At 46.0% G+C, this 288,358-nt stretch overlaps 1 protein-coding gene across 1 annotated transcript; it reads left to right on the forward strand.

Moving 5' to 3' along the window:
• The first annotated feature begins 49,642 nt into the window (after positions 1 to 49,642).
• On the forward strand, positions 49,643 to 232,626 carry LOC146861101 (lanosterol synthase-like). The gene is made up of 22 exons (XM_085645160.1): positions 49,643 to 49,768; positions 108,035 to 108,200; positions 112,371 to 112,509; positions 114,928 to 115,036; positions 124,513 to 124,634; positions 125,333 to 125,429; positions 133,565 to 133,700; positions 147,280 to 147,388; positions 148,542 to 148,660; positions 155,320 to 155,417; positions 159,684 to 159,711; positions 169,598 to 169,654; positions 170,540 to 170,611; positions 172,587 to 172,637; positions 172,986 to 173,135; positions 173,813 to 173,909; positions 176,086 to 176,191; positions 192,879 to 192,944; positions 204,384 to 204,464; positions 205,611 to 205,781; positions 223,467 to 223,545; positions 231,480 to 232,626. The coding sequence occupies exons 1-22, from the start codon at positions 49,755 to 49,757 to the stop codon at positions 231,615 to 231,617; spliced, it is 2,205 nt and encodes a 734-aa protein (XP_085501286.1). The 5' UTR covers positions 49,643 to 49,754; the 3' UTR covers positions 231,618 to 232,626.
• The last annotated feature ends 55,732 nt before the right edge of the window (positions 232,627 to 288,358 follow it).

The raw sequence follows: 288,358 nt of genomic DNA on the forward strand, positions 1-288,358 counted from the left end.
AGAAAACCATAGTTGGACCTCATGAGGTCTCATGATCTTGGTTTTCTTGATAGGGGCGACGCGGTCACTGGCAGATTCAAGCCATATTTTAATACTTTCTGCTTGATTGTTTAGTGACTCCTGTTCTAATGGGGCCGTGGTAGTCGGCAACGTGCAGAAGTAGTCTAAGTTAGCGCGTCCCCAGTTTCTTGCCATACGGTTCCCCATCCGTTGGGGCTTGGTTAAGTGAACACTGGAGAGAGTAAATGTTATAAAATGGTGGTCAGACCAAGTGCACGGTGAGATCAGTAACTTAGAAATTTTCAGATTAGATGTCCAGACTTGGTCAAGAGTGTGGCCTTTTATGTCAGTAATCCGTCACTGCTAGCGCACCACGTGGAATATGGAAGGTAAAAAAGTATAAATGTCTCCAAGTGGGTCACTGAACACACCTGGCGATGAGGGAGACTGACCCCTGAGAGTGTGGAGTGGGGAAGAAATATGAACAATTGGAGTAAAAAGAAGTGATATCTGCAAGAACGGAAGCTGCCATAGCAGTTGCTTCCTCAAATGCATGGAAGGTGCCATATAAGCATGTCTTGGTCCTTGAGTGTCTGGAGAGTATGCCATGGAGAAAAGGGAGCAGTACAAAAGGGGGTGGTGATGGACGGAGCATCAGAACCAATCAAACACTCACACCCAGTCAACAGATCTGGGTTTGATCCATCACCGTTCTTTAGCCCACTCTGCCACCCCAGTTCAGACATGGCCATATGCAAATCAGTCTGACCCTGTGCCTCATGGGAACAGTCCAGCCCGAACTGCCAAGCCATGCCTTCCCTGGACCGGAAACAAGCTTCCTAGGACCGGTTTCTGGCATTTCAGCCGTCTTCAGCCAGGCTTGCTTGAATCCAGTGGCAAAGTGAGCAAGGGACTCACGTCTGAGCATACCCTGCCAACTTATGGCGAACAAAGCAGTACAAAAGGGGGTGGTGATGGACGGAGCATCAGAACCAATCAAACACTCACACCCAGTCAACAGATCTGGGTTTGATCCATCACCGTTCTTTAGCCCACTCTGCCACCCCAGTTCAGACATGGCCATATGCAAATCAGTCTGACCCTGTGCCTCATGGGAACAGTCCAGCCCGAACTGCCAAGCCATGCCTTCCCTGGACCGGAAACAAGCTTCCTAGGACCGGTTTCTGGCATTTCAGCCGTCTTCAGCCAGGCTTGCTTGAATCCAGTGGCAAAGTGAGCAAGGGACTCACGTCTGAGCATACCCTGCCAACTTATGGCGAACAAAGCAGTACAAAAGGGGGTGGTGATGGACGGAGCATCAGAACCAATCAAACACTCACACCCAGTCAACAGATCTGGGTTTGATCCATCACCGTTCTTTAGCCCACTCTGCCACCCCAGTTCAGACATGGCCATATGCAAATCAGTCTGACCCTGTGCCTCATGGGAACAGTCCAGCCCGAACTGCCAAGCCATGCCTTCCCTGGACCGGAAACAAGCTTCCTAGGACCGGTTTCTGGCATTTCAGCCGTCTTCAGCCAGGCTTGCTTGAATCCAGTGGCAAAGTGAGCAAGGGACTCACGTCTGAGCATACCCTGCCAACTTATGGCGAACAAAGCAGTACAAAAGGGGGTGGTGATGGACGGAGCATCAGAACCAATCAAACACTCACACCCAGTCAACAGATCTGGGTTTGATCCATCACCGTTCTTTAGCCCACTCTGCCACCCCAGTTCAGACATGGCCACTCCTTATCAGTGGATACTCCTGCTTCATTGGGATAGCAGTGAGGTACACTAGACGTTTCAGGAAGTCCACTGTGTCCATGACAACTAAATCTGCATTGGTATGAAAGCTCTAGGAGACTTTGCAGAATGAACCTATTCTAGATTCACATATTGTGTATATTCCACCATCTAATGGCTATGGTATTGGAGTATTTGTAGAACAACGTCGGGTGTAAGCCCACCATGCCCCAATACGTAACCTCCATTTTAATATTTTTTTTGTCCAAGAGTTTTGGATGTATATTGCCAAACTACGGAGAACATCAAATCTACGATTTCCTAGTTCTGTTTTTTCATGGCTTCTGAGTCGGAGAAGGACATTTGCGAAAAACTTTCAACAGATTTCTATGAGAATTTCTGTTTGAGATATTGTTTCTTTTGTGTCTTTTCAATGCCATTTTTTTACAACAATGATACACAGTAGTCTATTAATGTGTTGACTGAATTGCCCCTCTGGAAAGTGTATTTAAATGACAAACACCAGGTGAGCATAATATTTTTGACTAAGGATCAACAATCAAAGGAACTGTTAACTCTTGCTCGGTGTTCAAATCTTAAACTCTTAATTATAGAAATTAAACCTAGCACATTGGGCAAAGAGAAAGATGGCATAGTGCTTCCATGCTTCTAGGCTAAATCAGGTAGAACCCACGGGGTCTGAGAGGTTTCTCGGCAGATGAGAATAGTATGGCAGAAGAGGCTTGAAGAACAATAGATTTACTAAGAGGTCGAGAAGATGACCTCTTATGGTGATGAAATTTCATAGTCCTTCCTAGATTGTGTTCTTGAGAGGACGTCAAAAACCTGTGAGCCTGCAGTGCCTAAAATGGAACCACTCTCTAAGCCAAAAAGCAAGGTACAGCTTGTTAAGGGTCTAGCCAATGGTAGCAGTCTACAACATTTTTCCTTGTAGAAGGAGAAGAAGAGGACAGACCTCTAGAGGTGGTACAACCGAAAGCAGATGACTCTCTAGTGCACGCTATGCTGCACAAAGCTTAGTAGAGGTCAGAATAAAAGACTACCTAGATGAATGGTTGTCTATCACCACAGACAAGTGGTTCTTAAGAGGTAAAACACAGATATTACATATAATTCATCAAAGGTCCTTTAATTTTGAAAGCAAAAAGGCAAGCATGCAAAGGCGACCACTTTAACCTGTGACTACAAGAGGTACCGAAATTTAAAGGAATTGATGAAAACATCTCAGAAAAAATAAATAAAGTGGGAGTATGCTAAACCTATTTCCTGATCAAAAGACTTACACCAATGATACATTTTAATGCTGTACCTCCGTACCCCTTATTTGTTTTATTGTGATGCCCCCTCCGAATTAGAAGCATATTTTCTCAATTATTCGAAGAAATTTGCAGTTTTAAACATAAAGTTAAGCTCAGTTATCCCTTTAAAAAGTACCATTTAATACATCATTACTGTGAGGATCCTGGTCTTTCTATGTGTACATTTTTCCACGGATTGATCCTTAAGCAAACATGGGGGCTAGGGCAGTAGACTTTGTGTTATTTGGAGCACTCTTTTTTCACTAGAAATACAGAACTGTATTCGGCATGATGCTCCTTTTGGCCCGTGTCTGCTCAACCCCTGTGACCAGTTCTGCCTCTCCTAACCCCCAGTTTTAAGACCCCTGCTTTACATTGAGACTTATATCAGATTTGAGATTTTTCAAGATTTGTAAAGACTGAAACCTTCCAAATGTTCACTCTTCAGGAAGTGATACTTTTACAAGAGAAGGAGGCAGGACTACCTAGCAACAAATGGAGTAAAGCTGCTGGAATACATCCAGCACACAGGAAATACCTCAGGTTTGTAATTCCATTTGTTCGCAGATCTGCATCACCAGTGTTCACAAAATGTTTGGCGGTACTGGTGGCTCCCTTGAGGCGCCAGCCCATATTTATCCTATCCTATGCGACTAGCTGATAAAGAAGAGTTTAGAGTAATGCATGCAAATATTTAGAATGCAGTGGATGTTTTGTATGAATTGGGTATGGTAAAATCCCTGAATCCTGGAAAGAAAAAAAGCGTTTTAGAAACACTTTTGAATATACACAATTGGCATTGCAGATGCAGATTCTTCTATACAAGAGGTCTCTGATTGTTAGTGCTATGATGACATAGCTAGGCAAGAAGGCTTCTTGTATTCATCCGATGCAAACACAAGACTTCATATAAAAACACTGCAGCAATGGAAGAACTAGTATTGTTAGTGATGTTGGTTAGGGGGGATCCCTTGCTTCCCCGTCATTACACTGATGATAGCTAATGCCTTTAATTACAAAACACCTGTGGTTTTGACATCACCCTAGAGATGGAGCTTGACTTGCCACATAGGCAACCAGTAAAGAAGAGTGCTGCATTTGAGTGGTTGTACGCAGGGCATCCAGGGTGCAAGAACTATAGCTGCCCTCCACTGAGTCTAAAACAAATGCTTTGATGGAAATGCTACAGCCTAGGCCAGTGCCATTTCAATGATGCTCTTACAGATAGTCTGATGGCTACCTGGTCAAAACCATGTTCTTGGCCACCTGTGAACAGCCAGGTGACTAGATGTTATAGACCGGTGCTTGGTAATCTGGATTATTTGATAGAGACTTCTAGCCACAGATTATTTTAGAATTATCCCCAGGCATCAGACTGGATCCAGAAATTGAGTAGTACCCCTGCACACTAGCAGGGAGTGTTGTTCAGGTTGTCTTAGTCAGCCGCAACAGAAAGGTTGTGGTGCCTATATAGTCACCACCCAGCACGCTGACATCTGAAAGAAACACGTTAGTTAGATTCCTCACCTTAGAATATCCCCAGGCGTCAGACTGGATCCGGAAGATTTTTCGTCAGCAATACCCCTTGCGCGTCGCTAGGCGTCGTCTGCGGCTCCGCGTCCGTCGTCGGCGTCGTGCGCCGGGATGACGTCGTCGGAGTACTTAGACGCCGCCCTCGCGCGCTGACGTCAGTTCTTCTTTTTTCCGCGCCAGTAAGCGCAGATCCGGGAGAGCTACCCCTTTTAGTCTTTTTTGACTAAATCTTTTTGATCATTTTTGATCCCTGTCATCGACATCTGGTGCCGGTAGGATGCCTGGGTTCAAGGCTTGTGAGGATTGCCATCGACTGATGTCGGTGACCGATCACCACCGCCGGTGCCTCTTCTGCTTAGGCCCCGACCACGACGCGGAGTCGTGCAACGACTGCCAGGCCCTGACTTCGAAGGCTAGGCGGGAGCGGTCCCGCAAGCTTCTCGAGTTTCGCCACTCGGCTCCGCGTCGTGCGCGATCCCGGTCCAGGAGGAGGTCCAAGGATCGCTCGCGGAGCCCTAGCCGACGTCATCGTTCGTCCGGCTCCAAGTCGTCGGGTAAGTCCAAACACTCAAAGAAGTCCAAGAGGCGACACCGCTCTTCGGACTCCCCTCGCCGGTCGCGCGACTCGGCCGAGGGTCAGGGTGGTTCCACCCCCGCGGCTCCGGCGGAGCCGCAGGCGCCGCGCCCGTCCCCATACCCTCCGGTCCCTGGGACTAACGCGACGCCGGCGGAGGTCAGTGCCTTCCTCTCGGCCATGAGGAGCCTGGCCCCGCCGTCGACGCCCGCTGGCGCGCCTTCGGGCCCCGCGGACTCGACTGGGCGACCTTGCCTGCCGGCGGCTCCGGCCCCGGCGCCTTCGACGACTCCGGTCTCGATGCCGCAGGTCCCCGCGGGGCCCATGCCTGGGCCCCTGTCGACGCCGGTTGACCTAGTCACTACTCCACCGGCGCCGGCGACTGAACCACCGACGCCGTCACCGGCGCCGCCGGCGCGCACGCCTACACCTCCGGCGCCGCCGACGCCGTTGGCGCCGATACTGCCCCAGTTTTGCCCTCATCCGGACCCGGCGCCGCAGCGGCGTCGATCGACGCCGCATCCGACGCCGCTTGAGACCTACCATCTCTACAGTCCGGTTCCGATCATTCCTCCTGTTTATCAGGAATCGGAAGGAGGGGGCGACTGGGGGGGGTTCGAGGACCCTCTGGCTGTCCAGTCACAGCTTTCACAGGACTGGGCAGATGAACTGGGGGAGGCCAGTGGGCTAGACACCTCGCCAGACGCTGGATTCACTTCTCCTCCGACCGTGGCTTCGGAGGAGGGTGCGGCATTTTCTGTGGTGCTGCGCAAGGCGGCTGAGGCCCTTGGGCTCGAGTTGCCTGCCGTGGCTGTGAGGACCAACATCCTCACTGAGGTGCTTCAAACCTCAGCAAGCTCCACTGAGCCTCTGCTGCCGTTCAACGAGGCCCTCACTGACGTTCTGCAGGGCACCTGGTCCAAGCCCTCCACAGTTCCTCCTGTGGATAGGAACGTTGCCAGGCGCCACCGCCCTGCTCCGGGCGACCCCAGTTTCCTGTCCCAACACCCCACCCCCGAGAGTCTGGTTATCCAGGCCTCTACATCCCAATCCTCCTTCCCGACCGCTCCGCCGGACCGGGATTCCAAGAGGCTCGAGCAGTTTGGCAAGAAACTGTTCTCGTCCCTTAGTTTGGGCCTGCAGTCCTTAAATACCGCCTGTCTTTTGGACCGTTATTCCCATTCCCTGTGGGATACGGTGGAGGACGTGCTGCCCCTGTGTCCGGAGGAGGTCCAGACGCGTCTTACCCAGGCTTTGGCCGATGGGAGGGATGCAGCACGGCACGCCATAAGATGTGGGCTTGACACCACGGACTCGCTGGGTCGGGCGATTTCCACCACGGTGGCGCTCCGCCGCCACGCCTGGATGCGGTCCACGTCATTTTCCGGGGATGTCCAGAACACCCTCATGGACATGCCCTTTGATGGCACTCGCCTGTTTGGTGAGAAGGCGGACAGTGCGCTGAACCGCTTTAAGGACTCCCGGGCTACGGCCAAGTCCTTGGGCCTCTCGGCCCCGCGGTCGCAAACTTCCGCCTTTCGCCCCTTTCGTGGCCAAGGAAGGGGCGCCTCCTCCCGTCCGCAAAGCCACCAGCCGCAGAACCAACCTGCGCGCGGTCGCGGACGTGGCTTCCGCCGTGGCGGAAATGGAGGCCGACGTGGTCAGCCCACTTCCACCCCGGCAGCATCCGCCTCAAAGCCCTCCTAGTCCGAGCTTTCAGGCCCATACCACGCCAGTGGGCGGCAGAGTTCGCCATCACCTGCTCCACTGGCGGTCCATAACATCGGACAGGTGGGTGCTGCAAATCGTCCGAAGGGGCTACTCCCTCCCCTTCGAGACGACCCCTCCAGCCATGCCACCGCAGCACCACCGTATCTCGGGGGATCATTTGAATCTTCTCCGCGAGGAAGTTTCGGCTCTCTTGGCCAAGGGGGCCGTCGAGCGCGTTCCGAGTCCAGAAGTAGGTCGTGGTTGTTATTCCCACTACTTTCTGGTTCCCAAGAAGGGCAAGGGGGGCCTCCGCCCTATCTTGGACCTCCGGAACGTCAATGCCTTCCTCCGAAAGGAAAGGTTCAAGATGCTAACGTTGGCTCAGGTTCTAGCTGCCCTAGACCCCGGAGACTGGATGGTAGCGTTGGACTTGCAGGACGCATATTTCCATATCCCCGTCCTGCCGGCCCACCGGCGTTACCTGCGGTTCACGGTGGGCCAAGAGCACTTTCAGTTTACCGTGCTCCCCTTCGGCCTCACCAGTGCCCCTCGGGTGTTCACGAAAGTGATGGCGGTGGTCGCAGCTCATCTGCGCAGATCAGGGGTTCCAGTCTTCCCCTATCTCGACGACTGGTTGTTGAAGGCGGGCTCGCCCCAGGCAGTCGTCTCCCACCTCCAGACTACGGCGGATCTCCTGCATTTGCTGGGGTTTTCCATCAACGTGCCGAAGTCACACCTGAGTCCCTCTCAGAAGCTCCTCTTCATCGGAGCGGTTCTCGATTCGGCGCAGTTCCGGGTCCATCCACCGGAACAGCGGGTCCGGGATATACAGGCCCTGATTCCCATCTTTCGGCCTCTATCCCGGGTTTCGGTCAGGCTAGTGTTGCGGCTTCTGGGGCTGATGGCCTCCTGCATCCTACTAGTGCATCACGCCAGGCGGCGCATGCGGGCTCTGCAGTGGGACCTGAAGTTTCAGTGGGCCCAGCATCACGGCAACCTGTCCGACCATGTCTTGATCTCGGAGGGCACTGCACAGCAGTTGCAGTGGTGGCTCACGGACCGCGAGTGGGTCAAGGGCAAGAGCCTCTCCCTTCCCCAACCGGAGCATGTCGTAGTGACGGATGCGTCCCTCCTGGGATGGGGTGGCCATATGGGAGAGGCGGAGATCAGAGGTCTCTGGTCTCCGGCGGAGTCTCGTCTCCACATCAACCTGTTGGAGTTGAGAGCGATCCGGCTTGCACTGAAAGCCTTCCTTCCCTCTGTCAGGGGAAGTGTCGTGCAGGTGTTCACGGACAACACCACCGCCATGTGGTATTGCAACAAACAGGACGGGGTGGGGTCGTGGACCCTTTGTCAGGAGGCTCTGCGCCTCTGGACATGGCTGGAACACCAGGGCGTCACCCTAGTGGTTCAACATCTGGCGGGCTCTCTGAACGCCAGAGCAGACGAACTCAGCCGCCGGTGCATGATGGATCACGAATGGCGTCTGAACTCCGAAGTGGCGCAAGGTGTCTTTCAGCAGTGGGGAGAGCCTTGGTTAGATCTATTCGCCACCGAAGAGAACGCGCAATGTCAGCAGTTCTGCGCGTTGGAATTTCCAAGGCGGCACTCGCTCGGAGACGCTTTTCGTCACGAGTGGAGTTGCGGTCTGTTGTACGCCTTTCCGCCTATACCACTTCTGCCCAGAGTGCTGAAGAAGATCAGGCACGACCGGGCCCAAGTCGTCTTGGTGGCTCCGGATTGGGCACGAAGATACTGGTATCCCGAGCTACTCAGTATGTTGACCGATCCCCCGATACGTCTGCCCCTTCGGGAGGATCTTCTGTCGCAGCAGCAGGGGACGGTCCTCCACCCGAACCTGTCCAGCCTCCACCTCCATGCGTGGAGATTGAGCGGCGGCAGTTGATGCCATTTGACTTGCCTCCTGAAGTCTGTGATATCATTCTGGCAGCCAGGCGTCCCTCCACAAAGTCGGTATACGCCTGCCGGTGGAACAAATTTGTGGCATGGTGCACAGCAAAGGCTGTGGATCCCCTTTCCGCCCCTCTTTCTGAGGTTCTCCTCTTCCTTCTTTCTCTGGCCCGGCAGGGCTCTGCCCTGGGCACCCTGAAAGGTTATCTTGCTGCCATCTCCGCCTTCTTGCGGCTTCCTGATCAGCCTTCTCTTTTCAAGTCCCCTGTGGTTACACGCTTTCTCAAAGGCATTACACACACGTTCCCTCCTGTCCCTTTTGTAATGCCTCAGTGGGACTTGAATCTGGTGTTGACATTCCTGATGTGCGCTCCCTTCGAGCCTCTTCACAATTGTCCTCTTCGTCTTCTGACTCTTAAGACTGCTTTTCTGGTAGCCATCACCTCGGCTAGACGGGTGAGTGAGCTCCAGGCTTTATCTTCAAAGCCTCCTTTTCTCTCTGTTCATCCGGACAAGGTTGTCCTTCGGCCTCGTCCCTCCTTTCTTCCTAAAGTGGTGACTCCTTTTCACCTTGGGCAGTCTGTCACCTTGCCCACCTTCTTTCCGCCTCCGCATCCTTCCAAAGAGGAAGAGAGGCTCCACCGTCTGGACCCAAAACGTGCGCTCTCCTTTTATCTGGACCGCACAAAACAGTTCCGGGTGGACGACCAGCTTTTTGTTGGGTACGTGGGCGCTAAGAAGGGGAAAGCTGTGCACAAACGGACCATCTCTCGGTGGGTCGTTTTGTGTATCAAAATTTGCTATTCCTTGGCTAAAAAGGACCCTCCTGCTGGGCTGCGCGCCCATTCTACTCGGGCCACGGCGGCTACTACTGCCTTGGGACGGGGAGTCCCATTGCAGGACATCTGTCAGGCGGCGACGTGGGCTTCGCTACACACGTTTGCCAGGCATTATTGCCTTGACAGCCAAGTCCGAAGGGATGGCTTCTTTGGCCGTTCTGTCCTCCAGGACTTTCTGGTGTGATCTTGGTTCGCAGACCCACCACCGGGGATGGTATTGCTTGGGTATCTATTCTAAGGTGAGGAATCTAACTAACGTGTTTCTTTCAGATGAACAAGTTACTTACCTTCGGTAACGATGTATCTGTAAGAAACATTAGTTAGTTAGATTCCTCACCGACCCACCCATCCTCCCCGTTCTGCGAACTGACATCTAGGGTTAAGGTTATCCTTTTCAGGCCCCTAGATTTTGTTTTTGGCACCAGTGTCGGTCTTTGCATGGCTCTGCGTTCCTGGCGCGGAAGGCTATGTACAAGAACTGACGTCAGCGCGCGAGGGCGGCGTCTAAGTACTCCGACGTCATCCCGGAGCCGCAGACGACGCCTAGCGACGCGCAAGGGGTATTGCTGACGAAAAATCTTCCGGATCCAGTCTGACGCCTGGGGATATTCTAAGGTGAGGAATCTAACTAACTAATGTTTCTTACAGATACATCGTTACCGAAGGTAAGTAACTTGTTCATCAGTTCTTATCTTTTTGCACCAGTTAGCACAGATCTGGAAGAGCTACCCCCAGTCACTGTTTGACATTTTGTCAAAAAATGTTTTGAGATATCCTTTCTCCTGCTGTGCGAGGGCTGTCACCCAAAAAATGAATGGGTTTTAAACTCTATGGTGCCTGTCACAGGTAGATTTCTGTGACAGACCCACACTTTGATTTGTTTGTGGTGCTTGGAGTGGGACTAGGACTCGAAGGCCTGTGAGGACTTCCACGCCATGTACATGAAGGCGCTGAGGGAACATTCCCTGAAGTTTCTCGCCGCCCGACGTTGGACCACCCCTCAACATTCTCAATCCCAGTGTCATGAAAGTTCTTGGGATCACTCGAGGAGTTTCTCCAAACAATCACCCTCCCAGTCAAAATTATCGATAACTCCCACAACCTCAAGAAGTCAAAGAAGTTGAAGTGTTCTTTGACATCTCCACATTGGTCTAAGCCCTTGTGAGGCGTGGGAACAATAGCACCGCTCGAAGCCTTCCTCCTCAGTGGAGCTTGTGCCCACTGTATGCCTCCAGAGTTACCTAGAGCCAGAGCGACCCCTGCTCGACTCAAGGAGTTCTATGAGGCTATGCACCTCATATTTGGGTGGCCCGACACCTCTGAAGCACCTTAGGGACCCACTGGATTGGGAGAGAGCCCTACTGGATTCCTGCCACTGGGTTCGCTTTCGGACCCCATGGATCACTTGTTGGTATCTGGAGTGACTCCACCAGTGAGACAGTGACCTTCCATGGAGCTTGCTTCAGTGCCATTGTTCCCGGCACCACTGACTCCCCCACGTCAACCCTATTCTGCCTTTCGCCTCTTCCGAGGCTACGGTATGGGCTACCAACTGCATCCTTTCCCACCCACCCACCACAGCCAGGAGGCTTTTCAGCCTTTTCGTGGCTACGGACATGGTTCCCACAAACCACGTGGTACCACCAGCCAGCGGTTGGGCCAGTGCATTGTCTCCCCGGCAGCCAGCATCTTTAAGCCCCTTTAGTTTGCCTTCATACCAGCACAGACACCCAATGGAGGCAGGATTCGCCATCACCTGCCCCTCTGGCTGTCCATAGCATCGGACAAGGGTGTCCTTCAAATAGTCCATAGGATCTATTCCATCCCCTTTCTGGAAACCCTCCCACCCATGCCACCCTCTCCTGACCAGCTGGCGGAGGACCATCTCTACTTGCTCTGTTAGGCTCTTATGGCCAAAGGAGCCATCTACAAAGTGCCAGCATCATAAGCAGGTCATGGTTGCTATTCCCACTGCTTTCAGGTGCCCAAAAAGGATGGAGGCCTCTGTCCTATTCTAGGCCTGCACCTTCTCAACTTCCTGAAGGAGAAGTTCAAGATGCTCATGTGAGCGCAGGTCCTATCTGTCCTCATTCCAGGAGACTGGATGATCGTGCTTGACTTGCAGGACGCCTATTTCCACATCCTTGTCCAGCATGCCCACAGGCGTTTCCTGCAGTTCACTGTGGGCCACAAGCATTTCAGTTTGCTGTGCTTCCCTTTGGCCTCACCAGCACCCCTGGGGTCTTCACCAAGGTGATAGCCGTGGTTGCCACTCATCTGTGAAGGCCCTATCTTTCCCCTTGGAAGCTCCCTGAGGCCCTACGAGGAGGGCTGGTTTGTGCTGTGCCTCGAGGGAGCAGTGAGGCCCCCAGAAGACGCCCTGAAGGCCATCCGTGGGGCTGAGTGGGAGGTAGCTCTCCCCCGCTGAATTCCTCCGGCCAGAAGATTTCCAGGAGGACCTGCCTCCCTGTAATGGGCCGGGACTACAGCCCAAGCTGAGTCGCGACTGTGGCCGGGATGAACCCCAGGAGCCCCCCAATTGTGAGTTTGTGTTTGTGACGTGGGGGAAGCATTGGACTTGTGAAATTCGACCTGGTGCCCTGCCCGCCCCCCCCCCCCATCATGCACGTGCATTAAAGCCGCCTGAGGAGGGCTCTATCGCCTCCTACCTCTTCTTCCCCTGAGGCCCCAAGCCCTAAGGGCCTAGCCACGTCTGGCTTCTTGGGAGGATAAATCACTGCGCCAGCCATCACATCCTATGGGGGTGGCTGCCCCTGGCGGAAAGACTGCTTGATACCCCGGACCCACCCCATGAGAGTAGGCTACCTCCCAGTACTATTACTATTTATGGCGTCTTCCATGGAATGACTGTCAGCTGGGGTTTCATCCCTCTATATCTGTCTTAACTGTGAACCTCTGAGCACATTGTTGAACAAAAGCCATCTGCTCAGAGGCTGGCATCGCTAACGGAGTGACGTTAATGATACTGATTGAACAGTGGGTCAGTGGTAGGCGGTCACTGCCGCTTCCTGGGATTGGCAGCTACATTCGATAAACTGTGGACACCTTTGGCCTATCTCGCTGCATTGGCTTGGGGCTAAACTCCACATATGACCTCATCCATCCGATATACTGCACTGGGAAACGGCCCACATTAGCCCAATAGGAGACCCCTTGCCCTCCCTCATCTGCTGCATACTTACAACTGATATGGCCTACCTCAACTCAGCCTCAAACAAGGTTAAAGATAAAGAACCCATACAATGCCGACAGAGCAAACTAGACCGCTATGTGAGAGTAGTTACACCACCAGCAGACCAAGAGGAGGGCACTGCCCTAGGCACGAGTAAAGCCGACTACTGCAAGGGCCATTTTGGGGAATTGAATGGCTTGAAGGCAAAATTGAAGAAGTACGTTCTGAAGTATCCCTCCTAAGACAAGACATCCGTAACGTTTCTGATAAGAGTATTGGCGGCGGAAACAAGACTCTCTGTAATGGAGTATTTGGTCCAGGGTATCAAGAAAGGAGCTGAGTTTGCCCACTATTGGCAGTTTCCACAGAGTTTATTTGCCTCACTTGGTGGTGGAGGCGGATGATGCCCACCCAATTCCTCTGAGAGCTATGTTGTATCAAACACGGCCATTAAATTCTAAAGTACACATAAATACTCTGACCTGCACCACCCGTGCGTGGAGGGGTTTACAGAACAGAGCAGGTAGAGCGCATCTATATGCATAGGCATTACCTCTTAATGCGCACCCAGTTATCTCTGCCACCCAGGAGCCGAGGCCGCTAGCTCTGTTGGGCGAGGCTGGAATAACTACATTGGGGGATATGTATCAGGATGGTTCTTTTGTGGCTATAGAGGCCCTTACAGCCAAGACAATCTATACTGCCATGCTTGGGTTTACATATGTCCGGCTGCGAGCGACTGTGAGGGCTGAATACCCTGAATTTCCTGCAGAACCGCTGATGTTGAAGGCCCTTCAGATGCTCCTGACTAATAACAGAAGAAGGGGCTTGATAACTAGGCTATCTAGGGGATCACTAGTGGAGAATCAGTTGTCCACCTCTAGGGCGTATGAAAAGTGGGTCATGCAATTGGACGACCCGTTATCTAGGGAGGACTGGACGGCGTGTTGTACGTTGACGGAGCGACTCACAGCTAATTGCAATCTATGAATGATTCATTTTAAGTTCTTACACCAGCTGTACTATACACCTGTACAACTGCATAGCTATGGGCTGTGGGAGGACTTGCGATGTGCAAGATGTGGATTGGAAGGTGCAGACTTCAGACACTTAGCATGGGAATGCACCCAGGTGTCACGGTTTTGGGGCAGTGTTACTCAGCATCTAACAAAGTTATTGATGGAATCAGTGTCTTGTACCCCACAGGTGTGCCTGTTAGGCAGCTGTACAGCAATGAATGTATGCAGTCCTAGATTGGCGGTTATCTCCTTGTTGCTGGCAAAAAGGGTGGCAGCCAAATGCTGGGCTGGAAGAGCCGCGCCTACGGTTGCCTCCTGGTTCAAAAATATTGCATATTGTAAGGAGCAATTAAACATATATGCTGAGGACCAGCTGGTTGCTTCAAGACCTAAGGATATTTGGAGTCTCGTGGAGATCTATCTTATAGCACACCCGGATGTGTTGAAATAAAGTTGTCAGATTGTTACATGTGTAGAAATATGACCTACAGTGATCAGAGACATGGCAGTCGTGATGATTCAAACGTTCTAATGGACTAGCTAATATGAGTGGCTATGTATGATATGTACTGTGGCACGGTTACTGTGTTATATTATTATTACTGTTATTGAAAATGATGCCTGGAGACTATGTACTTCGGTTTTTGCTCAGCTGTAACTTAGTGCATGATGTCGAAGAATGGAAAAACTCAAACAAATGATTAAAAAAAAAGAAAGGAGCTGAGGAGCAACGGAAGATCAACAACAAAATCCTATGGCACATTGAAAATGCAGAAGACCGGGCCAGTTGCAATAATCTGTTTTGTCGGTTTTCTGAAAGGGTGTGGAGTACACCACCACCAGTGAATTCCTTACCTCTTGGCTGAAAACCACTTTTTCTGATGAACACTGTTAGACCTGGCACATTGGCGTGAGTCTCCCTTCCATTTTTTCGCTGTGCCCCATGTATTTTTGCTGGTGTTAGTTGCTCAGGGCACTGTGCCACTGCTGTCCAGTGCCACAGTGCAAGTGCTCCCTATTGTAAATTGATGTATGATTTGTGATTCCATGATTGGTTGGTTTGGTTTACTTGTCAGACCCTAGTACAGTGCACCAGGAGTGCCCAGGGATTGTAAATCCAAATACTGCTGGTGGGCTTGCAGCACTGGTTGTGCCACCCACAGAAGCAGCCTATAAACATGTGTCTAAGGTCTGCCTTTGCTGAGCCTGCGTGCAGTCTGGTACTGTCATGCTGACTGGGCAAGTGCACCCACTTGCCAGTCCCTAAACCTTCCCTTTTCTTCACATCAGACACCTCTATGGTAGGCCCAAGGGCACGGTGCATTGTAAGGATAAGGTAGGACATGCCCTGGTGTGTGTGGCATGTTCTAATAGTGAATTACAGCCATTTTCGTTTTTCACTATTGCAAGGCTACCTGTTTTCCATAGGCCAGAATGGGCAGTTTGGTCATTACATCTTATAATCCTAACTGACTCAGAGAACATGGTAGAAATTCGGATTTAGTATGCCTGAACTCAGGATGATAAAATACATCTTTTAGTGAAGTTGGTTTTAACATTCTGTGTTTGAAAATGCCACTTTTAGAAAGTAGGCATTTTCTGGTCTAACCATTCAAACCTGCCTCTGCTAGGCTGTTTATTCCTTTGTCTGGAGTTTGAGTGACCGGGCTGGGGAATTCCAGGAGACAGGGTGAGGTGCCCCAGTGATGAATAGAGAGATCTGCATCTAGATGGGTGGGAGGAGTTGCACCTGGGACCTGAATAGGGCTGTGCCTGCCTTCCACAATGCTGGCTCCACCTCCTGAGGAGCGGCTGATGTCTCTGCCCTGCACAGTGAATGAAGAGAAGGAATCCTGTCAACAAAGTGCTCCAGGGCTGTACTTACCTTCCACAATGCTGGCTCCACCTCCTGTGGGGCGTCTAATGTTTCTGCCCTGCACTGTGAATGGAAAGGAGAAGTCTGGTAAACAGAGTGCTCAGGAACTGGTTTGGACTGGGCAAAGGCCCCTCTGCCTTCAGAGGACAAAGGATTTCTGGGTATAAATATTGGGACCCTGATCCCAAGAATTTAGATCACTTTGGGAAAACAAGAAGAACCTCTGCTGAGGAAGGAACCAGAAGAAGCTGAGGAGGAAACTATCCCTGAACCTGGGGGATTGGCCTGCAGTGTTTGCCTTACTGCCAAAGAGAGGAGAAAGGAACTTTGTGTGTACTTTTGCTCAACTTGTGAAGGATCTCCAAGGGCATGGAAAAGAGCTTGCCTCCTGCTTAAGTCTCAGGAACAACAGACTTCCACCCCCCAGCTCCCCAGAGTTCTTTGTAAGTGCCTGCTGCTGCTGATGGGCCTTCTGAGGGACTGCGTGTCGCAAGGAGCAGGAAGCGCGACTCAAGAAGGAGTAGCGTGCCGCCGTCGGAGCGGTTATTGTCGCATCTCGTAAAGTGTGTCACCGCTGCAGCATCGCATCGAGCGGAAGCGTCTCGCATCCACGGAGAAGTGTGCCGCCGTCAGAGCTGCTGTAGTCACATTGCATAAAGGGGTGTCGCCGCTGCAACATCGCATCGAGCGGAAGCGTCTCGCAAATGTCGGAGAAGAGTGTCGCTGCCAAGGCCGCTGTCGTCGCATCGCGTAAAGGGTGACGCAGCTGAAGCGTCGAGTCTTCTCGCAACATCGGAGAAGCGTATCGCATCTGGAAGATCTTCACATCTTTATGTCTTTGCACCAAAAACTTAATCGCATCAACATCGTTGCAACACTTTTGTTGCCCTGCGTGTCGCATCTAAAAGGTACATTGACTTAAAGTGTCGCATTTAAGAACTTAAGAGAACTAAGCAGAATCCTACCATCTAAAGTAACAGTATTGTGTGTTTTTGTCGTTTAATGGTCTTGTGGTAAATCTATATAAAGAATACTTATTTTTTATATAAAACCTGTGTGGTGTCCATCTGTAGTGTGTCACTTGGTTACTGTATGTGTTCCTAAATGCTTTACACACTGCCTCTGAGATAAGCCTGTCTGCTCGTGCCAAGCTACCAAGGGGGTGAGCAGGGGTTATTTTAGGAGTGTACCCCTTTACCCTGACTAGAGGAGGAGGTCCCTATTTGTCACAAGTGCATACCTGTGCCAACTAGAGACCCCCAAGTCTAACAAACACTTTCCACAGGTTCTGTAATAGAACAAGCCCATAGAGCCTTAGAAGGAAAGCCCACTCCAGGGGCTTCTCCACACCCCATCCTTGCAAAGTTGCTTAACTTCCTAGATAGGGACATTTACCTTCAGGAGGCTCGTAAAATAGGAGATTTGCGGTACAAGATAATGATCGTCCTGGACTATAGCCTAGATGTCCAGCTGCACACATTCAAATCTGTGAAAACAAAACCTTGCAGCAACAATACATGCTACTCTTCCCGGCTAAGTTAATTTTGTACGAGCCAAACTATAATGTCCCTGTAACCTTTGGTTTTTTCAGTAAATTTCTATGTTTTTTTAATGCTATTTCCTAACTATGTCACTGTAACCTTTACATCTCTGGTTCCTCCTTTTGCCACCATTTTCTATCATTCTCTTCCTCCTGCTTTCTTCCTTCTCTTCCTTTTGTTCTGGGTTAACGTCCTGAGAATGTGGCGTAGCTAGGGTGCCAGTCGCCCTAACGCAATCAAGGAAATTGGGTCCTCTGAAAACCTATAGGAAATGAAAAAAGGCTATTATTGGAGTGCAGTGGTCCACTCACTTTTTACAGACACTATTGTATCAATTTCCCTGTCAAATTAATTGTGATGCTAGAGAGGTGTTAGGCATGGGTGCTTAGAAATAAGAGTGTTGTATGGGTCAGGTAGTAGAGCCAGGTACTGGCAGCAGCCAATTGGTGCCAGGGGCTGCCTTCTCAATCCCAGCTTTCAATCAACCTGCCAGCTGTGGTGGTACCAAATGGCCACCTTGAGCACCGTTGACTATCAGGCGCACAGTAGTGTGAGGGATGCTCAATGGCTGCATCACAATTTGGAAGTAGGAGCCAAAGCTGCTAAGCATAGCTGGAAAGCCAGGTCTGCAGCTTGAGGTTGGGTTACGATAAGAAGCTAATCTTACAAAAAGATCTACTCTTCACTGCTAAGGTTATCCTAATGAAATACACTCATCCTTGTATACAATTATTTTGATAATTGTTAAATGATAATCACATTGACTCACTTCTGTTCTGTGCCTTTAAAATACGAGCTATGATAGTGCATCCTTATTTTGCTTGGCGTGCAACAGAGCGCAAGTTCTGCAGTAGTCATTGCCAGCCGGAGGCTGCACCAGTTCACCCCATGCCACTACAGCAATGTAAACACTGAAAAGACTGAATAGCAAAGTATACGACATGGGAGGCATTCACCAAAGTGCAAGGGGTAGCAAGGTGACACTACCCGACATCTGTGACATACGATAGGGAAAAGCAGCTGTGGTAACTGAGGTTTTCAAAGAACAGGGGATTTGTGACTACAGAGAGGTAATTTGTTCCTTCTGACTCTTAAAAGGGACGAGTTATAAAGCCGCCATTCAGAAATATGGTGGGTATGTAGTAGTATGCTTCAAAAGGTTTCTCCCGGTGAAACTCCGTTCTTCAAGTCCATCTGCCATCATTAAATAACACATAGCCATGCTCTGAAGCATGTCATGAATTTAATTTCAGCAACACTCTTCAGAATATTAACAGTAAACATGACATATGGGCTGTTAAAATGTCTGAGGCTACCATATATTATGGTCTTAATTACAAAAACATAACTTGCCTCCGACGTCATTTGAACACGCAACCTTAAGATCTGGAGTCCGCCGTGCTGCTGCTGCGCCACGAGTTTGTATGCAGTGCTGCACGTATGGGCATCTCACTAGTCAGTGCTACAGACTGAGCAGCTACTGTTTGAACATTTGTGTCATTTCGTTCAATGCCTTCAGAAATTTAATTCCTGGCTCGTTTCTGTCTTACTCCAACATACTTGGTTCAAGGTTGCAAAAGCGTTTTCTATTTGAACCGATGCACTCTGTGTGGCTGCTGTCCCAAATCCTGATAGCCCTCACACTGGACGGGCACTTCCGTGGCTCCTGTGTCCTTCCTAATTGAATTCTGCAGAGCGAGGTTTATTAGTGTTTAAGATGGAGCTGGGCTGAGTGAATGTGTCTGAACCAAAAGAAGACAAAAACTGCAATTGTCATAAGACACTGTTTAGTCTTGCACTTGACTTATGTTACGCATTGGTGCCGCTGATTTAGGTGTGCCATCTGACAAACTTGGGGGGCTACCACCTGTTCTGAGTGAGCTCTCCCCCTCTCTTCTCAGCATGTATAGAATGTCAGCATTCTCTCCGCATCCTTGGAATATCACTGATACCTCAGTATCTGCAACATCTGAGCGCAGGGCTGCCAATCAGCACACCTGGTATAGTCTCCCCTGTGTACTTTACTGTAAGATCTGTTAGTACCAGATTCAGTGGGAAGAAGTGTAGTACCTACTTCATACCAATAGCCTTTTATTGTCCGTATAACACACTCCAGTGCCGCGTTTCCATTCAATAAGCAGAGCATTGGTAGTTAAGTGGTACAATTGTCTGCCTGCAATGCGGCCTAGGTTCGGTTCCCAGCCAATGCAATGCTCTCTTTATATTCCCGTTTTCTTATCACCTTTAAATGCTCAGTAAAGTAACACATTTAAATTCTATAATTGTATTTCAGCTTCAATTTTGTGAAATGAGCATGATTCCAAGAGGCCACAGTTTTGCACAAAATGTCTATCCAACTGAAGTACTTTCTACTGGATAATTAGGGAGTGCTACCTCATTGGGTAAACACATATATAATTCAATGGGGAGAGGGGCCTCATGACCCCCCTCACTGGCCTGATGTCAGCCTCAGGGCCCCATACCCTGGGGCCCGGCATTAATTAAATGGAGGAGGGGGCTGCACAGCAACCCTACCTGGGCCAATTTCATCCCTGGGGACCCCATCCCCCTGGGCCTGACCACATTCCAATTGTTGGTCTAAAACAGGATCCTCCAGCAGAAGCACTCGTTCCCTGGGAGCGAAGAGAGCGCCCCCTCCTTTCCCAGAGATACAGCCTCCCCAGTGCTAAAGTAAAATACACTAGAGGAAACTAATATCCCCAAAAAATGAAGGGACCAAGAAGGACCACCAGAGAAGTCCCAAAACAGCCAACAGGAAGAAGGTCAATTCCAATGAGACGCAGAATTTCTGTAGTGGAAGTAACAACAATAACAAATATCAGTGCTTACAACAATTATATCTGAACAAGCACTATATACTGAATGCAAGTAATAGAAATTGTGCACTCCTCCACACTTACTTGAGTTAATGGCTCGTAGATCTCTAACCAGATGGTCTCTTGAAAATAAGCAAAGGCTGATGAGTAAAATTCTTGTCATCCAGTGTTGGAAAATAAAGAACAATATCCAGAGAGCATACGTCTGCTCTTTAACTAATTATAGGTCCGGAAGAACTGTCTGACACTCCAGGAATTGGGGGTCACTCCGTATCCAACTCTTGAAAATATGAAGCGTTCCAGCGCTTATGTCGCTTTCAAAGTTATATAAAATAAATCTGAAAGAGACACGTTAGCGATAGATTCCTTACCTTAGAATATTCCCCAGGCGTCAGTCTGGATCCGGAAAGTTTTCTGCTTAGCAGTACCCCTGCGTGCCAGTAGGTGGCGTCGTGCGGCTCCGCGCCCGTCACTGGCGTCGTGCGCGCCGGGATGACGTCACGGAGGCTACTTAGGCGCCACCCATGTGCGCTGACGTCAGTTCTTACTTTTTCCGCACCGAAAGCGCAGATCCGGATTGAGCACGTACCTCGGTCATATATTGAACATTTTTTGAGACTTTTTTTGTCTCCTTCACTTGTCTCCTGGTGCACGTAGGGATGCCCGGCTTTAAGTCCTGCGGGTCGTGCCACCATAATATGTCGGTGGCAGACCCCCATGATGTCTGCCTCTACTGCCCGGAGAACGACCACGACTCCCGGGATTGTCAGGACTGTCGTGCCATGGCCACAAAGGCATTGCGGGAGCGGTGCCGGAAGTTGCTGGAGGCCCGGCACTCCTCTCACTGCCGCTCCGGGTCTAGGGGCCGTTCGCGGGACAGCAGCCGTCACTCCTCAGACTCTAAGCCTTCACCTTCAGATTCCGGTAAGCGACGCCATAAGAAGAAGTCGAAGAAGCGTGTTCGCTCTCCGACATCCCCCCGTCGCTCCCCGGAGGCGGACGTGGGGGACAGGGGCTCCGACCCTGCGGCTCCTCTGGAGCCTGGGAGTCCCGCGGCCTACCAGCTATACCCGGGTCCGTCGGCGACTCCCGAACAGCGGCAAGAGTTTCTTGCTGCCTTGGACCGCCTGTTTAGGCCTCGGGCTCCCGCTGGCGCGACTGCGGGCCCTGCGGTCCCGTGTCCAGATCCTGTTGACCTGGCGGCACCGCCTCCGGCGCCAGCCCTGGAGCCACTAGATCCAGCGGCTCCGGCGCCACAAGGTGCAACGCCGCTGGCTCCGGCCCCGGTGCTGCCCTTGGCTCCGGCCCCAGTGCCGCCCCTGGCTCCGCCACAGGCGCCGTACTGGGTGCCATTTATCCTGCCCCATCCTCGGTTTTCGGACCATTTCGTTCCGACCTGGGATCCTCATTGGGATGCGGCACCGGCCGGCGCCGCTCCCGGCTCCGCTGGCCCCCTCTCCGGCGGCCCCCTCTCCGGCTCCGGTCCTGCCACCGCGACCGGCTCCTTCTACCCCGGAGCCGGATGAGGACTGGGACGGCTCCGAGGACCCCCATGCACAATAAAGTACATTTTTGATTTCTTTTAACCCCAATGATTATGACATTAAGGGTTTGTTGGGTGAAAGACAGTGATCAACCCATTCTTGCCTCAAACAAGCACCCCTCTCTAGGCTCCCAAAAGGGAATGACGCGATTGCAAAAAAAGAAGCTAAAAGCAGGCAATGGCTACTCTGGGAGATACGACAGAACACTGAGATGCCAGGAGGTGCCCCAAGGATAGTGTTGGGTTGTCAAGCAATGGTACCAAACTGTGTGCCTGTTGCGCTTCAGAGTGTTGTGCCCCAGGCTAGTTTTGACAGATTAGGAACTGCGAAACAAATTGTATGTTCAAGTTTGAGACAGCTGAGCTCTCTCTGTCTACCCATATGTTAGGTGTCAGACACAAGAGCTGTTCCTCAGCTGGCCAAGCTTCATCACCATCATTTCAGCTCACTTTCTTCTAAAATTACCACTGGTCCTACATTAGTGTTTGAGGGCACCCACCAAATACATTGAATATCCATACATACAAAATGTGAGTTCAGTTGTTACTTATAAACTGCAATAAGGCTGAACTGACTAACAATATTACAAAAGATAATCAACAAAATAGATTACTTTTAAGAGTCTTCCTAAACACAGAGTGGTTCTCTATTTTGTGCAGGCCAAGACAGAGTGCTTTGCAAATAGAAGAAGCAACAGAAGGGAAAGAATATTGATGGAGCAAGGACTCGTAGAAAAGAGACTTGCTCTTAAGCAATCTGCTTGTTTAACTCACTAACATGTTATTAATTATGTTTTGTGAATGACTAATGCGCACCACACAAATATGCGGGTTAGTGAAGCTTGCCTATGTGTTTACTAACTCTAATAACATGAACGAAGGACTAAAATCACTTTAACGGGGAAATCTTTCCTGCGCATGCGTCAACTGCATCTACGCAATATGACGCGTTATTGCTTGGAGGGAAATTCTTGCACATGAGAAGAAGGCACTAAAATGGAGTCCTGAAGACCTGCGTGCATGGCACCTGCTTAGCTGAAACAAAACAAGCTATTTACTAAATGCTAATGCGGGGAAAGTATTAATAAATAAAGGGGAATAGAGTAGAGATGGGTGGTATACAGTGAAACAATTTATTTCTGAAAGTAACATTTGTCTTTCTGACTTTATCACTAGTGCGCATTTGGGCCGTTCGTGTATAACTGAAGTAAGCTGAGTCATGTGACAGTTGTGTATGTGTACTGAAAGTGACCCCAGAATGATGAGACGGAGTTTGAACCAAAGCCAAGGTAGGAAAATGTCCTAGCCTGAGAACGAACGGTGAAAAGTTCAACGGAATGGACTTACATGTCAGATTTGTAACAAATGTTGCAAATGAAACATGAATGCGGGTGGGAAATAAAATTCTGAATAAAAATTAAGGGGATGGGTTTGTGAACAATGGTTTAATTTAATAAAGTGACATGTAAGCATGGTGTGATGATCTTCTCCCCTTGCCTGACCAATTAGATTTCGAATTTTTACGATATTGAAACTGAGATAGCCTTAGTTAGTTAGACAGAGATTTGCTGAATGCTGCAGAGCTCGGGATGCTGTCTGTGTAGCGGGAGATGCTGATGCTGGGAGAGATGCTGTGAGATGCTGATGAAGAAGCTGAATGCAGAATCTTCTATCCTAATTTAATTGGGTTAGATAAGAAGATCGCGGAAGAATCTCGAGGAGGAAGAGAGTGTCAGAGGAGTGCGACGCAACCGTTGGTATTAGATAGGTCATCTAGCCTGTCCTAAATCCTGTCCTGAAGACTTTGTCGCCTGAATCTTTCCCGGGGGACCCTTACCAGCCCTTTGGCCAGGGGGTTGGTCTTCACACCATTCTTGGTAATTATATTTTCGCGTTATTTGTAGATGTTCTTTACTCTCCCTTTCTGAGCATTGATCATTGCATGAATCCAAAGTATGAGTCTGATGAATAATTAATTGAATTTTCTCTCCTAACAATGATGGTGAATGCACTGTGTATTTGAGATGGTTCACATGAATTTGATTTAGATAAAGGTTTTAAAACTTCCCGAGTTTGTGGTTATTTACTTTAAATGAATAAGATAGAGTTAGTGTTAATCTTTATCATCAACTAGTTCAACTAATGGTCCATCGACCAGAGGAAACAACTTTTTGATCAGTGAAAGGTTAGTTAGGAATAAGATATAACTAATCCTAAAACTGTGGAAAATCATAAACGTTAACTCCAGCGGTTTACTCAATTGTGTGTGTGTTTATGGGCCCAGGTGAGTATATGGTAGTGGAGTATCTGTTGGTGGTATGCTGCAGGATCAGTTTTCTGGTAGCAGAGTTATGGTTATTATTGACTAGTTTGGTGATGAGTATTGATTATTGATTTATGTTTAACAAAAGAGTTAGCTTCTTTGATTTATGTTGTCCAGAATTCTCGGGAAATGAATAGCGGGTGGTGACAGAAGCCATACGGCAGTGAGGTTACTCGTCTGTTGGAATAATACTGAGAAGCTATGTAGGGCTGGCAGTATTAAACTAGGGACTATTTCGTATAAAAGTTGAGAGTAAGTGATAGCAGAAGGTTCGCTGGTGAAATTTTGGTCTTATTTCCTAATAAGGGTAACACTGGAGGAGCAACAGGTTCTCTCGAGCATGAATGAAGGGTAAACAGAGGTTTTTACTCGCAGTGGAAGAGGAGCAATTCTGAGACTCCAGAATAAGTCAAAAACTATCCTTTGTTTAGTGGAATAGGCAGAGTAGCGAATGTTTTTATGTTGTTACTAACGGATTTAATTTTAAAGAAAAGAAAAGTAAAGAAATACGCTTTTCGTATTACCTTGTGAAGGGAGGGTCAGTCGGCGGAGTTGTACTGACGTCACAGAGAGCCGCGCTGGGATTGGTTGAAACAGCGGGCGTGAGACAGAAGCAGATTGTAAAGGAGGGGTCAGTAGTTAGGAGTAATACTGACATCACAAAAGGCCGCGATGGAATTGGACAGACCATGAGCGTGAGCCTAAATCTGATTGGTTGATTGATAGAAGCTGCCCTTGGATTGGTCAACGAAAATTTGTATGTTGAATTCTGATTTGACTACTGGTGTGAGTCGCACTGATGGAGTTCAAGGGTTTGCGGAATATTCTTTCATATATCGTGCATCACGAATGTATGGAGAAAAGAGAAAAATGTAATTAATAAAGAAAATTAAGACTTTCTTTAAGAAAGCTAAGCCTGTATTGACTAGAGAGGGAATTCCTATTCCGCCACCGAAAACGCCTGCTTCATTTATGATGATGGAAAGAGGATATCATACTTGTGTATGGTTGGAAAATTGGATAGAATATACGAAAGGTGATGGAGTTCTAGCTTTTCCAGAACATGGTACGTTTAATGGGAGAATTCTTCAGAATTTGAGGATGAGAATGAATGATTTGGAACCAAGACCTAGGTTAACCCAGTGTGAGGCTTTAGAAGAGACTGAATCATATGAACGAGAAAAATGTAGAGGTGGGAGATATAAAGGATTTTTTCCTCGATATTTGCGTGAGTCACGTGAAGGTCAGATGAAGCAATGCAGAAGAGCTATGGTATCAGAAGGTTTATACCCAGTGTTAATGGCTGAGGAATAGTTGGGAAGCAAGTGTAAGGAAAATACAAAACACATAAATGTGACCGGATATGGTGACTCAGATGATGAATTGTTGGAGGACATCTTAACTAAAAATCCTCCACCGTATCAAGAAGGACCCAGTAAAGTCACCCCAAGTGCACCAGTAATGGGAACACCCTTAATTTCACAAATTTTACATGATGCATCAGTTAATAGGGTGCTTCAAGATAAAGAAAGAGAAGCATTAAATAGAGAGGAATTAATACAGAAAATAAGTCAATTGAATTTAAACCCTGAAGCCTTAACAGTACCAGTGACTATAGGTCCTGTTATCCCACTATATGGAGAAAAAATGAGTTGCCCAAAACCCCAAGCTGGAACGACTCCTTTGAGTGATCCCAGAGAAGAGATAGTAATATCCGATGATGAAGCCTGTGAGTGCGATTCAGCCATTTCATTAATGGACCTTCCAATAAGAGAACCCGTAATTGAAACCTCAAAAATAACCATACCTGCTGGTTAGAAAGAAAAAGGGTCTATGGTACCTACAGGAACCAGAAGCACAACAAAGGTCACACCAGAAGATTTAGAAAGGTGGGCACAGGGAATAGAAAAGCGAAGCTCAACTCCAAAGATTTTAGGTATTTACAAATTGAAAGTGGAATTGGAAGAGATGATAGCTGGAAATGTGGGAATAGAAAGGTTAAACCATTACAATGAAGAAGAGTTGCTGTTTATATGTGGGACTATAACCAGAAATGCAAAATTGTTTCATGAGAAATTGACAGAGCTTTCTTCAGAGATTGGAGTAGATATAGGGAGATCGAAATTGTTACAGAAACCATATCGAGTGGAGTTTACTGGCAAGGATTTCGAGAATATGAATGCGTCTGGTAAGAAGTTACAGATAAAAGAGTTCATGAATATTTTGCAAAAGTGGGGAGACATTGACAAGTGGAGAACTAGATGGACAAGAAAGAAGGAGGAAGCACAAGCAAAGGAAGCATCATCTGCATTCTTACTAAAAGAATCAGAAAAGGCAGAAAAATTGTGTCACATGAGAGAAGGTCCTGGAGGTGGATATGTTCATGTTCCGTGGAGTAGACAGGATATTTTGTCATTTACAAACGATTTCCCTAGGTTGAGAGAAAAGCCCGTCGAGTAGTATAAACAGGTTGAGAGATTTGTGAAGGTTTCAAAGGTTCTGGTGAAGGATCTGGATGGGTTGTTTGATATCGTGGTACCAGCCGATTTATGGACAGAATGTAAGATTACAGTTGATTGGCCAAATGAAGAATATCCGAGAGACTCCAAAACTGGAGTACCCTCAGAGGAGGTGATGAAGAAATATCACCAAATAATTACTTTTCTGAATTCTAAAATACCTCCTAAAGAGACAGATTGGGTAAAGATAGATAAAACAACTCAAGAGCCAAATGAGTCTGTGCATGCATATTAGGTGTTTAAGCAGTACAGTGGTTTTGAGAATATTGGTGATAAGGATATGGGACATTTTGTGTATCGGTTTGTGTATGGTCTGAAACCGGAGATTAGTCAGATGATTCAGCAGCACATGCTGTGCTGGCAGAGTAAGACAAGATTTTGAAATGTGCCAAATATTGCGGAGGCGATATTGTGGCAAGGCATAGAAGCTAAAAGAGAAAATGATGTGGGCACAAGAGACATTGGCAGAACAGGAGGAAAATAAGTTGAACAGTCAGACTGATAGTTAGGTGAAGGAGCAGAATCAGAATGATCATGCGGCGAATGGTGGTAAATTAAGAGGACGAATGAATAGAGAGGAAGCGAAGAAGAAGTTTCCTTGTCATGCGCGCGGAAAGCTTGGACATTGGAAGAACGAGTGTAAGAGTATTCAGAATAATAATGGGCCAAATCAAAATTTAAATCCACAGACGCAGAATGAGGTGATTATGAATCAGCCGCAGCAGATAGTCACTCCACAGTATCAGGTGCCACCAGCTCCTTTATGAACACTCAAAGACACAGTGTGAACACTGGAATTCAATATTTTTTACAGAACAATGTTGATGAGATGGACTATGCACAATGACGGTGCCTGAGGGGGGAGGAAGAGGAGTGCGTACTTGGTGCATCCTTGCCGGTAGATCAGTCAGGTCCATTTATTGATGGGAAAGTGGAAGGTAGTGATATCACTTTTCTATCGGATACTGGTGTTACCCGGTCTACTGTGAGAACAGCAGACCTTCCAAACCTACCCCTCTCGGGAGAATCAATCGAAGATGTAGGAGTGTCAAATCAACAGATTAGAACCCCGATCACAAAACCAATGGAGGTACATATCGGTAATTTTAAAGACATGCATCGGATTGTAGTTTGTGATTCCAGGCCAGTAAATCTGTTAGGTAGAGATCTATTGTGCAAGATGAACTGCACAATCTGCTGCACACCGGATGGTGTTGCTTTCCAAACCCCTGATGAAGATGTTGTATATAAGATGATGCTTGCTAAGCAAGGTACTGAAGTAAATGAAATGTATTCATTGATGACTGAAAATGATTTACCAGAAGAGCTGAGAACAACAGTACTCTCAGAAATGTGGGATTTTATAGGAAAAGATATTGGGCTGATGACAAATGTTGATCCAGTGAAGGTAACGATGAAAGAAGGTGCAGTTTATCCAAACACCCGACAGTACAAAATGAGTCCAGAAGTAAAAGCAGGAGTTGCTCCAGAAATTGACTGAATGATTAAACAAGGCATTTTAAAAGAAATAATGGGTAGTGCTTGTAATTCGACCATAATAGGACTTAAAAATCCTAGCGGAAAATACAGGATAGTGCGGGATCTGAGAAAGATCAACAAAATTGTAGTGCCTTGTTGCCCCATGGTGCCAAATCCAGCAGTGATTCTTTATCAGATACCCTGGAATGCAGGCTGCTTTACAGTAATTGATTTATGCCAAGCCTTTTTTTCTATTCGTTTGCACCCAGACAGCCAATATTTATTCGCATTTAGGTTAGAAGACCGTGTCTTGGCATGGTGCCGAGTTCCTCAAGGGTATACAGAGAGCCCCTCGATCTTTAATCAAATTCTGAAAAAGTGTCTAGAGAAATTGGTCATGCCCAGAAATTCAGTCCTGGTACAGTATATTGATGACCTACTAGTGGCATCAAAATCACAAGAAGATTGTGTCACTGACCCGATTGCATTACTGAATCATTTGGCCGACGGAGGACACAAGGTGTCTCAAGAAAAATTGCAGTTTTGTCAACAAGAAGTTAGATATTTAGGCCACAAAATAGAAAGAGGAGTTAGGAAAGTGACCCCAGAAAGAATAACAATAATCAAAGAAATGCAACTACCTCAGACACAAAGGGAGGTGAGAAGGTTTCTCAGGAAAGTTGGGTACTTTAGGTAGTGGATTATCGGGTTCTCCCTGCTGGCAAAACCCCTGATTGAGTTAACCTGGAAAAGAGCGAAGGACCAGATTGTATGGGATGATGTGTGTGTGGAAGCGTTTGTGAAATTGCGAGATTGTCTGTGTAAGGCCCCTGCCTTAGGCATGCCTGATTATGCAAAAGAATTTGCACTGTTCTGTTGTGGGAGAGAAAGTTGTGCACTTTCAGTGTTGACTCAAAGACTGGGATTAAGCCGACGTCCAGTAGCATATTTTTCTGCTACTTTGGATCCTGTGGCTGCAGCTTTACCTGGCTGCTTAAAAGCAGTAGCTGCTACTTGTATGAGTTTGGAGCAAAGCGAATCGATTGTGATGGGACATCCAGTCAAGGTTTATGTCCCACATTCAGTTGAGATTCTTTTAACAAGAACTCGAACACAGCACCTTACCCCTAGTCGGATGACTAAGTATGAAAGAGTGAATTTGGGAGCAGAAAATGTGACAGTAATACGATGTGCAATGATGAATCCCGCCACATTATTGCCAGACCCATGTTGTGAAGAAGTGAAAGATGAAGTGGATCATGATTGTTTGGATGTGACTGAGATGTGTACCAAGCACCGTCCCGATATAAAAGAAGAGCCCCTGAAAGAGCAAGTTCATGAACTATTTGTAGATGGCTCCTGCATGAGAACAGAGGGAGGAGGACTTAGTGCAGCGTACGCTGTATGTAAGGTATCGGGGGTCATTGAAGCATCCTGTTCACCGAGAGTCAAGTCTGCACAAGTAGTCAAATTGGTGGCCTTAACAAAGGCATGCAAAATTGGAAAAAATTGGAGAATAACCATATTTACGAACAGTCGGTATGGTTTCGGGGGTGTGCACGACTTCTGCCAACTCTGGATGCAGAGGGGATTTCTGAGTTCTTCAGGTTCTCCTATTAGAAAGGTAAAAGTGTAAAAGAATTGTTGGAAGCAATACAATTGCCAAAGGAAATAGCAGTGGTCAAGTGTGCTGCTCACCAGTCAGGAAATGACCATGTGGTGGCAGGTAACATATATGCTGATCAAATTGCTCAATGTTGTGCAAGAAATAACATGGCACTAAACAGAAAAATTTAAACAAATTAAATCAGGTGACAACTTATGTTTTTCTCACCTCTAGAAACATGGGATGAGGTTAGACAGTTGCAGGATGAAGTTGAGGCAAATGAAAAGGAAATCTTGATGAAATCAGGTTGTGAAAGAAGGGCAGAAGTTGATGTATGGGTACACACCGATGGCAGACCAGTTATGCCAGACAGCCTACTCTCTCAAATGGCAAGAATGTATCATGGAGACACACATGTAGGTAGGGACGCAATGATTAGACTATTCAGACAGAATTGCTACAATCCAAAGTTCAGGGTAGTCACAGAGAGTTTTTCCCAGAGATGCCTAATTTGTCAGCAGCAAAATCCAGGCAGGAAGACAGTGGTCAGTTGGGGAAAAATTGGAAAGGCAGAAGGACCATTCACGAGACTGCAGCTTGACTTCAGAGAGTTGCCTACGAGCAATGGAATGAAGTATGTACTTGTCATAGTGTGTTTGTTTTCATGATGGGTGGAGGCATACCCCACAAGGAGAAATGACAGTCTCACAGTTGCTAAGTTACTATTGAGGGAATTGATTCTTCGTTTCGGTTTACTAGTCACTTTGGATTCAGATAGAGGACCTCATTTTAATAATGAGATAATTTGATTAATCTGTGAAGCATTCAATATTGAACAGAAACTGCACTGTGCGTACCGCCCAGAGGCTTCTGGAGTGGTTGAGCAACTAAATGGCACAATCAAGTCAAGGTTAGGAAAAGTGTGTGCATCAACATCACTAAAATGGCCAGATGCATTGCCTCTTGTGTTGATGGGACTCCGAAGTATTCCTGACAGAAAAACAGGATTGAGCCCCATGAAATACTTATGGGAAGGACAATGAGACAAGCATTTATTCCTGGACATAAATTGATGAGAATAACTGATGATCTGGTATTGGACCATTGCAAGGGATTGGCTGACCTAGTACGTTCGGTCTCTCACCAGGTTGGAGAAGACGCAGTTGCCAGGCAGCCAGCACAGGCGCATGATTTGAATCCTTGAGACTGGGTGGTAGTGAAGAAACATGCCAGAAAGTCGTGCCTAGCACCCAGGTGGGATAAACCACGCCAAGTCATACTAGAAACTACCACAGCAGTGAAGTGTGCAGATTTACCCAATTGGATTCAAGCTAGCCATACCAAAAGAGTTCCAGGCCCTACTGAAGAAGAACAACAGCTGAGCGAACCAGTTGAAACAGCTGAAGGTTGAGAAGTCGAAGAATCTAGAGTGATAGATTCTGAAGCAATAGACGAGAAACAACCGAGCACAAGTCGGGAGGGTTGGATACCAGTGATTGACATACCTGAGGTTGTTATTCAAACAAGAAGCAGAACCAGATTAGAGAGACAGGAAAATAGTGAGGACCAGATAGGTATAGAAGAACACGCTCAGGAAGAAGTGAACAAAGCTACTCGAGACCCTGAGCAGGACCAGACAAGGAGAGAAGAATATACTCCGGCAAAGGCAAAAAGACCTACCCAAAGACCTGAGCAGGGTCAGACAGGAAAAGAAGAACATGTTCAGGCAGCAGAAGAGCCAACTGCAGTAAGACCTGAACAGGACCAGTTAGGAGAAGAACAGGTTCAGGAGGACGAGATAACAAATATAAGACCTGAACAGGAACAGCCAGAGAGTGATTCAGAACAAGAACAGATTGTGCCAAGACATACTGAAAATAAAAGAGCCTTAGAAAAAGACGAAGAAGGTGAAAGTGCAGTTCAAGTTAAAAGGGTCAGAAAAGGTGATAACTGGCCGAGTGGAGTCAAAAGATTGAGATACTATCTGAGAAAAACGAAAGACCAGAGCAGGTGAAGGAGGTTACTAGCCAAACTCAGTCTAGACAATCAACTGTGAGAAACACATGAAGAAGCCCAAGACTGAGAATTTTGAACAATAAATACAAGGCTCCTGAGTGGACCTATGTAATCTTAGAAGAGTTTGAGAACTTAGATTTAACTGAGGAATCAGAAGAAGTAGATGCTGTACAGATTGATGAAAGAAAAATGAGACCACCTTAGAAATAAAAGCTTAAAATTCCCAAGTGAAGAAAGAAAGAGGAGAAAATATCTTCTCAGATTAAAATGGCGAAACATTAAGTCACTGAACAACCGAAATAAAGTTTAACACGAAGATGTTGTAGAGCTTGCATATGTAGTATTTTATTAGTGATCTCAGTATGGTTATTTCTAACAGTGGCAGTACCTTTATTAATGCTATCAAATAAGAAAAATGATACACTTACTAATGAGAAGACCGCTACAATAAAAGGAGATAGAGTAAAATTAGAAACAGCAGATGATAGATTTTCATCATACAGTATTAGATAATGACACGTCTTTAAATGTTTTTACAAAACTGTCATTTCAATATGTAGATACAATGGAGATTAGTGATTGTTATGTCTGTATGAAATTACCAGACTCAGTATCAGAAGGAGTTACATATCACCATTTACCATTAACATATGGTCTATCATGTAGTGTTTTAGCCAGTCTGTTTTATGCAACGGGAAAACTTCAGTATTATTATTCAAACTTAGATGTAGTATTTTCAGAGCTTCCTATCCGAAATAATATGAATCCAGTTCTTAGTAGCCAAGATGCACAGTTCCTGGGTAATTTTTTCTTAACACTGAAGTCAATAGATATAGTGAAGGCACACAAGAATAACTTAACATGTATTTTACGTGAAGAACAAAAAGTGTTTTAAAATTTAGTTGAGAAAAGGAGACAGGATTTCCAAAAGAAAGCTGCTGAACAGAAAGTCCATGTACCACCATGGGCTGAGAAAGAGGGAATTTATGCAACTGGCAAAGCTCATGCTGCGATGTTCCTGGATTTTGTGAAGAAAGGGAAAACCTGCCTCCATAGATTAAAGACTGATTATAATAACGTATTTATTGGTTCCAGTGTCTGTGAACATAACTTCCTAGTTTTGGGAGGTTGGGGACTAAAAGGGGGAACTGATAGGGGAACTGATGCAGTATTTCCTGGGGTTTACTATGTGTGTGGAAATAATGCTTATTATAAGTTGCCTGCACGGTGGTACGGAAGCTGCTATTTTGGGATTGTATTTCTGAAAATGTACCATGTAAAGAGAATCACTGGAAACAATGAAAACACTAATGAACTAATATGAAGAAAGAGCTAGTTTTTCAGAAAAAGTAGGTGATATATTTGGTGCATTGATACCTTCAGGGCTAGTCATTCTAAATTCACATGGAATTTGTCAATTGTCAACAGTAGTTGATCGTCTCTCGACTGATACTGCCGGGGGTTTCTTGATGATAAATACAGAAATGGTTGCAATTAGGTCTATGGCTTTACAAAATCAACTTGCGCTTGATATTTTATTTGCAAAAGAGGGCGGAGTCTGTGGAATGCTGAAAGTTCAACATTGTTGCACTTACATTCCTGACAAATGTAAGGAAATTTGAGGGTATATTAAGAATATTACGAAACTTCATGAAAATTTGAAACCACTGGAGGTTGACTAACAAAGAGCATTTCTTCAATATGGACTTGGTTTACTGATTTAGGGGAAAGTATTTTAGGTCAAATAATTCTTCCATTAGTTAGTATAATGATGATAGATTTAACAATAATGATTTGGTGCAAATGTTGTAGAAACAATGAGGAAAATATGGAGTGAATGGGAAAGGAAAGAAAAGAAAGAGGTAATACGAGGAGATCCAAATGGAGGAAATGAAAGGAAGGATATGCAAATAGATGAAAGATTTAGAAGATAAAGATGAAATTAAGAAAGAAAGAGAACAAATTGAAAATGAGAAATACTGGAAGCTGGCATCTGGTTAGGGATGGGAAATTTTGTGATGGCTCAAAAATGCCATCAGAGAGGGGATTGATGGAGCAAGGACTGGTAGAGACTTGCTCGTAAGCAATCCGCTCGTTTAACTCACTAACATGTTATTAATTACGTTTTGTGACTGACCTAATGAGCACCAACAAATACGCGGGTTAGTGAAGCTTGCCTATGTGTTTACTAACGCTAATAACATGAACGAAGGACTAAAATCGCTTTAACAAGGAAATCTTTACTGCGCATGCGTCAACTGCATCTACGTAATATGACGAGTTGGAAGTCTTGAAGACTCGCGTGCATGGCACCTGCTTAGCTGAAACAAAACAAGCTATTTACTAAATGCTAATGTGGGGAAAGTATTAATAAATAAAGGGGAATAGAGATGGGTGGTATACAGTGAAACCACTTATTTCTGAAAGTAACATTTGTCTTTCTGACTTTATCACTAGTGCGCATTTGGGCCTCTCGTGTATAACTGAAGTAAGCTGAGTCATGTGACAGCTGCGCATGTGTACTGAAAGTGAACCCGGAACGATGAGATGGAGTTTGAATCAAAGCCAAGGTCGCAAAATGTTCTAGCCTGAGAATGAATGGTGAAAAGTTCAACCGGAATGGACCTACATGTTAGATTTTTAACAAATGTTGCAAATGAAACATTAATGCGGGTGGGAAATAAAATTCTGAATAAAAATTAAGGGGATGGGTTTGTGAACAATGGTTTAACTGAATAAAGTGAAATGTAAGCATGGTGTGATGATCTTCTCCCCTTGCCTGACCAATTAGATTTTGAATTTTTACGATATTGAAACTTTAGTGGGTGGTACATGAAGAACGAAAGGTATAATTGAGATAGCCTTAGTTAGTTAGTTAGACAGAGATTTGCTGAATGCTGCAGAGCTCGGGATGCTGTCTGTGTAGCGGGAGGTGCTGATGCTGGGAGAGATGCTTTGAGATTCTGATGAAGAAGCCGAATGCGGAACTTTCTATCCTAATTTAATTGGGTTAGATAAGAAGATCGTGGAAGAATCTCAAGAAGGAAGAGAGTGTCAGAGAGGGGTGCGACGCAACCATTGGTATTAGAGAGGTCATCTATCCTGTCCTGAATCCTGTCCTGAAGTCTTTGTCGCCTGAATCTTTTCACGGGGACCCTTACCAGCCCTTTGGCCAGGGGGTTGGTCTTCACATCATTCTTGGTAATTATATTTTTGCGTTATTTGTAGATGTTCTTTTCTCTCTGTCCTCTCCCTTTCTCAGCATTGATCATTGCATGAGTCCAAAGTATGTGTTTGATGAATAATTAATTGAATTTTCTCTCCTAAGAATGATGGTGAATGCCCTGTGTATTTGAGATGGTTCACATGAATTTGATTTAGATAAATGTTTTAAAACTTCCCTAGTCTGTGGTTATTTACTTTAAATGAATAAGATAGAGTTAGTGTTAATCATCACCATCAACTAGTTCAACTAATGGTCCACCGACCAGAGGAAAGAACTTTTTCAGGTTAGTTAAGAATAAGATCCTAAAACTGTGGAAAATCACAAACTTTGACTCCAGCGGTTTACTCAATTGTGTGTGTGTGTTTATGGGCCCAGGTGAGTATATAATAGTGGAGTATCTGTTGTTGGTACGCCGCTGGATCAAGATCACCCTCTACACCCCTACCTACCAAGCCTTCTTAAATCGGGTGACTGATAGCTGGAGGCAAGAGCTCAAATAAAGGGATTGCTTCAACTTGGAAATAAACACATAATCAACACGGTGCCTCATTTATAATAGGCTTTGGCAGCAAAGCAGAGTGCCTTATAATGGGTCCTTATAGAAACTGGCAACCAGCGCAGTTTATGGCGAGCCATGGAGAACTCCATCAAATGTCCTGAAATTTATGACAAGTCACACTGCCATATCCTGAACCCCTTGAAGCTTGTAAATACCTGACTCAGGAAGACCAGCGTAGCAAGCCGTGGCATAGTTCAATCTAGAATTGATGGTAGAATCCTTCATAGCCCTTCACAGCCATTTGCCTGCATCCCGAACCAGGGGACTTCATCCCTCAGCTGCCTAATCGGCAGGAGGCGCGAACATGGTTTTCACGTGCACGGGGGCACTTAAAGACAGCTTGGGGCTCCCGCAGCGTGGGAGCACTTCACAGCCGTTTGCCTGCATCCTGGACCAGGGGACTTCATCCCTCAGCTGCCTAAGTGCCAGAAGGCGCGAACGTGGTTTTCATGTGCCTGGAGACGCTTAAAGACAGCTTGGGACTCCCACAGCACGGGACGCGTGCGGGCTTGCCCGTGCCGCGCCCAGGGAAAGCCTGCGCCCATCAGCGGCTGGAAGAGGCTGGGCTGGGCCAGGTCCCTTGGTTTTTAAATTTGGAACCTGCTGGTTCCTGAGGCGACCAGGATGTGATTCTCAAGGTACTTTGCATATTACATTTTGACGTGCTATTTTATTTCTACTTGCATTGACTCACATTGGCTTTTTGATGTCCATCATTTCCTTTGGTTTTTGCTCTGTTTTTTTGATATCCCCACCATCAAGTCCTTCCAAGTAAATCCTTATCAAGGAGAGCGTTAAACATTTCCCCAAACGGTTTATACTGTTCTACACATAAGCCTGGTAAATTCAGTTCACGTAGCCATGGGAAAAAGGAAAATGACTGCTGGCCAAGGGGAGCCCTAAGGAAGCAACACGGTAGCGACCATTGACTCCTATTTAACATGGGCAGCACATATGATAATGCAGGAGATAGCTCTGACTGAGAGAAGGCTCTCGTTGGAGACTGAGAAGCTTGCCCAGGGTTCTGCTATGGCCATGATGGTGAGGCAACAGGGGATATCGCGGGGGCACAGCAGGGATTCCAGTTGGGACTCTAAGCCCTCCTGCATCTGTGTCCACATCCTTGGCAGCCCCTCCCGGTGAGCTGGTAATGTCCTCAAGCTTCTCGACAGCCAAGCCGCCAGCAGGAGATGATTTAATTTTGGACTGTCCCCCAACCAAGAGGAAGCGAACAGGCTGTAACAAGGTCATGAGGAAGTCACCAAGGCCAAAATTTCTATCACCAGGCAGTCCCAATCTAGAACAGCTGTTGGAGATTCGCTTTGAAAGACTGGAGGTAATGACCAAAGCTCCTTTAGCACCAATAATATTAAAGCTGGAAGGGGTTGAGAGGAGACTTAATTCTACTATTCCCATGTGCAACAACTGCCTCATAAGGTCAAAGCCAGGGGGTGGGGAGGGGGGAAATCATGCTCTGTGTCTAACAAAACGAATCACATTTTTAAGGCGAGATGCACTGAAGATCCAGAAAATGAGGAATTGTCCTGTAGATCCAAAAACAACTGCATACCTGGAGGTCCGCTTCCTGTAGCTCAGGTAGATAAATTGGGCATCCCATTAACTTCTTAGGAAGGTCTATCATCCATATGTACCTTGCCTCCACCTTTAATGTCTAAGGATGAAAACCATTGCATCCTTGATCTGCCCCCGCTTCTGCTCCCCTCGTTGCAGTATTAATGGGGGTTCCCCCACTTTCACAAGGAAAACTCCCTGGAACTTATTAATAAGGTTACTCACTGGTGTAATAAGAATGTGATAAATGGGCAGAATACATCCTCTGATATTATTATGGCCAGAAGAGTGGGATGCATTGGTTGTGGGACAAAAAAAAAATGTAGAGGGGGATTGTATAGTCATCAATTTCAAGCATCCTGTGCTGGCTGAGGCGCTAGTGGGATGTCTTTATAAGAATAGCTCTACCTCTATAATCAGAATTGTCTCCCTACAGTTTTTTTTATCCCTCCATGCAGCCCCTGGCCGATCCCCGATGGCAGCTACCCTCAAAAGCAGTTAGGCCTGGCTATATAAGAAACATGGACACAATCCTACCTATGAGAAACCGCTTCCAACCGCTAGCCAGTCTTCAGGGTTTGGATAAAAATGACTGACTAACGCTGGAGAATGAAAACATCCAGGGGAATAAATTGCCTCATATGGTCTTTCATAACTCCATCTCATCAGCATCTATGCCCGACTCAATGTGTGTTAAATCCACTAGCACCATTTCTGCCTCTCCAAGCGTGAAGGCACTTTCGTGGAACATAGTGGGTCTTAGGTCAAAAAGGGGCAACACATGTTGTGAAAATTTTCTTTCAACACACCATATCTTTGCCCTACAAGAAGCCTGTGAGGCAAATGAAAGTTTTTATCTAGATGGTTTATTTTCATTTTGCAACTATGCTACCCCCTCGAATATGGGAAGAGCAAGAGGGGGTTTGCTTTTAATGTTTTCACTCAAACTCTCCTGCAAGACCAGAATGATAGAATGGCGATCACCCCATGTGCTAGCAGTAGAGTTGTCTTTAAAGAATTTTCCCAGCTTGCTAGTGGTCAATTTTTATAATTCCTTTTCCAGAAGCCATGAGTTAGAATACCTTCTAGCTCTAGAAGAACTTTTGGAACACTATGAGGAAGACAATCCGGCTTACTATGATCTGATCATTTCAGGCGATTTTAATATTCACCAGTGCTATTCTAATTGTATTTTAATAACGGAGATGGGGGATCATTTACCTTCGACAAATCATTTTGAGCACACACCGTCGGGTATCTTCTTAGAAGGTTTTCTCTCAACCCACAATCTACTTTGCTGACGGCAAACAGATATGTCAGCTTCGGTTCCTACTTATGCAGGAAAAGGAAGGTCCAGTATTATTGATTATATTATGTTGTCTACACCTTTAGTTTCGGTGGTGGAGAACCTCAGCGTTTCTTGGAATTGCCACAGCGATCACAATCCGCTCATACTTGTGCTGTCCTATTCTGCCATTCTAACAGGGGAGGTAACCACTAGAATCTCTAATAAAAATATAAGTACCAAAGATCAAATGCGCAGGCTGAAGTGGGAAAGGATTATCCCGGAAAGCTTCTTGGACAGTCTGTATGCCGTTGTGATACAGAGGTCCAATTATGCATGGATCCCACTACACATGATAAAGCCATTTTAGGGGCCTTCAACAAAATAACTAAGCAGATATCGCCCAATGTAACCACAGTGAGCATGATAAAATGCCCTAAGGCCAAGAGGTGGTTTGATGGCACCTGCTCTGTGGCTTATAGGGAGCTACTGCAGGCACTTAAGCATAATTAAAAGGGATGAAACACTGGTCAGGAGTAGAAGAAGGCATATAAGCTTGCAGTGCTAGAGAGGAAGAAGCTGCTAAGAAAGCAGGCTTGGGAGACTCTCGGGCAAGTAAGCGTCCTGGCAGATAGCTCCAAATTCTGGTTTGTGGTCAATAGCCCCTTCGTCTCTGATATGCCAAACTGCAACACCAACTGTGTAATTCCCGCTGAACAATGGGTACAGCATTTTAGCAAAATTTATAGTGGTACCAATCTAGAAGAAGCAGAGGACATATGGTCGGTAGATCAGCTAGTGCACCCCTTCACTTTAGCATAGATGAGGTCCATAATGCAATCATCTCAACATCAGGGGGTAAGGCTTCCGGCCCAGATGGGGTACCTGAAGACCTATATAAGGCCGACTCTAAGGTTTGGGCTAAGATTTTGGCTAATTTTTTTAATGCAGCCTGCTCTTGTGGTTTCCCCCCCTCATGGGCAATGGCAGTCATTATCCCCATTTTTAAAAAGGGTGCACAGGATGATCCTGCATGTTATAGATCGATCTCGCTTTTAGATTCTGCTGCTACAATTATGGGCAAAGTGATATTGGACCGTCGAACAGTATGGCTCGATCATTTTAATGTTGTTTCTGACTTACAGTATGGTTTTAGGCAGGGCAAAGGGACTTTGGATCAATATCTTAACTTGCATTTAGTGATTGGAAAAATACACCATTGCCAAGAAGGGAATTTTACATCTGGCTTTTATGGATCTGACTCAAGCATTTGATTGCATAAGTAGATCTAAATTATGGTTGATTTTAAGTAACATGGGCTTAGATATAGAGTTGGTGGATTTTTTACATACTGCCCATGAAAAACCCATGGCAGCAGTTATTTATAACAGGGATGTCGGTCTAACGGACACCTGGGCAGTGAAGAGAGGGGTTTGTCAGGGATGCATCTCGCCCCCCCCCGCCGTTCACGCTTTACATCAATAAGCTCGGCTATTTTTTAATATTGAGCTACAAAAATATCCCATGGGCTGGTACTAAGATGATACCTGCAATCCTGTATGCAGATGACGCTGTCCTACTTACCAGAACTGCTGTGGGCCTCCAACAACTTTTAAATGGTTTTATAGCTTTTATGGACTCATTAGACCCAACCACAAACTTCACTAAATCACACACTATGTCCATAGGTCCAAGTACCTACCTTTCCCTAGCTAGGAGTACTTTTTGATGATCGAGGGTCCTGGTGTGCACAAATTACGCAAAAAAAGAACACCTTAGCTAGGGCGACGGGGGCCACTTTGAATTTTTCTAAAAGATTAGGGTCAAAACCCTTCCCCGCCCTGTTGAAGATTTATAAAGAAAAGTGCATCTCCATGGCAATCTATGGATGTGATGCCTGGTGTTACAAGGACGTAAAGGATATCCAGGTGGCTGAAAATAAATTCATGCGTAAGCTCCTTGTAGTCTCGCCTGCTACCTCGGCATATATTTTACATGAAGAATCAGGGGTAGGTTACATCTCGGATTTGATAGCAGTAGCCCCCCTGTTGCGTTGGCTGAGAATATGGGCTGTCCCAATACTATCCATAAATAAACTAATAATTACTAACTGCACAGCACTGGAGGGGGCTACACACATTCCATATGTAATGAAACAGACAAAATGGCTTGGCTGCCCCGACCTGTACCTGACCTCCAAGCCGTTGGGTAAAGCAGCCGTTAGAAACATCAAACAGTAGTTCCTGGACAAACAGCAGGGGCTCCGGGAAGGGAAGGAGTTAGCAATGCGTTCCATCATTTTGTGTTGACTAGATTCCGGCTTCTGGCCTTTCCCCAAGGATTTATGAAACCCTGCACTTTAAAACCTTGCCCATGTGACAACTTCTCAGAGTAAGGCATTTTACATTTGATCTTTTTCTGTGATTTTTTTATTATCCATTGCGCAGAAAGTTCATATTCCTGTTGCTCCGAGACTGTCAATTTACCCAAGTTAGGCCTTCATTTTTGTACCTTCAAATGTCATCTTCTCCTATGGTCTGTTTTAGGGTTGCAAGATTTTTTAACAGGGGCCATCAGACACAGGAAAAAGTTGTCTCTGCAGTAGCCATGCTTGCCTTTTCTTGTTTCAGGCTTAGGGCTCTCATCATGTTATACTGCCCATTGCACTTGGTTTTATTCTTAGTACTTAGCACTTCATATAATGTATCCCTTGTAATTTCAAAACCAGAACACTGGCCTTTTTAATTATACAAAAGATGTCTATATTTTACCTTTTTATGTGATCTAGGTTTTATAAATTGCATATATGTTGACAAAATGTATTAGTTTAACATGTTTGCTTTTATGACTTTTAGTTGCCGAATAAAGTACCTTTTGACTTGACAGTAGAATTAACAATACAAGCTTTCAATTGATACGGAATAAAAAGTTTTTTTCTTCAAGATTCTCATCTGAAGATAACAGGACGATACACCTGCGACCAAAAGATAAGGCAGGTGGATATGCCATCATTGTAATCTTGTCTGATGTCATTCAATACGGTCACAAGTGCAGTCTCAATGCCTAAACCAGGCCTTCATTTATCTGGCTAGTGCTCTTCAAGATGTTTAGAAAACAGGTGATCCAGAACTTCTCACCAATTGTAGTCATTGCTGTTTAAAAGAAAGATTGAGTTTATAATTAGCTTCTGCCTAGGGTCTAGATTTTACTTCTGTAAATGAGGTTTAATGACCTCTTTCTTCCAACCACTAAGAATAGGTATTAAGGATGAAGGTAAAAGCAGGAGTACCAACTGCTGATAAAGATTTTAGAGTCCTGACTGAACTCTAGGGAGCCCGACTTTAAGGAGCAGCAATGAGGAAACCTCCACCTAATTCTTAATCAATGGGAGAACTGTGGGGGAAGAGTGATGAAAAAGGCGAAGGCATCCAATCCTGCTGTATAAGACAGGATGAAATCAGAAGTTGGGCAATAAAATCATGATGGCCTTGATCTTCTCAAAGGTAAAATAGGCAAAGTTGTCACATGCAACTTGGGAGGGGGAAGAGTCATTTTGACACAGGGCAGATTGGTGACATTGGCCTGGAAAATAACCCTTGAGGAGTTGGAGGCCTAAGAAAGAGAATTTGAAATAAAAGAGGTCTTTTTAGCAATAAGAGACCATTTTGAATGCATGAATTGTTGACATTTATGTGGTGCTTTAAAGTCTGATGTGTGTGTGTGTGTGTGTGTGTGTGTGTGTGTGTGTACATACAAGTTTGAGTTTTGCCAAATGCAAAATTATCAATTTGTTTTATATACAAAGTTGAAAGGGTTGCAGCCCTGTTTCTCTTCCTCCTGACCTCCTCAATATATGCCTAAACTACTACCTTCAGCTTGTTCTACTCTCTAAATAACGGTGCTTCACTGTTTATCAGACCATTCTTAGTGTTTTCTCCAGCGTAATATACCACATGTTAGCAGGTTCAAGACACATGGAGAAAAGGCCCAGTTGAAACAAAGGAACTAATTTCAAGTTTAGCAGACCACAATCATCCCTATAACTCTACACTGGTCCCGTCCTGCCAAACTCTCCATTCTCCTGATCTATTTAGAGTTGAGAGAAGAACAATGCTTACACTGATGGCTCTGGTGGTGGAAACCTCTGACCTCGTGCAGCATCTGCCAAAATCACAGTTATGGTGTCCTTCACTATTGAGGTCGGGCTACCATCATTTTCCCTGCTCAAGGCAATGTGGACACATACAAGAAATATGTAGGATGGCCCCCACACGTAGACAGGAAGCTGCCTACATGTTAGACCATCTATGTTTTGTTGTGAGAAAACAACCCCTATTTTGAGAGTTTATTTTCTCAATACAAAGAAGTCTGCCTAGTGAGTGATTTATAAATGGTGCCACCCAGCAAGCCTGCAGTGTAATGAAGAGGGTGCCACTATTATCAGATTACAGAAATTCCAGCCAGGCAAGCAGGGGTCTCTACATGGGGTAGACAGTCCTTTGCCTGTGTGGCAGATGCCATTAGCGTATTCCTCATGGCAGATCTGATGACAGCTCACCAGGTTCTAGATGTTTCCCTAAGCATAGTCTCTACATTTTATCATAGTGCAAGAGCAAAGACAAAGCTGGTAACTGCTGAAGGACAGACTATGAGGGTCCCGTCAGTATTCCCACCCACACAGACACACAATCACACCCCTTTCTCTGTTTACAATATGAAATTGTATTCTCAGAGGAAACACAGAGGTAGAGATGTATTCGAGGCTATAAAGTTAGAGCAGGTAAAATAATGGGCAAAATGGATGGGCTATGTGGCTCCAAACTGAGACTAGTATATTGCAAGCTCTGTACTAGTTTGTCTATCATCTTGATAGAATCACAAAGATAGATTTGGAGACTAAGGGCATGATAACAAATTATACAGAATTTGGGTGATAATTAGGACACGTGATAATTATGGCTTTCCTGGAGTGGGGTTTTGAATGGGTAACAATTTCTCCTGATATTCGCACCTCAGAATGAAGCCTAACATGTTGAATCTGTGTTTACCATGCCAATTACTGCATGTTCTGTATATATGTCTTAGAATTTCATCTTGATAGATTTTCTCCAGGCTTTTTACTGGTGACATCTGTCAGGAGAAATTTGCAAAATGTGGTAATTGATGCACAACTCAGAATTCCAATCTGCACATCAATTGGAATTTTAAGCACAACTTTGAATAAGAGTTTAAGGTAAATAAGGGATAGGTTACATTAATAGATATTTGCCTAGCTCTGTTTTGCCATTATTACAGCCTCATAGTGCTGTAGGGTTTGAGTATGTTGCATTATATTATAGTTGCATTTTTATAGTCCTTCGTACTTCTAAGGCACCAAAGTGCATTTGCAGAGGGGTAGTGCGCAACTCCATGTAGTGCCATAGATGGACCAGTATGTGTATATGGGGAATCTTTTGATGTCAGACTTCATTGCCAAAGTCATGCTCTCAAATTGTTTTGTTGCCTTTGAATAAATTTGAAGAGAAAATAAGCGAGTGATAGATTGCTTAAGTGTTCAATTCTAAATTGATTAACAGAAGTGTGTGAGTGCAGTCTGTCCTATTTTTTAAGTGTTTTGGTGTGTGGATGTAGCTTAAACTTTGTCATAATCAAACATGTAGCTGCCTTACACATTGTGTAAGAGAGAGGTGTGAGGATACATGCAGTTGAATAAGCTTATACATGCCATCTATGGAGTGGTCTGTGTTTACACAGTTCGAACCACAAAGAATACAGAACTAAGAAAGTGCATAGAGATGTAGGTATCTATCCCTTGGAGGACAACGGTATCTATCCCTTGGAGGGAGAAACTCAAGCATTCAGGCAGTTACAAAGCCCAAAAGCGAATCTATTCAACCAAAAAACAGCATTTGTGGAATGAAAAAGCCATATGAACTTCACAGCAACCACAAGACACGTTGTTTTAGGCAACAATTACCCGGGATCAGGAATGCGGACATGGTGTTGAAGTTAAAGTGCGGTAATGTACCCCTGCTCTGTATTTGTACCTAGTGGAATATGATAACTGTACCTTTCATCCCTGTTGATCAAGTTCCAGGCACTTGATTTCGAATTGCACAGTATAGACTTTCATAACATAAAAGAATGCATTTTCTCATGATTACTTTAATTTGCATTTATTTTTCATTTTAGGTGTGCCTATATGGGTTTTCCTGAAGGTGACAGACCCACAAAATATTTTCAGAATATGTTGTTCTCTTTAGCCATGTCTCTTGCCCGCCCCATGTTGCGCTCAGGATCCCAGTTCCCATACTTTTTTTTAATGCACTTCGATCTCTGGATGACCTGTGAAATACTTTGCACAAAGCTATCATTAAGCGATCAGTCGAGGCAGATGGAGGTTCAGCGGGGTAGAGGCGGCCACCTGATAGAAGCAGAGGGCACCACACCGGATACCCCTTGCTGGATGGGGTCCTCTCGCGACCCGGACGACACACCATTGAAACCACCTGAGAGGCAGTAAATTCAGAGATTGCCTGACTTCAACATTGCGCCCGCGGCAGACACCATGCCTCGTATGGGCACTGGGGCCTCTCATACAGCTACCGATCTGCACCAGGGGAGGAGTGGCACCTATCTCCACATCACTGGGGCACCTTACATCACATAGCTCCAGCAAGTTGATTGGGCCAATTTAATATATATGTGGCAGGGGCCCCCCTGCACTTTGAGGGTTTCCGGCAAATGCAGCCGTGGCCCGTGGAGGGAGTTTCGTGGGTCGGTGGGGTGGGGCGGGGGAGGGGCAGGGTGGGGGGTTCTAAAAACCGGAATATGGATAATTACAGGTAAGTAAACAATAAAATAAATAAAACTAATTTCGTAGCGTGCGCCGCATCGCATTTTGCGATGCAGCACGCACTACGAAATTCATTTTATTTATTTGTTTACTTACCTGTAATTATCCATATTCCGGTTTTTAGAACCCCCCACCCTGCCCCTCCCCGCCCCGCCTTACCGCCCCACGGAACTCCCTCCACTGGCCGCGGCTGGGCAAATGGTTACTGGATGTCTCTAACTCCAAGGTCAGAATCCCTTGCCTGACCCCAAGATGGCTGCCACAGTTTTCCCTACCACCGGACTCCGACCAGAACTTGATCACATCCCCCATTGGCCTATATGGTAGCCCCAGCTCCCTCTCTGACTTGTTTTCACTCCCTTCCCCACCACCTCCTTCTTTTACCTCGACCCTTGTAGCCTATGTATCTATTCAAATCTGTTTTTCCCGAACATTGAGACCTGAGCAACTTGGCTGATGCCCGGTGGAGTTGCTAGACAACTAATGAGGAGATTGGCCCTGGTTTCCCCCTCAACCGTCACCTACCCAGCCGGACATTGGACACAGTTCTCCCTCATCTCCCTGCTATGGCTCCTTCTTCCCCTACTTTCCTACAAATTCTCTAAACCTCGTTGTTTATTTACTGTACCTTACTACGCTATTGTAACTGATGTAATTTGTAACGCAATGCTCCTCTGTTATAGCGCTCTGATACCTCCGGGTCTAGACAGCGCTATATAACCTTCGCAAATCAAATAAACTAAACTGGTTTTCCTGAACGCTGAGACCTGAGCAACATGACTGATGACCGGTGGAGCTGATAGACAGCTAATGAGGAGATTGGCCCTGGTTTCCCCCTTGACCATTACCTACCCAGCCAGACATTGGGCACAGTTCCTCCTCGTCTCCCAGCTATTACTCCTTCCTCCCCTCCTTCCTACGAATTCTTGCAACATTGTTTGTGTACTGTATCTTACTATGCTCTTGTATCTGATGTAACTTTTAACGCAACGATCCTAAATGTAAAGCGCTCTGATACCCTCTTGGGTCAAGTTCGCGCTAAATAAAACTTTATAAATACAAAACATTAAAAAAAGGTCCTATCTGCAGAGCAGTCAGTCCTGCCAAGCACACTTTAACTAAAGAACTGTGTGTGTAATGGATAGGGTTGCCACCTTTCTAAGAGAAAAACACGGGCCATGTGTTGCTGTTGTAAGAGTCTGCATAGGCTGGGACATGATACTAAATAGGACTTTAAGCAAAATCATATATATTAATTTGTAACATGCCTTTTCTGCCTTTGTTGTTTTTAATTATTAGTCAAGGATCATAAAAGCAGCTGTGGAACACATTTAAAAGTGTATTTTATTTATATTTGCTGTTTGAATTACGTACAGATAAGGGCTGAAAATACTGGCTTATTTTTGTACTGGCCGGGACATTAAACTCCTGGGGGTGCCGGTAAAAAAATGGTCATTTGACCCCCCAAGTGGTGGGAGCTGCAGCAGCCGCCTGGGCTAACATATAGGAATTGAGTAGGGGAGCTGAACCCTTTTTAGGTCGAGCCTAGAACAGCGCATGCGCTGTTGCTCGACTTTTAGTAAAGGGGATCTCGAAAGTGCTACCCAGGCATTTGCTGGCTGGCTACAAGCTTGATTGCACGTGCGCGTGCACGCGCGGCGATCTGCCTTTCCTTTGTTGTCATGGGTAATTAAGCGCCTCTCTCCGGGCACCCTTTCATGTCATCGCTCGTTACCTCTTCTGCCCTCCCCCGCCCTTGGCTGAGCTTACTTCATGTAGCGCAGTCTTCGCCTATCTCTGCCTGCTCTCCCAGCCCTTACTTTCCTCCCACCGCCCGATCAATCTCTATCTGACTTTTGGTATAATCGCGGCACCGGCTCTTTACTTTTAATGTTATAAGTAAAGCGCGGGTGCCGCGATTATAGCAAAAGTAAAGAAAAAGATGTTTTTTCCCTATTTCTTTACTTTTGGTATAATCGCGGCACCCGCGCTTTACTTTTAATGTTATAAGAAAAGCACGGGTGCCGCGATTATACCAAAAGTAAAGAAATTAAATAAAACATCTATTTCTTTACTTTTGATATAATCGCGGCACCCGCACTTTACTTTTAACATTAAAAGTAAAGCGTCAGTGTGGCGATGCTTGTTCCTCATCCTACTGGGGATTTTCCCTGTGCCTCATATGGCCGGTCCACTCTTGGCTGGTGCTACACAACTCCTCATCCCTTGGGGCACCTTTTTTCTCTCCTGGTCAACGTTTCGCGAGTCATAGAAACATTTACAGTGGTCTACTCGAGAGAACTCTGAATAGATCTAGACATGTCGTTTGAAAGTTGCAGCGCGTGCCACCCACTGGCTTCCACTTTTCACAAAAATAGATGTTAATGGTGGTCTAAAGTCACTTCCGAAGCTAATGGCTGCCTATTGTTCCCAGCGGCCGCTCAAAGGCTGGAAAATAGCCAGCCCAGTGGCCAGGGCAATAAATGTCACAACATTTATCGGTAACTATGGGAACAGCTGCGCATGAATACCAGGGTGTTCGCAGAAGCAGGTTTGGCTGCGAGCCAGACGATAACCCCAGGTTCCAGTTTAAAATAAGGATCCGCTTTGCTTTTATTTTCTGCTGGTGGGTGTCTGCCCGTCCCGAGTCCGACCCATGCCGTCTGGGCACCTTTATTATGGTCTGTGCGGCCCAAACTGTCATAAAGCTTTGCAGCATAATCCCACCCTTGTGTCTCAATGCACGGATCCTATCGATTACTGAGACAGGCTGTATCCGGCGCATTTCGAATGTCAACCAATAACCACCAACCATGGTCCATGCACAGTTAAAGATAGAGCTGACGGCTTAGTAGATTCATGCAAATTTTAAATTAAATACAGACACATAAATTCAGTGTGCGTCGTTGCAGTTCATATTTTAGTGAAGAGATTATTGTTCTGCGCGTGTTCGCGTGCGCATCATATTATTTTCCATCTCTAATTGATTCTACAACACTAACATGGCGCTCCACTTCCATCACACTGTGAAAAAGCGACTACACCGAAATATTGAGGCATAGGGTTGATTTTAATGTCCTCTAATGCATTGCCGTGAAGCGCCCTTTTGTTTGTAAAAGCCTCTTCGCGTTTATCGGATCCTTCTATTGCACTCTATACAACACTTTCACAAAGGAGCGCTGAAGACATTTCTGTCAGTGCTGCACAAGCATTGGCATAGCCAATAGGTCTCGCTTTTGGGACCTTATAAGTATTTAGTTATGCAGCACAATATCCTTGGTGCAACAACTGTTGCATGGCAAAACCTATAGGGTCCCAAAGGCGAGACCTATTGGCTATGCCAATGCTTGTTAGCCCATTGGATGTGGCGCACCTGAATTGCTGGGTACACAAAGATATCTGCAGATGGTGCCGTAACTCTACAAGATATTTTAAATGTAGCCTGTTTGCAGCCATATAAAGAACCCCAAAGGTCATTGCAATTGCATTTATATACCGCTTGCTACCCAACCCCTGACGAGATGTTAACATTTCCCTGACAAAATGCTGACATTTGTCAATTTCTTTGGGGAAATATTTGAGAAAAATAAATGTATACAAAAATCCGATTGGCCGCACTCTGCTCGTCCTACCAGCGTGTTACCCCAAAGCATTGTGGTCCATGAAGTAGCGTCGGCGGGTAAGCCTATGCCAAAAGTTTAAAATGAAAATGAGTGTCGCGTTAGCCATCCCTGGACACGTGTTTCGAGGTAGTTGCCTCTCGTCAGCAGGGAGTAGGTGTGTGTGTAGGGTTGCTGCCAGAGGCGCAACTAGAGCCAAATATGGGTGGGGGGGGGGGGGCTGAGCAAAAATTTGGGGGGGGGCTGAGCAAAAATTTCGGGGGGGGGGGCTGAACTTTAAGCAATAGGCAGAGTGGAGCTGCAGGGGCTCTTAGAAGGGGTGAAACAACAGCAAGGCCTCATTAACATGCAAATGGTCTTTTAAAGACCTGTGAAGTGCTCGGGTGCGCCTGCTTTTTTGCCCGGGAAGGTGTCTCATCCCGGGCTGCCATACACGACGGGGGGGGGGGGGGGGGGTTGAAGCCCTGTGAGTCCAATGGGTGTTGCGCGCCTGGTTGCTGCGTAGGCTGCCAAAAATTATTCTCAGGTAAAGTACCACTCAAGCCGCGCAGGTGCGTAGCCATGGGCTCGTCAGCCCCACCGGCTCAAGGGATAAAAATAAATGTATACATGGACTGTCGGCCTTTGCTCCCTCCTCTTCACTTAGCGCTCCTCGCCTCCAATTCCCCGCTGCAACACACCGACCCTAATTTATGGCATACTGAAATATATTTTTTAATTTCGCGCCTGGTCCCATCTCTTACATTCACAAACTTCAACTCAGCAGTATGCGTGCGTAGAGTTTAACCCCGCCCTCCAGCGCTCTGATTGGCTCCCTTATGACTCGGCTCATGTCTTTCCACAGTGAGGCGAGGTTCGGAAGACCGCTTTGAACCATGGGAAATGAAGTCTTCTATGTGGCTTCCCTGTGACTAGGCGCCTTGGTGACGACAGGCACGGACTACAGCTCCTTAGTCCATGCAGGCAGAGGCGGAGAGTTCGCTTGGCTGTGTATAGAGCAAGAGCATCGATTCGAAACCAGCAGGTACATGCAAACAGAGGACAAGGAGAGTCATGAGTTCGGGGACGTGAGTACTGGATGAGGGCAGAATGGGTTTTCGTTAGATTGTTTTCCCTGTTGTACTCGTGCTGTGATCCTTACATAGAATGTCATGCCCTTTAATACACGGGCTCCCCCATCCTATATGAACAAGGATTTTGCTGCTGTCTTCTGTACAACGGTATTTAGAGGTGGGTGGGCGGGTCTCTGAAAGCTCGATCCGGATGCTAGGCTCTGTAGCATCTCGAGGTCCTCTTGGAACCTCGAGCCCAAAACAAGCCGAGCTTTCAGGGAACACCATGTGACTTAGTGGCTACAAAAGATGACCATGTAACATGGGAAAGAAGGTTGGAATCCCAGTCTCGGCTCTGTATCCTATAAATCCCAACAAATCCTTTTTTTTTTTTTAATTATAACATGTTCGATGTCTGTTGAGAAGAGCTAGTATATCATTCTGTAGGCAGGGGTTGCATTACGTGAAAATGACAAAAACATAATGTGAGTTGTGACTGTTACCCAGATGCTCATCTCCCCTTCCAAAAATTAAGGACAATTCATTAACTTTTTCTGTCAGAAAGAGCTAACCATCTAGTGGCTGAATTGCACAGCGTGAAACTGGAAAATCTGTGAATAATCCCTGTTTTCCTTCTTGACCAAATTGTGTTATCCTGGGCAGATACTTTGTTACCCAGCCACCTTTTTCTTTCTTATAACGTGTCAGAGCACCTTCAAATACGTGAGTTCAGGATGTGTGCTATACAAAAACCTGCCTCGTGTTTGTTTGAATTCATTATGATGTTGCTCTTTGTATAGTAATAAAGTAGTCCAAATGTAGGGTTCACATGACAAATGACTTGCCTCTTACCTCATCAATAACATTGTCATCACGACAGGGGCAGGAATGTTCTTTGTTTCTGTTTAAAAACTATCCCTTTTAATAAATACTTTTTGATGCAGAGATACAATCTGATATAACAATGTGAAACACTTTTGTGTGTTAAAGAAATATGCTTTTTTGAATTTTGAAGATACCTTACTGTATTTTAGCTCGATGTTTTTTGCATGATTTGTATGCCATATATTTTGAAGGCGCGGCTTCTGCACAGGCTCTTTGAGCAAGAGCCAACCTTGGCTCAGCTCTCCCTGTTAATTTGTTGGCTCACACCGCACTAATTATATTGTTATGTTAATATATCGGTTACTAGCCATGGGGCGTAGAGGTGAAGCGGTTACTAGCCATGGGACGTAGAGGTGGAGCGGGTCCACAGTAACAAAGTACTGAGCCTAGTGAAATAATGAAGGTACCTTGTGGGGATCTCCCTCCGAACGGATCGCGGACGGAGATGCAGACGAAACTCAAACTCGGTCAAATACTCACCGCAATAGAAGACTCAAGACAGGACTTGCGTACCAGGGTGGACGTAGTGGTGCTTGAGATTACTTGAGGATCAGCGGAAATTGACGGGACAGGTTGCTCATACTGAACACGAGATAACGGAAATCTGCCTGTCCAAAAAGAAATTAGAGAATAAGGTCCGCTTTCTCTCCACCAAGGTCCAGGTGCTGGAGTCCCAGGTGGAAGATTCCGAGGAGTGCTCGCACCGAAATAACCTTAGCATAGTGGGCTTACCCAAACTGGCGGAAAGTGAAGTTCTTTGAGACCTGGCTGTCACAGGTGCATCATACCAAAAATTACTGTGGGTCTAAAAGTTCTGTGTGAAAACCTGATATATTCAATTGAGTGAAAACCATCTGGGGTTTACCCAAAAAGGTTGAGTTCCCATCACCCACCAAGGTGGCTATTCATCATCTGGGAACTCTGAACTTAACCATAAAAACCAACCACTTAGGTGATTATGGTGGTTATATGGTAGTCCCAGTCGTGGGTGCCAAAGATGGGGTGATGATTTTCAGTGCCAAGAATATAAAAGGAAAAAGTGCTATTAAAAATGGCTATCAAAACACAAACAATTTTATTCTGGTGCTGTCTTGATGCCACTTTAAAAACAGTGCGAGGACAGCTTAACAAATAACTGTCAGAATGTTGGTCTGTTGGTCTACATGTTTCGGCTGCTGGACTAGGGAGTCCAAGCTCTCATCAGGACCATATTGCGCTACTGCAAAAACGTGTAAAAAAAGGAAACTTATATACACTAAAGATTGGGATGAATACCCAATACAACCTGATTTATCAAGTATGTTTCCCAAGGGTTTTTGAGGGAAAGAAACCTGGTTACAAAGGAGAAAAGAAAATCTACTCATTTATAAACAATATCAGTATTAATCACAGAACAAGGCTAGATATGATGTACTAGCGGCCGTTGACACAATACTACTTGATGTATTGTTTAAACACAGTGATAATCATATCAATAAACAGCTTGTGCACTTACCCGTCAGTTTTCGGGTACGTACCTCGCCTCGCCTGGCATCCGCTCAGGACGTGAGGCACCGCTCTATGAGGAAGAGAGTATCAAAAAGTAAAATAGCCCCTAGGTAATTTATCCTGTTTAGTTAAAGTGGGGGGGAAGAAAAGACTTCCAAGTGGTGTCGTTTGAAATTGCAATTATGAAAGCATGGCAGAGTCAAACAATCTAGAGAGGTCTTAAAAAGACGATTTAGAAATATATATGTGTGCGCTGATGTATTCAGAATTCACTGAGCCTTTTGCAAAGGATTGAAAGTGGGTCTATCATTCACAAGCATGTAATGCAAAACCGCGTTCAGCCCCAGATCGGTGCGTCTGGGGTGCACGATGATTCGGAAGACCCGTAGTGGAGGGGGCTCAAGCTACGTCTATATAAGAGTGAAAGTGCGTGCAGCATGGCGTCTAGGGCACGCGCCTAACCCGAAACTCATATACACAGCACAAATAAAATTAAACAACAAAAGTAGAGTATGGGACTCACCTCTCCGTCGGTACCCCGCTCTGGCAACTGAGCTGGAAGGGGAGGTGGCGAACCGACCGGGGGAGTTTCCTTATAAGCACCAATGAGCGTCTAGCATTGCTGGTTGCTACGGGGCGCTCAAAGGTACGAAATGCCTCGTGTGTTGTTTCCTCGTCGGGAAACCTGGGAAATGTAGTATATTATGTGGTTTCTGTAATCAACAGAGTACGGAAAGAATTTAGGCGACATGTTGGAATGTCTGCCAGTGAGGTCCGGCCATAGTGACTATTCCTAATGAACTAGTACGCGATAAAGCACCGTCCATGTGAAGGGCCCTAAATATATTATTGCTCGTTCTGAAACGTGTATCTTCGTGTTGTCATAATATCAACCCTGGATGTAATATTTGTGTGATATCACATATTCCTCGAAACTAGAGATATAAAATGCCATGTGTGGTATTAAGAGATTTTGGAAAAAAACGGGAATAGAACACCCCTTTTGAAGATGTTGCCGACATAGTAGGATCTATAGTAATAATAGACACAGGTGCATACCAAGACAAGATGCACACAGATGGAGACAAATCAGGCGCGTATTTGCCTGGTTATTGTGCAGTGCTCACCTGACTTTGCCTATCACTATGGTTGGGACTCCACGAGGAACTCTGGCCAGGGATCAGGTGAGCATCCATGAGGCATTTACCTCTCACTGTCCAGCTCTCTATGACCCTCCGTATGTGGACTGTCACAATGCAATACTCTCTTTCCTTGACTCTGTGACCCTCCCAGAGCTGTCTCCGATGGACAGAGACAAGCTAAATACTCCTCTTACTTTGCCGGAGGTTAAAGCAGCCATTCGTGAAACAGTGACAAATAAAACCCTGGGACTCGATGGGCTCCTGAGAGGATTTTAGCAAGCACCTCTAATTGTCCTACATGGTTGTAGTGTTGCCGTAAGTTCTTAAAAGTTTGACTGGTTGCATAAGTTGATAAGAACCACAACTTAATTCGTTTTTGTACAGTTACACTCTGACCCCGTTCCAGTGATAGATACACACATAGGTCAATGTACATTGTGCATGTGTAACATTGAATGATATTGTTATAAAAATTTTATAAAATGGGTAAAGAATAAGCAAAACGAGAAGTGGCCTTAAGCGAAAGCTCTAACACTAGCTTCAGATTGAATTGAAAACTTCTAAACCAGTAAAAACAAAGTAATAATAATAATGATATAGCGCTTCCTACCCCAATGTGGGGTGCCATCTTTGTTTCCATCCTATATGCGAAGTGTTTCTTTGTCATGCTTGATGAACGCTAAGGTGCGGTAACTTTGTTATGGGATGCAGTACTTAGCAGTGTGATTAGGGAAGAAGTTTGAGAGCTACTTCATGATGCAGAGATACAATCTAATAACACTTGTGTGTTAAATATGATTTTTAAAGATACAGTGTTCTAACAGGATGTTTGTTGCATGATTTTCATGCCAAATATTTTCAGAGCATGGCTTGTGCACAGGCTCTTAAAGCCAGGACTGACCTTGGCTCGGATCTCCCTGTTAAATTGGTGGCTCGCCCACCTCTAATTATTTTGTAACATTTATGAAGCACTTACTACTTCAATGTGGGTAGCTAAAGTGCTTGTCTAAGTGCGTAGCATGTTACACTGTGTAAGGTGTGTGGTTGGAAGAGTGTCATCTTTGTTCTGATCTTATTTGCAAAGTGTTTCCTTTCCATGCATGATGACCACTGAGATGCGGTAATCATGTTATAGGCTACAGTGCTTAGCAGTGTGATTGAGGAAGAAGTCTGAGAGAAAGGCGTGCGATTTATGTTTTTATGTAAGTTGGCAGGTTTGATTAGCTGTACAGATCCCATATGGCTTTTCTTATGGTAACAATACATACCCCAGCATTCAGAATAGGGGCAGAAAGGTCAGCCCACTTCATTCATTGGCTGTCTTACACTGAGTGAAGGCTTTTTCCTGCTCACATATGCACAGTTATCTGAAAAGAAGTGCACTTCACTGCCCAGACTGGCATGCCTGGGCTTATAGGCCACTCCTTTATTTTAATATTTTTTATATATTTGATTTTGACATATATTTGAAAAGAAACACATAAATAAACATTCTTTCCAAGGCCTGGCATATTGGCTTTGCCAATGCTTATTATTTCATGTTTTCTTAATAAATATTTTTGTCTTTTAAAGAACCACAGAAACCAGCTTCATTACAAGACAATTGATCAGCATCTTCCTCAAGTTGTGATACCCACACCCCACCAAGACAGTCCGTCCCTCCTTCAGTTTGTCATGTCTAAATGAATCCTCCCCCCAATGAACCCAGTTTCTCAACATTCTTGTTCGAACAGCCTCTTGCATGATCTATATTTCTGCGCAAAAACACAATAATCCATTGCTTTCATCCATTTTGCTCTCCAGTTTTTCACAATGTCCGTCCTAGCAATAAGATAACCCAACCAAGATCTTTTCATACCAGTAGCCATTCCATTCTTCATCTATATCTAACAGGCTAATTTCGGAGATATCTCATCTTGTCTACCCAAAACCATATATATACTTGCGTAGGGAGGTATGAATTTACAATGTGAATGTATTTTTATATATTTTGAAAATGCCACCAGATAGCTTTAAAAGACGTATGTTCTTCCTTTTTTTTAACTAATATCATTTACTAAATTGTATTTTAAAACTTATCAAATGTACAAATGAACTTTCCACCTTGGCTCAGGGATTACTGTGTTGCTGCTAATATTTATTAACAAAACGATCAATCTTTTGTATATTGTCCCTGGATGGAATGTATATATTTACCTTTTTCATTGTTTTTATGATAACTCGTATCTCTTATTTTTGTCTTGTATGAATGAAGTTGCTTTTTTGATACTTGTTATCGAAATAAAGCTATTTGACTGACTGATATATATACTATCACCACGTTCCACCAGACTCATGCTATCCCAGTGCAGATCCAAATAACCTAAAGACTATCTTCCTAGCCCTCCCGTAATGTAAACACCATGGGGCCCCAATAAATGAACATTTTCTAAAAGCTGCTTGGGGGAGGGGTTAGTAATACCAGAAATTTAAGTTGTATGAGATGTAAGTGCCTCGGCTTTGCAAGCTCATGAAGAGTGATCCTAGCAGCACTCCACTTCCCGCCTTCAAGGGCCTCTGTCTTTCTCTCGACGTGGATGCAAGGTACTAAATCTGTCCGGTGCATTAGTAGTGAGGGAAAGGTATATACAACATATTGGCTCCAATCTAATCTTGACCTCCAGTGGGTTGACCTCCGGAAAAGAAGAGAGTTCAACTTTGTATTGGTTCAAGGCCTGTCTCAGTTGTAGAACGCTTCCTGCTTGCTACTTGATGTAATAACGTACTTTGCCATTACGGGTCGCTAGTAATCTTGTTTTGCCAACCAATCCAAATTAGGGATTTGTACCAGCAATTTAGCAAAGCTATTGTGGGACCCTGCCAAGTGTCCAGCCACTTGACCCCATGGATGTATTTCAGAGCTCCGACCCCTCAAACAGTTAATCTCAAATTGATGGGTCATCCCTCTCACAAAATTACAGATTTTTGATGGGGAGCTGTGAAGCCGAATAATCTGGCTTTATGTCTGCCATACTGAATCCTCCCTCGAACGTGAGCTGACTACACCTTTCCCATGAGATCCTGCGAGACCTACCTCCCCGTATGAACCTTTGGGACATGCTCCTGATTATGCTAAAGAAGTTTGTCTGGGACCTGACAAGAGGAGTTCTGTACTTTTAAATAGCATTCTCATGGCCTATTTTATTGAGGGGAAGGGAATCGTATACATGAAGGTCTCTCAATATTTAGTCAATTAACCGGGCTATGTTGAGCTCCTAGTTCACGTAGGACATACTGTGAAATGGACTCCCAAATATTTTAAACTGTCTTAATCTGTGTAAGGGAGTGGCCGAAATCCCAAACGAGTCTGCCCTTCTCACCGGAAATCTTGACCAGGAGCCTCTCCTTATATGTCTAATATTGTACTTACTCAGTCTCCAGTTTATCGATTGTAGTGGTGGAAGAGCAGTATATCACCTGGATACAATACTATCCTATCCTCAGTCCCATCAGCCCACTCAAAACCCCCATACTAAGCTGTCCTTGCGGATCCACATTGCCAATTGCTCAATTTCTAACACTAGAGCGATGGCAAAAACAGGCCGCCTTATCGTGTGCCTTGTTCAATTAGGGATGGTGAAGATATGGTTCCATTGGTTCTCACTATTTTCCAAGGTTCCTGCTGTAGTATCTGCACAAAGGCCAGAAAGGAAGGGCCAAAGTTAATTTCAGATAGAATTCGACATAGGAAATACCCCGGTCATAAGCTTTTTTAAATCACCGGCCCATGTGCATTGCTGCTCATTGAATTCATGCTCTCCGACTAGGATGGCCTGTACCCTTCATATACAAATTTGGGCACTTGGCAAAAAGCCAGTTTGGTCTCTATGCTCTGCTGTTGTGATAACCCTTGCAAGTCTGGTGGTCAAAACTTTTGCCAGTACTTTCATTTCAATATTAATGCGGGAGATAGGTCAATAAGACTTGCACCAATCTGGGAATTGACACAGTATAAAAATGACTATTATTCTAGCCTCTCTGGGATTTGGAGTGATTTGCTCACTTTTGGAGGCTTGTTAGTGAGGGTTAACGGATTCTGTGCCAACAAAGGGTCCTGCTTCTTGAAGAATTCTTTCGGAAACCCATTGGATTCCAGTGTTTTCGTCATTTCCCAGTTAGTCTTTGAGAGTATTGGGCCAGGCAACTCACATGCCAATGGTGCTCACACTCCCTCACAGTTGGAGAGCTTTCTGTTAGAGTTGGAGATAATAGTTGGTAAAGGTCCCTGCGATGCCAGTGGCATCCTGCCCTGTATTTCCACTGCCCTCTCTAATTTCGTCACATCTCTAGTAGATGCATCAGTAGCGGCTGATATGGGTCAGTAGTGGTGAGGCGGAGGGGCAGGGATTAAGAAAAAAGAACAATTTATGTACTTGCTGGCCGTCGCTTCTCCACTGTCCTTTTCAGTCGACTCAGGAAGCAGACTCCCTAGCCAATCACAACGCTGCTGTGGCCAGCATGACAGCAGTGTCTTGATTGGCCTGAGCCCTGTGGTTCGGTTCTCAGACAAGCAGTCGGAGTCTGTGCATGTTCTCCACCCAGGCGGTGCAATATAGCCTGGTGGATAACATAAGTGCGCATGACTGTTCATGCTCACTTAGAAAGTGCTCACCACTCGTCCCCCTGCTTTGTGGGCAGCCCCACCCCGCACCTTCAGAGCCTTCTGAAAAATAAAATGCTAATAACATTTTTGCTGTGCGGCGATGCTCTTACGCCGCAGTGTAGGAACCGCCCCTGAGAAGCATCCCTACTGCTGAGCAGTACAGGGGCTTCCGTCTCGTAGACCCTATATCTGAAGGCAATCAAAGCCCTCGGTGACCAACTTTCTGAGCTCATTTGTTGCCTGGTCCAACTTACTCAGTGTGGCAGCATTTTAGTCTGGGGAAGGGGTCTCCAACAGGTTGATCACAACTACCAGTAGCTCTTGGGTTACTTCAAAGAAGCTCGCACATGATCATTCCTTTAAAACACAGTACACTGCTTTCTGTGTGGCTTGGATAGCTGAAATTGCAAGACCATGCAGTCCACACTCTTCTGAAAAATTCTTGCTTTGTTCTTTTCTTTCTCTTTTCGTTCTTTTGCTACTTCGTTTCCTTCTCTCGCTGCTTTGTTTCTTTTTCTCCTTTCCCTCCATCCATCTTTCTGTGTTTGTTTTGTTTTTTTGCTTCCATTCACTCTCCATTTTTTGTGTTCTGGTTCCTCCCCACTTTCTCTCCTTTCAGCTTTCATTTTCAACTTCTTTCAGTTTCTCTTACTTGTCTCCTTTATTTTTTCTTCTTGTCTATTGTTTTAACTTTCTTGTTGCCTTTCTTTCACATTTTCTTTCCTTTACTGCTTTATTCTATTTCTCTCCCTTTTCTTTCCTTGTTACATCCTTTTTTCTTTCCCTCTTCGATTCCTTTCTCCTTTTTCTCCTTCTACTCCTTTTATGTTTTTCTCTTTCACTTTCTGTTTTTCTTTCTTGCTCTTCTTTTTTTCCTATCTCTTTCCTTCCTGACTTGTACTGCACTTGTTATGTTATCTTAAAAATATTCATAGAGCGCACGTAGACCATGCGGTTTCTTGGCGCTAGATATAAGGGGTAGCCTGCTGCTGGTTGGATCATTCATATGCCTGGGAGAACTACCAAGTTTTTAAAAGTCTCCTGAAATGAAGGTAACTTACAGAAGATCTGATGTTAGAGGGAAGAGGATTTAAAAAATGAGGGGCCAAGAACGTAAATCGTGATCCACCTAGTCTCTTCCGTTTGAAGGTAGGGATAGCCAGGAGGTGATGATGGGATGACCTCAAGTTCCAGGCGAGGGCTCTCCTTTTCTCTTTCCTTCGCTCTGAGTTGCACTTTCCATGTTCAGTGTTATCTTTTTGTACCTCTTTCTTCTTCTCCTTTCTCTTCATTTTCTCCTTAATGTCTTCTTTCTCATTTACAGTGCTGAAAGAGCCTGCTAAAGACAAGTACAGAGAAGCATAATGATCTGACAACAAAGGGGCTCTCATCACAGAACCTCATCCTGTCAGTCACTTGTATACCTGCCCCACACCCCCTCCCTACCTCACATTTTCCCCAACTATAGAAGGTTACAGCAAAACCCCATAGTCCACCTAGATTACTTTGTTTCTTAAGCATTGTCCGAGCCCCTCTCGCCTAAGTTACGTTACGGACTCTTCTAGGTCCTCAGCAACTGGGTAGTTCTCCTTTGGCTTTCCATCACAAAGTCATTGGAAGAGGCCCAGCATCTGGAACCTAGAGGGAAGAGCGGCATGTGCCACCTCCCTCTCCAGATGTGACACCAATAGTTTCCATTTTGCCTCAAACAGCATGTGAGTCCCGTGCATATTGCTTACCAGCCCTTCCATTGCCAGAATCGCCCACAATCTTTGGTACCACTGCATTAGCACTGGGCATACAGACGATTTCCAGTTGTGCGCTATCCTCAGTTGTGCAGCCCCTAATCATTGGAGGCACTTGTACCAGTCCCTAGTGAGACAAGCCAAGTGAAGAGGGTTAAGTACTCGGGGCATCACCACTGGTGTAGACGGTATCAGGAAGGATTTAATGTTTTGGAGCAATCTGCCCACCTTCTTCCAGAAGGGATGGATTTTCTGGCATTCCCACTTAATATGGAGTGATGTTTCCAGAGCCCCACACCCTTTCCAACATCGTGGGGAGGCATTGGGGTACATGCGGTCTAGTTTGTGGGGGGCGTAATGCCATCCCTAACAGACTGTGTAGTGTATCGCCCCCTCTAATGTTGAGGTGGAGGATGCACGTATGTCCCTCTGGAATTTATCTCATCACTTGGGCTCTACCTGGTTAGCCAGGGCCTGTTCGCACTCTCTATTGTGTCGCCAAGTCTGCAGCATCTCATGCGCTATCCGTAGTCTATATAGTGTCACAATTGTGCCCTTGGTGCCAATCAATTTGGGGAACCAGTTATCAAAAAGGGTTTTGACTCTAGTGACTCCTGTTCACATAGCGGGCTAAGTAACCCAGTGTCTGATCTGTGTGTGCGTAATGCAACCTCTCTGAGTTGGGGACCTCATAAATTGTTTTGGATTGTTGAAAAGAGATAGGGTTCTGAGAATTGTTCATATCAGAAATCTTTTTACCGTCCTGTCTCTCCAGTTCCTAAAGGACTGGCCCTTAAGTACGGGAGTGAATGCTGGGTTAAAGTGCATGGGGGTATAGGGCCCGGGTAAGACGCCAGGCCTGCCTACATATCTATCCCATGCCCTGACAGATGTCGCATCAGGGGTGCTGATGAATGCATTAAGGGGTCTACAGCTTCTCTCCAATCACACTAGGTCCCACAACGTTCTGCGGACTATGGAATGGTCCACAAGTCGCCAGGTTTTTGTCGAGGCCAGAGTGGACTACTCCACCTTCACCTCAACTGTGCTGCTGGATAATCATGGAGAATGCTAGGTATAGAGATACCCCCAGCTTCCCTCGGCTGGGTCATTACTTTCCTAGGGAGTTGTGGGGCATTCCCTATCCATTTGAAATCCATCAGCTTCCGTTTGATTCTGTGATGGTAGGGCCAGTCAAGCCATATGAGAAGAGCTTGGAAAAGGTAGAGCAGGCAAGGCAAAATGTTAATGTTTATGGCATTAACTTTACCTAGCCAAGAGACCATCAAATTTCTCCTTGTTTGGAGGTCCTACAGAATGGTCGTAAATAAGGGGGTAATTGGCCTTAAAAAGGTTTGAGACATTCCTCTATGTTCCTTCCTTTCTCTCATTCACTCCCCTTTTCTCTTTTCCCTTCCTTTACTCCTTTTTTTCTTCATTGACTCTTGCTTCCTTTGTTTCCTCCTTCTTTCCCTCACATTTCCTGTTTCTCCCTCTAATTCCTGTTTTTCTTTCCCTTCTTCCTTTCTTCCTCTTCTTTCTCTCTTTTCCATTCTAGACTGCTTTATTTGCCTTCCATCTTTTCTTTCATGCCTTGTTTAAAGAGTACTTGGCTTCTGAAAGCAATCTCAATTAATTTGTGTGTGTTAGACCTGGCACCATTGGCGTAGGTCTCCCTTCCTTTATTGTCGTTTTTGTCTCTGCCATTCAGTGACACAGCGCGAATGCTCCTTATTATAAAATAAAATAACTGTTGAACCGTTGTAGTCCTGGTAGTACAAAGGAACATGTGAGGGAAGTCGAATTTGGTATGCTTCCGCTCCAAATATTAAAGTGCATCTGGTAGTAGTGATTATCTTTATATTCTGCGTGTGCAACTGCCACTTTTGGAAAGTAGGTATCTTTTTGTCTAAGTCTTTCTGTGTGTTTCCCTGGTATGTGTATTGTTCGTCTGGTTTAGAGGGCCAGGGCAGGCTGGGACTGACCTGGGTCGAATGGAGCAATCTGCTGTTGAAGTATGGGGAGGGGTGACCCCTCTGATCTGAACTGGACTGTGCCTGGCAAGGTGAATGATGGCTCCACCTCCCGCTGGGTGTCTGATGGTGGGCCCCCTCTTCCTGAAAGGGAGGATGCAGTCTCGTAAATAAAGTGATCCAAGTCGACACCAAACTGGTTCTGGCTGGGTCGAGTGATTTGTGACTTTCTCAAGAACAAAGACTTTGGGGGTATAAAGATCTGAGCTGAAACCCCTTCGTGGTGTGTAACTTCGGGATGCGAAGACGAACCTCTGGCCGTGGAAATGAGAGGAAAAGGACTTTGAAACTTTCATCCATCCACTGAAGCAACTACCCAAGGGCCTGAATTGAGCTTGCCTCCTGCAGAAGTCTCCGTGACATTAGACTTCATTCATCAGCAGCCCGGATTCCTATTGAGAGAAATCCTACTCACAGGTGAGGCCTCTGTCGAGAAATCCAAGGCCTCTGGATCTACTGTGGGGAACGCTGCTTTTGCTTGCCTACAGAAACTATTGCTATCGCCATTGTGGGCCGCTGCAGCTGAGGAGCTGCGCCGCTGAGTGCCCGCTTTTGCCTTGCCTACGGAAACTATTGCTATCGCCATTGTGGGCCGCTGCAGCTGAGGAGCTGCGCCGCTGAGTGCCCACATTTGCCTTGTCTATGGAAACTATTGCTATCGTCATTGTGGGCCGCTGCAGCTGAGGAGCTGTGCCACTGAGTGCCCTCATTTGCCTTGCCTACGGAAACTATTGCTATCGCCATTGTGGTCCGCTGCAGCTGAGGAGCTGTGCCGCTGAGTGCCCGCATTTGCTTTGTCTACGGAAACTATTGCTATCGCCATTGTGGGCTGCAGCAGCTGAGGAGCTGTGCCGCTGAGTGCCCGCATTTGCCTTGTCTACGGAAACTATTGCTATCGCCATTGTGGGCCGCTGCAGCCGAGGAGCTCTGCCGCTGAGTGCCTACCTTGGCCTTGCTACGAAAAACCTTGTTGTCGCTATTGTGGGCCACTGAGAAGCTGTGCCGCTGGGCACCCGCATTAGCCCTACTACGCGAATCAGTACCACCGCCACTGTGGGCCGCTGCAGCAGAGGAGCTGTGTCGCTGCAGGCCCGCATTGGCTTTGCTACGAGAGTCCTTACTATCATTGTTTTGGGCCGCCACCATCGAGAAGCTGTGCCGCTGAGTGCCCATCCTTACTTTGCCACAAGAATCATCGCTATCGCTATCGCTATCGTGGGCCGCTGCAGCTGAAGAGCTGTGCCGCTGAGTGCCCACGCTAGCCCCACATTCGGAGCCTTGTCAACTTCCACGTGGGCTGCTTTCACGCCCGTCCCAGGATTATCATGAGTGCACGCTGCGGATCGCCACCGCCCAGGAACTGTGGCCGCTGTGGGTCCGCATGCCATCCCGCACCTTCACTGAGGAGCTGTGCACCGTGCCCCTTTATATCCTAAGATCCTTGTACATTGTGCATCACCGGGTCGCATAGACTCCGGTCCCGAACCAAGTTTGTTCCACCCGCACGCACAAGTGCTTTCATCGCTCTTGAGACAAAACTGTAATTACGTGCATTGTGGTTCTTTAAGCATTCCTCAGTTTCGTGTTTAATCTATATAAAGATAACTGTTTTTTTATAACTGCTTGTGGTGTCTATTTTGTAGCGTCTTTCCTGCGTTATTGTGTATGGTCCTAAATGCTCCACACACTGCCTCTGAGATAGGCCTGTCTGCTCGTGCTACGTTACCACAGGATTGAGCAGGGGTTATCAAAGGGTGTAGCCCCCTTACTCTGACTTAGGAAGAAGGGTCACTATTCAACATCGGCGCCAGCCACTGTCAACTAGAGACCCCCATTTCTAACAGTGTGTCATTATTGTCTGACAGCTGTACAATGTGCCTGTCTCTGTCGAGATATGTTTACTTTTAGATATCTATAAAGTCTGCATTGGCCACTCAAAATGTACTATTGCTAGTGGTCCTTTGTGCCCTAACTTTCAAAGTGTCCTCTTATGTATTTGCATGCAAATGCGAGCAACATGTAAATGAAACACTGACCTCTATTGTATTCATAAACAAGGGTCAAAAGTGGTCCTTGAGGACCTCAGAAGTTAACATTGGTATAGAGCTCATGTTCATTAATGCTATTTGCTCACTGGAGCAGGACTGAGATACTCCAAGGGCAGTGTTTAAGTTACTTGGACATTATGTACCCTTATCTTGCACCTATATATTAGGCAGTAGCTCAGGGTGCTAACTAGAAGGAACTCTCTCTGCAGAAAAGGTTGGAGACCTCTCGACTCGGGAGGTATTTCCTTTTCAATAATTTGGCATTTCCCTCCAGGTCTAGCCTGGTCATTTCCGGTACCATCTCTTGACCCTGTAGATAAGCCTTTCCCCTCCATCCTAATACAGTTTTGTTAACCTCCCCCACCCCCCAACACCTCTTGTGCCGACACCAACCCTACATTGACTTCAAAGTAAGTTTGGTTTTGTTTCTTAGGAATGAGGCATATTCATCCTCCACTAACCATCAGGCGTTCATATACCAAATTTCTCATCTTTTCCTTTGTGGGTGTTCTAGACTCCGTTTTAAAGGGCAGGATCGGAAATGCCTCTTGGCAGGATATTGCATCCCATAAACATGGCAAAGATCCCTTTCTGGCATAAAAAATGAATCGGTGTTAAAATTACCTATGTGTACCTGAATAAACAAGCATTGGCATAGCCAATAGGTCTCGCTTTTGGTATTTTGGTTAGTTATCCGGTAGATATTCTTACATGCAGTAATATAAAGTTTTGCATGTCTAAAGATTAATAAGGTTTTGAAGGTGATATCTATTGTTTTTTTTGTTATCGCAAATACACGTAAAGCAAAACGTTTATATGTGTAGGCGTACATGTTTGTAAAGACATGAGGAAAGTGTAAAAAAACAAAACAAATAACAGCTGCTTATAGATTGAGCCTGCTGGGGCTTGTTTTGCGTGTTATTATGTGCATTTAAAAAAAACTGTTTTTTTTCCGTATAATAACCAAACAATGCATTCTGGGAGTTGTATTCTTAAGTTACATCGCTTGGTCCCCTTTACTGCTCCTCCCCGCTCAGCAGTGTTCACTCTGCCCACGTTATTTACGTGCGCGTGTACCGGGACACCATTTTTCAGCCTTAGGCTTCTCTGTTTGTTTCTGATGATTGCAAACATGCAGAGCACGCGCAGTAAGGCAAACCACAAGTGCCATGACGTATTCATTTGTGAAAGGAACGAAGATAGGCTGTTCATCAGTGCACTTCACTGCCCAGACTGGCATGCCTGGGCTTATAGGCCACTCCTTTATTTTAATATTTTTTATATATTTGATTTTGACATATATTTGAAAAGAAACACATAAATAAACATGCTTTCCAAGGCCTGGCATATTGGCTTTGCCAATGCTTATTATTTCATGTTTTCTTAATAAATATTTTTGTCTTTTAAAGAACCACACAAACCAGCTTCATTACAAGACAATTGATCAGCATCTTCCTCAAGTTGTGATACCCACACCCCACCAAGACAGTCCGTCCCTCCTTCAGTTTGTCATGTCTAAATGAATCCTCCCCCCAATGAACCCAGTTTCTCAACATTCTTGTTCGAACAGCCTCTTGCATGATCTATATTTCTGCGCAAAAACACAATAATCCATTGCTTTCATCCATTTTGCTCTCCAGTTTTTCACAATGTCCGTCCTAGCAATAAGATAACCCAACCAAGATCTTTTCATACCAGTAGCCATTCCATTCTTCATCTATATCTAACAGGCTAATTTCGGAGATATCTCATCTTGTCTACCCAAAACCATATATATACTTGCGTAGGGAGGTATGAATTTACAATGTGAATGTATTTTTATATATTTTGAAAATGCCACCAGATAGCTTTAAAAGACGTATGTTCTTCCTTTTTTTTAACTAATATCATTTACTAAATTGTATTTTAAAACTTATCAAATGTACAAATGAACTTTCCACCTTGGCTCAGGGATTACTGTGTTGCTGCTAATATTTATTAACAAAACGATCAATCTTTTGTATATTGTCCCTGGATGGAATGTATATATTTACCTTTTTCATTGTTTTTATGATAACTCGTATCTCTTATTCTTGTCTTGTATGAATGAAGTTGCTTTTTTGATACTTGTTATCGAAATAAAGCTATTTGACTGACTGATATATATACTATCACCACGTTCCACCAGACTCATGCTATCCCAGTGCAGATCCAAATAACCTAAAGACTATCTTCCTAGCCCTCCCGTAATGTAAACACCATGGGGCCTCAATAAATGAACATTTTCTAAAAGCTGCTTGGGGGAGGGGTTAGTAATACCAGAAATTTAAGTTGTATGAGATGTAAGTGCCTCGGCTTTGCAAGCTCATGAAGAGTGATCCTAGCAGCACTCCACTTCCCGCCTTCAAGGGCCTCTGTCTTTCTCTCGACGTGGATGCAAGGTACTAAATCTGTCCGGTGCATTAGTAGTGAGGGAAAGGTATATACAACATATTGGCTCCAATCTAATCTTGACCTCCAGTGGGTTGACCTCCGGAAAAGAAGAGAGTTCAACTTTGTATTGGTTCAAGGCCTGTCTCAGTTGTAGAACGCTTCCTGCTTGCTACTTGATGTAATAACGTACTTTGCCATTACGGGTCGCTAGTAATCTTGTTTTGCCAACCAATCCAAATTAGGGATTTGTACCAGCAATTTAGCAAAGCTATTGTGGGACCCTGCCAAGTGTCCAGCCACTTGACCCCATGGAAGTATTTCAGAGCTCCGACCCCTCAAACAGTTAATCTCAAATTGATGGGTCATCCCTCTCACAAAATTACAGATTTTTGATGGGGAGCTGTGAAGCCGAATAATCTGGCTTTATGTCTGCCATACTGAATCCTCCCTCGAACGTGAGCTGACTACACCTTTCCCATGAGATCCTGCGAGACCTACCTCCCCGTATGAACCTTTGGGACATGCTCCTGATTATGCTAAAGAAGTTTGTCTGGGACCTGACAAGAGGAGTTCTGTACTTTTAAATAGCATTCTCATGGCCTATTTTATTGAAGGGAAGGGAATCGTATACATGAAGGTCTCTCAATATTTAGTCAATTAACCGGGCTATGTTGAGCTCCTAGTTCACGTAGGACATACTGTGAAATGGACTCCCAAATATTTTAAACTGTCTTAATCTGTGTAAGGGAGTGGCCGAAATCCCAAACGAGTCTGCCCTTCTCACCGGAAATCTTGACCAGGAGCCTCTCCTTATATGTCTAATATTGTACTTACTCAGTCTCCAGTTTATCGATTGTAGTGGTGGAAGAGCAGTATATCACCTGGATACAATACTATCCTATCCTCAGTCCCATCAGCCCACTCAAAACCCCCATACTAAGCTGTCCTTGCGGATCCACATTGCCAATTGCTCAATTTCTAACACTAGAGCGATGGCAAAAACAGGCCGCCTTATCGTGTGCCTTGTTCAATTAGGGATGGTGAAGATATGGTTCCATTGGTTCTCACTATTTTCCAAGGTTCCTGCTGTAGTATCTGCACAAAGGCCAGAAAGGAAGGGCCAAAGTTAATTTCAGATAGAATTCGACATAGGAAATACCCCGGTCATAAGCTTTTTTAAATCACCGGCCCATGTGCATTGCTGCTCATTGAATTCATGCCCTCCGACTAGGATGGCCTGTACCCTTCATATACAAATTTGGGCACTTGGCAAAAAGCCAGTTTGGTCTCTATGCTCTGCTGTTGTGATAACCCTTGCAAGTCTGGTGGTCAAAACTTTTGCCAGTACTTTTATTTCAATATTAATGCGGGAGATAGGTCAATAAGACTTGCACCAATCTGGGAATTGACACAGTATAAAAATGACTATTATTCTAGCCTCTCTGGGATTTGGAGTGATTTGCTCACTTTTGGAGGCTTGTTAGTAAGGGTTAACGGATTCTGTGCCAACAAAGGGTCCTGCTTCTTGAAGAATTCTTTCGGAAACCCATTGGATTCCAGTGTTTTCGTCATTTCCCAGTTAGTCTTTGAGAGTATTGGGCCAGGCAACTCACATGCCAATGGTGCTCACACTCCCTCACAGTTGGAGAGCTTTCTGTTAGAGTTGGAGATAATAGTTGGTAAAGGTCCCTGCGATGCCAGTGGCATCCTGCCCTGTATTTCCACTGCCCTCTTTAATTTCGTCACATCTCTAGTAGATGCATCAGTAGCGGCTGATATGGGTCAGTAGTGGTGAGGCGGAGGGGCAGGGATTAAGAAAAAAGAAAAATGTATGTGCTTGCTGGCCGTCGCTTCTCCACTGTCCTTTTCAGTCGACTCAGGAAGCAGACTCCCTAGCCAATCACAACGCTGCTGTGGCCAGCATGACAGCAGTGTCTTGATTGGCCTGAGCCCTGTGGTTCGGTTCTCAGACAAGCAGTCGGAGTCTGTGCATGTTCTCCACCCAGGCGGTGCAATATAGCCTGGTGGATAACATAAGTGCGCATGACTGTTCATGCTCACTTAGAAAGTGCTCACCACTCGTCCCCCTGCTTTGTGGGCAGCCCCACCCCGCACCTTCAGAGCCTTCTGAAAAATAAAATGCTAATAACATTTTTCCTGTGCGGCGATGCTCTTACGCCGCAGTGTAGGAACCGCCCCTGAGAAGCATCCCTACTGCTGAGCAGTACAGGGGCTTCCGTCTCGTAGACCCTATATCTGAAGGCAATCAAAGCCCTCGGTGACCAACTTTCTGAGCTCATTTGTTGCCTGGTCCAACTTACTCAGTGTGGCAGCATTTTAGTCTGGGCAAGGGGTCTCCAACAGGTTGATCACAACTACCAGTAGCTCTTGGGTTACTTCAAAGAAGCTCGCACATGATCATTCCTTTAAAACACAGTACACTGCTTTCTGTGTGGCTTGGATAGCTGAAATTGCAAGACCATGCAGTCCACACTCTTCTGAAAAATTCTTGCTTTGTTCTTTTCTTTCTCTTTTCGTTCTTTTGCTACTTCGTTTCCTTCTCTCGCTGCTTTGTTTCTTTTTCTCCTTTCCCTCCATCCATCTTTCTGTGTTTGTTTTGTTTTTTTGCTTCCATTCACTCTCCATTTTTTGTGTTCTGGTTCCTCCCCACTTTCTCTCCTTTCAGCTTTCATTTTCAACTTCTTTCAGTTTCTCTTACTTGTCTCCTTTATTTTTTCTTCTTGTCTATTGTTTTAACTTTCTTGTTGCCTTTCTTTCACATTTTCTTTCCTTTACTGCTTTATTCTATTTCTCTCCCTTTTCCTTCCTTGTTACATCCTTTTTTCTTTCCCTCTTCGATTCCTTTCTCCTTTTTCTCCTTCTACTCCTTTCATGTTTTTCTCTTTCACTTTCTGTTTTTCTTTCTTGCTCTTCTTTTTTTCCTATCTCTTTCCTTCCTGACTTGTACTGCACTTGTTATGTTATCTTAAAAATATTCATAGAGCGCACGTAGACCATGCGGTTTCTTGGCGCTAGATATAAGGGGTAGCCTGCTGCTGGTTGGATCATTCATATGCCTGGGAGAACTACCAAGTTTTTAAAAGTCTCCTGAAATGAAGGTAACTTACAGAAGATCTGATGTTAGAGGGAAGAGGATTTAAAAAATGAGGGGCCAAGAACGTAAATCGTGATCCACCTAGTCTCTTCCGTTTGAAGGTAGGGATAGCCAGGAGGTGATGATGGGATGACCTCAAGTTCCAGGCGAGGGCTCTCCTTTTCTCTTTCCTTCGCTCTGAGTTGCACTTTCCATGTTCAGTGTTATCTTTTTGTACCTCTTTCTTCTTCTCCTTTCTCTTCATTTTCTCCTTAATGTCTTCTTTCTCATTTACAGTGCTGAAAGAGCCTGCTAAAGACAAGTACAGAGAAGCATAATGATCTGACAACAAAGGGGCTCTCATCACAGAACCTCATCCTGTCAGTCACTTGTATACCTGCCCCACACCCCCTCCCTACCTCACATTTTCCCCAACTATAGAAGGTTACAGCAAAACCCCATAGTCCACCTAGATTACTTTGTTTCTTAAGCATTGTCCGAGCCCCTCTCGCCTAAGTTACGTTACGGACTCTTCTAGGTCCTCAGCAACTGGGTAGTTCTCCTTTGGCTTTCCATCACAAAGTCATTGGAAGAGGCCCAGCATCTGGAACCTAGAGGGAAGAGCGGCATGTGCCACCTCCCTCTCCAGATGTGACACCAATAGTTTCCATTTTGCCTCAAACAGCATGTGAGTTCCGTGCATATTGCTTACCAGCCCTTCCATTGCCAGAATCGCCCACAATCTTTGGTACCACTGCATTAGCACTGGGCATACAGACGATTTCCAGTTGTGCGCTATCCTCAGTTGTGCAGCCCCTAATCATTGGAGGCACTTGTACCAGTCCCTAGTGAGACAAGCCAAGTGAAGAGGGTTAAGTACTCGGGGCATCACCACTGGTGTAGACGGTATCAGGAAGGATTTAATGTTTTGGAGCAATCTGCCCACCTTCTTCCAGAAGGGATGGATTTTCTGGCATTCCCACTTAATATGGAGTGATGTTTCCAGAGCCCCACACCCTTTCCAACATCGTGGGGAGGCATTGGGGTACATGCGGTCTAGTTTGTGGGGGGCGTAATGCCATCCCTAACAGACTGTGTAGTGTATCGCCCCCTCTAATGTTGAGGTGGAGGATGCACGTATGTCCCTCTGGAATTTATCTCATCACTTGGGCTCTACCTGGTTAGCCAGGGCCTGTTCGCACTCTCTATTGTGTCGCCAAGTCTGCAGCATCTCATGCGCTATCCGTAGTCTATATAGTGTCACAATTGTGCCCTTGGTGCCAATCAATTTGGGGAACCAGTTATCAAAAAGGGTTTTGACTCTAGTGACTCCTGTTCACATAGCGGGCTAAGTAACCCAGTGTCAGATCTGTGTGTGCGTAATGCAACCTCTCTGAGTTGGGGACCTCATAAATTGTTTTGGATTGTTGAAAAGAGATAGGGTTCTGAGAATTGTTCATATCAGAAATCTTTTTACCGTCCTGTCTCTCCAGTTCCTAAAGGACTGGCCCTTAAGTACGGGAGTGAATGCTGGGTTAAAGTGCATGGGGGTATAGGGCCCGGGTAAGACGCCAGGCCTGCCTACATATCTATCCCATGCCCTGACAGATGTCGCATCAGGGGTGCTGATGAATGCATTAAGGGGTCTACAGCTTCTCTCCAATCACACTAGGTCCCACAACGTTCTGCGGACTATGGAATGGTCCACAAGTCGCCAGGTTTTTGTCGAGGCCAGAGTGGACTACTCCACCTTCACCTCAACTGTGCTGCTGGATAATCATGGAGAATGCTAGGTATAGAGATACCCCCAGCTTCCCTCGGCTGGGTCATTACTTTCCTAGGGAGTTGTGGGGCATTCCCTATCCATTTGAAATCCATCAGCTTCCGTTTGATTCTGTGATGGTAGGGCCAGTCAAGCCATATGAGAAGAGCTTGGAAAAGGTAGAGCAGGCAAGGCAAAATGTTAATGTTTATGGCATTAACTTTACCTAGCCAAGAGACCATCAAATTTCTCCTTGTTTGGAGGTCCTACAGAATGGTCGTAAATAAGGGGGTAATTGGCCTTAAAAAGGTTTGAGACATTCCTCTATGTTCCTTCCTTTCTCTCATTCACTCCCCTTTTCTCTTTTCCCTTCCTTTACTCCTTTTTTTCTTCATTGACTCTTGCTTCCTTTGTTTCCTCCTTCTTTCCCTCACATTTCCTGTTTCTCCCTCTAATTCCTGTTTTTCTTTCCCTTCTTCCTTTCTTCCTCTTCTTTCTCTCTTTTCCATTCTAGACTGCTTTATTTGCCTTCCATCTTTTCTTTCATGCCTTGTTTAAAGAGTACTTGGCTTCTGAAAGCAATCTCAATTAATTTGTGTGTGTTAGACCTGGCACCATTGGCGTAGGTCTCCCTTCCTTTATTGTCGTTTTTGTCTCTGCCATTCAGTGACACAGCGCGAATGCTCCTTATTATAAAATAAAATAACTGTTGAACCGTTGTAGTCCTGGTAGTACCAAGGAACATGTGAGGGAAGTCGAATTTGGTATGCTTCCGCTCCAAATATTAAAGTGCATCTGGTAGTAGTGATTATCTTTATATTCTGCGTGTGCAACTGCCACTTTTGGAAAGTAGGTATCTTTTTGTCTAAGTCTTTCTGTGTGTTTCCCTGGTATGTGTATTGTTCGTCTGGTTTAGAGGGCCAGGGCAGGCTGGGACTGACCTGGGTCGAATGGAGCAATCTGCTGTTGAAGTATGGGGAGGGGTGACCCCTCTGATCTGAACTGGACTGTGCCTGGCAAGGTGAATGATGGCTCCACCTCCCGCTGGGTGTCTGATGGTGGGCCCCCTCTTCCTGAAAGGGAGGATGCAGTCTCGTAAATAAAGTGATCCAAGTCGACACCAAACTGGTTCTGGCTGGGTCGAGTGATTTGTGACTTTCTCAAGAACAAAGACTTTGGGGGTATAAAGATCTGAGCTGAAACCCCTTCGTGGTGTGTAACTTCGGGATGCGAAGACTAACCTCTGGCCGTGGAAATGAGAGGAAAAGGACTTTGAAACTTTCATCCATCCACTGAAGCAACTACCCAAGGGCCTGAATTGAGCTTGCCTCCTGCAGAAGTCTCCGTGACATTAGACTTCATTCATCAGCAGCCCGGATTCCTATTGAGAGAAATCCTACTCACAGGTGAGGCCTCTGTCGAGAAATCCAAGGCCTCTGGATCTACTGTGGGGAACGCTGCTTTTGCTTGCCTACAGAAACTATTGCTATCGCCATTGTGGGCCGCTGCAGCTGAGGAGCTGCGCCGCTGAGTGCCCGCTTTTGCCTTGCCTACGGAAACTATTGCTATCGCCATTGTGGGCCGCTGCAGCTGAGGAGCTGCGCCGCTGAGTGCCCACATTTGCCTTGTCTATGGAAACTATTGCTATCGTCATTGTGGGCCGCTGCAGCTGAGGAGCTGTGCCACTGAGTGCCCTCATTTGCCTTGCCTACGGAAACTATTGCTATCGCCATTGTGGTCCGCTGCAGCTGAGGAGCTGTGCCGCTGAGTGCCCGCATTTGCTTTGTCTACGGAAACTATTGCTATCGCCATTGTGGGCTGCAGCAGCTGAGGAGCTGTGCCGCTGAGTGCCCGCATTTGCCTTGTCTACGGAAACTATTGCTATCGCCATTGTGGGCCGCTGCAGCCGAGGAGCTCTGCCGCTGAGTGCCTACCTTGGCCTTGCTACGAAAAACCTTGTTGTCGCTATTGTGGGCCACTGAGAAGCTGTGCCGCTGGGCACCCGCATTAGCCCTACTACGCGAATCAGTACCACCGCCACTGTGGGCCGCTGCAGCAGAGGAGCTGTGTCGCTGCAGGCCCGCATTGGCTTTGCTACGAGAGTCCTTACTATCATTGTTTTGGGCCGCCACCATCGAGAAGCTGTGCCGCTGAGTGCCCATCCTTACTTTGCCACAAGAATCATCGCTATCGCTATCGCTATCGTGGGCCGCTGCAGCTGAAGAGCTGTGCCGCTGAGTGCCCACGCTAGCCCCACATTCGGAGCCTTGTCAACTTCCACGTGGGCTGCTTTCACGCCCGTCCCAGGATTATCATGAGTGCACGCTGCGGATCGCCACCGCCCAGGAACTGTGGCCGCTGTGGGTCCGCATGCCATCCCGCACCTTCACTGAGGAGCTGTGCACCGTGCCCCTTTATATCCTAAGATCCTTGTACATTGTGCATCACCGGGTCGCATAGACTCCGGTCCCGAACCAAGTTTGTTCCACCCGCACGCACAAGTGCTTTCATCGCTCTTGAGACAAAACTGTAATTACGTGCATTGTGGTTCTTTAAGCATTCCTCAGTTTCGTGTTTAATCTATATAAAGATAACTGTTTTTTTATAACTGCTTGTGGTGTCTATTTTGTAGCGTCTTTCCTGCGTTATTGTGTATGGTCCTAAATGCTCCACACACTGCCTCTGAGATAGGCCTGTCTGCTCGTGCTACGTTACCACAGGATTGAGCAGGGGTTATCAAAGGGTGTAGCCCCCTTACTCTGACTTAGGAAGAAGGGTCACTATTCAACATCGGCGCCAGCCACTGTCAACTAGAGACCCCCATTTCTAACAGTGTGTCATTATTGTCTGACAGCTGTACAATGTGCCTGTCTCTGTCGAGATATGTTTACTTTTAGATATCTATAAAGTCTGCATTGGCCACTCAAAATGTACTATTGCTAGTGGTCCTTTGTGCCCTAACTTTCAAAGTGTCCTCTTATGTATTTGCATGCAAATGCGAGCAACATGTAAATGAAACACTGACCTCTATTGTATTCATAAACAAGGGTCAAAAGTGGTCCTTGAGGACCTCAGAAGTTAACATTGGTATAGAGCTCATGTTCATTAATGCTATTTGCTCACTGGAGCAGGACTGAGATACTCCAAGGGCAGTGTTTAAGTTACTTGGACATTATGTACCCTTATCTTGCACCTATATATTAGGCAGTAGCTCAGGGTGCTAACTAGAAGGAACTCTCTCTGCAGAAAAGGTTGGAGACCTCTCGACTCGGGAGGTATTTCCTTTTCAATAATTTGGCATTTCCCTCCAGGTCTAGCCTGGTCATTTCCGGTACCATCTCTTGACCCTGTAGATAAGCCTTTCCCCTCCATCCTAATACAGTTTTGTTAACCTCCCCCACCCCCCAACACCTCTTGTGCCGACACCAACCCTACATTGACTTCAAAGTAAGTTTGGTTTTGTTTCTTAGGAATGAGGCATATTCATCCTCCACTAACCATCAGGCGTTCATATACCAAATTTCTCATCTTTTCCTTTGTGGGTGTTCTAGACTCCGTTTTAAAGGGCATGATCGGAAATGCCTCTTGGCAGGATATTGCATCCCATAAACATGGCAAAGATCCCTTTCTGGCATAAAAAATGAATCGGTGTTAAAATTACCTATGTGTACCTGAATAAACAAGCATTGGCATAGCCAATAGGTCTCGCTTTTGGTATTTTGGTTAGTTATCCGGTAGATATTCTTACATGCAGTAATATAAAGTTTTGCATGTCTAAAGATTAATAAGGTTTTGAAGGTGATATCTATTGTTTTTTTTGTTATCGCAAATACACGTAAAGCAAAACGTTTATATGTGTAGGCGTACATGTTTGTAAAGACATGAGGAAAGTGTAAAAAACAAAACAAATAACAGCTGCTTATAGATTGAGCCTGCTGGGGCTTGTTTTGCGTGTTATTATGTGCATTTAAAAAAAACTGTTTTTTTTCCGTATAATAACCAAACAATGCATTCTGGGAGTTGTATTCTTAAGTTACATCGCTTGGTCCCCTTTACTGCTCCTCCCCGCTCAGCAGTGTTCACTCTGCCCACGTTATTTACGTGCGCGTGTACCGGGACACCATTTTTCAGCCTTAGGCTTCTCTGTTTGTTTCTGATGATTGCAAACATGCAGAGCACGCGCAGTAAGGCAAACCACAAGGGCCATGACGTATTCATTTGTGAAAGGAACGAAGATAGGCTGTTGCGCATGGCGTATAATCAATCATCTGATAAACTCAAATTGTCTTGACCGTACCACATTCCACTTGGTAGTCGAGCTCACAGAAATCTTGAGTTTTGCGATAATGAAAGGCTAATGTGCTCTGCTAATTATTTTGACAAGTGTAGGCCTTTTCCACCTTCCTGCTTAGGGGCAAGTGCGAACAGAAAAGACACGTCGAGCTGCCTCCGCGGCCTGTCCCGGTTTTCTCTTTGCATTGTGGGACTTGTAGTGCTCAGCGGATGCTGAGCTTTACATAACTACTAATTTCCAGCATGCAAAGAAAAGGACAAGAGCTAGATGATGTACTATCCACGTATGGAATTGGGTAATCTCACACATAATTGTTGAAATGTCACTCATAATTACACTGAAATTATGAAAATGTCACACATGGCAATCTGAAACCTTGGCAGCTATGCTGGCTGGCATGTAATACTTAGAACCCGCGCCCCATCATGTCTGCCCCGGACATTAACCCAGAGTATGGTTAACCCGGGCGCGATAAGCGGATGCCGAACCCCCCCCCTTTTAACCCCCGACCTCAGCCACAGCCTAGCACGCTTGGGAACCTGTGCCGCGGCTGCATGTATGCCAGGGAGGAGGCGGGTGACCAGTTCGCAGTGGTAATAGGGACTGCCGAGGGGGCGCGGATCTGGGGCACGGGCCGACTTACCGCCAACTTTGCGCTCCACCAGCTCAGACCCAATGGATCAAAACGCGACCACAATGCAATGAACAAAGCCATAGAAATTGAGTAAGTCTGACATCTGTTCATTATAGCACTTAGAAACAACAGAAGACGGTTAAGGGCACCATAAATAAAAAAACATTTTTTTTTTTGTAAACAGCGTTTCACACAGCATTCAGAACAAAAGCAAAATGCTACAAGGTGGCTGGGGGCGAGGTGCCACGGTGAATTCCTGATGCCCTAATAGTTCTCCGCAGCCCCAGATGAGCATCGCTCACTGCCAGCGGAATGCGCATTGAGCCCTATCCCACGGAGGCTTCTGTGATGCATCCTCGCATGCGCACCGCACCGCAGAACACCAAGGCCCGGCCCGACACCATCGTATCGGGCGTACGCGCAAGTATTGCGCCCATGGTCCGAGAAGGGCCACACGGCCCGCACAGTCTCTCCCTGTGCGGCTGTCCGAAGGCAGTGCACGCCGGCAATGAAACCCACATGTGCTCCTTGACCGCGGAACCGCCATGACTGCCCTGCAAGCGACCCATACCGCAGCAGCTGGCCGAGACCTATGAGGGAGGTCGGGGGTTGGGCAAGAACCCCGAAGCCCCAGGAAACGTGGAGAAGCTACAACTCACGGCAAACAATGCCGCGCTACGTCTCCCCACCCCCCCCCCCCCCCCCCCCCAACCTTGCGTGTCTGTGACCCGGGTGGGGGCCCGTGCACCGACAAGGATGCGGGCCACTCACCTTTGGCTTACTTTCCCCTACTGCCAAAACCACTATTACTATGTCGCCCAGGAGGCCGGAGCGGCCGGATTGGCTCACTCTACCGCCTAACGAGGCACGGCATGGAGCTGACCCCGTGGGCCTCATACCAACCCCTAACACTCTGTAACCCATGCGGCAAACAGGCACTCGTCCCCTAGCCCCTGCAACCCCCGGAGCACGTTTAATAAATTAAATCGGTGAGCTCCTATCCCCCGGTTCGGAGGGCGGCATGATGGCTGTAAGGGGGAGCGGGGCCTACCACTTGGGTCCATGATACAGTAATGAAAAATAGAGGTAGAAATGAGGGAAGAGGAAGGGGAGATGTACACTATTATGGGGAAAAAGTAGACGGGAGCAAATGCTGTATACGGGGAAGTGTGAGGGGGAAGCGGGCAAAAAGACGTGCAAAAAATAGGGAATGAGAGCAGGGAAAGGTCAGGGGATACGGAGTCAAGATTTAGAAGTAACTGCAGAAAGGTAAATCAACAAGCACGCGAGAGCGAGCACCAGGCCATACAGTGAGGGGCGATACGAGATGCAGGAGCTGCTGGTGTGTGTGCGCACGCGGTTGCGAGCAGCATCATATGTTTCCAATTATCGCTCCCCCGTCTTGGCACGATAATTGGAAACATGCTGCTGCTGCGCGTAACCGCAAGCATTAGGCCGTGGGCGTGCACATGGGTGGGACAAAAAGAGGCTTTGGCCAATTGCGTGCTGTCTTTGTTAAAAAGCGGTACAAAAGGGGGTGGTGATGGACGGAGCCTCAGAACCAATCAAACACTCACACCCAGTCAACAGATCTGGGTTTGATCCATCACCGTTCTTTAGCCCACTCTGCCACCCCAGTTCAGACATGGCCATATGCAAATCAGTCTGACCCTGTGCCTCATGGGAACAGTCCAGCCCGAACTGCCAAGCCATGCCTTCCCTGGACCGGAAACAAGCTTCCTAGGACCGGTTTCTGGCATTTCAGCCGTCTTCAGCCAGGCTTGCTTGAATCCAGTGGCAAAGTGAGCAAGGGACTCACGTCTGAGCATACCCTGCCAACTTATGGCGAACAAAGCGGTACAAAAGGGGGTGATGATGGACGGAGCATCAGAACCAATCAAACACTCACACCCAGTCAACAGATCTGGGTTTGATCCATCACCGTTCTTTAGCCCACTCTGCCACCCCAGTTCAGACATGGCCATATGCAAATCAGTCTGACCCTGTGCCTCATGGGAACAGTCCAGCCCGAACTGCCAAGCCATGCCTTCCCTGGACCGGAAACAAGCTTCCTAGGACCGGTTTCTGGCATTTCAGCCGTCTTCAGCCAGGCTTGCTTGAATCCAGTGGCAAAGTGAGCAAGGGACTCACGTCTGAGCATACCCTGCCAACTTATGGCGAACAAAGCGGTACAAAAGGGGGTGGTGATGGACGGAGCATCAGAACCAATCAAACACTCACACCCAGTCAACAGATCTGGGTTTGATCCATCACCGTTCTTTAGCCCACTCTGCCACCCCAGTTCAGACATGGCCATATGCAAATCAGTCTGACCCTGTGCCTCATGGGAACAGTCCAGCCCGAACTGCCAAGCCATGCCTTTCCTGGACCGGAAACAAGCTTCCTAGGACCGGTTTCTGGCATTTCAGCCGTCTTCAGCCAGGCTTGCTTGAATCCAGTGGCAAAGTGAGCAAGGGACTCACGTCTGAGCATACCCTGCCAACTTATGGCGAACAAAGCGGTTCAAAAGGGGGTGGTGATGGACGGAGCATCAGAACCAATCAAACACTCACACCCAGTCAACAGATCTGGGTTTGATCCATCACCGTTCTTTAGCCCACTCTGGCACCCCAGTTCAGACATGGCCATATGCAAATCAGTCTGACCCTGTGCCTCATGGGAACAGTCCAGCCCGAACTGCCAAGCCATGCCTTCCCTGGACCGGAAACAAGCTTCCTAGGACCGGTTTCTGGCATTTCAGCCGTCTTCAGCCAGGCTTGCTTGAATCCAGTGGCAAAGTGAGCAAGGGACTCACGTCTGAGCATACCCTGCCAACTTATGGCGAACAAAGCGGTACAAAAGGGGGTGGTGATGGACGGAGCATCAGAACCAATCAAACACTCACACCCAGTCAACAGATCTGGGTTTGATCCATCACCGTTCTCACTTTGCCACTGGATTCAAGCAAGCATGGCTGAAGACGGCTGAAATGCCAGAAACCGGTTCTAGGAAGCTTGTTTCCGGTCCAGGGAAGGCATGGCTTGGCAGTTCGAGCTGGACTGTTCCCATGAGGCACAGGGTCAGACTGATTTGCATATGGCCATGTCTGAACTGGGGTGGCAGAGTGGGCTAAAGAACGGTGATGGATCAAACCCAGATCTGTTGACTGGGTGTGAGTGTTTGATTGGTTCTGATGCTCCGTCCATCACCAACCCCTTTTGTACCGTCTTTGTTAAAAAGACGCACGCAAAGGCCAATAGCCTGGGGCAAAACTACAAGCAAACGCGCGAGCGTGTGGTGGATTTCTGAAAGCCCTTACTTAAAGTCGAGCCGGGCAGCGCATGCGCGCTGCGCTAGGCTCGACCTAAAAAGTATATGCTCTATCCAAGGGTTGCAATTTTATCTAGATATCGCATAACCTCAAAGGCAAGGTCTACATGGCAAGGCATGGTTTTTTTTCCTATCAATTTTGTAGCCTGCCCCTGCCTACATTTCACCATGAATGATGTATTAAAGTCAATGACTGTTGCTCATGAAGGCAGCTGTATTCGCTTACTAAAGACCACACCTGTCCCTCTAGTCATCCTGAAATAGCTATACATCTGCTTGCTCTATTTGACATGATCAGTTCAACCAGAAAGGAGAGCTCTTTTGTAACAATATAGCTACATCCTCTCCCCACACTCATGGTGAAATGTGTGTGGTACACCCTATTGTAACCATATCTTCCAAGGAAATCACGTTTAGTACCAAGAAGACAGGTCTTTGCAACAGTAGAGCTCCAGGCGTATAACACCTTACAGATTGCCACTTCATGTCCTGTTAAATTTTACTGTTAAGGTTCTTTACATTCCAGGATATATACATTAAAGCGAGGGACCTCCTTACTTGTGGTATTCTGTGCTACTCTCTGTCACATCTTAGAATTTGAGTAAAAGTTTGGAAGGGTCTAGGAAGTCTTGCGTCTTTAGATATATGGTCTGCTGCCAGATATCCTGCCCCTAACATATTTGTGGGAATTGTCACATCAACATGAAATGAGTATATGCCCTAATTCTTAACCTGAAAAAGAAAACATACACAGTCCTCCCCAGACCCCCCTTCTCTACACTTCTAGCCCAGAAGAATCTGTGACCCATAATGATAAATGTCACAAAAAGCTCCTCTAGACAAATTGACTTCTCCAGTTTGAAAGGTGGAGTGGGGCTAGTTGGGTGCCAAATCTCCTGGCGCCCCCTACCGCCATTAATGTACATACTTGAGTAATTGTTCAGACATCTGTCTCTGCATCAGTCTCCCCTGTTATATCTGGTTACAGGGAAATGCACGTTAGCAGATCACTTAATCCTTTCGAAACTCAGGCATATGTTCAATTCCTCGATTGAATTTGTGAGCCTTTGCAGCATTGATCTCAGGGCAACATTTAACCCAGGCTAGTATTTTGGTGGCCCCTTTGCCTCAATCACTGCTCTGAGCCAGGCTCACTGCCAGATTATGCTTGTTCTGCCTCCTATTCTTCTCTTGTTGTTGCCTTCAGATGTGTGGAGATATGGTAGGTGCTGTGGCTCTGTTTTGGCCATTCTGCGACTTGTGGATACCTCTCTTCTTGTCCCAGTCACAGGAATCTTCTGTCATTTGAAAGAAGTGGGCCTTTCCCTGAAAGTGTACACGAGAACAGATTCTATCTGTGTTGCCCTCATATCTGTTTGACCTCATTGAAGGAGCGTCTCTGTGCTTGCACCAAGCCATTACAGTCTGGAAACAGCATGATCTTGTAGGACCTCAGCTTTACTTCCTCAGCCTTTCGTGCTGCTTCAGTCCAGTCTCTATCTAGTTGAGGAGGCACATGATGATTAGACATAGGGAGGGGAGGGGTGGAGCAGAGAGGTGTTGAGTTGGTTTGGGGTGCAATGCCTGATAAGCCCTTTCAGTTACAAAGCAGTTGGTTAAGTCTTTCTGAGGAATTCAAGATCTTAACCATTCAGTGAAGGACTCAATAGAGTTCGAGCCTTCTTCCCCTAGGGCACTGTGAGGATATTCATTTTTGCCCAGCCCTCTGCATCCTCCACCCTCTTTTACAGGTGTTTGGTCATTGTCATGACACCGGCCACAGAGTCTTTGAGTACCTGCATGGAGTATTTTCCCTCTGAGTAGTGCCCTTCCATCTCGGTGACCTGGTTGACTGCGTTACGCAGGTCCTGTCGGCTATAGGACCTATCAAGGTGGACCTCACTTATTCGTACTTCCAGCGAAGTGCACGCCTCCTTGATGGCTTGCAGGATGTTGTCCATTGTGGCCACTGTCTGTTCTAAGTCGCCAGCTTCCATTGCCACAGGAGATCTGAGGATCCACCTGAGAAAGCCTTAGCCACACTAAGGCTCCGTCACAGTCTCAAACGTAGAAGAAAGACTATCTAATGAGGCAAGTCCTGTTGTTTTCCTTCAGTCCACATTAACAGAGGAGGGTCGTATTAAACTCTTAAAAATAGTCTGAGATAGAAATTTGAGTTTGGCCCAATGTAAACAAGAATGATCCATAGCCCAAATAGACTCCCAGTAGTATTCTGAAAGAAAATAAAACTTGACACACACTAACACTTGTTGACCATGCATGAAGTGTGTAAGGTCTAGGAGGCGCTATCCTTCCTCAGGCTATGATAGTCGTGATCATAGAAAAAAAACAGATCAAGTCTTTGTAAGAGTGCACCTCATGACAGCCCATATCATTGATTAATATGGAACTCAAGGCCTTACAAATCTCCATAATCGTCGAAACCTAGCTGTGAGATTGAACGCCTGTTGGCAATAACGACCCTCAATGCAGAAAATATGTTCAAATGCATCATATAATTTATTACTATGCTACTTTTAAAGAAAGGGAGGGTGCCACCATTGTTTAAATAGTTATATCAGTTGTGCTATTGGTTGCAAGCCATAGTAAAAGTCAATGGCCAGGTCTCAAGGCTGTTCAGCCTCAGGCAAGTTAACTATTCTGTCTACCACCTATTCTGTTTGCCTACGACAGAATGGATAAGGACTGCCACATTATTGAAAACATTGTGTTACCAATATAGAGGGAAAAATACAATATGTTCATATGTATACAACCTCCTTGCATAGCTAGGAGAATTACAGTTTTTGGGGCTGATTATGAGCACTCCAGAATTTAGGTGCTGGGATACTGGGTCTGGAAATTCTGATTCCAGACTGTATTTGTGCACCAAAATTCTGCAAATAAGAGCTAACCCGCCCCTCTCTCTGGAATGGGGACTTACATTGTGGACCTGAATTAGTGGGTCTGAATCCGCTATTCTCTGAAGAGGTGGTAAATCTGAGTAGGAACCCACAGCCAGTTGCTCTGTGTTGACCGATAGGGGCCGATAAATGCAGGTGGGCTTGCCTGTCTTCTGGCAGGGGGCCGGGCTAACCTTGTGCTCACACTCTTTTCCTGGAGGTCCCAGGATCTTTCTGAGTGTGGATCTCACCAGGTAATACCTGTTCTGCTGTTACTGAACCAGTGGTATCGCTCCAGAGAATACTGCTTAGCCAGCTAATCAGGGCCTTTGGATCCAGGAATATCGGACCTAATCCAAGAATATATGGATGTGCATGTGTGCGTTTACATTGGCATCTGACATTTTTATTGCAAAGTGCAAAGTAAAGATGCCTTGTGATGGCAGCACCTCCCAATTGCTGGAAATTAACTTTGAGCTGGTTCTTGCAAGATTTATCATTGACACTAAACCAAAGACTAAATTCCCATTAACCATGATATGAATGCTGGCCATATATAAGTTGCATTTAAGGTTTTTGCATGCTGTGCAAATAACACTCAAATGGAAATACCAATGAGATTCTTTTCAAACTGAGGGGAATAGGCCTAAACAAATATTTTACAAATATTTTATTAAGACAAAAAGGGAATAATGATCCCCACTATGTATATATTGGCTTTCAATGAAGCAATTATAACATCAGACATTCTTATAGACTAATGGAGCTCCCAACTCCTTACTGTAAACAAATACCAAGTTGGATGCAGAAATGACCCGATGATATAACAGGACATACATTATGTAATGTAATGTAAATATAATTGATAAAGCGCAACCAACACACTTGTAGAAAGGGAATCTTGGCCAAAGGTCCCATGACAAATTCTTTTATGTCCTGGTCACATCTGTTCTGAACTGAATTGGTTCCCAATATATGTTACGTGCCCACTTATGAGCTGGTGTAGCACGCGTCTGACCAGCATGGTCAATCACAATTGGCAAGTTGCACATCAGTAGCAGAATCCCTGGTGCCCCGTGTGCGGACCTCCCCCACCTTTTCACAGATTTGGTGGGAGACAACAAACCTTAAGGAGGACTCATGCTGAAACCCAGGGTTCCAACTGCAACCCAACAAGAAAGCAGCCTACAAACAGATGCCATAGTTAGGATACGAAAAATAGAAAGCCTACTCTGAAATAGAAAACAAAAGTGAAACCTATCACAGTTCACAAAAGCACACAGCTTTTGTTAGTAAAACCCTCACCCACCAGGGTTTCCCCTTGGTAGCATGTTTCATCATAGGGTTCTTCCTGTTGCTCTGTGCAACGGGGCGTGCTACTAACAGTGAGAGACACTGGAGCACTTAAGTGGTAAATACCCAATGAATTATAGCAAAGGGTTTGGAGGTGCAGAATTAAGCATACCTGCCTGATAGGAAAAAATATGTTTTATTCCGCCCTCCAAGCAGTATGATTAAAAAGGCGAAGAAATACAGTAAACATGATTATAATGCACCTGGTTTCGGTATGATTTACATGTTTCAAGCCACTCTTCCTAGTGGCTATCTTCAGGACCAAGGAACTTAAATCCCTGGCTCCCTAATCAAATAAGCAGGGTGATAGCAATGCATATACTCTGCATGGTTAAATAAGCATAAACACCTACTTGTTAGGGTATGGCTTAGGTATAAAAATAGGTCATAAATAATGCCCAAAGGTCCATCGGGAGCAAGATGAACCTGTTGTCACGCTTACACCAAGGTTACATCCTGGTCTGCTAGCCTAAAAACTCCACTGGGATTTGTATGCGTTTTGCGCGGTTAGCAGGACGGGCCCCTCTAGGAATTCCTCTTGTCTACCCCTTTCTTTCAGTATAGCTATAGTTGGAACCACATATCTTTCAAAATGATGTGGGTCTTTCTGGACCAAGACTTCAGGTCTTCAACAATTTTATAATTAGTTGACATTTTTTCAACTTTTGGTTATGATTGCACCATTTTTTGGTCAATCAACCTTAAGAACTATAATATGCTATTGTATGAATATTTATCTAGCGCTCACTACCACTGAGGAGGTGCTGAGATGTTTTTTTTTTAAACCGGTAGCATGCTACATGTGGAAGCATTGGTAGTAATTTAGTTACGTTTTAGTTTATTATATGGTTGTAGTTTAATGTGTTTCCAGGTGTTGTGGTTTACTATTACACAGCTTTATGAGGAGATTCCATACTAAGAGGCCGATTCCGATGTCGGACGGACAGGAGTCCGTCCGACATCAGTCAGGAACTGGAATCGAACGATCTCTTGTCCTCGGTTCCAGCCCTGAAAGTAGGATGCGACCGAACCCTGTTCGGTTGCAATCCTATACTTAACAATGGGAGCATGCATTTTGAACGGAGTGCATGCTCGCATTGTTAGGTGCCTGCTTCCGGGGACAGGGATCAACTAGGGGGCACCATCGGTGTCCCCTAGGCCACCATTCGGCGCCTCGCACCCCTGGGGGCCTCCCAAAGACAGTTTCCCACTGCCTTTCTGTGTCGGAAAGGCCAGCACAGAAAGGCAGTGGGAAACTGCTATCGTACTCCCTCGGCCGGAAAGAGCCGGCCGGAGGAGTACTGGAGGGCTTCCAGGTGGCGGATGGGCTCTCTGAGCCCGTCGGAAGCCATCCGGAAATACGAGTCAGATTCCTTTCCAACCAAGCCCATCGGAAGGGCTTGGTCGGAAAGGAATCAGAACTGGGGGGTCCGATGCAGTTAGGATGGCTCCAAACGAGGGTCGGAGCCATGCCTAACCCCATCGGAATCGGGCCCTAAGTTGTAATATTTTTGGGTTATTTGGGTGCTTTGCATCTGGTATGCACTGTGTCACATAGGGCCATATGTATCAAAAAAGAGTTTTGCGATTCACAAATTGCGATTTTTAGCGAATCGCAATTAGAGAATCGCAAAATGAAATGTATGTAGGATTTGCTAAAAAGTTTGCGAATCCTACATATTCCTTAATTGCGAATCGCAAATTGAGATTCGCAAATAAGGAATACCTTCTCATTAATTCCTATGGGCTAGGAGGCCCATCGGAATGAATGCGAAGACATTCTCAATTTGCGATTACCAATTAGAGAATTGCAAATTCAGAATGCAAGTTCAAGGTTGCAAGGGTGCCAAAAGGACACCCTGTTGCACCCCTGAAATATGCATGTGTGCACATATTGCGCACATTATGTGCGACATATGGCACTTTTAAAAAATCAAAAAAGTGCTTTTTTAAAGAAAATCGCAAATTACCACCAACTTGAAGTTGGTGGTAATTTGCAATTCCTTAAGGTCAATAGCAAATTTCTGGTGCTTCCAGAATTGCATTTAAGGAATCGCAATTTGCAATTCCTTAATTGCATTAGTAAAATAGAGAATCTCAAATTTTGCAATTCTCTATTTTTGCGATGGCCTTTTCGGGATGATACATCCCAAAAGGCTTTTTCCAATTCGCAAACAGGCTGATTCTGAGAATCTGCCCGTTTGCAAACAGTAAAAAGGCTTGATACATATGGCCCTAAATCCTGTAAAAAATCACAATTACACAGTTGGCTGCTGATTTTTATTGGGTAAACAGTTTGAAGCATTGCCTTGTGAGGTACAATTGTGTTTTCGTCTACTAGTTCCTGATATTTGCCGTTTGTGTGGATGAACTTCTTCCATTGTGATTGGTGTTAGTGTTGTTATACATTATAGTCTTTTTGCCTTTTGCATTGGAGTGTAGTCAGGGCCAGACTGGGAACCAAAACCGGCCCTGGCAAAGTGCTCGGCCGGCCACCCAAGATATTAAGGGTGCGGCCTAGCTGTTTGCCAGGGCCGATTTTGTTACAGGGGCCGATTTTGCAGCTATGTTGCAAAAACGTCGCTGAAATAAAAACGGCCCCGGAGGGCCCGAAACCGGCCCCCTCCCTGGTGGCCCACCGGGGAAATGCCCGGTCTGGCCCTGATTGTAGTGGAACATATTTCATGTGTTTTATCATGTGTCTTAATGGTGTTTTTTTTGTTGTATTTTTTACTTCTGCCAGACCAGGGTAGTACTGGTCTTTCCATCTCATTAGGTTTAGGCATGAAAACACAAACACCTCCCCATTCTCCTGAATTCTGGGTGTTATCTATGGCTCGCATCCTTGTTTGAAGTGAGTTCCATATTTTTGTGGCTGGGACTGAGTAAGAGGGGTTTCTAATTTTCTACTGTTAATGTGGTCTGATTAGCCAGGATACTAATCTGGAATGTAGTGTCCTTTTCTGCAAGTAACTCTTAAGCTTCATCTGTATGAAAACTTGTCCCTTTCCATTTACTACATTTTTCTTGAAGGTAGATATTCTAGCTACAGGGAGCCAATGAAGGGCATTTGGGACAGGGGTGATGGGGCCTCTTTAATTTTCGTATAGAAGTTGTATTGTTGCTACATCCTCATAACTGAGATAAATACTCCATGGTGCAGGCAATTAGTGTAATCTAGCTGTGATATGGCAAAGCAGGTAAACCATAATACAAAATCTGAATTTAGTTACTTCGTTACATCAAAAATTCACAGAGAGTACCAGTTGATGATGACACCTAGGTTCCTTATTTGTTTCCTAAATCATAGGTGATATTCCCAGTCTTTTGGGACAGGTCATCAGTGAGTCTTATCTCTTCCAATGCCAGTATGTTAGAATCTCAGTTTTTGTTGAGTTGATATTTATATGGCTTTGTTATCATCCAATGATTAAGGTCTAGGATGCAGTCAGATAAATTTCAGGTGCAAAGTCATTAGGTTTTTCCAGTTTTCGGCTAATCACTGTATCGTCCAAATAGTTATAACATATGAGATTAAGGGACTTGAAGAATTTCTGGATGATCTAACATATTGCGTTTCAGAGATGTGGGGAGCTGATTGATCCTTGGGGTGCGCCTGTTTTGATGTTTAAGGTGGCAGTGTAAAGGTAATGAAATAATGCTTGATCTGTTGATCGAATAGCAGGAGGTCCAGTTTAGGGTGATTCCTTCAGAGGCTATTTCCTTTAGTTTGAAAATAAAGGTTTCTGGGGAAAATGCTCTTTGTATTAGTCTTCCAAGGAACATGGACCATTAAAAACTAGCCTGAGGTTGATTGCCTATGGTGGGTCTAAGTCGTTCTTCTTGATGAGGGGTCATACATATGATGCCTTAATTTCTGCTAGAAATGTGTCAGTGGCTAGTAAATTGTTAATTATGCTCATTGTAGGTATTGCAGCCAAAGATTGAAAAGGGGCATTGATCTGGTGGTGAGCCGGCTGGTCCACTGGCTTTGTGGAAAGGATTGCTGTGTATTTGGTTGTTGAGTGCTTTTGGTTGTGCAATGATTACTGCGCTTTATGGGAGGTGTGTACTTTGTGTTAGCACAAAGGAGAGGAGAAAGAATTCAGAATAATTATGTGTCCTGTTTAATTTTGTATACCTGGTTTGTGGAAAGTGTGTGTGTTAGTGGTGGGGGAGGTTGTTCCAAAAAGTTCACTTTTTAGTGCTCTAAAAGCTGCTATTGATATTAACTGTGTGTTTTGATTCTTCGTTGTGGGCATCCGAGTGAGCGGTGGTTGGGGGTGTTGTGGTTGATGCAGGCATTGTAGTTTCTTGGTAATTATCAGGTATTCAGATGGTTGTGTTAGTTGATGTGACAGATCAAAGGTGTGGGGGGGTGGGACTCGTGTGAGATTGAGCAAGCGGTGGAGATGATAATTGGTGATGGAAAAGAGGTTAGCCTATTTTTGCGTTTAGCTTTAAAGGTGGGAATTAGAGAGTGATCCTTTCCCATAGGTAGTAGTAGATTGCAGACGTTTGTAGACATGTGAAGGGAGATGTTGTTGGTCAAGGTGGTTATCAAGGGATATGTGGGATAGGAAGAGATGAAGGCCTCATTTTGTGGTGAATATGAAGATGTGGGTGAGTTCTGTGTGTTTGCAGGGTTTTAAGGTGCATAGTGAGCAGTAACCGTAAGAGAGGTCATAACCACCAGAATAAGGTGAGAAGTACTAGACGGAGGGGCAACACAGCAGGAGGAGATGCAATAGCTTTATGAATAATGGTAGTAGGGACAACATGAGGGGTAATGGTAGTAGGGAATTATTCATTATTTTTATGTTTCCAGTTCTAATAGGGATGCTGTTTCATGTAGCGGCCATTGTTATCAACTTACCCGCGAGCAATTATTATCTTATTATCTTATTCCATTTCTTTTTGCACCTCTTTCCTCGTAACAGTGTTTTGTCCCATCCTGTTTCACATGGTTTGAGAGAACTACTGTTATTGGGTTGAGATTGCATGTCTTCTCTACCCCTGAGAGCACCCCTAGTGTGCCAGGAGCTACAGCGGAGCAGTTCACTAGGGAAGCAGCCGCTCTAGAAAACCTTTGTTTGAGAATCCATTAACCTTCGAGAGCTGTAGCTGTGTCAAAGCAAATCGTGATGAGGGAAAATGGCTACGATTTGGATCTAGTCCAAATATTGAGTAAGCAAACGTTCTGGTTTTGAGTTACAGACACAAAGCACGTTGCACATTATCTCAACGGGTTTCTTTTTTGCCTTTCTTCAATTCTGAAACAGTTTTTAGTTTTAAATACTTCTAGGCTCGTTCTTCTGTAGTATGTTTCTCGTCATGAGTTGGATCATGTATTTGCTTCAGCATGTAGTTGGAGTTGTTTTATTAAATTGGCTGTTAGAACTGTAAAAATACTTATTTCACACCTTTTGTGTTTATCAGGTTCTATATGAAAATATTCTAAATACGGTTTAGACGCTATTTGAGCCCAGTACTTGACATGAGTCTATCAATGAGATATTGTTTATGTTTGATCTAGGATTTGCCAATTATCTATGTATCCCATTTTGATTATACGTTTAATGGGAGAGGAGCGAACTCGATCATTGATTTTGTGATAACAGCAAATAAACATTCAAACAGAATCAAAAGCTTGAAAACGCATAGGAATTCTTTAAGTGACCATTTCTCACTGAGTGTTAGTTTTCAACTCTCTAGTAAGATAATAAAAGGTAAGGGAAAATGTTAGCAAATGGTACAGGATATAGATCTTAATAAAACAAACAACTATTTCCTAAGGTGGGCCAAAGTGGACCCCGCTGAATTTACCAAAAAGTATGTGGTAAAATATTATAAAGCCTTTTCAGCTTGTCTAGATGAGACTTCTGATGATGGCAAAATCTTAGAATTCTTCCAATAGATTACTAGAGGAACTAAGGAAGCCCTAACGGCTGAGCATAACAAGCATTGAAAATGCAATAGGTATCGCCTTTCATTAAGTTAAAGCCATTTGCTTTGCTAATGGTATTTTATAGTAAAGCAAATGGCTTTAACTTAATGAAAGGCAAGACCTACTGCATTTTTAATGCTTGTTTCCTTTTATCAGTAAGTGCTTTGAACAGTAAACCTAAGGGAAAGCACTTTAAAATGTTTTCTGAAGCTGCCTTAATGATCCATGACTGAGAGGACTACTCGAATTATGCAGTTGTGCGGCTGTGGTGATTTTCGCATAGTTACAGATTTGCCACATTTGTCACTCAATCCATCATCTGCTCCATAATTCGCAGATTTGAACAAAAAATGTTTTTTGTTTCTAGCTCAAATGGTTCAAAAGTTCTTAAAAATCCTGTGACACATGTTGCCTTAATGTGGAAGGCCCTTTGCAAAGGTTGACTGGTCACTTTTCTGTTTCTTATTGCTATATTTGGGTATTAAATAGGTCCTAATGAGATGCACCCAAAGCTGAGACAGTGTTAACAAGTTTAAAAATTACAAACTAATGGAGTAATTCTAAACAAAATGTGCTGCACTACACCACATAATTTGCCTTTTTTCCTGCATAATTTATTCAAAACTGTCACATAATTTGGGCCTCCTCTGTCTCATAATTTTAGTGACTCTGCAGATAGTTGCACTAAACGAAGGCAGAAAAACTATAGTAAAAATAAGGACATTTCACATAAAAAATTATCTTTAAGTATCATGCTCCGGCCTTTGCAGAATCATAAAACATGAACAGATGGTTATTTTGTATTGTTTTTTTTTTTTACAGTTCTAATCTGAAAGAAACACGTTAGTTAGATTCCTCACCTTAGAATATCCCCAGGCGTCAGACTGGATCCGGAAGATTTTTCGTCAGCAATACCCCTTGCGCGTCGCTAGGCGTCGTCTGCGGCTCCGCGTCCGTCGTCGGCGTCGTGCGCCGGAATGACGTCGTCGGAGTACTTAGACGCCGCCCTCGCGCGCTGACGTCAGTTCTTCTTTTTTCCGCGCCAGTAAGCGCAGATCCGGGAGAGCTACCCCTTTAGTCAATTTTTGACTAACTTTTTGATCCTTTTTGATCTTGTCTATCGACACCGGTGCCGGTAGGATGCCTGGGTTTAAAGCCTGTACGGACTGTAACCGATTGATGTCGGTTACGGACCATCACCGCCGGTGCCTGTACTGTTTGGGCCTCGACCACGACGCGGAGTCGTGCTCGGACTGTAAGGCCCTGACCTCGAAGGCTAGACTGGAGCGGTCCCGTAAGCTCCTCGAGATCCGTCACTCGGCTCCGCGCGCCTCTCGATCCCGGTCCAGGAGGAGGTCCAAGGATCGGTCGCGGAGCCGCAGCCGACGTCACCATCGGTCGTCGGGATCAAAGTCTTCGGGTAAGTCGAAGCACTCCAAGAAGTCCAAGAGGCGACATCGCTCTTCGGACTCCCCTCCCCGGTCGCGCGACTCGGTCGAGGGTCAGGGTGGTTCCACCCCCGCGGCTCCGTCGGAGCCGCAGGCGCCGCGTCCGTCCCCATACCCTCCGGTCCCTGGGACTGACGCGACGCCGGCGGAAGTCAGTGCCTTCCTCTCGGCCATGAGGAACCTGGCTCCGCCGTCGGCGCCCGCTGGTGCGCCTTCGGGCCCCGCGGACCCGACTGGGCTGCCTTGCCAGCCGGCGGCCCCGGCGCCGTTGACGGCACCGGCCTCAACGCCGCAAGCGCCCGAGGGACCCGTTCTCGAGTCCCCGTCGACGCCGGTCGACCTCGTCACGCCTCCTCCACCGGCGTCGACTCTGGTTCCACCCCCGACGCCGACGTCGACCCCGCTCGACGTCGTGCCCCAGTTCAGTCCCGCTCCGGGCCCGGCGCCGGTCCGGCGTCGATGGACGCCGAGGTCGGCGCCGCTAGAGACACATTTTGTCTACCGCCCGGCTCCGTTAACTTCTCCTCTATACCAGGAGTCGGATGATGGGGACAACTGGGAGGGATCCGAGGATCCTATGGCCCATCAGGCTCAACTGTCCCAGGACTGGGCAGATGAACTGGGGGAGGCCAGTGGTCTGGATACCTCGCCAGACACTGGATTCATCTCTCCTCCGACTGTGGCTTCGGAGGAGGGTGCTGCTTTCTCCGTGGTGCTGCGCAAGGCGGCCGCAGCCCTTGGGCTCGAGCTCCCTGCCGTGGCTGTGAGGACGAACGTCCTCACTGAGGTGCTTCAGTCTGCAGCAAGCTCCACTGAGCCTCTGCTGCCATTCAATGAGGCCCTCACTGACGTTCTTCAGGGCACCTGGTCCAAGCCCTCCACAGTTCCTCCTGTGGACAGGAACGTTGCCAGGCGCCACCGCCCTGCTCCGGGCGACCCCAGTTTTCTGTCCCAACACCCTACCCCTGAGAGCCTGGTTATCCAGGCCTCCACCTCCCAATCCTCTTTCCCGACCGCTCCGCCGGACCGGGATTCCAAGAGACTGGAGCAGTTTGGCAAGAAACTGTTCTCTTCCCTTAGTCTGGGCCTGCGGTCTTTGAACACCGCTTGTCTTTTGGACCGTTATTCCCACTCTCTGTGGGATGCGGTGGAGGACGCGCTGCCCCTGTGTCCGGAGGAGGTCCAGACACGTCTTACCCAGGCTCTGGCCGATGGGAGGGATGCAGCGCGACATGCCATACGTTGTGGGCTTGACACCACGGACTCGCTGGGTAGGGCCATTTCCACCTCTGTGGCGCTTCGACGTCACGCCTGGCTGCGGTCCACGTCGTTTTCCGGCGATGTCCAGAGCACTCTCATGGACATGCCGTTTGATGGCACTCGCCTGTTTGGCGAGAAGGCGGACAGTGTGCTGAACCGCTTTAAGGACTCCCGGGCTACGGCCAAGTCCTTGGGCCTCTCGGCCCCGCGGTCGCAATCTTCCGCTTTTCGCCCCTTTCGTGGCCAAGGAAGGGGTTCCTCCTCACGTGCGCCTAGCCACCAGCCGCAGAACCAACCTGCGCGCGGTCGCGGACGTGGTTTCCGCCGAGGCGGATCCGGAGGACGACGAGGTCAGCCCACATCCACCCCGGCAGCATCCGCCTCAAAGCCTTCCTAGTCCGAGCTTTCAGGCCCATTCCACGCCAGTGGGCGGCAGAGTTCGCCATCACCTGCTCCACTGGCGGTCCATCACATCGGACAGGTGGGTGCTGCAAATCGTCCGAAGGGGCTACTCCCTCCCCTTCGAGACGACCCCTCCAGCCATGCCACCGCAGCACCACCGTATCTCGGGGGATCATTTGCATCTTCTCCACGAGGAGGTTTCCGCCCTCTTGGCCAAGGGGGCCGTCGAGCGCGTTCCGAGCCCAGAAGTAGGTCGTGGTTGTTATTCCCACTACTTTCTGGTTCCCAAGAAGGGCAAGGTGGGCCTACGCCCTATCTTGGACCTTCGGAACGTCAATGCCTTCCTCCGGAAGGAACGGTTCAAGATGTTGACTTTGGCTCAGGTTCTAGCTGCCCTAGACCCCGGAGACTGGATGGTAGCGTTGGACTTGCAGGACGCTTATTTCCACATCCCCGTCCTGCCGGCCCACCGGCGTTACCTGCGGTTCACGGTGGGCCAAGAGCACTTTCAGTTTACCGTGCTCCCCTTCGGCCTCACCAGTGCCCCTCGGGTGTTCACGAAAGTGATGGCGGTGGTCGCAGCTCATCTGCGCAGATCAGGGGTTCCAGTCTTCCCCTATCTCGACGACTGGTTGTTGAAGGCGGGCTCGCCCCAGGCAGTCGTCTCCCACCTCCAGACTACGGCGGATCTCCTGCATTTGCTGGGGTTTTCCATCAACGTGCCGAAGTCACACCTGAGTCCCTCTCAGAAGCTCCTCTTCATCGGAGCGGTTCTCGATTCGGCGCAGTTCCGGGTCTATCCACCGGAACAGCGGGTCCGGGATATTCAGGCCCTGATTCCCATCTTTCGGCCTCTATCCTGGGTTTCGGTCAGGCTAGTGTTGCGGCTTCTGGGGCTGATGGCCTCCTGCATCCTACTAGTGCATCACGCCAGGCGGCGCATGCGGGCTCTGCAGTGGGACCTGAAGTTTCAGTGGGCCCAGCATCACGGCAACCTGTCCGACCATGTCTTGATCTCGGAGGGCACTGCACAGCAGTTGCAGTGGTGGCTCACGGACCGCGATTGGGTCATGGGCAAGAGCCTCTCCCTTCCCCAACCGGAGCATGTCGTCGTGACGGATGCGTCCCTCCTGGGATGGGGTGGCCATATGGGAGAGGCGGAGATCAGAGGCCTCTGGTCTCCGGCGGAGTCTCGTCTCCACATCAACCTGTTGGAGTTGAGAGCGATCCGACTTGCACTGAGAGCCTTCCTTCCCTCTGTCAGGGGCAGTGTCGTGCAGGTGTTCACGGACAACACCACCGCCATGTGGTATTGCAACAAACAGGGCGGGGTGGGGTCGTGGACCCTTTGTCAGGAGGCTCTGCGCCTCTGGACGTGGCTGGAACACCAGGGCGTCACCCTAGTGGTTCAACATCTGGCGGGCTCTCTGAACGCCAGAGCGGACGAACTCAGCCGCCGGTGCATGATGGATCACGAATGGCGTCTGAACTCCGAAGTGGCGCAAGGTCTCTTTCAGCAGTGGGGAGAGCCTTGGTTAGATCTATTCGCCACCGAAGAGAACGCGCAATGTCAGCAGTTCTGCGCGTTGGAATTTCCAAGGCGGCACTCGCTCGGCGACGCTTTTCGTCACAAGTGGAGTTGCGGTCTGTTGTACGCCTTTCCGCCTATACCACTTCTGCCCAGAGTGCTGAAGAAGATCAGGCGCGACCGGGCCCAAGTCATCTTGGTGGCTCCGGATTGGGCACGAAGATACTGGTATCCCGAGCTACTCAGTATGTTGACCGATCCCCCGATACGTCTGCCCCTTCGGGAGGATCTTCTGTCGCAGCAGCAGGGGACGGTCCTCCACCCGAACCTGTCCAGCCTCCACCTCCATGCGTGGAGATTGAGCGGCGGCAGTTGATGCCATTTGACTTGCCTCCTGAAGTCTGTGATATCATTCTGGCAGCCAGGCGTCCCTCCACAAAGACGGTATACGCCTGCCGGTGGAACAAATTTGTGGCATGGTGCACAGCAAAGGCTGTGGATCCCCTTTCCGCCCCTCTTTCTGAGGTTCTCCTCTTTCTTCTTTCTCTGGCCCGGCAGGGCTCTGCCCTGGTCACCCTGAAAGGTTATCTTGCTGCCATCTCTGCCTTCTTGCGGCTTCCTGATCAGCCTTCTCTTTTCAAGTCCCCTGTGGTTACACGCTTTCTAAAAGGCATTACTCACACGTTCCCTCCTGTCCCTTTTGTAATGCCTCAGTGGGACTTGAATCTGGTCTTGACCTTCCTGATGTGCGCTCCCTTCGAGCCTCTTCACAATTGTCCTCTTCGTCTTCTGACTCTTAAGACTGCTTTTCTGATAGCCATCACCTCGGCTAGACGGGTGAGTGAGCTCCAGGCTTTATCTTCAAAGCCTCCTTTTCTGTCTGTTCATCCGGACAAGGTTGTCCTTCGGCCTCGTCCCTCCTTTCTTCCGAAAGTGGTGACTCCATTTCATCTTGGGCAGTCTTTCACCTTGCCCACCTTCTTTCCGCCTCCGTATCCTTCCAAAGAGGAAGAGAGGCTCCACCGTCTGGACCCAAAACGTGCGCTCTCCTTTTATTTGGACCGCACAAAGCAGTTCCGGGTGGACGACCAACTTTTCGTTGGATACGTGGGTGCTAAGAAGGGGAAAGCTGTGCACAAAAGCACCATCTCTCGGTGGGTCGTTTTGTGCATCAAAATTTGTTACTCTTTGGCTAAAAAGGACCCTCCTGTTGGGCTGCGCGCCCATTCTACTCGGGCCACAGCGGCTACTACTGCTTTGGGACGGGGAGTCCCTTTGCAGGACATCTGTCAGGCGGCGACGTGGGCTTCGCTACACACGTTTGCCAGGCATTATTGCCTTGACAGCCAAGTCCGGAGGGATGGCTTCTTTGGCCGTTCTGTCCTCCAGGACTTTCTGGTGTGATCTTGGTTCGCAGACCCACCACCGGGGATTGTATTGCTTGGGTATCTATTCTAAGGTGAGGAATCTAACTAACGTGTTTCTTTCAGATGAACAAGTTACTTACCTTCGGTAACGATGTATCTGTAAGAAACATTAGTTAGTTAGATTCCTCACCGACCCACCCATCCTCCCCGTTCTGCGAACTGACATCTAGGGTTAAGGTTATCCTTTTCAGGCCCTAGATTTTATTTTTGGCACCAGTGTCGGTCTTTGCATGGCTCTGCGTTCCTGGCGCGGAAGGCTATGTACAAGAACTGACGTCAGCGCGCGAGGGCGGCGTCTAAGTACTCCGACGACGTCATTCCGGCGCACGACGCCGACGACGGACGCGGAGCCGCAGACGACGCCTAGCGACACGCAAGGGGTATTGCTGACGAAAAATCTTCCGGATCCAGTCTGACGCCTGGGGATATTCTAAGGTGAGGAATCTAACTAACTAATGTTTCTTACAGATACATCGTTACCGAAGGTAAGTAACTTGTTCTTTAATGTCAACTCGATCCAACGGCATTGGAGCACTATTCATGAGCACCAGTTGCATTACACAAGATCAGATTCATTTTTATTTTAGGGCCTGGATGATGAAATGATTTGTCCAGAATCACAGTATGTTGAGCCTATGCCAGGACTAGAATATGATTCCCCATTACCTTGGCAGCTCGGCCCGTCGTGCCACTTTATATGTGGCGTGTGCACACACCCTTTCCATTAAGGCCTAAAAGTGGGAGGCGAGCACAGGGGAACTGTGACAATGGCCCAACAGCCATAACAACTCCTGGCCCCTAGCAAGGCCCCTTCACTTACTCACCCCCCCAGCAGAAAAATCAGATAATCTCCTGTGCAAGTCACAACCTGGCTGACACAACAAAAGTATCCTTTAAATCCTAGAAGTAGAGCTATCCAGTTGTGTGGCTATTATATAGTTTTAACTGCCCTTGTGAGCATGGACAAAATGCCTCTGGGATGGCAAAGTAGGGTCTTCGATTCAAGGACTTTAAATTCAAGATCTCTCACAAACCTGGAAGGAGTGACAACCTTGCAGGGTAGCTTGCCACCTCTGCTGCGCCAAACACGGCATGCACCATTGAAGACGTCTCCATCAGTCTCACAACTAGCAAAACCTAAAGAGAACCACGTGGATCTGAATGACATCACTGTCACTCGTTAAGAGCACACACTCCGAGCCGTACTAGTCACCAGCCTACAGACGACACCTTGCCAATGCCATACTTGGTGCCAAGAACACTGACACACCTGAACAAAAAACCTTCAAACAATGGCTGCCTGAATTATGCCTGAGTGCAAATGGCACCGTTTTAAGTGTGTTGATCTCACACACAATGGTCACATGCTTGTGAAAACTCCCAAGAACATGATAGAGCAGAAGTGTTTTCCTCAACTTGACACGCAGTGACGTTATTTCTTTCAAAGCGTCTGTGAAACTGGAAACTCTGAGCACCTCTGCCAATAAACAGATGGGCGGAACCAGTCCTTCTTTTCCTTGGACTCTTAGCATCAATATAACACTTATTGATAGCGGTTGACCGGCAGCAACAATACCCGAATATACATATGGCATTCTCCACAAGAGCTGCTGACCTGATTCTTTCACTAGGCAAAATATTTGTAGTTTATGTATTACAAAAATGTGAAGTTTGACAGCGGACAGCTCTTCGGTGGAAGATAACTTCGGCAGAAAGTTCAGGCATCGAACGCTCAGATTTTTGGCCACAAGCCAATGGGGCCGGTGAACGCTAAGGGAATTTAGAAAGCTCAGATTCCGAAGAATTTGCTTTAACAAACTCTCAGTCAGACGTCCACGACTGTCAGGATTCTGCTGAAATGTTCCACACATCATTACTAATACAGGCCCTCCCATCCAAATCTATTCCTGCTTTGGTTGTTCGCACTGGACCGTCACGTGCTCTCTGCACATCTCAACAACAGCAGAACTTTGTGAAGGAAACCCCCATCTACAAAAGGAACACACAAGGACTGCACAGATTGAAGACAAGGAGCTGCGCCCTCCCCGCATCCCAGCTGGGGCATGATTTAAAGGAAGCCATTCGTCTCACAGAGCCTTCTTTCGCTATCGCCCAAGCCAAGGTCACCGACAAAAAAGAGAGAAGTCATAAAAGCAGTACCGGTGTTTTGGTCCAAGAAGGGGCATCCTACTTTGGTAGTCGCTCGTTGAAAGACTGCACGAGTAAACGAGAGCAGTACCGCAAAGTCAGCCGCGTGTTTAACGCAGCGTTTTGGAGGACCGTAAATGCCCCCTTTTTGAGTACACGTGATATTCCCACCATAGAGATCACTATTAGTGAGGAGGAATGGGTGAATCATTATTCAAATATGTATAAACTCACAGGAGGAAATACAGGAATAGATGATATATTAATGGATAGGAGCATAATCGCTCCCACTAAAATGCCTACAGACCTACATTTCACTCTAGATGAGGTTAATCGAGAAATTGAAGCTAGCAATGAAGGGAAGGCGCCCAGTCCCAATGGTTTACCAGTAGATTTGTTTAAAGCTAATCTTTTGCTATGGGGCCCACTTTTGACACAAGTAATTTCAGCCTGTTGGACCTCAGGCCCCATTGCCACCTGGTCAGAATCGTTATTGGTGCCGATCTTTAAGAAAGGCCTGCCTGCTACCGGCCAATATCTTTACTTGGCTCGTTGGTCAAGGTGCTGGGCCGTATAGTATTAAACAGACTCCAGGACTGGGCTGAAGCCTACAACATTTTATCTGAACTGCTATTTGGCTTTCGACCAGGTCTAGTAAGGATTAAATCTAAATGTACTAATCGGGAAGTATATCCTGGCCAAGCAGGGTAGATTATTCCTTGTGTTTGTAGACCTAACTGCAGCTTTTGACTGCGTAGAACATAACAAACTATGGGTCGTTATGGCCAGATTAGGTGTGGAAGCCACCCAGCTGCATCTTTTGAGGCAACTGTATTATGGCTTGAGAGGGAGGGTCCTCTATGGGGCCATGGGCTAGTGCACTGCATCGTTCAGCGTTGCGTTTTGGCACCTTTTTTATTTACACTTTACATCAACAGCCTGGGGCAGATACTGTCAGATCAGTGTTGTACCCTGTCACATATTGGAAAACCTGCTGATGATGCAGTGCTGATGGCGTGCACACAGTTGGGGCTACAACGTGTTTTGACAAGTTACAGTACATATATGCAGAACCTGGGTCTGCATGTTAATATATCAAAGACCTTCATTATGAAATGCGGAACAGGGAGTTCAAAATGTAGAGAGATCTTTATTGACAACAAGAAAATAGAAGTTACTAAAACATTTCCTTATTTAGGTAGCCTTTTTGATTAGAAGGGTATATGAACTAAAGCAGTTAAATCAAGAAGGTTATTTATTGTTCATGAAAGCCATGGCAGGCTTTTTTTTTTTTAATGTATGCATGTTACTCTTTGTTTATTTTTCATGTACATCTATCCGTGATACTGTAAGCAGGAAAAAATTTTCGTACGGGGATATACTTATTAGAAACGGTTAAGTTGAGCATCAGGTGATACTGTCCTTTTTTTTTTCTTTTTTTTTTTTTTTTTTAGCAATTGGACATTTATATTAAATAAATGGTAATATAGAGAAAACATTTGCTGCAAAAGAGCATTTGTCTGTAGTAGTGAATGGTTCTGCAGCAGCCATGGCAGCCTTTGCTAACTTTTCAAGAAAGTTGGGCAAAAGAGCTATTAAATATCTTTTTTTTTTTTTTTTTAACTTTGTTACTTTTCTCTACAACTGAGCCGTCGTATACAGAATTCTTCGAGACAATATCCATTGACTTGTTTACGTTACACATATTAGAGCCCAGGACACATAGCACAGGTAAATACACTTTGCATTTTTCATGGCTTGGTAGTAGACACAGCATCATATACAGTTAGGGATACACACGCACCTTTACATACTATCGTCACCATCAATCTCGGCAGTCTGATCACTTTCTGTCCCTGTTGAGTTCAATAATTCTCTGCATAGTTCTCTCCAAGTTGCTATGTCCTCATCCAACCTTTCGTCCCTACAGCAGGCTTTCATGTGTAGTTCCTCCGCCAGGGACCACTTTCCCATGTCTCTCATCCAATTTACAAAAGAAAGAGCCCGCTCACCCATCCAGCAAATGGCAACCCTCCGTTTAGCTAATATCAACGACAGCTGCAGTAGCTTGTTGGCCATTTTCCTCTTCTTGCGCTGTGGCACCAGCCCTAGGAGGCACCGCTCAGGCTTACCCTCCAACGCTATTCCCGTCCTTCCACGGAGCCGTGCTACTACCTCAAGCCAATACTGATGCACTTTTGGGCATTCCCACACCAAATGTATGAACCCAGCATGGGCTCCTTGACATCAGGGACATTAATGTGAACGGGAGGCATCAATACTATGGAGCCTCACTGGGGTCATATAAACCGGTTGCTAAAAGTTATAGTGCAGCAACTTCAGCCGGGCATTGTAGGACACCTTGCGTGTTAGTGTACATACTCTGACCCACTCCCTCTCCAGAAAGAGTGCCTGAAAATCTTCAATCCAAGCATCCCATGCCCGAAGCGCCATAGAACCGGAGTCCACCCTCATAACTTTATTCAACAAAGACACCAAACTACGCCCTCCTCCACATGATAACAAAATGTCCAAGGTCTCAGTGGTCCGGGGCATACCCGGATATGTGGGCCATGGCATCTTGGCCACTTCCATTAGACCAGCATATTGTAGATATTGCCCCTGTCCCAAACTGAACCCTTCACATGCCTGCTCAAATGTAAGGTAGGTATCATTTATATATAGATCAGCCAACACCCTGCAGCCACCCTCGGTCCATGCCTGGAAAGACATGTTTTCCGCCATCCTGTGCACAGGGACCAACTGCCAAACTGATAATTCAGGGTGGAAGGGAGCCCACCCCAGCAGTCGTTCCACAACTTTCTGCCATATATAGGCCGTTTGTCTAACAATATATGGCAACTCCGCACTCACCCCGCACCCTCAATCAAGAGCATGGGGAGAGCCTCTGACTGCACTCGCCCAGCTAACAAACGCTTTTCCCAGTGATCACCCTCATCCAATCACTGCACCGCATACTGGAGGTGCGCCGCATAATAATAAAGATCAAATCTGAGTACTCCAAGACCAACCTCCTCATACCGTTTCTGGAGCACCTGCAGCGCAACCCTACAACGCTTCCCTACCCAAGCAGGGTCACCAGAAGAGAATTCAGTTGTTGAAACACTTTCACAGGAATTGGGCACAGTGCGTTCTGCAAAGCATATAGACATCTCGGCAGCATCACCATCTTTGCCACCGCCATTCTTCCCATTAAGGACAGCAGATGTATATTCCAGAACTCTATGGAGTGCCTCAGCGACTCCAGCTGCCTGTTCATGTTTAGCTGGAGCAGCCTAGCCACCCCATGAGCCACCTGCACCCCATCGATATCTAAAGTGATCCGTCTCCCATCTCAATCCCAGACTAGGCAAGTCCTCCGCTTCCCTATCTCGCAGTCCTGCTAGGGGGAACGCCAAGGATTTACGTCTATTTATGCGCAGTCCTGAGTAAGTCGCAAACCTATCCCATCAGCCTCAGCAGGTGCGGTATGGCTTCAAGCGGGGATGTAACATAAAACAGTGCATCATCCGCATAGAGTGAGATAAGATGCATACTCTGCCCAATTTTTATGACCCAGTGGCCCAATTCCTGTCTTGTCCATATTGCCATAGGCTCAATGGCCAGAACAAACAGCAGCGGCGACAGGGGGCACCCCTGTCGCGTGCCCCGCCCCAACAACCACTCCGCCAATCTGGTTTGACCCATTCGCACACATACAGCTGGGTTTTTATCTAGTATTTTAACCGATCTGCGAAAACGTGGTCCAATCCCCAACTTCCCAAGTATTTCGAGGAAGTACCCTCAATCCACCGTGTCGAATGCCTTTTCAAAGTCTATGGACACCGACGTCATCCCCCAGGGGCTCCCTGCGTCTCATGCAAGACATGCGCCAGCCTCCTTATATTTATTGGCGTACTACGGCCCGGTATGAAACCACACTGGTCCTCGTGAACTAGATGGGACATATGTGGACCCAACCGCTTGACCAGCACTTTACATAAAATGTTTACATCTGAATTGTAGGGGTGATATTCCACTCTCAAAGGACTCATTAAAAGTTTGCAATAGCGGCCGGGTCAGTATTGCTGAATAAGCTTGATAATACTCAATGGGTAACCCATCCCCTCCCGGAGCTTTGGCCCTAGGTATGTCGGCTATCGCCTCCCTGAGTTCCTCCTCAGTAAGCTGCGCATCCAGTTCCGTCCTGACCTCCTCAGATATCTGCCTCAACTGTAGATCCTCTAAAAAGGGGATATAATGATCTGCACCCTCCAGGAGGTCTGCCCTATACACTGTCTGCAGGTGTTGCCGGAATACCTCTAGCATAGCTGATCGAGAATAGACCAGCTCGCCCGACTGTGCTCGAAGACTGGTAACCATGGGGGGAGGGGGGACTGCTCCCTTCGCAATATCCAAGCCAGTACCCATCCAGATTTATCACCCTCCGCATGTAGCCGCTCGCGATATTTCATTAGGGTATACTTATCCAGCCTATCCCAAGTATCTGCAACCTGTTCCCGTAATACACGCTCCCGTTCCTGCGAGTCACCTTGCCCTTGTGACCCTGACTGAAGTTCTGCCAGCATTTTCTCCCTGTCCTGCAGTTCAGATTGCAATTGCCTCAGGATGCCATATGTCAGCCCCATCGCCGCCCCTCTAATCACAGCTTTCATCGCATCCCACTTGTGAGCTCTATTACTAGCAGTGCCCCAATTAAGGGATAGATACCCCGTTAACGCGTTCGAGATTGCCTCCTTACCAATCGGATCCTCCAGAACGTCAATGGGGAGCCGCCATCTACAAGTGCCCTGCTCCCTGCCGCCCACCACACCGTGCAACACACCGGTGCATGATCAGACAAAAAACGCGCCAGGTGTATAACCTCTGCTGCCATAAACGCTGGATGCTCTGTCGCTAGTACCCTATCTGTGCGTATTGTGAGTGGGTGTAAAACAGGTGAATATTTTCGGGGTCGGGTGGTGCTCCCTCCAAACATCCCGGATGCCTAAGTCGCTCATTAGTTTTTGCAACTGCTTAGTCATACTCGGCTTGGTACCCCTTCGAGGGGGGGCTTCTATCCAATTCTGGATCCACCACACAATTAAAGTCGCACAATCATAATAGAGGAGTGTCCAAGTCCACAGTAATCAAATCCTGTAAGGCCACAAAGAAATTTGGTTATTTTTAAGAAACAAGGTCCCATTCAATTTTAAAGATAGGTATAATCTCACAATTTTCCAATCAAAAATTGGATTATATGTTTTATTCAAAAAATGATTCAGATATAATACAGTTGCTACGAACCAAAATACACGTGGTGAAATAAGTGAGCAGCCCGTGAGTTGTAAAAGGAAATCAGCCGATTTCCTAGCCGCAGGCAAGTGACTTAAAATGTGACTTTTTGTGTTTGTGAAAATAAAGGTTATTGAAAGTCACAATTGATCAACATCTCGTACTCAAATAAAATTTACAATGTATTATTAGGAGACCCGGGAACTTCTACTCGAGCCCAGCCTCGCTACGGAGAACCAGCTGACCTTTCAGATTACCCACCATTGGCGTGAACAGTCTTGGCTCTCCGTTTTCCAGCACGAAGGATTGTTTACTCGCGGCGATTTTTCTGCCGCTTTTCCCGTACCAGGACCTATACAGTTCCTGGCTTAATTCCCAGGAATTCTACTGCTCCACTACCTAAGACTGGATTTCCGCTGTCCGGCCACACGGAATGAGTGCTCGTAGACTTAACTCTCCACCATCCTCATTCTTGACGGTTCCTATAATCCTATTACGCTAATTCCAGGCATACTTTCCCAGGCATTTCATCAATCGGTTAGTCCTGAAGAGATCCCACCACTACTTTGGGGATCGAAACGTCGTCGACTCACATCTCTAATCTCCTAATAATACATTGTAAATTTTATTTGAGTACGAGATGTTGATCAATTGTGACTTTCAATAACCTTTATTTTCACAAACACAAAAAGTCACATTTTAAGTCACTTGCCTGCGGCTAGGAAATCGGCTGATTTCCTTTTACAACTCACGGGCTGCTCACTTATTTCACCACGTGTATTTTGGTTCGTAGCAACTGTATTATATCTGAATCATTTTTTGAATAAAACATATAATCCAATTTTTGATTGGAAAATTGTGAGATTATACCTATCTTTAAAATTGAATGGGACCTTGTTTCTTAAAAATAACTTTCTACCCTTGGTCCCTTCTGATCAATAGGGTTTCCTTGTTTCTATTTTTGAACAAAGAAATTTGGGTCATCGATATTAGGGGCATAGTTGTTTAATATACTGATGTCTTTACCATCCAGTTTGCCCCGCAATAGCACATAACGACCCTCTACATCTGCTTCGGCATATTGTAGAGTAAACGGGGCCCTAGGTACCACCCAAATCAACACCCCACTGGCATAAGTAGAATACGATGAGTGTAACACCTGCCCGCTCCATTGTTTGGCTAGACGCCCCGCCCCAGCATCATCCAAATGTGTCCCCAGCAGGCAAGCAATCTTTATGCCATTGTGCTTAAGAAATTAAAGGACCCTGTGTCGTTTAGTGCAGGTGCCTAAACCCCTAACATTCCAACTAAGGAACTTTACTACGTCTGCCATAATCATACATTCGCATTTTCTGTCTGGTGAAGTGCCAGGACACAGCTCTCTTCTGCAATGACTCGCTCTTGGGCGCAACCCTACAAAAATTCACACAAGAACAACTAAACCAATAAAAACACCACCTCCCCCCACGCCTGGACAGTACTCGACAACCATCACAGATGATTTTGCCCACCCACCATTCGTGCCAGGACGTGCACAGCATCCCACTAAGCCCAACAGGGGCAACAAGAGAACATCATACCCCCCCGCCCGCCATAGATCTATGATCCCGCAGCCATTTTGAAATACACCTGCTGCATATATGGTTAGACCCGGCAACCCCCTCTCCCCTAGGTCCCTTCAGGCCCACAGATAGTGCTATTCCCCCCTAAAATCCCAGTGCAGCAAACGCAACCAGCCAGCATTACCAACTCCTGCGTAGTACACCTGTATCAACAAGTAGTGTTGTAGTCCAACAGTCTGTGTTTAATCACTTTCACTGACATCCCCAGGAAGATCCTCCAACAAAGTCTCGGGCACAACATCTATCGTTAGGGGCAGAGTCTGATCCTGCGTATCCTGTTCAGCGGAGGCAGCTCCCAGCAATTCGACCTCCGTAGCATTCTCCACAAGGGAACCAGACTGCAGTGTTCCGTCATCTCCCACCGTTATCCTCAGCTGAGACATCTCCGGGGCATTTTGCGAGTTCATTCGATTCCGCTGCCCTTGCTAGCCTCCTTCCAGCTGTGTCCCCCATCGCCGCTTCTGACCCCTTCCTTTCCAGGTGGCAATCCATCACCACGGATCTCCAACCACTCCCAGACGGCTTCGGGGGTCAAAGAACTGCGCCTTACCCCCCGAAATCACCTTCAGCTTGGTTGGATACAGGAGCATATATTGCAAGTTCATGTCTCGCAGCTTACACTTCACAACCAGGAAGGATTTGCGGAGTTCCTGAACCTGCTTTGTGTAATCCGGGTAGATGGTCACTTTATTGTTTTCAAACTGAAGGTTCTGGTGTTCCCTTGCTGCTCGCAGTATACAGTCTCTATCCAGTTAGTTGAGGATTTTAGCTATAATAGCTTTTGGCTGCGCTCCCGGATGGGGGGGGGGAAGGGACGAGAGCCCTGTGCGCTCTCTCAATCACAAACGCATCCGACAGCACAGCTGGGTACGAATCCAGCGCTCAAGGAACTGCTTGGACGCCCCCAGTATCACCCGTTCCGGGATGCCCAGCACTCGAATATTGCTGCGTCTCGCCCTCCCCTCCGCCTCTTCATCACACCAGTGCTTTCGTGTCCACAGTCATCTGTGCCACCTGCTGCTTGAGGGTGACCACCTCTCCTTTTAATTCTGCGATATCCCCCTCGGCTCTCGTGACCTTATCAGCTGCCTTCCGGATATCCACACGCAGTAGGTTCACGTCCACAGAGACAGTATCTATCCTATCCTCCAGTACCTTCCTAGAGCCCTGTATGGCCGTCATGAGTTCCGCCATTGTGGGCTCCGGGCACTCCCCTCCCGAGTCCCGTTCCGTCCCCCCAGTCTGTCTGGTCAGGCACTGAGGGGGGTGCCTAGGCGTGGTGTACTGCGTGATAGTGTTTGGCCCAGTCGTCTCCCGAGGTTTGTCTTTGCCCATTGCGAACCCTAGCGCGAGTTCCTTGCGCTTCCACCGACGTGATGCACACACAATAGAGCCTCCTCAGTGGGGGACCACTAATCAATCCAGGCCAGCAGTCACAGCAATGCACAATTGCAGCAATCCGGGTAAGTAGCATGCACTGCCCCACCTTCCGGCGCAGAATCCGAAGCCAGTTCCAAGCCTGTCCTGACCACACAAGAAGCAATTCACATCAGCAGAACCAGAGCCAGGGCACAGCAGACCACATGGATATTGAGTGTGGGGGGTGCAAGATACCACACAGTCAATGCAGCTCTCAGGCTGGTCCCTCTTGTATTACTCTCCTTAGATCCTCAATTATGTGGTGCTGTCCTCACATGAACCCCATTCGTGTTGAGGCCCTCTGCCCCCACCGTCCAGCAGTGCCTAGGCCTCCAGAGACAAGTAGGAGGGGAGTGGGGCGGGGGGGGGGGGGGGGGGGTGGACAGCAGCCGCCCCCCCCCCCCACTCACACCCAGCCCCACAAGCCAGCAAGCCTCATCTCCTACCTCTCAGCTCCAGGCGCGGAGGTGGGGGGGGGGAGGGGTCGGCTCTGCGGCAGATCCAGCACATTGGTGATTTTACAGTCCTCAGCCCCTACAGTCCATCAGTGCCCAGGCTTCTAAGCATAAGAAAAGGGCGGTGGTGGGGGGCAATGGACAGCAACTCCCCCACCCTGCACACCACCCTAAGGTCCAGAAGGCCCGAGCACCAGCCTCTCGGTTCCAGGAGGGGGGGGGGGGGCACCTAGCGCAGACGCGACTCCCGAACTCCCCAGCCAGTCCCGCAGCATGCCGTTCCGCCCTTTAGGCCCCGCGAGGCCCAATCACCCCAGGAAGGTGTCCCGATGCCGCTGGTCCTCCCACGTAGGCCCAAGCAGAACTGCGTACTTATGTCCTCGACAGCACGCCGGCCCTCAGCTCACTTGGGACCGATCCATGGAGTCCAGGCCTCCCTAGACCTTCCTCCAGCGAAGGTAAAGTTTCCTGCGGGGTATCCAGGATAAATAAAAGGATGTTCGGGCGGACGGACGGAGAGTTAAGGAGGCTCACGTCCCGTCGGCCATGTTGCTAGGCTACGCCCCCGCTATTAAATGAACAAGTTTTCCGGTAACTAACGATTGTTCAACCTCACTTTGTAAATGTTCATGTATGAATTGTCGGAGCAAATAACATTTCATGTATTGCTTTTTTGTACATTTTATGAAGTACAGAGAAAGATGTGGATACTCCGGATTTTAAAGCTGTTTGGTCTTAGGCAATGTCAGCCATCATTTATATCCCTTCAGCTTTTAGATAACGAATATGTTCTGCGGTCTGTGGCAATTGTTTTAAAGAATTTTATTAGATGCAGAAAAACCATTAGTTTATTAAATTGTATTGATGTAATTTAAATTGTACATCATGATGATTTTTAATCAGCTGCTGCTGAAGTGTTTTTAACTTTTTATGTTAATTGCTTAGTTAATTGTTTTTTGATACATAATTGTTTTAGTCTGTAAAGATCATTTGTTTGCATTTGCTTTTGTGATTTCCTTTGTAGAAATTGAATAAAGCTTATTGAATTGAGTCTATCAATAAACTTTATGACTTTTTGGCATTTGAGACAATATCACATGGATTGTAATGTTCATATAATATGTCAGCAATTTACCTTGTTTATCATGGGTTTTTACAATTTATGACCAATGATTTTCTCCTTAATGTAAGTACCATATGATCTTGATGCTGGTTAAGGTACTGCCAAGAAAGAAACCCACATGGATAACGTGGCTTATTTTTCAAAATTATCTTGTAGAGTTTTGTGTTGCCCTGTGTCTACATGGACTCTGTTGAATGTTGTACAGAGGCCCTCCCTCCTGCCCTTAATAAACAGCGCTTACCTGGTACCCTTTAGACAGGTGGTTCCCCTGCTGTATTATGCATGTGATATTCTTGTAGTGGCCTACGCAAACTAATTCACTGCGCTTTATTGGGTGCAGTACTCAATTACTGAGCACATGAGCAGGACTCCCCTGCTGTGGCCGACCCATTATTCCTGCAGTGCATCTCTAATGACTCTTTTTCTGTCTGATGTCACACAGGTGTTTACGTAGAAGAGGAGGGCCCTACAAAACAGACCCTGCCTCAGACCTGACCCGTTGGCGCCTAAGAAATGAGGAGGGTCGCCAGACGTGGAGTTATGTGTCCGAGTGGGGCGCAGAAAGAGAGCAGACCGGACTGGAGGCACACTCTTTGGGACTGGACACGGTATGTGACTGAAGCAACTACAGAAACATGCAAAGGGGAGGCGTGAGAAATCTAGGAGACAACAGTATAGGGAGAGGAAACAACGGGTGAGGTATAATTTTACTCGGGAGAACAAGGGGAACGCTGGGTGGTGGGACATTTGTTCCGGCACGGTGATCCCACACACAAATGTGTGGAAATTTACATCCTGCATAATACGCCGTATCCAGTCCCTGACACATACTTTAAGGCAGTGAACTTAAAGGTTGCGGCCCTTCTATGGGACGGCAAACCGGCCAGAGTAGCTCCGCACAAATTGATGCAGAGTTGGTACGATGGTGGGATAGCCCTGCTAGATATAAAGGCGTACTATTGGGACTCGCAAATCACGGTAATCAATCAATGGCTGCAGTTACCAGATACAGACCCCACATATCACCTAGACAGAATTACCCTGGCAATTGGAGGGGTTAATAGAGCACTTTACGCCCAATGAAGAACCAGTAACTTCATGGGCCCAGCCATTCATACCGTTCGCATATGGCATACGGTTAACAGACACCTGGGATGAACGGGCAGATTTACACAACACACGCCCCTATGGGACACAGGCCGACTAGGAACATTGGGCAACAGCAAAGGGTTTCGAAACTGAGACTTGATCGGTATCTCCCGGCTGGGGGACCTTTGGCGCAATGGAGAAGTGGTTAGTTTCGCCCACCTACAAGATCAGTACAAAATGTCCCGAGGGAACAGTTCAGGTATATGCAAATAAAACATGCCATAGAGGCGGTCCTCCCTCCTGCCGAGATTCTCCCGGAATCGTCACCCCTAGAGGACCAATTGCTCACGGACCACTTGTATAAGCGAGCAACTTCGCTAACATATAAAAAAAAAATCATCAATAACCGTACAGATCCGCTTAGTCGACTCAGGGAAGCATGGCAGTTAGAGGTGGGAGACATGGATGACCCTGACTGGCGAGACGCCATAGCGTCGCCCAAGGAGGTTGCAATCTCCTCTAGACTACGGCTGGTACAGTTCAAAATATTACATAGGACCTACTACACCATGGTAGTTCTGCACAAGATGGGAAGGTCCCCTGACCCGAGTTGTCTACGGCAGTGTGGGGACGTGGGTACCTTCTACCACACATTGTGGGGCTGCATGAAACTGGGACCGTATTGGGAGACAGTGGTGAGGATCATTGCAGAGGTAACAGGGAAACAAGTCCCGCTTGAGCCTAAATGCTGTCTTTTGAATGTGTGGGGACCTACGGATCTTACACACGCCGAACGACAATGGGCAACGACACGCATGATGATAGCGGAGGGGAACAATGCGCAAAAGTGGGGGGTCGAGAATGTACCATCTGCGATGCAATGGGCTAATGAAATGGATGTTGTTATGGTAGCGGAGAAGGCCACATTTATTAATAGGAAATGTCCCAAAAAATGGAGTAGAATATGGGGAAAATGGAATATATATAGGGGAGATATCTGCACCCCCCCCCCAGAGGAGGAGAGTGACTCGGATGATGACGTGTAATTGTGGAGAGGGCAAATGTGAAGTCGTACGTTCATAGTTGTATTGAATAACTGTACTGAAGTGTTTTGCAGATGATAAATTGTACATGCAAATCTCTGTTGTTTACAATAAAATTTAATAAAAACAAAAAAGGTAGAATAAGTGATTTTTTAGGTTTGCAGGGGATTCTAGGTAGGGAAACATTGGGGGATCCACCCAAGCCGAACCTCCCTGGACTCCCCAGGGTGTCTAGTTTTTCAGAAATGTGTGGGTTTGGTAGGTTTCCCTAGATGGCTGCTGAGCCCAGGGCCAAAAACCCAGCTGCCCTCCCTTGCAAAACCAGTTCGTTTTGTGGTAGGTAATTTTGATGGCTCCACAATACTTTTGGGCCCTTGCCTGTCTCAGGTACTTGGACTACCCACACGAGTGAGGTACCATTTTTATCAGGTGCTGGATGGTAGGAAATTTGTATCAGTCTGGTGATCCCACATCTTTCCCACACAGAAATTTGAGAAAAATGTAATTTTTTTCAGCTAAATTTGAGGAGGCGTGGGGTGACAAAGCCCACTAGGCACCAGAGATTTTTGTTTTCTCAAAGTTCGGGATGGTGGCTGCCTCGAACGGGCATGTCAATGGACACCCCCCCCCGCCCCCAAAAATGCCAGTCTTTTTGCAGCCCCCAGGAGGCAGATGGGGGCAGTAGCCCCTGGTCTACTCCCCGGGGGGTGGGGGGAGGAAGCCTGTAGGCACCAGGGATTATTTTTCTTTTTTTTACGTTGGGGTGGGGGCTGCCCAGAATGGGCATGCCAATGCCCCCACCCCAATTGCCACAGTCTCTTTGCCCCTCCCCAGAGGCAGATGGGGAGTAGCCCCTTTTCTGCCCCCACAGGGGCAGATAGTCCACTAGGCACCAAGGATTTTTTTTTCTCCAAAGTTCGGGGTAGGTGCTGCCCAGAATGGGCATGCCCCTGCCCCCCCTCAAAAAATGCCACAAGCTTTCTGCCACCCCAGGAGGCAGTTGCGGGTTCAAAAGTGAAAAATGCCACGTACACTAACAACATGCAGTTAAAATTTCCCCAAACAAAGTAAATGGCAGTTCCGACTCCATGTTAAAACAAGCAGTGTTGTGAGGGTGCAGTACCACAGGCTGTCACTAGGTGTCCCCTGGGACCTCCCGGCCACATATGGTACTGCACCCTCCAACATTGCTAGGGAAAGGATGTAGCGCAGTGGTGAGAGCTACACACTGGTGAGCTGGGGATCAGTGTTCGAGACTGGTGTCAGCTCAACATCCTGTGATAATGCGCTGATTGTTTAATTTCCCCCAGCCGATGGCTTGGTGCGCTATATAAATAAAAGCGACTAATGTAAAATAACATTAGAATTTAATGCAGCAATTATGGGGTCGGCAAGCAGTGTCATGCATGGGGGTGGGGGTAGACGTCAAAGGGATATTAAACGAGGGCAATGCACTGCAAATTATGCATAAAGCAACAAAGTGAAAAATCGACCAAAACAGCAGTGACCTCGGAGGGGTGGTGTGGGCTGCGAGCAGTGTTGTGGTAAGGATGAGGGGGAGGCACGGGGCGATAAAGTGACAGCAAGCAAATGAAGCAACTGAAGTTTCATTGCACAAGTAAACAGAACAGTTCAAGAGCAAAGTGGCAGGCCAACTAAAAGAAAGAGTTCTCTCTAAGTATAAATAACCTGAACATCAAGAACACATGTAAGTGAGGCAGTCCTCATGGGAGGATACAAAATTCCAAAAGGAGGGACTACTAAGTGTATTAATCAATGAAAAGCCAGCATTTCTAAAGGACAGCAAGAGGAACCAATGAAAAAGATGTGTGTTTTTTCAAGCCTATATCCTAGATACACCATCTCTCGAAGAGATAGCGCAAGCGCTGCCAATTCGAGACCTAAAAAGGTGAGTGAATGCTGGCCTTTTGACCCCTAAAGAAACAAGGCCAAGTACAGTTCCGTGCACCAGGGAGAGAAGCCAGTGCTGCCGAGAAGGAAAGTGAAAAAAATAAAACCTTCAGTTGATGAGTCCACACCCATGACGTTGCCCCCAATACAGGCTTTTTAAACAAAAGAGTAGAATAATAATCACATATAGGTACCAGCATAGAAACACACACAAAACAAAAAAAATCAATACTTTATCTGAATTAACATGCACCTAATGAGTTAAATAAAGACAATTGTGAAAAACTGAGAGGCACTTATATTCCACTAGAGCAGCAAAAAAGAGTAAGTGCTCTCTCAGTTGGTTATTTTTACTGAGGACTGTGATATCATCGAGACCTTTATGATGTAATGCACTGAAGAAGGCACAGAATGTTAACTTGGTTCTTTGTTTGGCAGGGCAATTCAACAAGTTTTTTTCTCTTAATGTTTGTTATACTGTGTTTTAAATTTGCTGCTAGAGAAATCAGTAAAGATGGTTAGGCATACTAGAGCTTCTGGCCTTGTAAACTAATGAAATAACACAGATCACCTTTAGCTTCATCCCAAAAAAGAGGCGTCCTCAAAAGTTATCTCTACTAGCCACTGGTACTCTAAAAGTGATGCCCTATTCCAGGTAGATTGTTTCTGTTCTCTTTGTACATTGGGTACTGCTCTGCTGGAGAATACTCTTTTGTCATATGATTTATTTTCCAGAAGCCATACTTCAAGGACTTGCCGCCGGCACACTCTGCTCTGGAGGCAGCTCAGAATGGCATGCTTTTCTACTCTGCTCTACAGGCGGAGGATGGGCACTGGACTGGAGACTATGGAGGGCCACTCTTCCTATTGCCAGGTATGTAGAATGTATTGGGTACAGGCCGACACCTGATGTGACCTGATGCAAAGATTATGTTTGGAACATCCAGTACTAAGCTGCAATGTTAGAATGGTAACTTTGCTATACGTTGCTTCTAGATATTACCTATTTAATCATTTGGGAGTAAGTGCAAGAAATGTGCACCAATACATTTCACTGGAATAACGGGGAAACATGCTCTGTTTTTTCAGGGTGAAGTTAGCCAGTGTTGTGTAGAGTGGCGTCTGTCTGTTCTCCATAATGTGCAGCTTGTCTCTTACCTTCTTCCCCTAGGATTGCCTTTGCTTGCTTCCCCCAAAGATGTGTTCATGCCTACCCGCTGCTAATATTTTGAGTTGATTTGATGCCCTTGGACTGTATGTTGCCTTTCACCACTGGGATGGAGTTGGTCTGTTATTACCCTGCCAGGATTAAATAGGTTGGCACGGCCAAGTGGTCCGTCTCCCGTTGGATGGATGTGCTATCTCACAATCCTCCAGGGTAGGTCTGCCTTCCTTGGATGGGGTTGACCTAACCCAATTAGGTTGGATTAGTCTCCCCTTTACCTTAGCATGTTCTTGTTCTGTCCTTCCTGTGATGGTTTACTTCCAGTGTTGGGGTTAGGCTGTTCTCCTGGGGTTGCCTTTCCCCACTCCCCTGGGTAGACAGGGTTCTAATTATCCCTCAGGTTTTGTGTTGGTCTGAAATTATTACGTGTTCTCAGAAACTGATTGGTCGAATTCCTCTGGGCTGCTAATGCTCGGGTAGACTATGTCTCATTCAACATATTAGGGACACTTATCTGGCTTTAGATGGATTTGCACTGTTAAACCTGCAACAGGTTTGGTCTCATTCTCCCTATGTATGTTTTGTTTGTCTAATCCACTCTGGAGATGGTTTATTTTGATCCTTCTACCTCTCTGTGATGGGTTATTCTGCTGTGCCCCTCCACCCCTGAATTACCCTGGGTTAGTGAAGTTCTGACTCTCTTCTATGCTAGTATAATATGATTCTCCTCTAAGGTTGAGTTGTTCTGATTCTTCAGATACTGACCACCATAAGGCTGTTCTTTCTTGCATGGAATGGTTCTTTTCCCTCAGCAATGAAAATGCTGGTCTGGGTCTCTAATACAGTTCTTCTGTTTCCCATATATATGCCTGGTTTAGACCCCCTGGCATGTTGGTTGTCTTGTTTCCCCCAGTGCTTTTTGTTCCCCTTGCAACAGGGCCTGATCTGTTGCATCTTGGACTGGGCCTGGTTGGTTGCCTTTGAAACTGGACCTGATCAATGGCCCCTGTGGTAGGTCTGGTGAATTGCCCATGCGTGTGGGTCACCCGTTATTCCGCCTTGCAGTGGGACATGGCTTTTTCCTCTTGGCAGTGGGTCTTTTGATACCCTGGGTTGAGGCTTTCCAGTACACATGTCTCACTTCGGTCAGTGGTTAGTTCCAAATACCACAGCGCATATGTGTGGTGCCAAGAACTGCTCCCACCAGCCTGGGAGCTCAATTAGAACAATATTGTTTTTCTGCACTTTTGTACGGAATGCGTCACATTTCGCTCAACTTTGAATTGGCCAAATGGTGTTTCTTTAACAAAATATAAAAAGAGTGCAAAAGTGTACATTCTATCCAAGTTTTTTTCTTCTATCAGTCACCTTTTGTTTTCAAATCTTTATATTCTTTTTCTATTGCATCTCCTTGAATACATGTGTTTGTGAAGAATAGAACCAGTACATTTCAGGGTACTGCATTTCATCTGGAGTCGATTATCGTCTGATTGTAAATTTCATCCCAGAAGTAATGGCGTGCCCAATCGTCAGCCGGCTCCCTGCGTGGGCCATGGGCTGTTCCTCCCATGAGTGAGCCATGGGCAGTTCCTTTTGCCCTGAGCTTTGGGCTGTTCTCCCGGGGACAATAACCGGTCTTGTGCAGCAAGGAGGAAGCTTGTAGTATCCTTGTGGAGTGTGTTTGCACGTTGCATCTGGGATGGGATTGCAGCCTTTCATGAGGTTAGATTGATCTGCCCTCCTCTCTAGTTTACTTTGGTGATGATCACCTCCTTCCTAAGTGCCCAGTGGCCCTCTGCCCCCAAAGCACCATCATTGCGATTGGACTGGTTGGTTGAGTGCTTCATGAGGCAGAGTGCTTCTTCCACATTTATGATGAAGAAGATCTTTCCCCACATCATTGGGAGCAGGTTTCTCCATTGGGTGTCTATTGCTCCATGTCGTGGCTTGTTATGCAGATTTGTGATCCGAATCTTACAAATCGGGAAGCCCGCTGCCTCATCACCAGCCGGACACGGTCTGTCTCACTCCTCTAATGTTATCATATTAATCTCTGTGAGAAATGCTAAGAAAACCCACAATACCCACCCATGAACTGCTGATTAATTTCTGTCTCACTCTGCACAGGTCTGCTGATCACTTGCCATGTGGCGCGGATCCCGCTCCCTGAGGCCTACAAGTTGGAGATGGTGCGGTACCTTCGCTCCGTGCAGCTTTCCGATGGGGGTTGGGGCCTGTGAGTACTCTTTCTCACTGTCCTGTAAATATAATTTCTTTCGTACATGAAGTGAATGCTGGTGTCTTATCAAATGTGATTTCTCTCCTATAACTCCCATACACAGATATTTGCAAACCTACCATGTGGTGTTGCCCACAAATTATTGCGAGCGCATCCTCTCGGCCCCTAAGCGCCATCCCTCTAAATTCATTTTGAGTGCAAGGGAGAGTTCGAGACAGACAAACCTGTCCGTAAATCTGTCATCAACAGGTGGTATATATGGACTCACCTCCCTCACCCCTGAAATCAGACCGAACACACACTAATTGGGATTTCACTATAGGATTATTTATTGTGCACTATTTGTCTATAAATCAAATGCAGTAGAATGAGTGTGAATATTATTAACCCCTCTGCACTAATTATTCTTATTAAGGGGAAGGTCCGATATTTTCCAATCCTATTTCATAACACATTCCCACACCCCTAGTTTTACCTAAATTGGTTACAACCAGCCTTGTAGATTTAAGTTTTAACAGTAAGTTAACCTGCTCATAGACCCAGTCATGCAGCCCCTCCCCACATGCTTTATGCTGCCTTCAGGTTCAAAGTCTGAATTCCATGTCTCAGCAATTAATGTGTGTCTGACACACCCTTACACCAATACTTTACATACCTTCCCTAGGAATAGTGTTTAATGGATGGAGGAGGGGTCACCTCATGCCTGGCTTCTGTACAATGGTTGAACTGTACTTTGAGTTCAGTAGTATATGTGGAAGCTTACTGCTACTTCCCTTCCTTCTTCCTGCATGATGGAACAATAAAGCCATCTGCTTCATAGCTATCTCTTCAGCTGATGTGCTTGCGAACAATATGTGGGCTGGAGAAAGGACATTTTCCTCTGTCTTGTTAAGATGAGTGAAAAAATCAGGACGATCGAGCACACACTTATTAGCTGCTAAAATAAAAATGTCCAGTTGAGCCGCTCTTCTGCTTCTAGGTCTTTTCCTTGCACTTCAGATGCACAGCATATGATTGCAAATTCTTAAATCAACACTTGTTGTATTAAACCAAACCTATATTGCATGCAACACTGAAAAACTTTATTTAAGTGCTTATTGACCCTCTTTAATGAGCTGGTCATTAATGCCTTATCCCTCATTTCTAGGTGGCTGGAAATTTCAGTTGGTAAAACGTCTCAGGTGAAGTACCGTTACTGAATGTTTACGGTATTACCACTGACGATTCCAAACCAGTTTTCCAGGTCAGAATAGAAGTACCATGCAGTTTCATTCATACTGACTGGTAAAATCACACATTTTCTCTTTTCTGACGTGTTTTGCCAGTGGAAATTTCTTTCGGTTATACCGAAGGAATTTGGATAGGATAACCCCCCTCGGAATGTAAATTCAAGTGTAAGCACTGCATATGCTAAATTTCACATTTACCCTAGATTCGAAATGTGTCCTTTTGATGGTACCTTGCTGCAAGATGGGCCGCTATAGGAACATCCCTGTATCTCACTCTCATTCCTGCCTCACCCTTGTTTCCATAGATGAGGACATATTGTCTCACAATCGTCACTCTCATCCATATTGCTCTGAATCCAAAAGACCTCGCATTCCGAGAAGGGGAAATTCAGAAAGGAAAGAAAACTCTGAGTTGGAATAAAAGGATGCATTCTGAGGCCATACGTTACAGGACTGACGTTTTTGCTTTCTTCGACATATAGGAAAGCGGGAAGGTCTTCCTATGAAGAGATTAAAAATGTAAAAAACAGATCTGCATTGAAATATATTTACTGGTGAAACTGACAATAGCTATATACCTTTTCAATGAATTTCTAGCGCAGTCACTTGTGAAAGAGCCACTGAGGGCTCACAAATCAGTCCGTTCTAGGAACTTTGCTACATACAGCTGTGAAAGATTAAGTGCTGCCACCTGGGCTAAACGTTGAGGAATTCATAGAGGTAGTTCATATGGATTGTTCAGAGAGGCATGTGACAATCTTTTCATAGGCAAATGTTTCTGTCATAAAATTTCTCAATTTTTTTCTGTCATGTTTTATAATACTAGAGTAAGATATCTTGCGCCATGAAAAAGGAGTTTTATTGTTTGGGAGAAAGTTACAGTGAGATGTTTAAGATGCTACTTAAAACTGTAGCAACTGTTAATCTGCAAGGCTCTTGACAATAATGGTTTCTGGGAGTTTGTCGATAAATGATTTTGGAAAAAACCCAGCGGTGTAACTTGCAATAAAACATATGCATTTTTCTTGATGCTTTAAAAACTGATTGGCCTCAGCCCATTTGCTCATGGATTTTCCTCCAGAGGCAGAAACTGTGCACAAGCCGTCTCATGCAGGAACATCAACTCTTTGACCTGATAGTTCCCAGACAATAAACGTTTTTCCTTAAATGTGACTTTACTTAGTGAAGACGTACATCTTTCAGAGATTGTTAAAAATAACAAATGCATACTACATTGTTTGGGGTTTATTGGTTAAAAGTTAAATGTTATATCAAACTCTAAATTAGTTAGGAGTGAGGACAAGAGCATAACTGTTGTGTATCCTTTACTTATGTATCCTACCTGTGTTTCCCTTTAAGGACTCGTGCTGGTGCAAGATATAGAACTTAGCAGTATGTCATCAATGTTCTAGATCTAGGCTTCATTTCTGTACCGGCTGCCTTGATGAGAAGCTGTGCTGCCTGGCACTCGCTTGTTCCCCTGTATTTCTCCTATGCAATAAAGTGTTGAACCTGCTGATGTCTACTCTACTTACTACAGTTGGCGACGATCGGAAACGGAGCCACCATTTTTAGAAAAATAATGGGAGCATTTCGACCACTGCCTTAGACATTGCTGTTGTCCATCACTACGCAAGAGGATATTGACGGCCAGCGCAAAGAAGATTTTGACAACTAGCGCCACCTTTGCATTTGAACATTTCTACATTCCTGGATGACTGATACTCAGTGCGCATAAGGTAACATTACCTTTCAGTGAGCGCGGGGAAACCGTTGGGAACCGCCATCGGCTGCATCCTTCGAGCAGTGGCATGGTTCCAATCCCGAACGCTGCTCTCGACTGATTGTGTAGCTCACACCCTGGGACTTCACGCAGACGTCGTGAAGTCATCACGCTAGGTCACTTTACGTGACCTTGCGTGACGGCCATTTTGGAGGAGAAACCTTTGCGCACACATCAGGAATTCACTCCGGTTAGCAGCACACTTACCTATGAGCTGACTCCTGCAACGAGGACTCTCATGTGGGGTGCGCTCACAAACGGACAGGGGAACAGGTGAGTTTGTTGGGGCACGACAGGATTTCTTTTTTAAATTCCCGAATTGTTTTCCTTGTTGGGATTTTCTACAGTATAGCTTGTTACATTACCACTGCCAATTCCTCTCTGATACCATAGTTGATACTGGTTTATGGAACAAGGAGATCAGAGTGCTGTTGTTCAGGAACCAACCATGGCACAACAGAATTTTGCTACTAGTCCTCAACCTAGTATTAAGTGGTTAGAGTGGAAGGAATACTTTGTGAACTACATATGTGCCATTGACGAAACAGGTAAAATGAAACCGAAAAGAGAATACTTCTTCACTCCTTAGGCCCCGTGGGATTAAAAACGTATTCTCGCATGTCAAAGATTACAGATGCGACATTAGATGTTTTTGAATGCGCACTTAAAGACATGGATAAATATTTTGCGCCTAAGGTGTGTATTGGGGTGATAAGACACAAGTTCTTTCAGCGGAAGCAAAGCAAGGAGGAACTTGTAGATGAATGGCTAGACGATTTAAAGAAGCTGGCGATTGATTGCAAATTTGGGGTTCTCCATGACGATTGGATTTGTGACCAGTTGCTTATGCATAACAACAATTCGCCCATACAGCATTGGTTATGGGTGAATGGAGATGCTCTTTTAGAGGATGTGTTAGCCATTATGAGGAAATCAGAGATGTCAGGGAGGTGTGCAAATGTTTTAAAGGAATCTGAGAAAGGCTCAATGAAAGACTCTGCTGGTGTTTTTAAGTTACAAGTCCATCCTAAAAAACAATCTCAACAAAATTTTGGACGATGGCCAAACCAGTCGCAGAGGAACTCGAGAGGTGACAAGAGGATGGAAGAGAGAAGATGCTACCATTGTGACAGCAGAGAACATCTGGCCTTTAGCAAAAATTGCCCTGCTTTAAAAAAAAAAAAGTGGTATCTGTGGTTTGGTGGGTCATTTTAGCTAAATGTGTCGCAGGCGTGGTAATGTGAAGTACGTATACAATGAAGAAGAAAATATCGAGGGGGATATTGAGAGAGAGAGGAAAATTGCATTAGGAATTTGCAAGGGAACTTTATTCTGAATGTCGGAGAAGACTCTTTGAAGGGTAAACCAATTTGTCAATTATCTTTAGGTGGGGTAGCAGTAAATGTCTATGCCGACTCAGGGTCACCCTATACTATTGTAAATGAGGATGTGTGGAAAACAAAATTTGTGAGGAAGATTGCCAATCCGGTAAAGTTTCATGGGAGAGAAGATAGACATGCTGGGTTACAGGTGGCTTACCTTTCTTTTTAAGGGAAGGTCAGCCAGAGGTAAATTGTATGTTGCCAAGGTTGGACCTTCTGTTTTAGGCTGGCACGATCAGAAGAATCTACATATTATTTTAGATCCTAATAGTGAAGAGAAAGTACTTATAATGGACGAGACTAGCAAATTAGGGGAAGTTCTCCCAAAAAAATTCCCAGATGTATTTGGAAAGGAATTGGGGGCACTTAAAGGATTTGAACACTGTATCATGCTTAAAGAGAATGCGGAACCAAGGGTACATAAAGTGAGACCTATTCCTATGTTGATAAGAGACGAGGTTAACAAGGAATTATAACTCTTATTGTCAAGAGGGGTAATCGAAGAGATAGACACCTCAGAATGGATTTCTCCAGTCGTCGTTGCACGAAAATCGAATGGAAAAATCCGTCTGGGCATTGACTTACGCCACCTCAACAACAACATTGTTGTTGAGAGATTTCTCCATCCTAAAATCAATGAGATGGTTTCTTCCTTGAAGGGGGCGACTTGGTTTTCCACCATAGACCTTTCCACAGCTTACCATCAGGTTGTGCTGGAACCTCAGTCAAGGGAGCTTACCGCCTTTATCACCCCTTTCGAGTGCTACCGGTTTAGACGCATGCCCTTTGGTCTTGCATCAGCCGCGGCTGTCTTTCAGCGACTGATGCACAGACTTTTTGCTACACTAAGGTGTGTTTTACTTTCAGGACAATATCTTAATTGCTGCCAAGGGCAAGGATGAATAGGACTCTATTTTGAAAGAGGTTCTGCGCGCATTGCAAGTTGTTGGCTTAACTGTTGAACTGTCAAAGTGCAAATTCGCAGTGAAGTGTTTCTTATTTGGACCATGTTATTAGTGAGGAGGTGGTGAAACTGAAGCCTTCACTTATTAATGCAATTGTTGCTGCACCTGCTCCTACTTCTAAATAGGATATCATGTCCTTTCTTGGTATGGCAGAATATTGTGCTAAATTTATACCAAATTTTACATCCAAGGTCTACAATATTTGTGCTCTTATGAAAAAAATGTCAAATTTGAGTGGTCTCCTGAGTGTGAAAGGGAATTCTCCTTAATCAAACAGTATTTACAACATGTCAATGCCTTGGGCAGTTTCGACCCCAATTTAGAATGTTTGCTAACCACAGATGCGAGTGATAAAGGACTGGGAGCAGTTCTTTCACAGAGAGGCAGTGATGGCAGGGAGAGAATCATTTTGTTTGCTTCCTGAGCTTTGTCCCCTGTGGAGTGCAAGTACCCCATCATAGAGAGGGAGTCTTTGGCCTGCGCATGTGGGTTAGAACATTTCCATGCTTTTGTTTGGGGGAAACCTGTAATCATTTGCACCGATCATCGTCCCTTGGTACGCATTTTAACTACTGAAGGGAGTGTGGGAGCCTCTGCTAGGTTAGCGAGAATTTCCATGCGCATGAAGGAGTATATTTATAAGATCATTTATGTTCCTGGCAGAGATACTTTGGTTGCTGACTGTTTATCTAGGCTGCTGGCTCCTTTGGAAGAGTGTGTTGATGACCCTTGAGGTAATTACAGCATAGCCCTGATTCATGATTCTGGTGCTCCGGCCATTGCAAAAACGGAATGGGTGGAAGAGTTACACAAAGATGAGTTAAGGATTGCTTCTGATTACATTTGCAAAGGATGGCATAGGAAAGAGTATATTACTGAGGAGTTGAAACCCTTTTGTGATGTACGCATGGAGCTATCTAATGACAGAGATTTATTAATGAGAGGTGACAGAGTTACTCCTCCAAAGACCTTACGTAATAAAGTTTTACATTTATGTCATGAAGGCCATTTTGGAATTGTGAGAACGAAGTTGATTGTTAAAGGTGTCTTTTGGTGGCCTGGTGTCGATAAAGATGTTGAGAACTTTGTGAAGGGCTGTTCTATTTGCTGCTCTGCTGATAATTCTTTAAATACCTTGAGACCTCTGATGAGTGAGGGTCTAATTCCCAGTCTTCCTTGGGAAACTGTTGCTGTGGACATTTTTGGACCAGTTGGGGATTTGAAAGAGTATGGCTTGGTATTAATTGATCTCTTCTCTAAATGGCCTGTAGTTAAAATTGTTGATAGAGTTGACACCCAAGTTGTTTTACAATTTTTGGACAGTGTTTTTGTGATTGAAGGACTTCCTGTTTGTGTACTTAGTGACAATGGGGTACAATTTGTCCCTAAGTTGGCCAAGGATTATTTCTGCAGGTTTGGGGTGAAACACAAGACTACGTCACTCTACAACTCGAGTGGTAACGGCACCGTGGAGCGCTTTAATAGAGTGATTAAGGGTGTGATTCAGGCGGCCATGAGTAAACAATTAGATTGGAAATTAGAGGTACAGAAGGCTGTTTGGGCTTATAGGGTTACCACTCAAACCTCGACTGGAGTATCTCCTTTCATTATGATGAGAGGGAGGACTCCTAGGTGTAAATTTAACCCTAGTTGGCTGGTTGAAGGGAAAGTACTACAGTGGTCTCCTGTTGATGTTAGGAAAGATTTAGAGTCTACTCATATGAAAAGCAAGGCATATTATGATGCTCTTCATGGCACTAGACATGTTGCTATTGAAGTGGGTGACTGGGTTCGCATCAGGAAACCTATTAAAGTCCCCAAAGGAGAGAGTAAATTTGACACACCACAGCGGGTTGTTGAGGTTGAGATTCTTCGCAATTCTGTGAGATTTGCTGAAGGAAGGGTGTGGAATCTTGAAAATGTTGCTCTGGATGTCAATTATCAAGCTGAACAATGTACTCAGCAGTCTGCTTGTTCCTCAAATTTTGATTGGGTGGAGGACTATTTTAATAATAGTACCTTGCAATCTGATTTGGGTTCTGACGGTTACATTCCTGTACGAGTCACTCCGGGAGAACACAACCTGGACCCTAGTTGTTCCACTGGTAATGGCACTGGTAATGGCACCCCTGGTGTTTCTGTTTCTATTTTTATGGGAGGGAAAGGGTCTTCTGCTACCGCCCATAATTCAAATGTTGATAACAATGACTTAGGCAAGAGGAGGAGAGTTCTTCCTGCTTGGTTGAATGACTTGCAGCTTCCTTTGTTCCTTCCTTCCTTTCCTTTCATTTCCCTTACTCCTACCCTACTCTTTCATTTTGTGTTTTTGGAAGAGAGGGGGATTTGTTGTGTAGCCTTTACTTATGTATCCTACCTGTGTTTCCCTTCAAGGACTCTTGCTGGTGCGAGATATAGAATTTAGCAGGATGTCATCAATGTTCTAGATCTAGGCTTCATTTCTGTACCGGCTGCCTTGATGAGAAGCTGTGCTGCCTGGCACTCGCTTGTTCCTCTGTATTTCTCCTATGCAATAAAGTGTTGAACCTGCTGATGTCTACTCAACTTACTACAGTAACGTAATGCAATAGTTCGTACTAAACATTGTGTTTACGATGTGGCGGCTTAGCTTGAATAAGTGGCTACCAGGCCTATGTGCAATGAAAAATGCATCAGACTTCTTTTGAGCTATCCAGGTGTGGTACACATGGACTGTTGTGTTCTAAGCAGCAAGGAAATCCACATTTGTCACATATTAAATTTAATGTATGGAATAAAGCCCTCCCGCCCACATTTGTTAGCCATAAGAGTTCAAATAGAACAGATTTGTTAAAACAAAAAAGATGGAAGGTCTGCCAAATACTACTACAGTAGTCTATTTGAAGGAGGAGTACTGTTGAAAACACAGTGACAGCCTCTTACAAGTTGTTTTTTCAGATACTTTTTAAAAGAAGTCTCCAGAACTTTGTTTTAGTCTACTAAGCTTCTGGAAATGGCAATTCATGTTGATTGAAGCTTTTAATAACTCCTGAATCTTTTCAGTATAATCAGAGGGGATGATTTCCTGCATTTGTTGTCTGCTGCAGCAATATGTGGGTGGAGTATTGAAAGTTCTGCATAGTGGGTACTACGTTCTGAAGGGAAGTCAGTATAAAGTGTTAATTTGCTTATTTTACCTCCAAATCATATCCTTCAACTCCGGAGACATGACTGCTTATGGATGCCAATGGATTAGTGCGCTTTCAAAAAAGGAAAGAAGAAACACCGCTCTCTGATGTCCATAGCTTTATTTGCACATTCTCCGAAAACAGCAAGGCGGATAATCATTTTTAAAGATCTGTGGCCAATGAAGATATCCTAAATTTATAAGATAAATTCCTTAACTCTCGATTGATAAGACCAGTTCACATTGCCTAAAGCCTTTTTCAGCTTCTGTTGGCTAGCTCCTCCTTATTTATTACTGTCACAGATGCAGTGCATGCTCCTTTTGCAATGATCTGAAGAGACTGTGTACCATGGAGTTGACTTGATAAAGATCTATGATGTAACCGATATTGGCTTACAAAATATTTATCTTTAGAGCCACAGTTAGTGAGAAGTTATGATACTAATTTGTTCACTGTAATGAAGTTAGTTTGTCTAGTGAACTACTTGGATCTTCATTGGGAGTGAAATTGGCCGGGCACGTTTTAGGATACTAGACACTGTACTAATATGCGTATGGGATAAAATAATCCCAAAATGTCTAAATGCTTACATTTTACCAATAATTTAGCATTACCCCTAGTGCCTTGTTGCATGGCAAGCTGCACATGGGAGCCTATCATGTGGAATATTTTGGTGGATCTTGCAGAAAATTAAACTTTCTTGGTTTCCTGGTATAGTTTTTGCAACTAGATTTCTGATTGCCTAGCTACAGGTAGTTAGGTGAGTCCATTCATGTAGAGTTAATGCACAATGTAATCATTACCAAAGTCCTTGTGGGGCGCAACCTCTCTTGTTTGTGTCTTATGAAGTGCCCACTCCTTTATTGAGAAGAAGGCGCCTGCCTCTCCTAGTCTTTCCTTTTAGAAATCTTTCAACAATTGAATGCTTTTGTTTTCTTTTTCTTCAATAGCCACATAGAGGACAAGTCAACTGTATTTGGCACAGCCTTGAACTACACCAGCATGAGGATACTAGGGATTGGCCCAGATGATCCTGACTTGGTGCGAGCAAGGAACAACCTTCACAGCAAAGGTGAGCAGTGGAGGCAACGAGGGAATGTCTAGTGGTTGGTTGGTGTGAGCTAGGACTGCCTCTCGACAGTGAATATGCACTTGTCTGTCGGGACAAGCCCCTTGCGCACTTTAAAGCTGCATGTTAAAATACAGCAACGGTGTCAGAATATCTGTTCAAAGGCTCAGGATGGTAAAAACAGATTGCCTCCCACCTACCCTACAACAAAGGAGTGCCAACACAATTTCAGGATGGTCTTTCAGATTGTTTATTGGGTTTCTTGAGGGAGAGGTGCTAATGTAGATTGGCACCACTTGTTTCCAGAGGCGTGTCCCTCCTTGAAGCAGCTTATGGGTTGGATAGTGTGCAGTATAAGTATCCATTCACATTTAGCAACCTACAATTATGCCGCTCTTAACAAGCAGATGACTGTTAGTCTTGAAACAGGATCTCCCTGCTAGTGTCTGTGCAGGGATTGAGACTCTTTACATGAGCTAATGTCTGTCTGTGGTAAGACCAGCAGTGGTCAGTCTGTATGGGGTTCAAAACATCTCAGGGAGAGCTTACATTTTACTGTGACAGTGTATCCCTAAAGGAACAGCCTATTAACTGTGCAAGTGACTTAGCATTTCCTAATGTTTTAGATTTATTATGTTTACCTTGATGCTTTAAGAGCTTTGTCCCCAAAACACTGTGTGTTTCTGTTCTCTCCTGTTCAGGCGGCGCTGTTGGCATCCCATCTTGGGGGAAGTTTTGGCTTGCCATTCTGAACGTTTACAGCTGGGAAGGGATGAACACACTCTTCCCTGAGATGTGGTATGTTGACTTCAGTGATTATGGTCCCTCATGACAAACCTAATTGGTGCAGTGTGATTGCAGGAGATGACATTCAAACAAATGCAGTAGAAAACAATGTTGTTACAAAATCTTTTTAAGTAAAAAAAAACACATGAGGAAATAAATACAGTGAGATTCAAACTAGGGCATTAAATCAACACAAACATTAATGAAGTGAAAATAGCATATCTGACATTAATAGGTTAAATCATAGCACATAGCAATAGATAGAACAGGGCATAATTATGTAGTTTGCTTTTACTTGATTTAGCTAACCAACATGTATTTTTAATAAAGTGCACCCATATTAAAAAATTTAAAAATCTCTAAGTAATGAAAACATTAGCTATTAGACAATCTAAAATCATTCCTGATTCAGAAGAGCTATACCTTTGGCGAATTGTGAAACTATTTCCGTGTTGTCCATTCTGGTATGGTCTGGGAGAATATTCCACAATTTGGGGTGCGTTAGCTAGCATCTCCTCTCTCCTCTTCTAACAGGCTTAGGCGGTTAGCTAAAGAAATTCCTTTGCAATAAGACATTGCATAGTTTTGTGTGACAGGTATTTATGGGCCAGTTTTTAAAGTCTTTTCAAATACTCCACTGTACCAGTAGCCAGTGAGTAGATTTCAAAAAGTTGCCTACCAGTTGCCACTAGCACAATGAAAATAATTAGGTTGTGAACCACATTTTCAATTTTTTGCATTGCTGCTTGGTTGCCAGGGACCCCAGCATAATGAACATTGGCATAATCAAGCCTCGAATTGGCGCCCAATCTACGCTGCAAGATTTTCTTCAGCAAATAATTTTCTTATTTTAGTCAAGAGGTTTAAATGGTAAAAGGGCTCCTTATCAGTTATATAACCAGGTAATTCTTACTATTGATCTTCATCCATTTACCCCAACAATTTTCACTTTCAATTAAAGGGTTAGACTAGGACTTTAAAAATAGTAGATGACACAAGAGATTGCTGCTGTATTTTCAATAATCATTAGTGGCGTGATGCTTGGATTTACTACCATCAGTTCGAGCCATCACCCAGCATCTATTCCTTCAAGTTCCCCATCCCTTTGGACTCCGTGCTAAACTGAACATGCTATGATCAAATGAAGTGTGGAGCACATTGGATAATAAATAGAAGAGTTGTTTGATAGTCACACTGGAAATACTCTCAGAAGAAGATAGTGCATTCTGTTTGACAAATCACTTAATATGGTTGCTGATTAGAAGTTTAGTATAAATTTTTATTTGAAGAATATCCCATAGTTGTGGCAAAATTACTATAAATGTGTTTCTCAGGGATAAATATGGTCCTCTTGATAATTATAAGTTTCTCATATGTAAAAGTGTTTTTAGTATGGCTGTAGAAGATGTACAGTTGTGTGTGTGTGTATATATATATATATATATATATCTACATTTATCATGTGATCAAGACACCGAGAGCGTCGAAACGCGTCATGGCTGCTGAGGTTTTGGGGAGAGCAAAATAAACATTTGAACTTCTACATTTGGGTCTGTGCCCCACTTTCCAGACAAATCGGCGAGGTGAAGGTGGAGTGTGACGTGTATATATATGTATATATATATATATATATATATATATATATATATATATATATCTCCTTTGTCTTGGTTCAGCTTTTCCGGGACATGCAGCGCTCCTTGTGGGTTCGTTTCCCTGCGACAGGACCTTGCCGCTCCGTATGCATACAAATTCTCCCCAGCCGGAGAGCAAAAAAACGGGACGAACTCTCGTATTCTTTTGCTCTTTGCACTTTTTAATTAACTACACAGTGGCGGGCTGTTTAAGCAAAAAAACAGCCTGCCACGGTGTAGTTAATTAAAAAGTGCAAAAAGCAAAAGAATACGAGAGTTCGTCCCGTTTTTTTCTCTCCGGCTGGGGAGTATTTGTATGTATGTATATATATATATATATATATATATATATATATATATATATATATATATATATATATATATTCAGCTCAAAATCTTCACTCAGCGAATGAAGGGGACCGCACACAGCAAGGTTTCTCGGTGATATTTTATTTTATTTCATATCCGAGAATCAGCAGGACGCGTTTTGGCATTCGCGCCTTTTTCGACTTGTATTTACAAAGTGCAGTTGACTCGAGAAATAAATATCCGGATCACTGGTTCTAGTTCCGGTTCAGTTGCCATGATCAAAAGGAAATGGAAAAAAGACTAATCAGTAATATTTTGTCCGAGTAAAGTTACAAAAGGACAATAATTTTATCACTTAATTACATTTAAATTTCATGTTATTAAGTCAAAGCATTATTAACATTTTATGTTTAGTTCATCAATAGAAATGTAGACAAACGAATCAATTCATGACAAAGGCAATCAATCCAAGTACCATAATGACAATCTTTCTAGGAAGTCCATATTATTTTATGGCAGTTAAGGTAGAGGCTTAACACCACAAAATTGAGCCCTGTATGGGCATTAGTAACCGTCTAACAAAATTAATGAAAAATTATTTTTCTGCAGGTTGCTAAGTCCCCAATTATTCTAAGATCTCTAAGCTATCCTAGATGACATGCCAGTTCTTCCTCTGTATTGAGACCATAAGGAGAGGTGGTTTAGAGATCAATAATAAAGCGGGATTCTAATCTCCTCAGTTTCAATTCCCGGTTTCCTATACGCTCACTGGGTGCAACGTGGTCCAGTCAAAAAAATGCAAGTAAATTCCTATCACTATTGTGATATTGGGCGAAATGTCTGGCCACAGGATATGAGGGGTCCTGTTTTTCAATTGCTCGAGCATGTTCAATGATGCGTTTTTTTGTGGGGTGTATTGTGCTACCAATATATTGCTTAGGGCAGGGACACGTAAGGCAATATACGCAGAAAGATGTATTGCAGGTTAGGAATTTGTTGATCAATCTAGGTTTTTTCATTCCAGGGACATTATATGCTGATACCTTTTTACTATGTCTGCATGCCTTACATTTTGAACAAGGAAAAAAGCCAGTGACATTGCTGATACGTTGGATGAATGGTGTAGGTTCGTAGTGACTCTGAACCAGTTTATCTTTTAGCGATCTACTTCTCCTGAATGTTATTTGTGGATAGGCTGGTAAAGAGTCACCGATAACTCCGTCAGATTTCAGGATGTGCCAGTTTCGACACAAAATCTTTCTCAGAGTATTAGTCTCATTGGAGAAGGTTGTAATGAACCTAACCGTATCTTGTTCTGACACATCTTTTTTATGATGGGCATCTAGTAGGGACTGCCTGGGAATTTTGTTAACCTTACTTAAGGTTTTTTGTAGTAGATTAGGGCAATAGCCTTGTGATCTAAATCTTTCGATAGCAGCAGATGCTTCATACTGGAAGTCAACTTCACGAGAACAATTCCTTTTTAGACGCAATAGTTCTCCATAAGGAATGCTATTTTTTAATGATTTCTGATGACTGCTATGTGCTTCCAGTATTGAATTCCCTGCAGTCTCCTTTCTAAAGAGAGTTGTACATATTTTCCCTTCTTGGACAAAAACCTTAAGATCTAAAAAAGGTACTTCTTCCGTACTAAGCTGTCCACTTAGATGGAGATTTAGGGTATTGTTATTAAGTGCTGCTATGTACTCTTCAGCTTCACTTTTGGGACCTTTCCATAGGATAAACAAGTCATCTATGTATCTATACCACAGAATAATATTTTTGGTCCAATGAATATATGTATCAGCCCAGGCCACCTGCCTCTCCCACCAGCCCACGAATAAATTTGCGTAGCTGGGGGCGAAGCAGGTGCCCATCGCTGTGCCCTGGGTTTGTCGATAATGTTGTCTATCGAATAAGAAGATATTGTTGTTAAGGCAGAACATAATGGATTCAATCAACATAGTATTATGTTCGGAAAATTGGAGATATCTCTCTTTCAAGAAGTATTGCACTGCTTGAATGCCATGTTCATGTTTTATGTTGGTATAAAGACTAGTGATGTCAAGTACGATCATGAGCATCTCAGGTTCCCATGGTGTATCAGTGATATTCCTGATAAAATGTGTTGTATCTTTGATGTACGAAGATAGTGTCAGAACAAATTCTCTCAGGAAAAAATCAATATATTGTGACATGTGTTCTGTCAATGATCCTATGGAAGATACAATAGGACGACCTGGTGGTCTAACTGCATTTTTATGTAATTTAGGCAAATGATAAAAGGTAGCTGTGATTGGGTATTGACATGTTAAATACTTGAATTCGTCATAATTGAGCATATGGCGATCTAGCCACTTTTGAATCAACATGTGGTATTCATCAATACTTTCTATGTATTCTGCTTTGGTGATTGGGCGATAACATGCCCTATCTGAGAGTAATCTCACAGCTTCCTCCACATAAAATTTCCTAGTCATTAGCACCACATTTCCTCCCTTGTCAGAGGGTTTGCAGATTAAATCTGGGTCATCCATTAATTGTGACAGAGCAGCTTTTTGTTTCCATGTCAGGTTGCTGTTTAAGTTCTTATTCTCTGTAAGTCTCATTTTCATAAGGTCTTTCTTGACAGATTCTTCAAAAATGTCTATAGTGTCATAGGTCGACATTGGAACAAAAGTTGATCTTTGCTTAAAATTAGTTCTTGGGGCACATTGTTCAATGCCAAAGCTTTGGATGCAAGAGACATCATGAACAGAATCCGGTTCAATTAACTGCTGACTGGATAAAATTCGTAATGTTTCCAGATCTTGCCCTGTGAGTGCTGTTGATAGTTCAGGTGTTGAAATTTGGTTGGATACTTCACTTGTGTTATCTTGTGCACCTTTTAATTTGAAGAATTTTTTCAATTTTAATTTTCTGGAGAAATGGTATAGGTCAATGCGAGTCTGTGTGTATTCACATCTTTTAGCTGGGCAGAATGTTAGTCCTTTTTTGAGTATTTCTTGTTGGTCTTCTGTAAGTATTTTTGGAGTCAAATTGACAATAGTTAGATCATCCATCGTACCTACTTTTTGGACCCCCTCCTGCTGCGAGTCTGCCATGCGATCCCTCGACCTTGGTTTTGACTTTGTGCGCCCACCCCGTCTGGGTTTTCGGCCGCATTTCTTCTCCTTGTCGTTTGAAATCTGCCGCGTCCCCCTCTTTGTCGCGAATTTCGCATCAGGTGGAATTCTTCTAAAAAACGGCTTTGTGTAGTGGAAGGCATGGGAGTCTCGCCAGCATCATCTCCTGACTGTTCTGCATCAGTGCTCACATTAGATTCCGAGGTGTCTCGGATTTCTTGTTCTTGAGAAGCTGTATTTTGTTGTGCTTTTCTCGCTCCATCAAATTTACGGGCAAAAGTGAGTATCCTCCCTTGTGCATAATCCCTTGCATCTCTGTTAAATTCGCTGTGCTTGCGTGTTTTGATTTTTTCTTGATAGCTTATTAAACGTTCCTTCATGGCTTGTCTCAGTTCATCTTTTGTTTTTGTGTCTGTGTTGGTTGCAATAATTGTCTCAAGCTCCTCAATTTCTTTAAGGCATTTTTCGCGATCGCTCCACGCGAATTTAATAAGGATTTTCAGCATGCCAACTGAGGATTCTGTTGTATGCGCTGCCCATTCCTCCAATAGCGCTGGGTCAGGATTCTCGTACGAGGGAATTGTGTAGATCCGTAAACCTTGTGGTATGCGTTGAATATATATATATCCATACAAAAGAGCATTTACACTTAAGATTTCAGAATTATTTCTTTCTCCACTGGAAAATATTTTTAGGTGTAGAGAAAGTCCTTCCCCTTGACCCTGTTCTTCACCATTTCTTGGGTTGCGTCTCCACACTCTGAATATGATAGGGTTGTAGCCATCCTTGTCGCAGTGAGTGCAAATTATATATAGTGCACTGCTGCATTACGTATGTATGTGGTTCAGATGTCTGGTGGGCAGGATGAGGTGGAGTTGGGGGCAAATATTGTGAAAACTGCTTATATGTAGGGCAATTACCATCAGAATGGGCAAACAGTTACACATTGTGCCTCACCTTCATGCACCACCAAATGCCTCCAGAGAAGGCAGTTGGCCTACACACCCCACTGAGTTTGGTGCATGAACAACCAAGTCTGCACCTCAGAGAGACCCAACTTGCCCTCTTCCAATAGACATTAGAGACCATACGATCGCTCTTGGAGGCTGTTAGCTACCTATCAAACACAACAGCTTCTAATTCAACACCCCAGTTGGCCTTCAGAGAACCTCCGATATCTCCAGCTCACTTAAACATCTCCAGTCTACTCTCAGCCAACCATGACGAGCTTGCAGAGATGCTCACACACTGTCAGAGACCGTATGGGCCTCCAGACACCCACACTCAGTCACTAGACACTTAAGCCAGTCCTAGGCCCACCTTCAGACTCCTTCATCTGGTCAGTAGACACCACTAGTTGCTCCTCTGGAATCCTCATTCTGCCTCTCAAGACACCTCCAGCAAGTCCTGGGAGACCATCAGCTGGCCCCTAGAAGCCCTCAGCCTCCAATCAGACTCTACTAACCCCCCTCAGATGCCTTCAGGCCACCTTTCAGAGACCCACCAACAGACCGTCGGAATACGTCCCTGAATTGGGGTAGAGGCTCGCTGAGAGGATTTCCCGTCACCAGTGAGCCTGGCAAATGTCGGATTGTCCTTGTCGAGGTTGGAGTCAGCTTGAGTTTATTACCTTTGACTAGTAGCCATTTTACAAAACTTGGCTTCTCAATCATGTTGTCCTGATTCCATTTTACTACTACCTTTTTTGCCTCGGGGGCAATGCCTTAGAACTCCAAAAATGATTTAGTCACGTCTCGTCTTAAGAAACCTGAATTGGATTCCAGCAACTTGAAAACTATAGGCCGGTTATTTTGCTACCTGCTTTCATGAAAACTATGGATCAACTCCTGGTAAAATGAATGTTATGTTATGTTAAAATGATTTATAGAGCACATAGCTGCCCAACGGCTTCCCATCGATAACCGAGCTGTGAAGAAAAGAGAGTTTATTAATACAGCTGAAAAATCCATGTCTTCAACTTTTTTCTGAACTAGATTCCGCTTCTAAAAATCGTAGTTCACGCAGCAGTGTGTTCCAAAGCTTAGGTGCCAGATGTGAGAAGGATCTGCTTCCCCATCTTGCTCTTTTGATTCTTGTAACTCGTAGGTCACATCCTTTTTTTTTTTTTTTCTTTTTTTCTATTTCTTTTTATTATATCAAAAGAAAAGGCACATTTATATAATTCTTTAGCATGATGACTTTCGGAGGTCACATTCTTGATGTGATCTTAGACATCTGTTGGGGACATATGGCACTATCATGTCTCTAATTTTACAGGGACCTCTATTATTTATTGCTTTCTATTATTTATTGGCTGTCCATTGTTCTTAATACTATAGAGCTCCTAGACTGGTCCCAGGAACCAAGACCACAAGGCAGCCATTTGTTCATCAGTGCAGTTCAGGTGCAGCACTCATCTTTTCCTTTGCCGCTTCCTCCAGCAGTTTTTTCAATGATAAAATAGCCCATTAGCTTAGGTAGGGGTCGATGCCTCCCGATTCTCAAAATCCAGAATGGTTTTGTGTGGAGGATCTCGGTAGATCCTCCATGGTATGAATAGGGAGTGATGGGGATTCTTCCCATCTTGCACAGCCTGCATCTCTCCTCCCAGCAGTGTGTTTTTGATGACTCTGCCTTGGAGGCCTCCTCACCCGCTCAATCCTTGCTCTCTTAGTAATTCTTGCTGTGTGTGGGCTCTGTGTGTCTGTTTCCACTGCTCTGATCTTTCCTTAGACTCTCTGCTTCTGCTTTGGAGTCTCTCTAGAAGGTTTAGTCGCCTGTAGGTCTGAGTTGCCTGCTGCTCTGGCATCTCTTTGGAGTTTTACTTTTGAGCCGGTGAGTGTTGATACTTCACTAGTGTGCCAGGTGGAGTTACCCTATGTTCTCCTTTGAAGGATAGTTCTCCTTAAATATGCACAGGCTTAATGGCTGCCCAGTTTCATTGAAGATCTGCTTCTTCATGAGCCCTCTGTTACTGTCTGGTTCGAATGACTTGTTTGTAGCTGCTGTTTGTTTCCAGGCTTCTTCCAGTTTGTACTTCTTCTTATTTATCTTCTCACTGTAGAATTGATTTTTCCAGGTTGTTTCCCACTTGGATACCAGCTCACCCTTCTACTCTTTGGTGTCATTGTCGGCAAGTGTACCTCCCAATGAGCTACTGTTATGCTGCGCGACTTGCTGCTGAGGAGGATGACTTGATCCGCAGCCTGAGACAGGTGAGTCCTATCTTCTATTGTGTTTCCAGTTCCAAGGGAATCATCTACACATCACAACTCTTAAAGCGTCACCGATTAATGCAACAAGGTGGCCCACCCTGCATATATTTTCAACCTCTCATGTTACACCACACATGGCCGCAGATGATGGGACTTTGCACAGGGACAACATGGAACATGTACAGGATCCCACATCTGCCATAGATTCTTGCACAATGCCACATACCATCCTCTTGGTTTAGCATCTGCCACAGCATCCACCAAAGAGCCTTACTCTGGATAGTGCCCCTTCCCGCTTTGGAATCTTGCAAAAGATCTCATGAAACTATGGGGACTTGTACAGTGTTCCAAACCTCCTCTTTGACTTCTAATTGGGCTCAACATCACCCACAACACCTTCTATAGGGCCGCTGAACTCCCATGGGTTCTTGCCCAGGACTCAACCCTTTCAACGCCTTCCTGTCCAGGATACCACACCACCCCAGATAGCTTCATCTCTTGACTCTGAACCCAGCATCTCTCACAAAACGTTGCACTGGGTTTGCACCTCCCACAGAATCTCCCACAGGGCCCATGTATCGACTAGGTACTACTCTTCCCAGGAGAGAAGGCTGAACTGTCCATGGGTAGTCCCAAACCTCTCACATGAATATGCGCAGGTCTCCACACCTTCCCCAGAGCCAGGCACAGGATTTCATACATTCCACAAGACCTCACGCAGGGCTCCGCAGCTCCCATGGTGCATCGCCCTGATTCACCCATTTATAGAACGTGTGTGCTGGCATTTACAGCAAACAAGCATGGGTTAGTCCGTGAAATGTAGGATATATTCACCCGTTTTTCAGTCATGTGCTCTGGAGTGCTCTAGGGGAAGTTTATAGAGTGGCGAGGGCTCACTGGATTTGTGCTCCTATTACTGATGGTTACACCATAGAAGGACTTGGAATGAGCTCCATTCAGAGAAAACACTCGCACACATTCCGGTTCAAAATATCACTTGATTTATTCAATCATAATAACATTCACGCCTCATCACATCTGCTAAGTCGAACCATAATCTCAAATTCATTTTAATTTACTTCCGTTCTCAAGTAGGCCTCTTTAATCTAAAATGCTCATTCAGTTTTTTTAAACATGGTACAATAGAATTTCAGATCCGACAATGTAGTCCAAGTAATAAGAACAAGCATTGGCATAGCTAATAGGTCTCGCCTTTGGGACCTTATAAGTATTTAGTTATGAAGCAGGTCCCAAAGACGCGACCTATTGGCTGTGCCAATGCTTGTTTGAAGGTGCAGTGGGTATGTGGACCCTTTGTCGGGAGCATTTACTATGCAATATTTTGAGATATGTACCTGATAGGTTCACTAACTACACTGCAACCGTCATCTTCTAACGCATTTTAATAGCACCCTTTAAGAGGGTACAGCATAATCATACATGCCAATAAACCCGATTCAGGCGGGAGACTCCCGGGTTTTCAAGCCAAACGTCGCTTTATTTTAGCTTTCTCCCGCCTGAAATTGCATTTCCTACAATAGAAGTCAATGGGGAATTTTCCTTCTCCCTATTTTTGATTTTCAATGTCCCACTTCCCTATCCTAAAATGTTGGCATGTATGGCATAATGCTAATACAGTCAGCAGTGGGGCCGACCCCTACTTCTGTATTTTTGTAGCCCAAGATGGTTCTTCATTATGGCACTTTGATTCGAGGACAGCAGAGTGCCACCCGCACAGTCGGACAACTTTTACCAAACGCTTCCGCAAATAAACGCCACATCTAATGGCTTTGCCAATGCTTGTTACGTTTTGCACTGACTTCAGTGCATTGAAGGAGAGGGCGGGGTGGAGCTAGGGACACTCTCTCCTTTATTCTCAGAGATATCATGCAGCTCAAAGCAGCTCCCCCCTCTGTTCTGCTAATCCCTTCTAAAAGTGTCAAAAGCAGACCTGCTGGCTGAGACCCTCTTGGTTACTCACGGACTCTGTTTCATTTTTGCAACATTTCTTCCGTCAGCCTGTTAATTCGTAAATGCATGAAGACAGGGGGAAGGTAAGATTCCTCCTGCTTCCCTTGCTAAGCCATGGGCCTAACATTTGGAGGAGGGGGTAGGGTCTTGCCTAGCATTAGCAGCACGCATGCGTTGTGCTCGCAATGCAAGGGCTTCTTGTAATCGATACGATTCCAGAAGTCATGTCGCTGCCCCGCCTATAATTTGGATTGGTACGCGTTGTTTTGTGTCATGGATGATGCAAAACGCAGTGTAATGAATGCACCGGAGGCAATCATTACACTGAGGGTTGCCACCCTGTTCGCTTTTGGCCCCGCCCACCGGGATTCGATCTTTTACTTGCGACGGGAGACAGTGTCTCTTAATTAGCCGCTGTTGGAAATACCCACTCCCACACCGGAAGGGTGGTGGTGGGCTTCCCGAACACACTGTGGTAGCTTGGCTCGAGTGGTCAGGAAACAGGCACCGTGCTAAGCATACAATACACCCATACAATAACCATGCGTGCATCCGTTCCAAAAACGACTCTACACCGTAAAAATTATGAAAATATCTTTCTTTATCTTTTTCTCTTAGTTGCTGATTGGAAAAATAGATAAGACAATCACAATATACAAGGCTTATTAAATAGTGCAGGTCAAATAAATACTGGCTTAATGATTCAATAAATAGGGGAGATCATACATATTAAAGACATAAATATAAGTGCAGTTAATACAGGCAATTAAATATTCCGAGGCAATAAATACTGTAACCAATAAATAAATATTGTGAAGCAATAAATAGGTTAAACACAATAAATACAGTGCCCCCAATAAATAATTAAAAGCATACAGTGACACTCATATAATCAGATCACCTTTGAGATTACTATGGGCTAATTTGGACCAGGCACAGCTTGTGGGGATGTGGAAGGCTGGAGGGTGTCTAATCCCTGGCTTGGACAAGGCTGAGGCCTAAACTGAGGTAGATCAAGGGGGGGATAAACCAGAGACCTGGCTCTCCCACTCTCTACAACCCCTCTAAAGTAGTCTCAGCTCACCCCTGGCACAGTCCAGCTGGTTCCAGCACCTCTCTAACCCCTAGAGTAGTCTCTTAGGATTCCACAGGGCCTTTGGCGCCCACTATTCCACTTACTGCCCTTTTTCTGAGGTTCCGACGCCGCTGGAGTCGTGTCGACGCCGTGAGGCGGATCCGGTCCGATGTCGGCGGCCTTGGCACAAAGTCAGTTCCTGACGACGCCGTTAGGCGGCTCCGGCTCGATGTCGGCGGCCTCGGCTCGATCTCGACCTCCGATTCGATGGCGTCGGGCAGTCTTTACTCGATGTCGACTTCGGGCGGCTCCGGTCCGATGGCGACCTCGGCTTCGATGATGACGGCCGGCCTGGCCTCGATGTCGACTTCCGGCGACTCCGGAGTGCGATCTCCACTCCCGACCTCCGGTGCTCCTCTCCTCAGGTTCCCGGCGACTCCGGAGTGCGACCTCCACTCCCGACCTCCGGCACGATTCTCCTCGGTCTCCGACGACTCCGGAGGGCGGACTTCACTCCCCCGTTGACGCCGCTCTCTCGACCTTGGTTAACTTCCTCCTCGACCTCTGGTACACCTCACGTCCTCCGTCGGCGCCCCCTCACGATCTCTGGCGGCTCTAGGCACGACGTCTGCTTTTCCAGTCAGCGCCGCTTCTCCACCTCAGGCTCCAGGTATCCAGGCTACTCGACGTCCGGCTCCAGGGAAACCAGTATTCAGGTCAGGATCTTGCTGTTCTGGGTTTCTAAGGCCTGTTCCTGCTGTCCAGGTCCTTAAGATGGTTTTTCCTAATTCTTCCCACACAGGGCTCCAGGCTGGGCTCAGTCAGAAGGGACTAGTATCACGGGTGGGTTTATGGACCCCACTCCAGGCACAAGTTTCCACCCCTGCTGCTTCACTCCTTCCTCCTTCAAGTTTCTGCTGCTCACTCTTCACCAGTCAGGTGCCAACTGCCAGCTCCAACTGCCAACTCTCTGTCTTAGCTTCCCAACATTCTAAACCGCCTCCAACGGTCACAGGGTTCTGGAATGTTCTGGAAGGTGCTAGTAGGTTCCAGTGGATGCTGGTGATGTCACAGGTGGCCACCATTTTGTGCTCCAGGCCCTCAGACAGAAGTTTCAGGGGTAGATAAAATGGCTCCCTGAATCTGCATCAACACTACAAAAAGTCTGGTGGTTCCCAAAAAGGAAAAATACCAACAGGGTTTGAGGCAAAAGTGGGACAAAATAAATAATGATGAGGAGGGACCACCCAAAGGGCTGACAGGTCTAACACGCGTCCCCCCCAGCTGAAAGTGGGGAGAGCTACCCAACCCCTTGGGAGTTCTCATCACTAAGGCGGAAATACCTTGAGAGACCGTCTGCATTGGCGTGGTCCACTCCAGGCCGATGTTCCACCTGAAAGTCCATTCCCTGTAGGGAGATAGACCACCTCAACAACTTGGGATTCTCCCCCTTCATCTGCATCAGCCAACGAAGGGGTCGGTGGTCGGTCTGAACTAGGAAGTGCGAGCCAAACAGGTATGGCCGCAACTTCTTCAGAGCCCATACCACTGCAAAGGCTTCACGCTCTATTGCACTCCACTTCTGTTCCCTGGGGAGTAGTCTCCGGGATAGGAAGACCACGGGTTGATCCAGACCCTCTTCGTTGAGTTGCGATAACACTGCCCCAATGCCATGTTCTGATGCATCCGTCTGGACAATGAACTTCTTGGAAAAGTCTGGGGCCCTTAAGACCGGGGCCTCGCACATGGCTTTCTTCAATCTCACAAAGGCCTGCTGACAAGCCTCCGTCCAGACTACCCGTCGAGGTTGTTTCTTGGACGTGAGCTCCGTGAGGGGGGCTACGATGGTACCGTACCCCTTCACGAAGCGGCGGTAATATCCCGTGAGGCCCAGAAAAGCTCGGACCTCAGTCTGTGTCTTGGGGGGTTCCCAGGCCATGATGGCCTCGATCTTCGTCTGGAGGGGTTGCACCGCTCCCCTACCCACCAAGTGTCCAAGGTACACTACCGACCCCTGCCCGATCTGGCACTTGCTGGCCTTGATCGTCAATCCAGCTTGTCTCAGGGCCTGGAGAACAGCTTGCAGGTGACGCAAGTGATCCTCCCAGCTGTTACTGAAGACGGCTATGTCGTCCAGATAAGCAGCAGAGAAACTCTCCATTCCGGTGAGGATCTGGTTTACCAGGCGCTGAAACGTGGCAGGTGCGTTCTTGAGCCCAAAGGGCATCACACAGAACTGGTAGTGGCCATTGGGCGTGGAGAAGGCTGACCTTTCCCTTGCTCCATCAGTCAAAGAGATCTGCCAGTACCCAGAAGTAAGGTCAAAGGTACTTAGATATTGGGCAGCTCCCAGCCGGTCAATCAATTCATCCGCCCTAGGGATCGGATGAGCATCAGTTTTGGTCACTGAGTTCAGTCCCCGGTAGTCCACACAGAACCTCAGTTCTGGTTGGGCACCCGGTGGTGCAGCTTTTGGTACTAACACCACCGGACTGGACCAGGGGCTGCTAGAAGGTTCAATCACTCCTAGCTCCAGCATCTTAGTGACTTCACTATGAATGCTGGCCTTCACCTTGTCTGACATCCGGTAGATCTTGGACTTCACAGGTGGGCTGTCTCCTGTGTCCACGTCATGGACGCACAGGTGAGTCCTACCTGGGACAAGGGAGAACAACGAGGAGTACTGCCCCAGGACCTGGCGACAGTCCTCCTGCTGTTCAGGAGTCAGAGATGGGGAGAGAATCACTCCCTCCACCGACCCATCCTTCTCGTGAGACGCAAACAAATCAGGGAGAGGCTCGCTTTCCACGTCCTCTCCTCCGTCAGTCACCATCATCAAGATGACTTCGGGCCTCTCGTGGTGGGGTTTGAGGCGGTTGGCGTGCAGCACCCGTAGGGGCTGACGAGGGGTCTTCAGGTCCACCAAGTAGGTAGCCTTACCCTTCTTCTCCAACACCTCAAAGGGTCCTGACCAGCGATCCTGGAGGGCGCTAAGCTCTCCGGGTTCGATCACCCACACCTTCTGGCCAGGCTCCAACTCCACCGGGTGAGCGTTGTGGTCATACCACGCCTTCATTACTGCTTGGCTGGCTTCCAAGTTGTCAGAAGCTTGCTTCCACAACTTAGCCATTTGGCTCCGGAAGGCCAGCATGTAGCTCACCACATCCTGGGGAAGCTTTCTGGGAGTTCTTTCCCATCCGTCTCTCACCAGGTTGAGAGGTCCACGTACAGGGTGCCCATACAGGAGCTCGAAGGGGCTGAAGCCCACTCCCTTCTGTGGCACTTCCCTGTAAGAAAAGAGTAGACAGGGTAGGAGGACGTCCCATTTCCTCCGCAGGCTTTCAGGCAGACTTCTGATCATGCCTTTCAGGGTTTTGTTAAACCTCTCCACCAGACCATTGGTCTGGGGGTGGTAAGGAGTTGTGAACCGGTAGGTCACTCCACACTCCTTCCACATCGCCCGCATGTACGCTGACATGAAGTTGGTCCCCCTGTCGGACACAACTTCCTTGGGAAAACCCACTCGGGTAAAGATTCCCATCAGGGCCCTAGCCACAACAGGTGCTGTTATGGTCCTCAGAGGTATTGCCTCTGGGTACCGTGTGGCATGATCCACCAGGACCAGGATAAACCTGTGACCAGCTGACGTTGGCGGATCTAACGGACCCACAATGTCGATGCCCACCCTTTCAAAGGGGGTGCTAACGACAGGAAGTGGTTCCAGGGGAGCTTTCAGCTTCGCCCCTGTTTTCCCACTGGCTTGGCAAGACACACACGTCCGGCAGTAGGTATCGGACGACACTTTCATCTGAGGCCAATAAAAGTGGGGGACAAGACGGGCGAAGGTCTTGTCTTGCCCCAGGTGTCCTGCCAATGGGATCTCGTGAGCCAACTCCAGAAGGAAGGCTCGATAACGTTGAGGGACTACCAAGGCTCGTGACGATCCATGTAGGGGTGCCTTGGGTTCACTGTAGAGGAGGCCATCCTCCCAGTAAACACTGTAGTTCCCTTCAACGTTCCCTGCTGCCTGGGCTTGGGCCTGACGCCTTAGCCCCTCAAGGGTAGGGCACTCCCTCTGGCCCTGGCAGAATTCCTCCCTGGACGGGCCTCCCTCCACGTGCCACTCGGCCGGGATGGGTAGGTCCTCCAGTTTGGTAACGTCCCCCTCCGCAGACTCCTGGTCCACCTCCTCCGGTGGCCTATCCGTCCTACGGGGTGGGGACGCCGAGGCAGGCTCCTCCTGTCCTCGGTTCTTCCCTTGACTGGCAGCTGGCTGGGCCTTTGTTCCAGGCTCCAGCCGAAACGAACTCCCTCTCCGGGTAGTCGCGGACCTTGTGCTAACACAGGCCCAGTCAGGTGTACCCAGCATCTCAGTATGAGTCCGGTATTCCACCTCCCTCCAAGCGTTGTGCTCCATGTCATTCCCCAGCAGACAATCGACTGGCACGGCAGGGCTTACGGCAACTCGAAGTGAACCTGCAACCCCCCCCCATTCAAAGGGAACCTCGGCTACTGGATAGTGGCCTGTTCTGCCGTCAGCCATCGCGGCTGGGTGGAGTACATCGGGAATGACTTGCTCTGGAGACACCAGTTGGCTACGTACCATAGTCATACTGGCTCCTGTGTCTCTCAGAGCCTCCCCTCTTTGGCCGTTGATGGTGACCCACTGCCCATACTTTGCGGTATTTGCGGGCACCTGGATCTTAGGAACCATCTCCCGTTCTCCCAGGGACACTAAAGTGACACCCGCCCACTCCCTTCCCTTAGTTAAGGGCATCTCCTCCCCGAGCACTGCACTAGCTACTCCGGGGGTCTTTCCTCCAATGGGAGGGGGTGGTCGTTTCTGGCACTTCGGATCTCCCTTATAGTGTCCAACGCCACCGCACTCGTAGCAATGGACAACCCTTGGCTGCTGACTCTGGCCAGGATTAGGGTTTCTGGGTGGGTTAGCCCTAGGGGTGAATCCTGTTCCCTTTCCTTGGAAATTATTTTGGGGGCCTTTGGAGAACTCCTTTTTCTTTTCCCCTCCCTCTTTCTTCTGGGGGGCGCCCTGTCCGGCCTTTTGAGTATCCCCTCCAGTCCCCCTTGTGGACACCTGGGTACTAGCCCAAATGTCCGCCTCCTCAGCAAGCTTCCGGGGACTGGTCAGCTTGCTATCCACCAGGTGTTGACGCAGTTCAGGGAAACATTTTTCAAGCAGGTGTTCCTTCAGTACTAAGTCAAACAACCCCTCGTAGTTCCTCACTTCTCTGCCCTGAATCCAACCCTCCAGTGCCTTCTTTGCATAGTCCAGGAAGTCCACCCAATTCTGTGTGCCCAGTTTGTGACTACCCCTGAACTTCTGTCTGTACTTTTCCGGTGTTAGTCCAAACTTTCTTATGAGCGCCAGTTTCATGGTGGGGTAGTGGGTCTGCTCATCCTCCTCGAGGGCCAATAAAGCATCCCTACCAGCTGGAGGCATGTACTTGTACAATCCCCCTCCCCAGTACTTCTCTGGAACCCCATGGGCCCTTAACGAGACCTCATAGGCCGCTAGCCACTTGGCGATATCGTCACCCACCCCATAGCTAGCTACTATGTCCTTTGGCAGGTAGGGTTTGGGTTCCCTGGTGATTTCTTGGTCTTTGCTGCCACCATTAGGAACAGTTTGTGCCCCGATTCTTAGGATCTGAAGATCTATCTCTTTCAGCCTTAATTCATGAGCCATCCTCTGTTCCTCCTTCTCCTTCTCCAGCCTTGCTAAGTCCCATGTGAGCCGTCTTTTCTCTCTCCGGTCTGTTAACTCCACTTCAGACAAGCCACCGCTAGAGGCACGGCTGCCCCCCCTGGAAAGTGTCCTGGGCCCCGCTGACAGGTTCCCCACCTCAGGTTGGTACAAACCAGCTCCCTCACTGTCTGGCTCTCTATCCCTGTCCTCTTCCTCAGCCTTGCTTTCCCTTCGTGCCTCCCCCCAAGCCCTTAAGCTGGTTTGGAGTGCACCCTTCTTTGCTCCTGGGGGACAATACACCCCCTCCCGCTGACAAAACTCCCTGAGTTGGGCCACAGTGTACGTTTCTAGGTCTTCTAGCACAAACTCCATTCTGCCCACTCAGGTCAGACGACAGGTATTTGCAGAAGCTATGCAGGGGGGTACCTTATATAATACCTCCTCCCACCACCAGAGTAAATTTGGAAAAAACAAAAACCCACAATTAGGAAGGCCGCTTTGAGAAAACTCCCGGTGTAGGCCTATGGACTACCCACAGTTATTGTTGAGTATACGTAGGCACAGCTCTATCCCACCGCTGAACACCAATTTATGTTGGAAATACCCACTCCCACACCGGAAGGGTGGTGGTGGGCTTCCCGAACACACTGTGGTAGCTTGGCTCGAGTGGTCAGGAAACAGGCACCGTGCTAAGCATACAATACACCCATACAATAACCATGCGTGCATCCGTTCCAAAAACGACTCTACACCGTAAAAATTATGAAAATATCTTTCTTTATCTTTTTCTCTTAGTTGCTGATTGGAAAAATAGATAAGACAATCACAATATACAAGGCTTATTAAATAGTGCAGGTCAAATAAATACTGGCTTAATGATTCAATAAATAGGGGAGATCATACATATTAAAGACATAAATATAAGTGCAGTTAATACAGGCAATTAAATATTCCGAGGCAATAAATACTGTAACCAATAAATAAATATTGTGAAGCAATAAATAGGTTAAACACAATAAATACAGTGCCCCCAATAAATAATTAAAAGCATACAGTGACACTCATATAATCAGATCACCTTTGAGATTACTATGGGCTAATTTGGCCCAGGCACAGCTTGTGGGGATGTGGAAGGCTGGAGGGTGTCTAATCCCTGGCTTGGACAAGGCTGAGGCCTAAACTGAGGTAGATCAAGGGGGGGAAAAACCAGAGACCTGGCTCTCCCACTCTCTACAACCCCTCTAAAGTAGTCTCAGCTCACCCCTGGCACAGTCCAGCTGGTTCCAGCACCTCTCTAACCCCTAGAGTAGTCTCTTAGGATTCCACAGGGCCTTTGGCGCCCACTATTCCACTTACTGCCCTTTTTCTGAGGTTCCGACGCCGCTGGAGTCGTGTCGACGCCGTGAGGCGGATCCGGTCCGATGTCGGCGGCCTTGGCACAAAGTCAGTTCCTGACGACGCCGTTAGGCGGCTCCGGCTCGATGTCGGCGGCCTCGGCTCGATCTCGACCTCCGATTCGATGGCGTCGGGCAGTCTTTACTCGATGTCGACTTCGGGCGGCTCCGGTCCGATGGCGACCTCGGCTTCGATGATGACGGCCGGCCTGGCCTCGATGTCGACTTCCGGCGACTCCGGAGTGCGATCTCCACTCCCGACCTCCGGTGCTCCTCTCCTCAGGTTCCCGGCGACTCCGGAGTGCGACCTCCACTCCCGACCTCCGGCACGATTCTCCTCGGTCTCCGACGACTCCGGAGGGCGGACTTCACTCCCCCGTTGACGCCGCTCTCTCGACCTTGGTTAACTTCCTCCTCGACCTCTGGTACACCTCACGTCCTCCGTCGGCGCCCCCTCACGATCTCTGGCGGCTCTAGGCACGACGTCTGCTTTTCCAGTCAGCGCCGCTTCTCCACCTCAGGCTCCAGGTATCCAGGCTACTCGACGTCCGGCTCCAGGGAAACCAGTATTCAGGTCAGGATCTTGCTGTTCTGGGTTTCTAAGGCCTGTTCCTGCTGTCCAGGTCCTTAAGATGGTTTTTCCTAATTCTTCCCACACAGGGCTCCAGGCTGGGCTCAGTCAGAAGGGACTAGTATCACGGGTGGGTTTATGGACCCCACTCCAGGCACAAGTTTCCACCCCTGCTGCTTCACTCCTTCCTCCTTCAAGTTTCTGCTGCTCACTCTTCACCAGTCAGGTGCCAACTGCCAGCTCCAACTGCCAACTCTCTGTCTTAGCTTCCCAACATTCTAAACCGCCTCCAACGGTCACAGGGTTCTGGAATGTTCTGGAAGGTGCTAGTAGGTTCCAGTGGATGCTGGTGATGTCACAGGTGGCCACCATTTTGTGCTCCAGGCCCTCAGACAGAAGTTTCAGGGGTAGATAAAATGGCTCCCTGAATCTGCATCAACACTACAAAAAGTCTGGTGGTTCCCAAAAAGGAAAAATACCAACAGGGTTTGAGGCAAAAGTGGGACAAAATAAATAATGATGAGGAGGGACCACCCAAAGGGCTGACAGGTCTAACAGCCGCTAAGCACTTATTTTTCGTATTACCGCGTTTGCCTTTAACCATGGCTGACGTGCTTTTCATTTCTTTACAAACAGATTTTGCTCCACTTGTAAGCATGTCTTTTTTGTCTTCTTCTTAAAATGGCAACATCAGAGATAGTGTATTCGTGTGAATTTTCAGTATTTCACAAGCCAGTGGACTGGCATGTTTTTTGTACTAGTCCAAAGTTTCTGGGATATGACTCCGGTTGATTGTGCTGCAAATCACGTAGCTGAGTGCTAGACTGAGTTCGAGAGCCTCGACGTAAGAGCATCGCTTCTCTAGCCTCCTGCCCATGCATCACCCCAGTGTTAAGCCAGAAGGCACCTCTCCCAGTTCCTAGTTAGTGATTGCCAGTTACATTTGTTAAATCACAGGCTGTTCACTATCATGTGGTGCAAAATCGTGTTAGCTGCACCCTTGATGGATCTATCAGAGGGGAGTAATGTTTGCGCTTTGCAGTGAGTAGTGGGTCGTAAGGTCCCTCAACAGTAACAATCTTACACCTGGCCCCAAATAAGGCTGGTGTAAGTTTCGGCCTGCAGAAGCCAGAGGCGCCTGTCCTTGGCAAACAGTGTTGTCTTTCCAGCAGCTCACTTCCTGGCCGACTAGCCCGCTGAGAGCATGCCAAAATGTACTGCGAGAGAGCATGGATTAATTATCTACATAAGACAGACTCAAACAAATTGCCTTGATGTAGACTGGCCTGAGAAGTTATTCATCGACATGATCATTCTCCCAGCCAACATAAAACCAGCATTAAAAATGCAATAGGTCTCGCCTTTCATTAAGTTAAAGCCATTTGCTTTGCTATACAATACCATTAGCAGAGCAAATGGCTTTAACTTAATCAAAGGCGAGACCTATTGCATTTTCAATGCTTGTTTTCCCCTGACATAGCATTAGAAAAAAGGAGAATCTAACCTCCCCCCTCCCCCCCCCATCTTCATGCATTTACAAATTAACAGGCTGCGAGACGAAATGTTGCAAAAATGAAACCGACTTGCTGAGTAACCAAGTGTCTCAGCCAGCAGGTCTGCTTTGCCACCTCTGGAAGCATTTAAGGCAGCTCTAATCACTGTGCCTACTGCAGAGCCCTGAACTTGTACAGTAATTATCTGCCGACTGGAGGAAGCATTAGTCTCCGACAAAGCAATGTCAGGGAAGCCGTAAAACAAAAGTAACATTCTTAGTGGAGTGGCAGGACAAAAAGTAACAGTACCATCCCACCTCACTTGCAGGCTTTATTCCCTTCACTTGCCCTGCACACTGTCTGAACTTCTTTTTAAGGTTGCTTTCTGCATTGGCCGGTTTACCTCCCTTTGATTAAAAAGTTTCTGCTCCATATAGCACTTAGGCTAAATGTATTTTAATGGCAAATGCGAGAACCTTCGTAAGACTTTAAACTCTGATATCCATATGGCAGGCATTGCATATGCGAGGAGATGTGATGGGTGAGGAATGGTACCAAAGGTCTGTTCTATGGCCTAGCTTAGTGCTAGTGAGGTGGGTGGCCCAGGGATAAAAGGAAGTAGCTGTCTTGTCTCTCAAGACATGCTTACTTGGAAAGAGCTGGGAGTTCTTCAAGTACCTGGCTGCTAGCATCCCTGGGAAAGGGTTCAATCTATAGATTAAATTGCTCATTACTTTCAACATATCAGTTATTTTCTCTGAATAGGAAGATTATATTTAAATGGGAATGTGCCTCAGAATCACAATGTATCTTTGTGTATATTTAAATGTCTATGCACTGTTTTGCTGGAGAAGTGAACGGCAAGGTCAGCTTTTACTTAGTTTGCTGAATAACCTGCTAATGATAAAATACCATGTATACAGTTAGAACGTCTAATACTTACACACACGTATCATTAGCTGCCATTTGTTTGCATCCGTTTCTCTGACTTTCAGTCACACTAATAAACACCATTATAGATGAGAGATCCATACCTCCATCTCACTCCTCTTATCAAGGAGGGTTAAATCTATATAAATACTCTGAGGACACCACTTCTCATGTTGGTCATTGTACAGCATGTAAAAAATGTATGTACTCTATAGAAGGGCCCCACAAGTCTCTCAAACATTTTCACAGGGCCTAGCTTGTGGCCCAGCACTTGTGGGTCTTATGCAGGGTTCTGTATCCTTGGCTTGAGATGCACAGTCACTGGTGTTTAAATCACATAATATGTAGCAAATATGGAGTTAATATGCTTTGGATGATTTTTCTTGAATTGAGAGGTTTTCTGCTGACAAAGTAAACCTTATGTGTGTGTTTTGGTAGGAGCTATACATAGAGGAGTACTCCAGCATACACTGGCCATCTCAGAGGAACAACGTTAGTGCTTGTGATATCTACACACGTCACAGCCGGCTTCTGACAGTGGCCTATGGTAAGGATGCCCTTATATACCCTCCCGGGGCAGGATAAATCAGATGTATGTTGCTGTTTCCCACTTGCCATGAAACATTGGGCCCTATTCACAAAGTTGAACTTACATGAGTAAATTCATGTGTAAACTCTTGTGTGTAAATATACTCATACACACACACACACACACCCGCAAAACCCCCATATTTGGTTATAATTATAAATAAAAAATAATTGTACATATTTATTTTAACTGTACAATTGATCAATTATTAATGCACATTAACTTAAATGTGTATTTAAATTCTTTAAAATATATTTTTTAATTAAAAAATATTCCCCTACATAATAAATTGAAAAATCCCACCTACATGATTATTTTTTTTATTTGTATTAAAATGTAAAAAGTCATGTATAGAATTTGTAAAAATACTAATGCATATTTAGCAATAGTTTTACAGTATTATTTTTATTTTAACGTAACTTCGTTTTAAAAAAAATAATTACTTATTAATTATGTTTTTAGTGTTAAAATATGGATATTAATTTTAAAAGTCTGTTTTGTATGGGAGTGTGCTGCAGTACCCGTGAGTGAGCATGTGCGGTGCTAGACTTGTTCCAAGACTGGGCTGGGGTAGATTTCTGACTGATTTGGACCGTGTTAGCTTCAGTCACAGTAGAAGTTCTGTTTGTGAATAGCAATGGGCTTCCTCTTGTGTAGGTGGAGGTTTTGTTTTTGCATGTCCTCCTTGCCCCTCCCTAAAAACTGCTCATTTAGGTGTCATTATCCCTCATTTTGCAGCCACTCCCCTCCTCCCGCCTACATTTGGTACTCATATGCTGACCTTCATGTGTGCAGATCTCTGCTCCAACGTTGGATATCACCACATATAAAAGATGGGTAGGGAGAAAGCAGAGATCTGTGCTCGTAGGTTTGTGAATTGCCTTTTGTAGTATGTTAGTAGTACTCCTGTAGTACTAATAAACGTACCACAAAATGTAGTTAGTGATTAGGACTCATAGTTTTTTGCCTCTGAACAGTGGCTGTTAGTAAGTTGTCTTTGAGTGTAGGTGTGTTCTCCTCCAATGACCCTGATTTTTTTAGAGCAGTGTCTATGCACACTTAGTGACTGTACATGTAGTGACTGATTGTGGATCTCTGTTCTCTTATGCAGCAGTGCTCAATGTGTACGAAGCACATCACAGCTCCAGTCTCCGGGGGCGTGCAATGGAAGAGCTCTATGATCACATTAAAGCAGACGATCGGTTCACCAAGTGCATCAGCATTGGCCCGGTGAGTTCATCTTTAACCAGTATATGTCTGTGCTGGCTTTTCATCACGGCGTCTATTTCTTGTTCCATCCTTGAGCTTTCATCCTCATCTGTCCTTCACCTGTACTAGTCGTTAACTACGTGAACCTCAAACTCGCCAGCCTTTATTTCCGTAGAGCTGCACATGTGCCATGCTTAAACTTGAGACATGTATAACTCTCAAAGAGAGTAGAGACACGCACTACCAAATTATTCAAAAGTTAAGCCTGTGTGGCGTGCTGCTGGGGATTCACTTTCTTATCCTTGAAGTGTTAATAATATGACAAAAAACAAGTCGCATCTCCTAACGAGGAGATGTCCCCCTGCGCACAGCGTTGTAGCCCATGGAGTGAGTAGTGGTTGTATGAATAATAAAGTTCTCCAAAGGGTGAAGTCAGTTGCAGATACTAGACACCAATGTGCTCGCGACCGCGCAGCGGACGCGCGCAGCAGGCGCGCCTAAGGCAAGCCTGTCTGCGCCCGTCTGCGCCCGACCGGGACCAGGGACCAGAAACCCTGGGGCAATAAGGAGTGACACAAGGATTAGATACTCTAAAGACAAATTACTTGGATTGCGTACGTCTGTCAGTACTGTATGCAAACATAGCACGAATGTTGATAACATGGAATCTACATGTATACACTGTAAAGCAACACTTTTACATAGGACACCTACTATTAAGGAATCTAAAATACAACTAGCTCTTTTAAACTGTAGGTCATTGGCCAAACACAAGCATGAGATATATGATCTCCTTATTGAAAAACGAATTGATGCTTTGTTCTTGACCGAGACATGGCTCAACGAAAACTCGACACCCGATATAATAGACGCAGTCCCGACTGACTATCACATAGTAAGGCAGGATAGAGAGGGCCAAAGAGGCGGGGGGATCGCCATAATCTATAAAGATGACATGCTATGCGAGGTCAAACAAGCAGGTTTAGATAAGTGTGAGGCTTTCTTTTTCACTCTGTCTACTGTAGAGGGCAACACCATGACCGGATTCCTTATCTATCGCCCACCGGGCCAGACAGCTCAGTTTGTGGCTAGTCTGGAGGACAAGATAGTACACCCAGCTCTGAGACACAATAAATTCCTGATACTAGGGGACCTAAATATACACTTCGACAACACTGACAACCAAGAAATAGGTGCAATTTGTAAAGATATGCTCACATTAAACTTAACACAGAGAGTAGAAACCCAAACGCACCAAGGAGGACACATATTAGATCCGATTTTCACAAACTCCGAGGAGGTTGAAATAGGAACCCCCTGGCCAGTCCCATGGTCAGACCATTTTGTAGTCCCTTTCACAGTGCCATCACGCAGAAGGAGGGCTCAACTTTCTAAGGAGGTAATTACCACTAGAAAGTGGAATAATTTTAACCCCACATCCTTCGCACAGGCATTGGGGGAGCAGAAACAATAATACTGACATAGCTAACGATCAGATAGGCATGGATCACTAATGCTCTAGATAAAGTTGCACCTTGGAGCACTAGAATCCCCAAGAGAGATAAAGCAACAGCACCATGGTTCAATGAGGAACTACGAATGGCAAAAAAAAAAAATTAAAAACGAACTTGGAGGAAAACCTATTGTATTAGGTTAAAAGAAGAATACAATAAGGATTTAAAAGTTTATCACTCGTTGATAAAAAAAACTAGATGTGACTTCTATTCGGATAAAATAGAAAACGCCGATAACTCTCACAAGGAATTGTTTACTATCTTAAAATCCCTCAAAAACCAAGATGAGAAAAGAGTTACCACCTCCTCTAAAGAGATCTGCAATGAAGTGGCTGATTTCTTTGCCTACAAAGTAACGAAGATATACGCGTCCTTTCCAACTGAGGCTCAATTGGGCAGCAATCAGACCACTGGGAAGTTTTCCGGAGTAACACTAAATGAATTCATAATACAGGAGAGGGAAGAACTAATAGCCACCATTAATGGAATAAAATCGGGATCACCCCGGGACCCGGCACGACCAGAAAGAGTAATGGTAGGGATAGACATGATCTTGCCGTACATCTCCGAACTGATTCTCCGTTCCTTCAGGACTGGGACAGTTCCTTTAAGATGGAAGCAGGCCATCGTTAAACCACTTAGGAAAAATCCCTCACTTGATTTCACGGTATTAGATAACCTACGTCCCATTTCATTACTGCCTTTCATGGCAAAGATCGCAGAAAAGATCACCAATAAACAACTGGTGGATCACATTAACGCTAACGATCTATTTCACCCCTCTCAATCAGGTTTTAGAAAGGCGCACTCCACTGAATCAGCCCTACTAATGTCAACTGAGACCGTAAGAAAATATGCGGATGAAGGGAAGACAGCTGCGCTGATCCTGCTGGACCTCAGCGCAGCATTTGACACCGTCTCACACCCCCTGCTACTACATAGACTAGAGGCTTGTGGTATCAGGAGCAATGCCCTCAAATGGCTGACTTCTTTCCTATCCCAACAGAGCTTTCAAGTAGCCCAACTTTCACATATATCAGACAGTCACCCATTACTGCAAGGGGTCCCTCAGGGATCTATTTTAAGTCCCACCCTGTTCAACATGTATGTGGGACCACTAGCAGACTGTGTACAAAAACATGAGGTATCGATCGTATCCTATGCTGACGATACTCAACTAATCGTTATGCTATCCCAAAATAGAGAACAGGCAGCGATTCGCTTTACAAAATGCCTAGAGGAAGTGGCAGGCTGGATGACTGACCACTGCCTCAAACTAAACGGGAATAAGACCGAGGTATTGGTGGTAGGAAAAACACCCAACATATGGTCATCTGCATGGTGCCCTGAAACACTAGGACAAGTCCCTCTCCCTAAAACAGAAGTAAAGAATCTTGGGATCTGGGTCGATTCCAAACTATCCTTTGACAGCCAGATACTTAAGGTTGTGGGAAAGTGTTATGGAGCAATGAGAACCCTGAGGAAGGTTATAGATCTGCTCCCATTAAAAGCCAGGAGAACCATAGTCCATGCAGTAATCACCTCTCAACTAGACTATGGAAACGTACTGTATCTGGGTGCCTCCAATAGAGGACTAACTAAATTACAAAGGGTGCAAAATGCTGCTGCTCGCATGGTCCTCAGCCTCCCAAGGAGAACGAATACGAAGAGGGCCTTGGCGACCCTTCACTGGCTGCCAATAGAGAAGAGAATCTTATTCAAGGCTATGTGCTACTGTCATCGCATACTCGCACACAAAAGCCCTCGTTATCTTCAAACACTACTGACAAGATATACCCCTGGACGTAACCTACGATCCAGGGATATGGCCTTACTGACTGTCCCTAGAATATTTAGAGCCAGAATGGGGGCCCGCTCCTTCAGGTACCTGGCAGCCAAACTATGGAACACCCTGCCAATCACCATGAGAACAGAACCTAGCGAAAACACCTTTCGTAGAACTCTGAAGACATGGCTGTTTCACAAAGTAGATCACTGATCGGCTCGCACTGCTATTAGGTACAGCTGTCTACTCTTTTAGGTGTCTCAGCGCGGGGACACACCGTTGGTGTAACCAGGCGCTCTATAAGTGAATAAATATGAATAAATATCTCCTCGTTAGGAGATGCGACTTGTTTTTTGACATGTATAACTGCCAGTCTTTAAGTCTATAAACACGTAGCCTGGTCTGGTATTAACTTGAAGTTGGCGGGCGGCGCACTGCCTATCAGGCTGGTGAAAATCATCAACTCTGCCATTCCTGGCCAGACTATTGTCTTCTGTTGCCTGCCACGTCGTCAACTCCGGAGGCACTGAAAGTCGTGCGTGGCTGCCGTCCTTTAGGTGGCCGTTCACAAAACTTTTCTATTTTTCAAACAACAAACACCCAAAGTGAGAGTTTGTTTATGAAAAACAATCAAATAATCACCCTTACACTCTGGGAGTTTTCTCTCAGGGTGTAGGGTCATTATGTTGTTTCTGTCCATGACCACTATTTTTTTTCTTGGCAGTAATAAACAGGAAAAATACATCTTCTGCTTTCAATGGAGCGGGTAGTCTGATGTCCTTACTCCAATGGCCCTTTACTCCGTCTGCCCATCGTAGTAAGTTTTCCAATGGCAAATGCAGCCCCACTCAGAGCAGACGGAAAGAGGGTTTGGCAAACAGGGTGCTACATATATTGGGGAATACCTTTTTGTGCCCCAAACCATAAATCAAACCCTTAATTCTACTACAGCATCTCATGTACTTTACTGTGTGCAGCTTTACCTATGACAATTTTTTACCTTCTATACCAGGAACAGGCCAGATCCCTTTATTGGCACTTGCAAAGCTGCTGTTGCCACATTTTGTTGTAGTCAGCATATGTGAAGTAGTAAGAAAAAGTATCTCCCATTGAGCTGTGGCAGCCTCAGCATACCTGTAGGGTTCAGTGATGCACTCCATCTGTGACCAGGGTTAAGTTTATTCCAAGGACGCTTGTGTTTCTGAAATACATCATAGCAGTGGTGCTAATTACAGCTAGCATGATTTACTCTTAGTCAATTATTTTATTGCATCTGTGCCAAATACTTTTTCTTTTTTTTTTGTCAACTCTTTTTATTAAACCAATTCGACTGAAATACATCAATTACATCTTAGCAGGCGACTTCATTTTCTATCCGCAACAATTTCTCATTCCAATATATTGTACAAGCAATGTTTCTTTGCGGCTAGGGGGTTCCACAAGCTTCGTCTTCCGCTTGCTGGCTAGGTGGGGAACACACATCCCCTCTATAATGGTTCCAGGCTCTCCACACCCTACTCCACTTCCCGGGGCATCCCCTGGCAATAAACACCGACTTTTCCCTAAACATGCACCAATCTAAATCCTCCTTCCACCTCTCCAAAAGGGGCGGCTGGACTGCACCCCACAACTGCGCGATGTTTCTCTTTGCAATCATGAACGCCAGTGTAGCCCACTGCTTGGTGCATGCGTTGAGGTCAGTCGGTTCCCAGACATTCAGCAAGCACCGTCGCGCCTCTGGCTGCATATCAACCCCTAATACTGCCCGCATGGTACGATGTATGTCCCTCCAATACGCCTCTATCCGCTGACAGCTCCACAGTATGTGCATGAAGGTTCCAGTGTCCCCACACCCCCGTCTACACTCTCTGCCTGCCCCATGCGCACCAGCCCGGGGCCCGTTACATAAGTCTTATGCAATATTTTTAGCTGCACTAATCTAAGCCTGGCTTGGGCTGCCACCACCCTCGGGGAGGAGACTGCTTCTTGCCAGTCTTCAACGTCCAACTCCAGGCCTTCACTGTTCCACTTGCTCTTAAGAAGCTGCAGGGGGTCCTCCATATTGTTGATTAACTTCCTGTAAATAAGGGAGATAGTCTTCTCTGGGATGTGCCCGTCCAGCACCCTGGTCGCCAGCGGGGAAGCCTCTGGCAGTGTATCATCCCTAGGGACCTGCGCCTGTAACGCGTGGCGAATCTGGAGATACCGATAATATTCAGTGTCCATCATGCTATACTGTTTTTTAAGGGATGCAAACGACAAAACCGTGTCCTTCCCCCACACATCTTTGATTTGTGTGATCCCAATAAGATCCCACTTATCAAAGCCCTTGGATTTCCAGAGGCTCCCTAACTTCTCTGAGTTCCATAGCGGCGTGGCCAGAGTAAGCTTACCGTCCCATCCCAGATGCTTATTGACTATGTGCCACACCTGGACTGCGTGTGCTGTGGGGCCAGTCAATGGGAACCTGCCGGGCTTGGCGTAGAGAGCCCTAGTATAGTCGCCCCCCGGAAGTAACCACCGATCCATAGCGTACCCGGGATCATCCGGGCTGCAGTATATCCCGTGGTTGATCGCCGCCAGCTGAGATGCCCAGCCAAATACTTTTTCGATGCTTCTTGAAAGACCATGGCTGGATCTCACCGGATGGGGCAGAGATGTTTACCTCTCTGGATGGGGCAGAGGTGATGAAAATGAAAAAGCAATTATATGTACCTAAATATATAGAAATGCAAATCTTCTATCCTCGCCCTCCAGCTTTTACAAGCTTCTCTCCCTCAGGTTTTCATTACTTCTAGACCCTTATAACTAATATGAAAGCAGGGAACATGAAAAGTGAAAACCGGTATCAGACAGCTTCTCATTAGTTGTTCAGTAAGAAAATAAGTGCAGATGGATAACTTCAGAGAGTGTTATGTATTTTTAAATGTTCTGAAAGTGTGAAAAACATACACAAAGTTTGAGTACCCTAGAACTATAAAGATAACAATGTATATGAACATAAGTTAATATGCTGTGCAATAAATGAAAAATGACATGGGCAGATTTCTCATTCTAAGTCTGTGGTTTTTTGCCATGTCCACATTCTAATTGCAGACATTTTGACAGTTTATTATCCATTTTGTATGTGAAACAAAATACTTCAAGGAATTTTGCACAATTATTTAGACACATTTTAAAATATTTAAGCATCGAGGCAAGTAGGTGAAGTTTTCACCCGCTCCCATTTTATGTGACATATTGATTTGATAAAAAAATTCACACCTCCAACCATAGCCTCGCTCCCCATCCTTTTGCGCAGTGTGCAGCTTCCTTTCAGAACCCGTGTTTATAGATATGAGTCTATGATGTTCATGTTTGAATTGATCTTTTTGATGTAGATTTCCAAGACCATCAACATGCTGGTTCGTTGGTACGTGGAGGGCCCCACCTCTCCGGCTTTCCAGGAGCATGTGTCTAGGATACCCGATTATCTGTGGTAGGTTTGTACCTGTCTGATATACAGGATGTGCATTGTGTGGAAGACTGTACCAGTCATTTTTGGGCATGAGTCACAAAACTTAAACTTCATACAGATTGAGCTGTCAGACCACCTCCTTAGATTGCATGATCATTTATTGTAAAAATTCATTATTAGTACCAAGCTGGTTGTCAGATGAGGGTGGGATTAGTAGAGTAGTGTGCAGCTGACTTTGATAATAAACACAAACGTGATTTAAGAGCATAGTAGATGTTACCCTATTTAAAGCAATAAAAACAAATATTACCACTAAGTATAAATGTACAGAAAGGTGGGTTACCATGGCAAGAATAGAGTGACTAGAGTTTATCATCAAGACCAAATAATGTATGCTTCCATAGCATTGCTTGTATGTTTTAATTCTAGATGGATGCGCAAGTTTTTATGTAGTGCAGCACATCACTGTGATGACATAAGTGTGCTTCACATATAACAAATGTGGGTGATTAGAGACTCCATAACAAGCAAATCCAAGGGATTCATGGGTAGGAGATTGGGAAAAATAGAAATAAATGTAAGAGACTTTCATGATGACTCTATTAGATGAGGTGCTTGTTGAACAGTAATACCTTGAATCTGAGGAAAAGTCACCTTTTCAAATGTGTCTCCATTTCCATCTCCCCATGGGGTGGTTATGCTCTGGAGAAGTATTGGGTTTGTGTCATAAGGGTCTTACATTTGTTGGTTTCTTGTTGAAGTAAAACCTTTCTTCCAAAGTGTTTCTCGTCTTCAGAGCTATTAAAATGAATGAAAGTTAGCCTAGTTATTGTAGATGTAAAGTTCTCATGTGAGGAAAATGTATTTGAATTTTGTTCTGGTTTCTTGTGGCAACCAGTGCACATTTCTCAACTCTGGAGTAACATGGTCAAGTTTCTTTGGTCAGATATCTGTCTAATGACCAAGTGAAAGATTGATTTCAAATGAGCTATTGTCATTTTTGATAGAAAAAAACAAACAAAGCATAGCTGCATTTCCACATTCATTTCAAGAGCTAGTCAGCGCTCAATCTCAGGCCGGGAATTTGTGGGTTGCAGAAACCCTTACATTTTTTATTGGAGTGTAGTGTGATCAGAGCAGACTTGAATGAATGTTCCATTTGAGCATTCATTGGCAGTCATTCCGAAGTCCAGAGATTTGACTTCTTAAGCAAGAGGGGGGTGAAGCTTCTGTCTGAAAGGTAATTTTGTCACAAAGATTCATATTTGCAGTTATTAATAGTTTATTTGAATTCAATTTTTGTTTAGAGCATCCAAACAAGTCTAACCGACAACAGCACAGAAATACCAAATGTAGTACAAAGTTGTGTATCTCATTTTTCGAGTCCCATATATCATACCATCTTCCAGGCTAAACTCCCCTCCCATCCCCAAAAGTCATAGTCCGATCATAAGCCTTCATCTTCATCATTTACAGACTGACCACATTTTTATTCTCATAAACCTATCTTCTTCAAGGTGGATGATTATTCAGGGGTGTCCCTCAGTCTAGTCTGCATCTCTGCCCATTCAGCTACATCCTTTGTTACCTTATCTCTTCAAGTCGGTTTCATGTTCTGCTCATCAGCCAGGGACCACTCCAGGAGATCTGCTTTCAATTTAACACCTCAGCATTCTAGGGCTAGCCCAATGAAGGGTCATTCTTCTCTTCATCAGGCCTGTACCCAGTGGTAGTAGTCTATTCCTCATTTTATAACCTTGATTTTCCAGGAATATTGCCAACATACACTGCTTTATAGAGTTTTTTCAGCGATATTCTTGTGGCTCTCTTCAGGCTTTCAGTTACGCCCCCAGAAGTTCCCTTGCCGCGGCCAAGACCATGCCATATGCAGATATTTCTACCTCCCCCCGCAGTACCAGATCTGCTACAGACATGAAATATCTAATTTCTTGGAGGTGAAATAAGTTGTGTGGCGGAAAGGAAATTGCATTAGTTTAAATCATGCATTAGGAGAAACTCTTGCACAGGCCTTCCTCCAATCACTCTATGGAGTCCTCACTCCACCTCTCACAAACCCTCTTCCTAGCTCCTCCTTGGTCCATCACTAGCTCAGCATACAGCTGTGTTATTACCCTTCAATACCCAGCTAAATCCAACATACCCTTCATCACCCCATTGGCTTCTAAGGGCCTCAAGAAAGGACTTTCATATTTCCGTCACAGTATGGACCATTCTAGTATGTTGCAAGAACTGTCTCATACGCAACCCAAACATCTCCTGCACTTGCTTAAAGGCGACAATCCTTTTGCTCATACGCAGGTCTCCCACCACTTAACAACCACCCTCTCTCCAAGGAAAGAAGTTCAGATCCTTAGACATATCCATAATGGGAGCTCTTCCGCAAACAGCAGTGTCTTCAAAACAGTACATATCATTCTATGCCATATTTTCAGTTGATTTGACATGAAATTAGTATTTTATTCGTTTGGGGACTGAGGATTAGGAAGTTTTAGGTCAGTCTGTTTTGTAGGCGTCTTAGATATGTTTATCAAGAATCTTAGTCCTGTGTATTCTATGTAACCTTTATGTTATGGGTCTCTCTTCTATGGCTAGCTTGTCTCTGGCCCATTCTTCTGTGTTGGTTATATCTTTCTTGGAGCATCACTTGGCTCAGGTCCAGCAGGGCTTGGCTTCACGAGCAGCTGTGTCAAGACGCTCACTCTTCCAGGTCTCAGATTGGGCTCAGTAGTGGCAAAACCCCAGACATATTACCAGACTGGGACAAGAGACGCTTCAGCCTCCACACACTCCACACTATTAGGACAAGTAAAGAAGAGATTCTTCAGGCAACACACAGTCTGGCGGACTATTAGTATCGGTTCTTCAGATCTCTTACAGCTGTACAGACTATTAGAGATTGTCCAGACTCTGCAAAGTCTGGCAGGCTAGAAGACTTGATTCTTCAGATCCCACACTGTCTGGCAGACTCTTGGAAATTCTTAGGTACCAAACCGTCTGGCAGACTGCAAGAAGAAATTCTTCAAATACCAAACAGCCTGAGAGGCTTTTAGAGATTCTTCATACACCAAACGGTAAGACAGACTAGAAGACGTTCCCAGACACCACAGGCCGAGAGAACAGACTCAGCAAACATCACACAGTCTAGCAGACTAATACAGATTTTTTAGACACCACAGTCTGACTGCACACTGCCTGATGACATTTTATCAACAGGACAGGATTGTAGGAGTCAAAAAGCAATCATTGAAGGTTTGCAGCATTCTCATCCCAAGGTAGTATTGTGCTTCTCTTGTGACGAGGCAGCCATTGCTGAGATTAATTTAAAATCTTTTTTGTTAGGGGGTTTTCTGTTATGGATACACCTCCCATTTCTTGTCCATCTGAGTGTATTGAACCCTTCAAGAAGAGTTGACCCTATCCATGCTGGAGCAGATGGAGGGGTGCACATAGTTTCATAAAGGTTTCCTCTAGGTTCTTGACTATTTATAAGTTTTATATAGCGCTAGCTATACCCAAAGGTATCAGAGAGCTTTACGTAAAAGAAAGAGCAAACGTACCATTTGGGGAGAGGATGTGGTCTTACGGCTAGAGTGGTTGACCTCGAAGCTAGGGAACCAGGTTCGAGTCTCGGCAACGACGCTCAACATCCTGTGCAAATCACTTAATCTCCCTGTGCCTAACAAAAAGGAATGTGTCCCTCTGTAGCAAAACTGGTGCTCATGTAAAGTGCTTGGATACCTGATATATTTAGGTCGAGTTCGTGCTATATAAACCGCAAAAAAAAAAAAAGAAGAAAAGACAAGGGAAACCTCAGTGAGACATTGTCTAATTTAGTTCAGCGTATGGCGCATAAATTCTCAATCCACCCAGAAACAGAGACGGGGAAAATCAGTAGCAGGAGAAGGTGTTATTACAGTATTCAGATTCGTTTAGTACAGTCTAAATTAGCGTAGCGACCAACTTAATAAGCCGCTGAGCACAGCCAAAAAACAGCTGTCATAAGCGGTCGAGTCTTGGGGATTCTTGATATCCTCTTTTTACTCATTACAGCTAGCAGTGTAGCAAGTTTAACATTGCCACCACTTCTCATGGTATAAAGTTCATTGCACTGTTTCACTAATCATTGGCTGCATCAGACTATGGTTCACGCTGGGTATGCTCTTACGTGGTGTTGTGATCTTGCACACAAACTAGAATTGTGAGTCTCATAGAAGATAAGTGTTTATTTCTTATATTGTCATAATTTTCAATCCCTTTCTTTTCTAGGCTGGGACTGGATGGCATGAAGATGCAGGTAACTCCTTTGTCCCGACAAGGAACATGAATTATCATTGTATACCACTGTTGCTCTATGCTACATACACTCTACTGTGCACATATTTACTCTGCAGAACCTTAAAAAGCATTCATTTTAGATACAGACGAGCAAAGGCTAAATCAATGAATTGGGGGATTGGTAAGGAATAAGTTGGAGATGGATGTGGGTGGACGGTGTCCCCACATTATTTAGGTCTCATCTGCTGGCCGCATTGAGCTCTCTGTTGTCGAAAGATCTCTTGTCAACCATATCAAAAACTGACAGTGGGCTCGGAGCCCACCCACTGTTTACTTTTGGTTGGCTTTCTTGTCACCGTCATTTGCTTACTTCTTATTTAATGACTTTCCGTCCTCTTCTTGTGTTTGTCCTTCAGCTGCAGCATAGCCTGTTTACCATCATTTTGAATGGAAACTTGTACCCTTCCACTGTTCAGATTTGGGCAAATACATTTTTAGGTTGAGCCTACCAGACAGGAGAGCTGCCTCGTTGTGAAAGACATATTGTGGTATTACCAAGGACAAAGGGGGCGTGCAGCCTCCTGTTGCTTACCATTTATTGAGTTAACTGTCAGTCTTATTTGCCTGCTTCTTTTTCGATGGCTTGTTTTGTCCACCTTGTCTGTCCCTCTCTTGGAGCATATCCAGTTTATGTGGGTCCTTCACTTCTAAATTTTAGGTAACTACTTTTTCTTTTGCTTAAACACACCACAAGAGTGCATGTGTTTTACAGCTGTCTACCTAGTGTGCTTCTCTACACTCCATATTGCTCTCTCAACTGTGTGCTTCCCACCCACCCCCTTCTGTGATGCATTCGCCCTCATGTGCTTCTTTTCTCCCCTGCGTTGCTTTCTCCCCTGCGTGCTTGCACCCCTCCTCAGGTCCTTGGTGCTCTCTCTCTCCCTCCAACATGCTTCATGTTGCTCTTTCTCATGTTTGTTTGATTTTTTCCGGCTTCCTTCACGTTGCGTCCCCCCACGTGTGCCCCTTCCATCTTGCTTCAACCACGTGCGCTGGCTGTGTGGCTTCCCCCCACCCGTGTCGCTTCCTCCTACCTGCGCCTCCATGTTGCTTATGCCACCCTGGCCCCTCGTGTTGCTTCTGCCCCATCTGCTTTCAAACCCCAACACTTTCACATATTTCATTTTATTTGCCTATCCAACTTGAATAGGTACATAAAAAGGAAAAAAGGTGTCATTTTGTAAGCGAATGCAGGCATGATCTGCGCGCCTACGAAATGATGCAGGCTTTTGCTCTTTTTAAGTAGGGCTTTACAATCAAGCATTGGCAAAGCCAGCAGCTTGGCACTCGCATTATAAACCCTTTACTCGTGGCTGAAATAGTTTCAAAGATGACACCTTGTGCCCATCCCACTACAGCTGCTTGCATTTAGAACACCAGGAGAAAGTAAACCTGCACTAACACCAACTTCCACTGTTACAAAATACATCCAGCACATTTTGTTTACTCTCTAAACACCGTTAACATTGTTAAACGAAGTCCCTCATGTCTGCCTAAAAATAGTGCCCCTTAGATCTGTTTCTGAGCTCAATTACACATTGGTATGTGGAAACCACATTTGATTTGTAAAAAGTAAAACAAACCAAAAAACGGTTCCTTGCGATTATATAAACTTGATGGTTTTGTAAAATAACCCAGTTCAATGTTAAGTGGGAGTGTTCTAAGAGTATGGCATTACTTACTGTGATGTCACTTCCTGTGATGTCATTATGAATTGCATATATTAATTCTTCCCACCATTGTTTTTCTTACGAATTGTGTCATGAAAATACTAACCAACTCCTCAACAAGAGTACTGCCTTTCTTCCCTGTACCGATGTTATAATCAACAAGCATTGGCAAAGCCAAATAGTCTGGCTTTAATGTGGTGGTGCTAGTCATTAATTTGAGCTTGTGGTTTCAGGTGTGGGCCACCGGCAGTCATTTTTAGGGACTTTCAGTTATATTTCCTTAACAGACTTTGACCCGGAGCAAGAGAGAGAGAAACGCACAAAAGCGATGAAAAGAAGATTTAAAAAAAAATCAGAACAACAGTGATAAAGAGAGAAAATAGGAAACCATAAAAGTGAAATAAAGGAACTGAGAGTGTCTGGTGGTGGTTGAAAGAGGCATGAGGAGGAATCAAGACTGTGCCGTCTTGGTATTAGGCAGCCTCGAAATTTGATAGTGCCGGTTGCGGTCGTTTGAGCAAAACTTTGGGCCCGGCAGTTATTTCTTTAAGCACTGGGCGACAAATGTAAACCCAGGCATTCATAAACACTGATTAAATGTGTTACATGTATGGTTGCTGTTTATGACTTGGCCAGTGCTAGAAAAAAGTAGCAAAAAAGGATTGTTTTCTGTATAGAATAGAAATAGGAGGTAAATAATTGAATGTAACAACCAGCCTAATGATTGAGTGTACTTTTCAGATGTAAAGTAGTCCCTCATGCATTGTAATGGAAGCACTTTCTGGAAGACGGAATGGTACACTAGCTAGCCAGTAGCACGAGGAGAGAAAGAAATATTCATCTACGTGGTGCCAAATCCCTCTCTTTGCATACTTTAAAGAATTAGTAACAGTAGGCTATGCAAACAGATGTGCTGTCAAGCCAGACCTTTAAAAGGCATAGAGAGGGGGGGCGTGGCCAAGGTGGCGGCGAGGTAGGACGCAGGATTCGGAGCTCCTGCCCGCCGCCCGCCGAAACTAGCATCTGAGAGCCTCAGGGAGACCCGTGGCCGTCTGCAGGTCACGGCGAGGGGCTGCCCCGGGGGCCCGCTGGCTCCGACTAGAGCGGGAGGCGACCACGGTTGGCTACGACGGGAGGAGGAGCCCTGAGAGGCGACGCGGCCTGTGGTGGTCGGTCCCCGGCGGAGGCTTCACCAACGCGGAGGCCCGAGTGAGGCCTGCCGAGGCCAGCTACCCCGATCCCGGCCTTTGCCTGGGGGCCTGATCGCGGGCCGCCCCCACCGAGCATCGGAGACTGCGGAGGCCCGGGTGGCGAGGAGGGGTGGCCCTGGACGGCGGAGCGGCTTCTGAGACTCGCCGAGGCCTGTGCCTGGAATCTTGCTGGCGCTGGAGCGGGACCCCTCTCTGTCCCGAGGGGTCGACGGGCGGACCGGTGCTGGGGGCTGCCCGGCGCTGGGGAGAGCTGCAACTGGAGCGCCGGCGGCTGGACGCGGACCGGGACCGGCTGGGGTGCTCTGCGGGATCCGGACCCGAGTATCTGTTCCCCTTCCTGGACCTGCGCGGAGAGACCGGCTGCGACGCCCCGGGAGTGTGGAGGCCTGACTGTTCGCCCTGTGCGCGTGGGCTCGCGGAGGCGGTTTGGAAGGCGGTGAGTCGCAGGAGCGCCGCGGCAGGAGCAAGGTGAGAGCCAGGGGGCCCGGTGGGTGCCCGGACTTGGAACTGTGGGGGTGACGGCGGAGGTGCGCCCCAGGGGCTGAGGGTACTGCCGGGATCGGCCAGTGGCATAGACAGTGGGCCCTGTTCGGGCACGGGCCTGCGGGCGCACGTGGCTCCCCTCCCCCCCGTGGCCTTTGCTGGGAGACGTGCCTACCTGGTTGACACCCCCTCCGAGACACTGCCACCAGACCCGAGGGGCGACAGCGGGAGATAGCCTGCGACTGGTTTGGGAACTTACCTGCCGTTCCTGGTCTCCGCCTCCCTGCGCTCTCTGATCCCCGGCGGCGACGCCGACGCGCCCCCTCGGCGCTGGCCACTTTGTGGGACACTACGCTATGCCAGTCTCCAAGGCGAGGAAATCAAAGCCTCTAAAGGACATATTTGGGCGCCCTCAGCCTGTCCCCAGCACCCAAGACGCGGATTCCCAGATGGCGACCCTGCAGCGTTCTCCCGGTGCTGGGGAGGAGCCGGTCACCAAGGCGTTCATGGAATCCCTCTTCCAGACTCTGCGGGCTGATCTACAGACAGTGAAAGCTGACCTCACTGCAGAGATAAAAGACATTCGCAGGGATGTGGAGGAGGTGGGGGAGCGAGTGGCGGCGTTGGAGGAGAGGAGCGACGCCACTGTGTCAGACATGAGCACGATCCAACAAGAACTCCTCCGCCTGCGAGACCAGCAGCTTGATGTTCAGACCCACCTCGAGGACCTGGAGAATAGGTCCCGCAGGCATAACATCCGAATTCGCGGAGTGAAACCCACGGACGGCAACGCGGACCTCCATGACTTCGTCGTGGGCCTCTTCCGCCACATCCTGGCAGTGCCGGACGACACGGAGATCGTCCTAGACAGGGTTCACAGGGTCGGTCCGCCCCGAGCGCCCAACAGCCCCCCAGCGGACATACTGGTGTGCGTCCAAGACTTTAGAACCAAAGAAGCTATCCTCGCGAAAGCAAGGACCCTCCACCCCGTCTCCTATAAGGGGCACTCCCCGGTGCTCTACCAAGACCTCGCCCTGATCACTCTGCAACGCCGACGGCAGTTCCGCCCTGTCACGGATCATCTCCGGCAGCGGGGCATTCCATACTCGTGGGGACACCCATTCCGCATCATCTTCCGTCTCGAGGGCAAACTTCACCAGCTACGTTCGCTCTCCGAGGCCTGCGGAGTGCTGGACTTGGTGCCACCGGACGTGGAGGAGGTCAGTCGAGCTGCGGACCCGGAGCCGGGGCCCTCGGCGTCGGGATGGCGGCGGCAAGGAGGGCGCAGACGGGGCTGGAAGCCTAACAAAACAGACCTAGCCAAGAATCAACGGGACGCTCTGGCCTCGGCGACGGACGCGCTGGCCGGGCTGCCGGCGGGAGCTGAGTGAGCTCTGGCCACTTGTAGCTGCATGCACTTGACCCAGGGGTCTCCGACCGGAGGCGGGCGGCGGGGGGCACCGATACTCCCCCTCTTGGTCACACTATGGTCCCCACATTGACGCCCTCCTGGCTCTGCCAAGGTGACGAACAATCTTACCAGATTATGACTTTGTTGTTGGGTTTTGTTTTTGTTGTTATTATTGATATATTTGTTCTGCAAGGGGTTTTGGGGTTTTACTTTCGATATGGGATCCCTCGTCCGCTCTCCCCTGTTGCACCTCTCCAGATGCTGCACAAGGTCTTAGAGGGGTTTAGTGGCCCCCCACACTTGCTTAGGGTAGTTAGCGCCCCTCAGCGACTCCGCCTTGCTCACCGGACCGTAGATGCCACACACCCCCCTTAAGGTTCTTACGCTCAACGTGCGGGGGCTGAATAATCCCGTCAAACGAAAGGCAGTCCTTAGTTACCTGGAACACTCGACAGCGGACATCTGCCTTCTACAGGAAACTCATCTACTGGCAAAGGACCACCATAGATTGAAATCCCGAGCCTTCCCAACACAGATGTTTTCATCTGCCAACTCCAAGACAGCTGGGGTGGCCATTTTGGTTTCCCGCTCCTTCACAGGCAGGGTCTTACACAAGGGGGCGGAGATCAGGGGTCGACTCCTCACCTATCAATTCTCACTGGGGGGGGGGGGACTCTGGATGTTGGCTCCATCTATGCACCTAATGAAGGGCAGATTGCATTCCTCCTCAACGCTCTCGACGAAGCGGCCGCCGCTTCGGGCCGCTGTCTGCTGCTGGGCGGTGATCTTAATATTGTCTTTGACAACGCATTGGACCGGTCCGGTCAGAGAACTGGTCAGGCGGGTGTCCTCTCGGCTGCCGGGCGCGCTCGTCTCCGTGATCTGGGACTGTCGGACCTGTGGCGCCACTTTCATCCATCTAGTCGGGGCTACTCCTTCTACTCGGGGGCACACAAAACGTATGCACGCTTAGACTACTTCCTCAGCTCCTCATCACTTCAGGCCCACGCATTGAGCACTGACATACTACCGGCCTCCCTCTCCGATCACTCCCCAGTTCTGGCCACCTTCCAGCTCCCGCCATCCCTGCAACCTCTCCGACATTGGCGCCTGCGCGATACACTACTACACCACCCCTCGACTATTGAACAGCTCCAGAAAGCCATCTCGAACTTCCTCACTCTCAATGCTAACCCGGATACGACTCTTGCGACACAGTGGTTAGCGCTGAAGGCTGTCCTGAGGGGGGAACTTATAGCCATCTCCTCTGCCCAGAACCGCGAGCGCAGCCGCAAGCGGGCGGAACTCTCCCAGCGCGTCTCAGAGCTTGAACAAATGCACCAGAGGACCGGTGCTTCCCGGGCCTGGCGGCAGCTCTGCATAGAAAGAAAGCAACTCGCTGCCTTGGATCAGGACAGGGCTGAGTTCGCCGCGATCAGGCTTCGACACGCATACTACACGGGAGGGGATAGGTGCGGCCGCCTGCTGGCAAACAAACTGCGGGAGACCAGACAAAGGCAGGGAGTCCGAGATCCGGACATTAGGGGGGGAACCAGTAACTGACGACGCCGATATAGCGGAGGCATTTCGCGACTTCTATGCGGGCCTCTATTCCGGAGAGCCCCTCGAGACTCAGGCCTGCGCTGATTATATTGCGGGGGCCCACGTGCCTTCCCTGCCTTCTGTGCAGATGGATCTCTTGGAGAAGGATATCCGTGTGGAGGAGGTTGTCTCGGCGATCTCCCGCCTTAAGTTGGGTAAATCGCCGGGCCCAGACGGCTACACAGCTGCCTTTTATAAGACCTTTTGCAATCAAGTAGCCCCTCTCCTGACGAGTTTATTCAACACCTTCGATCAAGCGGGAGCCATCCCGAGCGAAATGCTAGAGGCCGCGATAGTCGTTATCCCCAAATCTGGGAAGGATCGGACAGCTTGCAGCGCCTACAGGCCCATCTCCCTGTTGAACATAGACATTAAACTGTACACTGGCATTCTCGCGGCCCGGCTGGCACCGCACATGGCCTACCTGGTTGAACCGGATCAGGCGGGCTTTATTCCACAGCGGCAGACAAGCGACAACACTAAGCGCATCCTGCATCTGATCGAGAAGGCATCCCGGACGCAAGGGGAATACATGCTCTTGGCCATTGACGCGGAGAAGGCCTTCGACAGGGTGCACTGGCCATACCTCGAGATGGTTCTGGAGAGCGCCGGGCTTGGGGAGAAGCTACGCACCAGGATTTTAAACTGCTACCGCTCCCCTATGGCGGCGGTCCGGGTGAATGGCTATACCTCCTCCCGCTTCCCCATTGGGAGGGGTACCAGGCAGGGGTGCCCCTTGTCACCCCTCCTGTTCGCGCTCTATATGGAACCTCTGGCTTCAAGGGTGCGGAGGCACCCCCTCATCACGGGGATTAAATTTGGAGGCGACACCCATACCATTAGTCTCTACGCGGATGATATACTGCTTTCCCTATCCAACCCAATCTCAGCTCTTCGCGCTCTTTTCGTCGAACTGTACGGCTTTGCGCGGGGATCAGGGTTCAAAATCAACTTGGAGAAATCCATGGCACTTGACGTCTCGCTCTCCTCCCACACCCTGGCCCATATTCAGGCAGAGCATACTCTGAGCTGGGCGGCCGCCTCGATCCCCTATTTAGGCATTCACCTGGCTCCGACCCTTCAGGCCACCGCGGACCTTAACTACTCTGATCTCCGCTCCCGTATTCGATCGGAACTGCGCAGATGGAAATCTTATACGATCTCCTGGCTAGGCAGGATTGCGGCCATCAAGATGACGGTCCTCCCGCAGGTCCTGTACCTCTTCCAGACTCTTCCCCTCCGCCCACCGACCGGCTGGCTCCAACAGACCCAGACGGACCTGGCGCGCTTTATCTGGCATGGCCGTAAGCCCCGATTCCGACATGCAGTGGCGACTCTCCCGCCGGAGCGGGGGGGGGGTGGGGGTGCCCGACCTCCAACTCTACTACCATGCTGCTCAGCTTAGATACTTGGTGGAATGGCACCAATTGGAATCAGAGAAACACTGGCTGTTTCAAGACCAAGCGGTAGCGGCCAGACCGCTGCAGGGCATCCCCTTCCTTCATAAGCAGCATAGGCCGCCCAATCTCTATGCCTCCTACATCACGGGCACGGTGCTGGAATCCTGGGATCGCACTAACCTTGCCCACCGACTGACCTCCTTTCCGTCACCGCTTACCCCAATATTCGACAATCCAGAGTTCCGCCCGGGTGCGGACGCCCTGGCCTTTCGCGCCTGGCGCTCCTCCTCTTGTAGGTCCCTGGGCCATCTTTTCGATTTTGACGGCATAATCACGTTCCAGCAACTCAAGGAGCATTATGGCCTCCCGGAATCAGAGCGCATGCCCTATCTACAAGTCCGACACTGGGCACTCCACCAACAGGTTAGGCCCCAGGCGCAGCGTCTCCTGACCCCTTATGAAAAATGGCTGATGACACGCACGTCCAATAAGAAAATAATCTCTGACCTCTACAAAATGCTTCTGGACTCCACCGCACACACATATAACGCAGGCCGGGCTCGGTGGGAGAGGGACCTGGGCAGATCCTTAAGCCACAAGGAATGGGACGGTATCTACCATAGAGCGCGGCACTCTGCATACCACATGGGTCTCACGGAGACTCTGACCAAAATTGCCACTTACTGGTATTATACGCCAGAACGCTTGCATCGCTTTGACCCTCGCCGGAGCGCGCTGTGTTGGAGGAACTGTGGAGAGGTGGGCACCCTAGTGCACGTTCTATGGAGCTGTGCCTGTATACAACCATACTGGTCCCAGGTTCTGGACGACATTGACCTGCACTTTGAGACAGAGCTACCGCGCTTCCCCGCGTATATCCTTCTGGGCTTACCCAACCCATTGACGTACCCACTCAAATCCCGGAGGGGTAGGCTGATGGCCATCGCCTTAGGCGCAGCGACACAAAACATATTGATACACTGGCGCTCAGCCCAGCTCCCGACACACTCTGGCTGGCTCCAGAGACTCTGGGGGGTGCTGGGTATGGAGAAACTCACACTCACTTTAGCGGGCAGAGGATCCGAATTCCCAGAGTTGTGGCGGCCCTTCCTCACCCTACTGGTGTCTGAATTCCGTGAGCTGACCTGTCCCCGCTATCTGCGGTTACTACGCCTAGCAGACACCCAGATTCCGAAGGATACTTCCCAGACTCGCCGCAAGCGGCGGCGTTGATCCTTTAGAGGCTGCCCCTCACTTGACCAGTTGTAGCGGACGAGGGAAAGGGAGGGGGGAGGTAGCATTGAGGTTTTGTATGATTTTATTATTCTTTTTATAATTTTCTGTTCTCTGTTTATGTTTACCACCCGTAGTTTAGCTACGTCTGCCAACCCAGTTGCCTCAATGGCATTGTGCCTCTAGAACCGAGGGTGGTTGTTGTTCAATGTTTGCTTGAAATCAATAAAGAGATTTAAACCATAAAAGGCATAGAGAGAATATGTGCATAGTAATACAATAGTAACAGCTTTCTTTTAAATAGGATTTGCTACAGCATGCCCAAAGCACTGTAAATGTTTTGTGCTAATCAGTGGTACTCAATTTCTTGACCTCGGTTGGATGACACACTGAGTCTTACATGCTGCGATTCTCACCTTTGCCAAAGAAATGACCACGGATCTCCGCAATGAACACTTAACTTACTGAGCTATCTTACCAATGTAATTGACAACAATCCACATATGCCACAGGGCTAAAATTGTTCAAGCCGAATGATTGCCAAGAAAGCAGCTAGCGATTTCACTCTTGCAGTTTAAACACCTACAATGGAAATCCGGGTAAATACACATCACTGAGCTACTTTACTTATTCCAGATGATGCCAACCCACAGATGTTGGAGGGAGGAAAGAGCATTGTAGAAATTTGAAGTATACACAGATGTACATTTCTCTGCATGCGATCCTTACACCTGTAAATTCGATGTAGATACCCAACACTGCGGACTCGTTACACTGTACTTGATGCATGTTTGTCACTGTTGTTACATGATTACTGAATATTTTTGCTTTTCAGGGAACCAATGGCTCCCAGTTGTGGGATACAGCATTTGCAGCTCAAGCCTTTCTCGAGGTGCAGTAGAAACTCAGCAACATATGTGTATTTGTTTGTGTACTTCCTTCTTTTCAGGCCAGTTAATATATCATCATAGTTTCTCCTTCTCAATACTGGTCCTTTACTCCTTCCTCAGTGTATAGACCCCACCTGTTTCCTCCAGTTATCCACTTATTTTCTATTCCTAGCCTATCCCTACTGTACGGCCTTTTATCCTCCCCCAAGAAATGCACAAAACAAGTCACCACGCTCTCACACAAAATAACCTGGTCCCATCTTATAGCATGCAACTTACCTCATGCTCTGTCTGCTTTACCTGGGACCCTCGCGGGGATCATTGTGACCACAAACGTGACCTGCAAATAATGCTGGAGATTTTCCCTTTTCGATTTGCCTCCTCCAGCTTCCAAGCCCTTCTCTCTCAGTCTCGCTACTGCATAGTTTTACATCCTTCTTTTTGGATCACTCACATTCTTCCTGGCTTTATGTCTCTCTTTTCACTCACTGTCCTTCCCAACCTCCTTTTTGATTACTCTTTCTGGTGGGCTGTCCATCATCAGTCCAGGAGGCCTGGATCCAGGCAACATTTTTGTGATATCCATTTTCAGTGGCTTTCTATACAGTGAGTACACCTCATTTAAATGGTCAGTGGTTTTCCCAAAAATTTGGCATGGATCAGACCCGGATCCACATTTTACATCCTTGCTCTACTGGTACTTCCGCCCTTCATCATCTCGCTCCACTCACTGTCATCTGCACATGTGTCGATCCTTGATTTTTCCCCAGTTGTATCTCTTGCTGTCTTTTCTCCCACTCTTATGTTTTCCTCTCGTGTCTCCATCTGCCACTTTCCTCCACTAAAGTTTTCATATCTCTCTGGTTACCATGTCTTCCTTGTGGCAGGCAGGAGCTCAGGGTCAGACCGGATTCATCTCTTGTTTGAAGAAGGCCCATGAGTTCTTCCGGATCACACAAGTGAGTGAAGACATAATGGGACTATGCTGTTGTGTATAATATGTATGGGGTAAGGAGGAGCCACTGTAAAGCATAACCTGGACAAGGGAAAAACCATCATCACCCATAATCCTAGTGTAAAAATGGTGACCCTTTTAATCATTTAGAGATTGGAAGAGGCACCTGAGGCTTGTCATTTAATAACTACGCAACAACAGTGGTTGCGGAGTTCACAGGCTGGCCTTCTGGCCTAATTCACAAGCTGTTTTCACATGTTAACTGAACTTTAGTGTGCTTTTAGTTTGTTCTGCGTTGTATAATCTCAAAATGACAAGCATAATATTACCTCAGAGTTTTGCAAATGACACCTCACACTATGTACATTAGATTTGCTCCTATTAAGGACGGAACTAAATGTGTTTCGTAGGTGGGAATGGGGAGAGACTGTCCCAAAACTGGTTGGACTGTAGGAGTAAAAGGGTTCTCCACAAGGAAGAAAATGAACTTTTTGGGACTATTTATGCATGCTACATATACATCATGCACATTTACTCACCTATAAATGCTTAGAAATGGACATTTTCAAAGAAAGCTGCGACTGTGGCAGCTTCCCACAAGTACTAATTTCTATTGTAAATTCTAAAAAAAAAAAAAAACTACTTTTATACCAAGTGTAGGAGTAAACCTGTTGGTGTAAAATTGTTTTTCCTGTGAATCGTACCTCCTGAGACCAGTTTTTGGGATTGAAATTGCATTCCGGCTTTCTGCCAACTACATGCTATACTGGTATTGTGGGAGAAGTAGTACAAGTGAGGTACATTTCTTCTCAATCCTCTGGCTTTCTTTTGCTGTGTGGGTCGTACTTCGGTTTCCAACACCTGGTATGTTTCGTACATCCTATAACTGGTTTCCGAATAGTGTTAAGAAACAATTAAGATCATGTCCTGGGGTATCAGCAGAGTATTGTCAATTAGTCCCTTGCATCAACATGCATTCAGTCGGCCTTAAAACCATCCGATTTCCCTCTCTGTCACTGCAGTGAGGTCCAGTATCATTTTGCTCATCATCTCTTGGTCTGTGCAAGAATTGTTTTCAGCATGGGCATTCTGAGCTTTGCTGCAGCTGACTCCCCTGCACAAATGAGTGTGTTTGTGATTCCTTCTCCAGAACACACGAGAGGACACAGATCTTTCAACTATAATATTGACAGAAATGTGCAACAGTGGCACCTGCTTCTTAGTAAATATATTTTCCTGACACAGTTGCACTATTAAAGAAGACACCTAAATCGACAAAGCAGAATTAAAATATCTCATTTGTTAGGATATCATCTATAGAGATTTAGCAGGCAGGGCGGATAGGCCAAGCTCTTCTCAAGGACTTTTCTGGCCCTACCAAGACCATTGACAGCTGAACAACCTCCATTTATCTTTATCATTTGGTCTAAATCTTGCATTGGTTTTGCCTGCTTTACCGTGGCACCTCCATGAGCCAGAATACTGGACCCAGACCTGATTGTACCACTGTCTCACCCGTTTTGGACCATACCACTTGCAACTTGATGCAAAACTTGTTAATATTTGAAAGATCCAATCTGCAAATGAATTTACTTACCTGTAACCCAGAGTTTTGCAAATTGGTACCTGTCATGAATCCGAATAATACTGCATCCAGGCCACCGTCTCCAATAGAGGAGAAGATGCTGCTTAAAATGTTACTGTGCCTTAAATGCAAAAGCTCCAGAAAGGATTTAAAGATGATGTAGAAGCTAATTTGATCCTTGTGTCCTGTCAATGTTGTAATCAGATTAGACATATGCTAATGGTAAGCGGATATTTGACGTTTTAAAAGACTCCTCTTTATCCAGTCACAGCGTGGCAGAAGAATTCAAAGGGTGTCAAGTTCTGAAACATTTCAAGCTGTAAAATCAGCGTTACTGATCAGTAATTCACCTTCCTACCTATTTACCAATTTCCCCATTTTATTTTTTCCCCAGATACCGGACAATCCACCTGACTATCAGAAGTATTATCGACAAATGAATAAGGTATGTCTTGGTCTTTTCAGCTCCTGCAATTTCGTCATTTCTGGATCTGTCCCTTTTGCTTCCATTAGCACAGTGTCCTAGTTCTCAAACCTTCCCCACATTCTGCTCAGACTCCCTCAGGTGTAGTCCCTCTCCTTCCTGCCATTTCCCTTTCACCACTGCATCCTTTTTTCTCAGTCTCTCTTAAGCTTCTTGTCAACCGCTCCTTTATCCTCTCATCAAACCCATAACCCCTTTTTCCCAGTCTGTTAATGTTCTCCAGTTTTGATTACATTTTGTTCATCCCTGGCTGCCCAAACACGAACGGCTTCTCTTCCTTGTCTCACAGTCTGCCATGTATTCTTACAGGGAGGATTCCCCTTTAGCACCCGTGACTGTGGCTGGATCGTTGCTGACTGCACTGCTGAGGGCCTCAAAGCTGTGATGCTGCTGCAGGAAATGTGCCCATTTATAACAGATCACATTCCCAACAATCGTCTGTTTGACGCTGTCAATGTGGTGAGTACCCCGTTGAAGCTTCAGATGCTAGGAGCGAGAAGGTGATACCTTTATTTGCTCAACTGATGGAGGGCCAGACGATAAGAGTCAGAAATTCTCTCATTTCGTCCTTGGAGGGCATGACATTGTGGTTTGTTGGGGGATGTGCCCCATAAATAATAAATATATCTTTACGGAAAATGCACAGAAAATGGGACAGATGCAGAGGTCACTTGTTGCAGCAGGTTTAGGGAGCTGGAGGTTAGGTTTGTGCAGAGGTTATAGCCGGTTGTTATGAAAGATGGGCGGTGGCATCGCTGGAACTAGCAGCTACCATTGCTTCCTTGGAAAAAGGAATTTAGCTTTGTTCCATTTCTCACCGTTCCAGGCACATGTCTAGGTGTGCCAGGCTGTACTATGGCCCTCGCAGGCAGATATGTAGTAGAGTTTGTGGAACGGGTATTAGTGGTTTATTGAGGTCAGATGTGGGAGTAGTGGACACAGCTATGCTGACAGATTTAGGGTAGCTAGAGAGTGCAGTGGGGCAGAAACAAAGGTAGTATAAGTGGGACACACTGGAATAGGACCCCACTTGAAGGCAGGACTTCTCCCTGTTTGGGATTTTATACTTGGTGCAAAGTTTGTATTTCCCTCTTTCCTGAATCCCCACACCCTCTGTCTTTTCCTGTCAATTGCAGTTATTGAGTATGAGGAACTCAGATGGAGGGTTTGCTACGTATGAGACCAAGCGTGGAGGCCGTCTGCTCGAGCTTCTGAATCCCTCCGAGGTGTTTGGTAAGATACTTCCCGCTGCTGTAGCACCACTTTTGACAAAACACCTTACTTGAGGATATAAGGCACAAACTGTTTAGGCACGTTAGGCATTTATCACATTGGTGCATTAAAGCTTGGAATTCCTATTGTATCTGAAATAATTTGTTTGGTACATGTCAGTTTACAAATACATGAGTGAACATCTTTCTGAGACAAATATACTTGTGTATGAAGCAACAAGCGCATCATGTTCCTATCCTATGAGAATAAGGATATACATTGGTAATGAACCTTTAACTTTTTAGCAAACACCAACCTGCAGTGAGAGGCAATTATGTGGCATGACCTAAAGAAGAAATACATTAGCAAAGTGAGAAGAATGATAAAATATAAAAGGGATACAGACAGGTAAAAAAGGGAGGATAATGCTACACTTACTGCATCGGATAATCACTTTTTGGTAGGGCTGCGAGAAGTCAAACTTTGAATTAGCAAGAATTAATCATGGAAGCTTGTATGTGGGGAAAAAATGTGTCCATTGCATGGAATTCCTAAGAGGACTGGTCATAGAGGTTTTTCCGGTGGCGACCAAATAAAACTTTCTCACATTTAACGAGGTAAAGTTTAAATAACACAAAGCAGCATGCAAGGAAGATGCATATTATGCGCCAAATAAGAAAAGTACCAAGGAAAATATGGTTTTGTAAAAAAAAAAAAAAGACTACCTAATTATTTGAGCCTTCAGCGGTTTAATAGGAAATGTATAGAATACATGAAAGTTAAGGTGTGTACTTGTTACAGTAGAAGTGATGCGGGTATCTTTGTATTAATCCAGTTTATTTGCAGTTTGTTGGATAACGATTTTGGACCTTGTGTCATGTGGTGAACAGGTGTAAGGGACTGCCTCACCAGCAAGCACACTGATTATCCTTGTTGCAAGATCTTTAGGAGGATAATCTTGTTTTTTATTTTGTTAATATGCTCTGATCAGAATGGATTGGAAAGAAGTAAGGTGAACTTTGCAAAGAGTTTTAAAGTGAAACAGAAGATTTTGTAAGTATAATTGAAAACATGTGAATGAGTTTTAGAAAGCATTCTATGGAAATAATAAAGATGTGGGGGTGGAGGGGTCACTGTTTTAATGGTCGATGAGATGTACAATGTTGTTGTATGTTTAGGTTTATTGTTGGTGACAAGATGGAGAATGTGAATGGTTCTTAACCTCGAACAGGCCCCCCTATTATCTTGCAACGGAGTATTCCAGTTTACATCACATGTTCAATTAGCACGATTTCATTATTAAAATATACACTCAAGCACCTCATAGTATGCGTATTAGCCAGAGATAAAGGTCGAACATGAGGGAAAAGAAAAAGCGGAGAGACAAAGCCAGAAAACAACCACCATATAGCAACATGAACTACACCACTAACGCTTTCAGCCTCCTCTAAGCCTAATCTGGATTAAAACCCCAGCCCAAACAATGAAGGACCTCACCCTTAAACACCCCACATGAGCGCCCCCATGGAATACTTCTAAAGACCTCTAAGTTCCCGGATCAATCCGGGTTCATCACCATACCCTCCAGGAAATCTCTGGCTGATTTCACCTGTGCAGACACCTAACAGCTTCTTTCATAATCATATCTAACCCTTATGGGAAAGTTATCTCCCACAAGTGGTGCTGTTCGGTATATGCTGCTGTTCGCCCACTGGAGAATCACGTCATCCGTTCCTTTGGCAGGATCCCTCCTCCCTCTGTCATGCACCCGCCTAGGCCCAGTTAAGCAGCAGAACACAAAGCATGTGTGCCACCTCCCCCACGAGGGGATCGCCATAACCAATCCAGGCCATGCGAACGCAGAACAACTGCAGTGCTCATCTATGCCGTCTCACAGTTTGTTCTCACTGGAACAGAAGCACTCTCCAGGCCACCGCCAGGTGTTTCATTCTCCACCTCAGTCTCCGTTCCGCTCCAGAGGGACCTGGACATCAGTCAGGAACCCGAAGAGATGTGGCCATCTTCGGCCGATGAGGTTTGTTTTACATGACTTAGACAAACTACAAATGTATTTTTATTCATTTCATGCCCAATACATGGTCTCTAAGTAGGATATTACCATTAATTCACAGTGTATTTTGATTATTCGTCTCTTGGGAATGTTGACTAGTGAGCAATGTGTTTTTGTTTGCCTCAGGTGACATTATGATTGATTACACCTATGTTGAGTGTACGTCGGCAGTCATGCAGGCCCTCAAACATTTCCAGGACAGATTTCCGGATCACCGTGTGGACGAGATAAGGTGAGAGCGGGGGATGTCCAGATGGGCTCGTGACCATATGTGCAGACCTGCAGATTTAGTGAGAGCTGCAGGAAACGGGTGAGGTCAGGTAAGAGCTTTGTCGGATGGTTATGAGAAGTCTGTCAGGAACTTGCAGTGAGGTTAGTTGAATTATTATACGGGTGAGCTAAAGTTAGACCCCATGTTGAAGGGAAACTAAGTGAAACCTGGAGGGTTCTTGACTAGATGAGTGCTAAGCAAGACTTGTGGAGAAAACGACAAGGCATGCACTACAGCCTGTGGTTTAGTGGCCTCGTTGAAGTTGATGGACGATAATGCGAAGCCTGAGAGGAAGTGTTAGTGAGTTATGCATGGAGACCTACAGAAGATTAGAACCACAGAGACATGTAGGTTCTCAAATGACAATAGTAGGACATTGGATTGGAAATACTTGCAGAAGATGATGGAAGACCAGCAGACGAATCAGGGAAAAACCATTAGCTATTTCGGAGTCCAGATCTCTAAGTAAAGTTAAAGGATAAAAGGCACTGCACAAGAATGTTTCTAGAAAATATGTTGAAATATTACAAAGAAGTCTTTATACATAGATGTAGGAGAAGGGGCTTTAATCCAATGTATTAATGTCTGCCTGTTATACGTTTATGCATAAAAGACATGGGAAAGTAGTTTAAGCCAGGACGTTGTTAGGAACAACTGGATGGGATGTCCAGTTTCTTGAGCAGTGTCTTGCTCACTGATATCAGGTATTAGGAATCTACAAAGCAAGTCAAGCTGAAAGGTATTGCTCTCTTCTTTTCAAAAGAATGTCTGAGGCCCATTTTCTTACACATAGTTTGGTTCAGAAGCAGAGCTAGAATTTCAAGGTCTCTTTCCACTGTAGCCTCATACTACTTCAGGCAGCCTTTCCTTTCAGTAGCTGCATTCTTTCGGCTGATAACCACTTTACAAAGTGAGTTCCAAATGGATGTATTTAGGTAACCTCTTAAATCAGCTAGGACTACACACCGCGTGCCGGCCTAGAACTGCTGTTCATGCAGCATGTATGAGGCACCCAGAAGGGATCCATCTGTATCTCACCCACCTCACAAACAAGGCTTCTACAGGTTTTCTGCCATCAATAATGTCTGTAGTCTGAGACCCACAGAAAAGGTGGCAGCTACGCAGGAAACTGCTTAAGAAATAAACCTTGTTATAGTGGATTGGTAGTGCTTCTGCTGTTTGAATGAGCCATGCCGTGGGAGGACATAAGAAGAGTTTCAATATATTTAACATACAAGTCAGTAATGATGATAAGCGGGACTGTCCTTGGGTTGAGTCCTAAACTGGAGGTCAAAGATTGGTTATAATCCATGACTCCATTTCACATTTACTGGTCACAGTAGTCGTAGGACTCCCAGAATATACTTGTTAGGCCTTTTGGTAGGATACTGGGTCATTTAGTGATTACTGGGTGGTATCCTGCGTGGGTACTGACGTTTACAACTGGGAATCAAGCGCCACTGTACTAATACTCTTAAATCAGATAGTTTCTTCCTTAGGGCACTTGACTCTCAATTAGTGAAGAAGAACATCCGATCCTTACTGTGGAAATGTGGATTTTCCTGATCAGTTATGTCCCCTATCTTGGACCCCAACGGTTCTATATGCATGTTACAAGTACATGTATGTTCCCTCCAGTTCCAGTTTCTAAGACGCAAACATATGTGTGTCTACCGTTGACATGTTCTCTGTCAGATCCGCCATCAATGGGCTGGATATTCGATTCCTAAGTATGAAAGGCCACCGACTTTATATGGCTAAGTTACTTCATTTTTACAGTTCAGGCAAGTAGGCCCGATTCTGTCCTCAAAGCCTTTCCCTGCTCTCTGTCTTTGACAGCTTCAGCTTGAGCTCGCATCTGTATCCATGAACTTTGTCCTACTCCCTGTGCAGCTAACGGTGACTGCCTCGGCCAGTTTTCGCCTGTCTGCCAAGAAGTTGTATTTCACCTTCGAATTATCTATTTTACTCTTCAGCCGATGCATTCCTGTCCAGTGATTTAGGTAAACATTTCCTTTAGCTCACAAGCAAAGGACTCAGCCTTTCCGTCCTCCTGCAAGTGATTCATAGCCCTGTTGCCATGGAAAGTTTTCTATCCCTCGCATCTCATATAGACACTTAGACGCTTGTACACGCACACAGTCAGTATAGAATAGATTCTGTCCGAGAGTTCTTCCTTGTGGATAACATAGTTCTTTAAACATAGGATGTTAGATATGATTTGGGATTAGGTTGACTTGACCCCAGACTTCTCGTCTCCACATGTAGAGCTAAATGTCAAGTCCCCTTCACCCCCTAGTTGCACGTCAATTACACGTCATGCTGCCGCGCGCGCATCTATGCCAAGTATTATCTTATAGATCCACCTATGTCTGATAATTCTAACCAATCATGTTTCTTTTATTCCTTATTACGCCTAGTTTCGATTATGTCACTGTTTTGTCACTTTTCTTATCAAATGTTACGCCTTCTACATTCGTTTCATTGTAATGCACTTATTATAAAAATACATGTCTGTTAATGAATTATTGTACTTCACTTCCTGAACCCTCGTGGTGACGGAACCTGAAGGCCGCGACTCGAGTCGGCCATTTTGAATGGAATAAAGCCCATTAGAAAACCTCTTATACCACGGATTCTGCCTCTTGTTATTTTGAGCTATTTACTTTATTTTAAGATTCCGTATGAAATTCAGTCCGGTATTTTTATTTACCACATAATGGCGCCCGAACAGGGACACTTTCTCATCTCACGCGCCGGCGGTGCGTTGCAGGCCCGGTCTCCTGCCACAGCTGGACGGACCATAAAACGCGTACCAGCAGGATTTCCTGTAAGCTCCCTCCGGTCAAGCGGGGGCGACTGAGGCTGCGATCAACCCAGACGAGGCGGTGAGAAGTGCGAAGTATCCCGACCAGAGCCTAGCTGAGAGAGCAAGATCCGAGGTATACAGAGGCCCACCAGGTTTTCCGAAATCCCGACGTCCAGAGGGTCCGATGTCCGCAGTTATCGAGTCCTGTCCATTCTCTGAGGCCTTCCGTTTCAAGGAGCTACTCGGTGAGTACCATCGCCGGGGAGGCGTGTTGACGCGCACATAGGTTGTGCCGGTCAAGACGGATTTGGGTACACAAATCCGGTCTGCACTGTTTAGCAGTGTATATGTACTGTTTAGCAGTATATCAAGTATTCCGAAGTATTCAGTTATTGTCAAGAATTCAGCGTGGTGATTAGTTAGGCAGACTGTCATCATTGTCAACCATTGTTATAATGTTTAATGTTTAAAGTTTAAAGTATTCAGAAATGTCTTGCATATTGTGGTATGAATGACTGTTCATTGTTCACTGTTCATTATTGTGTTTCTCGTATTAAGCAAGTTCAAGAGTAAGTATCAGATCAGTTGTAAATATGCCGCTCTTCTCGAAGTTAAGACAGATTACTACCAGAAAAGGGGTGCTTGAAGAAGCAGTTCCTATTCCTCCTAGGGATACTCCAGGGCATTTCATGTACCATAAACATGGCTTAGATGCCATATTGTTTCTTGATCTATGGGTAGATTATACCAAAGGATTACCGGAAAGTCAAAGGTGGCCCATAGCGGGAACCTGGGATGCAGAGTGCATCATGAAAGTGGAGGAAGAGTTATGGAAAAGAAAGGTCAGACAGTCACAGAAAGACGCTGTTGAGTTATGGCGTAAAGAATCTCATAGACGAACAGAAAAAGCACGTAGACAAGAAGAGAGGAGTAAAGAAAGTTCAAATAAAGTTCAAGAAAATCTATTAATTGAGGAAGGTATCCGAGTGAAATCAGAACAAGTGAATAGACAAAGAAATGCTCTTATGAATGGTATGTATCCCCTTCTAGCCGAAGGACTACCTAAGGCTGCTCCAGAGATACCAAAAGACTTGCCACCCCCATTATTTCCAATTAAGGTACATCCAAAGGGGCATCCCAGAACCGCAGAAGATGTTTTTCTTTCCTCATATCTAGACGATGCAGCTCCCGAGTATGCTAACGCCACACCACATAGACCGTCTGGCGGAGGGGTCCAACGTCAGGATCAGGTATCTGTCCCCGTGCAACAGCAAGTCCCGATACAAGCTTCGGCAAGCACATCTGTTTCCGCATCTGTCTCCGCAGTCGACTCTACAGAGGTATCGACACCCATAGTTGCTGTGTCACGTTCAACGAACCCATTCACACCCGACGCCCCAGATAGGGCCACGGGAGGTGCTAGCAGTACTTTTACACCACCTAGAATAAATAAACTTGTCTTTCAAGAGTCAGCGCATTCACGTACACCTAAATTCGTAAGTGAACGTACGATTAAAGAACTCCTTGTAAATTGTAGATATGACCCAGTGGTTGGTAAAGAGGACGAAATGGTCCTGGCATCATTACGTATCAGGCGAGCCGCAGAATATTTAGCAAGGTTACCAGGGATGACTACGCATCTAGATAACATATATCATTTTGTTCAAACAGGACGAGATCCAGAATGTATTAACAGAGCTATGGAATTCCAGAAAGTAGAGATACAGGGGGAACTGTTACGTTTCCTCATAAACTGTGTAATCAGAAATCAAGATCGTCCGGGGGTAGACCCGAATGCAATGCTTATTCTTACAAGATGGAGTCAGAATATATCAGAAGGGAGACACGATAAGCAAAATTGTATAATAGCCATGTGCCGAAAAATACGTAAAGAAATAGAGCGTATTCATGAAGAGAGATTGGGAACAGACGAGTTTGAGCAAGATGAAGTGTCCGAATCAGGGAATTCCGCAAGACAGTCAGAGACCATAGCTTATGTAGGCAGAGGAAGATCTTGTGAAAATACTAGATGTTTTTCTGATCCCATACACTCCGTATGTCCAAATAATAGCAGAACGTATCCGACGCCTGTAATAAATCTGAAGTCTCCTGAACATTCGTTTCAAGCCGCAGATAAGATACTACGAGAACGAAGAGGTTACCACCTCCTCGATTCTATGGATGAGCAAGAATTAGCCAGATCAGCCGTTCACTGGATTGACAGTCCTGAAAAATACGGTGATGAGACCGTAGCACACACGTTTCTCAACCTCAGTACAGATGAACAACGCTTAGCTGGAATCTATATGATTCAGCAACTTCTCATATTATATAAGAGCCAACATGCTGACCCTGGTCCTTTACCTGATATATTAACGGAACTACTCACAAACAGATGGAGAGGTTCTAGTAATAAGCTAATTAAAGAGATATTAGTGTCACGTAAGCAGTACGTCCTTTTTGTAAGTCCGGATTCTCTCTCGCTGCCCCACAGAGAAAGAACGCCGTACTATATGGATAGACAAAATCCTTTACGAGAAGTGCACCCAATAAAAGGCGAAGACAATGAGTTTCACCGTGTATTTGTTTACACACCCATATCAAAAATGGAATTATTAGAAATGAAGAAAGTAGTACCTAGTCATGACAAAGACCCAGCGGGTTTCCACCGAGAAATTAAAGACATGTTACTGATGGGAGAGTACACCTTTCCTGATATTATGACGATATTAAAGGTGCTTTTGCCTGCTGGCATATATGAAAAACTGAAAGAAAAAGAGTGGGAAGTGGGAGACCAAAAGATAGACTGGACAGCATTAGCAGAGTAAGAAAGGAGCCGAGCTGCAGGTTCAGGGCTCGGGGATAAAGTTAAACTGTTACCAGGTTTACTAGTACAGGTACTGCCACGTTTATTAACTACAAAAAAGGAAGATTGGGGTGCAATCACAGCCTGCAAACAAAAGCAAGATGAAGACACAAGCGATTATTATGCTCGATTTGAAAAATGTTTTGGTATAAATAGTGGTATAAAAGCAAGTAGTGACTCATATCCACATTTATTTGTGACAAAATTGGTGGAAAATGCATTGCCTCCAGTGAAGAATAGAATATTGAAATTCGAGAGTACCTGGCAAAGTAACACTCCGTCGCAAATGCTACAAATGTTACAGTATCATCACAATAGAATTAGGGATGAACAAGAACACGAGCATAGACGCATGAAGGATACAAAAATGAAAATGCTAGTTTCTCAGACAGTACCAGCAGGTGGTCACAAAAAGGGTGTGACACATTCTGGTGATTCTGCAGTTCCTGTAAAAGGAACCTGCAATTACTGTAAACAACTAGGCCATTATGTACATGATTGTCAAGTCCTGAAACGTAATATAGCTACAGGTATTGCAAAAGAGAGACCACGATTAGTTAGACAAGATCAGAATGAACAAGGAGCTATGCAGCATGGACAGTCCATGCCAGTTCAGCAACAGTCTATGCCAGCCTCACAGCAACCCATACAGTTTGTGCCAGCTGCACCACCGTTGCCTGCTACTGCCACACAAACCACAACACGACAAATGTATCAGACTGCACAGTATGAATACCCTGAGTATCAGCGCTACGCATGAACCAGCCTAGAGAGGGAAGTCGACTTACCGCTTATCGAGATTCCTGTAGATCAAGAAGGACCTTATGTACATAGTGAATTATTAGGTCAAGATAGAAAATTCTTACTCGATACAGGGGCAAGTCGAACAACCATAAAACGTAGTGAAGTTCCAGGGGCACCCCTCTCAGGCTCTCAAAATGTTTCCCTTGGTTTTTCAGGAAAACCTATTGTTAATGAAGTATCACAGCCTCTACCACTTACGTTAGGACCTTTGACACGAACTACAGATTTATTGCTTACTAAATCATGCCCAGAAAATCTGTTAGGAATTAAGACTCTGAAAGCACTAGGAGCCATAATATGTTGTTCTCCGGAAGGAGTAAGGTTGTTTTTACGTGATTTTAAAGGTCACTATGTGTCTAGAGACATGGATCCCCGACTACAGACTTTACCAGTACATCTATGGGCACAAGGCCCTACGGATGTTGGCTGCATGAACATTACACCCTATCGAGTTACATTGAAAGCAGGAGTGGTACTACCACGAATGCGACAATACAAGTTACCGCATGATGCTGTAGTGGCTTTGTTGAAAATCATTGATGAGCTAATTGCCCAGGGAGTAGTTGTAGAAACAGACTCCAATGTATGTAATTCACCGATAATTCCGATTCTTAAACGAACTGATCCTACTGCTCCGCCAGTATACCGATTGGTTATTGATTTGCGTGAACTAAACAAGTGTATTGTACCACAATTCCCTGTGGTCCCTGATATATCATCATTGTTGACAGCAATTGATTCCGAAGCAACATTCTTTACTGTAATCGATCTCAAGAATGCCTTTTTCAGCGTCCCAATAGATCCGGAAAGCCAATACTTGTTCGGATTCAGTTTAAATGGGCGCAGTTTTAAATTCTCACGCGCTCCCCAAGGATTTACAGAAAGCCCCAGCATCTACAGCCAAGCACTGAAAAGAGAACTTGACAGTATCCACATGCCAGTCAATACTGCACTGCTTCAATATGTCGATGATCTGCTGATCACCGCAAGAAGCGAGTCAGAATGTGAAAAAGCTTCTCTGACAGTTTTACATTTCCTAGCCGACAAGGGGCACAAGGTGTCCCCTTCTAAGCTGCAATTCTGTGTTCAGCGAGTTATTTATCTTGGTCACTCGCTGTCCAAGGAGGGAAGGCAGCTTACACCAGATCGCATTCAGTTAATTGCTAACATGTCAATACCCCAGACACAAAAGGAGGTGCGAGCTTTCATAGGCCTCACTTCATATTGTAGGCAGTGGATCCCTCAGTACGCATTTCTAGCAAAACCACTTATTCAGTTAACCACACAGGAGGCAGCCACATCGACTGTTCTCCCTTGGACTCAGGAACATACACAAGCTTTTGAAAGCCTAAAGGAAGCTTTATGTCAAGCACCTGTTTTAGCAACGCCATGTTATAGCAAACATTTTACACTCTTTGTTACAGAACGCGAAGGTACTGCCTTGTCAGTACTCACTCAGGATCAAGCAGGATCATGCAAGCCATGTGCTTATTTTTCCAGTACATTAGATCCCGTAGCTCAGGCTTTGCCTGCATGCCTGAAATCAGTGGCAGCGACAGCTTTAGCAATCAGACAAAGCGATGCCATAGTATTAGGACACCCATTGACAGTTCAAGTACCACATGCAGTAGAGGTTCTTGTGAACCGAACACAAACACAACACTTGACCATAGCAAGACTTACCGGTTATGAACTGACATTGTTTCAACCACACATAGAGATCCGACGGTGTAATACATTGAATCCTGCTACACTATTACCTGTAATTGGAACAGACCCACTAGCTCATGATTGTGTTGAAATCATTGAAATAAAGACGAAACCTAGACAAGACTTGACAGACGTTCCATTGTTAGATCCAGACCTGACGTTGTATGTAGACGGATCATGCATGAGAGCAAGTACAGGAGATTTAGTGGCCGCGTACGCAGTCACAACAGACACTGAAGTTATTGAAACAAATTGTATAGATACTTTGTCAGCCCAAGCAGCAGAACTCATTGCTCTAACACAAGCCTGTATTCAAGCCACAAATAAGAAAGTTAATGTATACACTGACTCACGTTATGCATTCGGAGTTGTACACGACTTCGGCGTGCTGTGGCGAGAGAGAGGTTATTTAACGTCCCATGGTGCCCACATTCAGCACGGACCCCTCATTCATGCTTTGTTAGACGCAATACATCTACCCACTGCTATATCGATTATGAAATGTAAAGCACACACGAAGGTTACTGATACCATTTCTCAAGGCAATGATTTAGCTGACAGAACAGCTAAACAGACTGCTCAGAATCGCACATTAGACATGACAAAGCCAATAGTTCAGACACCAACACAGTGTATGACAATTAAGGATCCCGCACTTGATGTAATTGACATACAGACACATGCCACAGCAGAAGAAATAAAGAAGTGGACTGAACTAGGAGGGATCCAGACAGATCAAGGGTGGATGACAAAGGAGAAATCTGTATGGTTTCTCCCTGATTCCATGGTTCAAGCCATTATAGCTACAGTTCACAGTCCAGCACATTTAGGAGAGAAGGCTATGCTAGACAGCATTCAGCACATTTGGTTCAACAAACATTTACGAGCAGCAGCTAAACAAAAAGTTCGTACCTGTATGATATGTTGTCAGTTTAATCCAGGAAAGAGTGTTCCCGTAGAGCAGGGTGGATTTCAGCCTCCTGACCATCCTTTTGAAGTCCTCCAGATGGATTATATTCAGATGGAACGTTGTCGAGGATTCAAATATGTCCTCGTAGTTGTCTGCGCTCTCTCCCGTTGGACAGAGGCGTATCCCGTATCAGATTACACTGCCCCGACTACTGCCAAGCAGCTAGTTCGAGAATTCTTCCCACGGTACGGTTTACCACGTGTTGTATATTCAGATAACGGTCAGCCTTTCTCATCCGAATTAATGAAACATGTCTCACTCTTGTTGGGATATCAGTGGAAATTCCACTGTGTCCGACACCCCGAGGCAGCAGGTCTCGTAGAAAGACATAACCAGACACTGAAAATCAGACTGTCCAAAATATGTAGAGAGAAAGGTGTCGACTGGATAGTAGCATTACCAGTTGCACTCTTTTATATGAGAATGGTAGCACACTCTAGAACAGGGCTATCCCCGTATGAGGTGATCTTTGGTAGACCACCGAATATGTGGGGGACGCCTATACCACGCAAAATAACTGACATTGACTGTAACATGCTGACAGATTACTTGGCTTCCTTGATGTCTGCACTACAATCTTCTCGTTCACAGGTAGCTGCAGCCTTTCCCGACAACACTGAGGCGAAACCCCATGACATTGTTCCGGGTAATCTTGTCTTTGTGAGAAATTTCGACAGGAAAAGTCAATTGGAGCCCAGGTGGAAAGCACCGAAGTTGGTCCTGTTGACCACAAGAACAGCCGTGAAGATCGAGGGACGTAAAGGGTGGATTCATTCAAGTCACGTCAAAAAATTTCATGGACTACCTTCAGATATAGACACTGTGCCCTGCACTCCCTCACAGACTGATTCAAAACTTCCTTTTGTTGAAAAGAATGACTCTCAGTGCTATAAATTAAAGCTTAGGCCCAAACAGTCGAGCAATTTGATTGTTTAAGTCCTCTCCAAGGTGAAGCGGTTGAATTGTCTCCGACATGTATCCCTTGGACCTGAGTAGAGAAAATACCCGAGAAATGTTGAAACGACAGGCGTATTGTAAATCACTGCGTAGCCACTGTATTGTGACTTTATTAATTTTGTTTTTCTTGAGTTTTTTAATAGTTACTGCAAGTATATTGTTGCATATGTATTATCCTGATTCTAAACGTGTTTTCAATATAACTGATGAACACTCTTTTAGTGACCTACCGCCACATGAGTTGTCCTATAGACTTGCGCTGCGTAATAACACATTCATTAGTATGTTACATCATTCCCATCAGACTAGTAATGCCACCAATTGTTGGGTGTGTGGCCGACTCCCTCCCTATCAGAATAACAAAGGAGTTCTGCCTTTCTTTCCACATCCGTTCACACACAATGGCTCCTGTGGAGCATGGTTTAGTTTATTAAATTCCATAGACCCAGACACAGCAGTTTATCAACAACATTGGATATGGGGAAATCTGAATCTAGTTTTATTCAAAGTCTGTCACCCTAATAAGGAGGGTTACCCCAGTAGAACAGGAACTGATTTAGAAAATGAAGTGTATAAATTAGGTAATTTTACGCCTAATCTTATGATTTTGAATGTCAAATCCGAAGTTGAACTAATTCTGCCCACTATGTCAGTATTTCCAGTTAAGGGTGAATTATGTGTAAGAAAAGTTGGTTCCATACACATGGGCCATAGCCAATGCGTTACTACAGTAGAATATAGTGATCAAGGTAAATCTTCATTTAGAGCTTCTCGCCATTCTTACTTTATATGTGGTCAGACGGCATATATGCGTCTGCCTCTAGATTGGGATGGTACCTGTTACATAGCATTCCTTTTGCCACCTATTTTCCTAGCTCCCCCTGATTATTATCGAAATGTTCATTTAGTACACAATAGAGAGCAAAGAGATCTCCCAGTTGTCGATTATACTGAAACAGCATGGGACAAGTATGTAGATTTCAATAAAGGTATCTTTCCCTATATAGGTACAATATCAAATAGTAAGCTGATACGCAGACTCACCAAGACTCTTGAAGCTGTAGTAAACGAGACTATAGCCGCCCTAGGCAATCTGACAGAGGAACAATCAGTGATGAGAATTGTTGTTCTCCAGAATCGTCTTGTCCTTGACGTCATCCTGGCCGATAGGGGCGGAGCTTGCAGGGTCATCGGATCCAGCTGCTGCATATTCATACCAGAAAATTCGCCATCTGTATATAAAGCTATAACACGCCTTCATAAGATTGTAAGCCAGATACACGAGAATCCAGGCACTTGGACGTGGTCCGGGTGGTTTTGGAGTGTGATATCAGCCTGGGGATGGAGAGTTCTATCCTTCCTAGGTATTGGCCTTCTTATGCTCTTCAGTTGTTGTTTATGCCTACAATGTGGACCAGCGATTTGTGGTCTGTGTGCCACATCGTGTATTCCACATCAAGGTTTTCGTTCAAAATACCGGAAGAAGAAGGAAGAAGAAATGATGCTCCATGAGCAAATCAATGGAATGATGAAGATTGATGTCTCGTGAAGGGCAAGAAGGGGACAAGGAGGGAATGTGGAAATGTGGATTTTCCTGATCAGTTATGTCCCCTATCTTGGACCCCAACGGTTCTATATGCATGTTACAAGTACATGTATGTTCCCTCCAGTTCCAGTTTCTAAGACGCAAACATATGTGTGTCTACCGTTGACATGTTCTCTGTCAGATCCGCCATCAATGGGCTGGATATTCGATTCCTAAGTATGAAAGGCCACCGACTTTATATGGCTAAGTTACTTCATTTTTACAGTTCAGGCAAGTAGGCCCGATTCTGTCCTCAAAGCCTTTCCCTGCTCTCTGTCTTTGACAGCTTCAGCTTGAGCTCGCATCTGTATCCATGAACTTTGTCCTACTCCCTGTGCAGCTAACGGTGACTGCCTCGGCCAGTTTTCGCCTGTCTGCCAAGAAGTTGTATTTCACCTTCGAATTATCTATTTTACTCTTCAGCCGATGCATTCCTGTCCAGTGATTTAGGTAAACATTTCCTTTAGCTCACAAGCAAAGGACTCAGCCTTTCCGTCCTCCTGCAAGTGATTCATAGCCCTGTTGCCATGGAAAGTTTTCTATCCCTCGCATCTCATATAGACACTTAGACGCTTGTACACGCACACAGTCAGTATAGAATAGATTCTGTCCGAGAGTTCTTCCTTGTGGATAACATAGTTCTTTAAACATAGGATGTTAGATATGATTTGGGATTAGGTTGACTTGACCCCAGACTTCTCGTCTCCACATGTAGAGCTAAATGTCAAGTCCCCTTCACCCCCTAGTTGCACGTCAATTACACGTCATGCTGCCGCGCGCGCATCTATGCCAAGTATTATCTTATAGATCCACCTATGTCTGATAATTCTAACCAATCATGTTTCTTTTATTCCTTATTACGCCTAGTTTCGATTATGTCACTGTTTTGTCACTTTTCTTATCAAATGTTACGCCTTCTACATTCGTTTCATTGTAATGCACTTATTATAAAAATACATGTCTGTTAATGAATTATTGTACTTCACTTCCTGAACCCTCGTGGTGACGGAACCTGAAGGCCGCGACTCGAGTCGGCCATTTTGAATGGAATAAAGCCCATTAGAAAACCTCTTATACCACGGATTCTGCCTCTTGTTATTTTGAGCTATTTACTTTATTTTAAGATTCCGTATGAAATTCAGTCCGGTATTTTTATTTACCACATTACTTCTGAAGTTGATAGGGATTGCAAACTCACAATATCACACAGTAATTAACGCATCATATCTTCAATGTATAGTAATTGCTTTATCCTTAATTAGAACATCAGAATGTTGGGAGCTCCATTGAAGACAAGGAAGTGCTCCGGCCTTCTAATGGCTGGTAGATGCTTGGAGCATCAGCATTCCAAAGTTTACCTCTGTTCACAGCTGAACAAAAGCCTCACGGAACGTGGGGGGATTTTAACCCCCCTCGGACTCCGTGAGACCTTTGTTTTACTATTTTGAACATCCTGCCCTCTAGGGGCGGAATGTTCTAATAGCCTCATAGCCCTCCGTAGCGGGCTATACCAGCCATTAAAGGCCTGCTCCCTTGTTAAAGGCCTTTGCCTTCGGCTCGGGCCTTTAATGCTGAAGCCCGCTACAGTGGGCTATATGGCTTTAGCAGAAAAGAGACTTTATTTACCTGGTATGTAAAAAGAATAGTTGCAATTGAAATAAGCAAAGAGAAAAGAAGGTGCTGAAACCTTCCGAGAAGAGATATGATATTCTCCAACTGTTTAGTTGTACTATAACATTTTAACTAAGCCAATGCCATCATCTGAGGCTGCACTCTGGTCAACTTAGAATTTCAGACTTTTTAGATCCTAGTTTGTCCTTTAACTTTTTCTCTCGTTGTAATCATGTTTGTGCAAGAGGTACAGAAATAGGGACTCTTGACCCAAATCAGGAACTGGCATGTGCATGGCACCACACTGCACAATTGAAAAGACTGAACCCTCTGCTGATAGGTTGTCAATATCCAAGAATATAAAAGGTGTCCCACAATAATGTCCTATGACAGCGGCCTTGTCATTGTTGCCCATTTATGACAAAGTCCACAGTTACTGTTGACCTACACCAACCTGAGGAACCTACTGGTTGTAATTTCTGTCAGTGGGACAATTGTATATGGGCCATTTGGAGTCTTTGATGTACCAGAGCACTAGGTGCACGTATATCTGGATCTGTCGGCTGCAGTTAGGATTTGGTGTTTGGGTCCAAGCATAAAACTTTGGGAATTAAACCTCTGAAGCCATTGGGTTCACTAGTTCCTACTTCTGAGTGGTGTTTGTTTGATCAGGCCCTTCAGGTCAAGTGGATAATAAATGGTCAAAATGGAAACTTCTCTATCTTCAGAAAGACTCACTGGGGAGTCGCTGGGCATGATTCTAGTGTGTGCTCATAAGTGGGACACTGCAGTGAATTTCACTGTGGAGGGTGTCCGAACTTCTATCCTCTCCGCTCATGATAGAGCAACCAATGGAAAGCAGTTACGAGACCTGCAAAGTCACATATTAGCCACAAATGAGAGCAGACACTCCATGAATGTCCACAGGATGCAGTGGCATAATTAATGCTACGTGAGAACCAGCAATCCTGGCTCTAATTTCCTTATTACAGGAGCCCTGTGACAATCGTAGTTGCTTGTAATAAAGAAATTAAATAGCTGCTCAACTGTAATAACTTATTACAGTTGAGTTCTGAGGTAACAATGCTGCTGCTGTAGTCTGCTGCAGAGAGGAAAGGCAGATCAAAGAGCATACTCGAAGCTGCACTTTAAATAACGAAACATGACTTTTCCTTCTGTTCTTGTACATGAACAGTGATGTTAAGTTATAATAAGACACACTCTCTCTGCATGCTTCTACACATTCAGCATTATTTTTTTTAAATCTGATTTGGATTAAACTGATTATCTTTTTGAAACAAATATCTAACTGCTTTTTAGTGTTTAAAATTACATTCCTCATATTGGCAGACAACCCATCTCTTGTACATGAAAGAGCACCACACCCAGGATTTAAGTGGATTGTGACAGGGGTTATAGTGTGACCATGTATTATAAGAAATAAAGTCCCACCCTGAGGTACAGTATAAGGATTTTGTAGGTCACATCGGAGTTCTTGCCTACAGCCTTGTTACCTTATATGGTAATGGGACTCCTCAGTGACATGCAGTGTCCTTATAACAATGTATGGAAGGAGGTACTATATATATATATATATATATATATATATATATATATATATATATATATATATATATATATATATATATATATATATATACACACACACACACACACACACACTCACACTCACACTCACACTCACACTCACACTCACACTCACACTCACACTCACACTCACACACACACACACACACACACACACACACACTCCGCAACATTCTATTTTGAATAACTTTGGCGCCGGTTGACGAATCCTCGCGAATTTTTCAAAATAGGTGGGGCGCTACGCTCCGCTCCTACCCTGAAAGTCTCGGGGGGATTCGTCAAGCGGGGGCTGAGATAAAAGGGGGGTCCCAAAACGCGTTTTTCCCATGCATTTTTCCATAGGACCTTTAGACACAGCTACAGCCCGAACGGCTGAACAGAATTACTTGAAATTTGGCAGAGAGGTAGTCCTCAAGTCAAGGAAGTGCCTTTTGTAGGTTTGGTGTAAATCTGTTCAGTAGATTCTGAGAAAATAGCCTTTAAATCAATATATATATCTGAGCCAGCTTACGGTGCGCTTACCGTACGCGTACGGTGACGTGCGCGAGCGCGATTCTGATTGGCCCTTAGATCTTAGTAAACATTCGAATCGGTCGAAACCAGGAAGCGGCGGCCGCCATTTTCTCTCTCGCACTCTGACAGGGGGTGGAAAAACAAAGCCCCAAAACATGTAAAGGGGCTGTTTAGACAGCTCCCAAGCACCTAGCCATGTCCATGGAGTCCCCAACGACCCCCCAAGGGAAAAAAGGCAATTTTAATTTTTCCGAAAATTTCGCCGATTACGCTTACCGTACGCGTACGGTAAAAAATTTAAAAAAAAAAAAAAAAATATATCCACACTCTCCCCACCCCGTGTGCAAAACGTGCCCGAAGGGCACCTTTTGTGCATGGCTTATTAGATATAAAACTAACACATATTTTAAATATCACAGCGATGCTCATCATATTTCCACCATGTGCGCACGGTGCGCGAAGCGCATCGTGCGTTCATGGCCCATGTAGCGTAACGTGGGCACGCGGTGCGCGAAGCGCACCGCGTGCTCACTATGCGCGCACGGTGCACGAAGCGCACCGTGCGCGCACGGAACGAACTGCGTTAAGTGGGCGCGCACGCCACAAATGGCGTAAAGTAACTTAGCATTTAAAAAACCGTACAAATTCACTGAAAAAACCATAGGTTTCACACACGTTATAGTTAGGAATTAGCATTTAAAAAACCTTGCAAATTCACTGAAAAAACCATAGGTTTCACACATGTTATAGTTAGCTGGACATTTTACTGATAAAAAACCAATGAAATTCCCCCGTTATAGTTACTGTAGGCAACTATAACTCACGCGACCGTAATCCTCTGCTGATGACATATGTGTCTTTATGAAAAAAAAATATTTGTAATATATGTATAGCTAAAATTTAATGGAAGAAGACATGGGCAAATAAGTGTCTAAATACAGTATTAGCATCAGCAGAGGATTACGGTCGCGTGAGTTATAGTTGCCTACAGTAACTATAACGGGGGAATTTCATTGGTTTTTTATCAGTAAAATGTCCAGCTAACTATAACATGTGTGAAACCTATGGTTTTTTCAGTGAATATATATATATATATATATTTTTTTTTTTCTTCAGATTTCCAAATTTGGTAAGTATATGGTTATCTCTTCCCTCTGTTGGATCCAACAATTGGGTGATAAACCTGCCTGACCTTTAATCTTTTGTCTCTTCTAGGGACACGCTACACCAGGGCTTGGAGTACTGCAGCAGGGTGCAGCGACCAGATGGATCCTGGGAGGGGTGAGTTCATTCCCGGTCTGGAGTGTAGGGGCATGTGTTATTTGACTGGTTAGGGTGTTTGTACTGTAAACAGCTATAAGAAGTATCCTCTGCAGATGTTATTTTTTAGGTGTGTATTTTACAACAGCCAAATGTGCACTATGGGTGGATGAATAGTTTACTAATAGTTTGAGTATGTATTGCATGGGGACGTAGTATGAGTGAGTGAGTATTTTGTATGTGGCCTATACTTAAAATAATTTAGGGCCTGGTTTTAGATCTTGGCGGACGGGTTACTCCGTCACAGCGGTGACAGATATCCTGTCCGTCGAAATGTAAGGAAAATGCTACTTACCAGTATGCATCTGTTCTTGGCATGTAGAGCTGCAGATCCACACACTTAGCCTAGATCGCCATCTGGTGTTGGGCCCGGATGTTTGCACTTGTTTTTGTCCTGGAAAAGTCTTTGGAAGTCACGGGACAGGTGACTCCTCCTTTGGACTATAGTGCGCATGGGCATCGGTTCCATCCTCAGATTGTTTTTCGCCAGTAGGGAAATGATGGAGTTTTGTAAGAGACAGAAAGATGCCCGTGTATGCTGTATCTAAATAAGATAGAACTGGAACAGATAATCAATCAATCTATCATTTAATTTGTAAAGCGCACTACTTACCCGTAAGGGTTTCAAGGCGCTGGGGGCGGGGGGTTGGGGGGGTGCTGCTGCTACTGGTCGAAGAGCCAGGTCTTGAGTTGTCTCCTGAAGGTCAGCAGGTGTTCGGTTTGTCGTAGGTAGAGGGGGAGGGTGTTCCAGGTCTTGGCAGCGCGGTGGGAGAAGGACCTGCCTCCGGAAGTGGTTCTACGGATGCGTGGAACCGTGGCCAGGGCGTGGTCAGCGGAGCGGAGTTTCCTGTTGGGTACGTAGAAGGAGAGTCGACTGTTAAGATAGGCTGGGCTGGTTTTGTGGAGTGCTTTGAGTGCGTGGATCAGGATCTTGAAGGAGATTCTCCTGTCGACGGGGAGCCAGTGCAGGTTTCTCAGGTCGGGGGTGATGTGGTCGCGGCGCTGGACGTCGAGGATCAGGCGTGCAGAAGCGTTCTGGATTCTTTGTAGTCTGTTGATGAGCTTGGACGAGGCTCCGGCGTGGAGGGCGTTTCCGTAGTCGAGTCTGCTGCTGACTAGGGCCTGGGTGACTGTTTTCCTCGTGTTTGTCGGGATCCATCTGTAGATCTTGCGGAGCATACGGAGGGTGTTGAAGCAGGTGGAGGAGACTGCGTTGACTTGTTTGGTCATGGTGAGTTTTGAGTCGAGGATGACTCCCAGGTTGCGTGCATGGTCGGTGGGGGCCGGGGGGGTCCCCAGTGATGCGGGCCACCATGAGTCGTCCCATGCTGACTGAGGGGTTGGACCCGAGGAAGAGGATCTCCGACTTGTCTGAGTTCAGCTTAAGTCGGCTTTCCTTCATCCAGTCGGCGACTGCCTTCATTTCCTGGTGGAGGTTGGATTTGGCGGTGAGAGGGTCCTTGGTGAGGGAGAGGATCAGCTGTGTGTCGTCAGAGATTATGTTGAGGTCGTGCTGTCGGGCGATGCGTGCTAGTGGTGCCATGTAGACGTTGAACAGTGTCGGGCTGAGGGAGGATCCTTGTGGGACGCCGCAGATGATCTCGGAGGCCTCGGACCGGAACAAGGGGAGGCGGACTCTCTTGAGTTCTGCCGGAGAGGAAGGAGGTGGTTCAGTCCAAGGACTTCTCCCGAATCCCTGCGTCTTGGAGTCGCGTGCGTAGTGTGTGGTGGCAGACGGTGTCGAAGGCGGCGGAGAGATCCAGGAGGATGAGGGCCGCCGTCTCGCCGTTGTCTAGAAGGATCCTGATGTCGTCTGTGGTGGCGATGAGGGCGGTCTCGGTGCTATGTTTGCTGCGAAATCCTGATTGGGATGGGTCCAGGATGTTGTTGTCTTCGAGGTGACGGGTGAGCTGGGTGTTAATTATCTTCTCGATGACCTTTGCTGGGAACGGAAGCAGGGAGATGGGCCGGAAGTTCTTGAGGTCGCTCGGATCCGCCTTGGGTTTCTTCAGTAGGGCGTTGATCTCTGCGTGCTTCCAGTTCTCAGGGAAGGTAGCGGGCTCGAAGGAGAGGTTGATGATGTTGCGCAGGTGGGGTGCGATGGAATTGCCGGCTTTGTTGAAGATGTGGTGTGGGAGAGGGTCGGACGGGGATCCAGAGTGGATTGTGCCCATGGTCTTGATTGTGTCCTCGATGCTCACGTTGGCCCACGTTGTCAGGGAGTCGTGGACGGTGGGGTGCGGTGTGTTCGGTGCGACGAGGCCCGCAGGGGTTGTTAGGGTTTTGAAACTGTCATGGATGTCAGTGATTTTTCGGTGAAAGAAGGTGGCGAGGGAGTCGCACAGGGCTTGCGATGGCGGGATGTCGTTGGCGCTGGAGCTGGGGTTGGAGAGTTCCTTCACGATGTTGAAGAGCTCCTTGCTGTTGCGTGCGTTGTTGTCGAGGCGGCCTGTGAAGGAGGTCCTTTTGGCGGTCCTGATCAGGTGGTGGTGGTTGCGGATGGCGTCTTTGTGGGCAGTGCGGCTGTCCGGCGTCTTGTCGCAGTGCCATATGTTCTCCAATTTCCGGCAGGTGCGCTTTAAGTCGAGGAGTTCCGGGGTGAACCAGCTGGCTCTTTTGCTGGTGTCTCTGTTGGTGGGATTTTTCAGCGGGGCTACGGTGTTAGCGCAGTCGTTCATCCAGCGTTCGAGGGTGAGTGCATCATCGGGGTTGGTCGGAGGGTTGAGTGCGAGGCTTGTCTGTAGTTCTTCAGTGACTTTGCCCCAGCAGCGGCGGGGGGACTGTAGGGTGCGGTGGTGTGTGAGGGGTTTTCGGAAGGAGAAGTGGATGCAGTGGTGGTCTGTCCAGGTGAGTTCGGAGGTGTGGCTGAAGGTGACGAGGGGGCTTGAGGAGAAGATGGCATCAAGTGTGTGACCGGCGATGTGGGTAGGCGTCGTGACAAGCTGTTTTAGTCCGAGGTTGGCGAGGTTGTCGATCAGGGTGGAGGAGTTGTTGTCGTTGTTGTTCTCCAGATGATAGTTCAGGTCTCTGAGGAGGATGTAGTCGTGGAGGTAGGCGCGTGTGTGCTGATGAGGTCGGTGATGGAGTCGCAGAATTGAGGCCGGGGTCCTGGCGGTCTGTAGACGAGGGTGCCTCTTAGGGTGGTCTTGGGGTCCATGTGGATCTGGAAGTGCATGTGTTCGGCGGTGCTGAGGGTGTCATGATGTTTGTTGAGTCCCTGATAGTGTTTTTGAGGACGATGGCGATTCCTCCTCCGGCCCTGTTGGTGCGGTCTCTGCGGGTGATCTTGTACCCGTCGGGGATCGCTACGGCGATGTCTGGCGAGGAGGCTTCGTTCATCCAGGTCTCGGTCAAGAAGGCGACGTCCGGGGATGCGGTCTCGAGTAGGGCCCAGAGCTCGACGGCATGTTTGTGTGCGAAACGGGTGTTGATTAGGATGCATCTAAGCTGGTTTGGTTCCGTTGTGGCGATTGTCTCGGCGCTTTCGAGGCAGGAGAAGCTGCAGTTCAGGCAGGTGAAGGGACCGTGGGTGCGCTTCGGGGCGGCCCTAGCAGCAGGAGTGGGTCCTTCCTGGGTTGAGAGCGACGAGGGTGTTGGTGTCGTAGCGGAGGTGGTCTTCCTGGCTGTTGTGGGGGGCAGGGGTTCTGGCGCTGACGGTCGCAAACAGGCTTGACTTAGGCGCGGCTGCATAGCGGTCGCCATATATGGGGAGCTGAGGAGGGAGGAGCAGCTGGGAGGCGGGAGGCGAGTGTCGGGCAGAGCGAATGGCCGCAGAGGGGGCGGGGCCGCAGGGGAAGCAGCAGCGGGGACGGGGGAAAGGAGACCGGCACGGGGCACGGACTCAAGAAGGGGGCACAGAAGTCAGCACAAGGGGTACAAAATAAAAGGGGGCACAGAAGTCAGCACAAGGGGTACAAAATAAAAGGGGGCACAGAAGTTGGCGAGGGGTACAGAATTAAAAGGGGGCACAGAAGCAAAGCGGGGGGCAGGGGGGCACAGAAGAGGAGCGGGCAGACAGTTACAGACACACATAACAAAGCGGATACGCACCTAAGGCCACCACTGGCCACCAGGGATGAGGCGCAGGTGGAAGCCTGCGCGTGGTGGAGGGCCTCTACTTCAACGGCGGCAGTAGAAGACAGCGGGGGTGCAGACGGAGCTGCAGCGGGGGGGAGCGACCTACCAGGGAAGGTCAAGGGTCGCTCTCCTCACCGCGCAGCGGCCGCCATATATGGGGAGGTGGGGAGGGAGGAGCAGCTGGGAGGCGGGAGGCGAGTGTCGGGCAGAGCGAATGGCCGCAGAGGGGGCGGGGCCGCAGGGGAAGCAGCAGCGGGGACGGGGGAAAGGAGACAGGCATGGGGCACGGACTCAAGAAGGGGGCACAGAAGTCAGCACAAGGGGTACCAAATAAAAGGGGGCACAGAAGTCACAGAAGTTAGCACAAGGGGTACAAAATAAAAGGGGCATACAAGTCACAGAAGTCAGCCTAAGGGGTACAAAATAAAAGGGGGCACAGAAGTTGGCGAGGGGTACAGAATTAAAAACGGGCACAGAAGCAAAGCAGCGAGCAGGGGGCAGGGGGGCACAGAAGAGGAGTGGGCAGACAGTTACAGGCACACACAACAAAGCGGATACGCACCTAAGGCCACCACTGGCCACCAGGGATGAGGCGCAGGTGGAAGCCTGCGGTGGTGTAGGGCCTCGACTTCAACGGTGGCAGTAGAAGACAGCGGGGGTGCAGGCGGAGCTGCAGCGGGGGGGCGACCTACTAGGGAAGGTCAAGGGTCGCTCCATAAAGGTAGCCGGGGAGGTGGGTGGGCGTGTGTGGATCTGCAGCTCTACATGCCAAGAACAGATGCATACTGGTAAGTAGCAATTTCCGTTCGAGGCATATGCGCTGCAGATCACACACTTAGCATAGATTTTATAGCAGTACCCATCCCTCGCGGTGACCACCAGTACCTGTTGCAGTAGTTTGAAATAGTGTTTTGAGTACAGCCTGGCCCATACTAACTTGTTGTTTTGTTTGCACATCCACAGAATAGTGTTTTGTGAATGTGTGCGGTGTAGACCATGTAGCTGCTCTGCAGATGTCATCTAAGGGAATGTTCCCTAAAAATGCCATTGAAGCCCCTATCTTTCGTGTAGGGTGGGCTCTAGGAGGAACAGATAAAGTACGTTTTGCTTTGTGATAGCAAATTTATATGCATTTAACAATCCATCGAACTATCCCAGACTTTGATATGGGGTTGCCTTTGTGTGGTGGTGAGAATGACACAAACAGTTGTTTGGTCTTACGAAAAGGTTATGTTCTTTCAATGTAATAAAGCAATGCTTTTTTTGACATCTAGGGTATGAACAGCTCTTTCCGCGATTGTCTGTGGCTGCGAGAGAACACTGGCAACTCTACCGACTGATTGAGGTGGAAAGGAGAAATGACTTTAGGGAGGAATTTTGGATTGGTTCTTCGAACAACCATATTGTGATGGATTTGTAGGAAAGGTTCCTGAGTAGTTAGGGCTTGCAGTTCACCAACTCTTCTAAGAGAAGTGATAGCTGCTAGGAAAGCAACTTTCCATGCTGGAAATTGGAGCTCACATTTATGCAGAGGTTCAAAGGGAGGACCCATTAGTCTTGTGAGAACAATGTTTAAATTCCACACAGACTAGGGTGGTACCCTGGGGGGAATGATCCTTTTGAAGCCTTCCATAAAGACTTTGATGGCAGCCTAATAGATGTGTAGGCCAAGTTGCACCTTTGGAGATGTAGTAGGTAACCTATGATGTGTTGGATAGACATGTCTAGGGGATTGATGTTGTTGGTATGACAGTATATTCCAAATCTCTTCCACTTGGCTGCATAGTAGGCTCTAGTGGTGGGGCGTCTAGCTTCTTTAATGACGTTCATGCATTCAGGGGGAAGGTTAAGGTAACCGAATTCTAAGATCTCAGGAGCCAGATCGCAAGGTTGAGCTGAGCTGGGTCCGGGTGTCTGATCTTTTCACGGTTCTGGGTTAGGAGGCGTGGGGAGAGGTGTCGTTTTTGGTGCGGAACTACAGACAGTTCCAGTAATGTGGTGTACCACGGTTGTCTGGCCCAAGTTGGAGCAACTAGGATGAGAGTCAGTGCATGTTGCTGTAGTTTGCGCACCACCATTGGAATGAGTTGGAGAGGTGGAAAGGCGTACACAAATCTGCCTGACCAATTCATTCACATCGCATTGCCTTTGGATAATGGGTGTGGATACCTGGCGGCGAAGCTTTGGCATTTGGCGTTTTCGTGCGTGGCGAAGAGGTCTATCTCTGGTTGCCCCCACATTTGAAAGAATGGCTGAAGAACTTGTGGATGAAGTTCCCACTCGTGAATCTGTTGCGTTTGACGGCTTAAAAGATCGGCTATGGTGTTTTGGACTCCTGGGACATGTTGAGCTAGAAGAAAGATGTTCTGGGGTATAGCCCATGTCCATATGCTCTGTGCCAGTTGAGAGAGCCGCAGAGAGTGTGTCCCGCCTTGTTTTTTGTATGTAGTACATGGCTGTCATGTTGTCTGTGCGGACTAAGACAGCTTTGCCTGATATTTGTTTTTGAAAAGCCTTTAAGGCTAGGAAAATGGCTAGTAGCTACAGGTGGTTGATGTGGAGTAACTTTTGTTGAGGAGTCCACCTGCCTTGCATGGTGTGATGTAATAGGTGCGCCCTCCAGCCGGAGAGCGATGTGTCCGCTGTCATGACTATCTGTGTAACTGGCTCTAGGAACGGTCGCCCTTTGGAAAGGTTCTTGGTGTTCCACCATTGCAGAGATCGATGAGTGCGACCGTCTACCAACACCAGATCTGTTAGCTGACCTTGAGCCTGGTTCCGTTGGCGTGCTAAGCACTCCTGGAGAGGACGCATGTGGAGTCTTGCATGAGGTACTATAAGTATGCAAGAGGCCATCATTCCTATTAGCTGCATGAACACTCGTGCTGGGAGAGAGTGTTGAGGCTGAAATTTGGTTATGAGAGCTTGCATGTTTGCTATCCTGTCCGGGTTGGGATAGGCTAATGCTTTTGAGGTGTCTATTGTGGCACCGAGGTATTGTTGTATGTGGGACGGTTGTAGATGAGACTTTGCGTGGTTTATTGTGAACCCCAAGTTGTGGAGTAGTTGGATAGTGGTGTGAGTGTGATGTGTACACTGATTGTATGAGCTGGGTTTTATGAGCCAGTCGTCCAGATATGGGAAGACGTGAATGTGTTGTCTTCTTAAGTGGGCTGCCACTACCGCTAGGCACTTGGTGAATACCCGTGGTGCTGTTGTGACTCCGAAAGGGAGTACTTTGAATTGATAGTGTTGGCTGTCCACTACAAACCTTAGATATTTCCTGTGAGCTGTGTGAATGGGAATATGGAAATCGGTGTCCTTGAGATCTAGAGTAGCAAGGAAGTCGCCTTGTGAAAGAAGAGGAAGGACCTGCTGGAGTGTAACCATGTGAAAGTGGTGTGATTGTATGTACAGGTTTAGAGGTCGGAGGTCTAGAATAGGCCTGAGAGATCCGTCCTTCTTTGGTATGAGAAAATACAGGGAGTAAACTCCTGTTTTTTGTTGTTGCAGAGGAACTGGTTCTCTTGCACCCTTTTGTAGGAGGGAGATCACCTCCTGCTTTAGCAGAGCTAAGTGTTCTGAGGACATTGGGCGTTGTTTGGGTGGTATGTGTGGGGGGATAGAAGTAAGTTCCAGACAGTAACCTGATTGAACTATTTGTCGCACCCACCTGTCTGTAGTGATGTTGGTCCAGACAGGCAGAAATTGTTGTAGTCTTCCCCGACCGGAGTGGAATGGTCTAGGGGAAGTGGAGGGAAGTCATTGGGTAGGGGTGGAGGGAGAGCGGGTGTTGTTGGTCTAGCCTCTGCTTTTGTTATTGTTGCCTCTGTAGCCTCCTCTCTGGTAAACTCTGGTAAATGTAGACTGGGCGGGAGCCTTGTTAAGAGGTGGAGGGGTTGTCTGAGGAGTAGCCTCTGGGGGTGCCCTTGTGAGTTGAGCGACAAAAGGAACGTCAGGGAGCTTGCAGCTGCAAGGCCCCATTGATTTAGCTGTGTCCGTATCCTTTTTCATTTTTTCAAGGGTTGAATCTACATTTGGGCCAAATAGGTGCTCCTGATCAAATGGCTGGTTGAGGATGGAACTTTGAACTTAAGGTTTAAAACCCGAGATGCGTAGCCAGGCATCCCTACGCAAAAGGACACTTGTGTTTACTGCTCTGGAGGCGGTGTCTGCCACGTCGAGAGCGCAACGGATGGAAGTGTTGGTGATAAGCTTACCCTCCTGTATGAGTTAATTGGCCCTGTTTTTGTATTTATCTGGGAGGTGCTGCATTATGGACTCTAGTTCATCATAATGTGCCCAATCATACCTGGCTAACAGCGCCTGAGTGTTGGCGATGCGCCATATGTTAGCCGCCTGTGAGTCTGTTCTTTTGCCATAGGCATCCAAGAGTTTAGACTCCTTATCGGGTGGTGGAGCGTCACCTGATATCTGAGAATTGGCCCTTATCCTAGCATTAGAAACTACCAGGGAGTCTAAGGGTACTGAGCCTTTAATGTAAGCTGGGTGGAAGAGGAGTTGGAGAAGGGAGTCTTAGAGGAGATGTGGTAATGTCCCTCTTTTTAGGTGGTGGAGCCGGTGCAGTCGCATCTAGTGGTCTTTTCCTAGCACTAAGAGTCAATTGACCAGTTTTAGGATCCCTATGAGAGTCTTTTGAGCATGAACAGCTCTTCTGCTGGAGGTTGGTCTTTTGGTGCCGAGCGTTTCGGTTCCGTTAGCTTCTTCGGCACCGACTCTGTAGTGGTTCTGTGTTGTTTTGGTTTGTAACCGTGCATCTTTACAGTCTCTGTGGCCTGTGGAACTTGTTGTTTTTTCGGTTCCGAGGCTTTCCTTGGCTCCGAATCCAAGCCCCTCGGGAGTGGTTTTTTGTTCGGCTCCGAATGTTTTTTCGGTGTCGAGGAGTCGGTGCTTGTGGGTTTTGGTGCTGTGTGCTTGGATGTGGAAGCAGCTGTCGGCACCGAGGAGGAGGGCGGTTTCTTTTTCGGTGCCGGTGATTGTGTTTCGGTACCGACCCGGTGATTGTGTTTCGGAACAGACGGCAGGCTGACTCGAGCCCAAGCTGCCTGAAGGCTTAGTAGGCTTCTTTGCCGGGCCCGAGGGCGGGGCATTGGAAGCAGTCTCTCGGCGTGCACCTAGGCCCGAAGGCGTGACCAAAGCTTTTTTCGATGGTGCAGAGAGGGGGTTGACGTTCTTACTTACGACCCACTGCACCGGAGTGATCTCTTCGACGTCGGAGTCATCTGCTTCTGAGGCGCTGACGAGGCCTTATTCGACCTGCTCTCGCTCCGGCACTTCGATGCCCTCCTGGAAGATGTCGTCGGGGATTGATGTCGACGAGCGAGCCATGGTTCTTCGTGCGCGTCGGTCCCGAATGGTTTTCTTCGAGCGAAAAGAGGCACAAGCTGGACAGTCTCTGGCCTCGTGCTCTGGTGAAAGGCAGAGGTTGCACACCTCATGCAGATCGGTGTGGGGAAACTTCGACCCACATTGAGGACACTTCTTGAATGGTGTCCTTTCCATGAGCCAGAAGCCAAGGCCCAGGTAGGCCCGAAGGCCTTCGTCGACGATCGGAATCGAGGACTTCGATTTGGAGAGATGTGCGACGATTAGGGTTCGCGATCGAGACAATACCATCGAAAGGGTGAAGGACTGCGCGTCGAAAGTGGAATCGGTAACGGTTCTGAACTGGAGTGCGACAAACACATATGAGCCCGATGGCGGAAAAAAACAATCTGAGGATGGAGCCGATACCCATGCACATTATAGTCCAAAGGAGGAGTCACCTGTCCCATGACTTCCAAAGACTTTTCCAGGACAAAAAGAAGTGCAAACATGCCTTAACATCACCCTTCAGATTGAGAATATACAGCATACCCGTCTATAAATTCTATGGATTTGTATGAACTACCGTCACAATGGTTTATACAAAGCCACTGAAAAGTTTGGTGTGCGTCTGTCATTGGTGATGAATGCTTATAATAAACATTTGAAGCGTTTACATTTTTCTCTAAGAAACTCCCAAAGTGGACGTTTGTTTTAGATAAATTTAAAACTAATGGCTCCCACACCATGAGTGTTTTCTTCCATGGTGTGGGAGAGAGGGCACGGGGGTCATTCTTTTGATTTTTACTCTCCCTTACCAAAAAACTGTGAATAAACTGCAAGAAACAAAAAGCCATCCAACCGCCCACTACAATTGAGTGGACGGTCAGATGGCTTACTCCGACAGCCCGTACGCCATTGGGCCATTGGAGGAGTAGGTCAGTGATGGAGCCAAAGTAGGCTTGTTTGTCGACATGCTGTTGGTCTGCCCAGCCCTAAATTAGGGGTGGGGGTGGACTGAGAGTTTGGACGGGGGTATCCGGGTATTTTGTTGCCATTGCGACTAATTACCCTCTCCCCTAAATTCTTAATTGGGCTCTAATTACCTTGATGCTGGCATTCAGAAGGGCTGCTCCGGAATCAATAAGAACGACTTGGGGTCTTGGCCCTGCGCTTAGTTTTTTTTAAACAAATTAGGCACTGGTAACATACCGTCTAATTTACACACCTAGGTACAATTCAGTTTGCGGTCTGCACTATTTAAATACCAAGTTTTATGGTTTATTATAATACTTGACTAATTACCGAAGGAGTGGATTGAAATTTAAAATCTAGCTATGTTTACAGTATGAACGAGTTTATATTTTGCATTTGGATAGGAATGCATTTTTCAGGTGGCTGTTTTGTTTTGCAAGCAAACGTGAAATGCATATGTGTTTATGCAATTTAATCATACGTGTCTATCATGTGGATAGAAACATATTTTGTGAACAAGTGTCTATCTTATGTATTGCTATATCAGATTATCATTTTTGTGGGCCTTTGTGTGTTGGCAAATAATTGATGTGTTATATTGTCATGTATGTAAACTGTGAGTGGGTGCGTATTTAGTGAGTCAGTGGATTCATATGCTTTCTATGAATGGTGCTTTTCTACTTTGTTTGTATGAGACTCCATTGTATTGATTTGTAATGTGTGGGTGCTTTTTATGTTCAATGTATATGTAATGTGTGTGTGTGAACATTGTGCTTAGCTGGGTGTTTTATGGAGGGGTTTATATTTTACTGCCAGTGTAGTTTGCATGCAGGTTATTCTTGCTTCTTGCATTCGTGTTGTGTGTGGTGGGTGTTTCCTGGGTGAGTGCCTTTCTTGCTGCTGTTTTTTTGCTGGTAAGTACATACCTTGTGTGTTGCTGTATGCCATGAGTCAGTGATATTTGTAGAAATTCTCTTAAATTGTTCCTGTGCTGATCCATTGCTTTCTTCTTGGCCTCTGCAGGAGCTGGGGTGTTTGCTTCACCTACGGGACCTGGTTCGGGTTAGAGGCATTTGCTTGCATGGGATACACCTACCGTGATGGGTATTTTTGACATTTGTTTTTACCCCCATAACACGTTTCGCAAATATAATTATCTCTAGGAGCGTGCTCTTTGAGGCTCTCTGCTCTATTGAGTTAAGTGCAGTGTTTTAAGTAGTGAGTTGTGTCTGGTGAATGAGGGTCGCAGGGCAAGTTATTCCAGTTGGTTGGAATAAGAAAACATTTTAAGGCTCACAAAAAGGGTATAAGGTGGGACTAGCTTTGATCGTGGCAAGGAGTTATGTTTTGGGTGGTTTCCAGGGAAACATTAGTCTCCTCTCCTCATTTACTAGGCTTTGGGCATAATGAGAAATTTGTAGATTGTAGAGTAGAGTGACCTGTTCTGTTTGTATGGAATATACATAAGATAAACTTAATGTGCAGTTCCACGAAGAATAGAAGTTCACTTCATCCAAAGTAATTATTTCTTTCAAGGACCATGTCTTCCTTTGAGGTCCTCAGAGGCAACTTTGTTTGTGAGCTTCAACCTTACTAATAGTTGTGTTTGCATTGTGCCTTTTTCTAGGATTCGTGGGAAGTAAACCTTATAGTCTGAGTTCATTTTTACAGTGTGTGACCAGACCTACACCAGCCGACAGCTGAGGTTTGAACCTCAGTAAGGGAGACTGTGGTTCCTTGGCACTAGGCTTGACTGCTTATCCGTTCTGAGAGTCTCAGACCAAGTTCTCACTTGCCGTACACAGCGTGTATATTTCAGTCATTAAGAAGACAAAAACATTATGGTCTGCCAGCAGCCTCTGTGGCTGGTGTGGTGAGGAACAAAGAATTGCTGCCGTGGACCAGATTGACTTACATCTGCTCTATAAATACAATGGACTGGTGTTTTGTAAACTCCAACATACAGCTGAATCCATAGCCAGCTCAATGTATTTTGTTTTGTAAGCAAGTAGGGGAGGGGGATGTCTGTGTGCAAAGGCAGCAGGTGTCCTCTGACCTGCCTCTTAAGTGTGTTTGCAAGGGGGAGAGGTGGCTAATTAGGCCCACATGGACCTACCTTTGTAACTTATTATACATCTTTGCCCCTGTGATTCTGCTCCTTTGATGTCTGCTTCGGTAGGGTTGGTAATGACGCCACAAATTAGCTTTGCTTACATTGACCAACTGTTTGCCTGTGTAACTGTTTCTCAGGTCTGCATACAGTGAGGTGGTCTCGGCCTGCCAGTTCTTGCTTTCCCACCAAATGGCAGATGGCGGGTGGGGAGAGGACTTCGAATCTTGCGAGCAGCGGAAATATGTGCAAAGCAGGAACTCTCAGATCCACAACACATGCTGGGCCCTACTAGGACTGATGGCTGTCAGGTAATGTCTCCCCATTCACACCACCTGTCACGATTCAGAGCTGTTGGGTACTTTGTTGCTCTACGTCTGTGCACTTAATTTCTGCTGAAACCCATTGGGATTGCTGGCCAAGGTTTACTGACTCCCCCGTATTGTTGTTGCCTTCCACATGAGCAGCATCTCCAACACTTGTGTCTTTAACTCAAGTAACAAGAAAATGTTAAAACAAGAGAATGATTTTATTCTAAAGATAATGTCTGTAAATGTCTGGGAGCTCTTCCAGCAGACACACCAGGCTTTAATGGAAAGCGAGTTAGTGATATAAGGATTGGGATGGTCGGATTGCATCGTCGAGTTATTGTTTTTCACAATTCACCTTTCAAAGAAGAAGGTCTGAATTTGGAAAGCAAGTCCAGCTTGGACATAAAAGCCTTGCAGGTCTTCTTCCCAATTGTATAGTTTATACATATTCTCTCTTCCTCAAGTGAAAAGCAACACACGAGACTCAGGGTCACCTTTGAGGAGCTTCTTGAAACTTAGAAACGGAAGCCTGAGAGTAAGGCCACTTAAAAGCCCCAACCCCCTTAAGACATTTTATAATTCCAATTGTGCATTTTACATTAGGTTTCAACTATTCACCCTAACAAAAAGGAATGTCTGATTCTCTCAGTTTGTTCCAAAATTGTTTTATGACCTTTTACAACACTGTCCAGAAGTCCAGTGCCTGGACTCCAGATAACCTTTGAGAGAATCAGGCATGCCCTTTCTCAACCACACAGTGGATGGGGTTGAGAGTATTCTCCTGAAGCAGCCAGTGTTCCCACAAAAATACACACATCCTTTGGTGCCCATCCCTGGCGTTCCACTTGCATGAGATGATGCCTTGAACTTGAAGCTCCCCGTGGCTGCCATTCTCATTGAACTTTATGCTTGTTTACTTTATGACGAGTGAATGAATGAAATACATTTCTACAGCGCCAAACAGCTACTCCAAAAAGGAGCGTCCCGGCATCAGGCGATAGTTAGACGCAGTTAGAGAAGAGGGATCAGCCAACATTAGCTCTCTCTGAAAAGGTGGGTCTTCAGAAGGCTCTTAAAATAATTCTCTGATGTGGCGCGCGCATCTTATATGATCCAGTAAAAGATTCCAGAGCTTCGGGCCAAATAAAGAGAAGGACCGCCCACCTGCACTGGTCTTTTTAGGTCTCGCCTGACCCAGCGCATGCGCTGGTCTGGCGAGACATTTTGTGAGGGCTCCAAAAAGTGCTACCAGGCCAGCCTAGAGCTACAGTGCATGTGCGCGGGCGCGCGTGTCGCGCTTTACCGCGATTACTTTCACGGCCTCTTTGATGTTTGATCGCGATCACTTTCGGGGCCGCACAGCAGCTTTGATGTTCTCCGAGGCTTCAATAGATTGCAGCAGTTAAAACAAGCATTGGCATAGCCAATAGGTCTCGCTTTTGGGACCTTATAAGTGTTTAGTTATGCAACTGTTGCATGGCTAAACACTTATAAGGTCCCAAAGGCGAGACCTATTGGCTATGCCAATGCTTGTTAATCTTGGGAATGCAAAGCAGGTTATGGTTGGCTGACGTAAAACTCTGTAAGGCAGGTATCTTTTGATTTTGTCACAGATATACATTGGCTATTTCAGTTGAGTGGCCCTAAACGTTATTGTCAGGGCTTTGAACTTTATTCTTTGCTTGATGGGAAGTCAGTGGGAACTTATTAAACCATTCTGAATCGATTGCCCTTTTGAAATATTGAGCACCAGGCTAGCTGCAGCATTCTGAACTTGTTGCAATCTGTTTAACAATGCTTTGGGAAATCCCAAGACCAACACGTTGGAGTAATCAAGTCTAGATGTGATTAATGCATGAACAATGATCTTACTGGTGTGTTCTAGCAACAATTTTAGTGTTTCGTGGAGTTTTCAGTAGGGAAAAACAGACTTGGTGGTAGCAGTAACAAAAGGTGCAAAAGAGAGGGCATTGTCTAGCTTGACGTGCAATCAGTCCTTACCACACGCCCTCTTTATCAGACATAAAGTTATTACGTGTTTTCACAATAACAGTACAAATCAGTTGGCAGAAGAAATAGATTAGTCTCCTCTCATGGGTGGTTCTTTATTCATTAGGTGTCTTCCGTGCGATACACAACATCCAGCCAACACGTGTTTCGTCGCAACAAGGGAATGTAGTCCCGCGACTTTTTCAAGGCTGTGTTACAAAAGAAATTGAGAACCTATATAGTACATAACTTGAAAACATGTACTTAGTGGCAATGCCAAAGGAACGTGGTGGTGAAACTCAAGAACCGACTATCAACGGGTGAGCAAGTAGTCCATTGCAAAAAACACTAAGTATTGATACGTATAACATTTCTTATTTAAAGAAATCTTAGTATAAACATAACCTATATATGATTCTAATAGGACGGAGAGAGCTGGAAAACCGTGCTGAAGTGAGGAAATACGCTAAAAACCAAAGCTAATCATAATTGTGAGTGGCAAAAACCCACGTGAATAGTTTCGTGGTGTGATGTGGCTAGATTCAGTTCAATGTGTTTTAAGACCAGACGAGGTGCGTCTATATGTGTGCTCATGCGAAGATATTTTGTGTGCCATATATCAGTGAAGACAAACGTGAACGTGAAATTGAGAGTCATCCGGTCATAGCTACCTATTCTTTGCTTGGTAAAGTATTTCTGTAAAAATGATAAACATATCCTTATTTAGTTCTCGTAAAAGGGACTCAGAAAAACCAGAACCGAAAATAAATATGGGCAGTTATTGTTAAAGTAAAAAACACCTACTTATTAAGTGGTGATAATTCCAAACCACCTATGGTTTCAGTAGTAATGGCATCACTTTCTTCCTCAGTATTTGTTCATTGGTCAAGTTCAATAAAGTTATTTTCAGTACTGTGAAAAATAAGTTAAGCGAGTTAATTAACCTATATCACAAGCTATATACTAATTCTAACATCGTTGTACGGTGTGTTGTATTAGTAACGCAAGAGGCTGAGCTTGATTTAAAAACTCAGTCCTTATGTATGGATATGAATGGTTAGAGAGATATTGCAAACCGAAATACGGCTGTCCTAAAAGGTGACAGAAACGTCTTTCAAATATAGTAGCTATGTGTTAATTATGCGCATTTGTAAGCGCAGGCTCATGATAAAAAGATAAACCATCATTGGCTACTACTCAGTTATCAGTATGTATTCTTAAAGAATTCATCATCCCATTTCGAAAGTGGTGTTACACGTAAAGAAATGATTGTGTATATCCACATATAAAGTGCGGTGATGCGGAGTGTAAACAAGCCTTGGTCACTATCTATCTTCAATCTAAAGTGAACCTGTTATATTTTAAAATAGCGTAAACCCCCAATTAGTGTTTAAAAGGCTCTATTAATTCATCGTGACATGACTCGTGGCATGTCCGGAAACCCGACAAAAATAAGGGATAAGGTTTCTACATTGTCTTATCTGCTCACTGGGTAAATAATCCTGGTAAACTAAAAACGCGTAAGGAACGCATGCTACGCTTACCTTATTAGACTGTAAGACGAGCCGGAATCGTGCCCGTCGCTGGTTTCCCGTTCGAAGTGTTCGCATGCGAGTGGCTTACCTGGTGATTATGTTTCCAGTATAGGAACGTGAAGCGTAATCACGTGACTAGTTTCATTGCGTGCCTCTTCTCATGCAGTGAATAGAAAAGGGACTAAGGTGAAATGGCAAATACTGCGGCCATTTTAAAGCTATGCATTGTGTCCTAGAGTTAATGCTAATATCTATTATATAGATCTCTCCAGCTATTAGAAACAGTACAAGAGAATCGGAAATATAGAATAAAGCAAATAATTCAAACAGTGTGAAATAAAACGTATTGTAAAACATCTATACCATAAGTATCCATGTGTTAATTAACATCATGTGTTCCAAAACTGACAGAAAAGTTACAAATTGGAAAAAACATACAATTCTACCCTAATATATACATCAGCATATGAATGGCAATAAGGAACTTATTGAATAGGTCTGTTTATGCGGTAACTAGAATCTAAGTACTAGGGGTCTCACCTTCCTAGAAAGTAGTGTAGTTCATGGTCAATGTTAAGACCATGTTCCACACTGCGCATTTTTAGAATCCATTGAGCCTCTCTTTGCCTCAGTGTCAGTTCTCTGTTCCCTCCTCTGGGACTACTTGGGACATGCTCTATTCCATAGAATTTGAATGTGCGGTTACCTGTTTGTGCATGGCAAGTAGACATGTGCGCTGCTAGTGGGTATCTCATGTCTCCCTGTTTGATTGCTCTAGTGTGTTCCCCTATGCGGTCCCGCAAGGGTCTGATTGTGCTACCAATGTAGTATTTATCACATTTGCATTGTATTAAATATACTACAAATTTGGTTAGACAGTTGATGTTAGAGTTTATTTTGTATTTCCTTCCCCCTGGTCCCAAAAATTCAGTCTTACGATCATCCGCCCATTTGCACGAGCTACAATGACCGCATGTGTAGAAGCCACACGAATACTGGCTAAACCAATTAGTTGTGGTGATTGTTTTTGGGTAGCTAGGACTCAGTAGGTTCCTCAGTGAGACCCCCCTCCTGTATGTTATAGTGGGTTTGTCTGTAATGAACTCCCTAAGGGTATTGTCTGCCTTTAGTAAGTGCCAGTGTCTGTTGAGGCTCCTTTTTAAAACTACCGACCAATTGTTGTAACCGGTAATCAGTCTGATTTTTTGATCATTATCATCCTGTTTAGGTTTGTCCTTCAATGTTTCGAGTTGGGTCATTTTGTCTATTCTTTCTTCCGCTTTCTTCAGTAAAGGTTTACTGTAGCCCCTCCTTTTGAACCTGGTTAGTATTCCTTTTTTCTGTGTCTGAAATTCATCATCCCTACTACAATTACGCCTGGTTCTAGTCAGTTCTCCAAATGGGATAGAACGTATTTGGTGATAGGGATGTGCACTACTGCTTTGGGAAATCCCAAGACCAACACGTTGGAGTAATCAAGTCTAGATGTGATTAATGCATGAACAATGATCTTACTGGTGTGTTCTAGCAACAATTTTAGTGTTTCGTGGAGTTTTCAGTAGGGAAAAACAGACTTGGTGGTAGCAGTAACAAAAGGTGCAAAAGAGAGGGCATTGTCTAGCTTGACCCCCAAGTTTTTCACTGAGGTAGAGTATGCCAATGGAAGTCCCATTTCAGAAAAAAACACCTTCTTCTGCACCACCCTGGACACCGCGAAAAATAGACCCAAAGAACTATTCAACATCATCAGACAGCAAACGTCCAACCCCTCAGCTGCCCCTGGCCAGGCCTCCAAAGACCTATGCGACAACTTTGCCAACTTCTTTAAAGACAAAATCTCCAAGATTGAGCTCACACTTGACATCAACCCAAACCCCTCATGCAGTAACCCACCCCCAGAAACCAAAGCCAACACACGCAAACACCCCACGAATTCCTGGAAATCCTTCAACCCCATACCCGAAACCGCGATTCTCAAACTGATCGCCACCTCCAAACCCGCATCTCACGCACTCAACCCATTACCCACCCAACTGACTAAAAAGCTGCAACTCTCCATAGCTCCATTCTGGTGCAAGATCATAAACAGCTCCTTGAGTACTGGTGTCATTCCCGACTGCCTCAAAGTCGGCCAAGTCACACCTCTCCTGAAAAAACTCGGCCTTGACACCAACGATTTGAACAACTTCAGACCCGTTCCCAAACTCCCCCTCCTTGCTAAAATCCTTGAAAAACGCGTTCTTTTACAACTAACTCATCACATAGATAACTTCAACCTTCTAGATCCCCACCAATTGGGATTCAGAAAAGGCTATAGCACCGAGACCGCGACCCTAAATATCGTGGATGACATGCACAAATCTCTAGATACCGACAAATGCTGCCACTCATCCTCCTGGACTTATCGGCAGCCTTTTACACGGTGGATCACAATCTACTCATCAAGGCTCTGCAAGACAGAGTAGGTGCTGATGAGGTGGTTCTACAATGGTTCTCCTCCTTCTTACAAAACCGCTCCCAAAAGATAAAAATTAAAACCTTCACATCCGACTCACACCCCGTCAAAAGAGGTGTCCCACAAGGATCAGTGCTCTCCCCTCAACTGTTCAACATTTATATGGAACCCCTCACCTCCATACTTAAAAAAGCCAACATCACCTTCCACCTCTATGCAGACGACACCCAGATCTATCTGGAAACCTCCTCCTTAGAAGATATTCAGAGACGAAACAACACTCTCAAAGAAGTCCAACATTGGCTATCCATAAACCACCTCAAACTCAACCAAGACAAAACCGAAATCCTCTTCATCTCCAACAAAGAAGAAAATCCCCAAACCATGGAATGGCTTAAAGCAATCGATGCTCTCAACGGTAATCTCACTCCGGCCAACTCCATAAAATCACTAGGAATCACCCTAGTCCCAAAACTTGACAAGGACAGACACATCAAGAAATCTGCGAGTGCCTTCCTCAATCTGAAGCTTCTCAACAAAATAAAACCCTTCATCCCACCCAAAGACCTCAAACAAGCCACTCAATCCCTGGTGATATCTAGACTCGACTATGGAAATGCTATCCTCACCGGTACAGCGAAATCCCACCTAGCCCCCCTCAAAACTACTCTTAATGCAGCAGCCAGTCAGGAAATTTGAGCACATTGCACCTGCACTCAAATAACTAAAATGGCTTCCAGTAGAGATGCGTGCCATCTTCAGAACTGCCTGTCTCGTGCACAAAGCCCTCCACACAGGGAAACCGGAATATCTGGCTTCCAAACTCAAAAAGGCCGGCCAGACAAGGAACCTCAGGAGCTCCAACTCCATACTGCTCATCCCTGTGAAAACACGCAAAGAAAAAAACGCTGCACGATCCTTCGCTGGAAACGCACCCAAAATCTGGAACTCCATCCCAGCACACATTACGACTATCCCGTCCTTCGTAAAATTAAAAAAACTCCTAAAAGACCTCTTCCTCAACCGTGCCTTCCTGAACCGTTAACCCTAGCTGTAGGACACTTGCCGCCTTCCTGCAGCACCATGCCACTTTGTCACCATTATCTACCTCCTCCAAGTGCCACTACGCCCCTCCCCGCTCCCCCCTCCCTGTAAATGGTTCCACTCAAGACTGGGTGCGAGGCTCTCAGGACTGCCATGCCACATTTGTCGCACCTCATGCCGGGACTTTACCGAACCAATATGTATACCTATGCCTTATTTTGGGTCTCCTGCATCATAATCTGTTGTAAAGCGCTCCGATACCTTCGTGTCTGGCCAGTACTATATTAAACTCCTTAAATAAATAAAGTTAGTCAAATCCGGTATGAAAGAGGAGCCAAATATCAGGATTTCAGATTTGTCGAAGTTTAAGCAGACGGCTTCTGCATCCAACCTGCTACTGCAGATAGGCAAGCCTGAAAGTTGGCTGAGACTGAGGTGTCAAGGCGTTTAAAGGCAGACATTAACTAGGTATCATCGGCATAGAACACCACATTGAAACCCCAGTCTGAACAATATAGCAAGTGGATCCATATAGATAGAACGGTCTGGAAAATAGTGCCGTTCTTGTCCCCAGGCAGCCGGCAAACAGTGGTCACGGCTCTTGTAATGTCGAGGCTGGACTACTACAACAGTCTTTATTTAAATGTTCAGCAAAGATTCTTGAACAAACTTCAACTGCTGCAGAATGCAGCTGCCAGACTGCTTACTGGCACGTCCAGGTTTTCTCCCATATCTAAGGAAATAAAAAAACTGCACTGGCTCCCTGTAAAGAACCGAGTGTGTTTTAAAGCCCTCTGTTTGGTTTTTAAAGCTCTTCAAGGTACAGGACCAGACCATTTAAAACGGCAGTTCCATTTATACATACCAAAAAGAACACTTCGCTCACTGGGTGCCAAGTTGGTCTTAGTGCCACACACAAAAAGCTTGGTGGGTAGTAGAAGTTTTGTTCACTGTGCGGCAAAAGCCTGGAACGAATTGCCGTTTCACCTGAGAAATGCCACGGATCTTTTAACTTTTAGGAAAGGCTTAAAAACCTGGCCCTTTGCCCAATAAAACTTTTTCTTCAGTTTCTAGCCTTATGGAGATATAACTAGCGCCAGGACACCCCCGGGTAACCGCTGCGCTTTAAAAATATCATTAACATAACAAGCCAAGGCGGGTTTTGATAAACCCAGTCACTTCTAGGAATGCCGTCTGTGTGTTAAATCTGGATCTAATCCCAGATTGCGAGGGATGTTGCACATTGTTCGACTCAAGAACATTCATAATCGGTGGGGCGTGGCCTGCTGAGCAGCGAGATGGCCGATCTCTGAGTGAGCTCCGCCGGCCGGAACGAAATCCTGACTTTATCCTACACACCGGGGTGAGACAAATCCGCCCAAACCGGCAGTAAACGTGCAGGAGGGTGTGAGGCATCGGCGGAGGTACGCTGTTCCCGCCTTCCATCGGCCTGAAAGGTGTCTGGACCCGCGGAACCTGTAGGCGGTCCTAGCGGCAGCGCCTGCTGGAGTGCGATCGGGGTGAGCCACTACTCGAGCCCGAGGCGGGGGCTGGCGGTGAGGCCTGAGCTGGAACGGTGACGCGCTGCTGGTGGTCCCTACCTGGACGGCGCCTGCTGACGAGTGCCCCCCCCTCCCCCCGCGGGTGTTGGAGTGCGGTGGCAGGCTAGGGGCTGGCAGCATGATGAGCTGGGGCGTGCTACGAGGATAGATGGCAGATCGGAGCTCGGCGCGCCCATTACCGTCACTGGCGGCGTCAGATAAGTTGGTGGCCCTGGTGAAAGCTGGCTGTGGGGCATTTGCACTGTGCTCTTGAGGGCTGGGGAGCCTGCGTGTTGCCGGCGCTGGCCCCGCTGCGAGTACCAGGCTGGCAGACTTTGGAAGAGGGGGCCGCCATTTTGTGGATGATAATTGCAGCCGGCATGTGGAGGTGTGGAGACCTGTGAGCGGCGGGACGCTGGCACGCGGCTTCACGGTTTAAGTGAGCGCTATATGTGAGACGATTGATGCCCTGGTGGCGGGGGTGCGTACGGGCCAGGAGCTGTGACCGGGCGTCTCGGTGTTCCTTAATTGCTGGGTCGTTGCCCGCATTGCCTGAGTGCCGCGAGTGGCATGCTCCGCTGAGGCGCTGACGAAGTGTCTGGGGGCCTGGGCGGAGACACCGCCGTGTAGTTGGAGGTACGTGGGCTGAATAGCTGGAGGTGGCGAGCAAGAGAATAGGCGCTGCTGTGGCCCTGCCGGCTGGTTGGACCCTGCGGGAGGGTGCTGTGTGGTTGCCCCCCCCCCCCCCCCTGCGCTTAAGGAGGTTCGGCGGAAATCTGCTTGTGACTCGGCTACAAACTGAGTTCACCATGTGGAGATGCTCTGTGGTGACCTGGAGGGGACACTGGTGCCGAATGTAGGGACCCACAAGTGTAGACCTGCTGTCGTGAGTACTGCGGGGTGGTCGTAGCCCGGGCCTCCAGCCTCCACATTTGGGATCAGTTGGTGCGAGCGCTGGAGGTGGTGTGAGGGTGACCTGCTGTGACGCTTCGGACGAAGAGGGGGCCTCTGCAGCTGGTTCACGGCAGGATACGGAGGAGCTATCTTCATAATGGGTATACAGGATTCTAAGCAGCCGAAGCTGAACTTTGACCATAAGTGCTCCACGCGGCAGGTGGAATCGGAGCCGGAGTCCCAGGCGGCGGAAAGGCGCGACCTGGCCGCGGACGACCATGGTGAGGATTTACGCACACTTATGCTTGAGATGCGTTCCAGCCTACGGAATATTGACACTAAACTGGACAATCTCACCAGTCAATTAGACTCTGTGAAAACGCAGGTGGCGACGGATGAGACGCGGTTGGACATGCTTGAGGCTCGTCAATTGGAGTTTCATGAATTCCAGGTAGAAACGAAGGACCAGCTCCTGCATATGGACAAATTGTTGGGCATAATCCGTGCTAAGAACGAGGATTTAGAAGCGCGGTCCCGGCGCAATAATCTACGCATCACTGGTATTCCGGAGACCACTGCCATATCCAAAATGGAAACCTATGTAACTGAACTCCTACACGAACTGTTTGACCCTAGCCAATCAGCGGTTTTTGTGGTGGAGAGGGCGCACAGGTCGCTGGGTCAGAGGCCCCCTGTTGGAGCGCCGCCCCGGCCTATAATTGCGAGACTCTTGAACTATCAGGATCGTGATTTAATCCTTAAACTGGCCAGGGAAAGAGGAAACATCACGCATAAAGGCAATAATATCTCCTTCTACACTGACTTCACCCCGGCTGTCCAGGCTGCCCGCCAGGAATTTTTGCCGGCAAAGCGGGCTCTTCTGCAGGCGCAGATTCCGTACTCGCTCCTCTACCCAGCTAAGCTAAAGGTGTCCTTTGAGGGGTCTGCCCACATATTCACTGACGCTAAGGAGGCGATGAAGTTCGCCAAACATGTGGGAAGTAAATCCACAAAACGACCCCGCGGTGCGGCGGGGGCGGTGGATGGCAGGCTCAGTGACAATGATTAAACGAGGGTCCCGACTACTGTATCTAGAGGGAAACAACTCCTGTTTGTCTGCGGCCTCCTGTCAGATCTAGAGGGTTGTGCAACTGTGTGACCCTGTAATTCAATCATTGCTATTTACTATAATATGTTGTTCCCAATTACTAGGTTTTGGGCGGCTCGTATCCCCTGCAGATCTTCTGGCCAACCTGTTCCACACAGGGTAGTAGCTGGCACAGCTACACCCCCTCGGGAATGTTCCCTGGTTTACTCAATGTCTTTTTGGGGACAGTATGGGGGAGGGCTATTCTACGACCCGGTTGGGGGGTTGGAGTGGGTGGGGGTTGGATGGTTGGGTTTATTGTTTTATCGTTACCTGCCAGGATTTTTATTGTATGCTATTTGTGTTGTGTTCTCTGCGTACGAAATGGTCATTGTCAAAATGCTTCACTGCACTTTAAATAATGTGAGTGGGAAATGCCCAGGGTAGATAAAACATTGAACTGTCTTACCTGGAATGTTCGGGGGCTAAATGATCATAGGAAGGCAAGGTTGGTGCATGCATATTTGGTGCGGCATTGTGTGGATGTCTGCCTATTGCAGGAAACACACCTGAACACCGCCCCTGCCCAAAGACTGCGACACACTAGATGGGGGCACATTTATTCAGCTATCTATTCCAATTATGCCCGGGGGGTGGCGATACTGATCCGTCGTGGGTTGGACTGGCGGGAGGGCTCTGTTCAGTGTGACCTGGAGGGCAGATATGTTTTGGTTCAGGGCATTGTGTGTGGCGTTTCGGTGGTATTTGTGGCTGTATATGGTCCCAATGCTGATTCCCCAGCTTTTTTCCATAGGATTTGGGGGCAGGTGAAAGCCACTGGCTGCAGTACAATTATATGGGGGGGTGATTTCAATGCCATACTTGATGATAAAGCAGACAGAAAGGGGGTGGCTCGTACACTGAACCCGTTGGCAAGTTCCGCGTTGCGGGAAATACTGGTGGACGGCGCGCTGGTTGATGTGTGGCGGGGTAGGCATGAGAATCTGAGAGAGGGCACCTGTATATCGGCTCATGGCAGCGCGTGGTCCCGCCTGGACTTCTGGCTGGTGTCGCGAGACGTCGCCCTGTGGACTGTGCAGGTGGAGCATATGCCCCGCTCGTTGTCGGACCATGCCCCCTGCATGTTGAAATTACTAATCCCTGGTGGTCCGTTCCCGGCGTACTCGTGGCGGCTCCCGCCTCACGCCTTACTTGATGTTGCCTTTAAAGAGGAGATAAGGACGGATATCACTGACTATTTCGAGCACAATATGGGATCGGTCGACACTGAGGCATCTCTGTGGGAGGCCTTCAAGGTCGTCATTAGAGGCCAGTGCATTGCCCGGCAAGCGGGTGTGCTGAAGGCGATACGGGGTACCCTGGCAACGCTGGAAACCGATCTAAAAAAGCTCGAACGAACTTTCTTTGATACTGGTGCGTCGGAGGTGGCGGAACTGATAAACTAAATTATTGGCGTACGAAGAGGAGGCGATGCGGGAGGTTAAATTTCTAGGGAAATATGCGGAGGCAAGGCGTTATGGTGAGGGTGGGAGACCGGGGAAGGCCTTGGCCAATATGATAAGACCGCCGCGTCCCGCGACATATATTCATGAACTGCGCACGTTGGCTGGCGAGCTGATTCATGACAGAGGGGAAATTGTAGGAGCATTCTCTGAATTTTACTCCCACTTATATACCAACTCCCATGATACGTGTCCGGAGGGGCTTGAATCCTTTCTGGATTCCATTGCATTGGTGTGGTTCAATCATAAACACAGGGAATATATGGACCTTCCGATAGACGCTGGAGACGTGGTGCAGGTCATTAAGAGCTTACCGCCTGACAAGGCGCCGGGGCCTGATGGTCTGACAACGGCGTTCTATAAGGAGTACGTGGATGAGCTGTCGCCTAGGTTACTGGCAGTGTATGAGGAAGCCTTAGAAAAGGGGGTGTTGCCTGCTACCATGCGTGAGGCGCTGATCATCAAATAGCTGAAGCCGGATAAACCTGCTGCCGATCTGAACTCTTATTGGCCCCTATCTCTGATTAATGTAAATGTTAAGATCTTGGCTAAACTGCTCGCGAACCGGGTACAGCCCATGTTGCCATTGATTGCACTCCCCGACCAATCAGGATTTATACCGGGAAGAGCAACCTCCCATAACCTACGTACGATCTTCGCCGGATTGCATTAACTACACCCGGAGGTCAGGGCTGCGGTGGTGTTTTTGGATGCCACTAAGGCCTTCGATACACTTGAATGGCCCTATTTATTCAATATATTAGGAAGGATGGGTTTCAGCACACTGCTACTTAAGAAAATCCGCTTGCTCTACACTTTGCCCAAAGCCAGGGTGCGGGTGAATGGCCTGGTGTCTGAACCGTTCTCCATCTTGCGGGGCACTAGGCAGGGGTGTTCTCTTTCCCCGCTGCTGTTCGCTATAGCTATGGAACCGTTAGCTGCCAGAATCAGACAACATCATACAGCAAGGGGTATAGGCTTCAGTTCTAGAAATCTTCTCATATCGCTATACGCGGACGATGTGACCCTTTATCTAATCAATCCCGCGGACAACTTGGATCCCGTATTGCGGGAATTTGTCCGATTTGAGGGCCTCGCGGGCATTTCCATCAATTGGTCTAAGTCGGTCATCTTTCCCCTTACGGACAGCACCGCAGAGGTGTCTTCCGAATACCCCCTGCGCTGGGAGGCGGAGGAGGTCAAGTACTTGGGGATTTGGATCAGTCGGAGCCTTCAGGAGATCTGGAATCTTAACTATGGCAGGGCGATGATGTGGCTGAGTGAGAAGGTGAAGCTATGGACTTCCCTGCCCCTGTCTCTTACAGGGCGGATTGCGTTGACTAAAATGATTATACTACCCAAATTCCTTTATCTATTTGTCAATATACCTATACCGCTTACGTCGCACTTCTTTGCCACTCTAAGATCACACCTGGTAACGCTGGTATGGGCAGGCGGACAGGCTAGGGTAGCTTGGGACATACTAACGCTGCCATTGCGACAGGGAGGCCTGGGAGCCCCAGATATGAAGCTGTATGCCCTCTGTGCTCAGGCTCAGTTTCTGCATTTTTGGACCCACCCGACTCCTTTTCAGCCTCACGTGGCAGTGGAACGAGATGTGTTGGCGCCCCTTCCACTGAGCGTGGCGATATGTGCCACGGCGAGACGCCCTAGAGTAGATGTAGACACGGCGGGGACGCTGCAATGGGCATGGGAGGTGTTGGGTAGGAGGGCGAAGGTTCCACTACTGTATGCCCCCTCGCTCCCTCTGTTGAATAACCCGATGCTGCCCTGTGTTGCTGATGGGGTGGCCGGACAACTAGTTGAGAAGCTGCATCTTCGCACCTTTGCAGACCTCTTCCCCAATGGCAAGTTCATGTCCCCCCCGGCGCCGGAGGAGGGAGGTACGGTGCCCTTTTCCGAATTATTTTTGGATCATACACTACGAGTGGCATGCCGCGTACTCTCTGGAGACTTCCCTAACGCGCCGCCAGTCTTTACAGCCTTGGAGGCGGTGGTGAGCTCCCCGTCCCCCCGTAAGCTGGTAACTCGTAAATATCGCAATATGCAAACCATGGCACCGGTGGTGGCGCCTAAATCCATGCTGTATTGGAACGAGGAGCTCCAACCTGTGATATCTGAGGAACAGTGGGAATTCTGTTGTGGGCAGCTTACTGAGCTTTCGCCAAACTACAAGTTACGTCTAATACATTTTAAATACTTGCATAGGTTTTATAGAACCCCCATCAGCCTGCACAGAATGGGGCTTAAAGAGACAGATGAGTGTTGGAGATGTGGGTCTGCCTCAGCTTCTTTTCTACATATAGCATGGTCCTGCCCGAAATTGGCAGGCTATTGGCCTCAGGTTTTTACATTGGTAAACCAGATTATGGATCGCTCGGACGTCCCTTCGCCTCCGCTTGGGCTACTAGGATATGTTAGAGACACTCCGCCAACATCGCGCAACCTGCATGCGTTGCTTCTATTGTTTGCTAAGCGACAAGTGGCGATCCATTGGGGTAGACGGAGGGTGCCCACAGTGAAAGGCTGGCTGGCGGATGTAACGTATGGGTACACGCAATTGAACACGTTCTGGGAGTTGCTGCCGGCTGCATCCCGGCCTCGCGACATCTGGGATCCATTTGTGAGCTGGGCTCGGGAACATCAGAGCAGGGAATCGGAGGGTGATATTTTGAGTGAATGATCCCTAGGAGGTGGGTGGTGGTAGGGAAACGTCGCATACGGCAAGATGGCGCATTCTTTCATCATGCCCCTGGGGCAATACCTGCAACACTGTAACAGCTTTGAATATTACTCATGTCTTCCTCCACAGTTGTTCTCTTTGGGCGCTGAAGCCGTGTGATTTGGCCCCCTGGTCTCCTGTATCCAGTCTACTTGATTGTAATCCCTATTTTGATATTGACATGATGACTATTGCAATATGTTCTTTTCTGTATGACACCTAGTAGCATACTGTATGTGGCGCTATTATAATGCTGACTGGCAGGTTTTTGTTGGTTGTATTTTTTTTTGTTGTTAACATTGCAAAAATGCTAAATAAAAAAAAAAAAAAAAAAAAAACATTCATAATCTGGTGATTAACTGCAGATTCCAGCATCTTCCCACAAGTAGGAAGAAGTGAGATCGGTCTGTGGCTGGCAGCGCATGTGGAATGCAGATCAGGTTTTTTTAAAGTGGAAGGACAAGCGCCTCCTTCCAACACTTAGTCACTAAACCTGATTCAGGGAGAGGTTAAAAAGAGCATTAATCTGCGGATTCAATGACTGAAAAGACCTTTTGAAAATACGAGGCGGGCAGAGGTCCAGCAGCCAGCCAGAATTAACTTTTAGAATCAGGCTTCTAAGGAGATCTTTTCAAAAGAGAACATTGGACCGTATGACGTATAGGAGGTTGGTCAAGGGGTGACCAGCCCTGTGTCTTTGGTGTAGATATTAAACACCTTGTTGTGAAAATACCTGATAAATTATCAACAAATTCCTCTGAAGCAGGTGCAGATTGAATTTGTACCGAAGGTTTTCTCAAGGAATTAACAATTTTAAATATTTTGCGAGGTACTTTTTCTGCCTCGTTGATTTGTGTGGTGAATTGAAAAGCTTTGGCTTTTTTATATTTTTTTCTGAACTGTTTGAGACCGCTTTTATACCCGAGTTTATCTTCCTCCAAGAAGTTGTTTGCCATTTCCTCTCCAGGGCGTTGCACTTTTATTTTACAACTTTAAGTGAAGCAGAGAACCTTCTGTTTTTGCTCACTGTCAGAGGTATTAAATCGTCAAGAGTAGTCTTAAAGTTCTAATTAAAGGAAGATACTTAAATACATTTGTGTGTCTGGAATTGAGATGATTTTACTTATATTTTTTATTTGTTATATTTGTTTTTGGGATATGGGAAAACAAAGATGTGCTTTCTCTACTATCTTTGATCCTAGAAAACTTGACATGCACTTTTAGGAATATTGATAGACAATTCCTAGGTGTCCTTCATTTTCCTCTGCTAATAAACCACCTTTCATACACGCAATGAGATTGAGAGGGTGAATATAAACGCACATTAAACCAACTAGAACCACCGCTTCGGACGTATCTTTTCCATTGAGCTCCCAGTTATTGTACGCATTGCTCATTTGAGACAAATTCTAGCACAAAGGCCGCCCTTCATGGAATTCTAACAAGCAGTAACTCTTACAGAAAGTTTCTTTAAGAATTGCAATTGCTCACATGAAGGAAACTAGTAAAATAACATCAACAGAACTTACTTGTGGAAACGTATTTGGCCTCTGTATCTCCTTAAATTTCAAAGTGGATGGCACAGAGCACATTAAGAATAAGGATATTTGCGCTCTGTGGTAAAATTAGGGGATGGGCTTGGTTCTTGCGAACGTGAGTGATTGCTTACTGTAACATTATTTATTGGCTTGGGAATATAGCTCGTCTCCTTGTTGTTCAGATGTTGCGTTCAGAGTAAATGCAAAGGTCTGCTGGATCACCCTCAGTAGAAGCTCCATACATGCCTTGATCACCAAACAATCGATTTCAGTATATATAAATATCAGTACAAAGACTGACTGCCAGAAACACACATAGAAAACAAAAAGATACAAATGGAAACAGACACACAGACACTGAAGTAGAACAACCCATGCAAAAATAGATGTGAAAAGATTTGTATAAATTGACTTTTTGTTAGATTTTAGCACAGTACATCATACTTCCTTTTTTGATGCATTTTAAAATGTCTTAACTCATTGGATCACATCATGTTTAATATCTTTTTAATTGTCTATATTTTGCTATGTATCTTTTATGATCTGTGATCGAAATAAAGATTTCTGAAACTGAAGATGTGAACATAGACACAAGTACGTCACAGTAAACCTTTTCATACAGCACTAAAAAGCCCATGTCCTACAGGTAATTTCTCTAATAGCTAGCTGCCGAGGCCAGGAAGAAGGCAGAGGAAAAATTCAGCTATAAAGAAAGAACATGTTCAGGGTTCCACATTTTAACCAGGAGGTTCCACCCCTTTTTCTGAATATGCCAGTGAGATGATGGCTTATTGTAGCCATTTCAGTGGGAGAGAAAGGGCAGCTCTCTTTGTGCGGAGTGGTAGACCTGCGCAGTGCCACTGATGAATCTGTGCACTGAAATCAATTTTTTGGCGATCAAGGCATGCATGTACGGAGCATCTATAGAGGGTGATCCACCAAAACTTAGCATTTACTCTGAATGCAACATCTGAACAATAGGGAGATTAGCTCTATTGCCAAGCCAATAAATAATGGACATGTTACAGTAAGCGATCACTGACTTTCGCAAGTACCATATATATATAAATATATATGCTCTTTTTGTCCTTGAGTGTGTGTATTTGTGTTTCTGGCCGTTAGTCTTTGTACTCATGATGTGTCTATATATTCTTTTTGTCCTTGAGTGTGCTTTTGTATCCCTGTTTTGTGTGATTATGTTGCTCTCTGTAGCACTTACCTTCCTGTGTGTACCTATGCGTGTCTGTGTTCTGTCATTTTGCGTGTCTGCTTTGCTAGTTTCTGGGTGTCTTTCATTGTTCCTGCTTATCTCTAAATCTCGCCACATGTTCGACAGGTTTCCAGATGTTGCAGTTCTTGAAAAAGGCATCCGAGTTTTGATTGATAGACAGCAAAGCAACGGAGACTGGCCTCAGGTAAGACAAAGTGACACCCGAGATTTCTTGCTGTACATCCAGAGTTGGAAGGCTTCTTCACTGTTACAGCTTGTAGGTGATGCAGGAGGTCTTGACATTTTAGAAAATGGGTTGATTTATAGACTGGAACTTGAAACGTGTAGTCATCCTCATGAGTTCCCTCCAGTGCAGAGAAGAAACCGTGTTCTTTCCCAGTTGTGCATCGCTAACCGTCGCCAGCCGTAGGCAGTTTGAGTGTTCCTTTGTTTCATAATGTTTGCTTGGGTTTTGAGACCAACTGTTTGATCATTCACTAGATAGTCCCTTTAATGATGGCTCTTTAGTGCCTTGTTAAGGAAAAATGCTGATTTTGGGAGCAGTTGAATTAACCTCTTCAGTGCCCATGACGAGATAGTCTCGTCATGGAGCACGGTTGCGCTGTGCCCATGACGAGACTATCTCGTCATGAACCCCGCCCGCTAATGTAACGCCCGGCACAGGGCGGGGAAAGGGCGTGGCACTGAAGGGGTTAAGAGATGAATTCCTCGGCCTGTTGAATTACCTTTGCAAATGGGGTTCTTGTTCCTCGTCAGAAATCATAAATCTTATAAAAGTCCACAAAAAGTAAACTACCTCTCTTCACCGATCCAGTTTCACTCATTGCGAGTGCCTTACAGCCAGTTAACACAGTCAGCAAGTGCCCTACATATATATATTGTCACACACACAAGTGTGATCCCACTGTTGACTAACTTAATATGTCACTCAGTATGAGTACTATCCCTCATCAACAATTAAATTTCACATCCCTCTTAAGGTCACTACTGCTCTTCAAACAAACACCTCATGCATAGCAAGTGGGCTACTTACTTCTCTAACTAAATATCACATTCACTCATTGAACTTTTTTTAAGCAATTAATCTTTGGCATTCATATTTACAGGTATGTGTCACATAGGGTAGATATACAGTACTTATTTGTAGTGTTAAGTTTTCTTAAAAAATGAACTCTTTATCCAATACACGGCAACCAACTGCCCCACTACAGCATTACTCATGAAAATATTTACATACAATCAAGCCATTTTATAGAGGGGTTCTTGTTAGGGTTTATCACTGTGTCTTTTTCACACTCTATTACCTGAGTTGTCGCTCCAATTCTCTTTGTTGCAATGTCTATAAGACAATAAAGTAAAGAATGCATTAGGAGACGCAATTGCTATTTGTTTCGTCATCAACCAAATATCACGCTTTGCCAGTGCGGCATACTTTGTAAAATGCTATGGTGAAATTCTATTAAAAATAAAAGTACAAACGATTGAGTGGAGTTGCTTGATTACTTAATTCTGCTCTCTCCTTAAAAACTTAGATTGGGCAAGGTTCCACACTTACTGCAAGTGCCCTACCCCTTTTATTCAGTCAAATATCACACTCCTCTGAAGTCCACTAAGCCTTGTCAGGTAGAGGTCAAACTACCCTCTATCCGAACCAAACATCGCACTCAGTCGGTTCAGTACCCCTCTTCACCACCCATATATTAAACTCTAGCAAAGGCACGACCTTCTTCCTTGACCAGATAATAAATGGATCTCTATTTGCTGTTTACTGTGCCCATTGCCATACCTGTTGGGCGTCCCTGGCATATTTTCTTGGCGCTTTTCTCCCCTGCCGCTGCCGCCGCATCTGCAACCTGCGCGGCCGCAGTGAGGACTACACCTCTCAGTCTCCTTCGCGGCAGGAAGCCGCTCACGCCTCTTCCGCGCCCGGAGCCGCATTAAACCGGAGGAGAGCACCGGTGGAGCGGAGGCTCGGTTTGCTGTGCCCATTGCCATACCTGTTGGGCGTCCCTGGCATATTTTCTTGGCGCCTTTCTCCCCTGCCGCCGCATCTGCAACCTGCGCGGCCGCAGTGAGGACTACACCTCCCAGTGTCCTTCGCGGCAGGAAGCCGCTCACGCCTCTTCTGCGCCCGGAGGCGCATTAAACCGGAGGAGAGCTCCGGTGGAGTGGGGGCTCTGTTTGCTGTTTGCTGTGCCCATTGCCATACCTGTTGGGCGTCCCTGGCATATTTTCTTGGCGCCTTTCTCCGCTGCCGCCGCATCTGCAACCTGCGCGGCCGCAGTGAGGACTACACCTCTCAGTGTCCTTCGCGGCAGGAAGCCGCTCACGCCTCTTCCGCGCCCGGAGGCGCATTAAACCGGAGGAGAGCACCGGTGGAGCGGAGGCTCGGTTTGCTGTGCCCATTGCCATACCTGTTGGGCGTCCCTGGCATATTTTCTTGGCGCCTTTCTCCCCTGCCGCCGCATCTGCAACCTGCGCGGCCGCAGTGAGGACTACACCTCCCAGTGTCCTTCGCGGCAGGAAGCCGCTCACGCCTCTTCTGCGCCCGGAGGCGCATTAAACCGGAGGAGAGCTCCGGTGGAGTGGGGGCTCTGTTTGCTGTTTGCTGTGCCCATTGCCATACCTGTTGGGCGTCCCTGGCATATTTTCTTGGCGCCTTTCTCCCCTGCCACCGCATCTGCAACCTGCGCGGCCGCAGTGAGGACTACACCTCCCAGTGTCCTTCGCGGCAGGAAGCCGCTCCCGCCTCTTCCGCGCCCGGAGGCGCATTAAACCGGAGGAGAGCCCCGGTGGAGCGGGGGCTCTGTTTGCTGTTTGCTGTGCCCATTGCCATACCTGTTGGGCGTCCCTGGCATATTTTCTTGGCGTCTTTCTCCCCTGCCGCTGCCGCCGCATCTGCAACCTGCGCGGCCGCAGTGAGGACTACACCTCCCAGTGTCCTTCGCTGCAGAAAGCCGCTCACGCCTCTTCCGCGCCCGGAGACGCATTAAACTGGAGGAGCGCCCCGGTGGAGCGGGGGCTCTGTTTGCTGTGCCCATTGCCATACCTGTTGGGCGTCCCTGGCATATTTTCTTGGCGCCTTTCTCCCCTGCCGCTGCCGCCGCATCTGCAACCTGCGCGGCCGCAGTGAGGACTACACCTCCCAGTGTCCTTCGCGGCAGGAAGCCGCTCACGCCTCTTCCGCGCCCGGAGGCGCATTAAACCGGAGGAGAGCCCCCGCGTCGCGGGATCGAGCGCGGGCGGCGCCGGGCTGAGCCCGGGCAAAGGGCGGGCCGTCTCTGGCCGTCAGAGGCCGAGGGTAGCTGGGCTGGGCCACCCCCCTAAGATCTATCCATTAAAGGTATTGTAATACTTGCAATTGATATTCTGGTCGGGAGGATGGTGAAAAGGAAAATAAAAGGTGCCAACGTCAGTGGAGGGGGCGTAGCTACATTGGACTCCTATCTGGTGAAAGTATCCAGTATGCTCAATGACGAAATTGAAAGAACTGAAAGAAGACTCTCTCTGGACATTGGGTCATCCTCCACCGTGCTGGTTCATGAAGAACCAGAGAGAATAGAGCCCCAGATGGAGCCCACAGTGCCTGATTTTCCAAGGGATCTAAAAGAAAACGATACGAATATTCCCGATCAGTCCCCTGGAACTTCCATAATAGACTTGATAGATGACACTTCTCTTAGCATCACTCCCGCCCAAAAGAAAAGACGTTGTACTAGGGTTGGAGGGGTGGGGCCATCAAGTAAGGCTGCTCCTCCTAAGGGGTTAGGGCCACAAAAGCCCAGGCGTAAAATAGCCAAACTCAATACCCCTAGCCTTTCTTCGGAGGATCAAATGGATTCTCTTTCGGCTGTATTTAAAGGGAAACTAGACCTTATCCTGGTTCCGATTATAGCTAGGATATCTTCCCTAGAGGAAAAAATGATTGGTATAGAAAGGAGCTGTGGGGTGAATGGCTTACCTAATACCCCTTTAATTCATTATGAACTACCGCCCCTGGAGCCATCGATCCAGCTTCCTATCTCAAGTACCTCAGTTACACTCATCCCTCAACCTTTGAGTCAGATTGTCACCCTAACTGAGGATGTTGACTCTAATTTAAAGGAAAAAACTCTAGGCTCCAAGGGTGTATTGAATACTAGGGCCCCAGTAAAATCGGGTAAGGGGGTTACATTTTCTAATCCTATTACTAGCTCGGATGCTCGGTGTGTTCATCACCCGCCCCCTTTAGATAGAGAAGCATTCCAGCTGATTCCCGAGGCTACGCCCCTAGTACTTGTTTTAGCAAATGTTCCTTGTCTAAACCAAGGTAAAGAAGAACTTGCAAGTAATTTAATCGACAAAGTCTTCTATTGGTTATCCAATAACATGCGGATCTCCGACAGGGGAAGACAACAACTAGCCTAGGATATTATAATGGCCAGAAGGATACCTTGGCTGGGTACGAGTAAGAAGAGATTTGGGGGTGAGCACGGGTCCCACATATGGCCATGTCTAAACTGGGGTGGCGTAGTGGGCAAAAGAACGATGGATTTAACCCAGATCTCTTGACTGGGGGAGAATGTCTGCATTGTCAGCATTCCGTCCATCATTTGTTTGTTGTAACGCTTTTCGCCCTAAGTGGGATGGATATTCCCAGACGTGGGACCCGTGCTCACTACGCCACTGGAGTCAAGCTATCCTGGCTGATGACGGCTGATAGCCAGAAACCGGTCCTAGGATGCTTGATTCTGGTCCAGGGAAGATATGGCTTGGCAGTTCGGGCTGGACTGTTCCCATGAGGCACAGGGTCAAGACTGATTTGCATATGGCCATGTCTAAACTGGGGTGGCGTAGTGGGCAAAAGAACGATGGATTTAACCCAGATCCCTTGACTGGGGGAGAATGTCTGCATTGTCAGCATTCCGTCCATCATTTGTTTGTTGTAACGCTTTTCGCCCTAAGTGGGATGGGTATTCCCAGACGTGGGACCCGTGCTCACTACGCCACTGGAGTCAAGCTATCCTGGCTGATGACGGCTGATAGCCAGAAACCGGTCCTAGGATGCTTTATTCTGGTCCAGGGAAGACATGGCTTGGCAGTTCGGGCTGGACTGTTCCCATGAGGCACAGGGTCAAGACTGATTTGCATATGGCCATGTCTAAACTGGGGTGGCGTAGTGGGCAAAAGAACGATGGATTTAACCCAGATCTCTTGACTGGGGGAGAATGTCTGCATTGTCAGCATTCCGTCCATCATTTGTTTGTTGTAACGCACTTAAGAATGAAGTCACAAAGGCACTGATGGAAATAAATACCCAAATTGACAGACAGGATTTTCCTCGTATAATGCTAGAGGCCCATGAAAACCTATTCTCTAGACTCAAGATATTTTTCCAGAAAGCCTGCCCCAGGGGAAACAGAAACTCTAAAACGATTACAGCTAAATGGTACAATAAATCTTGTAGGGATGCAAGGTCAATATTGAGCAAAGAAGTAAAGGCTAAGAACCCTACGAGAGAACGTGAGGCAAGGGGTTTTTATAGATCAGTCCAAAAGGCGGCAAAAAGACAGTGGGATGAGGACAGGTGGCAGGATCTGAAATCGGCATGTGCCCTTAAAGATTCCAAACTATTTTGGAATATCATAAAATGGGATAGGGATGGACAAGGAGACTCCCCACAAAATAATGTACCCCAGAATCATGGTTGGAATTTTTCAAACCACAATATGCTCGTAATCAGCTGTTACCAGTTAGTAATCCCCCACCTATTATTCTTTTTCAATATAATTTGTTTACAGTTGATGATGTAGACAGGGCATTAGACTGTGTTACTAGAGGTAGAGCCCCAGGTATGGATGGCATTCCAGCTGACATCTTTTTGAGTGACAGGCCCACATGGTGCAAGTATTTTGCACTTTTAGCAAACTCAGTGGCTAGGGGTGCTCCCATTCCAGCTTCATGGAAGGGAGCTGAGATTATCCCTGTTTTTAAAAAGGGGGACAAATCATTACCAAATAACTATAGGCCTATCAGCCTCATAGATTCAGCCCAAAAACTGGTTGGTCGTTTGATCCAGAGTAAAATTCAAACGTGGATTGATGATCAAGATATTTTATCCCCTTTTCAGGCTGGATTTCGTCCATGCACTAGTTCGATCGACCAAGTTTTCTTCTTTATTTTGTTATATTGGTGAAATGTGCTGATCTCTAAGGGAACACTTTATGCAGTGTTTGTAGACTTAAAAACGGCCTTTGATTTACTCCCACGTTGTAAACTTTGGTCTTTTCTTGCCAACCAGGGGATGCCGTTAGATCTCTTGACCTTGCTTCTCCGCCTGCATGAGAACAACTATGCGAGAATCAGATGGGGGGCCCAGGGTGAGGTCACAGAGCCATTCCCCGTTGAGCGTGGTGTTCGCCAGGGGTGTGTCCTGGCCCCCACCCTGTTTTCCCTATATATAAACGGAATAGTGGAACACCTTAGTAGCTCCCCCACTGATGCCCCCATATTGGCTGGAGCCTGAGTGCCTGTTCTCATGTTTGCGGACGACACCTTAATTGTCTTCCGAACCCCGAGCGGCCTACAGAAAGCCGTTAAGGCATTTGGGGAGTTCTGCTACCAGCGCGGCCTTGAGATCAACATCTTAAAGACAAAGTTTATGTCATTGAATCAGGTCAATTCTTTCAAGGGTAAAATCTTGCTCAACGGTACACCTCTTGAGCAGGTTGATTCCTTTGTTTATCTTGGACTTATGCTACAAACGAATGTGGGATGGAATCGACATTTGGATATGGCCTTGTTAAAATTCCATCCGCTTGCAGGTGCCTTATCCCTCAAACATAAGTCCTCCTTAACTAGGCCAATTACTCCTGCCCTTGAGGTGTATAATATGAAAGTTGTTAATACAGCTCTCTATGGTTCTGAACTTTGGGGCTTTACCAATCTGAATAGTTTGGCAAGAGCAGAGAATACTTTTCTGCGTATATTGGTACGTGTGCCCCAAAGTACTCCAACTGCTCCGCTTTTGTTGGACTTGGGCAGAAAGGCTGATCAATTCCATAAAATCCAGTGGTTAAAGGAAATCAGGTCTCTTCTGTTAAAGTTAGACCTGAATATCCTATGGAATAAGCCGGACGTATCAGCTTTCCCAACAAAAAAAGATATAAAAGAAAAATATTGGGAAATGGTCCAGACAGAATTTTATAGAATTAATTCAACATCGAATCTAACTGGTAGGTTTCTGGATCACAAATCACGCCCAAAATGTGAATCATACTGGGACATTATTGAGAGGCCGCAAGATCGGAAACTATACTTTCAATTTAGAGTAGGCACCCTTCCAGTTAAGGCATTCACAAGTAATTGGTCCCTAACCAAGGATGTCAGATGTCATAACTGTTTAGATATGCCCGAATCTGTAGCACATGTGCTTTTTGTATGTCCTCTGTATGCTGCCCCCCACCGTAGGTGGCTTAGACCCATTTGTCTCAGGTTGGCAACTCGTAATTATAAATAAGCACTAAGGATACTGAGTTGCGATTGCTCACCTTATATAGCGGTGGCAGTGGCAAAGTTTTTAGGTTGGTCCTGGATAATACGTAGTTGAACGCTCACCCAACTTGCTGCTAGCTAGTATTTTCCATGAGCTAAGATACTTTTTATACCCAGTGACTCTTTTAGCTGATATTATTGTTTTAATTACATTTTCGACAGTAATTAATTGGATTTAATGGTTTTTTAAAGTTTGTATATAGTCTATGATATTTATTGTGTTGTATTTTATGTACTATTGTGCTTTTAAGACATTCTGTCGAATAAAGCTTTTGAAATGTCATCACCCTTCATCAACTGAACTGCGTTCTTCACTAACAATCAACAACACTCAACCAGAGCAGTGCGCCGCTTTCCATGTGCAGTCTTGTCTTACCTCCCAAGCAAAATCTTTAAGGTTAATGCTCAAATACTATATTGTGGCTTTGCTATTACTGGTTAAAGTCTCAAGTGGGTCACTTTATGGCTTGTCTCCATCTTCTGAAGTGTTCCACCTTGAGTGGCAACCCTCTTTTGAACACAAAGGTTGCAAGTCAAGCACAGAATTTAGTAGATCCTTAACGCTTCTTTCTGTTTTCCCAATAGGAGAACATCTCTGGAGTCTTCAACAAAAGCTGTGCAATTAGCTACACATCCTATAGAAACATTTTCCCCATATGGACCTTGGGGCGCTTCTCGCGACTTCACCCCAATAGCCGATTGGCTGGCAAGCTGAAGATCTGACTGCTGAGAGACAAACAAAGTGTCTTACGGGCCAGAGGAGGAAGGGGCACTCGAACCAGGACAGGCATGGTGATTATTCAGTGTGTTATGTCGGGGAGGGTACATTGAGAAAACCTAACACTAATGCATACCAATACACAGGTTTCACCACTCTTCTTAAAGATGCACAAGGCTGCCCCACAGGCTGGAGCATCAAGCAAACATGACACAATCCTGTCTGATCCAGGTAAATACACGGCACTGCCACAGACTGAAACTGTAGCCAACAAACACCAGCTGTGCTGTTCTGCTCTCAGATTCACAGTCCTCTACCACTACATACAGATTTACATTGCTCTCTGCACTACATACATATAGACAAACTCACCACAACCTTACAGATACCTAACACTGCTCCACAGAGAAGAGATGACATGGACGGCAGAGTCCAACTCTAGCTGACTGCTTACATATGCTTAACATAGACTGCCCATTACAGACACACAATACAGACAAGACATAGCAATAGCAGCAAATAAATAACTAGTCAAAGTGCAGAAATGGCTGACCTGTTGGCATAGATGTTCAATGACCTTCCTGTCTCAGTTGTAGACCGTGTTGTCACTAAGGCTATGGCCACAGCACGTATGACGAGGAAGAAATGCCTCTTCACCAGGGAAGACTGCTAAGGATTCTGCAAGGATGAAAAACATGCTTAGTCCTGGGAACCAGCAAATGGCAAAAAATGGCCCCTACCAGGGAGGCGCGGACAGCCAGAGTTCCTTATAATGGCCATTGTCTCTAGGAATGAAGATAGCTAGGATTAACCCTGGATGTAAGGAAATCGGACTTAAGTTAAGTGGACTGACATTGAAGAAGAACGTCTCCCATGCAGGAGTATGCGCACCTACAACCATTTGTGATCATCACACTAAAGATGATGCATCAAAGGACAAAACCTAAAACAACGATAATTCCAAACGAAAATGTTTTTTATGTTATTTTTGACATAAAAATTATTGTCCAATGATGATTTGTGTGGAAAATAATTGGTGTTACGTGCATTGAGATGCAGTATGCTGAGATGGTAACAGGATGATCGACGCATGGGAAATATGCTATGCGGCTCAGTGTGAGGGGTGGTGAGGTTGAGAGTTGGGGTAGTTTGAAGCTCAACTCTCAGGCACCATGATCCGTGTGGGGCAGCTGTTTTCCTTTCTTCTGTCTTCTTTCTCTGTCTTTGTTTTCTTTATGTCTATTCAGTTGTGAGCGCTCAAATTTCATCACAACCAGATTTTCTATTGTATCAAGTTTGCCCTTATGTAAACGTGAACCATAAATCGAATCCTGGATGTACAGTGAGTGTATATTTGGCTCCAAGTGTCTCTCTGGCAGCTCTCCTGTTGAGCTGGAATCTATCACTAGAGCTTGAACTGAAGACTACCCGAAAATGAAACCTCTGAAGACTTTGTCAAGTTATGTTGAACATTGTGTTAGCATTTGTGATACATCATCGTAATATTCCATATGTGCACAACCTAAGTTTTATCTGGAGGTTTCAATCTGCACCTCTACTGCCACTCAAGTCAAAATGTCCAACAAAAACAGTCCCAAGTTGCCTTGCTGCCAAATAGACAAATAGCATCCACGCAATCATGTGGCTAAATGAAATATCAGTATTTCCATGCCTCTCCAGTTGGAATCAGTCCGAATAGGCATTTATGTAGAGACTTTTGTAATATAGTAGGACAGTTCAAGCAGCTGGCCAATTACTTTTTTGTTCACGTAATTATAGCAGATTAAATTGATTATATAACCCCTTCGCTGCCAGACCTACCCCCTTGCTACACCCTTTTTTTGGCTATTTGGGGTATTTCTCTGCCAGGCCCCCATACCTTTTTCTCCACATTAGGTATCCACGCCAAATTTGCGTCCTTTTCTTACAACATCGTGAGGATTCTAAAGGTACCAGGATTTTTTTTAGATTCCCTTGGAGGGGACTGAGAAATTAATCAAAATCCTGCCAAATATGTTTTTTTGGGGGGGTGGGGGAATTGGATAAAGGTGCTGCGGAAGAAAGTGTCTGGTTTCTTCCCTGCAAATGGTATCAATAGAGGGTTTGCAATGCAAAAATCACAATTTTCCCAGCTTTCAGAAAGAGGCAGACTTTTGTCAGAAAACCAACATTTTCTACACAGTGTTGGCATTTTACTGGGACATAGTCTATTTTTCATATTTTTTGTGCTTTCAACCTCCTTCCAGTTAATGGCAGAAATGGGTGTGAAACCAATAATGGATCCCAAAAAGCTACACATTTTTGAAATGTAGACAAAATTCTGGATTCAGCAATGGGTCATCTATGTTGATCCTTCAAGGTTTACCTATCGAAAGTAACAGTTGAAATAAAAGAATATTGAAGTTTAGTTGAAAAACAGTTATTTGTGCCTACATTTTCACCTGTAACTACTTCTAACAATGTTAGATTTTTGAAAGCTTTATACTGTTACACCCGTAGGAACCTTCTGGTTGCGGGGTTATATGAGGCTTGCAGGCTCACCAAGATCCGGAGGTACCCAGGGACAATAACTGAGTTGCACCTTGCAATGTTTTTTCATTGGGTACCGGGTATACAGTAATTTGGTAAAATATAAAGAGTGAAAAATCAGTATCAAGTAAACCTATGTATTTCTAAAATTGGAACAAGATATGGAATTTAGATGCAGTGGTTATCTGTGCATCTCTGAATTTGTGGGTACCTATATTAGCATGTGAATTAGAGGGTATTGTTCAAATTGACTTCTTTTTTACACGTTGTCTTACTTTTGGAGTGCAGAAATGCAACGAAAGACAAATAGTAATAACATTTGTTCTAATATTATGTGTTTCCCTAAAACTGCCACTAAAATGGTACCTCACTTGTGTGGTATGCTTAGTTCCCGCGAACAGTAAACAGCCCAAAATGCAACAGGGACACATCACATTTTTCCAGTGAAAACTGACCCTTTTTTTGCAATGTGCATAGCTGTGGATTTTGGGAACTAGCTCAGCCGGCACCTAGAGAAACCTAGTAAACCTGTACATTTCTGAAACCTAGACACCCTGGGAATCAAGGATGGGGTGACTTGTGTGGCACTCACCAGGTTCTGTTACCAGAATCCCTTACAAACCTCAAGCTTTGTAGAGAAAAAAACATTTTCCTCACATTTCTGTGATGGGAAGTTCTCGAATCTGCTGGGAGCCACAAACTTCTACCCACCCAGTACTCCGCCAAGGTTCCCGATAAAAATAGTACCTCATTTGTGTGGGTAGGCTTAATGCCCGCGACAGAAAACAGCCCAAAACGCAACATGTGCACATCACATTTTTCCAGTGAAAACTGACCCTTTTTTTGCAATGTGCCTAGCCGTGGTTTTGGGCCCTAGCTCAGCCGGCACCTAGGATAACCTAGAAAACCAGTACATTTTTTTAAAACTAGACCCCCAAAGGAATTCAGGGTGGGGTGACATGTGTGGCTCTCACCAGGTTCAGTTACCCAAAACCGATTGCAGACCTCAAACTTTGTAAAAAAAAAAAAAAACGATTTACCTCACATTTCTGTGATGGAAAGTTCTGGAATCTGCAGGGAGCCACAAACTTCTACTCGCCCAGCACTCCCCCCACCCCCCACAAGTTTCCCGATAAAAATGGTACCTCACTTGTGGACACCACATTTTTCCAGTGAAAACCGACCCTGTTTTTGCAATGTGCATAGCTATTGATTTTGGTCCCTAGTTCAGCCGACACCCAAAGAAACTAGCAAACCTGTACATTTTTTTAAACTAGACACCCAGAGGAATCCAGGATGGGGTGACGTGGGGTGTGGCTATCACCAGGTTCTGTTCCCAATGAATCCCTTGCAAACCTCAAACTTTGTAAGAGAAAAAACACATTTGCCTCACATTTCTGTGATGGAAAGTTCTAGAGCTGCAGGGAACTACAAACTTCCACCCACCCAGCATTCCCCAAGGCTGCAAATAGAAATGGTACCTCACTTGGGTGGGAAGGCCTAGTGCTTGGAACAGGAAACGGCCAAAACACAACGTGGACACATCACATTTTTCCAGTGAAAACTGATTCTTTTTTGCAATGTGCCTAGCTGTGGATTTTGGTCCCTAGCTCAGCCAGCACCTAGGGAAACCTAGCAAACCTGTACATTTTTGAAAACTAGACACCCAGGTGAATCCAGGCTGTGGGATCTTGTGTCTCTCTCACCAGGTTCTTTTACCCAGAATCCCTTGCAAACCTCAAACTTTGTCCACATAAAACACATTTTCCTCACATTTCTGTGATGGAAAGTTCTGGAATCTGCGGGAAGCCACAAACTTTCACCCACCTAGCATTCCCCCAAGTGTGCTGATATAAATGGTACCTCACTTGTGTGGGTAGGCCTAGTGCCTGGAACAGGAAATGTCCCAAAACTTATTGTGGAGACATCAACATTATTTATCACGAAACAACCTGGTTTTGCAAGGGAGTTATCCACGTTTTTGGTCCCGGGCTCGACGGCCATCTAGGGAAACCTACAAAACCCAGAAATTTCTGAAAACTAAATACCCGAGGGATTCAAGGGAGGTGCAGCTTGCTTGGATTCCCCCAATGTTTTCTTACCCAAAATTCCCTACTGTTGGACCTGTCAGCCTTAGGGTGGTCTCCCCCTACTTTTTTGCTCTTGTGCCTCCCATTTTCACCGTACCTTTTTGTTGGATTTAGGCCTCTGGGCACCTCACCACTGCTAAACAGTGCTGAGGTGCAGGTGCTCTCCCCTGAAACATTGCGATGCTGGCATATATGCCACAAGCCCCTGCTATTGCAGTGAGGCTTAACCCTCCATAGGCTAACATTGGGAACCCCCCTTATGGGATCATTTCTGACAGGGACCTAATAAGTCTGTCATGTTTGAACTTGTTGGACTCGGGGCGGGGAACCCTTTCCAATGATATATGGGGTTTGGCCACTACTCTTTTAGCAATCCCACTTTTAGAAAGTGGATGTTTTCCTGCCTACACTTAGTCTGGGCACTGCAGACTCCTCCCTCCCATCTACACACTGATAGCTGCCTGGGTTGGGAGGTGGGAGTGGTGATTTGCACCTTCTCCCCTTGAAGGGGCTGTGAATGGCTGCCCACTGGAGCCTTAACGGCCCTGTATCTCGTCACTGTGACAGCCAGGTCAGGGAAGGCAGGGAACATCCCAGAACTCTTCCAGAAGCCCCTGCCCCCAGACCCTTCCAGAGACTTCTACCACTTTCTAGTAACTGGACTGTAGGGTATATAAGGGAGGGTCCTGTCCTCACATCTTTGTTACACTGCTGGACCTGGAAGAATCCCTGCTGGAGTGAGGACTGCTGCGCCAGGAAGGATTGCCATTTGGAAGGAGGCTGACTGCTCTAAGGAACTGCTGCCCCACCCTTCTGAGCTGCCCTACTACCTGCTGATCCTGCCCTGCTAGGGAGACCTAAAGAAACACCTCCAGAGTGTCTCCACAAAACACCTAAGAACAGCCTTTTCTTGAGGACTATACCGCCTTTTTAAAGACTGCCTCTGCAGAGTTCATAAGGACAACCAGGTTATTCTCTCTTTAAGAAAGACTACCACTGCAGAGCCCATAAAGGCAACAATGTGATCCCCTCCCACCCTCCGAGGACTGCCTCTGCAATACTAGTGGTGGTAAACTCATGGTATCTCACATCCCTAAAGTCACCACCGCCGGCCCGGACTGAGCGCCATATCTGAATCACCCTCGTGGCGCTGAGCGCGGTGTCAGCACCTGACTGGAACCCGGAATTAAACGTAGCGAAACACTGGCACCGTAATCACCGCCGCAGGCGCCAGTTTAAAACTACTGGAAACTCCCCCGTGATCACCGCCGCGGGCCCGGGAACCCTGTGCCTGCACCGCTGACATCAGAACCGGAGCCACGCTGGGATTGGCTCCAGCGCTGGGTGGTGCCTAGCAACCAGGACTCACTGGGCGCGCCGCTGCTCGAGGAGGGGGGCCGCGCCCGAAGCCATACAGCGTCAGCCGGAGACCGAGCATCCCGGGAATCCGAGGAGCCTTTCCCCAGGGCTGGCACCCGTCACCCCCTGGTAACGCTCCTAGCGTGTGCCAAGTTGCCGTGTCAGGCGGGTTGCAGGCTTGGGGTCGTGTGGAGATTGGGGGTCGATTTAATCTGCCGGGGGCTGTCTGACTTTGGTTGCGAGCTAATCAGCGTGAGGCAGCCGCGCGGGGTCTTGGACAGCCTGAACCCCGTCTTGCAGTCCTAGAGGGTTTTTAAGCTCTCTTAAGTGCCGGGGACTGTACAGAGGGCAGCGGGGGACTTCGCATTACATCACAGGGCCGCCGGAGTTGGGAATTTCATTTGTTGGGTAACGGCCTGTACCTCCTGTGAACGGGAGGCTGACTGACGGCGCTGGGGTCGTTGCGGGTCATCCATTTCGAACTGACTCTGCCTTCCATCGTGGACCTATGGGAAACTGTGCTCATTGGACCATGGGGCCACTGCAGACTGCTGGGCCCCTTTCCTTTCCACGCCGCGGGCCCATTAACTTGCACCTTTTGCCCTGCTGGTAGCACAGGGTCATGCATTGGTAACTTTTCAAACCACGGAGGAGTCCAAGACAGTCTGCCCCAAATCTGTAACTGGCTTACACTACCGCAGGTGGCTGTGGAAATCTAGAGCCCACGAGCTCAATTTTGTGACAAGCTTACAGAGAGCCTTTTAAAGCCCCTTTTTGGCCCTGGAAACTTTATTACTGTACATGGAATATCCTTGCCATATTCTTAGATCTTGCATAATTTTAGATAAAGTTTCTTTTATTTTTATATAAAAACCGGTGTGGTGTCCCTTTTGTGCGTGTTTTACTGTGTTACTATTGGTGTGTGTTGCGCAAATACTTTACACATTGCCTCCGACGTTAAGCCTTCCTGCTCTGCGCCAAGCTACCCTGTCGGAAGCGGTGGTCCCTACTTGGACTAGGGTGCATACCCCGGCCAACTAGAGACCCCGGTTCTAACACCTACAAACCTCAAATTTAGCTAAAGAAAATCACATTTTCCTCACAATTCTGTGTGGTAAAATTGTGGGATCACCAGGCCAACACAAATTTCCTATCACCCAGCATCCCCCCAGGTCTCTCAATATAAATGGTACCTCACTTTGTGTGGGTGGGCCAAGTACCCGCAACAGAGAAGGGCCCAAAACTTATTGTGGAGACTTCAAAATTATGTATCACAAAACGATCTGGTTTTGCAAGGGGACACATGCGTTTTTGGTCCCGGGTTAGGCGGCTCATCTAGGGAAACCTACCAAACCCAGATATTTCTGAAAACTAGACACCCGGGTGAGTCCAGGGAGGAGTGACTTGTTTGGATCCCCTATCATTTTCCTACCCAGAATCCTCTGCAAGCCTCAAATTTAGCTAAAATTATCAAATTTTCCTTACATTTCCGGCTGGGACCACTGCGCCAACACAAATTTCATACCACCCAGCGTTCCCCTTAGTCTGTCATTAAAAGTGATAATACACTTGTTTGGGTGTCCAATGCAGAAACGCCTAAAACGTATGTAAAAAAAATATAGCGCTTAGCGCTCGCTGTGCTATCTCCTCAATATCTATGATTTTGTCCTTTCCCAGTCGCAGGACCTTGGCCCACCCACACAAGTGAGGTACCATTTTACTCAGGAGACCGAGGGGAATGCTGGGTGGTAGGTGCGGTGATCCCAGATAGAAATGTAAGGAAAATTTGATTTCGTTTTTAGCTAAATTTGAGGTGTGCAGAAGATTCTGGATAGGAAAACGATGGGGGGATCCACAAAAGTCGCACCTCCCTGGACTCCCCTGGGTGTCTAGTTTTCAGAAATGTCTGGGTTTGGTAGGTTTTCCTTGTTGGCCACCTAGTCCAGACCAAAAACGCAGGTGCCCCCTTGCAAAAACAGGTCGTTATGTCATAGATAGGAGGGACCTGCATTTTTGGGCCGGGGCTCGTCATCTATCTAGGGAAACCTACCAAACCCAGACATTTCTGAAACTAGACACCCAGGGGAGTCCAGTAATGTGTGGATCCCCCAACGTTTTCTTATCCAGAATCACCTGCAAACCTCAAATGTAGCTAAAATGTCACATTTTCCTCACATTTCTGTGTGGGAAGGTTGTGAGATGACCACGCCAGCACAAATTTCCCACCACCCAGCATTCCCCTCAGTCTCAATAAAAATGATACCTCACTTGTGTGGGTGCCCAAAGCAGACTCAGCCTAAAAACGTATGGAATAAAAAAAATAAACTGCTCTTCTGGACCCACTTTTGTTCCCTCTCAGTTTTTCATTTTATATGTTTTTAGACTCTATGCTTTGGGCACCCACACAGTGGTATCATTGTTTTCAGGAGACTGAGGGAAACGCTGGGTGGTGGGAAATTTGTGCCGTGGTAGAGATCCGACAAATTTTTACACACCTAAATGTTAGGAAAGTGTGAATTGTTAGCTAAATTTGAGGTTTGCATGGGATTCTGGGTAATAAAACGCTGGAGGATCCACAGAAGCCACACCACCAGCCAAGTGCCATCCATGCACACCACTAGCCGAGCCCAATGCATGCATACCACCAGCCAAGCGCCATCCACGCACACCGTCAGCCAAACACCATCCAAGCACATTGACAGCCAAACAACAGTCCACACACACCACCAGACATGTGCCATCCATGCAGACCGCTAGCCAATCAACAGTCTACGCACACTGACAGTCAAGCGCTAGTCCACTCACACTGCCAGCTAAGCACAAGTCCACACACACCGCTAGCAAAATGCAGGTTCACACACAGCCAGCCAAACGCCAGTAAACACATACCGTTAGCCGAACTCCAGTACTCACATACACACACACAAAATGTTGCTGGTGTCTAGTAGTTTTCAGCCCCCCTTGGGAGCAGGTGTTCCTAAAAATATCGTTGATCTGCCCCAGGAAGGGGGGCAAAAGCAGCCAAAATGTGTTAACTAAAAGAAGAGAAGCAACCCTTGCCTAAGGGGCTGCTCCCTGGAATGCCCATAAACATATCTCTGGTACTTAGTGGGCTTTCTGCTACCCCCCCCCCCCCCCGGGGGCAAATTGGGGGCAAAATCTGATTACAGAACAAACTCATTTTTGTCTTTTACCTTTGAGTATTCACTAATTTTATTGTTGCTCACTGTTCTGTCTCTATATCAAAATATCACTCAGCTATTGTCAGGTCACCTCATAGCCATAACACACTTGAGTTTATTTGCAAATACTCACTTTGATCGTAATTAGCACTCCGAGGGGAAGGATTGGCCCGAACTATTCACCAATAACCTAAAACAACTCCTTTTGATCTAAATGTTTTATTTTATCTTGTTCTCTTGCATTCTATCATCAGTGGGCATGAAATCCCATTAGTTAGCTGTTTAAAATCCATGTACTATACTAGGGCTGTGGTTTCTATTTTCTCTCTGTTATCTTACAGACAAATTCCTTTACTTAGTCTTTGCAATCTGATCATTGGTTGTGTTATTGCCTGCTTATTTCAATATTTGCTGTACCAAAAACAGTCCAACTGCCAATAGTGAAGCTGCCAACTAAGCTCTTGGCTCAGTGGCGCCCCTTAAACATGTTCTTCAATTCTTTTTAAACAAAGCACTTGAAAGTGTGAATTTCATGCCCATGTTGCTGGATTTACGCCTGCAATATCACAAAAGGTGACCTTGCAGTTCTAAATCTGTTTACTCATCTGCACTATTACCCCTCGACCACGCAGTATTTTACCTGAGTATTCCCACTCGAGGGGTGACGAGTGGACGATGCCTGGTTTGCCTGGAATGTTTGTGAGTACCCATAAACACATGAGATGTGAGCTTTTACAGACTCATTCCCATTCCCTTATCACTTTTGAAGTGATTAGAAATGTACTTTTGTCCAGTAAAGGAGCAGAACCCTACCAAATTTGTATTGATAGTTTTCGGGAATGGGTTTCTCAATGGGAAGGGTATATTGCCCAGTGTGTTTAAAAAAAAAAAATAAAATAATAAAGGAAAAGTGATTGCACCCACAGGGGTAGTGTCTAGTCACCCAGCTGCTTGTTGAATAACACACTTTAAGGTGGTTACTTCTGACTGCAGAGATCTTACCTTTAGAATAGTCCCCAGCGCCAGACTGGGTCTAGAGGTTTTAAAAAGCAATTGCTGCAGTGCTCCAGCAAGTAGCGCCATCGGACTTTGCAGTGGATTTCCACCATCTGGGAATGTGCGGAGCTGTATATATGTGCCACCCCTTCGTGCTGATATCAGCTCCTTTCTTTCCACTCTCTTCAATGTGGATCTGGAGCTCAACTCCCCGGTTCTACCGACACACACATTTTGGCAAAGACTGTGTGCCAGGGAAAAGATCTCTCCTTCAAGATGACATGTTTCAAACTGTGCCACAACTTCAGAAAGCAGATGTCCGGCATGACATTGGCTTGAGGTGCTTGGTTCCAGTCACGATTCAAAGTCATGCACCTGAATGCGATCATGGAGCAGACCTTTAGGCCCCGTCGTTTCTGCAGGACTTTCTGGTGTGATCCCACTCAAACTCTCCACCTTTTGGGAGTCCTGTTGGGCTGTCTATTCTAAAGGTGAGGCATCTGCTGTTAGAAGTTTCCATCAGAAGAAGAAGTTATTTCTGTAACTCTCTTTTGGTGCACACTGTATCTCACCACAGAGTCCTCACCTACCTATGTCCTCCCTGTTCTGTGCAGTGGACTTCTGAGTCCGTTAAAAAGGTCCCAAGTTAGTTTTGGCTCACTGTCTCCTCTGATTTGTCTTGGTTGCTCCACAAATGAGGGTGCAGTAGAGTGAAAAACAAAACTGATATCAGCATGCAGGGGTGGTGGCCACCGATGGCTCTGCACCGTCACATCCGAGGCGCCTCAAGGCCATCGCAGAACTGAATGGCGCCACCTGTCGGCTCGCAGGAGCAATTGCAGTTAAAGAAAATTTGCATCCATTTTCATGTATGGGATTATTCTAAAGGTGACCAATTTATGGTTCGATGGAGCAGCCACTGAAAAAGAGCGTTATCAAAGTTGGGTAACTTGTTTTTGTGACTATTTCCCCAACTGTGATATACATTGCATGGCGAGCGTGTCATGTGGCCGCCTGGGTGTCAGTGATTACCGGGCTTAAAGCTGACAAGTTTATGGGCAGACGGGGTGGGTTAAAGAGGGCAGGCTGACGAGAAAGTGGCTTTCTGGGGGTAGGTGGAATGGGCACACTGGGGAAAAAGGCAGCTAGGCAAGGGGAAACAGGGTAGACCTTCGGGAGAACAGGCAGACTAGTTAAAGCAGGGTTTGTTTAGGAGAAGGTGGGCAGTCAAGGAGGAAAGTAGCAGACTTGGTGGAGAAAATGTAGACTGGCGGAAGGCGGCAGGTGAAGGGGACACTGGGCAAACTAGAGTATTAAAAAAAGAGGGCAGTTTGAGCAAAAGTGGCGGGAAATCATGCAAGCTGTAGGGAATGCTGGTTGGCTCACGGGGTGGGTGTGGGCAACTGGAATGGAAAGTGGGCAGTTTCGGCTACAGTCTGGAGGAAAGTGGACAGGCTGAAGGGGATGTTAGAAGAGCGAGCACACTGTGGAAGCTGGCAGGCTGAGCATAAAGCTGTCAGAATCTAGGAGAGAATTAGCAAACACAGGGGTAGGCAGGCTGAGTGCGGGAAAGCAGACAGACCAAGTGAAAGAGGACAGAATTTGAAGAATAATGGGCAGACTGGATGAAAACGGATAGACTCGAGAGTACAGGTAGATCGCTGAAAAGTAAATGAGCTGAGAGGAAAGAGGGCAGACTTGAGATGAAAACGGCCAGACACAGGTGGGAAAAAGGGCAGAATGATGAGCAGACTGGGAGGGCTGTGGGGGGGAGAGAATATTGCTTAAAGTGAGGAAAGCTGACGGGAATGTAGGCCGGTTCATGGTGGAGAGTAGGCAGACTGAGTGAAGCGGGCAAGTTGAGGGGAAATCGTGCAAACTGGTTTAAAAGCGGGCAGGCTAAGGGGGAGAACAGGCAGACTGGATGAAAACGTGCGAACTCAAGGGGGGAATGATATTATCTGGCTGAGATGGGGACGCCAGACTCGAGGTTCAGGTGGAGAATGGTTGGACGGGTGGAAAGTGGGGCGGCTCGAGGAAGAATGGACAGACTGGGGGAAGCAGGCAAGGTTAGTGGAGAGTGGGCAGGACTGGTGGACAGTCCGTGGAGTGGGGGGGGGGTAGCTTGACTGGCGAGAACCATCAGACTGGAGCAAAGTGGGCATACTGAATGGGAAGCTTTGGGGGAGAACAGGTAGACTGTGGGGAAAATGGGGCACTCTGGGAAAAGGGCAGGCTAGGAAAAAGCAAAGAGGTTGAGAAGAAAGTGGGAAGGTAGAGGAGAGGACAGGCAGACTGAGGGAAAGGAGGCAAACTAAGGAAGAACAAGCAAACTGGAGGGAAAGTGGACAGGCTGAGGGGAAAGCAAGCAGGGTTGAGAGAGTCTCCTGAATCGAAGAGAGGAATATTTTATGAAAAGATAAATGACCCAGTGTAACCTATCCACACGATTGGAGTTTCCCCTCTCAATACTGAAAACTCTATCATATTACCTTCATATATTCCAAAATGTCAAAAGTGCACAGGAGCCACTTCAGTAGCCCTGCTTGGGAAGTGATGTCATCATAAATCCACAAAACAATTTACTGGAAAAATCATCACAAAACCAGTTGCCTACAGGGGACATCTTGAGAGCTCTGACCCTCAGTGTCTAGCATGTGATTAAGAAAGACATTCTAAATATTTCCTTGACCTCAGGCCATTTCAACAACCTGCTCCAGCATCTGCAACTAAAGATAAGAAAGCCTGAACTCTCTGAAAAGAGTTTTGCCCATTAAGAACGGTCAGCTGGAATACACCACATCAGTCCTTCCCAAACTTCCTAGAACCATAACCCACGTTTTAGCATGACAACGTATCGCGACACACCTAGCTTTAATGGACATAAGGCGGGCACATTTTTTTAAGTTAACAAAAGCATTGTGTGCGCAGAACATTTTCCACTGAAATGGCCCCTACATTTGCACATACGTACAGTTTTACTGATAAAACTATATTGCACTTAAATGATAATGTGAGGAAATCGGGTTTCAGTGAATATTTATCATTTGTGCATCTTCCAAGAAAAGGTTTCGTGATTTTTGTTGATCCTATTAAAATCTTTAATTTTATCATATTTCAGATTACAAAAAAATGTGCTTCATTTTTGGTTTCTGAACTGCTGAATGTGTAAAGTTAATTCACAGATATTTACATTGTTGTGTGTTACAAATAATTATATCCTGGAGACTTTCATGTCACAGTCTCTGTACCCCATCAAAATTGTCACTTAACTCACCTTACATTTCTTTCTCTGACTGCAAAGTGAGAGGAGTTTGTAAACACCAATCCGCAAGTTGAAAAAAAAATGTAACGAGCAGCAATTTGTCAGAAGACATAGCATGACATTAAACCTCTGTCTTTAAAGCTCAGCAAATGTGACAAAATGAATACAGAATTTAAAGGCATCTTTGTTGCTTGGACTTTCACGACCCTTTACAATCAACCTAATAACACATATGTGACCACTAATGTGAATAAAGAGGGTACACATAACTGCATATCGTCCTCCAAAACGGTTGTATGACGTTACCTGGCATGCATTTACCACGCAGTTTTTACTCCGCAAAATCTTTTCCAACGCAGGGCTTTAGAACGCACTCCGTTACAATGCATTCCCCATTACAACGCAAATAATATTCTAACTCCAGAGGGGCGTTACTTTGGGGAATACGTTGTAACAGTTTGCGGTGTAAAGCCCTGCGTTGTAAAAGTTTTTGCGAAGTAAAAAATGCAGGGTAAAGACATGCGTATTAAAAATGTGGGGTAAAAGAAGTTTCCCCTCCAAAACATGCCATGGCCAAGACTTTAATCAAACGTTGCTCCTCACGATGGGAACCCGTTGGTATGCATGTTCAATTGAACAAGAAACGATCATGCTTGATATTCTCTATACTACTTAATATTTGTTAGAGATGCTCGTGTACCAGTGGATCTGTGCTCTAAATTAGCTCCAGAAAAGAATGACCTATCAATTTGAAATATTTTCTTTTTGAAAATGTTTTTATGACTTTTTATCCTGCAAGCATACAACAAAAATCAGAGCTGCAAGTAAGAGACATACTGAAGCAGATATAACTGCATATATGGGTCGTGCGGGTGGTGGCGCCAATTTGGTATGAAAAAGTCAATTACCTCGACTGAAGAAAATACACAACAATCTATACATAAATATCTCTTCACGTCAGTAAGTAAACCTACGATGGGAAGAGTAGTGCTCAACAGTCACCAGTACGCTTAAGAGTGAGGCGCCACATCCTGTGTAGGTGATTTACTAGTGGTGAAATTGCCACAGGTGGTCCAACGAGGTTGTGGCAGAGTGTAGAGAAGCAGGTGAAGTGGACCACAATAGGGTTGAGGGTGTTATAGCCTCAGTGGTCGGGAGTCCTGAGACATGTCATCTGTGGTCAGCAGGTAATTGCGCATGGGCTGTCATGTGTCTTTCGGCCTGGAAGTGAGGGGCTGTAGGGAGGCTTACAGTTCACTGGTGGTGTCGCAGTACACCAAGCTGTTGAGCCAGGCCTTGTCCATGGGGGAATGTCCATTACCCCAGTGAAGGGCAATTTCACGCTTGGCCAGGAGTAGGGCCATGGCTGTGAAGCGGCAGGCAACTTGAAATATTTTCAACAAAGAAAACAGGGATTGGATCATGTACATCAAATTGTCACAGCGGCTGTGGACTAAAATTATGCTTAGAGCAAAACTTTATAGAACTCCTGCATTACATTTTAAGCTTGAGTTTCTGGAAGCCTAGCATTGATTCGCAATCTTGATCACAATTTGGAAAAGGGAGTCTCTGGCATATGTGGTGACAAGTCAAACACACAACCTTCTAGTCTTCTGAATTAGACGGGCAGATGGAATTAGAAAGACATCTCCAGGCTGAAACTGTTTGTGTGACATAAGAGAAATTGTTGAAATTGCTGTTACTGAGGAGTCCTCAGGAACCATCAGAAGGAGAAATACCGCTTTGGGAAACCTTGACACTTGGCCGGATCCATCTCAAAGATCGCAACACTCTTTTGATATTGAATAAAATCTGACTCTGAAGGAACTGAATCAGAAACATAAACAGGCTTTTTTACTCAGCTCTGTAAACTCCATGGCATGAGATATTAACATTTTACCAGACACTGAACATTTACTTGACCCAAGATCAGCATAAACTTGGATGAGGCAAAGATGAGCTTTTCTGAATCACTCTCCATAGAAAAGCACACATTACGTGCCTCGGTTATAAATCTCCTGGTGTTCTGTTTAAAGTGCCAACTCTGTTTAGTTGCAGATATTTCCATTTAACAATGGATTTGGAAACTAGTAACATAAAGACTAAGTCCTTGTACCGAAATTGCACAATTAAGGAGAATAAACTTTATTATGACACCTTTCCACTTTTGCCCTGTGTAGGCCATGCAAAAAGGATGGGCTTCTGTAATACCTCACCTAAACCCAATGTTTTTACTATAGACATTGATTACATTACTAATGCAGAAAATGTTACTTTATTATAATTTTGCATAAGTTCGGGTGTCACGCAATATAAAGATATATATGTATTAAATATGCTGCAAAGAGTATGCTTTCTAGGGTTGTCATGAGCTATGATAAATTACTTTAGAGTTCTCTGATACTTTTTACGGTTACTTGACATTTTAGCCTACTCTAAATTAATAACCAATGTTGAATCTGTTCACTATTTGTAACGTATAGTGGGCGCAGTTCTTAAAGGAGTATAAAAAATAGTTTTCTTCTGTCGTTTTTCTATTTCAGTTTATAGGTCAAAGACACTTCTTTTGTATGCTCCTATATGACATGGAGAATCTAAGATATTGACGTCATAGGTGCCAATCGAAATGCTTGATTTTTATATTGAACACCTGCCTTATTTTCAATTGTCTGCATTGTGTGCTCCCTCTCTGTTCTGGGTAGTGAGTCTGGAGGCTCTTCCTGAAGCCAGTGATGTCACAATGCACTGGGAACTGCAGAGCTGTGTCATGGAACCCTGAGGAAGGCCAGGCCAGTGCCATCTCCTGCCTTATTATGTGACCAGGCGTGTCCAGGAATGGATGGTCCCACTGAATGGCTTACCCACCTGTTGTCTGAGAACGTTGAGCTAAAACGACAGGTTCGGCTGATGAGGGAGAACCTAGAGCCCCGATGGTTTTTAGGAGAAGGTTCCAACGAGATCCATGCAAGAGATTGTCCCCACATTAAAAGGCATGTCTATCCCTATCCCCAGTAGGTGAGAAAAGAAAACACAATCTCTGGTAGGATCTGTGTTTGACACAAAAATTCTAGTTGGCCAGTTATAAACAATTTCTACTATACCCAGCAGCTGGCATATCGGTTTATGGACATTAACAGCACTGCTATGTAAATAAGTTGCATTGTGGAAGGGATTATTGGTTATGACTGATTTAAATTAATGTATTTTTTTTCTAACTACTCAAGATCTGTCCAACATGAGTCGTAGTGGGCTTGATTCAGGCGATATGTTCATGATCACCTCTGGCTATGTAGAAGAGTTGTGTTTACATTTGTTGTATGTTATTTTATCTTGTGTGGATATGCTCAAAATCCATCATGAATCCAGCACTTTGGAGCTTAAAGTGAACAACCCTGAACTAGTTCCTTGTTTTTCTTAGTGGATTGAAGTGATGGTCGGTACGCTTTGTAGAAAGTCACAAGTTCTTTATTAAGAACAAAGTATGAAACAGGTGAGCGCCAGGATACACCTCCACATCCTCAGCCAGACTAACAGCAACTCCCCGAACCCGAATGTCACAGAGACTATGACATTCCATGCACGCACACACACTCACCTTAGGTACACTCGAAACCACGAGACACACGACACTAAAGTAGGACACAACACATCCCCCCCCCTTAACACAACAAACAACCAACTAACAAAACCAAAATACAAACACAATAAAAAAAAAAAACAGCTTATATCCACAAACACAGGAAGAACACCAAGCACAAGACAACAGTACTACACAATATACTCCTTAAGCCAACTAGGCAAAATCTTTTTCCTTTTTCCTACCCCCATGCCACCATCACCAGAAATAACATCCCCCTGTATAGGTAATGTGACACATTCCTGTGGAGGTACCATGCTTGGCTGACACGACATAGACCCTTCCCCCTCTGTAACAGAAGAAGTATCCTTGGCACCCCCATGACAGAATTCATCCTCCTGAACCTCCTCATGTTCCCGTACATCTTCCACACCTAACTGTGACCGTAGGTTACTGTTCTCAAAATAATCCTCCACCCATTCAAAATCTTCCCTTTGATCCTCCACAAGATTACCACCATCTTGACCGCCAATCACAGCTATGTCTTTCAAATTCCACACCTTCCCATCACTTAACCTAACCGAATTCCTCAAAACCTCCATAACTTGCTGAGGTGACTCAAATTTACTCTCTCCTTTAACAACTTTGAACGGTTTCCTGACCCGTACCCAATCGCCAACTTCAATATCCACCTCCTTGGCACCATGGACCCTATCATAATAAACTTTAGTTTTTGCATGTACCTCTTCCAATTTACCTCGTACCTCATTAGGAGACCAATGATGTACTCCACTTTGTACTAACCACTTTGGATTGTACTTACTCCTTGGCATTCTACCCCTCATCATGACAAAAGGAGGCAACCCAGTTTGAATTTGAGAAGTAATTCTGTATGACCACACCGCTTTTTGCACTTGTATCCTCCAATACAGATTTTTGTTCATTGACGCTTGGATGACCCCTTTAATCACCCTATTAAAACGTTCCACCGTACCATTCCCACTTGGATTGTACAGCGCCGTGGTTTTATGTTTAATCCCACACCTTTTAAAGTACTCTTTAGCCATATTAGAAAGAAATTGCACCCCGTTGTCCGTAAGAATGCAACCCGGTAAGCCTTCCATCACAAAGATATTATCCAAAAACCTTAAAACGGACTGAGTATCTGCCTTCTCTACTATTTCTACAACTGGCCATTTGGTAAACAAATCTATAGCCACCAACCCATACTCTTTTAATTCACCAACCGGTCCAAAAATGTCCACCGCAATAGTATCCCATGGCAAACTCGGAATTAAACCTTCACTCATTGTGGGTCTTAAAGTTTTCAAAGACTTGTCCGCCGAGCAACAAACCGAACAAGTCTTCACAAAACTTTCAATCTCCTTGTCAATTCCTGGCCACCAGAACATCCCCTTCACAATCAACTTCGTTCTGACAATTCCAAAATGCCCCTCATGGCATAATTGTAAAATCCTTCCACGCAATGTCTTTGGAGGAATTATTCTGTCACCTCTTAACAACAGATCTCTGTCTAGAACCAATTCCATCCGTACCTCCCAATAAGATTGCAAACCTCCCAAAATACTCGCCTTCCTCGGCCACCCTTTAGAAACGTACTCCACAACTCTCTCCAACACCTCGTCCTTAGATTGTTCCTCTAGCCATTCACCTTTACTGATAGCAGCTGCACCAGAATCATGTACTAAAGCTATACTACAGTTCCCCCAAGGATCATCCACACATTCCTCCAACGGAGTGGGCAATCTTGATAGGCAATCCGCCACTACATTTTCTTTGCCCGGAACATGCACCATCCTGTAAATGAACTCCTTCATCCTCATTGAAATTCTGGCCAATCTAGCCGAAGCAACTGCTGTGCCCTCACTAGATAAAATACGAACCAAAGGTCGGTGATCCGTGCGAATCACCACAGGTTTCCCCCACACAAAGGCACGAAAATGTTCAAGTGCCCATGCACACGCCAATGCCTCTCTTTCTATGATCGGATATTTACTTTCTACAGGTGACAATGCTCTAGAAGCAAATAAGATGATCTCCTCTCTTCCGTCCTTCCCTTTTTGTGACAACACAGCACCAAGCCCTTTATCGCTAGCGTCCGTAGTCAAGAAACAATCTAAATTCGGATCAAAACTAGCAAGAGCATTCACTGCTTGAAGATCCACCTTGACTTCCCTAAATTCTCTTTCACACTCCTTATTCCAATCAAATTTTGCATTTTTCTTTAAAAGTAAACGAATATTGTACACTTTCGATGCAAAATTCTTTATGAATTTCGCACAATATTCTGCCATACCCAAAAATGACCTTATCTCTTCCTTAGACACAGGGGCTGGTGACCTAATGATGTTTTCGACCAATGTTGGCTTAGGTCTTACCCCTTCCTCACTTATAATGTGCCCCAGATACGAGACACTCCTCTGACCGAATTTACATTTAGTTAGCTCAACTGTTAACCCCACTGACTGTAAAGTTTCCAAAACTTGGATCAATTTTTTATCATGTTCCAGTTTGTCTTTCCCTGCTACCAAAATGTCATCCTGAAAAAAACGTACACCCTCAACATCACCAAACAATCTGTGCATTAGTCTCTGAAAAACTGCTGCAGCAGATGCCAGCCCAAAAGGCATTCGTGTGAATTGAAAGCACCCAAACGGCGTAATAAACGCTGTGAGGCTCCTTGAATCTGCTTCCAACACAACCTGATGGTAAGCCGCAGACAGGTCAATGGTAGAAAACCACGTAGCCCCTCTCAAAGATGAAACCATCTCATTGATTTTGGGTAAAGGAAACTTTTCTATAACAATGTTATTGTTTAAATGGCGCAAGTCTATGCAAAGCCGGATTTTTCCGTTAGGCTTGCGGGCCACGACAACCGGAGAAATCCATGCTGATGTCTCCACCTCTTCAATAACTCCTTTGCTCAACAAATTCTGTATTTCACTCTTTACCTCATCCCTAATCAATATCGGAATGGGTCTTGCTTTGTGAACTTTGGGTTGTGCATCCTTTCTCAGTATTATTTTGTGCTCAAACCCTCTGAGCTCCCCTAGCACTTTCCCGAACACCATAGGAAATTTCCTACTCCACATTTCACTCATCTTACTGCACTCCTCCATTATCAGCACTTTTTCCACACTATTAGGATCAAGAATTACATGCAGATCCTTTTGATCGAACCATCCCAACACTGACGGTCCCCTCTTAGCTATGTACAATTTCCCTCTTGTGGATCTCCCTTTAAATAGGAATGTCAACCATCTGAAACCTAACATGTCAATTTTTTCACCAGTGTAACTCACAGGATTTACATCTGATTTGTTTAAATGGTTCCCAATTTTTCCCACAAATTTTTCTTTCCAAATTTCTTCATTTATAATTGTGTACGGTGATCCTGAATCCGCATACACCATTACTTTAACTCCACCCAAGGATAGCTCACAAATAGGTTTCCCCTCCATAGAATTATCCTCTATGTTCAACATGAAGCTTCCCCTCACGCTCTTCACACATTCTTCCTCGTCCTCACCATCTTCCTCCTCATCATTCCATATGTACTTTACATTGCTGCGCCTACGACACATTTTGCTAAAATGGCCTAACAATCCACAAATACCACACTTTTTCTTCAAAGCCGGGCACATTTTGCTAAAAGCTAAATGTTCTTTGCTGTCGCAACGATAGCATCTTCTCTCCTCAGTCTTAAAATCTCTCGCTTGGCTCCTCATGGGTTGACTTGTCCATCTCCCTTGCGTACGTTGAAAATTTGGTTTAGCTTTACTTTGAATTTTAAATACTCCCTCTGTCGCCTTTTCTGGATCTTTCTCTGCTGCCTTGACCACTGTCGCACATCTCCCAGACATTTCTGACTTCCTCATTATGGCCAGTACGTCCTCCAGTGGTGCATCCCCATTCACCCATAAGCGATCTTGTAGAGGCGAATTGTTATTATGCATAACCAAATGATCTCTAATTAAGTCATCATGTAGATCACCAAACTTGCAATCTATCGCCAATTTCTTCAAATCATCTAACCAGTCATCAACAGTCTCATTTTTGGCTTGCTTCCTCTGAAAAAATCTGTGCCTAATTACACCTATGCATACCTTCGGGGCAAAATACTTGTCCATATCTTTTATTGCGTTCTCAAAAGTATTCAAATTTGCATCTGACACTTTGGACATTCTTGAATAAGTTTTCAGCCCCATAGGTCCTAAGGAATGTAGAAGTATTCTCTTTTTCTGCTCTGGTTTCATTTTCCCTGCTTCATCCACAGCCGAGATATAGTTAATAAAATATTCTTTCCACTCTAACCATTTGATACCTGGTTCTGCTCCTGTTGCCCAAAAGGTGTGTGGGTTACTTATTGAATAATTCTGATGTGCCATCTCTATATTTGTGGGGTTTCCTTCGTTATCCCCTTCACTCATTTTCAATCTTTCTTCTTTTTTTTTTTTATTATAACAGCAACTTAAGTTCTGGTCCTAAATTCTTTATTTGGGGTATTCCCCCGGCAATCTCACCTGTTTCCGCAGCGCTCCGCAACTTCAAACACCTTGTGGTTCCTTTTATTCGCCGTACGAACGTGTTGCTAGGTAACCAACGCTGAAATTGATTAGAACAAAATGGCCGCCACGTTGGGTCACGCAACGTGACCTTGCGTAGCTGCGTAGAAGTATTCCCAAACACTGCGCATGCTCCTGACGTGTCCAGATGTTCCTCTTACGTCAGGAGCGCTTCGCGCGTACAGTTCCGGAATCTCCGCAGCGATTCGTATCTCGCCAACAGCGCGGACCCTCCAACCGTCCGAGACTCTTCTGGACAGACAAGTACGAAGCAAGTTCCTTTTCCTGCTTTTTTTTTTTTCTTGTTTCCGTCCCCCGACGTCCGTCCCGATGGCAAATACTTTAGAAGGAAACTCACAATAACAAAAAAAAAATATCGACTTCTTCCGTTTTTTTTTTTTTTTTTTTTTTAAATCCTTTGCACGCCGCTGCTCCAATCCCAATCGTCGCCAATTGAAGTGATGGTCGGTACGCTTTGTAGAAAGTCACAAGTTCTTTATTAAGAACAAAGTATGAAACAGGTGAGCGCCAGGATACACCTCCACATCCTCAGCCAGACTAACAGCAACTCCCCGAACCCGAATGTCACAGAGACTATGACATTCCATGCACGCACACACACTCACCTTAGGTACACTCGAAACCACGAGACACACGACACTAAAGTAGGACACAACATGGATATATGTAGCCTAGTGTCTTCTTCGTGTGAATCCACTGTAAACTGCTTGTTGCTGGTCAATTGATATTTCCAACAATCTATCAAGTTACATAATGTTTCTTTTCTTTGCTATAAAAAGGAGAGGCAGAGGATCACACCCAACTCACATTTTTGCCCCACTAAAATCTTTGGTCCCCATTGACTAATTTGAACCAAATCAGGTGAATCGAATGGTCTTCAAAATTCAGCCATCGATCATGCCAAATTTGGTGTAGTGTTCAAGTAGTTAAAAGTTCCAAGGGAAAATTCCAAATGGACATTTTTTTTTTAAATAACAGAGAAATTAACATAGGTAACTTGCTATAAGGAAACTCAAAAAATGCTTGCTGGAAATGACTACAAATTTTGCAGGCACACAGTGCTTGGATTATTCAGTTTTTTTTCTTTTTTTACTTGATGGATTTTCATTCAGCAGTTTTTGAGTTATTAAACAAAAATCAAAGGTCCGGTGTGCATGTTTTAATTCTGTATGTGGTGGGTTAGTATTACTTATGGTTATGTTGAGAATGTTTACCTGCTAATGTTCTGTGCCTCGCGTCTGGAGTATGCATCCTCTGGGGTTCGATCGGGCAATACCAGTTGCGGATCGAACCTCCGAGAGTGCGCTGCTCTTTGCCGTGGCTGAAGCCTTATGAATATTCAATAAATATTCTTACCTTTTGAGAACGTGGTCTTCATCATTAACAACAACCTACCACATATTGGCGATGACTGGGGAACTCCTTCAGCCACCAGTCCTGTCACGTTGAGGGAATACCACGCATCCTGGCTGAAAAATCCAGATTTCCTTCTTCCAGAAGTAACTCCGCCTCGCCGGAAAGCAGGAAACAGTGACAAACAGCATTAGAAGCCAGTAGGATCGATTTAAAGTTATTTATGCCGGTCTTCTTTTATTGGGCTGGGGCAAGCGTTGACTCACGCGCAGGTCTCTCGTGCTGTGTGTCAGATTCAAAAGAGGCACACGCGCTGATTCTGCGCGCGCACCTGTATAAAGGAAACAAGGTTCTACGTGCTCACGCTGCGTGAGGACGTCGGTGGCCATCTTGGCTTGGGATTACAATTGAGCTGTCGGATTTCACGATCAGCTGTTCGCGCATCACGGTGATGCGCACACCTTAGAAACTGTGTATTCTCATCTACAGATATTAAAACGGTGACGCACACACCTTCGAAGGGGAGAGTGAGCATCCATTAATTTGATTACATTTTACAATTATTTATACCAACTGGTGTCATCCTTCACAGTTGTGATTTTTACTGTGCATCCTCTTATCTTGTTCACTTCTTTTCTTCGACACACTTTTGGTTTCCAGTCAATTCGGTGATACGCACACCTCTGCATTTTACATCAAACCCATTTGCATAAATAAAGAGTCATTCATTCATTTATCGATTTATTTTGTGCATTTTAAAGTGCTCACCCTGTTATGGCAACAGCTACAACTCAACAAATCACTCAACCTCCTCCTTTTTTAGGAAAACCGGGTAAGCCAAGTATACTCTGACAAGAATGGTTTGAACTGTTCGAAAATCATCCGGTGGCTATTGATGCAACTGAATACTCCCCTGCTCGTAAATTTGCTCTCCTTTTTGGTAGTTTAGGAAAAGCAGCTCAACGTATTTTTAAAAGCATACCATCCATTCCTCCTCCTGCTGGTCAGTCTGGCAACAGAAATTGGAATATTTATTTAGAAGCGATCGAAAGACTTAAACAGTTATCTGAACCTCATAATATTATGTTAGAAAGACATAAATTTTACAAACGCAAACAAGAGGAGGAAGAAAAAGTGGAGGAATACATATCGTCACTAAGGGTATTAGCCACTACTTGTGGATTTGGTCCTTTAGTGGATGATATTATCAGAGATCAGTTTGTTTTCAATTGCAATTCACAGAAAATAAAGGAAAGGATTTTAAGCTTCAAAAATCCTTCTCTCACGGAAGTGATAGATTTGGCTTTAAGTATTGAAAGATCAGTCATCTCTACAAAGGCCATTCAAACCAATGTTACTACCAAAGTTAATTTAATTTCGGAACAAGAGGAGGGTTTACTGTCTGTTGGTGTGAAGGATAGACAAACTAAATTCACACAAAGCAAGGTCCAACCGTTCTGCGATAGATGTGGTTCGAAATTTCACATTGGCAATTTCTGGGGTTGCCCGGTGTTAGGTAAACGCTGTTATAGTTGTAAAAAGATGGGACATTTTCAGAAACTCTGCAGAAGTCAGAGGAAACCCATTCAAATTGGAAGTGTGGAGGTTGAGATGAACAATTGTGCTGAGTCCCTGGATAATTTACCTTTGACTGTGGATTACAAGGATAATCTTTTGGAAATTAAAGGTCCTTTTTGCGATTCTTTAATTGATGGTTTGGAAACAAAGGTCATGGCTGATTCAGGATCTCCGATCACAATTCTCCGTGGGTTTGGAAACAAAGGTCATGGCTGATTCAGGATCTCCGATCACAATTCTCCGTGACACTTATTTTTTTGAGAACAGGGGTAAAAAGATTACACTGTCCAGTTTGGATGTGAATCCGAAGGCCTTCGGAGAAAAGATATAGACACGTTGGGGTTTTTTATGTCTAATGTGGAAATTTTAGGTCGGAAAATTCTAACTAAAGTGTATGTAGCTATTAAGGGAAAGAACCATGTAGGTTGGAAAGACCTTGCTAGATTGGGGCTGTATCTAGTTCCAGGTGATGATAACCCAGTAAGAGCTAAAGAACCCTCCGTATGTAGTGTGGATGGACCGGATCTGGATATAAATAGCTTGTTGTCTGATTTTAAAACAGTATTCAAAGACCAAATTGGTTGTGTGAAGGGATTTGAATATAAAATCAGGTTATTACCTAATTCACATCCTCTAGTACACAAGGTCAGACCAGTCCCTTTGAGCGCCAGAGAAGAATTAAAGTCCATGTTAGAAGGGTTATGTTCTCAAGGTGTAATTCAAGCCTCAGAATCTTCACAGTGGGTGGCCCCATTGTAGTCGCACGCAAAAAGACAGGTGAGATTAGGCTTTGTGCCGATTTGAGGGGCCTAAAGAGGAACATCATAATCTATTGTCACCTTCTTCCCAAAATTCATGAACTTTTTGCTAATTTGGGGGGAGCTAAGTGGTTTTCACTGATTGACCTAAAATCAGTGTACCATCCGATTCCATTAGCCATGGAGTCACAGGAATTGACAACTTTTGTCAAACCTTTTGGTGCGTATACGTTTCTAAGACTTCCCTTCGGCCTAGCATCTGCAGCTAGTGTCTTTCAATGTCTAATGGACTTAGTCTTTAAAAACATGAAAGGAGTGCAGGCATATTTAGGTGAGGAGTGCAGGCATATTTAGATGACATATGAATCTTTTCTAAGGATGCAAATGCACATTTTATTTTACTAAGAAAAGTCTTGACAGCTCTTGAAGAACATGGCATGACTGTAAGAGCTGATAAGTGTAAGTTTGGAGTGAATGAGCTGGATTACCGGTGATACACAGTTTCCAGTGAAGGTATTAAACCAACATTTTCCGTTTTCAGGGCTCTTAAAGAGGCAAAACCCCCTGTGATAAAGATACATTACGCTCATTCCTGGGTCTTGCCGAGTATCACGCAAGATTTGTCAGTAACTATGCACAAATTGTTGAGCCTCTTCGGATGTTACTCCAGAAAGGTCAAAAATTAGTTTGGTCCCAAGAACTGAACGTTGTATTTGTTAAAGTGAAAAAGCTGATTATCTCGGCTCAGGCATTACATGCGTTTCAAGATGATTGTCCTTCTATTATCACAGTGGATGCTAGCATGAATGGTTTGGGGGCAATATTTAGTCAAAGAGCAAATAGCAAAGAGTTAACTGTGGCATTTGCATCTAGATCACTCAAACATTTTGGGAAGAACTACAGCACTATAGAGCGTGAAGCTTTAGCTTGTGTCTGGGCAGTCCAGAAATTTAAAATGTACATTTGGGGTTGAAAATTTGAAATCGTTACAGACCACAAGCTACTCACTTTTGTTTTCAGCAAAGTTTCCAGTAACACTATGGCACCGATTCCGATGTCGGACGGACTCAGGTCCGTCCGACATCGGTCAGGAGCTGTAACCGACCAACCTGCTGTCGTCGGTTACGCCCTGCTAGTACGATGCGACCAAACAGGGTTTGGTCGCACTCGCATACAACACAATGCAAGCATGCATTCCGAGCGGAATGCATGCTTGCATCGTGGAAAGCAGGGGTGCAGTTCATCCCTGCACCCTGTGGGCGGCACCCCAAGGTGCCTGCTACAGGGTGCAGGGATCCAAAGAGGGGCACCATAGGTGCCCCCAGGCCACCATACGGCAGCCTCGCACCCATGGGGGCCCTACTGGGGGCCCCCAAAGACAGTTTCCGACAGCCTTTTCGTGCCGGGGCCAGCACGAAAAGGCAGTGAAAAAATGCCATCATACTCCCTCAGTCGTAAAGAGGCAGCCGGGGAAGTACTGAGGGATTTCCAGACGGCGGACGGGCTCTCTGAGCCTGTCGTCCGCAATCCGGAAATTCGTCTCGGATTCCTTTCCGACCGAGCCCATCAGAATGGCTCGGTCGGGAAGGAATCCGTCTGACACGATCCGATTCGGTCGGAAGGGCTCCGACTGTCGGTCGGACCCCTTCCGACCGAAATCGGAATTGGCCCCTACGTCTGCAAGGTTAACCCGTTTAATTTCAAAATTACCAGAATATAATTTTGACACTAAACACATCCAGGGAGGCAAAAATGTTTGTGCTTATCAAGGATGTTGATGGAAAAGGTTGATGAAGAGAATGTTGATGAAGATGTAGTGGAATGTGTTGCTGTGTTGGACGCAATTCAAAACTGTAGTGCAGTTATTTCAGAGTCAGAATGGAAGGTTGCCTGTTTTAATGACTATTCTATCCAAAGTTTTGGAGTATGCTTCCAGTAAATGGCCTGAAGCTAGAAATTTAACGGGTGAATTGAGAAATCTTTCTTTAGTAGCGGATGAACTTTCGGTTAAAGATGGTTTGGTACTTCGGAGAGATAAATTTGTTCCCCCCCAAGTAGTTTGAGAAGGACTATAATCAAGATTGCACATGAGGGACATTTAGGGGTGGCTAAAACTTGCAGGAAAATTAAGCAACATTACTGGTGGCCATGTTTGGACAACCAGGTAAGAAGTATGGTGGATGGTTGTGAGGATTGTTTACTTTCGGACAAACACTGGAAAGTGCCAAAATTGCCTTTACACCCAACTGAGTTCCCATGGGAAACAGTTGGATTGGATTTTTCAGGACCTTACAATGTTCTAGCGGAGGAGTCTAGGTATTTAATTTTAGCTGTGGAATACCATTCTAAATGGATGTATTATAAGTTTGTGGATGCTCCCAATACGGATAATACAATCTGTTTTTTGAAGAAAGTGTTTTTATTGGAAGGTGCTCCTAGGTCGTTAGTAACAGACAATGGAACTCACTTTGTGTCTGACAAGATGTGTACATTTTTGAAAAGTCAAGACATCAAACATTTGAAAGTGGATAGGTATTCACCAGCTTCTAATGGGCTGGTGGAAAGGGGCAATAAGGTTCTCAAAGAAGGAATCCAGACAGCTATAGCCGCTGGTCGTGATGTTGGGGCATTTTTGGAGGAAAAAATGTGGAATTACAACACTTCACCTCACTGCACCACAGGTGTCACTCCCTTTGAACTTCTTCGAGGTAGAAAATTCAACAATACTTTATTGCCATCTTGGTTGAACAGTAGAAAAGTTGTCAATGTTGATTCTGATTGTAAAAATGTAGTAAATGTCGTGAAGGAGAAACAGTGGAAGATGAAAGGAAAATTTGATAGTGTATCTGGTGATTTGGAAATTGCAGTGGTCGATTGTTTAAAAAAAAAAAAACATTAAAAGTGAAAAAAGGAGAATCTGTTTTTTCTAATCCTGTTTTGGTCTGTAAAGTTAGTAAAGGTGCGGCATTTTTACAGGACAAAGGGTGGTGAGAGTGACTAAAGAACAAGCTGATTTGATTAAGAAGAGTAAAAGGCCTCTTGTGGAACATGAGCTTGATTGGACACATTGGTTGCATGATCGTGGACAACAAAGATGCTCAGGTGTGAATACAAGATTCCCACATAATGTACAGGTTAATAATACTATAGAGAGCAATTGAGCGACCCGGCTCGAGGGTCCCGGGTAAGAAAACTTCCTTCCAAGTTCAAGGATTTCATTACATACTGATTTATTGTGTTAGATATTCTTTCTTGTAGTTCAAGGATGTTGTTTATTAACATTTTGTGCTTGGAACTTTATCTATGTATTTTTGTTTTATGTTAGGGGGAAGGTGATGTAGTGGGTTAGTATTACTTATGGTTATGTTGAGAATATTTACCTGCTAATGTTCTGTGCCTCGTGTCTGGAGTGTGCATCCTCTGGGGTTCGATCGGGCAATGCCAGTTGTGGATCGAACCTCCGAGAGTGCGCTGCTCGCTGCCGTGGCTGAAGCCTTATGAACATTCAATAAATATTCTTACCTTTTGAGAACGTGGTCTTCATCATTAACAAAAATCTACCACACTGTAGATGTCTGTAAATTAACTCTAGTTATTTTCAAGCAACAGAATTTGAGAACATTTGCATGCGTTGAGCCAGGTCATACCATCTGTTACTCTTACTGTAAATATTTGGAAACATTGGTTGTCGTGAACATCACCAGTCGTACTAACATTTACAATCAACATCATGCAGAAACTCAGTGTGGGCAAGTCCTTCCCCTGGAGGTCTCAGTGTAACACCTACCACGTACACATAATATTAGAATTTGTGTTGGGTTCCCAAGTAACGTACCCCACTCTTCACAAACACCAAACAAAACACATCAACAAACGAAATGTAAACAGATTTATGGAAACTTTGATTAAAACACATCATGATTTTTTGTCAGCTTCCAAAAGATACATCCCTTAGTTAGACATTTACAAACTTTATATGCATTACAAACAATAGCAGTAAGTCATGTAATTTCTGTATAATGTTTTTAAATATGTGTAGGAGACAAACGCAAATTCAAAGATATGTGCTGCTCAACCATCAAAGGAGCAGGAAATATCGACTGAATAGAGCCTTAAAAAACGTTAGACAGATGAGTACACAACTGAACCAGGCAACTTGGGATAGAGAGTTGGAGTCCCAGCTTGCGGATGGGGGAATGGGTGAATGGATTAGATCCAAGGCGGAGGTGCGGGAAGTAGCTAACAAAGCCCGATTTAAGTTGGTGCACTTTTACTTTCTCTGTAGGGCATATTTGACCCCAAAGCGCTTGCACAGGGTTTACCCAACACGTCCAGCAAGTTGTGCTATGTGCAGTGATACCCCAGCAGATTTCAGACACGTCGCATGGGACTGTGCGCAGTTACAGACATTCTGGCATGAGATACAACAGGAAGTGCGCACTGACGAAAGTAGAGGCGGACCGCACAGCCTAACATTGTCTATTAAGGCTGTTGCCTCTTCCCAAAAAGGGGATAAAATTAGAAACCGGTTCGCCCAGCTGGGCCTAGTGCTAGCATGACAAGGCATTGCTATTCATTGGGCCAGCCCCAACCATACCAAAATAGAGGTCTGACTATTTGGAATTGGCGGCCACAGAAGAGTGTCGGCTTTATAAGGTACGCACTGAAGAACACACAGAAATAGACCTGGAGTGCTGGGGTAACATGCTGCATACGTTGGGTACGAAATACAATGGTCCTGGGCCTCTATTAATAATTCTGATATATATCAATACCACAGTCACAAGTACAAACACAATTTAAAGAGCCTCAATGCGTAGGCCCACAGTAATCAATACTATTCAAAATTTATTTCTGAGGGAGAAGAAAAAGTGCAACAACCACAATGTTTAAGTCTCACATCTGGTATTTAATGTATATATATATCACAGAGTGCACAGTTAAATATTCACTGTATCTTGTTTGAAGCGATTTTTGGAAAGGATAGGTTGCTCCAAAGGGAACGTGCAAAGAGGGTAAGTGGAGGGTGCTTAAGAAGTGAAATTGGAATCACAGAAGGTTGAAGGAAAAGGAACCTAAAAACATTTACTGTTGGACTGGTCATGCGTCCCAGTCTACTGAAACCTGGTCACATCAAATTAATCAACACTTTTTTCAATACAGTTTGTAGACACAAAAATATATTATTCGAGTGGCACGTCTTGGAGTAGAATTAGTGATCCAGGCCACTTGGTAAGGGCGTCGACGTTTCGACCCGGCTTGGGGCTAAAAAGGTGGGTTTGGTGGCCTCAGCCTTGCTGGAGACAGCTACCCTGAGCGGAAGACGGTCACCGAGCACGGATCGCTCCTAAGCTGAACAGCATTCATTGCCCTGGCCTTTGAAACAGTGGGGCTCACGGAAGGAGTTGCCTAATGAAATGATCCACGACTAAGGTTGGATACTGGTTTACTTCTACAGCACAGCGCATCCTTCATTCATGGGAGGACCATTCCCATTGTGAATTGTTCCATATGATGAATACGCGTGTCGTTATTACACTGTTGGTGTAGGACTTATCCCTCACACCCTTCTAGGTTGCCCATCTAGTCCTGAAGAAGACCCGCAAGGCTGAGGCCATCAAACCCCCCTTTTTAGCCCCAAGCCGGGTCTAAACGTCGACGCCCTTACCAAGTGGCCTGGATCACTAATTCTACTCCAAGACGTGCCACTCGAATAATACATTTTTATGTCTACAAACTGTATTGAAAAAAGTGTTGATTAATTTGATGTGACCAGGTTTCAGTAGACTGGGACGCACGTTCCCTTTGGAGCAACATATCCTTTCAAAAAATCGCTTCAAACAAGATACATTGAATATTTAACTGTGCACTCTGTGACATATATATATTAAATACCAGATGTGAGACAAAAACATTGTGGTTGTTGCACTTTTTCTTCTCCCTCAGAACTAAATTTTGTATAGTATTGATTACTGTGGGCCTACGCATTGAGGCTCTTTAAATTGTGTTTGTACTCATGACTGTGGAATTGATATATATCAGAATTATAAATAGAGGTCCAGGACCATTGTATTTCGTATCACATTGAACCCAGGTCCATGACCATGATTGGGTAACCCCATTTTTGTAATGGCATACGTTGGGTAGACATGACACAGCCCTGGGTAATGGTATAGGTTTGGCCACACCAGGAGGAGGAGGCACGGCCTCTGTAATCCCCGACTCCGAGGCTGGGCTGATTGAGCAGCTGCCGCTTTTGAGCTACCCTGCCCCCTCCACTCCTAATGGGATCACATCCTAAACATGACTGGCCTGGATTTATGCATAACTCTCTCACAAACACTTGTGAATAGATGGATGCCTTGTCCTTATCTATCTTCTCACACCTTGGTTTCCTGCTCCTGTACCTCCCACGTCTATAGTGTGTAATTACTTGAAGATCCTATGCTGCACTGTTGATTTCTGTATTGACTTGAAAATTGAATAGACACATTTCCACCCCCAAAAAAGAGCTGTAAATATATAACAAGCATTAGCAAAGCAAATATGTCTCGCCTATTCGAGATGTATTGGCTTTGTCATTTACATATTGGCTTATTCCTTGCTGTACCTGAAAAGGAATGGCTAGCATAGAAGTAGCTATAATATATAGAAAAGACTTCCTGGGCCACATTCATGCTGCGCTCTGACCTGCATGTCCCAGCTTAGCTGGTGGGTGTCATAGGGTGCTAAAGCTACCCATGTCTATGTGCCTACCTCATCTGAACAGTTTTTTCTTTTAATGATGTCTTATGTCGGCAAAGTTAAACCATAGGTGTGAGGTGAGCAGGAATATTATTGTAAAAAATAAGTTCCTAATGATAGTGCAGGGGACAGGGAAACCGAGATGCAGAATGAGTACAAGTAGAAGGAAAAGAAGGAGCTTCATAGTGAGATCCACCGGGAAATGCCAAGAAGACAACAGACAAAGGCATGGACAGATGGAGAAGCTAAGGAGACTAAGACAGAGTCGTGGGTAGACAGAACAGAAGAACAGAGAGGGCAGGTGGGTAAAGAGCTAGAAGGAGTTGGGGGCAAATGACTCACATAATGATAGAGCAGAATGGGAATGTACTGTTGCTGGCAGCTGCTGGGATCCCCTCCCTTTCCTCTACCCCACAAATGCCCCAACTCCCAGTCGCAGTATGGTTCCAGGCAATTCCAAGTCACCAGGGGCGAAATACTCCAGTGCTTGGATTTCCTTTTGTAAACCGTTGCAATGTACTAGCTTAGTCCAATCTGTTCTGTTGATGGCTATTAAGACTACAATTACCAGAATGCCTCTCGTTCTTAAATTACTCGGGTTTGGATAATTTCCCATTTAGATACATGGAATAAATAGTCTGTTAACATTGTCATTGTGTAAACCCATGAATAAATTAATGAAAAGGTCACTATGCAGACGCAAACACAAGATGGAACATACTTTTTTTTTTTGCGTTTCTTTTTATTGATATAGAACGAAACAAAAATCAGCACAGATACACAAAACATATTCATGAATTATACTTACTAAGAGGTCATACAAGTACATTTTGATAAATCAGAGCAGCGATCAAAATAAAGCCCCAGAGCATGGTTATTGCACGCCAAGGTGTGGGCGGGTCATCCAGGTCAATGCTACGAGGAGGACTACAAATCTCCCCGCGGTATGTGTTCCAGGCCCTCCAAATTAACGACCATTTCTTCGGGCACCCCCTTGCAACATAGACCGTCTTTTCCCGGAACATGCACCAGTCCATGTTTTTCTTCCAGTCCTTGAGCGTAGGAGGGTGAGTGGCCCGCCACTGTTGAGCTATGCTTCTTTTCTCTACCATCAGCCCCAATGTCACCCATGTCCTGCCCATTCTTCCTAAATCTGTAGGTTCCCACAGATTTAACAAGCATCTCTTTGCCTCCAGACGGATATCGAGTCCCAATACCTCGCTTAGCACCGTGTGAATTTGACGCCAGTATCTCTGAATGAGGTTGCACTCCCATATTATATGCATGAACGTTCCCTCAGATCCTCATTGGCACCTGCATTCACTCCACTCAGCCCTCCCCATTCGGACCAAACCGGGCCCAGTTACATACACTCTATGGAGGATTTTAAGCTGGACCAGTCTCAGCCTGGCCGAAATGGCCACTTCCTTTGGGGGGGATAAAGGATAAAGCATCTTGCCACTCCTCATCATCTAGCTCGATGCCATCCCTTTCCCACTTTACCCTGAGTTCCTGTAGGGGTTCAGCTACATTATTGATGAGTTTTTTTTATAGGTGAGGGATATTGTTTTATCTGGTAGGTAACCATCAAGCAGTCTGTCCTCGAGAGGAGTATAATCTGGGAGTGAAGAGCCTATGAGCATGTTTGTCAGTAGTGCGTGGCGGACCTGAAGGTAACGGAAATATTCTGTGTTGGCAAGTTCATATTTTTGTTGTAAATAAAGATACCACCGCCCCTTTAACCCACACATCCCCTATGGTTGAGATCCCGATAAGATCCCATTTGTCGAATCCCTTTGATTCCCAAAAATCGCCTAGGTTCTCGGAGACCCAGAGAGGAGTGGCCGCCATCAGTTTCCGTTCTCAGCCCAAACTCTTGGTGGCGGTGTGCCAGACCTGTACCGAATGTTTCGTTGGCCCAGTCAGAGGAAAGCGTTTTGGTTTGGAGTAAAGTGCCCTGTAGTAGTTCCTACCCGGGAGTATCCAACAGTCCATTGCGTAGCCCAGGTCGTCCACTCTTCGGTACGTACCGTGGTTAATGGCCGCAAGGTGTGCCGCCCAATAATATTTAAGGTCGGGGAGACTGATACCACCATCGTACCAATTAAGAGTAAGTTTGTGGAGTGCTATCCTAGGTTTCCCATCCCATAATAAATCCCTCTGCATGCCCTCGACTTCTTTGAAATAGCAAGTAGGCACCGGGTCTGGGAAATTTTGTAGTGCATATAGGAAGCGAGGCAGGGACATCATCTTGAAGAGTGCCGCTCTTCCCACCAGCAATAGAGGGAGCGCCTTCCACACCGCAGTGTCACGTTTCAGTCTTTGTAGTGGCGGGAGTAGGTTACGGTTGTAGCGGAGCTGAGGGTCGTCCATCACATATATACCCAAATATTTAAAGCCCTCCATGGTGATTTGAATTGGACAGCCCCTAGGAACAGCGGGGCGGTCCCCATTGAGAACATATAGTAGGGATTTGCCCCAGTTAATGGAATAACTGGACAATCTCCCAAAAATTGTGAATATATCCAACACTGAGATTAAAGACTTCGTGGGAACGGCTAGGAACAATAGGATATCGTCCGCATATAATGAGATGCGGTCCTCCCATGCCGGAGCCCACCTCAATCCTCGTATGACTGGGTCCCTCCAGATCCATGCTGCCAGGGATTCGAGCACTAGGGCGGAGGGGAGAGGGGACATCCCTGTCTGGTGCCACGCCCCAACGCAAAAAGCGCCGACCTTCTATTATTCACTACAACCTTCGCTAGGGGCTTGGAATAGAGGAGCCTGATCCACCGGATGAATCCTTTCCCAAATCCCATCTTCATAAGCACCGCAAATAGGTATTGGGTATACAATATAGGTGTTGAAAGCCATTGTGGCGTCTAGTGAGACTACAATTGCTGGCTCTTGTAAAGTGTCTAACCACCCCATTACTCCATGCAACCTCCGGAGGTTCAGGGCTGCATTACGGTGGGGCATGAAGCCCGACTGGTCCGGATGCACCAGGTCTCCGATCACTTTAACAAGATGGTTGGTCAGTGTTTTAGCAAGGATTTTGGGCTCCGTATTTAGGAGGGAGAGGGGTCTTGTACGACGCACAGTTCGATCTGGGTTTGCCTTCTTTGTGGATTGTGACTCTTGTAGCTATACGTTGGTCTAGCGATAGCTCTCCCTGCTCTCAGTGAACATATCCTTTAGGCGAGGGGCCAATTTGTCCGGCGCCAGTTTGTACAGTTCGATTGGGAGGCCGTTGGGGCCCGACGCCTTGCCTGCCTGGAGGCATTGAATTGCTGTCGCAATTTCATCATTTGTGAAGTCACTGTCTAAGAATGCGCGTGCCTCAGATTGCAGGAGGGGAAGGGCAATGTCTTGGAGCAGGGATTGGGAATCTTTTTCTGAGTATTGAGTGCATGTGTCGTATATGCTACTGTAATGATTCGCGAATGTGTTAACTATAGCCTGTGGGTCTGTGAGTGTTTAGCCGTCTTTATTGTTATTTCCGGCACCAGTCTGGATGCCATCTCTTTTCTGTCCAACCACGCCAGGAGCTTCCTGGCTTTATTACCCAGGTCATACACCCTGCCCTCAGACTCCCTTGTGAAGGTTTTCGCCCTCTCTGTTGCTATCACCTTTTATTCATCTCGTTTAAGCTGCAAGGCGTGCGTCTTCTCCTCCGTTACCCCCTCCTCTAACTCCCTTTCTAGACCGAGGACTGCACTCTCAACTTCCACCAGGTCTTTCATCCTTTCTTTTCGCTTACCCGCTATTAGGGAGAGCGCCTGCACCCGGATCACTGTTTTAAATGCTTCTCACAACGTCTGGGAGGAGTCAACTGTGCCCTCATTTTCCTGGAAGTACTGATCCATAGCTAACAATAGGTCTCTGTGCATTGCAGAGTCTCGGAGGTGCCACGGGTTGATGGGGGCCACTCTACCCTTCCCCCCGTTCCCAAGCACCAAATGGTAGTTGTGAAGCTGGGATAACGACATAGTCAATTTGTTAAAAGCTATTCTGTGCACCCGAATAAAACGTGTGTTGGACACTGTCTGGGTGAAATGCCCTACATACATCGGCCAAGCCAAGTGTATCCAGAAAGTCCGGCAGCCATCTAGCAGCTGTACCACCATCTCGTGGGGGATATCTGTCAAGCCTTCCAGAGACTACCGAGTTAAAATCTCCTCCCACCAGCAGTAGGCTTTCCGGCAACGAGAGCAGCACCATCCCAAGGTCCTTGAATGTGCGCGACTGCAGCCCCGGTGGGATGTAGATTGATAAGCTAGTGACTGTGCGTCCCTCCCATTGTCCCGTGATACCTATATAGTGGCCTAGATCGTCCGCCCATGTGAATTGGATCGTAAAGGGAAAGGAATTTTGCATCATTATGCCCACCCCTCGAGAGCCAGTAGTGAAGCCTGCATGCGCTACTAATTTGTAGCCCCATCTGTTTAGCGCCTTGCAAGTATTGCCCACCAGATGGGTCTTCTGGAGGAGAACCACATCCGGAACATGCCTTCTGATGTGCTGTAGCACAACGCAGCTCTTGATCTTGTCCCGCAACCCATTCATGTTCCAAGTCAAAAGCTTAAGATTGCAGTCCCCGTGCATGTGCATTCAGGTGATCGGAAGCCCTAATCTCCTCCCACGTAAAGATACTTTTTCGTGCTGACTTAGAACAAACAAAACAAACAACATTCCCCCGATCCCAACAACCCCCCTCCCTGCCCCCCTGCACTTTGGGCCTGAAACTGCCCATGATTCTAACTTACAGAGTGCCTGTCGCCCAACTTGTAATTAAAGGTAGAAATGTGGGTGTGAGAGAGTTGCTACATCCCTCCCCCCTCCCTCCCAAAAAACAGATAGTGTCTCTTCTGCTCTTCGAGATGGCGAGTTCCAATAGCTATGCCTCTCCAAACTCTGTTGAGCCCCTTAAAATAGTGTCCACCCCATGTCCTGGTACCTGAGACCCTCGCCTGTGCTGAGAGCCATTGAGTTGCACAGGAAAGTTCAGTGCTCCCCAGTCTGTCGGTCAGTTTACGGCTAGAGAAGCACGCTAGTCCTCCTAGCCAGGGTCACGCTCCCTGCCCCCTGCCAATTCTCCAGTCCGATGCTGATTCCGGGGTGTCAAAGAACCAGGTTTTACCATCGTTTTCCACCCGTAGACGCGCAGGGAACAGCATGGCATATTTCAGTCCTCTGTCTCGGAGCGTCTTCTTTACCCCCAGGAAGGATCTGCGTTGTCGCTGGACTGCCTGCGTAAAGTCTGAGAAGAAGGTGATCGTGGCATTTTTATACTTTAGTGGGCCTGCCCTGGTGTTCTGTAGAATGATGTCCCTATCGCGATAGTTCAATACTCGTGCCAGCATTGGTCACGGGGGAGCTCCAGGCTTCGGGCGTCCCCCCGGTACTCTGTGCACCTTTTCTATAACGAAGAACTTGGAAAGGCCTTTAGGTTGGAGGTGATTGAGTATGAGGTCCTCAATGAAAAAATCTGTGGCCTGCCCCTCCGCTCACTCCGGCACCCCCAAAATGCGCACGTTATTGCGACGGGTGCGTCCCTCATAGTCGTCGAGCTTACTTTCAGCAAACTTACAAAAGGATTGCAGCTCGTGTATCTCTGTTTGCACCTGGGAAGTGTCATCCACCAGGCTCATTGTGGTGATCTCCAGTTTCTTGACCTTGTCATTCATCTTAGACAGGTCTGCTCGTATCAGCGTGACGTCTGTGGATATCACGTCCATCCTCTGTTCCAGGGACGACCTCACTCCGGAGATAGCCTCCATGACGTCTTTGAGCGTGTGCTCTGTGGGGCTGTCCTCCGCTCCACTGCACACCTTTTCTCTGGTCTGCTGGTTTTGGGGTGAGGCCTTCGAACATGTGTAACGGTCCACTTTATTCTGCTGGATCATTCTGGACCCCTTCGAGCCTGGCATTTTCGATGGGGTCAGCGTCGCCCCAGGTGCTGAAGCAGTTGGTACCGATCTCGGTCTTCGCGCCACCCTGGCAGTGTCCTGTCGGAATGGGGTACTAGCCCTCACTTGCACCCTCACCACCAGTGATTCCGGTGGGACAGGGTTCCCCACAGCCAAAAACCACAAGTGGGCTCCACCAGTTCCACCGGGCTTGCAGTCTGCACCTTCAGGCACCTTAGCGCACGCAGTGCACGGTCGCGGACTGGAGTAAGCTACTGGGGATCTTCCTCCCCTAATGTTTGAGCACTGGCGCTTCCCCTCGCTATGCCACTTGCATCGGCGGTCAAGGTGTGTTGGTTAGAGTTCGCACCTGCCACCACAACAGGTGGGAGTAGGGCTACTGTCCGTATCGATCACCTATACCGGGTGTCAAGTCAGGGAGACATGCCTGGATGGGTCTATATGGGCCGTCGACCCTGGCGGAGGTGTGGGTGCCTGGGGGGTGCAGGATGGCGCTATGCTGCAGTAGGCGACACTCACTTGCGAGAGGGGAAGCAAGCGCCCTCTCTGTGTGTGGAGCTTCGGATGGCGATGTTGACCCGATGGTCGAGGTCCCTTGATGGCGCCGCCATGCGTCGTCAGCCGCTCCCGCAACTCCACTGCCCGGTCTCAGTGTGCATGGAGGCCGCAATTTGCCGATGCCAGATCTCCGGATTGCAGGAGCGCACGGACCCAATTAAGGAAGCGGCGGAGGCAGTGGGGGCTCTGATTTCAGATTTGGAGCTTGGCGACAGGATAAATGTGTCGGATCAATGTGGTGAAGGGGCTTTAGGACAGAGCTAGTCTAGCCAGCAGCCGCCATTCATCGCTGCTTGGCCACGCTACCCAGATGGAACATCTTTGAATAAATGTACAGCTTGAGGTCTCAAGAAAAGGGCAGCAGCAGGATTTTCTTTGGATACAGCAGATATTGCCTTCCCTTATTTCATTGAAAAACACTTTAAGACTGGGAGAAAGAATAGTTTACGAGCTAACACCTGGGCCTGGCCTCTAGCTGTAGACACTCCAACAGAGCTGCCCATGTGTGCGGGTGCAAAGCTCAGTAATTATGAAAGGAGATATACCGACAGAGCTGCTGTTTGAGGCCATGGCTCAGCCTGAAGACTGGATAAACATACCGAAAACAGGCAGGCTGCAAGTTAGTGGCACGGAGGCTAGGGGCTGACAGAAAAGGGGCTGCAAGCAGCCCCCAGAACTCACTGCTGCTCACTGCCAGTGTGCCTTTCAACACCAGTGACACAGTAGCGTGTGACGCAGCACGTTGCCAACAAGGCACTGCTGACAGGACTGTAGCCAAGCTCCCAGGTTTCTGGCTGGCATCCAGATGGAGGGACTAAGTGAGAAACCGGGGACTATGGGGAATAGCGTGACTAATTTAAGGCCCTGTGTTGATGCGAGGTATTCAGTCAGAATGCGTTACTCTAACATCTGATGCGTGGTAGTTGGCAATGCTGCGTTTTTATGGTGAGTTCGTATCCCACATTTTTATGAGCTGTAGGACTGGGCTGCTTGCAGTGTTCGTGCAATACCCATTAGTCTGGCCCGCTGATATACCTCTGTATAAAAAAATTGTCAAGAAATTTTCATTTTTCATTTGTGTTTTTGATTCATTAGAGAAGTAATTTAGCTTGGGTAGACATTGATGCTCTGGGCTGAATGTTTCTGGACGACATTATTAACAAGCATTGGCATAGCCAATAGGTCTCGCCTTTGGGACCTTATGTGTTTAGCCCAAGTGTAGGGCCTGTCAGTTGTCAGCTATAGCTTCCCTGTTCCTCTCTGCTGCCCATAGAAGTCCAAGAAGCAGCCCTCTGTTAAGAGGGCAATGAAGGACGAATGTGTCCCGGGGGGGAGGGGGGGGGAAGGGGGGGGGGCTGGCGAGCTGCTGCGAGTCTCTGCTTGGCCCTATAAACCACCCTCTACACGGCACTGCCCCTTCTCGCTTGGAGCCAGCCTGCAGTCGTGGGGTGTGCCCATGAAGTCTGCAAACTAACGGCAGCACGTTTCCGGCCTACAGGCATGCTCCCTCCCTTCACCGCTCTGTGGTAACAGGCCCTGCCTGTGAGAGTCACGACAGCGCCGGATGCAACTTCCCTCTGCCTGCTCCAAAAGCGTCACATGAGGTCCCAAAAAACACTCTGTACTGCTACAACATGGCCACAAGAAACAACAATCTGCACCCTTGATTAACTGCATTATCTGCAAACAAGCAGGTGCGCATGAAACTGCTGTGAAACATGCCTATAATTAAAGTGCAATGTATGTGATAACACAGCGTTTCAGTTGCTGAATTGCTTCTCCCTACTACTGAACAGGGTGAGTCTGAGAGCGGGCCATAGAAGCCCCCCCCACCCCGGCCATCGATCAAACAACACAGAAACAGCATGCTTCAGAGACAGTCAGGTCGCTATCCTGCGTTGCTTGATATTTCTATCAATCCTAAAGCTGCATAAGCATTTTTTTTAATGCAAATTTATATAGCGCCAACTCGACCCGGCGGTATTGGAGCGCTTTACATGAGCACCGGTTACGTTACACAAGGACACATTCAGGCACGGGGAGATTAAGTGATTTGCCCAGAATCACAGGATGTGGATGTGACCCCAAAGCTCGAACCCTGGTTTCCAACACCAAAGTCGGCAATCTAGCCGATGGACCACATCCTTAGGAACACACGCTGCAGGCACTTACTACTTTGCAGCGGTAACACAGGCAGTGATGGGTGGGGACGACACAGCCGAGCACCGAAGGTGAACACGCTCACATTAAAATATGCTTTTAGGGAAGATTAATTGAAATCGACTAGCAATCTGAAGGGAGGGAGGGGGGGTGTCTGGGAGCTGACAAACAATTGTGATCTCGGGGATACTTGTGCTCTGCCGCTTCAAGGCTCTGAAAGCACCAAGAAGCTGAAGCCGGCAGAATTTGAATGCAGTCACAGGAGTGGACCCTGCTAGCAAAAATAAGCAGTGACACTGGGAGAGGAATGGGGCAAGGAGCAATGCTGGGGGAGTTGTGCGGCCCAAATCTGAAAACAAGCCCGCGAGTGGTGCGCAATTGAAATCGACTAGCGATCTGGAGGGTGGGGGGTGTCTGGGAGCCGACAAAGAACTGAGATCTCGGGGGGATACTTGTGCTCTGCCGCTTCGAGGCTATGAAAGCACCAAGAAGCTGAAGTCGGTAGAATTTGAATGGGAAGCGCGCTGTGGGCGCATTGTGTAAATAAACATAATTAAAAAGTGGTGCGCACGCTGTAATGAATGTAGCTAGCATCGTGCCCGCCGATGAAAGTGGAAGCCGCGGCCGCAGTAACCTGATCCACATGAGGAATGCAGCGCGCCGCTACTTGCTCCCGAGCACCCTAGGCCAGGGAACAAAGAAGGCGGGACAATCACCCGCCTTGAACCAATTGCGTGCTGTCTTTTTAAGAAAGATGCATGCACAGGCCAATTGCGGGTTAGTTAAAAAAAAAAACACACGCACGAGCGTGGTTCACAGTTCCACAGCCCTTACTAAATGCCTCGCAGAGCAGCGCATGCGCGCTGGCTCAGGCGAGACCTAAAAATGACGGATGTGTTGCAGTGATGATGTAATATTTCAGGAACCATGAGACCTATATACTTCATTTTGGTGTCAAAATATAGGTTTTGGGGGTCAGGCAGTCTTATAGAGACAGAAAATAACTCATCAGAGCAACCTTTCTGCCATTTTCCAAAATGACGGCTAAAATAGAGGAAGAACATAGAAATGAAAGAAATATTTTTTATTTTTTTTTTTAAACCGTTTATTACAATCTCAAGAATATACAGGTATGGGCCTACAACCTTCCGGCCGGCCGCTAGAATGACAGGAGCATATGACATACATATAAAAACACTTGGCGTTGCAGAGGAGCAAAATCAGGAGGTATCAGCGTCGTGGGCCACATCACTCCGACCCCACAATACGGTTTCATTTTACACAAACAACACAAAAACCACACCCGCAAGGCAACCTGCAATCGACAGTAACAGCACGTGCTCCCCAAATGGGGGACCCCAGCCATCCACAGGAGTCTAAAGAGGGGAAGGGGAACAGATCGAGGACTGGGGGAATTCCGTGCTCGGGGCTAGGAAAGGAGTCAGATAAGGGGACGGGGCTGGTGAGACCGCAGGCAGCAGTGGTGGCGCGCAGATACCCCCGCGGTAGGCGTTCCAGGGGCCCCATACTTTCACCCACGCCCCAGGCTTACCCCTCGCCACATACACCACCTTTTCTCGGAACATGCACCAATCCATGTGTTCTTTCCAGGCCGACACGATGAAAGAAATATTAATGGTTTTTAATCCTTTGTTTATGATCTGAATATGTAAAAAAATAATGTTTATCACTCCTGTTATAGACACATTTTCATAGTTTATTTTATTTATTTGTTTCGCCAATTGCTTGTGGTACATGTGCAGAATGTTCAACATTTGTGAAGAGCATATCGACAGGGAAATCTTTGCAGCACAGGTTTTGCAAGTACATATACGTGTAAGTTCTGTGGGCAGAGGCTTAAGAAATTTCGTAGATTTTAGCACCCCATCAATATCTTCCCAACCAAATTCACATGGCATGGATCTTTCTTTACATATGCATGATCCAAAACATTTACACATCTTCTGATCAAGCAGAACACTCTTTTAATGTGTCCACGCACAGAATATGACTTTGCTGGAAGGTCACTTAGAGGGACTGATCTTTTGAACTCACTGTATTGAAGATTGTCACGTGTGAGAGTCAGAACTCGTTTTCCTCACAGGCATAATGTATTTTACGACGTCTTTAAAGTCACATTCTTCTTCTGTCTCAGCAAATCCTTTTAGAAACTTTACAGGTACAACAGATAAAGCTCCAAGCTTTGTTCCAATTTTGATCATAGTTTCATCACCTGTTAGAATAAGTGCCTTGATAAGAACACTGGGCATCTCTGGGTCAAGTTTCTTGTACAGAATATGAAGAGGGATTAAGTGTTTTTTTTCGCCTGTTCCATACCGTATCCATAACTATGACAATCTTTGATTTATGAACATTACAGCAAATCTAAGTAGCACAATAATAACATCTGTGCCATTTGACAGTACAATGACTCAATTGGAACCATTTCAAAAAGCCCACTCAACATTGCACAACACAAAGGTCATCTTCATTCAATTTGCTGTTAAGTTCATAAACAATATGGCCCATACCTTTTGAATATATCTCTGCAGGCACGAAACATTCATTACAATGCACAAAAAACCTGATTATACTAAAACCCCAACCCTTTTCAAGGATCCTAGGGACAGTATAATATTCTCTCTGCCCAAACGCTGGCCTCTGAAAAATGCCAATAGCAGCCAGATCCGGGTACCAATTTTCACTGTTTGTCAATCTATCACCATTGCAAGTCCTCTTGTTAGTGTAATCAAGAAGAAAAAATAAGAAAAATAGGTGAGAGGTCATAAAGTACCTCACGTAAGCATCACCAAGGGAGCTGCTGGTCAGTACTCACCAGTTTGCTCACGTTTTTCATCATTGGTGACGGTCATGATCATGAAAAAATGAAATTGGTATCAGGCTTATTTTTAAGAGGTGAAGAAAAAGGAAAGAAAAAAAGTGATGTGTGAAAGAATGCACAAAAAGTGCTTGTGTCATTCTATACCAACTGACCTCGTAATGAGCTAAAGGATAAACTCTCTTCTTCAAGCTAAAATGAGTTGTGACTCACTCTCAAATAAGCATACTTTATTGAATGCCGTGAGCACACTCAAGTAAAAAAAGAACGGTATGCTTCAGACCATTTCAATTAGGAAAGGCCAACATGTTTTGTTGCCAATACCTTGTGGCAATTTCATCTGGGCTCGGGACAGTCTTCACCTCACTGGCACTTCAAGCTGAGCAAGGTGGTTGCCATCAGAATTCATACTGGCAATATACCTCCTAGGGAGTGTTCTCAATGTTTTAACCACGCATTCCGTGTAGACTCATGCAGTCCCCGCCCGTCAACCGCGTAACAGGATGCGTCCAGCCTGCACTCCACCAACTATTCATTGACAATCATTCCACTTGCAAGAATTGGAAATTCAGTGTTCACTGAACCATCAGCAAAGTTTGGGCGAGTTAACATCTCTAAGTACATCTTGTTCGATGTTGACTAGTATTGATCAAGTTGCACAAGTATAGGTGTCGAATTTTCGATGCAGGCAAGGTCAATTGTTCTACTTGTAGACATTCATCTGATTCTCTCACATTCTTTTACAGAAAGCTCAAGATAACTTTCAAAGACAATGTGCAGTTCTTGCAAGGTGCACACTGATTTTGATATCTGTAGAACAGTTTGAACGACCTCTCTAAGTTTTGCATGGATGAAATCGTGACCGTTCGCAATTGTGGCATATAGTCCACAACAACAGCAGTTTTCATTTAGGATACCATTTCAAATTGAAAGTCTTCAGGTTAAAGTTTTTTTTCGAGCTCTTGTACTAGTTTGTGATTCACTGGTTTAATTGCAGCATCTCCATCAAATAATGCACTTGTTGGAAGAAAATCATGCAACAGCTTTTTCTCATTCAATACAAATCTCTCCTGCTTCAGTTCTGCGTAGTTTCGATCCATGTTCCAGGACATCTAGTAGACTTGTCTTTATATTGTTATCCACATATTGTTTGGTCACAAAGTTGTGTAGTCGCACAGGATCAGTCCTTTCAAAGGTTGCTGCATGAAATTAAGAAGGCTGTCAAAATGTTTATTAAAAAGGTCCCTTCTCTTTCCCACAAGTTTGTGGTGAGGGAGAGGTTTACGATGGTCCATTAATTTTGAATTTGTCATTTCTCTGAAAACATTGCATCTTGAAAGGACTTTATCGTAAACTAGCTGCCATTGATCAACATGTTCACTTTTACGTGTCTGACCAATAATTCCCTTGGAGCTTTTCTGTGATCTCTGGATTTTCTGTTCCAGTTTCATATGTGAAGCCACAGCATTGAACCTTCCCTCTCTGTCTTTCACCATAAAATGTCTTTGGATGAATGTTCTGTAGAGTTATGGTTTTTCCCCCTCTAGCTTCTTCACTCTTTCCAAATACCAGGACCCATATTGCAGGTAGTTTATGCAATCAAATTCGGGAAACACAGTAATCAGTGACTCCACAGTCTTCATGTACAATCACCGTCCCGATCAGCATGTTCCAAGTTTTTAACCAGAGTTATTGTTTGTAAAACATTTCCTCAGTACTTTCAAAGTTCTGATTTTCTTCACATTCTTTGACAAACTCTATTAACTTGTTTTTCATGTTTTCTGATTTTGAACTGAGGGTATTGAACATTGCCTGGCTGTGCATTATTTCTGTTGAATGAAGCACACCATGTGCCTTGTTCACTTCTGAGATAAGATATGCAAAACCCAATTTGTCATTTGTTTTCCAGAAAACATTCCAACACAATGTTTGTATAACCTCAGATATGGTGAGCATACCTTGTAAAGAACAAACATAATGAGTTCTGCTCAACACTGACTGGACAGTTTTGCTTCCAAAGATTTCAGCCTCAATAAGTGCAACGTCTGTGCCACATCCACTGAGATAGCCTCCTGCACACTGTGACACATCTTTTGTAATGTGGAAAATACCCATCATTGGATAAAGATCTTTAAATTCTACTGGATTGCTCATACAAATGTCAGCTACAATATGGAAAACACCTTCATCGCAGAAAATTGGTCGGATAGGCTGGTCTTTAAGCTGAGCACACACATTTTGGACATTTTTTAGAACTGTGTTTACTGTTGCATAGTTTGTGACTGGAAATGGCATTACTGGTAAAAACCCAATCATCTTCAGTGGGATGGTATTCTGGGAGATCAGAGCATGAATTTCAGCCCATGGGGGAACTGGCTTTTCTTCTTTCTTCGGTCCACACTGAATAAGCAATATGATAAATTCAGTTAAATCAGATTTACAGACCGCAGCATCAGGTAGAAAAAGGTCCATGTCCTCAGCCACTTTGACACTTTCTGGTAGACTGTCTACATCTGACACAGCTTGTTTTACAGCAGCTACTTTGTTGGTATAGTCTTGAAAAAACACCAGGAAAGTATCATGTGTGCTGGATGTTTCAGACAAAGAAGAGCGGTCTTCAAAATCAAAATTATTAAGAGCATCAATTGTAAATCCTTTCCTGGTAAAGTGACTTGGAAGTGATGTGCTGTTGGATTCACAAGATTTTACAGCATGAGCTGCTAACAAGTTCCTGCTTATTACTATTTAATTATAACTTGTTGATACACTAATCCTATTAATTGAAGTGATTAGCGCTCTACTTTTGCACTTGTCTTAGATTGCATGGGCAGTCATCATGTGTAGCAGAGTTTTCTTTTTTCCGTGATGTAATACATAAAACATGATTTGGAAAAACAGTATATTTGCACAGCAAAGGCCTGTCGGTTCATAGGATGTTCTTCCATTTCTATGCTTATATCTTTAAAGCCATGATCAAGGTTGTCGGCTTCTGTTCTGTACTCAAGTAATTTAGTTTGTAACAGTTTTGCTTTGCTGATATTAAACAATGATGTAAAAAAGTGTTAAGACAACATCAGGCATTCTTGTTAACTCCAGTGATTTGCGCAGCTCTGGGGCATCACAAAATTTGCCATTAAGCACAAAATCGAAATCTTTCAAGGCGTTTCTTAAACTGGTTCCTGCTGATTTTACCTCATCCTATGATCTTATTTTGGCAGCAAGAACTTCAGGAGTCAAATCAGCTGAGAACACCATAAGTGGCTCATTCTTTTTGTTAGACTGACAATAACAAATTCTGTCATTGTACTTTCTTACCAGAAAAATCGTAATTTCATTATTATGGATCAATACAGTTTCATCAATGTTGACCATTATTTCTCTGAGTTCTGAGTGTGAACCCGGAGCCAGCACTCAAGAGGGGCTTTAAAACTTCATTTTCTTTTTCAAAGAGTGCAACCTTAACTGAAGGCTGGCAGTTACGTTGCTCCTGGCAGCTCATTGTACATTCATATTTTCGAATGTATGCAGGCATGCAGTTTGGTAGGGCATGCAAATAAACTGCAAATACATTCACTTAGCTGTTTAGATCAGCTACTCTGCTGAAAACCTAATCTTGGAAAAAACTAGCTGCCCATTGAGACTCGCATGCTCTGTACTTTGATCTTTCGTCAGTCCCTTTGGCCTTTGTTCTGACCAAACCACAGATAACATATTGAAGATCCTCTACTTTCTGATCAGTTGTTGGAGGTGGACAAGAGTGTAGTAAACTGGGTTTCTGTTGCAGTAACCCCCCCACTTTTTGCCAGACTACTGATGCACTTTGACTTGATGTGCCCTGAGTCCCTGCTAATCAGGTTCCCATGGCCTGTGTTTCTTCCCAAAACTGTACCTTGTACCCCCAATTGGCTCCTCTCGGGCCACATGTCCCTTGTAAAAGGTACCATGGGTACCAAGGGCACTGTGACCAGTGAAAGCCTCTAAGGGCTGCAGCACATATTGTGCCACCCTTAGAGGTCCAATAGGACCGAAACACACACACACACTGCCATTGCAGGCTGCGTGTTTTGGTGCAGAGAAAGGTGAAGAGTCGACATGGCACACATCCCTGTGTGCCTACAACACACTCAATCTTTTTGTTTCATCACTGGTTGACTACACGGAATAATTTCCTGAAATTCACAGTAGAATCGAACAAGACCAGGTTGGCCTTCTTGGATTTGTCCATTTTTGCTACACCCCAGGGTCTTGAGAGTGAATTATATCGTAAACCCATGGCACGTAATTCATTACTGCGATACGATAGCCAGCACCCAAAAGCACTGAGGGATAACTTGCCTTATGGGCAGTTTCTCTGTGTGCGAAGGAACTGCTCTACTTCTGAGGGTTTTGAGAAGCACATGAGATCTCTAACAGAACAACTGCTAGATGGACATTATCCTCGTAAACTAGTCAGACGAGCTTTGAAACGGGCCACCAATAATAACCGTGAGGCCCTGCTGGGACCACCAGCAAATAAACCATCTCTTGACCGATTGACCTTTGTAAACACTTTAGCACTCTATCTAATAACATACAGAAGAGCATTCGAAAACACTGGCGGATTTTGAATTGCTGTAATGATAAGAGTGCTTTACCGTTGTTTGCTTTCAAAAGCTCTGGCAATCTAAGAGACAGATTGATCCACACACGTCCCAAAGTCACATCGATAAGGCCAGTGGGAACTTTATGGGATTTACCAGCAGTAAGAGGACATCACCCATGTGGGGTATGTTCTGTTTGTCCACAAACTACTCATACAACAACTGTTGACATAGGAACAAACAAACCATGGGTGCAATCCCACTTTACACAAATTGTAACCGTAGTAATTTGATCTATCTACTTACATGCCCGTGCCAAATCCAATATGTCGGAATGACAACTCGTAAGGTTAAGGCACGTAAGCTTGAACATAAAAGCACTTTTAGGTGCAAGAAGCTTACCACCAGACTCATGAGGCATTTTGCAGAGGAGAACCATGGGGCAGAAGACTTCAAATGGACAGTTTTAGAGAAACCTGTTATACCCTCACACATCAGTGATACCTCTAGGTATCTGTTCATGAAGGAATAGAGATGGGTCCACAAGCTTTATAGTGATGTCCAGGGTTTGAATGATGATATACCTTGGACCAGTGTGTAGGTACATCTCTTTAGTGACATCTTATGCAGGGCACGAAATGGTAAATTTATCTGTAAAATTATCTGAATATGGGAGGGTTGAAATACTCCCTGTGGTCTGATCAAAGGATATTATTGTTGTATTACCAAGTTACTATCTTTTCACCATTATGAAGTTATGAGACATTATGATCCCCTATACATTGATAAGAGACACATTGTTAGATTATTGCATTTCTAGCACTAATATATATAAAAAAGTAAATATCATTTAAATAATACAGTGTAGTCACTCAAGGACTCATATGTTTACCATTCACGTTTTTTTGCGGTCCGCGTATACTATTGAACCAGCTTCAATTTACAGAAAGCCTCATAACCCTCTATTTATTGGGTGGTGGCAACTGTAGAATGTGTCATAGTAATACGTAGGTTCGTTGCCTATGCACTGTGCCGGACTATATTTGAGATTTGACGTTGTTGTCAATCTAAATAAAGTTTTCTGTGAATTGTATTCCCTAAAAAAACTGATAATTCCATAATGCAGTTTGTAGGATACACAATGCTGACTTTCGAGACAACAAGTGAGTTTTACATTGTCTCTTTGGCCAAAAGATTTTTGGGAGATACTCGTTGTTTTTAAGACACTCGATATCGCTTGACTCTGCGAGAACTGTTTGTTCTGATTTACCATATTCAGTAAACCCCCTGCTTTCATTTTTGGGATCCCTAATTAGACTAGATCACAGTATCGGGACATGTATAGTGCATACAGGGCAGAGTGTACGAGTGTTTGCATTGTACGCATATTACTTTGTGAATCCTTGTCAACATTAAAGATATCGCGTGATCCTCTTCAGGTTTTTCCAGCGGGATGCGTTCTATGTTATAAAACTACATTTTCACACTAGATGACATCATTTTGTAGTTTTTTTTCGTGACGCTACTCACGCAGATTCTCCCGTAGCGATGCTGCTCGCGTAGAGCGCTCCAAATTATCCTTGCGTAAGTTGTCGCATGGATGTACGTCATATTGATAACATTACTCCAAGCCCGAAGACTGCAAATTGGTATCAGCCACGCCGGAAATGACTATTTATTTATTTTTTGGGAAAAATTTTATTGAGCAGAGAAAAGGGTACAAGCACGGGCCTACAACCGCCTGGGCCGGCCGCTAGTAGTCAAAGTGATCAAGCAGTTCGAAAAACAATGACTGGCCCACAGGGGCTTCGCAATATTACAGAAGATCAGACTGCACATAAGGGAAGTCAGGATACACACTTTTAACATAAATAACAACAAAAATAAAGAAAAACAAAAGGCAAGGCGAAACGACATGAAATGGGCGCCGAACCACAGCCGGGGGACTCCACACCCGACCACCCGAGGGCGGTCAATAAAAAGGAGGCCTGAGAGGGAGGGGGGGCCACGGGAGAACCAAATCTATACTCAGATGTACGAGATAAGCAAGGAACCCTCAAGGATCAGGGGGAGCACAGATAGTCCCGCGATACACATTCCACTGCCCCCAGATTCTACCCCATGCCCCCGGTTTACCACGAGCCACATACACAGTCTTCTCCCTGAACATGCACCAGTCAATGTTCTCCTTCCATACGGACACGGTGGGAGGCCGTTGGGAACCCCAAAGCTGCGCTATATCTCTCTTTGCGATCATGTTCCCCAGGGCCGCCCACCGAGCCTGGGCCGCATTATAGTCATTGGGCTCCCACACATTCAGAACACAGCGACGCACCTCCGGCAGCAGAGCGACCCCAGTGACTCGTCTCATAACATCATGCACCTGGCGCCAATATTCCGCCACCTCGCGGCACTCCCATAGGATGTGGAGAAAGGTGGCACTGAGCCCGCAGCCACGCTTACAGAGCCCGTCGTCAGAAAACCCCATCGAGACCAGACGGGGGCCCGTCACATAAACACGATGGAGAATCTTAAGCTGGACCAGATGGAGACGGGCCGGGATGGCCACCTCTTTAGGGGATGACAGTGCAGACTGCCAGTCCTCTTCGTCCAACTCAACCCCATCTCCCGTCCATGCCTCCCGAAGACGCACCAAGAGGTCAGCCCGATTATTTATCAGTTTTTTGTAAATCAGAGAGATAGTACTGTCGGGGACGTGACCGTCGAGTATGCGGTCCTCGAGAGGCGAAGAAGCAGGGACCTTGGTCCCCTCCCCAAAGACCGAGAGCAGGGCATGCCGAACCTGGGCATAACGGAAGAACTCTCTTTCACTAAGCTCGTGCTCGCTCTGGAGCGCCGCGAAGGATTTAACCGCACCTTTAACCCATAGGTCCCCCACTTTGCTAATGCCAATCGTGTCCCAGTGCTCAAAGCCTTTCGTTGTCCAGAGGCTTCCTAAGCGTTCTGAGGCGAATAAAGGAGTAGCACACGTTAAACGCTCACTCCAGCCCATCGCTACGTTCGCCGCCTTCCACACACGTACCGCAATCCTAGTAGGGCCCGTAAGGGTCCTACCAGCAGATCGAGAGTAAAGCGCTCTGTTATAGTTACCGCCGGGAAGCAGGAATTTATCCATCTCATATGCCGGGTTCAAACCAGGAGCGTACGTAGCATGGTTAATGGCAGACAGCTGGGAGGCCCAATAGTACCGTCTAATGTCAGGAAGCGCGATGCCCCCGTCATACCAGGGGAGAGTCAGCTTTGCCAAAGCGATACGCGCTCGCCCGTCCCAAACCAGTCTCCTCTGCAAACTCTCCACTTCCCTAAAGTAGGCCGCCGGAATGACATCGAAGGAGTTCTGGAGTGCATAAAGAAACCTGGGTAGGGACATCATTTTAAACAGTGCCGCGCGACCAAGTGGAGACAAGGGCAACTTACACCACCGAGCCGTATCCACCCTCAAACGCCGGAGTGGAGACAGGAGATTCTGCTCATAGCGGACCGCCGGATCCAACGAAACGTACACCCCCAGGTATTTAAAGCCGGATTGAGATGTTTGGAGCGGAAGCCGAGGCGGCAAGAGAGGAAGGCCACCAGAGATAGGATACACGCAAGATTTGGACCAGTTAATTATCAGACCCGAATTTCTCCCGAAGGAAGTAAGGACATCAAAAAGAACATTGAGCGACTTCCGCGGCGAGGTGAGGTACAAGAGAATATCATCCGCGTACAACGAGACCCGATCCTCGAAGCCCGGGGCCCACCGGATCCCTCTGATCGAGGGCTCCCAACGGAGCCAGGCAGCGAGCGGTTCCAAGGCAAGAGCAAAGAGCAGAGGGGACAACGGGCACCCCTGCCTAGTACCCCTCCCGAGAGCGAAAGGCCGAGAAACCCGCCCATTGACAACAACCTGAGCCATTGGTCCAGCATAAAGAAGCTTCACCCAGCTAAGAAATCCCTCCCCAAAGCCAAACTTCGCTAAGACGGCCCAAAGGAATGGCCACTCGATGGTATCAAAGGCCATCGTGGCGTCTAAGGAAACCAATATGGCCGGTTCAGAGAAGTACTCCGCCCTAGCGAGGACGCCGTGCAGACGCCGTAAGTTGAGAGCGGTATTACAATGAGGTATGAAGCCGCATTGATCCGGATGTATCAAGTCACATATAACGCTCAGCAAGCGATTAGCGAGGACCTTAGCAAGGATTTTGGGTTCGGCGTTTAGTAGGGAAATAGGCCTATATGAGGCACAGCGGTCTCGTGGCTTACCATCCTTGGGAATCACCACTATAGTAGCCAGACGCTGGTCGTCGGGAAGGGAACCCCTCTCGAGCGACTCCTGAAACATACGACGGAGGAAAGGCGCGATTTTATCCGAGGAAATGACTATTTAAGCGTGGTTCCTGTTCCGGTCGTTGCCTCCCTCCCTGATTCAGACTAGACCTGAGGCAACGACGGACAGGTAAGCACTCGCGTTGGGACTAAATGCTGCTTTTTAACTGGGACTAAATGCTGGTTTTTAACTGGGTCTAGAGAGAGACATGCTTGACCTTAGAGTGAACAGACGATGCCTCGAATTGAGAGCCTATGCTAGATTAATATGTGAAGTACTCAGTATTAGTATAGTTAATAGGCTAAACAACAACTTACATTTTTCTTTTCTCTGGTTATATGCTGATTGGAGAATAAAAGGAAAAAATTCGTGTAGAGAGATAGTTACTAATTTCTATTAAGTTGAAATTTGTTTTGTGGAATTGAAGGGTGTACTTTTGTAGACACTTAGCGATATAGGTATCTGTTTAGACTATATGAGCATTTCAATAAGGGTTATTACTGATGAAGATTTTCTTCCGTCACCCTTGTTTTAGAGCGGGGCCTCATACTCCTGAGACAGGTTCCAGGGTAGGTGAGGTGTAATCCCTGATCAAGATGGGTAAGCTATATACATATGCTTTTATGCAATGAGTAGGCATATACACACAGTTGGCCTTATTTTCGGAAGCACAGAGGATATATGAGATGTTTATGACAATTGTTCTATCCTTCTAGGTGATGTTTGCACCCTGTGATTTGGAGGATTGGAACCAAGTGAGGTTGTATCGATTTCAACCTTTATTTATCTAATTCTGTTTTACACTTTACTGTAGGTAGTGTGAACGTTGGTTGCAGTAGCACTTATTTGACATACACAGGTCCTGAAGAAAGCCGTGGGGAATATACCCGGATGGCTGAAACATGTTGACCTACAAATAGCAGTCATTAGGTAGCACTGCTATAGTTTTTTTTGCACTGATTTTAATAGGTGTGAGGAGTTGGTGTAATTCATAGAAGTTTTTCTCCGCACAACCCTTTTTAGATCTCATTCACATTTTTGCACTGCACCACATAGGATCATCCATCATGGATACAATTATCTCTCTTTCCTTCATGTGAGGTCCAACTCCACCAGTTATTCTGAGCAATAGAGCTTGCCAGTGAGGTAGTCTCTATGATCAAGAGACAGACCTCTCATATTGGGTGGATGACCACATGATAAAAATGATCAAGAGAGCAAGATTGATAAGAATCCATGCTCTGTTCCGAGAGTAAGATTGATGGGAATCCATGCTCTGCTCTTAGATTCTATGTGTTGATTTCGTATACATATATATTTGTCTTTCTGTGCTTCCTTTAATTAGACCCCCAGTTCTCTTTTTGTGTTTGATTGCCTACAACACACTGCCAATGGCATAGGTCAGCCACCTCTCTAGCTGGGTGCACTATGCCACTGGTGAGGGTACAGTTGTGTATGAGCTCTACCCCTACAGGGTCTAAGTCCATTCTAAGACATAGCAGGTGAAGTAAAGCCATAAAGAGGATATGGTCTGGGAGTTTGTCATTACGAACTCCACAGTACCACAATGGCTTTACTGAATTCTGGGAAGTTTAGTATCAAACTTTTCAGCATAATAAACCCACAGTGATGCCAGTGTGAGATTTATTATACAATGCACTCAGAGGGCATCTTAGAGATGCTATCTGAAGAACGACCAGCCTCTGGTGGGTTCACTGACTGGTAAACACCAGCCGGCCACCACAAGACAAGTTTCTGGACCCCTGGGGTGGAAGCCTTCGCTCTCTGAGCCCACAAACAAAGCCTTTCCTGGGCAGAGGTGTTCACACCTCCCCCTGGTCAGCAAGAGCCATCTGTGGCAGGGGAGCTTCATAGGCCTTGCAGCCTTTATAACACAAACCCCAGCCTCTCCTGGTGTCAGGAGCAGTCCTCTTCCTATCTCACCTCCGTTTCGGCAGGAAGACAGGTGGGAAAAATTAGCCAGCTCAGAAGGTGCCAACCCCACCCCTCAGGTGGGGGAGGCAAGGTGAAGCCCACTCTTCAGTGCCCGCCATCTTGCAGATGGCAGGCACTCTCCAATCAGGATTAGGGATTGTGCCAACTCCCCCACGTGGGATGAGCACACAAAGGGTGTAGTCACCCTAAGGTCAGTAGCCCATTGGCTACTGACCTTGCGACCCCTAAAACGCCCCCTAAATACAGTATTTAGGGGATAGCCCTGAACCAAGAAGTCCAATTCCCGCAACCTAAGAAGAAGAAGGATGAAAGAAGACCTAAGTAGCGTGGCAGAGAGGCAGGTAGAGCCGGTGGGATTAAAATTCGAAAGTTATGAGAAGTAGAGAGAAAAGAGGTGAAGATGAGGTAGAGAGATGAGTGTAATACAGAGGATGGGCGAGGGAGAAGTATAGAATGTAGAATTTGGGAGAGAGAGATAGAGGTAAGACCGATGTATTAAACGAGTGAGGCGTAAGCAGAGATTGAATGGTAATAATTAATGAGATAGAAAGAGAGATGAAAACAATGGTCGTGATAGATGGAGTGTAAGAGGTAGAGAGAGTATTGTAGAGATAAACTAATAAAATAATAAGCAAGGTGACATTAATAATAAGCGAGACCTGGTAGTCCAATTGTTGTGGTAAATTGAGAGGCTAGATAGTGTCTGTGAGGTGGGGAAGATAGAGATGAGGCAGTGAGTTGAGAGGCAGTGAGAGAATTGAAAGATAATGGTGATTTAGAAAGAGGCATGCAAGAGGTAGTTAAAAGTAATGTACACATGTTAGAAATGTTTGTAATAAATGGTAGAAAGTGTAATAGAAAGAGATGAAATTAAGAGGGAGGTGAAGTAAATGTAAGAGAAATGATGTGGGATGAGATGCAGAGAGAGAGAGAAGAGTGGAGAGAGTGGAGAGAGTGGAGAGAGTGGAGAGAGTGGAGAGAGAGAGGAGAGAGAGAGGAGAGAGAGAGGAGAGAGAGAGGAGAGCGAGGAGAGTAAAAAAGAAGAGCGAGGGAAAGAGAGCGAGGGAAAGAGAGTGAGGGAAAGAGAGTGAGGGAAAGAGCGTGAGGGAAAGAGTGTGAGGGAAAGAACATGCGGGAAAGTGGGAGAGGGAGAGGGAGAGTGAAAGAGAGAGGGAAAGAGAGAAAGAGGGAGAGAGATGCAGAGTAAGAGGGAGAGTGAGAGGGAGATTTGAGGATAAGATAGTAGCAGAGAGCTGATTGAGAGTTAGAGATCTAGAGTTAGGTTGGCAGTGAGGTTGTAAGTTGAGTTTATGAGAAGTGCGTGCAGTGGTGCACTGAGGTTTATTGAAAGAGAGGTGTGACGTACAGTGATTTTTTAAGGCTAGAGCAATAGTGTGGTAGGTACCTAGTCATGTATAAATATATTTCTAAAAATGGAGTGTTATGTAAAGGAATGAGATATGAGACATAAAGGTGGATTAGGGTTTTAGAAAGAAATGTATTTGCTGGTATAGAGATGTGACAGTTATTTACAGTGTGTTGTATGTTGAGATGTAAGTTAGATAGAAGTGCAGGGATTTTTTTGTCTGGTCAGGTATATTCCCCTTGTGTGTAAATACCAAAGAATTATTTTCCGTAAAATAAATTAACTCTTAAATCTGCTGTAATCCATAAACTAATGCTAACCCTGTACAACGCTGAGATGAGCCCACCATAGTCTCCTTAAAATTAGACCCAGCTAGCAATACTGTTTAAGGTAGTTTTGTTTAAAAAGTAAATTTTTTTATGGTTCGTTTTTTTGGGAGTTGAGTGTAAAGTGACTCAGCTCAGAGGGGAAACAACAATTAAGGAGGATGTCTCTGTGTGCCTTGTACTCGGCTGGTGCCTCGGGCATGTTTACTGCGGGAACACATGGGAATGCAAAGCCATTAATCAAGCAGGATGGCTCTGTCTGCCTTCACGCCCAGTGGCCCCTGTTGTCTGTTTACTGCCAAAATTAAAGAGGAAAAAGACCGAGAAGGAGAGAGACATTCAGCTAGTAGACTGTGTAATGTTTAAAATATGTGACGAATGTACTATAAAAAACTGCTTACAAAAGTAATTCCCGTTGTATAACTTAGTAAGAAATATTCCATTGCAGAGGCCTATTCAGATCAAAATGAATGTTTATAGTTTTTTCCTGGGTGCCCTCTTTTGGTTACTCAAGAAAGTAGCATTTCACTAGATATCATGCACTGAAGCGTTTTTTCAATGACAATGTTCTGAGTAATACGGTTATGTGGGTGGCTGGCCACTTTGCAGGTTGGGAGTGATCTGTGGTTGACGAGTTTTATGATTTACAAGGGCTCATTG

This window comes from Triturus cristatus, chromosome 3_1 (genome assembly GCF_964204655.1).
Source record: "Triturus cristatus chromosome 3_1, aTriCri1.1, whole genome shotgun sequence".
NCBI classification, from domain to species: Eukaryota; Metazoa; Chordata; class Amphibia; order Caudata; family Salamandridae; genus Triturus; species Triturus cristatus.

Excerpts from the sequence above, each read along its gene's own strand:
- LOC146861101 (XM_085645160.1), top strand. Across the intron at positions 159,712-169,597 it reads TGGATGGCATGAAGATGCAG|GGAACCAATGGCTCCCAGTT; the intron begins GTAACTCCTTTG and ends TTTGCTTTTCAG. Across the intron at positions 205,782-223,466 it reads CTAGGACTGATGGCTGTCAG|GTTTCCAGATGTTGCAGTTC; the intron begins GTAATGTCTCCC and ends CATGTTCGACAG.